A 288358-nucleotide genomic window follows, 5' to 3' on the forward strand; every position below is an offset into this window, starting at 1 on the left:
TTATGTCTCCTGGAATTGGTAAAGTGGCTCTGTGTAGTACGTGTCCTGTAGGGCTCAGTGGCTCAACCTCCCCAGTCACCTGAGCTGGACACTTTAGGTGTGCCCCTGTGTGTGCTGTGTGCAGTCTTATTGCAGTTGAGCCTTGATTGCTGTTGGAGTCACTGAGAGGAACTGACCTCAGGCCACTTGGCTGTGAGAACCAGCTGTGACTACAGTGGAAGAGCTGTTGTGCAGGAGATACTGCTATGGAGCAGGACATGCTTCAATGGGGCTTTGGTGCTTACTGAGTCTGCCTCTTGAGTATGTTGTTTGTGGATGTGTAGAGTTGTAATCTGGTATGGTCTGAAACCGTCCACGGGGTGCACTGCCTCTGGGGCCTCCCGGGAGGTGCAAAGTCAGCCACTTCCTGGGGCCACCCAGAGGGAGCTATAGAGCTATCTGCAGATGGCTGCTAGTTGTGTTGGGCTTAGAAGTGAACAGATGGGGCCAAGCTGTGAAGCAAGGCAGGCTGGTACTAGTGTCGGATCTTGGGCTTTTTATTGAGAGGAATGGGGTATGCTGATGCCAACTGCTGCTTATTTGAGAGATTTTAGGAATGTCTGAAGCCTGAGCCAGGACAGGCCATTCATATGGAAAAGCCACTGCAAACAGCTTGGGTGGGGCTGCAAATTGGTTGGGGCAGGGTCTCAGGGAATCACCAGGGCATAGCAAACAGTGTGAGTCACACTGATGGAAACTCAGATATGGCTGCCCAGTCAGCTCTGTGATGGGGGAGGTCTCAGCATAGGCACAATGATCCCTATGAGCACCCAGCTTGGAAGAAAGCTGCCCCCAAGTTCTTTCTCCAATATCAGACAATCCAGTTCCTACCCATATGTCCCTAAATCTCGCCTGAGCTGTTGCCCCAGCACTGGAGCCCAGAGGGATCAAGTCCAAGTAAGTCCACGTGCCAGCCCTTTAAGAGGGACTGCCTGGGTCTCCAGTAGCCTCTGTATCACTCAGCCACAGGCCCACTGGTTTTTACAACCTGAAGTTACAGGGCCTTCTCTTCCCAGCTCTGGAACCCTGGGCTGGGGGTCTTGTATGGGGCTGAAACCATTTACTTCTCATGGGAGGCCTCTGCAGTGGAGTTTTCCCTCCTGATTAAAAACACACCACACGTGAGTGTTGGACCAGCCCTTTCTGTGCCTCTGCCCCTCCCACCAGTCTTGACATACTTTCTTCTTTCCTTTTCTAGTTGTAGGAATTCCATTAATCCAGACTTCAGACTGTTTTGAATGATGGTTGTTCTATATTTTAGTTGTAATTTTGATGTGGTTGTGGGAGGCAGTGAGTATTGGCATTTACCTACACTGCCATCTTGGTTCTCCTCACAAGGAAAATTTACCCTCCCCCTTTCTTACAGAAAGTGCTTTATTGCTTTGCATCTTGCTCTTTTTAAAAAGTGGATTATTTATTTATTTATTTATTTATTTATTTATTTATTTATTTTTCACAGAAAGGGAAAGGGAGAGAGAGAAACATCAGTGTGACAGCAAAACATCAGTTGGCTGCCGTTTGCACCCGCCCCCACACTGGGGATCAAGCCCAAAACCAGGGCATGTGCCCTGACTGGGAATCAAAGCAGCAATCTTTTGGTGCACAGGATCACACCCAACCAACTGAGCCACACTGGCCAGGGCAAACCTTGCTCTTTTTTTTTGTATAACAAAGTATCTTGCAAACTCTATATCACTAAAAAGAAAACTATAAAATTTCAGTATCACTGCATAGTATTCTATCAACTAGTTTCCCTTTGGATTGACAATTGGTTTTCTTTTCTCCTTTTCCGCCCCCCTTTTCATTGTAAACAATGCTACATGAATAACCTTGACCACAGGTAACTTTGGACATGTGTATATTTATAAACTCCCAGAAGAGGGACTGGTGTCTTGGAGAGTGATTGCATTTTTAATTTTGACAGATAGTGCGACATTTCCTTCAATAGAAATTGTACCATTTTGTAACACCAGCAGGAATATATGAGAGTGCTTGCTGAAATTTCATTTCTTAACATCAAATACAGAAATGGAGCTTCAAGGGATAATGGGTTCTATGAGCTTACTCTGCAGTGTTCAAAGAAGTCCTATTTCTATAGAAGACAGTAAGATACAAGGAATAAAATTGATAAGGATGACATCCCCCTGATGGTTTTGAGGTTTTACTCAGGCTCACATTAGGAAAATCTTGTGAAGAACATATGAGGAAGTCCCTTTGTAATGCTTTTGCTAGGGCAAATTTTCATGTTGGAATTCAAGTTTTCTGTCTCCTGGATGTGTTATCAGCCATCATAATTGAGTCTCTCCAGTACTAATACAGTAACACTGACTTCATTTCTAGGGAAGAGTAACTTCTTGGCCCAGGGCAATGGTTTAGGCTTTGGAATTAAACCTCTCATGGATGTGACTATGCCTAAGTTATTTGGTAGACTCAAGGCTGTTTTCTAGACCATTAATATGGGGATACTAATCTCCATGCATTTTGGAATAATATTTGGGACAGTGTATAATATATAATAGCATTCAATACTAATTTTCCCCTCTTTGCTGTTCTGAAAACAGCAGAGAATCAGGAAGAAAAACCCCAAAGGTTTCTCTAAACAACCAAAATCTATGCCACAATTTCCATATATTGTATCTGTCATATTTTACTCATGGAATAGGCTCTAAAAATGGACTCAGTATTATTTTACATGTTTATAGTTTGGCTTCCCAGCCTATATCTGAGTGGAAGTAACAGGAGTCAAAGTTGTTAACTGACTGCACCATGAAAAGCAGGGATTAAAAAAAAATATTTGTAAACAACAAAAAATGTGTCTAGTAGGCCTGGGGTGGCTCCTTAGCAGGCCCATGGAGTCAGAGCTTCTTAGCATAAAACCACCTTAAAGTCAAATCATCAGGAAGGGGTTAACTGGTGTGCTGTTAAGAAAGCAGACCTTTGGGCAATGCATTTCTTTTTATTAATTGACCACACCCCTTATTACTAAAGAACAGAGGTATCTCTCTAATACATCAATGAGTTTTATGAAGTGTAAAATACAATTTGGGGGGGACACTTGGAAGGGTAAATTTCAGTTATCTGGAAAATTAATTTTATCAATTCATTCATTTAACCAATATTTATTGAGAGCCCATGAAGTGTTCAGTACTGTGCTAAGTGATGAACTTACTTGGAACACTTAATTGCTCCAAAATTCAGGTAAAAAAAAAAGTACCATTCATCGATCACACAGTCCAAATTTATGTTAACCTTTCAGTGAGTCTCATGATAGCTGTGTTATCATTGTAAGATATTTTAATTTTAGAACCTCCTGGGTTCTACAATGTATCACTTCCAAATAATGCAGAATAAAATTGTTGAAACAGCAAATGTAAAGTTGAAATCACTTGATAGTCTGTGATTCTTATAAATCTACTTGAAACTTCAATTGTGAAAGCACTTTTGACTCAATTTCATGTCAGCCTTATAGAGTGAGTGTAACTTACTTAACTAATTTCACTAGTAGTTTATGTTCTTTTAGGGCAGGGAGAAATATGAATCATAAATCTGCCATTACTGCTTGCTTTTGAATCTCATTTCGTAGCCTCACAGGCTTAAATGGAGGAAATATATTTTAAAACACAAATTAATTGTATCTATTTCCTATATGTACTTAAAATATTTTCATTTATTAGAGATACCAAATTTGAATGATACAATTTAAGCAACTATATGTTGGTTCTATGCTAATATAATAGCAACAACAATAGTGATAATAATAACAATAATGATAATGGCAGTTACCATTTATTTAGTGTTTATTCTCTATTACTATCTATCAAGTATCATGGTGAGAGATTTGAATGGATTACCACTTTTAATTTGCCCAACAACTTTTCAAAGAAAGCCCTATTATTATTTCCATTACCTAACGTAGGATATTGAAGTTTAAAGATGTCAACTCTCTTGCTCACATCATTCACATTATTTCAGTGGAATTGGGATCCAACCCTGGGCAATCCTACTGTATGTTTATGCCATCTTTCTCAGGTGTTATTAATTCAAATTCAGCAAAGAAAGAAACAGAACCCCATCTATATGCAGAAATAACCCTTTCCAGCTGGCTAGAAGTATTACTACCATAGAACAAGAGACTTAAATCATAGTATGAAATAAAAGTCTATAGCTATATGACTTGTTTCCAAAATATTTTGGAATTATTCCTCTGCCCCCCAAAACAAATGACTGGTGTAAAAATTCTCAATGGGTACTTTCTGTAAAGTCCTTTACAAGCTTTATTTAGTTTGGCATAAATACTCATGGAAAGTTATGTCCTGAAATGTGGAATCCTCACCTTTCCCTGCCACTCCCAAAACTTAACAAAGTGCTATAGAGTTAAATATCAGACATCAAAATAGCATTACTAAAAATTTCAAAGGCACTTTTCTTCCACAGAAACTCAATGCCACCTAATTTGTCTTCAGCATTCCAAAGTAAGTTATTGGCATTATTAGAAGGCTTTACTGAAGGAGGAAGTAGACAGAATCAGAAAAATGAGTACAAAAATTCAAAAAGGTCAATGAGAAAAATGCGTTTAATTTTTTTCTATTTTTAACTTCAAAATATTCCTTTCACCAGACCAGTAACAACTATAACCATGTAGCTTGCTTTATATGGCTTCAAATATACTTTCACTGGAAGATTATTATAATTCAAATCCATTCAGTGCTGCTTCACTTTTGTAATTTGTTAGTTAAGATTAAATAGTTTACCCTGCACCTATTTTAATGACATAGCACGTTGATAACATTTTCACTCATTTAAAGCTATGTTTGCTGACAGAGCCTTAGCACCAAAAATTCTAAAAGGCAATCTTCACACATTCAAATAGCCTGAAAAGTAATCAATACAGCTTAACCCCTTGCTAGTTCTGAATTTTCCAAATTAAGGTCACAGAATTTTAAAATCTCATACTTAAAAAAAAGTTGATAGAAATACATCAATGGGGGAAGATGATACACTCAAGGTCACAATGTGCCAATTAAATCTTTGCTCCAACATTCAAGATGCAATCAGGTTGATGTTTAACTGGATTTTGCCTGGAGTTTTCTTAAAGGAACTGTGAAAACTTTATTACAAAAGATGGTAAAGTTGTCAGTGACAGGAAAATCAGGGGTCAACAGAGGTAAAAGAGGAAGGAGGTATTTAAATAGAAGTGAGAATCAGTATGTTGTGAGTAGGAATCTAAACTGACTTATGTAATTTCTAAAGACCCTCAAACGAGAAAAGAATAAAAGGTACTTTTGAAAGAAAAAAACACACAAAACAGCCAAAGAGGTGAGACACAGCCATTTTGATGGGGAGGGGGGGTGTCTAACTATACAATGAGGTCATCCTATCTCCCGGAAGTGACACGTAATCACCTGCTTTGCACTAGCTCCGCCCCTTCCTCCAGAGGTCCCGCCCCTCCGCCAGCAGCCGGGAGGGTGTTAGGGGGCGTTTCTCCAGGAGGAAAGCTGTGAGCTGCGACGCTGAGGAAGGGGACCCCAAAACGTCTGGCACTGCCCCCTCCAGGGATCACTTTGGACCGCCTCACTCGTCCCAGCAGGGTTCAGAAACGCCGAGGGGTCAACCTGATGGGTTTCGGGGTCAACGGAAGAGGGGAAGGGGAGCCCTGGCGGGGAGAACCCCCCGGCCCCCCGCCCAGCAGCTGAGGCATAGGAGGGCGGCCATCTTGGCCGGGTGGGTAGGGCTGGGGAGCTACGGGCGCCGTGTGATTGGGGGGCTCGCCCGGAAGTGACGCCAACTACCCGGAAGCGGAGGGGGTTCCCTGGCCCACTCCCCCCTCGTTCGTTTGCTCCCCCGCTTCCTCCCCGCCCCCCTTCCTCTCCATTCGTTTTCCCCCCCCTCCCCGTTCCCTGCCTTCTTTCCCCCCCACCCGTCCCTCCCCCCCCAACCTCCGGAGCTGGGAAGAGAGTCAAGATGGCGGCGAAATCCGATGGCGGTGGCGTGGGGGTGGGCTTCGCCCAGCTGCACAACCTGGACGAGGCGGTGGGCAGCGGCGGCGAGGAGGACGGGGAGCCCGGGGGAGGCGGCTGCGGCGGCGGCGGAGACGGCAGCGAGCCCGGCGAGAGCAGCTCGCTGCACATCTGCCACTGCTGCAACACCTCCTCGTGCTACTGGGGCTGCCGCTCCGCCTGCCTGCGCTCCCTCCTGGGCAAGAAGCCGCGCCGCAACGCCGCCGCCGCCGACGGGGGGGACCAGCCGCTGCAACCGCCCGGGGCCGCTGGCGCCGACCGCCACCCCCCGACGCCCTCGGCCGCGCGGCCGCAGCCGCCGCAGGTGGAGCGGCCGTGGCTCGACTGCCTGTGGATCGTGCTGGCGCTGCTGGTCTTCTTCGGGGACGTGGGCACCGACCTGTGGCTGGCCCTCGACTACTACCGCAAGGGGGACTACGGCTACTTCGGGCTGACCCTCTTCTTCGTGCTGGTGCCGTCGCTGCTGGTGCAGAGCCTGAGCTTCCGCTGGTTCGTGCAGGACTACACGGGCGGCGGACTGGGCGCCGTGGAGGGGCTCAGCAGCCGGGGTCCCCCCATGATGGGGGCCGGCTACGGCCACGGCGCGGCCCGCGGCGGCCCGGGCGCTTCGGCCACGCCGGGGGCGCAGCGCCTCTGCCGCCTCTCCGTGTGGATCTGGCAGTCGGTCATCCACCTGCTGCAGATGGGGCAGGTGTGGAGGTAAGAGCACTGCGGGGATGGGGGTGGGGGCTTGGCCAGCGGTCCTGCGAAGGGCCCCGCGGGTGAGGCCGGGGCCCTACGGGGCGCGTTCCGCCCTCGAGGTGCCTCGCAGGTGGGCCCCTCTGACGGGCTGGGCCCGGGGTCTTGAAGGAGGTGTTTAACGCGCACTTCCCCTGGCGTCTCAAAAAGACCATCTTTTTGATCTGGAACCTTGGCCACGCCTTTTGGCCCAGGGAGGCCCAAGTCCCGCTGTTTGTCTGCATCCTTGGTTCGCACTTATCAGAGACCCTGCCTCATCCTTACCCTCCCCCATCTCTGTAGACCTCGGTATCCCCGTGGTTCCTTTCCCCTGTATCTTAAGATAACCAGCCGATAGAGCTTTTTATCTGCACCCCAGCTCTTCTCCTGGGGCGGGGTGGTGGTGGTGGTGGTGGTGGGGGGAACCTTCCTTCTTCCAGCCGGTTTGCACTCGGTTTTGTCCCCCGGTGAGACATCTTCCCCTCTTCCCCCGTCTTCTCTCCTTGCAGTGGCCTGTGTGGGGCCCTGTGCAAACCCCCTTGCCTCTTTATTTAGCACTCCCTTATTCCACGCCCCCTCCCCTCCCCCCTTCCTGCAATCCCATCCCCAGCAAATGATTCCAAACCGCTGCCCTCCTTGAAGGAAAAAATGACTTTTTTTTTTCTTCTGGATTAGACGTGCCCTTTTCTTAGTGACAGGTAAAACTGTGTAGTGTGCGATGAGTGTAAGCGTTTGTTTTTAATTCTCACCTCCAGAAAATCAGCCACCTAGACACCTATTCTGATGGAACCTTGGTTTTGGTAGCCAGGCCAGTGTGTAGGTGATTTACATCTACACAAGCCCTAAGCTTGGCCCTGCAGCACTTTCGAAACCCTTTTGTAAATTTCCCGTGTGCCAGGTGAATCCCTCAAACACCATTTGCAGATGTTCTTTCTGCCAGCAGCCTTAAATGGCTAAACTAAGGAAATGATCCTATTAAAACCTTGGTAAATCTGTGCTCGCAAACTTAAATCAGCTTGAGTGTATTTTGGGAACAGTGAGTTGTAGGTAAGAGCATTTTCAAGAGAAAAAAAATCGTATTGAAGATGAATTACACAGAGCTCTTGAGGTAGATTGCTTCTGTGAGAAGACATTTTGCCTTGATTGTTCTGACTCCTCCACCTAGGAGATTTTAGGTGCTTAGTATTTTAGTTAACTAAGATAAAGTTCATGTCTTTTGAGTTTTTGTGCAGATCTCTGTTCAGAATTTCAAATAAAGATGTTTCAGAAAGCATGGGATTGAGTTAATGAAATCTTGAAAGTGACTGTAAGAACTCTGTCCCACAAAATTTACATGCAAATTCTGAATAGGGGACATATGAGTGGTTTCCTGGTCCACCCAGGGTTGTTTATTGCTGTTCTTGAATTGAACCAAGCAACCTTTTTTTCTAGCTGTATTTTCTGTAGATAATTTGTTTCCTGCTGATAGCTTTATAAGAAGAGGGGGGGGGGGAATGAAATAGAAAAAAAAGTAGTTGACTTTCAGCTATTTTGAGCATAGCTTGTGAAGTAAAATTTTGAAAAATATTTTGAATTTGAAATCTAAACTTAAAACACCCATAAACCCAATACTGAATCTAAGGTACTGGGTTTGATATTGGGGATACCTATTTTGATTTCTTGCAGCTTGATAAGGTATAAAGGAATACAGGGGGAGAGGGACAAAAACTGGAGAAGAGAAAGATTTTGAAATAGTAGCAAACTTTTAACAGCATGTATTTAATAATTGAACAAGCTGAAGTCACTTATCTCTTTCCATGTCTTAGACTCCTAAGTGTGGGCATTCAAAAGCTTGGTGTCAGGTTAAAATTCCTGAGAGAATTGTTTCTAATGTAATCCATCCTAGCTATTTATTAGTAGTAAGCTTTCGAGATATAATGAAATTGGAGTTCAGTTTCACAAAATTTTTAGGTAGGGTAATTTTCCCTCAACCGACCTAAATCTTAATTGTATTTGGGCAGAGTAGAAGTCCAGATTTTGGAACAAACTGACAAGTACATTTTAAGTGTAAATTTAGCTTTTATGGTTGTTTAAAAGGGCCGTGCATTATTTTCCCAGACCTTCATTGATATTTCAAGGTCTACAGACATATATATGTTTGTGTGTTTTTTTTTAAATATGTTTTTATTGATTTCAGAGAGGAAGGGAGAGGGAGAGAGAAACATCAGTGTTGAGACTCATTGATCAGCTGCCTCCTGCACACCCCCCACTGGGTATCAATCCACAACCCGGGCATGTGCCCCAACCAGAATTGAACAATGACCTCCTGGTTCATAGGTCAACGCTCAACCACTGAGCCACACCTGCCGGGCTATTTGGTTTGTTTTAAAAGATGCATGTGATTTTATTGTCTGAATTGTTTTAGTCTTTTTTTTAAGATTAGAATATATGTCTAAATATTTCATTAAGTTTTAAAAGTATAATGTACTAAAAGAGATGCTAATTCAGTGAAGTTATTTATTCTAACATAGCAATACTTCAGAGGAAATACTTTCTGAGGAAGGATTTTATTTTTATTTTTTTCCAGTAAGCTGGTTGTGCTTGAAAAACTCCAGGAGCAGAGTCAGCTCTTTAATACCTGCTAGGCATGTGGCTTGCATAGAAATTCATATGGAAAGCTTAGGAGAAAGGGTTTTATTCTTTTCTTGTTTTAATCTCTTGGCAAATTACTTGTCAGTGTGTGTAAACATACATCATCTTAGTTTTTACTGCAGCTCTTTTGGGGTTACAGTTGTTCTCTTATTCATATTAATTACTTGAATTTTGCTATTTTATGTGGTCATGTTATATAAAGGTTAAGATTTAGGAATTATATCATTGATTTGGGCCACATAAGAAAAGATATTGGTGAAGTTGTACATAGTTAAAACTGATTCCACTAAACCATGAGTACCTATCTCTTCACATGCCTTTGTTTTTTAAATGTAAAATTATTTGACTTTGGCTTGGACAAAGCACAGTGCTTAAGAAAATTTAGTTTTCCTTTATAGTAAGGTGGTAAACTTCTATGCATGTTGACTTTCTTTTCAAGATGGAAGAATCTGGACATCTCTTTCACCAAAAACTTTGCAGATTGTAAGAAAGTATTTTTGGCTGGGCCAAAATTGGAGCATGGAAGGGTACTCTGTAGGATGACTTGGTCATGACCCTTCTTTGCATAGCACTACTGGGATTATTTAATGCATCTTTTACCCTCACTAATTACTTAACATGTACCTTCCTTTGTAGATGTATGTGTTCTATTTTTCAGTTGCTTTTCCTAGGGGTAACAGGTATATGAGTCACTCATACTGGGAATATGAGTCACACTGGGCCTCAATTCAGTACAATGTGTTGTTATTAGAAAGTGAGATCATTTTCTTGGAGGGTTAGACTTTAGGAACATTTTGATTTAGTTTGCATATTGCATTGTTGTATGTAAGTTTTTCCTTCAACATATTAGCCTTTCTTTGATTTTGTGCTACATTTAGAGGGTGCTTAAGTGTGTTGGCAGTTCTCTGCAGTCTAGAAGCAACAGTTCTTTGAAATTTCATCTAATGTCATAGCCAAATCATTAACCTCCCTTTTTATTTATATTTCTTATGAGTATGCTTTCACCCTTCTGTTTTACAAAGTAAAAGAGGAATTTGCTTAAGATCTTAATCGTATTTGTGATTTTTAAAGGGAATATCAGCTTCCCTTTCTCTTGGGGGATGAGAATGGGGTAGAGGGTTGCCTTCAAGGGAGAAAAAAGAAAAAGGAGTTTCAAATATTATAATGACATCACATATCTGTGAACAGTAAAGCTTTGTTTCAGTATTTTTTGTTTGTTTGTTTTTAAGACTTTGGTCATAGGGACATAGCTCTCTAGATAATCAGCAGTAAATGTTGCTGGGCTGGTGAAGACATAAATATACTTTTTAAATGTGTAGGGATTTTTGGTATGCTATGGGGCTTTGTTCTTATTAAATATTTTAGAATAGTTGTTTTTTAACTCTGGCTGAGAATAGAACCTACTACAGCTTTAAAAAAATACAAAAAGAAAGAAATGCTCTAGCATTGCTGGGCCTGCTGAAGAAGAATCCCAAGGTGTGACCTAAGCAGTGTTATTTTTAGAAGCTCCACAGGTGGTCAGATGTGCAGCCAGGTTTCAGAAACACTTTTAGAATTGGGTTTCAGGCTTGTTTCATTTGGAGATTGTTATTGGATTTGTTCTTAATAAATATGAACAATAAATATGATGGGGAACAATTGGGAATGGAATGATTTGGTAGTCTGAAGTTTGGTTCCTGGACAACACCATAACAAAATGACTTTGAAACACGAGTGTCTAAAAGCACTTGGGGCTGTCTCCAGTGTATGCACTTATGGTACTCAGTGTTTTTTCCTTTGAGCCCAAGTATGCATCTTACCTTTTTAAAGGATTCCTAAATTCAGAGCAGTTTTCAATCAGTGTAGCCCACTTCTCTGCCTTTTATGTGATTCAAATAGTGCTTTTATGATTATGTTGAATGTAAAAGATATATTTTAATTTTAAAGTGATTCTCTTAAGTAGGCTTGAGGTAAACATAACTGGGATTATAAGAGGCATTGGACTAAGCGATCTGTAATATTCCTCTATCTCTAAGATCTTGTGATTTAAGAAATTCATTCTTATGGGGATGGTGGACTAGTTATAGTCACATTAAAAGATTATATACATGTATTTGTGTGTGTGTGTATGTCTCTTTAAAGGGGCTTTATATGTCTGCCTGTTACTGGGTAGGAATTTCAGTATTGTAAAAATATAATTGTTTTTCAGTGTATCCATAAATTTAATGGAATTCTGGTTCAAAATTCAATGGAATTTTTTGAGGAGAAACTGATCTGAGAAAAGTAAATGTGTTTTGAGTAGTCAAAAAACCCTTGAAAAAAATGTTGAGATTTATCTTAGTAGAAAGTGGATGTGCTTTAAAGTATTAAGAATTTGAACAATGTGCTCTGGCAGAGGAATTAAGCATATAGGTAGCGAAGCAGAAAATGTGAAATAAATTGACAGGTTCGTGGGAATTTAGACAGTAAAGGTAGCACTTCCAATCAGTGAATGGGAACAAGATCATTTAACAAATGATATTGTGGCAATTGACTATCCAGTTAGGGGAAAAAGTAGATCTCTACATAAACAAAAATTCTAAAAAAAATGAAAGATGCAATAAAATATTAAACTGTGAAAACTCTAGAAGAAAGTATATGATAATTTTATGCTCTTGCAATGGGCAAGGCATTTTGATACCATCAAGAAAAAAAGGACAAATTTAACAACATAAAGTCTCATCTAGTTATCCTCACTTGAAAAATTATAGAAAAACATGAATTAAATTTAGACAGGGAGCTAGTACTTCCTAAAGGAGAGTGACTATGAAGAGAACAACTCTGAAGATTATTTTTGAGTGAACAGAAACAGTAAAAACTTGACATTTATGATGAATTTTTAAGGAAAGGTTATGAAAAAAATGCCATACTGTGAGTAAAATTGCAACTAGTGATAAAAGATAGTTATTTCCAGGATGACCTAGGAACAAAACCTCAAAATCTGTATTACAGAAGTCTAGCAGTCCAGAAATATAATAGGCACATATCAGAATTCACAAGCAGTTCGTTTCTTTCTTTTACATCATTTGCTTTGATTTTTCAAACTTTATCCATAAGGTCAATTAGTTAGGCTTATGTAATGGATAATTTCTGGACTGTTGAAAAGATTCTGTAGGATGCAAAAAGAAATAAACTGTAGTAAATTTTGCTATTTTCACCATGGATTGGTTTGCTTTTATGGTATGCTCTCTGCAAATAATTTGGGGCTAAAACTTTAGTTTACTCCCCAGGATATTTTGTTTATTTACTTTCTTTTATTCAGAAATTCTGGATTTCTTATTTAGCTCTGAATGAGTTAAGTTTAAAAAAAATCATGAAAATATAGCTTCATTTAAAAAGTTCAATGAATTGTCTGTTGCCTGAAGACATTCCACTATTCACCACTATCAGATATTTTAACAAATTAAAAAGCACAGGATATTTCATGGTATCACAGGAGTAGGGAACCTTTTTTCTGCTAAGGGCCACTAGGATATTTATAACATCATTCTCAGGCCATACAAAATTACCAGCTTAAAAATTAGCCTGCTATATTTGGTCAAACATTTAATTAACACACCCCTACTGCCTTGGCAGGGCCAGACCAAATGGTTTCGGCCTGTGGGCCAGAGGTTCCCACCCCTGAATAAAGGGAACATTGGAGTTGAGAAATCAGATTTATCATTCTACAAGTTACCAAAAACTCTGATAGTAGTTTCCTCGTATTGTATTTAGCAAATAAGGAGTTAAATTGATTGATCTTTAAGGTTCTTTCAATTTTGAAAAGTCTGTTATGGTATTGGTATTATTAATACTCTGAAGTTTTAAAGAAGGAATTTCAGACTCTAATTTGAACAATTAAAATATTAAAAAAATGTATAGGTTCTCCAGGAATTGTTTGAAGTCCTGTCATATGTTATTTTGATTTATTGTTAAATACTCATTATTTTTAGTCACTTTGCTACCTATGAAGGCATATATATCTCTCCTGTTAATGTTAAAATTTATAATAGATTAGACTTCTTGAGACACTTGTTATGCTGGTTTATTAGCTAATTTTGTGAATTTGAAATTTTAGGTAAAATGAAAGTATTTTACATTGCTCATTTTTTATAGTTTTCTGTTTAAAAAATTTCTTTTTTTAGAAGAGCAAGCAAGAATTTATTGACTGCATAAAAACACATTTACTAGTAGGACAGTGAAACAAAGAAGGGCATAGAAGACGCAACAGGAGAGCCCAGGCTGGGCTGCTTTGGCTCACTGGGAAGTCAGAGAAAAGGGGGCCTTGGAGACAGGTTCAGTGGGGTTACCCCAGGATGAGCTGCCACTACCCATTGCTCCCCTGGTTGCAAGTCTCTTGGGGTCCCTTGGAGTTTAGGAGATAGGTTCCTATGGGGGAAAGAGAGAGGAAAGGGCAGAGGGAATGGTCCAGGCGTGCTCCTTGAAGGAAAGTGAGTCTGTTGTAAATTTCTTACTGTTAGATTAAGCTAAAACAATGCATATATTCAAGTTATACATTTCGGAGGTTTATTTGAATTGTTTACCAAGATTTATTTCTTTATTGGAGAAGAACCTCAAAATCACTTACTGCAATTTGATATGTATTTTCTAACTTTGAAAAGTTAGTGTTAGTGAGTTTAAAAAAAAGGTAGTTTTAATGTCAATTGTGATCTGTTTTAGAAAGAGTTCTTAGTGAATTTTCTTGTTTTTTGTTCTTCTAAGATTAAGGTATAGGTACGTTTTTGGTTCAAGCTGAATTTTTGGGAAAGATGGGATTTGCTTGGTGGATTCAGTGACTATAGTTACAATGACATTAGTACATCTATACTGATAAAAGGGTAATATGCTAATTAGACCAGGAGACCTTCTGGACAAAGCCATGGTGGTGGGGCTGAGGCAGAGGCGGTTAGGGGCCATCAGGCTGGCGGGGGGGGGGGCAGTTGGGGGTGATCAGGGAGGTGGGGGGGCAGTTGGGGGCGAGCAGGCCAGTGGGGGCCGTAGCTTCTGGCTGAGCGGCACTCCCTCTATGGGAGTGCACTGACCACCAGGGGCCAGCTCCTGTGTTGAGCATCTGCCCCCTGGTGGTCATTGCGTGTCATAAGCAACAGGTCATTCTGCCATTCAGTCGATTTGCATATTAGCCTTTTATTATATAGGATACCTTAAAACAAACCACAGTGTCCTAAGATATTTTGCATATTGCTAACAAAAAGTTTCTTCTTGTATAGGTATAAATATCACTTTGATACTGAAATATCAAACAAGTAGTTTTTAAAATAACTTATTTTGAGTGTAACATTTTTGCCTTTTTTTTTTTAATTTGAGGAAGCTATTTCTGTTTTATCTTGGTCATCCATTTGTAGAACATGGTTTGTATACTCATCATTCATTTCTAGGAAGAAATTTGAGGAGTTCACAGAAAGGTAAACAACAGTTTTCTTCACAGTACTTTTGGAAGGGAGGTAGAGTAATTATTGATAACCCTGGCCGGATGCTCATAGGTACATGAAATGGAAACTTTCTTTTTCACCATTATGCCCCCTTTTTATTCCATCTTAAATATACTGGAAACATAAAGAAAGATGGCAAAGGTGAGGAAAACACCAAGTCCATGACTTGAGAAGCCTGCCAATAAAAGAGCGCTGGCTGGGAATTAGGAACCCAGGCTCTTCCAGACAGCAGACACACTCCACCTTCTCTCTTCAGCCATGTTTCTTAGAGTGGTCAGAGAACCCTCTGTTTGGGAATAGGCCCAGAGCTTGTTAAAATGTGGATTTATGGGTCTTCCACAGGATTAAGGAACTAGAGCCTTGGAGTGTGGGGCCAGGGAATGTGTGTTTTTGCTCAGCTTTTATTATTGAAACTTTTTAAAAAAATACGTATTTTATTGATTTTTTACAGAGAGGAAGGGAGAGGGATAGAGAGTTAGAAACATCGATGAGGGAGAAACATCAATCAGCTGCCTCCTGCACTCCCTACTGGGGATGTGCCCGCAACCAAGGTATATGCCCTTGATCGGAATCGAACCTGGGATCCTTCAGTCCGCAGGATGATGCTCTATTCACTGAGCTAAACTGGTTAGGGCTATTGAAACTTTTAAGCATACAGACTAGAAAGAGTAGTATTTTGAACACCTGGATTCAGTAAAGACGTGTTTAACATGTATCATGCAGTTGTATCTCTCCATACTTCACTTCAAATAGTAAATAGAGTAATTCTCCATAGCTACAATATCATTACCCTATCTAAGAAAATTAACAGTAATCCCATAATTATTCCATAATTCTATAAAATCATCTGGTAGCTGCTTCACATTCAAATTTGCCCAGTTGTCCCCAACAATGTCTTTTATAGTTTTTTCTACCTGCAAACAGAGATCTGATCTAAATTTATGTATTGCCTTTATGTTTCTTTAACTCTAGAACATTCCTCATACATTTTTTTCCTTTATGACATGGACCTTTGCAGAGTCTAGGTCAGTTTTTTTGTATCGCCTAATTGTTTCCTACATGTGTTGTCTATCTTCTGTATTATAGGTAAACTGTAAGTTGCATCTAGGGTCTTGATTATATTCAGGCTACATATTTTAGTCAAAAGTACTTCTTATACTTTATATATGCATTGTATCAGTAGGCACATGATACCTCATTCATCCTATTAGCAATGCTAAGTTTACCTCTTGATTAAGGCTCTGACTGCCAGATAAAGGTACATCTTCCTGATTGCAATCAGTAAGTAACTCATGGGGTAATATTTTGAAAAGGTGTCACTATGCTGTTTCCTAATAACCTTTTACCTAGTAGTTTTAGTGGCCATTGAGAATCCTTGCTTGAATCGGTTATGAAATTGTTGGTGGGAAATGAGATTATATTTTAAACAAGATTTTTAGTAATTCTTCCCTTCTCTAAAGTTTGAGAGCCATTTGCTCTAATGGAATCCGGACCTGAGAGAAAAAAAAAATCTGTCCTGAAGAAGTTACTATATGAATCTAGGCACTGTTGTATTTTCAATGGGTTGTCAGAGTTTAAGCTTCATGTTAGTTTTGGAGGAACAGAATCAAAGTTTATGCCTCGTGTTCCCTGTGTTAATAGCAATAAACTGAGTAAGGGCTAATAGAAGTATTAGGGAGAGTGGAAGAGACATGTAGAAATCACTAAGGAGGAAAGGAAACTATAATATGTTGAAAATTCTGTTTTCACAAATATTGTCTCATTTAAATTTGCTTGTTTTTCAGGCCTATTTTACAGGTGGTGGTATGAATTTAGAGAGGTTAAGTAATCTAAGTCACTTAACTGGTGGAGGAAGGCTTTGAAGTCAGATCTCACTAATGGCAAAATATGTGCAGTTTTTCTATATCAGGCTTCTCTTATAATGGTCACGAGGCTCTTCTCACTAATTACTTGGCTTTACTGTGGGATTTTGCTGTTCTGGCTTATTGAAAGTGGAGGAATGATATTTTTGAACCACTGGGACCTGTCGAGGAGCAAGTTCTTTGAGACCTCTGCAGAGACTAGGTTAGGCTTATGACTCTTTTAACTGATTATAACCACTAATGTGATTCAAATTATTTTCAGCACTTTACCCCAATCTCTTTCCTAGGGTAGAGCACCTTCCAGTCCTGTGATATTCCACATTAGAAGGAATTTTTAGGGTTGACAATACGCTCTTGGCCATTCTTCATTCCTGCAGGTCTCACCTAAATGCTGTACCCATATGTTGGTTGGTTCTCTGTTGACCTGTTGGAAACACCAAGAGCAGCAACACTTCTTTCCTTAAGGGTTTAAAGCATTTGTTTTCAAACCTTGGCTGTGCATTGGAGTTACTTGGGGAGTCAGATACTTGGGTTCCATCATAAGAGATTATGGTCCAGTATGTTTAGGATTGGCCTTAGATCCTATATGTTTTATTAATCCTCACCCGAGGATATTTTTCCATTGATTTTTAGAGAGAGTGGAAGGGAGGAGGATAGATGAGAGAGAGAAACATTGGTGTGAGGGAGACACTTAGATTGGTTGCCTCCCACACGTGCCACAACCCGGGCCTGGGGTTGAGCCTGCAACCGAGATACATGTCATTGACAAAAATTGAACCTGTGACCCTTCATTTCGTGTTCTGACACTCTATCCACAGAGCCAAACCGGCTAGGGCAGAACCTATATATTTTAAAAGACTGTGTTTTCAGTAAGTTTTCCAAGCAGTAGACAGACAGGGATGAGAACCATAGTTGTATAAGCTGATTTCTACCAGTATTTACAGTGTTCTCAATGAGAAGGAGTTTATATTAGACTTACTGGGAATATTTTTTAAACTTAAGCACCGGGCATGTCAGATTAAGAGGGATGGAATGTATAAAGGAAGCTCTGACGATGATTTTATTGGAACACCAGTATTTAGACAGTCTCTGATTGGACCTTACTCTTAGCTGGAATGGGTTGATGAAAGTGTATATTAATAAAATAGTAGCTATATTTGCTGTATACTATGGCATATGGGTTGTCATATACTATAGTTAAGATTTAGGATACTGTAAAGACATTTAACATTAAACCTGTACGGTATATAACTGAATATTCCTTTGACTCAGAAGTTTCTTTGGAAGTTTGAAGAACTTCAAGGTTATTATTAACACAAATGATCACTGTTGGTATTTCAGAAGTGCCAGGTTAGAGGTAGTTTACTGTGTTGGGAAAATTGATATTCAATGAGAGTTAATTTCATGTCTCAAATTTTCAGAAATGTTATATTTGTTGAAATCGGTGCCAAGGATAGGATTCGTAAAAAGAAACTGGTGAATGACAGGGGAGAATTGACCTAATAGGTATTAAATGAATATCAATAGAGATGGAAATGAAGGGAGCAGAGAAAAATGACTTACCTACATTTTGTTTGATAGATGCATTGTGTTGAATAGCTAGGGGAGTGGATCGGAAGGGGTCATATAGTGTTTTATTTTACTACTTCATGCTGGTAAGGACACCTAAAATCTACACACACCAAAATAATATCCTTTTGAGCTCCATCTAGGAATGTACTGTGGCAGTGGTGAGAAAACCCAAGGTCCTGGGGGAAGCTCATCAGAAATCCTAGGAGAGGCAATGGCTGGCAGAGATGGGACACAGGATATATAAAAGCAAGTACAGTGTAGAGTGGGTTGGAGTCTCTGTGATTATGGATCAAAATGAGCAAAACTCCAAAGCTGTCAGTTTGCTTGGTCATAAGGAATACAGCTTTGGAGATGTCAACTAAATAGTAGTTATAAATAGCCCTGTATATTTAGGATGCTTCCATTTTGCCTTCTGTAAAGCAGTTTTCATTAAAGCTGACTCTGAAGGAACAGATTATGCCTTGCAATAAAGAATTTATGTATTCAAAATTTAAGCAAAATGGTTTTGCTGAGACCTAGTGAGTAATGGTGGGCCTTCGGGTTGGAAGACAAGAGATTCCACAGAAAGGATCTATTACTCCATTTGCAGATTAAACAAAAATTGTCAAAACAAAACTGACGTTAAAAGCAATTACATCTGTTTGAAGCATTTTTGGACTCTATTTGAGGTTTCCATTATTTGATAGGTACCACATAAATTTTAGATAGTTTTCAAGGTGTAGTAATCTAGGATTAAAGGAGATGGTATTTGTCAGGTACATTACAGGATATTGAATGGGTCGCTATGAGATCAGAGTTTGTCATTTTGCCTATTTGCTTGCCATTTGCAGTTCACCATTTCAGTTTGTGGTTTGCTCATATCTACCGTAATGTGATAATATGCATTCATGAAAAATCTCTCATTCTGCAAAATCACACTAAAAATAATAGGGCTGTAGAAATATAGGATTAAGGTGAGACTACTTAAAGAAATGTAACCTTGTAACCAGAGCATTAACAAATACATGACAATCCAAATAAAAATGCTAGCACAGTAGATGGTGACGTATGCACTCAGTATCATACCTAGGTGACTCCAGGCTTTATTTTATCCTGGAACATGCTTCTTTTCTTTTGATATGTAGATTCTTGTAGGGATTAGCTTCTCCTGGAGGCCACTGTCACCAAAATTAAAGCTCTGATCCATGGTGTAGCTTCTTGTGTGCCCATAGCATCATCAGGTAATGAAAAAATGGATATTGAAGCCACTAAGTCAGCTGTCACTACTTGTACCAAAGGGAGGCACTTTGGTAGGATTCTCACTGTTTTTCTTAAAGTCTTCATTATTTCCCATTATTTGCGAAAAATCTTGCCTTTGATAGCTTCAAACATTAACATGCTGGGAAGATTCACTCTTGAACCAACAGTCTTTCCTCATCACACTGTTGTCATTCGCATTTTGCCAGTCATATGTTGAAGGCATCCATGTTACAGAAGCATGCACTGTGGCATGACTGATACAGTTTTGAATCTGTGTGAATGCAGCTCTTGAAAATGTCAAGGTTCTATTGTTTGGGGAAGTTCTAGTTTTGGAGATACTGCAGTGTTTCAAGGTTAAGTGAAATGTATTGCACTTCTCATGCTTTGTTGGCTCTAATATACAATAAAGAAGTGAAGAGGGGCTGTTTCAATCCACTTTTAAATTTCTGCTTTTGTAACATAGTCATTAGATGGAATGTGATAATGTCTCAATGCCATATCAGCACTTCGAACTACATATATGGAGCAGGAATGGTTTTAAACTTTAGTTCATTTGAAAGGGGGTTATAGTGAGGCTTTAAATTAAAATTCATCTGAGCATACAGTAAACAGAAAAAAAATGCAACAGTAGCCAGTTGTCAAGGACAAGACTGATGGGTAGAATAAACAGACAGCTTACAGCAATATAAACAATCTGTTTTCAAAGTGTTTTTTTCTTTTTTAAGAATGCTTGGGAGAACTTCCAAATTAAGTAGAAGTTACTTAAATATGAAAGGCAGTGAATATACAGCATGTTTGTTAGTGACTATTACAGTGTTTCCTCAACTATAATAACACAAATTTCTTTAGCTTAACACAATAGAAATGTGTTGTCTACTGTGGGTCCCCTGGCAGATGATGGCTTTGACATCCTTTAGGGACTCAACACTCAGCATTCAGCCAGTGAAAAGAAAGAAAATGTAGAGAAAGAATAATTGCTTCTTAAAATCCCTAACTTGAAGTGACACACATCACTTGTGGTGACATTCTATTGTAGAGAAGTAGCCCTGTGACTGTACTCAGATTAAAGGAGGCTGGGGAATGTAGTTCTGCTGAGGCAACAGTTTTGTATAATTCTGTGCTTAGCCCAGGTACCCTTCAGATTAAAAGAGGTATAGTGTCTCTGTGTGTGTGTATACGTGTGTACTATTGATTAAAGGGTAAAAGAGACAATTTCTTTTTAAAAACTTTGATTTATGTTTTAATTTAATATTTTACAATATGCGAGCCATGTCAGGCCTCTCTCTCATTGTGTCCTTTAAAAAAATACAAAAACTATTTTTAGCCTGAGGATCATACAGAAACAGCCCATCCTCTATTTCAATTGGTCAGGTAAAACAAATATTTAAATTAGATTTAAAAAGTATAACAAAGTTTAATCATTTTAAGTGTGATCCATATTAAACTAAAATATAATGAAATAATACTAGATTTTTAAATAAATTTTCTTCAGATGAAATTACACTAAGGTAAAATGGCTTTCATAGACGAAATAAAAAGCATTATGGCTCTTATGCTTGAGGCTTGTCAGTTTTCAAGTTTTAAAAAGTATTTCATCTGGTTTAGGACAGTTTGGGATATGTGACCCAGCTAAAGTAACTTTAACAAACCATGTCCTATACCTGGAGACCTTGTTCTGCACTATTGCCCAGGTTACTACTTTTACTAGTAGAAGTCACTCTTTGTTTTTCATGTGTTAATTTACAGGCCACCAAACATATAACCTAAAATTTGTGCAAAATTTATACCTAAATTTGGAAATTTATACTAACTGTATATGACTAAAGCTTAATGAATTCTGTTTGGTTTGTGTGTTAATAACCACATGAATTTAAATCACTTAAAATTTCCTTGAAAAGGTGTTAAAGCATCTAAATTTAATGTTAAACTGAAACCAAAATGTTTTCATCAAAACATGTCAGAATATTTTATACGTTCTTATAGAAATCCAACAATATTTAAAAAATAGAGACCTGCTACTCTAGTATTGAAGGTTTAACAGTTAATGTTTTTAAGATATTCTTTTAATTTCAAACATTATTTAGGTTACATTTTATGAAATTCTTAATTGGCTTTTTAAAATTAGGTTACTAAAACATTAATAAATATATGTTTATTTAGAGGCTATTATTTAATAATTAAAATTCCTCTACATAATCTTACCACTAGTTGAAACTGTACTGGTGGTTTAGATAAGGATCCTTGATTTTTTTCTTGCAAACTAAAATCTGTGACCTGTATGGCTAATAAGTAATTAATATTTTCTTAGACTATTGTACTTGAGAGATAAAACTGAAAATTATAGTTAGAATAAAAGTTATACACTGAGTGACTCTGTCTGAACCTGATCAAAATAAGTACTGTTACACCCATGGATCCCAGAACATAATGCTGCTGTAGATGTTACAATGCTTACAATGTGTTTAAAACCTCATTATTGGGTGGCGGGCCCACGGTGCAATGTACAGATCTTGTAACATGGAAACCTACACCTGAAACCTTTATGTTCATGTTGACCAATGTCACCCCAATCAATTGATGAATAAATATTTTTTTAAAAACCTCATTTAAAAATTTTTATTTATTGATTTGAGAGAGAGAGAGAGAGAGAAAGAGAGAGAAAGAGAGAAAGAAACATTGAATTGTTCCATTCCTGTATTCATTGGTTGCCTTTTTTATGTGCCCTCACTGGAGATCAAACCTGCAACCTTGGCATATCGGGACAGTGCTCCAACCAACTGAGCTATCCTGCCAGGACCATAAACCTTTTCAATTTTCAATTCATAAAGCTCACTTGGGTGGACTCTCCAAAAATCTTATTTAGTGGCATTATAGTAATATAAATTAACACAGACCCTAGGGTATTTTCTTAAGACCAAGTAAAAAATGAATTGCTTAACTTTAAATAATAGTTACTCTTGATTGACATGGATATAAACTCAAATAACAATTTTTAAATCCAAAAAATAATACCTCATACCTATTCGGATAGCTTCTATAAAAAGACTAGAAAATAACAAGTATTGGTGAGAATATGGAGAAATTGGGACCTTTGTGCACTGTTAATGGGAATAAATAGTGTAGCCATTATGGAAAACTGTATGGTGGTTCTTCAAAAAATTAAATATGAAATTACATGTGATCCAGCAATTCCATTTCTGGGTATATACTCAGAAGAATTGAAACCAGGTACTTGAAGAGATATTTATACACCTGTATTCATAGCAGGATTATTCATTATAGCCAAAAGGTGGAAGTAATCCCAGTGTCCATGAATGGATCATGGATAAACAAAATGTAGCACATACATATAATGGAATAGTATTCAGCCTTAAAAAGGAAGACAATTCTGACACATGCTACATCATGGATGCACCTTGAGGACATGCTAAGTGACATAAGCTGGTAACAAAAGGACAAATGCTGTGTGATTCCACTTTTATGAGGTACCTAGAGTAGAGTAGTCAGATTAATAGGGACAGAAACTAGAATGGTGGTTGCCTGGGGTGGGGGAAAGGAGGAATGGAAAGGTTGAGATGATGAAATGAGTTCTATGGATGGATGCTGGTGGTAGTTGCACAACAATGTGAGTGTACATCATGCCACTGAACTGTACCCTTAAAAATGGTTAAGGCAGTAAATTTCATGTTATGTGTATCTTACCACAACTAAATGAACAAACAAACCCATCAGATATTTTCATTTCTTTCTAGCCCTACTCTCAACTTAAATGAACAAACAAAATCTTCCTCTCATGCTCAACCAGGACTGTAAAGGGGAGTCTGAACATGGAACCTGAGTTGGGCTTCAATGATGGGTAGGAATTCAACACCAGAGTTTTGAGAGGGGAGAAATAAGGCTCTATGATGCAAATACAAGTATAAATACACACACTCACAACACTCACTCCCCTCCCTCCAGCCCCTAAGGAAGTATTTCATTGTAATGCTACCTTGAAAACAGCTGCAGCCAACTTGGGTGGCTTGCTTGTGACAGTTCCCCAAGGTCTTGTTTGCTCAGGTGGTGGTTTCAGTCTCTTGCCTTTGAAATGTCACATGAACTGAAAATAATGTAGAGGCTTATTTTAATCTGTTTTCTTTGTAGATAAAGTCCAGGTATCTAGTGGGAATTAGTACATTAATAATCAGTTATTTGCTTTTTATAAAGAAAGCATCCGTCAACTTGTAGTCCAACTATCTCAACCTTAGGTGGCTCTTTTCTAGCTAGATGCCTGCTCCTTGGGCAACTGGACTCCTGTAAGCTCAGACAGAACCATTCAGAAAATAAGATTTAAAGAACACAGGAAGAGCTCACTTGGTACTTGAGCAACTGTCTTTAAGAGCTTTGGCTCAGTTGTATTTACAGCCGAAGTTACAGTAAAACTAGAAGTTTTCTGTTTGATCCAAGCTCCTCCCCCCCCCCCCCCCTTTTTCTTTTTACTCTCTCGGATGTTTGCGCTTAATTTTTTTTCTTTTATGATTTTTCCATGGTTGGGATATGTTGTATCCTTTTTGTTTTCAACTTTAATGTGTCTATACAAAAGTTCTTTTTTGGTTGAGAATCAGGTTGTATTCTTTTATAACTGCCCGATGACTACCTGAAGTCAAAGAAGTAAGACTTTTAATGAGGTAATCTACTTTTAATACATTTATTTTCTTGGGCCACTTGTAGTTTGCAGAGTTTCAAAATATTATTAATTTTTGAGGTTGTGTAGGTTGACCCCAGATATGATAAACTTTCAAAAGATTATACTAGAGTAGACTAATTCATTGCTGTGTGTGTGAAATTATTGATTTGACTGGAATACATATTTATGGTCTGCTAGTAATTTTGTCCTTAATAGTGTTCTTTTGGATAACCTCTCCCTCCATAAGACAGTTTCCTATAATTTCTGCCTGTAGGTTGGAAAACCTGACTCCTACCCAGTCACTATGGCTCAGTACCCTGCTCTCTGTGCTGTAATGATCTGTTATCTCTGTTATAAAACCAAGTACATGGGATTGGTTCCATGTGGTTTGCAGTTAAGAAGCACCTCCAATTTCATTCCGGTTTCTATGTCAAAGAGGCCTTGGTTTGGGGTGGGGGAGGGGCTTACTTTGGTGTGCACATTAGCCCATTTTGATAAATTTAATACATTTATTCTATCACGGTTTGGGAGACCAGAAGTCTGAAACCACGTTGTCAGGAAGACCATGATCCCTCTAAGACTCTGGGTAGAATCCTTCCTGGCCCCTCCTTAGTTTCTACTTTCATTGTCAAATGGCATTCTTCCCTCTGTATTTGTATCCAAATTTTCCTTTTCTTATAAGACAACAGTCATATTGGATTAAGGCCAAGCCTACTCTCATATGACTCCATCTTAACTTATTATTACATTTGCAACTACCCTGTTTCCAATAAGGTCACATTCTGAGATACTGGGGGTTAAGACTTTCACATATCTTTTTGGAAGACACAGTAAACCTATAAAACTTGTGTTTTTTCTTTAGCATAGCAGGTTTTAAAATTTTCTTTTATAGTTGACTCATTGTCAGTCTGACAAAAAAATGAAGGCATTTTGGGCTTGGGTATAGATAAATCTTCAAATAGGGAAATTAGGTGTTTATGAAAGTAGCTGTATTGAAGGTTACCAACAGGTAAATAAATCTCTAGTTTTGCTGTAGGTTAAACAGAGTCTTTGTAGCTGGACTATAATGTATAACGTTACCTGTTCCACCTAACTTCATATTATAACAAGTGGAAATATGGTGGGCTTCCTTATCCATCACTTTAGCTCTGCAGATAATGAATTTTTCTCTTTTCATAGTGTCTTAGGCTTAGGCTTTGAAACTGTTTGCTGAGTTCTCAGAGCCTTGGTTTGTCCATTGGTAGAATGAGAATTCTACCTACATGGTAGGGTTGTTCAAGGTTTGGATGAGATGATGTTGGCATAGTGTCTGACACATGATGTGTTTTACTCTGTGGGAGTTGCCTTCTCCTCCTCTCCATCTTTTCTTAGCCTTGGCCATGCTCTGAGTGGCTGTCAGCGGAGCAGCTGGAGGCCGTCGCGCTGCCAGCAGTAACATCTTGCTGCCAGTGGTGCCAGACTGTGCCCAGGGTTGAACTGCCTAAAAATAGCAACCAGGAAGACAGCCAGAGGAGGTCTCTTGCTCTGATTTAGAGGCTTTTTGGGGGGTTTTCTTTGAGAACGTTATTCATGCTTTATTAAGATGCACTAATTGCCTGTGGGTCTCAGTCCCACCTGGTGAGGTGCTGTGGGTGCCTGGGAGTGGACCTCATCTGCTTTCTACCAGGTTTTAAATAGTCTTTGGAATTTGCACTCAACCCAAGGTGAAAGCTTAAGGTTTTCTCTGAGCATGCATCTCGTCTTGGGCATGCTTGTTGCTTTCTAAGTTTCCCAATACACATGGGTACTTTTGACTGCCCTAATTTCACAAAGCAACTCTCTTCTTGACATTTCCTCCTAGATCTCAAGTGGTCTAGTGTATGTCTCAACTGTGATCTTTTACCTCCAGTGTCTACAAATTGTTCCTCTACTTTAAAATGTTTACAAGCAATGCCAGTTACTTCTCCAGCATGGGAGGGTTTGAGTTAGGCAAAACAGACTGCACCTGTGTCGTCCTTCAGGTGGCTCCCAGACAGGTTAGGACAGAGTTACATAATAATTTGCAAATCAGGTTGACTGTTTTTTCTGGAACCAAGGAGCAAGTTCTCATTCTGGGAACATAGTCTGCTGCTGCACCAGAGATGGGGTAGGGCAAGGACAATTAAAAATGCCACAAAACTTGCCTACCATTTTAAGTTAATGCTCCCTTGATTCCGTGTAGAGTTGATTGCTACAAATCTTTGTTTTTCAGAGCTCTGATAAACTTGGGTCTGGTAGTTGGTGCTTATCTTTGATGTTATGGTATGGTGGGGGGAGCTTGGAGCTGCCTACTCCAACATTCTCACATTACCTTATCAGATTTGGTTCTCTTGTGGTAGTCCACTTTAACACCCTTGGAAGTCATTTCATTCTACCACTCTACAAATGCTGCAGACAGGAGATGCCTCAATTCTTGACAGGCCCTCTTTCTATATCTCCCTGGAAATCATAGTTTCTGTTAAGCTATTTCAGTATTGTTGACTGAGTAGTTGTGTTAATACTAGTATTTGTTCCTATTAAATATTAGACTAAATAAATACTAAATATAAGATTTAAAGACAGTTTGGTGCCTTGTGATCTTTATATTTTAAGGCCATATTTTTGGATTTTTCCTCCTGTACAAATGCACTTCTGAAATAACCCAAGGCAGTGCTAAATATGATTTGATTTATATACAGTTTCATAGTTATGCATTTACTGGAAAAACTAAAGTACAGCTAAAATGGTCTTGTATCTATTGGTGAATAGTATGCATTTATAACCGGTTCACAAATATCCAGTCAGCATCATTTGGTAGAACATTGGACAGCGATCACTGCTTGTGGCTTTTTAAGACTTTCTACCCTCTTATGTAGCATGAGATAGCATAACAGTGTATTCAGAAGACAAATTCTCGCATTATATATGAACTAGAAGTGACCATTTGGATAAGACTTTGAGATCCTTAAATTCAAGAATGTATATTTTTCTGGTGTTCTTTGCCTGCTTTTGTTCTTGATCAATCATTTTGACACTTCATTGGGAGTCACTGTTAATTTTTAGGAGTAAAACCTAGGAGTTAACATGTTGCATTTATTCTGAAGACTGAGTTGGGGAAAAAATAGAAAACAGTTGGTAATAAATTATGGTTTGTACTAAGTGAACCTGAGGCTGCTGTGACCCTAGACTGTATGCCATCTTACCACCTTTTCCTTATTGCCCCTTACCTTGTTTGTTTAGGCATCATTTTGAAACACAATTTGGTTATAATTCTTCATAAAAGCATAGGAGTTAGTTGATCTTTACTCCTCTGCTTAAAATAGTTATTGCCAAGGGAAAGGTTGGATAACTTACTATTGACATGTTGCTTCAGGGGATTTTGGATTGAAGGTGTATTTTAACTCCATTGGTATATCTAGTTCTTTGGTATACTCACACATGCACACAGTATCATTTCTCAACTCCTCATTGGGGAGGTGAGGTTACCTTTGTTTTGCAAATTAGTAAACAAAACTTCAATGGCATTGTTTCTTGAGTAAGTGATGGTGGTGTTCTAGTAGTCTAGTTTTCTTAAAAAAATTTTTTTTTTAAATTATTGATTTCTGAGAGGAAGGGAAGGAAAGAGAGAGATAGGAACATCAATGATGAGAGAGAATCATTGGTCAGCTGCCTCCTCATGCACACACTAGGGATCGAGCCTGCAACTGGGCATGTGCCCTGCGACTTCCTGGTTCATAGGTCGACACTCAACCACTGAGCCACACTGACTGGGCTTTTCTTTTTTTAATTTATCTTTATTATTGAAAGTATTACAGATGTCCCTGTCTCCCCCCCACCATTGACCCTCACCCCTCACCTCCACTCCCCCCTTCCCATCCTCCATAACTTTATCACGCGATTGTGTGAGTCCATGGGTTATGCATATACCTTTTGAGACAGCTTGCAGGGACCTGGAGAGTATTATGTTAATGGCAATAAACCAGTCAGAGAAGACAAGTATCACATGATCTCACCTATATGTGGAGTCTAATGAATTAACATAAACTGATGAACAAAATAGATCCAGAGACATGGAAGCATGAAACAGACTGATGAATCTCAGAGGGAAGCGGGCTAGGGGACAGACAGTTGGGAAGAGATTAATCAAAGAATTTATATGTATATATGCATAACCCAAGGCTAGTTTCTTTATATTATTTCATATCTCAGGAATGGATTTTGAGAAATAGTTTATTACATGGTTAGAGGAGAAGAACAGTGGGTATAGTTAGAAATTAGTGGATAGAAAAGGGGGATCCTACGAATGAAAGACCTTCACTGTTATGACGTGTGTGTGTGTGTGTGTGTGTGTGTGTGTGTGTGTGTGTGTGTAATTTTAGGTCATATTCCTAATGTTTTAATGTTTGGTTCTTTTGAAAGGAGCCTGTTAAAACAGCAACTTAAAACAAGAACTACCTGAATTTTCACTTCATTAGATTTCATTTTCTTTTTTCCTTTCGGACCTTTCATTTTCCCCAGAGGAATCTATAGGGGAGAAGACTTAGAATAACATAAATGTAGGGGCAGCACAACCAAGGGGAAAAGGCTAACGATAGCACTGAGTAAGTGCTGGGAAAAGAGCCTGAACACCAGTGGGGGAGAGAAGGGAAAAGTAGCAAATGCCTAGAGTAATTGACCTCATTCTAGCATGGCTGCTATGACACACAATTGCAGAGTTTGATATTGTAAAGGATCAGAGAACTGTTGGCTCTGCTTGAGGCACTTTCAAACCTCACTACTGTACCTGAATTGAAGCGGAAGCCTGCAGGACCATTGGCTTTCTGACTGTGAATAGGCCGACTCACTGGGGAAGCAAGCAGGAAGTAGTGCTGACCTGTTCTCAATCATTCTTCCCCATTGTAGACAGGGAGATTGTAAGGGTAAAACTAACATGAGAGTGACTCCTTCAAAAAATTATTTTTACCTTACCAGTCAGAATCATGTGTCTGTAACTTGCTGAGATAGCTGGGTTGTTGACTGGTTGTCTTTTTTATGGCTGTTTATCCTGTTGTTTTGCATGTATTTTTTCAATAAGGGCTGGGCCAGGTACAACAGAGATTTAGAATGAAGTACAATTTAAACTCTTCATTTAATTCTGTGACTGTAGATATCTTGGACAGGTCAGTGAACTATGACTCAGTTCCTCAACTGTCAAGTGAGGTAACAATAGTACATCTAACTCATCAGGGAGAATAAATGAGTTTATGAATCTAATCCAGGGGTAGGCAAACTTTTTGACTCGAGGGCCACAATGGGTTCTTAAACTGGACCGGAGGGCCGGAACAAAAGCATGGATGGAGTGTTTGTGTGAACTAATATAAATTCAAAGTAAAGGAGCGGAGGGGAGAGCAAGAGAACCCTCCGCTCTTTTGGCTCCGCGGGCCGGATAGAACAGCCGAATGGGCCGGATCCGGCCCGCGGGCCGTAGTTTGCCCACAGCTGGCTTAGACAGTGTCTAGCACAAAATAAGGGCTGTATTAAGTGTTGTTGTCAGAAACTGAAAAAGATGAGTAAGAGCCTATGCAAACAAAATGGATATGTATTTTATCCTACCCGAAGTAGTGATTCTACTAAATTCAGTATGTATTTTGTTACTCAATTATTTATTTTTTAATTTTTGCCCTTTGATTTTATTATGGGGCTTAATTTTATCATGGATGTCTATCTCCAGCAGATACAGAACATACATAATTATGTGAACAAGGAAAGACATGGTACATGAAGATTTTTTTAATACTATGTCAGAACCTGAAAAATGACAATGGCAACAAAAGAGACAAAATCTCTGATATACCAAGTCATATTTTTCCTGCAATTGTAATTATGTCTTAGAATTAAGTGCATATGGAAATAGAGTGTGCAATAAATGCTACATGTGTAATGCTTATACTTTATACAAAACAGTATTTTACAAACCATCTCATGCTTGAAAGACTGATAATTATTAGGACTGACCCTCAGAATATGGTTTAATATCTTCTAACAAATTTTTATTAAATTTGTTGACTTTTTGATAATTTTAAATGGCCTTATTTTATTAGAAAGTAATTTTAGCTTATGATTACTGTTTTTGCTATCTTCTATAATAATAAAAGCGTAATATGCTAATTAGACCAGACCCAAGCCGGGCTGCGAGGGAAGTCTGGGTCCCAGGTGCCTGCTAGCGGCCAGAGGGAAGCCCCGGTCCCTGGTGCCAGAGGGAAGCCAGTGCCGGCAGCCAGGGGAAGGGAAGGCCTACTCTTGCACAAATTTTGTGCATCGGGCCTCTAGTGGTATTATATTAGTAAAGTGTTCTATTTTCCCTGCTTTCATGTACATGGGAAACAAATTGGACATAATAAACCATTTCTCTTTAAGAAAAGCTGTTTTCTTTTTCCTAAAGTGATCTTTTTGGAGGCCTATGTCCAAAAAGATTGGCTATAATGAGAATAAGTGACGAATGCATAGAAGTGTCTTTGAGGTCTTAAACGCTTATACAATGTAGTTCTGCTAGGACTCAGCCATTGCATGTGACATTGCTGTTAATGGATAATGGTTTAAAGAGCTATTGAAAACATTGTGGCTCATTACCGAGCTCTTTTTCTGGCTCTCAAGTGTCAGCCAGACAGACCAACTTAATTAAAACTCTGGAGGTAAATGGCTCACTGGGTTAACCAATAGGCCTTTTGTAATAATGTCTTAAAATTTTTAGAAAATTAAAAGGCACAGATTTATATACCTGGTAAGCCAAAAGAAACCAAAAAAGTGAAGTTTCTCTTTTGTAATTTATGGAGAAGAAAGTGTGTTTTATAATTTTTTAAGTTCCAATTTAGCTGCCTTTCTGTGAAATTTGAAATGAAACTACTTAGTACCTTATTATAATAAAAAATTAGAATTTTTCCTGTATTTCCACAATTGATCAGAGCCACTCCTTAAGTTGTAACCTTGGTAAATCTTAAAATATCATTTGGAAAATTCAGGCCATAAACCTTCCGTGAGTTCGGGATGTCAGAGTATAGCTCTTGTGGGCTAAGAGAAGGAAAAGGAGACGCTTTTCTGGGTTTACTATATGGTAGGTGTATATATTCCTATTTAATATAGCCCATGTACATTATCTGCTTCTCCCTCCTTCCTCTTAACTTTTTTTGTACTCTTAACTCTTAGATTTATTTCTCTGTTAATTTTTTTAAAGCATTCTAGATGCTTTCATTGTTAGCTTCCTTTTATTACTAGATAGGTTCCTGTCTTGGAAAATAAAAAGATTTTTTTTTTTTTTTAATCTTGGGCATGTCACTCAGTTTTTCTGGCTCACTGTTTTTTATTTAATATATGATAGAGTTGGAGTGGGGTTGCATGGAGGGGGTCAATGAGGGGAAAAAAGGGGACATATGTAATATTTTCAACAATAAAGATTTAAAAAATATATATATGATGGAGTTGGATTACTTTTCAGATTGACATCCTGTGAAGTAGGATAAAATAAGATAGATTTTTCTGTAGATCTTTCTCTTGTTTTCTTTTTTATTTTACTCAACTCCATGTATTTGCCATGACCTGAATAACTAAGTGACAATTCCTTTAGGCAGGCTAAACCTTTATTCTTTACTTTCCTTTTTTCTAAGTTAAGCCAACTAGAATTTTGAGTGGCAGGTACTTGATAATATAGTTTAATAAATATTTTACCATTGTATAAATACATTAAATATGAAACTCCTACTGAGAAAGATTTGTAATAGCTTCTAAAGTAAATTAGTAAGATTTATTAAGGGGCTGAAAATGCTCCCAATATTGTAAAGAAGTGTAAAGGTCCTGGAATTTGTTTACATTATGTACATAAAATTGGATCCATCCTAACCATGGGACCAAATATTTTGATTGCAGTTTGTGAGATTTGCAAATTTCAGTTGGGCACAAAGGGTTACTGATGTCCTAAGTTTGTAAGGACATTATGAGTAAAGACACTAGATAGGAATTAGGCTGGGAGATGGGGTGGGATGGGAGAGTTATGGATAACTTTGGGATATGGATACTGAGTAAATTTATTGAGGAATGGAAAATGTCTCAAGGTAGGTAGTGGTGGTGGAGAGATAACTTTAAATCCTAGCCAGAAGAGTTTAGATTGTGGGTAGGTAGATATTGGAAATCTTTGTTTATTCTTAAAAATTAACACAAAGAAGGGACCTTGTCTCTTCTAGTCTTTAAATGTTGTTAATTTGATTCTTAGAGCTTCTGCAGCCATCTTATCACCCTGTGAGGATTGTAAATTGCATTCCATATCCTTGAATTTAATTTCTCCTAGGTACTCTGCTTAGATCAGGTCCTATTGGCAGTTTTGATATGATTGTATGTTTTAATGAGTCTTAACCTTTGCTATGTTCTAATGTGGTCATAATATTTTAGAATCTTAAAGTTAGAAGAGTCCTTGGAGAGTAGTCTGCTCTATCTTCCTAACCAGCACAGGAACCATACTCTTGGTTTTTGAAGTGATTGCTCTGTTTCTGCTGGAATGCATGAACTATTTTTAAAGACATCTCTTTCCATTGGTAGATTTCATTTCTTTGGCTAAAAGCTGCCTTTCTGAGCTTTTTTTCAGATCCATTTTCAGGATTCCAACCCATTAGAGGGACAGTTATGATGCCCTCTTCTAAGCTTTCTTTCTCAGTCTAAATATTTTACTTTCTCTTACTTTGTATTTCAAGGTTTCCCCCATTATTCTTCCCTATCTTTTGATTATTCTACATCTTAAGACCCAGAATTGAACATAACAATATCCTTTAAAAAACTCAGTTATGTTGTTTTTAGCAGCAAGCAACAGAAAACCCCTTCTTACCTGGCTTAAACAATAAGGAAATTACTGTTTTCCATTTAGAATTGGACATTTTCTTCATATTTGAGTATTGCAGAAATTAATTCATTTTGAATATTTAAATGAGTAGCATATCAATATAGTTAATAGTATTGTCCTCCCTCGATGATTCATAAAATAATGATGTGTTCTTCCATTGGTATGTTTTTATATTTGATGAAACATGACATTTTATTTTTTAAAAATATATATTTTTATTGATTTCAGAGAGAAGAAGGGAGAGGGAGAGAGAGATGGAAATATCAATGATGAGAGAAAATCATTGGTCGCCTGCCTCCTGCACACCCCACACCAAGGATTGAGCCTGAAACTCGGGTATGTGCCCTGACCAGGACCTCCTGATTCATAGATCAATGCTCAACCACTGAGCCACACTCCCGGACAACACATTATTTAAAATAGCAGGAGGTCTCATGGATAGAGTGGATCCATGATTAGCAATCTCTTTTTTTTGCTTTGATTATGTCAAGACCCAGCCTGGCAGATAGGCTTGCCCTCACAGGGTTACAAGATGGCTACAGCAGCTCTGAGCATTGAATCGTTAATCAACAATATCTAAAGGCCAGGAGAGAGAAAGTTATCCCCTTCTTTCTGTTCATTTTAAAGAATAAACAAAATTTTCCAAAGTGCCTCTCCTTGATTAGAATTGTCACATACCCATTCCTCAACCAGTCATTGACAAGAGATAAGGAGTCACCATTATTAGCTTAGTGGTTCTTCGTCAGTGGTTCTCAAACTTATTATACCAGAATGACCTGGAGAACTTCTTAAAACACAGGTTGCTGGGATCCACCCCCAGTTTTAGTATTTTTTGCAATGTGGACTGAGAATTTGCCTTCCTCACAAGTTTCTGGGTGATGCTGATGCTGCTGGTCTAAGGAATGGAGAGGTAGGCCTGGTCTCCCTTAAAGTGCATAGCCATATAAAATCAAGCAAGAAGTGAGGTAGGCAATTGTCTATTTCTGTTACAGCCTACATCAGTGATATTCCTAGTTGGTGTAACACACTAAAGTGTGGTCATTACTGTGGGTTTATACAATATATATTATTAGCAGTAAAATAAGTTTCAGGAATGATTTGCTTAAATCATGTAGAGTAGCTTAAGTAGATTCAAGATAAAATTTGTTACTCTCTGACATGCTTTCTTGAGAGGGAGAGAAAAGGGTGACTATTTGTGACATCATGAAGAGTGTGCCCCTTTGGTAGTAAATAGTGTATATTAATAATAGTTGATGTATATTAACTCATTTAAACATCAAGGTGAATTCATCACATAGGTACTGGTAATAAATACCCACATTTCACAAAGGAGGAAACTTAGACCCAAAGATGTTAAATAATTTTCTCAGTGTCATACAGCTAGTAAATGTTTTAGCCATATGTTCTACTGAATTCTGTCAGATGGGTCCTCTGTTGCAGAAAGGGTAAGGTGGAGAGGTTTACTGTATATTTTTGGCTTATGCTAGTACAGTGGGATTAGTGTTCTGATAATTACTACCTCCCTCTCTCCTTCCCTTCCTCCCTAGCTTCCTCCCTTCTTTTCTTCTCTGGCTCATTTCTACCTGTATTTGTATAATAGGTAAATTTGGACTTGTGTAGAACTTAAAACATTATGTTAGCAATGTCTGCTAGCTTTTTGCCTTCTATGAAACTTATAAACCTGTTTCCTTAGTCTTTTTGTGCATATTTGGGGGAGAGAAAATTGTGTAGATCAGATTGTGCAGAAACCTATGGTTAAATACTTATTTTTGTTGTTGTTGAATGTTATGATGTGGAGGCTAATTATCTTCGTAAGGGAGATTATGTTGGTCAGAGCCTTTATGGCCAATAATGAACCAAACACAAAAGTTTTTAGTTGCTTCAGAACTGTTGAGAAAGCTAAAAAAAACCTCTAGGCCAAGCTTCTAGGCATGACTCCCAAAAGCTGACTGAAAAACCAGGCTGCCTCAATTCTTAAATGCCCTGCTTAGCACTCTAAGCTGTAGCCATTGTGAACAACTGATCATGTTCTCTCATTTGTAGGTCTTTGTGTAAGCTGTTCCTTTTGCAATCATCTTTTCTTGGCTAATGCTTCTTATCCTTCAGGTCTCATTCTAAATTTTACCTAAAAGTTTTTACTGATCCTTCTATCTTAATCTCTTTCAGACCATTCAGATGCTCCTGCTTTCTGCTCCCATTGTATCCCCCTATCATGGTATTTAATCTTTTATTATTGCTCATTGGTCTGTCTTTTCCCCACTCCTCACTGTGTCCTAGCATAGCACAACATGATGCTTGAATATAGTAAGTTAAGTGATTTAGATTTTAAAAGCCACTGATTGCACATTTGAAGCTTCATTATCAAGAAATAGATGCCAATCACTAACTTTTAAGTTGCAATTTATAATTTTCATAATTGTAATTGACTTGACATATTTTTGCTTTGGTTTGAGTTTAATACCTTTTGTAGTCTGTCTAATGTAACTTAATGGAGAAGGGACAACTGATCTATTTGCTAATAATTTTATGAAGTTAGGAACTGGAAATCTCAGAAGTTTGTAATACAGATAGACTCTTAAGAAAAAACACTTGTCTTTGAATAATTTTAGGTTTACTGAAAAATTGTAAAGACAGAACAGAGATTCTCTCACCTCCTCACCTGGTTTCCCTTGTGATGGTTCATTTGTCCAAAGTGAGAAACCAATTTCAGTATTGCTACATTACTATTAACTAAACTCCAGGTTTTATTTGGACTTTACCACTTCTTCTATTTGTGTCTTCTTTCTGTTCTAGGGCACCGAATTGCATTTTGGTGTCACATCTCCTTAGTCTCCTTACCTTAGTGACAGTCTTGTTTTTCATGACCCTGACAGTTTTAGACATCTTGTAGAATGTCCCTCAGTTTGGGTTGATCATCTTTTCATGATTAGACTGAGGTTGTAGAATTTTGGAAAGTATACTTACAGGGGTACAGTGCACTTCTTGTCATTTATATCAAATGGCTTATGTCACTAATATCAAGGGGTGCATTATACTTATATGACATCATTGCTTAACCTTTATCACTTGATTAAACTGATGTTTGCCAGGTTTCTTCACTGTAAAGTTCTTTTTCCCACTCTCTTCTTTGAAACCAAGTCACTAAATAGCTCACCCTCAAGGACTAGGGTGGGAGGGGGACAGAAGGGGTGGAGACTTAAGTGGTATCTCCTTGTTATTTAGAATTCTGTAAGCAAGATTGGTTTCTTCTCTCCTCTAAAATAAAATATTTAGATTTATCACTGTGAAGTCACTTTGTGAATATATGACATATCTCATTTAAAAGAGAATTCAGCTAATTCTCACTTGGTGAATACTTGCTGGACATTTTCCCTCTTAGATCTATTAAACTATAGGCCACTAAGGGGACTCATTTTTATGGTGACCTCTTTTCTTTCTTTTTTAAAAATCAGGCTTCAGTATTATTCGTCAGTTCCTAATCTGATAGATACTATTTATAAAGGAATAGAACCTCTTATGAGGGAAATTATTCCTAAATAAAGCATTAAAATGTAGCACATGTTTGAACATAGATTTGACCCTATGCTTAACAAAAGGAGATTTTGGTCACAGTTATAATGCCCTTTGGGCATGGTATTAATTGATTTTGGAAATTAATTTAAAATGAAACTTCATTAGACAGCCATTACTCTTGAATTTTTATTTTTTCTGCTCTAAATCCTTAGTGAAAGCATATGCTCTATAGTAAAAAACTGTAAACTGAAGTTTTATTGTTGAAATATTGCCTGGTATTGTAATGATAAATAACTTGCATCTTAAAGAAGCATTCTTTTCTTTTGTGATGGATTTTTGAAAAGATATATCACTAAAATTGCATAATTTGTACTAATAATTGACTTTGAAACCTTTGAAGTCAGTATATTTTATGCTTTTGGATTCATTTACTCAGCAAATATGTGCTGAGCACTATGAATGTATAGCAGTGGATAAGAAAGACTTGGATCCTGTTCTCAAGCTAGTGCAGACAAATTGAACAAGAGTGGTTAAATGCTGCAAAAGATGGAGTGTATGTGTGAGCTTACCTTGTTTGTGGGAAGGCATCAAAAAGATCTATTTAGTAATGTGAAATCTACAACCTGAGGGATGAATAGAATCTGGGAGAAGAGGAGGGAAGGATGGATGAAGCAGGGGGAACAGTTATGAAGGAAGGAGTATGCCTGGGGAGTGTGGAGTTCTGTACAAGCAGACCCAGAGGACTGAAGTGTGCATATGCATGGGGAGAGCAGGACAGTGGTGAGTAGAGCCACATGATGAGGGTCTTTGTAAGGCTTTTGACTTTATCTGAAAGGCTCTCCAGAAAGCCATTGATGACAGAAGATCAGATTCGCATTTTGAGTACAATCACTGCGGTGTAGTGGAGTAGAGTGGGGAAATAGATTGATGGAAGGTTTGATCTAATGTGGGGAGGCCAGTTAGCCTTCTGTAGTAGTCTCTGCGAGGGATGACATTCGGTGCTTAGTGAGAATTTGGTGTTAAGCTCTATCTTCTGAGAGACCACTGAAATAGGTGAAAATTTCATATGTGTATGAAAACAAACAACATATGTCTCCTTTAAGAAGTGTAAAGGTTTGCCTGGCTGATGTGGCTCAGTGGTTGAGCACCTACCCTTGAACCAGGAGGTCACGGTTTGATTCCCCATAAGGGAACATGCCTGGGATGCAGGGTCGATTCCTAGTAGGGGGCATGCAGGAGGCAGCTGATCAGTGATTCTCATCATTAATGTTTCTCTCTCTTCTCCTTTTCTCTCTCTGAAATCAATAAACATATTTATAAAAACAGAATTGTAAAGGTTTGTAGTGTATGTATAGTTCTCGAATCTCATTTAAGGATCCTGAATTTCATTAAGAAACTATTGTGAAATCTTTATTAATTTTTTTGTTTTTTTGTGGGGACGGTCCCCTCGTTTATTTTATAAAATGAAACTAATATTCAAATTATAAGGTATTTGATCATACTGATTTAAAAATCAGGTTTTTCTTTTTAATTTTAAACATATCAGACTACCACTCTGGAATAATTGACGCTTAATTAACTAGTAAGCAGGGAATTCAGTCCATCCAAATGTTAAATAGTGCCATTTAAAATTTGGAAGCCTGAAGCAAGATAAGGCTGTGGTGGCCATAGCCAAGCCAAATGGACTCTTGTTGAGTAATAAAATAAGGTTGCAAAATGAGTACAGTTCTGAGGAGTATCTCAACTGGAGAAGCAGGTGCCAGTAGTGTGGGCCTCAGGATGAAACCATGGGGCTGGCCAGAAGATTTTTGTTTTCATCTCTAATAGTGCTCCAATAAATACGAAGTTGTGCTGGTAGAAAATCTTTTGTATCCCCTTATTTGTCTTTTCCTTCCTGAAAGGAGTAGGAACTTACATAGCAGATTTATCAAAATATGATGAGAAAATTTTAGAATTCAATTTTGAGTCCCTAAAGGAATAGATTGCCTTACTGAGAAGATTTAAAGAGGAGGATAGAAACAGTGGAGAAAAAAGAGAATGGATGGGAGGGTACTTTGCTTTCTATTAACCAATGGGTGGGTAGACTATATTTATCTAGAACAAAGAAAAAGAGATTACACATACTCTGGAACAGCGGTCGCCAACCGGTGGTCTGCGGACCACTGTTGGTCCGTGAGGTCCGAAAGGTTGGCGACCACTGCTCTAGAAAACATATCTTTGCAAGAAAACTATAAAAACACACGGATTAATGCCAGGCTGCAAGTTTTGAGGGCACAGTCCCCAAACTGCCCTCACTTCTGACACCAACTTCAAGTTCAGGGGGTTCCCAAAACCACCCTCAGGTTCATTAATTTGCTAGAAAGGCTTACAGAACTCATTGAGAGCTGTTATCCACACAGTTTTAGTTTATTACAGATCAAAATAAGCCAAAAGAAGAGAGTCATTGGGCAGAGCCTGAAGAGTTCAAGTGCAAAGCCTCTGTGTTTTCTAATGTGCAGTTAGGATGCGTTACCCTCCCAGTATTGATGTGTGACGGTACGCACAGAGTTGCCAACCAGGAAGCTCACCCAAGCTTTGGTGTCCAGATATATTTTGGGGGGCTTCATTATATGGACATGATTGATTGGTTGATTGCCCATGGAGTTGAACTCAAGTTTCCAGGTCTAATGATCTTTTATAACCCAAAGCCCTTGCCATAATTTGGTCTTTCTGGCATTGCCAGTTCTCACCCTGAGACTGTTGATATGGCCAACCTACTCTAAGATCCAGTATAACCAGCCCCTACCCTAAACAAGGACACTTTGGTCAAATATAACAGTTTGCCTCCCAGAAGCCAAGGCAAAAGCCATACCTCTTTTTGGGCAATGCCAAATTTATTGTATACACTTAGATGTTAAAATAATTGCTTTGAGTTTTATATTGAGATTGGTATTGATAGGGGCCAAAGAGGAAACAGATCATTTAGGATAAGATTATGTGCAATAGTCCCAAGGGAGTGTTGGCTTGACCCCAGTTGATAGTGGTAGGGGGTAAGGTAATAAGAAATTGCTCCAGTCTGAAAATATTTTGAAGGAAAGGGCCAATTTGGATGTATGTATGTACTATGAGAGAATGAGATGAGTCCAAGATACCTCTTGTGGCTTTTGGCTTGAACACCTGCAAGGATGGAGATGCCATTACTGAGATACTAGAAAACCAATTGTCCATCATAAGAATTAGGTGGCTCGCACTACTACCAGTCCTATGCTGATGGTATATTGCAACTTATTAAAAGAAAACCATTCCTTGTGTTTCAGATACTTGACAAAAACCAAAACCTGTTGTACTTTATAAACCCCACACCAAGGCTCCAAATGAACAAAAGACCAACTTATATAATGTTAATACTCTCATATTCATTCCTCTTTAATAATATTATCAACATGATCTAAACTGTATTTAGGTATTTTAACTTATCTCTGAATATCACCAGTAGTAGAGTTTCTAGACCTAAAGTTATTCATCTTATTGAAACTGGTCACATTTTCAGAAGTTCTAGTTCTGTATATTATCATGCTACATGCACAAGTTATGTCATATTTCTTTATTTCTAGCAGAAGAAATAGTTTCTTCATGCTCTCTGCTGATGTAACAAATCAGTTTATTTGAGTCAGTTGAGAGCATTTAATTTAAAGGAACTGTTAATATAGAACTCAGTTGTTCATTATTTTCATGTAGCTTTCCTCTACTTTGATGATGGTTATTTTTAGGTTGAATTTCTTCATTGAGTTTAACTGTGAATGTTGTCAGTTAGTTATAATTCACTGGACAGTGTAGAATAAGTGTACTCTAATTTTAATTTAAAAAATAAGTAAAAATATTCTTCCAGTTTTATTAGTATTACTCTGTGTTGATGTTATGATCGGAATAATACCAAACCATTTGGCTATCCATCATCTATATCAGTACATAATTTGTCACCTGACAAATTTATCAGCGAGAGTTTATGCTATTCTCAAGCCCTAGTAACCCAGTAATATATTTTCTACGTTATGGAAAGTAAAATGGTTGTTTAAGACTGTGACTAGATGAACTCAACTCTAATTACATTTAAATTTATTTATAACAGTTAAAAGGATTAACTAGAAAATATTCTTTTCATGAGCAAGTTGAGGATCAAATTGTCTTTTCTAAGGTTTCTACTCTGGGTTACTAACTTAATTCTGTTCATTTTGAAAGCATATAGACTGGTGAAATAAAACAGCACATTGATATAACTGAAGTTAAAGTGATACAATGAGACTCTTTGGTCAGATATATACTTTTATTAGGAAAAAAGTTCAATTAAAGTTCTTCAGGTGAAAGAAATCTCATCCTGGTAGTGACAGATGGGTGTGCATTGACTTTTTCTCTCCCTTTTTCCCTTACTCTTCCTCTCTCCTTTCTCCCTCTGTCCTTCCCACAATTTATTATATTTAAAAATATAATATTAGGCCCTAGGCGGTGTGGCTTAGTGGATAGAGCATCGACCTGCAGACTGAAGGGTCCTGGGTTTGATTCCGGTTAAGGGCACATACCCGGTTGCTGGCTCGACCCCTAGTAGGGGGCATGCAGGAGGCAGCCAATCAGTGATTCTCTCTCATCATTGATGTTTCTCTCTCTCCCTCTCCCTCTCTGAAATCAATAAATGTATATATATATTAAAAATATACATAATATTTGCCTAGCTTTAATTTATTCCAATGTCTTAACTGCCCTTACTGCTGGTAAATTATTCTTAGGATATTATTTGAATTCTGTATACTTTAGGAAAGCCTATGTATGCTCTTAATGTAAATTGAGGGCTAGTCCTTATTTGGAAGTTTTAGCTCAGTGAATTTTGACAAAGTGAATACTCACATATGACTAGCAGCTAGATCAAGGAACGCAAGTCACAGAAATATCCTTGATGACCCTTTAGTCACTAAATCTACTCTTCCTTCTTGTCCCCCACCCCCACCCACAAGGGTAATCACTGATATATTTTTTTTAATCCCCACCTGAGGTTATGTTGATTTTTTTTAATTGATTTTAGAGAGAGAGGAAGGGAGAGAAACATCAGTGTGAGAAACATTGGTTGCCGCCTGTAAGTACTCTGACTGGAGACCAAACCTGAAGCCTACCTAGATATGTGCTCACCTGGCCAGGGCATGATCTTGTTTGTGTTTCCACTATTGAAAATTGAGAAATTTTTATTTTGGATATAAGTTCTTTATCAAGATATATGCTTTGAAAAATATTTTCTCCTAGTGTGTGGCTTGTCTTTTCATTATAGAAATAGTATCTTCTAATGAGTGAAGTTTTTATTAATTTTGATGAAATTCATTTTACTTTATTTTTTCTTTTACGGATCATGCTTTTGGTGTTGTATTTTAAAGATCTTTGTCAAACCCAAGAACACAAAGATTTTTTTTTCTGTTTTCTTCTGGAGGTTTCATTTTTAACTTTTTTGTTGTTTTTAATCCTCACCCAAGGATATTTTTTCCATTGATATTTAGGGAGAGTGGAAGAGAGTGGGAAAGACAAGAGAAACATTGATGTCAGAGAAACACATTGATTGGTTGCCTCCTGCATAAGCCCTGAGCAGGCCTTGGTCCGGTAGGAACCTGCAACCGAGGTACGTGCCCTTGACCAGAATCGAACTCGGGACCCTTTGGTCTGCAGGCTGATGCTCTATCCACTGAGCCAAACTCGATAGGGCTGGAGGTTTCATTTTTAAGTTTTACATCTAGGTCTGATGATTCATTTTAAGATAATTTTTGTGTACGGTATGGATCAGTTTTTTTGGAGGGGAGGAGGGGCATATCAATCAACATCTAACTGCTAGTACCATTTATTGGAAAGATTATTCTTTCCTTGGCCAGTGTGGCTCAGTTAGTTGAGTGTCATCTCATGCACTGAAAGGTTGCGGGTTTGATTCCTGGGCAGGGCACATGCTGGGGTTGTGGGCTCAATCCCACTGTAGGGTGTGCAGGAGGCAACCAGTTGATGTTTGGCTTTCACATGATGTTTCTCTCACTCTCTTCCTCTCTTTCTAAAAATCAATAAAACAATATTTTTTAAAAATCTTAAAGAAAAGGTTATTCTTTCTTTATTGAATTACCTTTGTACCTTTGTCGAAATCAGTTGACCATAAATGTATGAGTCTATTTCTGAACTCTGTTCCGTTTCATTGATTTTTTAAAAATATTTTGATGCCAATAGCACACTCTCTTGATTACTGTAACTTTTAAAATTAGTCCTTTTAAAAAATATATCTTTAATGATTTCAGAGAGAAAGGGAGAGGGAGAGAGAGAGAAACATCAATGATGAGAATCATTGATCAACTGCCTCCTGCATGCCCCACACGGGGTTGGGGACCACAACCCAACATATGCCCTGATTGGGAATCGAACTATGACCTCTTGGTCCATAGGTCAGTGCTCAACTACTGAGCCATGCCGGCTGGGCAACAAGAACCTTGCTTGAAAAATGTAACTTTTTAAATATTAGATGCCTATCCAGTGTTCTGTTCCTCAAATAAAATGGTTCTGATTCTAACTCTTAGTTGTTTATACTAGTGGGAAAAGATGGTGGGAAAGCCTATCTGCCAACATTTCAACAGGAGACTTAACAGAGATCTGTCCTAAGTATTCATTGTGATTCATTGTGGGAAGTACTCACAGGATCTTTTGATCTTTGCATTTATAAATTTTTCTGGCATGGGTATTAAGGGACGCCAGGTTTTATTTAGCAGGTGTTTCCATATAGTCAATTTCTAAGGCAGAGACAGACATTCTCCTTAAGAATGTTGTTTACATTGAATACAGGGACAGGAAGTCCTCATCTTGCTGCTCTTCCATCTTCTAAGCCCCTTCTGTCTAACTGCCCTACCTGAAGCAAGCAGCAACCTCCTATCTTTGAAGATGGAAGAGCGCACGGTTCTACAAAAGGAGATGGCATTATCTGATTAGGTCTATGATGTAATGGATGGCATAGAGTTAATTATGTTTTGAGTGTGGCATGGTTATGAGAACTGACATTTCCTTGGGAATAACATTTCTTGGTTTTAAAAATCTGATAATTATTGGGGACAGGGAGGGTTTTGTGCAAAGGGTATTTAAGCTTCTTTCCTATTTGCAAAGGAGGGAGGGTTTTTGGTGCTCCGCTAGTGAGACTTTTCCCTGTAAAAGTTGGTGTTCTTATGCACACAGTTCTTCCAGTACTCAAGCCTTACTGAATCTTAGCCTATAGTGTTGTCAACATTTGTTTCTTTTCAAATCTCCCAGGAGACTTCTGAGGGAGGCGCCATTCCCTCCAGTTCCCGGTCTGCTCTGCCTTACATTTTTACAAGATATAGTTGGGATCCTCAGTTTTTATCTCCTCTCCATGAGGGTAGCCTTAAGGATATTCACATTTGGCCCAAAGATCTGAGTAATGTCCAAGGTTCAGAGTAATGATTTGTTGTTCCAATCCACCTCCAACTTGTCTCTCACAAAGAGGTGCTCTGTATGAAGCTGGCACCATATTTTTATAGATCTTTCAAAATGTGATTCTAGCTGGTTACAAACAGAACAATGGCAGCACTTTAGTTCTGATGCCTAAAAACACTAAAACTTAATAAATGTGCATTTAAATTCTAATTCCTGGTAGCCATTTGCACCCCCTCCCTTGTGTGCTTGTATTTAAAGCCAGTTATATTCATTTGCTTGCATTATAACCTTCAGTTTAGTATTTCCCTTTACTGTAACGTTAGATGTCAAATGAATTTCTTTTCCTCATTTTCCTCACAGAGGTTTTTTATCTTAAAAATGTGTAAATTTACTTCTGACCCTTCTTTTTAACTTAAATCTTTTTAGTCTGACTTGAGCAGATTTTTGTCCTTGGGGTATTTATTTTTGGCTTTTCCAATTGAAAGATGTTTTCTTTGCATTATCACTTTACAGGTGGATAAAGTGTAAGTGACAGAAACTAATAAAAAGTATACCAAGAGTATATATAGGAAGGGAAAAAAATGAAGAAAGTAAAAGTTAAAGATTATGCCATTAATAGTATGACAGAGGTTTGAATAAGATTTAGATTAGAGGAATTACTTCAGACTAGAATAGAGTTGTTTATACAGTCGCTCTGCCTAGTAGATTATTTGATTGTTTTAGATCAATGCTTTTCAAAGTGTGGCCCTGGCACAATAGCATTCTGTTAGAAATGCAAATTCTTGGGCCCCACCCCAGACCTACTGAACCTGAATCTCTGTGGGTGGGGCCCAGCAATGCTGAAGTTTAAGATCCACTGTATCAGAGTTTAGAATGTAGAGAAAACATGGCTCTTAGGGTCAACAGTGCTAGGGAGTAACGACTTCTCTTTTGTTGGTCATGATCCATGTTCGTAGATATAATTCCAATGGGGGAAAAATTCCAAAGATTTGATATTGTAATTGAATTGAGCATTTATGTGTTCTGGTTCCACTCAGTGAGCACCTTGCGTTTTCTATAGCTTTACAAATCTCAGCCTTTCTCTGTGTTTGTTACACAGACAGTACAACTATACACTGTTTCTATTTTGAATCCGGATTATGTCTCTTTAGATTTCTATGTGGAAATGTGTGTGTGGATTTAGGAACTGAATTTTACTTGAAAGATCTATGTTACAAGGAAAAGATTCATAATTAAAATAAAAGGCATGATGGAAAACATTGAATTTTTCTTTTAAATTTATGCTATGGAAAGGAAAAATCCTTAGAAACATTGTTAAATCTCATGATCTCAGTAAGAGCTAATATTTCAAAATTGTTTTGAATGGTTTAGCAGTATAAAATTGAAAAGGGTAAACAAGGATATATAGTAAAAAGTCTTTCATCCTTGTCCTTTAGTCACTGATTCTCTTCCTCTCTCTCAAGTAGTCAATGTTGTTTGCCTGTCCTTTTATAAATGTACTAGTATATACATGCTATTTGTATATATATTACTATCCTATCTAATAAAAGAGTAATATGCAAATTGACTGTACCTCTGCTACACCCACAAGCCACGCCCACAAGCCAATCAGGAGCAAATATGCAAATAAACCCAACCAAGATGGCTACGGTCACAGAGAGCAGGAGGGAGGCTTGGGTTTCCTCGGCAATGGAAGAAGCCAAGCTTTCCGCCTGCTCTTGCCCGCCTAGGCCTCCACTCAAGGCTACAAAGTTTCAATGATAGAAGATACATAAATCCAAACAGAAATGGCGGCAGCCACGGAGCTGGAAAGAGCAGGAGGCTAGGGTTGCCTGTGGCGATGGAGGAAGCCAAGCTTCTGCAGCCCTGGCCAGCCCAGGCCTCTGCTTAAGGCTACAAAGTTTCAATTATAGAAGATACATAAATCCCCCCCAAAAATGGCTGCCGCCTCGCCTCGGAGCAAGCAGAAGGCTTGGCTCCGCTCCAGGCTACAAAGTTTCAATTGTAGAAGATAAATAAACCCCAGATACCAGGGCCTCTGCTTGGGTCGCCAGGGGGCGTGGCCGGCCTGCAAACCACCACAGGCCCCTCACCCAGGCCGCCCCACGCCTCAAGGGAACCCCCACTCTGATCTGGGACACCCTTCAGGGCAAACCAGCTGGCCCCCACCCATGCACCAGGCCTCTATCCTATCTAATAAAAGAGTAATATGCAGATTGACCATCACTTCAACACACAAGATGGCTGCCCCCATGTGGGTAAAGATCCTGCCCCCATGTGGACACAAGATGTCCACCATAAGATGGCCAGCAAGGGAGGGCAGTTGGGAGGGACCAGGCCTGCAAGGGAGGGCAGTTGTGGGCGATCAGGCCAGCAGGGGAGGGTAGTTGGGAGGGACCAGGCCTTCAAGGGAGGGCAGTTGGGGGCGATCAAACCTGCAGGGGAGGGCAGTTAGTGGTGACCAAGCCGGCAGAGGAGGGAAGTTGGGGGTGACCAGGCCTGCAGGGAAATTCAGTTGGGAGGGACCCAGGCCTGCAGGGGAGAGCAGTTGGGGGGGACCAGGCCTGCAGGGGAGGGCAGTTGGGCGGGGGGGACCCAGGCCTGTAGGGGAGAACAGTTGGGGGGACCAGGCCTGTAGGGGAGGGCAGTTAGGGGTGACCAGGCCTGCAGGGGAGGGCAGTTAGGGGCAAACAGGCTGGCATGGGAGCAGTTAGGCATCAATCAGGCTGGCAGGGGAGTGGTTAGGGGGTGATCAGGCTGGCAGGCAGAAGCGGTTAGGGGCAATCAGGAAGGCAGGCAGGCGAGCAGTTGGGAGCCAGCAGTCCTGGATTGTGAGAGGGATCCCAGATTGGAGAGGGTGCAGGCTGGGCTGAGGGACCAGGCCTCTAGTATGTGTGTGTGTTGTGTGTGTGTGTGTATATATATATATATATATATATATATATATATACACACACACACACACACACACATATGTATTTACTTTTTGCCATAAATAATAACATACTATACCTTTTATGATGGACAAATACATTTTTTGAAATCTTTTGCTATCATTGCTATTAGTAATATTATATGTTTGCCATGCCTGCATACACATATGCACACACATCTTATCTTCACACATTAGTATATATGTAGAATGAATTTCCAGAAGTTTACCGATTGTGTCAAAAATTACATGAATGTGTAATTTTGATATATTGTCAAATTGCCTTTCATAATGGCTGTACTAATTTGAATTACCACCAGCAGTGTAAGAAGGTGCTTATTTCTCCATACCTTCACCAACAAAAAGTTTTGAATTTTTGCCAGTCTGGTTGGTGAAAAATAATTTCTCAGTATTTTTTTTTTAATCCTCACCTGAGGAATGATGATATTTTTCCATTAATTCTTTTTTTTTTAGAGAGAGTAGAAGGGAAGAGAGAGAGAGAGAGAAACATTGATGGAGGGAGACACATTGATTGGTTGCCTTCCCTGTACCACCCAACTGGGGCTGGGGATTAAACCTGCAACCCAGGTATGTGCCCTTGATTCAGGAATCGAATCCGCAACCCCTTCGGTCTGTGGGTTGATGCTCTAATCCTGAGCCAAAATGGCCAGGGTTGACAGTGAACAGTTTAACAGCACTACTCTCCCCCCAATAAATAAAATGAAGCCAGCCACTAAGTTTTACTTTACCTTAAATGCTAAATGCTAGTCCAGTTCTAGAACTGAAAAGGACTTGTCTTTCTAGAAGTACATATTTTGAATATCTAATGAGATTTTTTTTTTTTTTTTCCCTGTGGCCTTGAGTAATTAATTTTACTTTATTGTCAGGCTTTTTTTTTTTAGAAATGTGGTCAGGGATTTCCTACACAATCTGGAACTAAGAATTTAGATTTGACATTTGAGCTTTGTAACTTGAGTATTCCTTTTTCTTACCACTGTTATATATCAAATAAATGAGATTTTTAACAGTGAAGATTAAAGGCCCTGGCCGAGTTGGTTAGAGCGTCGTCCTGATATGCCAAGGTTGTGGGTTCCTTCTCTGGTCAGGGCATATATAGGAAGCAAAAATAAAATAAAAGTGAAGATTGAATTGGTTTCTCACATTTATTGTGAACAGACAGAAAAATGTAAAGATCATTCTTTGATATAGTTCTTGACTTGTCTGGGTAGAAAATATTCATTTTTATCTTGTTTCCTTGTCTTCCTTTTCACCTTTATTAAATAAATTAGACACAAATGCAAGATCCAAAAATAGTAGACTTAGGATGAATTAAAATTTAGGTATAATTAAGGTATTACAATTTATATAGCATTTGATACTAAATGTATGTAATCTTTAAAAATTTTTTAAATTGAATTTAAGAGAGAGAGAGGGAAGGAAAGAGAGAGAGAAAACACGCATTTGTTTGTTCCACTTATACATTCATTGGTTGATTCTTGTATATGCCTGACCAGGGATCGAATCTGAAACCTTGGCGTAGTGGCTTGACGTTCTAACCAACTAAGTTACCAGGCTAGGACCAATGTATGTAATCTTTTTAAAAATGGTATTTTATAATTGTCCATGCCCCATGAATATTCTCATTCAATTTTAGTCAGTTATTAACTCTTTTAAATGAGATGGTTTGAACATCTAATAGTCTACCTGTGGAAGTAGAAAGCAGATTTTTCCCTTTGATAACATTTAAAACCAAGGATGAACCACTCAAGAAAGATTTGATGATAAGATTTTTTTGAAAGTCCCATCAGTGGAACAGTATAAAAAAAATTACTTCAGTATCTGATTTTACCAATATGACTGCCGTGATAAACTTTAGTTTTTAACACCAGGAGTATTTTTTACAAAAAGAAGATAGTCCCATCTCCCCTAATAATCTGTCTTACTAAATTGGGAAATCACTTGGCAAATGAAAAGGAAGTATTCTTTGAAGACAGCAATTTATCTTATCCTCACTTTTGAATTGTTGTATCTGTTTTAGAGTACATGGTACAATAGGAAATATTTATTAAGGTGATTGTCTTTAAGAAAAGGTTAGTGTGTGGTGTGCTCTGTTGTCGAATGGGGAAATGTGCAGTACACAAAAGCTTGCTTTCAAAATGGGTGAGCATGAAGTTTCTGTGCATAAAATGATTTAATTGAAGTTAGGAGAGCCCTCAGTGATAATCTAATTTAGCCCATCCTCCTAATTTTATAGCCACAGAAACTTAGACTCGGAGCATTTAAATAGCCAATGCAGGACTCAGAGCTAGTTAGTGTGACAAAGCTGGCACTGGAGCTGGAGCTGCTCACTGGTGGGTGATCCTCACTGTACAATGCTTGTGGAGTGACATGAAGTCCCTTGAAAAATTTACCTATGTGCATTTCACTGATTACTGCATGACTACCTCATAAATCAAAGCAGTGCTGGAAAGACAAGAAATTTTAGGTAATAGCAATCTTTTTGAACCACGTCATGTGTTCACTGGAGATTGAATTCCTAAAAGATACCTGCATTGTGGCTTTGACTCCATTCCACAGTAATTTTGTCCTCTAGTCAACTTTGCTCTGTTCATTTTCAATTAGTTAAAAATACCATTTTTATATTCTTTTGAATTCAAAAAGGGTGTTTCACATTTCCAGGTACATAGCTGTCTTTGACTAACCTTTTGTTAATTTTCAATTAATTTTTAATTCCCTTGCAATTTGGCTAGTTGATTTGGGTGGTATTGATTTTTCTTTGGAATATGCTAAGATTTTTTTCATTGCCTTAATACAGTGGTCGGCAAACTGCGGCTCGCGAGCCACATGCGGCTCACGAGCCGCGGTTTGCCGCTCTGTTGACTAATGAGTTTGCCGACCACTGCCTTAATACATAATGTTTGTGAATATGCAAATGTATATTTGGAAAGAATGTGAATTCTCATTAGGTACATATATATATATATATATATATATATATATATATATATATATATAATGTAGCTTATGGATCTTTCAAATCCTTTATATCCTTGCTTATTTTTTACTTGCTTGATATATTGATTTCTGAGAAAGATTTTGCTATGGTCTGAATGTGTGTGCCCCCACCAAATTCATATGTTGAAACCTAACCCCTAAGGTGATAGATTAGGAGGTGTCTTTGAGAGATGATTAGAGGTCAGAGCAGGAAGCTCTGCTGTCACAAAGGGCATTAGTGCCTTTATAAAAGAGACCTGAGAAAGCTTCCTCACCCTCCTTCTGTCATGTGAGGATACAATGAGAAGCCTGCACCCAGCAGAGGACCCTTACCCAAACATGTTGGCACCCTGATCTTGGACTTTCAGCTTCCAAAAGTTGAAAAACACTTGATAGACTTGATATTCCAGTGATGTTGAAAGTTTGGACTAGATGTTCATAGCTTTAGGCTTAACCCTTTCAAAACAAATAATGAAGCACTCCACAGTTGAGATGGAAGAAGTTGGGATCCACCTAGCTTCTCGATTTGTGTCCTCAGCTCTGCCAGGAGCTCTACTTCTTTGAGGGGTAAATGTGGAGCATTGTTTCTCATCGTCTTCTGTAGCCCATTTTCCTTGCACTAAATATGTTGTCTGTGCTTTATAGTTTCCAGAGGGAAGGAGGTAGGACATAATTATGTTTTAGCTTAAAAGAGCTTTTCTGTTGTTTATATGCATTGATTTATGAAGGGAAAAAAGTGTCTTAGATGTCAGAAGTTTTGTTTTACTGTAGTCATTTAAATACTTTTAACCTTTTAGATTAGTTTTTTTTCTTTTAAAAAATGGACCAATTATTCCAGTCTTATGCATGGAGGATATTGTAGGGACACAATGAAATGATAATACTTTGGAAAATAATTATAGTGGCAGGCATTTATTATAATCGTTTTGTGCTATTTGAATTAATAAGTTGTGAGTACAATCTTTTTATATTGAGTTCAAAATAAGTAGTTCATTATTAAATTACTGTCGTACTACTCTTTGAATTTCAAGATGGTAGTGAGAAGCTAAGTAATTTAAAATACTAAATGAAATAGCAATGAATCTACTTTTATTTATTGTGGATGTTCCCAGAAACATCAGATTCCAATCATTCTCATTGTTTAATTGGGTTATCTTATTTTATATTAGAAATAAAGGCAAAAAAGATATGAATTCAGGTTTCAATTCCTAACCTACCTTCTATAGCAAAAGGTGGTATGGAAAGAGAAAAGGACTGTCCACATATTATTGTGAAGCTTCTTTTTGAACTTAGTTGTTGTTTTGTTTTTCTCATAAAGTGTATTTGGCTTAAGCTATCCGTGCAGGCTACCGTGCATGGCTAAAAATAAGTTAAAAATAATGAGTCTTGTATTCCACATTACCACAACATTTCCGAAGTTGTGAGATGAACTCAAAAGTAGACAAGTGTGTCTTCTGGAATGGTGACATAACTGATAACTGGTAGTTTCGTGAGGTTCTTTTTTTCTTCTCAGATTAGACTTCTGTTTCTTTCACTCTCCCAAGACCCATTCTGGTAGTAAGACCTTTTCTGATCCAACTCCAGATTCCTCCATTTCCTTGCCTAACAGGATTAAAAAACAAAACAAAACATGATTAACCCTGAGCAATTAGCCAATAGGTGAAAATGGATCTTTGACCTTTTATGTCCCTCTTTATGCTACATATTTCAGATATAATTTGTAGGGTTCTTGTTTTCAGGTAGCCATATTGATCTTTCTTGGGTAGTGATAGACTCCAGATCTCCTTTATTATACTCCTTCACTAAAAAGTATCAGTTCTGTATGTTTCCTGCCTGTCAAGCTCCTGTCTGTGGTGATTAATTTCATATTCATCTCTGGAATTGTGTTCACAGATGTTTATATGCCCTTCCCTGCCCCTCCCCCACCTTTATTTAAAAAACAAATTTGGGAATGCCTGAAGACAGATTTTGGCCCTGTCAGTTGTACCATGGGTACTAGTGGCCTCTGTGAGTGCCTACTGTATTTAGAAGTGAGGGTTCACTTTTGCCTTTCCCCTGCTTTTGCTGCTTGGAGTGTTAGTACTTGTCATGCCTCTGGTCCTAGACTCAATATGCAGGGCCAGCTTCATGGGCAGGCAACTTGTGTCGTTGCACAGGGCCTCACACTTGATTTAATGTTTTCCCATTACATCTTGATATTCTTAATTTTTTACAAGGGCCCTGCATTTTCATTATGTACTAGGCCCTGGAAATTATGTAGCCGTCCCATTAATAAGCTTTTATTCGTTGCCTTCTTTCTCTCCTCCATTTGCTTCTAGCTTTCCCTAGGGGCTTTTAGTGCTGCCTCATAGCTCACTATCTTCTGCTCACCCCACTTTACGCACCCCACTATCCCCTCGTATATGACTACCGCCTATCAGTGGAATCTACAGAAAACCACAAATAAGAGTTACTTAACTATCTAGCTGGTGCCCATGAACTTTACCTGTTAAGATACTCGCAGCTGTTTAGATTAGTCTTCCCTTGGGAGCCACAAATATCATTCCATTGTTTACATTTTCATTTGGGTCCTTTAAGTCTTGGACTATTAATATTTTTAGTATTTAGGTAGCTACATATCTAATATTGTGTGATATAGTCTGCTTAAACCAGTGTGATGGGAAAGAACCATTTATTTGAAACTATGGAAAAACTCATGATTGTTAAGGATCTTGAATACTTGCCAGTAGATCAGGACTCCCAGCTAGGCAATTGTGTTTGAAATATTATGTAACACAATGTATGTGAAATTACTTTGCAAACTCCAAATTTTTGCCAAGTGCCATTTGTCTTAAAAATAATTGTTTATCATTTTTGTGTACTGTTGGTAAGAAAGTAAACTAGTATAACCACAGTGAAAAACAGTGTGGTGTTTCATCAGAAAATGAAAAATAGAATTACTATATGATCCAGCAATTCCACTTCTGGGTATATACCCAAAAGAATTAAAAGCAAGCAAGGTCTTGAAGAAGTATTTGTATACCTATGCTCCTAGCAGTGTGTTATTTACAATAGCCAAAAGGTGGAAGCAACCTAAGTGTCTATTGATGGATAAGTGAATAAACAAAATGTGGTATATAGGTACAAATGAATATTGTTCAGCCTTAAAAAGGAACGGCACATTAAAAAACAACATAAATCTGGAAGACATTATGCTAAGGGAAAGAAACCAGACACAAAAGAGCAAATACTGTAGATTCTACTTATATGAGAGACCTAGAGTAGTCAAAATCATAGACACAGAAAGTAGAATGGTGGTTTTGAGGGGAATGGGAAAATGGGCAATTATTGTTTAATGGTAACAGTTTCAGTTTTGCAAGGTGAAAGGAATTCTAGAGATGAATGGTGGTTGTAGCACAACAATGTAATATACTTAATACTACTGAACTGTACACTTTTTAAAAATGGTTAAGGTGGTAAAAAAAAAAAAAGGTACTTAGTTGTATATTTTACCTCAGGGAAAAAATAAGGAAAATAATAATTCTCATCATGTTGGGGAGAGACAAGTGGGGGAAGATACAGGTGAAACAAAAATGGCAGAGTGTTGATAGTTGCTGAGTCAGGGTACATGAGGGTTCATTGGACTAGTCTGTTTTGTATACATTTGAAATTTTCCATAATAAAAAGTTTTTGAAAATGATTATTTGCTATTCAGTTTCGAAGGCTATATTTGTTCCCATTGTGAGCAGAGTGTCCACCCAGTTATGACATGTTTTAATTATTAGTCTGATCATCTTTTAGACAATAGTCTCTTTCTGTTAGCAGGACTGATACATCAAAGGCCTAGAACATCCAAATCCGCTAAGAAAATTAGACACGGGAAAGCAAAAACATACTGATGTGTATATACGTGAAACTTCAATGTACAAAATCTTGTCTTTAAGCCATTTAAAAATGGAGGATGAAGCAAATTAGAATTTAAAAAAAATCAGTATGTTTAAATTTTATAGAGTTCTTTCTTTTGGTTATAAAATACATATCATATGGGGATTTTGTACAACATTGATGGAAGTACACTTTTATTTGTATAGAAAATATCTAAGTTTAATTATATGGTGGGTTGATTCTGAGCATAACTCAGACCATCCTATAGACATAGAAGAACTGAAATATCTACAGCTCATGTTAGAGGATGTATATTCATTTTTATTTTATTTTTTGGACTTTTTTTTATTAAAGTATAACCTTGGGGAAGGAGTTAAGGAAAGGATAAGAGAGAGAGAGAGAGAGAATATATATGCCTTCAAATATTCATCAGCCATCAGCTTTTCAGTTGTGTCCCTTTAGAGTTGTGGTCTCCACTAATTGGCCAGTGCTAGGGCAAGGATCCTGATGTCAGCCATGGCATCGCTAGTCTGGTTTTGTTGCTTTTCTGAGCCTGGAGCTGAAACACAATGGGGCCTAGATGTTATCCCTAGGGGTTAATGCTTAAAGGCCCACTGGGGAGTCTGGTGAGGCCAATCTTTAGCCCCTAAGGGAATATGGGCAGAGCCCTTAAATGTTGAACCTAGCAAATTGTATATCTTGCCCTACTTAGCAGAATAAGGTGAAAATAACGTGGTGCCATACAACTAGGTACTGTGCTAAGCACAGAGATGGCCGGCCCCATGATCTGAATGTTGTGTCTGTGAACTAATCAACTTATACTAGGACATTTATTTTAAAAAATTTCTTGTTTGAGTTCATAAATATTTCATCACTAAGAGAAAAAATGAGGCTAATCCATAAATTAAGGCCATTTCAAATATGCTTCTAATAGAGAATCTTATTAAATACTAGAGGCCCGGTGCACGAAATTCGTGCACGGGGGTGTGTGTTCCTTATCTCAGCCTCCACCCTCTCCAATCTGGGACCCCTCGAGGGATGTCCGACTGCCCGTTTAGGCCCGATCCCCTACTGGGGATCCCAGTAGGGGATCGGGCCTAAACGGGCAGTCGGACATCCCTCTCACAATCCAGGACTGCTGGCTCCCAACTGCTCGCCTCCTGCCTGCCTTCCTGATTGCCCCTAACCACTTCTGCCTGCCAGCCTGATCACCCCCTAACCACTCCCCTGCCAGCCTGATGGATGCCTAAATTGCTCCTCTGCCAGCCTGTTTGTCCCTAACTGCCCTCCCCTGCTGGCCTGATCACCCACAACTGCCCTTCCTTGCAGGCCTCGTCCCTCCCCTGCTGGCCATCTTGTGGAAGACATCTTGTGTCCACATGGGGGCAGCCATCTTGTGTGTTGGATTGATGGTCAATTTGCATATTACTCTTATTAGATAGGATAGATGCCTGGTGCATGGGTGGGGGCCATCTGGTTTGCCCTGAAGGGTGTCCTGGGTCAGGGTGGGGGTTCCCTTGGGGCATGGGATGGCCTGGGCGAGGGTCCTGTGGTGGTTTGCAGGCTGGCCACACTCCCTGGTGACCCAAGTGGAGGCCCTGGTATCTGGGATTTATTTATCTTCTATAATTGAAACTTTGTAGCCTGGAGCGGAGCCAAGCCTCCTGCTCGCTCTGTGGCCACAGCCATTTTTGTTGGGATTTATTTATCTTCTATAATTGAAACTTTGTAGCAGAGGCCAAGGCAGGCCAGGGCTGCGGGAGCTTGGCTTCCTCCATCGCCGGGGGCAACCCAAGCCTCCTGCTCTCTCCAGCTCTGTGCCTGCTGCCATTTTTGTTGTGATTTATTTATCTTCTATAATTGAAACTTTGTAGCCTTGAGTGGAGGCCTGGGCCCGCCAGGGTGTGCGGGAAGCTTGGTTTCCTCCATTGCTGGGTAAACCCAAGCATTGATTGAAACTATCAGTGCTCTCTGTGGCCACAGCCATCTTGGTTTGATTAATTTGCATACTCGCTCCTGATTGGCTGGTGGGCGTGGCTTGTGGCTGTAGCGGAGTGGTGGTTAATTTGCATATTACTCTTTTATTAGATAGGATGGTTCAGTTGTAATTAACTTTTTTTAAAAAATATATTTTATTGATATTTTACAGAGAGGAAGGGAGAGGGATAGAGAGCTAGAAACATCGATGAGAGAGAAACATCGATCAGCTGCCTCCTGCACACCTCCCACTGGGGATGTGCCCGCAACCAAGGTACATGCCCTTGACCGGAATTGAACCTGGGACCCTTCAGTCCGCAGGCCGACGGACGCTCTATCCACTGAGCCAAACCGGTTTCGGCTGTAATTAACTTTTTAGCAGCCTATTTTCTGCCAGGACTGACTTATCAGATATGTAAATTTTGAACACCTATTATGTACAAAATATTAAGCAAAATACTGAGAGAAGTGGAAGGTTAAAAATCAGTGACAGCTAGTGCTTTCAAGCTCAGGATACAAGTCATTTCAGAAACTGAGTAATTGGTTAATGAGAATTGAGAAGATTCAGTGTAGTATTAGTAGTACACAGCTGGCTTTAAGACCTATAAACTTCTGAGTGAAAGCACTTTGTAACATTTGTCTAGATTAAAATTTAGTTGGACTTAACATGAAAAATTGTGGAAGGTAAGCTAACTGAGAAATGTATTTATTACTTTTGATTTAAGATGAACATAGAGCTTAAATTGAATCAGATGCCTATATATATTTTTGTGTAATATACCATATTCCCACAAAATTAAAGAATTTAATTGGTATACTTAGAACCAGAGGAGAAATGCAAAACATTAATCAATAGTATTGACTCTAGTGATAATGTATTCTATTTAATTTAATGGATGTATATGAATGGTATAAAAAATTCATAAATATTTGTCTTCATTACATTATAGTTAGGGGCCAGTTCTTTAAGTATAACTTGCAGCAGACTTTCTGAATTTTAAATTATGGCTTCAGTTGAAGTAAGTACTTTTACATTAAGTGATTTTTTTTGAAGGTGCTTGGCTGATTTAACCTTACACAATAGTCTGAGATTTATATTTGGGATTGAAACTATCAGTGCTCTCCAAATGAAGAAGAATTAATTATCAGGATTAATACAGGATTTTGAAAACATAAGCTTCACACTAAAGAGACCAAATGATGCCTGGAGGTCACATGCAACTTTAGGCTTCTCATTTAAAACAAATGGATTCATTCTGTCGTGACATATGCAGCCCTCTTCCTGTCATGGAGACATAGAAATAAAACTTATATTCTGTTTCTTTAGCACGAAAGACCAAACTTGAGACCAAAATATGGAAATAGAAACTAGGACTCACTCCACTTGTGAGGTTCAGAAATACATCTTTCATATTTGCCATTTGACTTCCAGAGCTTAGAAACATTAAATATTTGTTGAATGAGTGAATGCCTTACTTTGATTGTAGAAACAGATTAGTTTGTCCTGTGCTGCCACCACTGCTGTTGGAACTAGGAGTTCCAAACAGTCAAAAATATATTTCTCAGGGCCAGACCATTGTTCCGGTTCAATATTACACTTTCTGTTAGCGGTGAAAGGGCACCAGGTCACCAGGTAGTGTCAGACTGGACCTTGATTAGCAACCTCGGTACTTGAATTCTGGCTAAGAAAGAATTCAGAGCCAAGATTCAAACTATAAGAGAAAGTTTATTTAGGAAGTCACAGAGGTAGAAAAAGTGAGCTGCAGAAGAAATGAGCTCAAGAAACAAATTACAGAGGCAAAATAAGGGCCCTTGGAGTTTAGGAGAAAGAGAGAGGGCAAGGAAAATGAACCTTGGGGAAGGGGTTAGGGAAAGGATGAGAGAGGGAGAGAGAGAGAGAGAGAGAGAGAGAGAGAGAGAGAGAGAGAGAGAGAGAGAATATATATGCCTTCAAATATTCATCAGCCATCAGCTTTTCAGTTGGGTCCCTTTAGAGTTGTGGTCTCCACTAATTGGCCAGTGCTAGGGCAAGGATCCTGATGTCAGCCATGGCATCGCTAGTCTGGTTTTGTTGCTTTTCTGAGCCTGGAGCTGAAACACAATGGGGCCTAGATGTTATCCCTAGGGGTTAATGCTTAAAGGCCCACTGGGGAGTCTGGTGAGGCCAATCTTTAGCCCCTTGTTCCTCTTCCAAGTGGTCTACTACATGACTAGCCACATACCAGGGGAGGGTCCGAACTGCTTGACAGATATGAAAGGTCACGAATCTCAACCTCATGACCAGCAATATGCTAGGGGAGGAAAGGTTACCCTTGGGGAGAGGTCCTTGTTTTCCCATTTACTGGGCACCCAGGGCTTTCCACCCTGGCAACTAGTACCTGACCCATCATCTTTGCTCTGCTCATGTCTTTCTGACCGCCTACCACATTTTTTCTTTGCCTTAATTTATATGCTGAAAGAAGAGCTAAGTTGCTGTCTAAAGTCATTAGCTTCATTAATGATATTGTTATATTTAACTCTGTAAAAAAAAATGAACGTTCTACAGTCTCAGGAGATGAATAAAATATTACTCTAACTTTGTAGTATCACCTTGGAATTAAATTGTTATTATACTCAGCAGCTGATGGGATGGGGAGAGCACCCTTCCATTCTAAATAGGATTGTGATGCTCTGGATAGAAATGTGTACATTTTCATCTTTCTGTGATAAAAATTGGCTTTTAATGTTTTGTATTATAGTATCATGTTGGCAATTTCATTCCATGATTATTCATTCACTCACATGTATTTTTATTTTTAGCTCTAAGCGAAAGACATGAGGCCTAAGACTGACAATGAGGTTGTTTTGAGGCCATCTGATTTCTGACTAGAAGGTGTGTGCGATCGCCTCGTCCTGAAACCACTTCAAACAGAATGGTAATGGCAAAACCTAAGAGAAAGAGAGGCCTTCATGTTTTTCCATGCCTGTTCTCCTACCCAATTCCTTCCTTTTTAAAATTAAAAAAAAAAAAAATGTTTTAAAATTGTGAACAAAAGGTATTAAACAACATGCTGACAAGTCATAACTGAACTGATTCAAATGCATAACAAAATGATTAATTAAATCTTTTAGAGTTGTTAAAACACACTTTTTAAAAAGTGAGCTCTACTGAGCTATTTAACTAGCAACAAAATACTTATTACATGGAAACACCTGAGCCATTATAAACTTGCAGATTGAAATCATTTTCCTCCTTTAAAAACCAGTAGGGTTTGCTCTTAAACGGCACTCTAGATTTCATAAGTTTTTCCGGCTAGAAAGTAAGGATTCTTGCCACAATTTTCTCTTTTCATAAAGAATTTTGATGTTTTATGTATGTGTGTGTGTTTTTCTTTTTAAAATGTAAAGTGCCTATTAAGAATGTTAGTTGTATCAGTTAATTTTGCTTTAATTATCATATGTATTTTAGTTCAAAATATATTTTATAATTGAAGGTAATAGTACTTTTTTCATTATAGTAAAACTTTTTTACTGGGGGGGGGGGGTACTTGTCCTTATTAAGTTTATGCCAATGGACCATGTCCTGTTAAATATGTAGACATAGCAAGGCTTATAAGGCAATTACTAGGCTTTAGATCTTCTGGGAATAGCATTGTAATATGCAGGTTCTTTGCCCAAATTTAGATTTTATACTAACCCATTCTTTCAGAATAAATGGTTCTTTATGTTATTTCATTTCCTCTTCTACATGTAGCAGTGTTAATAGCAAAAATAGTACCACAAGTTTACTTATATTTAGCCTAAATTATGCATTCGTTTTAATTGATGAGATAGTAGGAAAATGAAATTGTCAACCCGTTCTAGAGGATAATACAGAGGGCAAATTCTATGGAACTGACAACATTTCTATATATTTTTAAAGTCATGCTTATTTTCTTCTAGGGGCTCAGTTGTCACTATAGTTCTATACATGACCTTATTTCTCTACAAACAGTATTTTCTTACAGTATTGCCAATGGCATTTTACAAACAGTATCTTTTCAGATGTTGAGTGATTTAAAATTTATATAATGTGTTTTATTTGTGTATGTGGCTTTCTGTGATGATAGACTATTCACATGCCATGTAAATCTAGCACTGTTTAGTTTGAGAACAGAATGATTTTATATCTATGATTTCAATTTATACTTAAATAAGCCAGCCCAGCCTTGTTCTAAAGAAAAGCAATGTACAATAGGTTGTTTCTTTGTTTTACCTTATTGCCTGATGTGTTTTATTCTTCTGGAAATGTGAACTCTGAACTCTTAATTTTCTGTGGAAAAATTAAATAGGTTGAGGTTGGCTTAAGTAGCATGGTTTTTTGTTTGTTTTGTTAATCCTCACCCAAGGATATTTTTCCATTGATTTTTAGAGTGGGAGAGAAAAACATCAATTTGAGAGAGACACATTCATTGGTTGCCTCAGCATGCGCTCCCCGATAAGGGCCAGGGATCGAGTCTGCAACTGAAGTACATGCCCTTGATGAGAATCGAACCTGGGACCCTTCAGTCTGAGGGCCGACACTCTATCCACTGAGCCAAACCAGTTAGGACTACATGGCATGGTTTTTTACGCCTGTAGTAGAAGAATTCTTTGTATAGTATACTTTTGCATATTAATGTTTTTATGATAAACGATTAATAATTTTTTATTTTTTAGAAATTCTCATTACTTATTTACCCAAACAGTTTTTTTTTTTCTCCAAAGTAATAGTTGACCCTTTTGGAGGTTGGAAGAACTTTGAGGATTATCTTTCTTATTTAATATGCTAAAAGTTAATGTGATAGAAGGACAAAGTCTTTAACCACTGTTAATTGGCTAAAAAAATATTTTTAGAGGTGTGAGTTACACAGGAATGAAATCAGTAATTTTATTTATGTACCTGAATGTCTTTCACCATAATGGTAGTTTTTAAAAGAAGATAAAGACAGAACTAATGCCACTTTAATTTAAAGCTTGAAATGGTAACGGTAAAAATATTTTGACCCAGTAAGTGTTAAATAGGTGAAGTGTATGAGCATAGTTTAATATTTATTTTCTTATAAGTAAACTGCCTTGTTTTTTAAGCAAGACTTTAATATTAGACTTATAACTATAAGATGAGAAAAAAACATAAATTTTAAAATGTCATTTTGAAAATTATAAAAGTAAATACTGACCTTTTCTAAGAAAGTCTTTTCCTTTTGACATTGTTTAATTTTTTTTCTTTTCTGTTTTTTAGGTTTGCAATTTTTTTTGGTGATGGCATGTTCAGAATCTTGGATCCCTAAGTTGAATATGTTGGAAATATTTTAGGAACTCTGGATATTGTTGTTTTTGTATATATAATGACTTAATAGGTGAATCAGTAGGTTTAATAAAAAGTATATAAAAGAATAGGATTATATTCTTTATTTCTAAGTTGACATGCATGTCTCAGATTCTCCACTCTCAGTGTTAGTGTCATACTCCAGGGGCAGTTCTCTTTTAAAAATTTGGGGGGGTTATTTTCCCAGGCAGTTGATATATTTCTCCCATGCTGATTTGGTCAGTTTCTTTTTCTTTATGTCTACCTTCAGTGTAGCTTACTTAGATCAGAGGTAATTATTGATCAGGAAGAAAAAAAAATCCTAAAGGTGGTAATTATACAATTTTGGCCTAGAAATGGTCTCAGAATGGTCTATGTTAGAATATGCAAATTCTACCCAAATTATATCCAGACATACTGGTGGCAAAATGCTGCCAATTTTTGAATTAGATATTATATGTAGCACAGAAGTGCTAATGAAGAGGGGAAAAAAGCTGTTCATTTTCACCTCCCTTCTCTCTCCCTATGGTTGGATGAATGAATTGGTGGAAAGTAAAATGGCCAAAGAGTAGATAGTGCGAATGAAAAGGATAAGAAGCAGCATTTTAATCTCGAAGGATTATTTCCTCTTAAAAATTGAAAGTTGGTTATATTTCAAACCCGAAACACTAATTCAAAAGAATATATGCACCCCTGTGTTCATTGCAGCATTATTTACAATCGTCAAGGTTTGGAAGCATCCCAAGTGCCCATTAGTAGATGAGTGGATAAAAAAGCAGTGGTATATTTATATAACAGAACACTACTCAGCTGTAAGAAAGAAGGAAATCTTACCTTTTACAACAACAACATGGATGGACCTGGAGAGTATTATCCTAAGGGAAATAAATCACTCATAGAAAGACAAATATCATATTTTTTCACTTATATGTGGAATCTAATGAACAAAATAAACAACATAGAAACATACAGATACAGAAAACAAACTGATAACAGAGGAGAGGGCAGTTGGGGGACTGGGTGAAAAAAAGTGAAAGGATTAAGTAAAAAAAACAACCCAAAGACAACAGTATGGTGATTACCAAAAGGAGGATGCGAGAAGAGGGTAAAGGGGATAAGTGGTGACGGAAGGAAACTTGATTTTGGGTGGTGAACATATAATATACAGATGAAGTGTTATAGAATTATACACTTTATTTGGTTAATTTTATTAACCAATACCACCCCAATAAATTCAAAGGAAAAAGAAAAGACTGCAGATGTCAGACTCAGTACTATCATGTCAACTCTTCCCTGAATTTTCCACTCTCCCAACCTACTACTCTACATGTTTTGGAATTGTCAGCCCCCACAATTGTGTGGCATAAACTTGTTCCTTAAAGTCAACCTCTATTTATCTTTCTATACATACATACATACATACATACATACATACACACATATACATACACTCACATATTCATTTATCTATATCTATATATATGTATATACACACATGTATTTATAGATACACACATATTGCTATCGGCTGAATATTTGTGTTCCTCCCCAAAAAATTCATAAATTGAAAACCTAATCCCAAATGTGATGGTATTTGGAGAGGGGGTCTTTGGAAATTAAGTCTTGAGAGTGGAACCCTTGTGAATGGAATTAGTGCCCTTATAAAAGCGACCCCAGAGCACTCTCTTGCCACCTTCTGTCATGTGAGGTTTTAGGGAGAAGACAGCTGTCAGTGAGGAAGTGGGCTCTCACTAGATACCACATCTGCTGGTGCCTTCATCTTGGACAACCTGGTCTCCAGAACTGTAAGAAACAAATGTATGTTGTTCGTAAGCCAAAAAAAGAAAAAAAACAAAAAGAAAGTTATCTATATTTCATACACCTCAACATACTATTTTAAAACTGTAGTTTATTATCATGTAGACCCAGAATGTGAAAACTTGGGCATTCTTGATCATAGGAATGAATGGATGGAGACCTGACCTGATAGGAGAGGCAGACAGTCCTTGGGTGACTGGAGTACTATTATCTGTGGTTGTCTTTTTCTCTGGGATATTCCTGCTAGAATTAAGAAATTTGAGGAACATTCTGGGCATATAAGTTATATGTATGGTCAAATGTGACTGGACTGCCTCCTTACTCTTTATTTTATTACAGTTTTCATTCACTTTTTTTTTTTGTATTAGTTTCAGATGTACAGCACAGCAGATAGACATCCATACAGGTTATAAAATGTTCCCTCCAAGAGTTCAGATGCCCACCTGGCACTTGCCTCCCTATTCTTTTGATCAGAACCAGGGAAAGATTGATTTTTAAGACCATAATCAAAGCAAGTGAAAAAGGATCAAAAGGAAAGGATGAGGAGAATTGAAGGAATTGTAGAAACTGAGTGGTAGCTCAGTGGAATGTTAATGTATTAGTTTATTATTGGTAGATTATCCAGTAATACAGAAATAGGTGTATAACAGAAGTGTTAAACATTTCTATTTGAGGGCTTTTAGAAACTAAATAGGCTATACCAGTGGTCGGCAAACTGCGGCTCGCGAGCCACATGCGGCTTGCGAGCTGTGGTTTGCCGCTCTGTTGACTAATGAGTTTGCCGACCACTGGGCTATACCATAATTCCCCCACCCCACCTTCTTTTTTCTTTTAAGGTGAATTGGCTGTTACTTAATAGATGACGTGATGAAAACATCAGAGTTTTAAAAATCTAAATGTGTATTGCCTATTTAGCTGCTTTCCCATTACAACTGGCTTTTAAAAAACTCTTCTTCTATGATACTTTTGTCAATAGAGGTGTTTCCTCTTAGCCAATTCTAGCCACAGTATTGACTGGGCCTTGGCATTTGATATGCCCAGAAGGAATTAGGGAGGAAAAAACTTGGTCCCTGCTGGAATGAATATTTTAAAGATCTTCTTAGATTCTGAACACTGAGTACAAATGAAATAGACCCAAGAGAGGGAAAAGAGCTTAAGAATAAAAAATGAGGGGGGGGGGGTTAGGTGTGGGAGGAACTCATATAATAAGTAGCCTAAGGGAAAGGAATAATTTCCTGGAATTACGTTGTAGAGAGTGGAATCCCTGGGACAATAGGTACTGTGATCTTTATTTGGGTAGTTCATATTAGCACTGTAGTATTTTAGGGGTAGTGGCAGGTGATCTTGGGAAAATACTAATGTATTTCCTAATAATGAGTTTGATTTTATTCTGCTATGTTATAAATGGGTACATGGCTCAAAGGTGAACTTAATTCAAAATAAATATCTTAGATATCAGAGAAAAATTATAGAAATGGGTCTTTTGTCCTTGTCATATGACTTTAGAAAATGTAGAATGCTGAGCATAGTAGAGAGTTGATGATGTGGATACAATATTTGATGGTTGCTTTCCAGAAACTTCTGAGTAAAATTTTAAATGTGCTTCATGTTGGCTCAGTTGTACTATAACAACATTTTTAGTGTGTGTCTCATGGGAAAATCTGTACCTTCCTGGGTCTCTGCATTTCTTAGTCTGGCACTTCACTGTGAGAATTCAGAAACCTAACTATCCAAGGATGACAGATCTTTGTAAGTTTGGGTACAATAAGAACGTAGAGACAGAAACAGAAAAAGTGAGCCTAGAAAAGTGGTTCTTTGTATTTTGGAAGTTTTAGACCCTCTTCTGAATATCTGAACCAAGCTATGGATCCTTTCCCCAACAAAACTAATTTCTTGGGTAAAGGTTGTCAGGTCAGAAAGATCATCTTCATTTTACTTCTGACCTTGCTCTGACTTGATTGTCACTCTCCGTTAGTGCTTCTCTGAGACTTTTGAAGGTCACTTCCTGCCTTACACATTGAACTTAAGCCATACGTTCAGAGCTTTATAATGCAGTAGAGCAGAAATTCTCTGCAAAGGGCTGCCGCAAAGTACAAGTGGTGAAAACAGAGCCCAAGGCATGAAGATGTAGAACAGCCTCCTAGATAGTAACTATCTCCAGCTGCGTTAGGGGTGCTTATTTCATGGTCAGTGAATGTTAATGTTTTATTTTTTTACATGAACGTATTTTTTCTAAAATGCCTACTTATTATAAAGGTGTTTTTTTTTTAAATCTAAATGTGACATTTTCTTCTATCTTATGATATCAAATTCATGGTGTAAAATGTGTACTTCAAATCAACGCAGTAACAGGAAGTTTGTAATTCTGTTATTTTGTGACTCTGAAATTTTTAGCACGTTTTCAGGAAAATTATTGAGATTCCCAGGTAATTCTTTATTCCTTTCATGTTTCTGGAATGTATGATTATTTGTGAACTTTATTAGTCCATTTATAAGTTTAGAGAAAACTGTCCTCAGTTTGTATTTTGATACAAAATGGGTGCATTTGATTTATATTATTAGAAATGTGTTTCAACCAAAAAAAGTCTATACGAGCGGCTCTAATCTCCAGTTTGGAATCTCATTTCACGTCCTTGTTATATCATTCACTGGGATGTTTCTGCAAAACTCAGCTTCACTGAGGTCATCCTTGAAAAACCAAGAAAACTGAAGACACTGACGTGGGGACGACTATAGAGCTGGATGAGCATCATCAGGTTGACAGCACAGCGCACTCTGGACACAGCCGAGGCTGCATGGCTTTTGTGCGTGGAGTGTAATTTGACTGTCTTTTATGAATTGGACGTATCTTTAACATAAGAAAAACACAACTTGAGTCTTTAAGCCATTTCTGTCAGTACAGTATACTCCTGATTGCTGACATGGGTGGAGCAGAGCCTGAAAATTAGTATCTTGTATTGTGGGTGTGAGGGTGTTTTTGTATTTCCTTTTGGAACATAGTGTTTTGGGCTTTTACAACGTGTGCCTCACAATTCCACGTCCCCTGGGAGAGGAGCCTGAGCATCTGTGTCCCGATGCTTGTTCTCTGTCCTTCCTTTTCTGTGCTGTCGATTTTAATGTGGGAGAACATCGGGTGCATAAGATTCCCAAAGTGATCAGAATCCTATTCTATCCTGCTTATCCTCCCACCATAATTTATTAAAAACATTTTTTATTGATTTTTAGAAAGAGGAAGGGAGAGGGAAAGAGAGAGATAAACATCAATGTGATGTGACAGCAGAACATTGATCGGCTGCTTCCTGCACGCCCCCAGCAAGGATGGAGCCTGCAACCTGAGCATGTGTCCTGACCAGGAATCAAACCAGCAACCTTCTGGTGCACAGGGTGATGCCCAGCCAACTGAGCCACACCGGCCAGGGCCTTTTTGCATAATTTTGCATTTTCTTTCAGTTCTTCTAAATGTTGCCTGATTTTAGTCCCTTTGTTAGGTCAAGATGGAATTATAACTGCACTGTTCAGGCTTCTCCCCCCCATAGTCCTGCTTTATTCTGCCTGTTAAGTTGTCTTACAGTAAAGAATCCACTTACATTCTTTCATTTCCATCTCCCTTTCTTTGGGGAAATAAAATAGAACTTGACTTAGAGATCTTGGCTGTCTAAGGTTTGCTTGTAAAAATTCATAGCATTGTATTTAAAATTCAGCCTTTTAACTGGTGTTGACAGTAGCCTCCATTGGACATCTCTGTGCTGGCACTCTGCTGGGCGCCCTTGTCCACTCCTCCTCTGCACTGCCCTGTTCTCTTGAAGCTAGGAGTAGGCCTCATAGTGCCTCAGGCCTGGGAAGACCTGGGACTGACTTCTGTGTAAGCCTGCTAGTTCCTGCAGCAGGAGTTCGTGAGGTAGTTGAGGTGATCCATGTGTTCCCCTCTGGATACTGGTAAAAATGGATCACGTGCAGAGGAAATGTTCATGTCAATAATATTTGGAAAGCAAGTTTTATCCAAAAAAGGGGGGGGGGCAAATTTTAGGTTAACATATGAACCCAACACATTGGCTATTCAGGTGTGTCCTACTAAAAAAAACCAAACTTAAAAACCATTACCAAATTACTGACATATTTAAAATGTGATACTGCTCTAAGAATTTATTATATGTGTTTTTCAGAAATACGTGCAAATACGTTTTGTGTAAAAGCATTTTCTGTATATAAAATTTTCTGGCTCTTGCTCTAATAAATATTAAACTTAAATGGTCTTATTATTTAAAACTTAATAGTTTGAAATTAGTCTTTGAGTAAAACATTTACTTTTCATGTAATGTACAAATATTCTTAGAACAAATATGCTTTAGATATTTTTTTTTCCACATATAAAAATATTGTAAACAGGGGTCATATCTTCAGTTAGAGTTTCGGAAAGTTTGGCTTTAAGTACCAAATGCTTGGGAGTGGGTTGGCTGGAAATGCATATTGAGCTTTTCTGTGTGTGGCAAACTTTGTCCAAATAAAATAGCTTTGTACTCTGAAGGAGATTTCAGTAAATTTTTGTTCAGAAAACTGTGCAAATTAAGGGAGTTAAATATGTGCTGCAAGTTAAGGAAATGAACAACATGACCTGTAAATGTGATTGTATAAGTGGTCTGTAACCCTTTTCTATCCAAGTCAACAGTGGTAGTCAGTAGGAATGGAGTGGGGGTGGGATATATAGTTTGAATGGAAAAGAAAGACCCCCATCTGGGATCAGCAGTGTTGTGGGTCAGTGTATGTAAGCTGTGCCCTGGGACCTGAACCCAAGGTCAAGGAAGCTTGGTACTAGAAGTTTCTCTCCACAGTTCCTGAATGACCACCAGAGAGGGGTGGGTGTGGATCTGAGGCAAAATAGGAAAAAGACAGTCTAGGGACTTCAAATTATTTTCCAGTTTAAAGATTGTTCTTTAAATTTCTATGTCCTTTACTGTATGTCCTTATGTGGTAAAATAAAAGGCTTGTCATCCCAAGTTCTCTAAAGACATCTTAAAAATATTTTATTGGCTTTAAGGCTGGGAGCTGCTGTTTCTTTGAACCATGTAATAGCATACTAGAGGCCCGGTTTATGAATTCGTGCACCAGTGGGGTCCCTTGGCCTGGCCTGTGGGATTGGGCCAAAACCGGCTCTCTGACATCCCCTGAGAGGTCCTGGATTGCGAGAGGGTGCAGGCCAGGTTGAGGGACCCCACCAGTGCATGATCAGAGCCGGAGAGGGATGCAGGAGGTTGGGTAGCTGGGGAGGGACCATGGGAGGGCTCCAGGGTGTGTCCGGCCTGTCTTGGTCCCCATCAACCAGACCCCAGCAGCAAACTAACCTACCAGTCGGAGTGTCTGCCCCCTGGTAGTCAGTGCATGTCATAGCAACTGGTTGACTGGTCAACTGTCTGCCCTCTGGTGGTCAGTACATATCATAGTGAGCAGTTGAGCGCCTTAGCATATCATTAGCATATTACGCTTTGGTTGAACGGATGACCGGACACTTAGCATATTAGGCTTTTATTATATAGGATTAAGGTCCCAATTGTTTCTCACACAACCCATACCTCACAGGACTGATTAGGGTGCCAGAGAGCAGTTTGGGAAAGTTTTGGTAATCATCTTCAGCATTTCTGTATGATGGGAGTTGGGGCAGCTGGTATTATCCTGTTTCAACCAACGGTGGTCTGGAAATCTCAACAGGTTCAGTAGTTTTGTGTGAAAATGAACTGAAACCAGATAATGAGCGATGCACTACAACACAAACCTTGAAGAAATCATTTAGACTACCTTGCAGATAATTTTTCTACCTGCAAAATAGTTGCCAACCTACAAAAACTTCTACACTATAAGATGACCAAAAATAGTGCAATGGTTATAACTGATTTTATTATTATTTCTGTTTATCTCTAATATCGAGTTTAAGATTACCTTACTATGCCATGGTCTTGTGTGACTAGACTGTTTTTTATTAATTTGCCTTAAAGAACAGGACAAAAGGATCCTGGAGAAGGAGAAACTAAGGATGAACCCATAATATATTAGGGTTCTTTGATGATCATCTTTATCTTCCCAGTGGAAGGGCATTTTTTTCAGGAAAATGTAAACTAAATAACCAGTTTTTATATCTTGTCCACTTATGTGCTAGACACTGTGCTAAGTAATATAGAAAACGTGGCAAGGAGTGAACTTCCAAGAAAGACACTGAGCATTCTTCCTTTGATGTCTTTAAGGTGAAGGTTCTTCCTTCCTAAGTCAGTGCTTGTAGGCAAGTTCAGAGGAAGTCAGTGATCTCTAGTCATGGTTTACAATTCTCCAAAGTACCTCCATTTATCTCCAGAGATAATGCAAAATTCTTACTGAATTGCTCATTAGGGAAAGCTTGCCATATCCTACATTAAGGATTTTCCTTAGAGACTTTCTTTGGAGACCCAACTTTGAATTATTAAACCCAGGGCTATGATTAGTAAGGCAGACACCTGCTTCCTATATTCACTGGGACTTGAAAGCAAGAATGGAATTACTAAATAAAATGACATTGGTTGGAGGGATAGTTTAGACTGCATTTGCTGTATTCTGTGCATCCTGTCCCTCGGGTAGAAAACTAGAGTCAAGGGCTTTTAAATTTCTCAGTACTGGAAGGCATTACTTTGTCATTAAAATTTTGGATGAGGTATTTTGAACACTCAGTTTTGTAGCAGAGAAAAAATGATAAATCAATGTGTATTGATTGAAGTAATTTCTCCTAAAATATGGCCAAAAATTGTGGTAGATTTGTAATTTTTTGTTTTGAAGAGAAAGCCCAAATTACATACTGTGGATCTTTGATGACACAGTTCAAAGCGGGGAATTTAGTTTGTTTTCCCTCTCCCAATATCTCATTCTTGCACCAAACCAAGTTACATTTTCAGTTAAATAGCACCTCCGAAGTTTTCCCTTAGGAATTAGGATTTTCTTAAGCTCTTGAGTTGCCTCTTCAGGCCCCATTTCTGAAAAAAATGCCATGAAATGAGTTATGCAACTTTAAAAGCCCCATTTGTAGAACCTTACAGAAAATATTAACATATTCACACCATTGTAGGGTAGTTTTCCCACTTTTCAAATGAAGAATTAGGAAGGCAGGCATGGTTCCTGGGCTGATCACTGGTATAGGGGCTGAGTGGCAGGATTGAATGTCTGAGCAGCTGAGTTTCCTGATGATTTCAGAACGTCTAAGGCAGGTGTCAGAGCGTCGCTTTTCATACCTACCAGCATAAGCAACTCCTGTTTGTTTGTTTTTAATAACATCCTCCCAGAAAGTCAATGCAGCAAATTATAGTTTTTCCCTTCCTCTAGGTTTTATTTTTTGATTTATCTGTTTGTTAAAAATGAGGATAAGAAGTTGGGTTCATTTCCTCTAAAAAATTGCCGTCAGCAGCTGACCTAGAATTCCATCTTGTACCTCAGTATTATATACAGGATGGGGCAAAAGTAGGTTTACAGTTGTGAGCATGCAAAACAGTTTATTCTTGTCGTATTATTTGTTAACTAGAGGCCCAGTGTATGAAAATTCATGCACTGGAGGGGGGACATCCCTCAGCCCAGCCTGCCCCCTCTCACAGTCCGGGTGCCCTCAGGGGCGGGAGGTGTCTCGGTGATCAGGGAAAGGCAACACCCCATCACACCTCTGCTGCTGCCACTGCCTTCAGCGCAAGCTTTGGCCAGCCCTGGTTACCTGAGCCTCGGGTGGCCCTGGGCAGCTGGGCAGCCACCATCCAAGGCTTGCCTGCACCTCAGGCCAGCCCTGGGTGGCTGGGGGCTAAGGGGACTGGGGGACTCCGGAGGCAGGTGCACGGAGTGGGGCTGAGGGGACTGGGTGCTGCCATCTTGTGGCTATGGGCGCCGCCATCTTTGAGTGAGTGGCAGTCAATTAGCATATTCCCTCCTTATTGGCTGTGGGCACCACCATCTTTGAGGGCGGGGCAGTCAATTAGCATATTCCATCCTTATTGGCTGTGGGCGCCGCCATCTTTGCAACAGCATGAGGGTCAATTAGCATATTCCCTCTTTATTAGATAGGATTATTGTATTTTCGATACAAACAACTCTAAACCTACTTTTGCCCCACCCTGTATAATACATTAAGTCCTAAATTCTGACCAAACAAAAGGATAGATTGGTCTGGGTGGAGCAAAAGATTCTAAAAGCCCTTTTACCTTTTCATGTGTAGTGTCCTCAGACCTTTCTGGCTCCCTTTGGTAGTGAATTTGATGATCACCTTTTGAAATTTAGAATAAGAATCAGAAAGAGTTGATAAAAGGGAAGTAGGACAGGGATGGGGTAAAAACCCATAAAGTGCAGCAAATACTGGATGATGAAGATGAAGTCTTATTGGCTTATCAGTCTGTGTTTATGATTGAATGAGTCAGGGCTGAGCACTGCACTTGAACTCTTGCCTCATCCATTTCTTTTTTCATCCTCATCTTCCTCTTGTTGATGGGAACTTGCATTTGCAAGAATGGAATGTTACTACATGATTACACTGGTACCTAGGTGGGCATCAAATTATGAGTGGGCATAATCATATCCTTAGACTCCGCTGAATGAATGAAAAGACTACATTTCTCGACAGTTGGAAATTGTCACCATTCTTATTTCCCATTGTCCCCACTTTTTTCAGTATGAGAGTCTACAGCAAAAGAATTTTCTCCAAAAGTTATTTGGCAAGAAAAGTTGAGAAGAATGATATAGTTGGACGTGGCATTTCAGTAAATTATTCATTCCTGCAACATATTGATGGGTGCTTACTGTGTTCCAGACACTGTTCTGGGCTCTTGGGAAACAGCACACAGTGCAGAGTTTACATTCTGGCAGAGGTAAACAGACTCAGAAGCCAACCGTCTTACTGTAGAATAAATGGATAAGAGCGGGGGAATGTGCTTAGGACACAGTATAGGGTAGAGGAGCAGGTCTCAGTTTTTGTGTTGTGTTTTTTAAAAATACATTTTGTATTGATTTCAGAGAGGAAGGGAGACATAGAGACATCTATGAGAAAGGATCATTGATCATCTGCCTCCTGCAGGCCATCCCCCTCCCACCCCACTGGGGATTGAGTCCGCAACCCAGGCATGTGCCCTGACTGGGAATCGAACTGTGACCTGGTTCAAAGGTCGATGCTCAACCAGTGAGCCACACTGGCCAGGCAAGATCTCAAGTTTCAAAGAGAGATTAGAGTAGATTTCATCTGGAAAGTGAAATTTGAGAAAGATGATGGTCATACATAAACTGGAGCTGACTGACAAGTTTATCTTAAGGAAGAGAGAAGACAGAAGGCTGGGAAATGGCCAACAATTGTTCACTGCTTTTCCATTCACTCTTTAACCTGTACTGGAAGTGCTGGCTCTGACTAAATGTAACTGTGCACAGTCCCTCTTTTTTTTTTCTATTGTCATTCCTCCTGCCTAGATTTGCTTTTTCTAGGGCCCAGCCCAGATGGCATTTCCATGATATTGTTTGTGGAGGTAGGCATGTCATAACAAACTGGACTGCATGGCTAACTGCAACCCACTTAAGTGTGCAGAGGTTCCATTAGAGATGACTGGGCTTTTCATTGGGGCCCTAAAGTGTGGGCCACATGTCTAAGGGCCTATAAGGATGACAGGCCAGGCTGAGGGGACCCCAGGAGCTAAAGCAGGCAAGGGTGAGCAAGGTCTAACTAACTTCAGGGTGATTAAGATGGGAAAGATCACGGAGGATCCTACATTTCATGCTAAGGTGTAGGGCTTTGAATCCATAGGCAGGAGGGAACCACTGCTGTTCTCTGGGCTTGTCCCCAGTGGCAGTGTCCACTGAGTACAGTAGAAATTTGTTGTTTTTTTGTGGGTTTTCAGTTTATGATTTCTGGCACATGAAGACTGGCAGAGAAGGTGGTTAGTGATAATTTCCTCTCTTCTGTCTCTCAATACCTGCTTTTCCAAAATGCAGGTAACTCTCATTCTCAAAGTATATGAGTTGTAAAAGTTTCAGAAGGCGTAGAAGAATCACACTTCTCTATCTCACTACTGTTGACATTCTGACCATCGTCAGTTCAGACTTCTTTGTTCTCAGCCACACGCAGTGTCCATTATCCCTGTGGACAGCATCCTTTGTAGCAGCCGCTCTGTGCAGACGTCAGCAACTCCCTGTGGCTGGAAGTTAGGTGGTTGGTTTACAGTTTTCATGCAGGTTCTTTGCAGTTTTTCACTCTTACAAACTCAACAAGTATTCTCCTGCATAGTATCTGCACATACCCGATTTTCTCCTTGATGTAAATTATGAACACTAAAAAAATCGGGATGCCTATAACTGATGCCAATACTAGAAAGTAGTATGGCAAGACCTTATGTCTGAGCCCTGTGTGTGTGTGTGTGTGTGTGTGTGTGTGTGTGTGTGGCTTATCTCTTCAGATCTGCTTAATAACATTTCACGGCGGGTTAAGGGAGGTGGCATTCCCCAATCGGGCAGGCGAGGGGACTCTGGGACTCCCTCGTCCTTGGTGCTGCAGCCACACGGAGCACCTGCATGTTTGCCACCAGCTTTCAGAGCACTGACTCCGAGGCCAACACCACAGAAGCTTTTGGAATATACGATGATTAGCATGTATCACAGCTGAACTAAAAATGGGACTTTCTGGTTTCCTCCCATGAAACTGCCTTGATTCCAAGTTTAATTAGGCAGATCAGACACAACATGTTTTGCTGAGAAGTTGAAAATCATATGGCACAATTCTGATCTATTTCTTGATGTAGGAAGCCTTTGCAAGGGTTATGCGTATTTAGTCTTTTCAGGGGAGCGTGCCTTCTGGAAGTGGTCTCATTGGATTACTTGGTGGCGGTCTTCTCTCTATGCCGTTCTCCCCAACCACTTTTCATTCATCAGGTGGTTCCTGATTAAACCGTTGTGCACTGAACACAGTGAGTAGAACTCAGCGTTAAAGATTCTGGTTCCTGCCCTGGCCGGTTTTGCTCGGTGGATAGAATGTTGGCCTGTGGACTGAAGGGTCCCAGGTTCGATTCTGGTGAAGGGCACATATCTTGGTTGCAGGCTTGATCCTGACCCTGGTCTCTGGGAGGCAACCAATCAATGTGTCTCTCTGTTTATCCTCCTCCCTTCTAATCTTTCTCTTAAAAACAACAACAAATAAACCAACAGAGAAAATATCCTCGAGTGAGGATTAAAAACCCCTTCCCCCAAAAAAGAAGAAGAAAAAAAAAAGATTCCTGTTCCTGTTGTGTGAAAGGCTTGACTTAAGTTGAAGTCAGAAATTCTATTCTCTCCTCTTAAAAAAATGAGTGCTATTAAAAATTGTAGCTATGGGCGGGGGGAGGGGGAGAGGGGGGCGGGCAATGGGGCGATAAGGACACATATGTAATATCTTAATAAGGAAGAAAAACTGTAGCTATAATCACCTCTCTGCTCATCAGCCAGCCGCTTAGTGCATCCCCTTCCTTTCTGTCTCAGGGTCTTCACACTGCTGATCCCTTTGCCTAGAATGCTCCTCCCCAGGTGCTCACATGGCTCCCTGCTTCATTTAGCTCTCTACTCAAATGTCCCCTCATTAGGGTTTCTCTGACCAGCCTATTTAATGAAGGTGGTCAGAGAAACCCTCTCATTTTCTTCCTTATTTCCTCATAGCAATGACCACAACCTGACATCAAAGGCTCGTCTCCTACAATATAAGCTCAGAGGGGGCGGTCTATGTTTTGTTCCTGGCTGTTTCTTCAAAACCTAAAATGATATCTGACATGTGTTAGAAACTCAATAATGATATATTTGAATGAGTGAATACCGTCCTGCTCCTACATAGGGAGTTGTGGAGAAACTTGGAGCTTTTAAAGAGTCTGGGAGGAAGTCAAGGACATATAAAAAGTGACAGCCACCTTAGAGAAACTGGCCTCAGGGCCCCATTTCATGTCCAGCAGTGCCATTCCTGCCTCCAGCTCCTCTACCCGAATGTTCATTCACTTAAGGCCATTAGGCCTAACATTCCCCCAATTGGAGGGTGACTTGTGCTAAGAGTAAGCACTGCCTTTAAAAAACATTTTAGTGGGCCAAAACCGGTTTGGCTCAGTGGATAGAGCGTCAGCCTGCGGACTGAAAGGTCCCAGGTTCGATTCCGGTCAAGGGCATGTAACTTGGTTGCAGGCACATCCCCAGTAGGAGGTGTGCAAGAGGCAGCTGATCGATGTTTCTCTCTCATCGATGTTTCTAACTCTCTATCCCTCTCCCTTCCTCTCTGTAAAAAATCAATAAAATATATTTAAAAAAAACATTTTAGTGGATTAGTACATTCAGTACATTTATTGAGCAACAGTTATGGTGCCAGGCATTGTGCTAGAGGCCAGGGCTGCAAAAGTCAACTGGATAGTCTCACTGAGCTTAGAGTTTTCAGAGTGTGCATTTGGTTGGACAGGATTGCCCTCCTGCCATCTCCACAGTAAGAGAAGAGCCCTGAAGGAGAGGGTGCTCTGCTCAGCGGGGAGGAGAGCTGTAACGTGGAGCTCAGGTGTTCATGGGGAGGTGGTGGGCTGTGGGTGTGGCATGTGGTCTTTGGGGCAAAGGAGGGCAGAAATGGGAGAATGACAACATGTCTATTCAGGACTTTGCTTAGACTCCCCCAGGGCTCAGGGAAGAGAGAGGAAGCTCTCAGGATTCTTGTTTTCTCCTGGACCATATCAAGAAACAAAATATTAGGATGACCACTTTCTGTGTTAGATTTCTATGGACTAAAGTCTGAAGCTAATAATTTAAAGTGTTTCTATGGGTGAATATCCAAAAAGTTCAAGGCATGAAAGTCTATTTAAAAAAAAAATTGAAACACAGCGAATTTGTATCCCTGTCCTCAAGATTCAAAAGAAGGAAAAAGAGGAAAAATCTTCATTCCTCCAACAATGCAGATAGAATAAAATTTAAGGGAACAAGATTTCTAAGTGATTTTTTTCACTTATGCAAGCAATAAATAAATAATCAATCCTTCAAATACTCTAAAAGAGGTATCTTGAACTTTTCTGTAAGGAATATTTCATTGGAAAGGGATGTAGGACCATCCATGACCATGTAATCCTAACTTGTAAGAAGCTTGGGGTTTGCATGGAGACAGCTTTCCTGCATAGCTCTGTTGAGACAGATTCCTGTCCTCTAGCAGTGAAATGAGATACGGTGCTGGAGTGTACTTTCTGACACCTAATGTTCTAAGGGTGAAAAGTACATAAGGTATTAATAGCATCAGGAAAAACCCAGGACTGGTAAAAATAGGACCTCGTATTCATCCTGTCCACTGGGTCCCCTGGCTCACATGCAGCTTTCAGAAATAACGCCGGTGCTCAGACCTTCTCAAAGTGCGTGTGTGTGTGTGTGTATGTGCGTGTGTGTGTGAATAATCTGGGGACTTAGTTCAATGGCAAATTCAGATTCAGTATTTCTGGAGACTTGGAAACCTGTTTTTCTAACAGGCTCCAGGAGACGCCAGTACCACTCACTAGTCCACATGTTACAGGCAATAGTAAGGCTCTAGCTTTCCAAGAACTTTCACATGCACTTAAAAATTACATTTTTAATGAGTTTTGCAGAGAGAGGAAGGGAGAGGAAGAGAGAAAAACATTGATGTGAGAGTGGAATGTCCATCGGCTGCCCCCTACTGGGGATCAAGCCTCAACCTGGGCATGTGCCCTGACTTGGAATCAAATCGACAACCTTTCGGTGCATGGGACTGACTATGCCCAGCCAACTGAGCTACACTGGCCAGGGCCACATGCTTTTTTTAATGGAAACTCTACAACTACCCTCTAAGTTGAGCAGTGCTGCTGGTGTTACCTTCTTTTACACATAATAAAAGTTTTCAAGAGGTAGATTGTGTAAGGTTATGCTAGAAGCCACGTTTTCTAACTCCTCCTGGAGTGGTTCTAACTTGGTTGTTGCATCATAAATGGAGAAGTGGGGAGCAGGTGGGGAGTTGAAACTAAAATGACGTTTTTGGAACCTCAATAGAGAAAATACACACATATACTGTTATTATGTCCCCTGAGGTCTTAGGAGTGAGAGCTAATGTACCAGGGGGTACAATGGTAAAGGTTATGTGAGAGGTCTTAGACTTGCCATTTGTAGGCAACAAGAAGACAGAGCTGATGGCGAGTGTCCTGCTGGTGACTAACTTAACTGTCTTTGGGAAAATCAGATTTAACTTGACGATAGGCTGCCTTCCATCTTCCAGAAGAACTTCAGAGCTTGGTGGCATTGATTTATGGAGCACTACTCCTGTCAGATGGTACCAAAACAATGTGCAAATGATATGCAAGTGGGCTAAATCTCACTCAAAATTTGCCAACCGGAAGCACGATGTCTTTATTCCAGCTAGATTTGAATTTGCTCTTTGGGTAACTTCCAGTGAGGTCTTGATTATGCTTATTTTTCATATGGTGTATGCTGAGAAATGGCTAAACACTGTCAAACAAAGAGAAAGAAACAAGCATAGAAATCCAGCACAGCATTTGTGAGCCTGGGTCCTGGGCCCCAGCAGGTGAGAGGAAGTCTGGGTTGGCCCTTGAGGCAAAGTGAGCCTCGTATGGCCCTTTATTTTTCCTCATGAAAAGGCTGCTTTGTTAGTGGTGTTGTCTATCTTCCTTTTGTAAATTGTCTCAGGCATTTGCTGCTAAGTAGTGCAATGATAGCACAAAGATTTGATTCATTTGGTATCTTATTCAGCTCAAAAGCATGAATGCCTTGGTTTCTCAGTGTTCTAATGGTGTCTTGTAAATGTAATACCTGCTCATGGCAAAAATGTTGTAAATTAAAGGAAACTCTAAAGAAAGAAATCACCATACTCCTATCACTCATTCAGTGGTAATTAATTATCACTTTGGTTAGCATCATTCATGAACATTTTAACAAGTTGAGATGATGATGCCTATTAAGTTGTTGTTGCTATTAAAGGTTTGTAACCTACTCTTTCACTTAAGAATCTTGGAATGAATGTTTTCCCAAATTTTGAAATATTATTGAAGAGTTTTGTGGGTTTTTTTTAGTTGGCATTCCAGCATATGGAATGTTAGAGTTTAGCCAGCCATCCCTAGTGATGACCATTTAATTTGTGTCCTGTGGTTTAATATGTTATGCTGCAAGGGAGAATCCTTGTATTAAACCTCTGTACATCTCTCTGATTGTCCCCTTAGGATAAATACTGAGAAATGGGATTACCAACTTAAAAAATGCAGTTAAACTATTTGTTGGATGAATGATGCCTTTTGATATATATTAGCAAAGCATGTTTTAGAATGGTTGTCCAACGTATGTCCTTAATTAGCAGTGCACTCTAGCTGTTTTGGATATTATTTTTAAACTCTGCCTCTTTGACTGTTTAAAATGATATCCCTTTGTTTTCATTTGCATATATTTGCTCTCCAGTGAGACTGAGTTTCTTACATCCATTTCTTTTCTTTCGTGAAATGCCTCTTAGGTCCTTGGCTCATCTTTCTCTTGAAGTTTGCTTTGTTCTGTTGTTGTTTAATGATCTCTGAAAGTGCTGTCTATATAAAGATATTCACCTCTGTCCGTATTTTTTGACATTCAGAAAATTTTACACTTTCACTGAGTCAAAGTTATCAATCTTACTGTTTTGTGTTTTCTTCTGCTTTTACATTTAAAAATATTTTCTCTGTCATGAAATAAAAGGTTCATTAAAAATGGTTTTAATTGTAGGCTTAATTGGAAGACACCGGACTTAGGTATTGGTAACAAGTATTTTGAGAAAAATACAACCACTGATTGAATGTGACCTGGTCTTAACCAGAGGTGTACATCGAAATCATCTGTTAGAGGCATTTGTTTTACTTTATTTTTATTGTTGACACTATTACAGATGTCCCCATTTAACCCTTTGCCCTTTGCTTACCTCCACCAAGCCCTGCCCCCCTTCCCTCTGGCCATCACCACTCTGTTGTCTGTCTGTGAGTTATACATATAAGTTCTTTGGCTAATTTCTTCACCACTGTTTGAGCTTTAAAAAATTACTAATGCCTGGGCCACAACCCAGAGCCATTGAAATGGAAACTTAAAAAACAAACAGGCAAACAAACAAAAAAACAGTTACACAAGTCCACAGACTTAAAAGGAGCATAGTCAAGTTGCACATGATTTTATTTTATTTTTTTGCTTGCTTTGAACATTAAATTTTATCGGCATACTGGGTGTGTTTTGGCTTACCTATCACTGTCTGATAGCAATGAAGGTCGGAGTGCTTTTGTGAAGAAGGGGGCTCAGAACAGTGTGCTGGGAGCTCCCTGCAAAATCACAGTGGCTCTCTGAAAGTGCCCATCTCAGTCGCTTCCAGTGGTGAGCACGTGATTGCTTCTGAGTTCCATGGCTGATTTCGCATGCTGGCCTCAGGAGTCACTGCTCTACTGCAAGTGGATTTTTTTAAATTAGAAGAGACAATATATTCACAAATGTATTATATTTGAAGAACATATACAGTAGAGTACATAGGACATATTAGAAGATACAGTGTATTTACAAATTATACATGTAATATATTTGTATACTTCTAAAACCAAGATCCATTATTCTTTGATATTCAGTAGTATCTCATTTGAAATGGGGTGTAAACCTTGCAAATTAGTATTTGCAACTTGGGGAAAAGAAAGTCAAACCAAAATGGTCAATTTTATATCTTTGTGCAAAATTAAATTATGCTCATTAGTTAACATTGAAAATACACTCCTATTTCTCTAGCCTGGAGTTATCTCATTAAAAAGTCTTATAAGGAAATTTGCCTACATAGCACCCTGCATGTTAAAGAGCAGCCAGGCTGTCCATAGGAGGTGGCAAGTCATGGACAGGCCTTAGCATTGGCAAGGAACTTAGCATCTCAGAGACTTGGAAATGGTGGTGGTGATACCTCACAGGGCTGTGAGGAGGAGCAGGTGTGGTAATTTAAGTCTAGTGTTTGGCAGCTGGCAGCTACTCTATCAATGTTGGTCTCACCATCCCCAGTGTGTTCATTGCACTGGGTAATTTGAAATGGGATGTTTTGGGGGTGAGAAGCAAGAGGCATAGGGTTCCAAGGAGCGGTCCTGGTCTGTGTTTTAGGTCCCATGATCAATTTGAGAGAGAAGTTATATATGCCTCCAACAAGGTAGATCATTTCAATACACTGGAGTAGAAAGTGCTGGATTTTGTGTAATGGATAATACATTTATTATTTATAAGAAATCCAAAAAGTGGCCTGAAGTGGTTACTACAATATTTTTATATCATTTTCCTGTAGGAAATGCTTAAACCAGATTTGAATACATCTTAGATAATTTCAAGAAGAAGAAAGGTCATGTTGCCAAAAATATCTATTATAACAAAGAGTCTAAGAGTACGTGAGAGGGGACTAGTGCTGGCAGGACAAAGCTCAGTCCACACTAGAGCACTGAAGGCAGGGGAGGCGCCGAACTCATGCCAGAGGAAGTTTTCTTGCATAACCATCTCTGTGCTGTGGTTGAGGTTATGAGACTTGAGATAAACAGTGGATGGGAAGGCTGAGGTGGCCACAGACTTGGCCACTGTAGCCATTCAGGGCTACAGGGTGGCATTCCAGCAGTTGTGCCAGTTCTCCCTGTGCTGAGAGCCCTGGGGCCAGCCACTGTGATCGCACTCCACATTGCCTTCTGTAAGATGACGGTCTGACAGGCTGAAGTCTGTGGTCTTCAGGCCTCTTTCAGCTCTGACATGCCATAATGAAAACTGATTTATTGATTATTCCGGGCCAGAAAAATTGAAAGAGGTTAAAAGGAATCCTGAGTTCTTTTCTGGCTGAGGTTCCTCCAGAAGCAGAGCAAAATGAGCTTTTGATCACCATCAAGGGGGAAGAGTTTATCTTTGGACCTCTTTCCAGTCTACTTGCTGATCTTTGCAGGGCAGAACCATGGACAGCTCTTGGCAAACTGCGCTAAGCAGTTTCTCCTCCTCTTTTACCACCCATTATATCCCGCTCCCCCTGCCCCCCAGCAGTATTTCTCATACACAGCTTGCCGAGGATACAGATCTTTCCAGTCAGGGGCCCCACCTAACCACCTTAAATTTAGAGATGGTCTCAAGGTCAAAGCATTCCATGTACAAAGTCCACAGTGGTGTTTACAGAATTATTACTCTTCATTTTGCTCAATGGATACTTAGCCAATATCTCTTGTGTTCAAAGTGCTGTGCTGGGTTCATGGGCAGTACTTTTTAAACTTTAGGTCTCCACCCAGTAGTGGTCTTTAGTCTCAATTTAATTGTCTACAACCAGAATTCTGAAAATAAAACAAATAGAATAAAATAAGTATCAGTGTCTCACACATAGTACAGCTGTGTATTATTTAATAAAACGTGTTTCAGTTTTACATTTGTAGGTGTGTGTTTCTGTGTGTTATGAATTGCAGTGGGGAATGTATTGCCCACTGCACTGTGGTTAGAAAAGTTTAAACCAATGTTCCCATCTCACAATTCCTTACCTGCAATTCTACATTCCAAACATGAAAAAAATTTTAAAGTTTGGCACAAATTCATTTGGCAGCAAAACATGACCTAAAGTGATTTAAGGGCAATTATATCCTTTCTTTATCTGACTTACTGTTAATATTTGGACACTTAACTGCAGAATGGAGTCATACCTTTGACCCAGTGGGCATGTTACATTCAATTACTTTCCTAAGAGACAAAAAATTCTAAACCATAGGATCTTCCACAAGAGCGTGTGGACCTGTATAAGGGACATAATAGTTTTCATTCATTCAGCAAATATTTACTGAATGCTTACTATGAGTTTGACATTGCACTGGATGTCAGATACGGAAGAAAGAAAAGTTAGTGCAAGATGAATTCTTGGAGAATTTAACAGTCCCATGGGTGGATAGATTTGGGGCCACCACAGCGGGACTTCAGCATTCTCCTTTCATGTTCTTTCTCAGTGTTAGTTCACCCAGGCCCTCAGCTGCAGGGATTTCTCTGCTGATGGGTTCTACGTTTCCTACACTACATTTCCGACACGACTTCACACCAGCATTTCAGTTCAGCCCATTTAAAAGCCGACTGCAAACTCCTTCCTCCTATATCACTATATCCTTAATGGTACCACTGTCTTCCTCACCTAGACACAGCCTTATCCTTGTCCTTGACCCTGTCATCCAGTCATTTATTGATCAATTTCTGTTGATTTTTCCTGCCAATAACCTTTGCCTCCTTTCCCTTCTCTCTAGTCCCAGCGCCACCTGTTGATACTGGGAATTATCACTTGTCAACTGGCAGATTAGATGGTGTAGAAGTATAGTTGGGAGAAGCAAGAGTCTTAGGATCACAAAGACCTGGGCTCAAGTTGCACATCTTCCCTCTTCTGGCTGAGGGACCTTAAACATGTCACACAGGATCAGTTTTGTTTTGATAAAATGGAACTGATGGCCTTAGCCTCTTTGGCTCAGTGCATAGAGTGTCAGCCTGCAGTCTGAAGGGTCCCGAGTTCGATTCTGGTCAAGGGCATATGCCCAGGTTGTGGACTTGATCCCCATTAGGAGGCATGCAGGAGGCAACCAATTATTGATTCTCTCTCATCATTGATGTTTCAATCTCTCTCCCTCTCCCTTCCTCTCTAAAATTAATAAAATATATTTTTAAAAATGGAACTGATGATATATATTTCATGAGTTATAGTCAGGAATAAAAATATACACTCCCAAAATAATATTAAAAGGTAAGCTACCGATTATGTGCAGGTATTTGTAGGGCATGTAACTAACAAATGGTGAATAAGAATTTATAAAAAACCTCCTTTAAACCAATAATGGGGGAAAAGACACAATTTTTTAAAATGGGCAAAAATATGAATAGGCAGTTTCTAAGGAGGAAATAAGAAAGACCAATAAATATATAGAAAGAGGTTCAACCTCAATAGCAATCCATGAAATGCAAATTAAAACAATGAAATACTATTTCATATCTATCATACAGCACAAATGTTGGCAAATATGTCAGGCAATAATAACTCATATTGCTGGTCCATATGTAAACTGGTCCACCCTCTTTAGAGAGCAGGTTAGCAATCCTATATAATAAAGAGGTAATTTGCAAATTAACCGTCACCCCCTCACAACATGGCTACCTACAACCAGGCTGGCAGTGGGGTTAGTAAGGGATGACCAAACGACTCGACAAGCAGGCTGCGTGGGGCGACCAGGCCGACAGGGGGTTTAGTGAGGGACAGCCAAACAACTGAACAAGCCAGCTGTGTGGGGCAACCAGGCCTGTGGGGGGGCTGTGAGGGGCGACCAGGCTGGCAGGAGGGGAAGTTGGGGGTGACCAGGCTGGCGGGGGGGGGGGCAGTTAGGGGCAACCAGGCTGGTAGAGGGGGGCAGTTGGGGGCAACCAGGCCGGCAGAGGGGGGCAGTTAGGGGTGACCAGGCTGGTGGGGGGCAGTTGGGGGTGATCAGGCTAGTGAGGGGGGCAGTTAGGGGCAACCAGGCCAACCAGAGGGGGGCAGTTGGGGATGACCAGGCTGGCGGGGGGGGGGGCAGTAAGAAGCTACCAGGACGGCGGGGGAGGCAGTTAGGGGCAACCAGGCTGGCAGGGGGTGCAGTTGGGGGTGACTAGGCTGGCAGGGGGGGAAGTTGGAGGCAATTAGGCTTGCAGGGCGGGCAATGAGGGGTGACTAGGCTGGCAGGGAGGGCAGTTGGGAGCGACCAGGCTGGCAGCGGGGGGCAGTAAGAGATGACCAGGTCGGCGGGGAGGGGGGCAGTTAGGGGCGATCAGGCTGGAACACAGAGGTGGTTATGGGTGATCAGGCTGACGGGGGGTGGGGGGCAGTTAGGGGCGACCAGATAGGCAAGCAGATGAGCGATTAGGAGCCAGCGGTCCAGGATTGTGAGAGGGATGTCCGACTGCCAGTTTAGGCCCTATCCCCGGGATCAGGCCTAAACTGGCAGTCCGACATCCCCCAAGGGGTCCCAGATTGGAGAGGGTGCAGGCTGGGCTGAGGGGACTCCTCCTTCACCCCCCATGCATGAATTTTGTGCACTGGGCCTCTAGTATCAAATAAAGTTGAAGATGTTTATACCTACACCTAGTAATTCCACAGTGCCAGGAATGTCCTTTGCAGCATTGTTTTTAGTGACAAGAACATTGAAAATAACAAAAACATTCATCAAAAGGAGACTGGCTATTCAATGAAATCCTATACAGCAGTTAAAGTGAATAAATTAGAACTACATTCACAACATCATAGATACATCTAAACAATGTTGAGTGAAAAAGGCAAACTGCAGAATACAGTATGAAACCATTTACATAAAATTTTAAAACATGCCTAACAGTTTTATTTACATATTACATGTTGGCATAAATGTATGGATAAATATCTATTTAGTTTATGAATAAATATATATTAAAGTTTGCATGAAAATTATTAACAACAAATAGAGTATAGTAATTACCTGAGGAAGGGGAATGGCATGGAGACTAATACCGAGAGGGTTTCAGTTATAAGCAATTTATTTCTCAGAAAATGAAGCTATTAATGCAAAATGTTAAATTTTGACAAAGCTGGGCAGGTATATAAGTTTTCCTTGTATTATTTTCTTTACTTGTGTCCCTGAAATATTTCATTGGAAAAAACATACAACCCCAACCTGGTCCTTAGTGAGTGCATAGTAAATATTCCTTCTGCTCCATTCAGAAGGGTTCTAAGATTTTTTTTTTTACCTGACTAGTCGAGTTCCATTCCCTCTGTCTGGCATTCCAGATCAAACAAGGTCCAAACTCCCTTGTTTGTTGAGGCTCTCATGGCCCTCCATTCCCTGGCTCCAGCCTCTCTTCATAGCCTTACGCTGTAGTGCTTCCCCGCAATGGACCTGATGTTCCAGCCCTGGTGTCCCAGGTCATGCTTGGTGCATTCCTGCCCCTTTGTCTTGGCTTGTCTGGTTTTCTTGGCTGTAATTTCCTTATCGCCTTTCTCTGGTTGTACAAACCCAGCCCCCTCCTACCCCATCTGTCCGTCCATACATCCATCTATCCCTTTACTGAGCATCTTCTATGTGCAAAGCATATACAGCCTGCCCTGATTTGCTCTGCTACAAATAATCACAACTTTCACTAAAATCTCTCAAATGACTTCATCCCTTTAATGTGGTATTCATCTTATGAAAATTAATTTTATCTTTCTAGACTAGGCACTGAAGGGCAGGTACTATCTTATTCAATTTTAATTGCACTTATGAATGCTCATTCAGTATTGGTGGAAGAAATAAATGAGTTTCAGATTGTGTGTCCAAATATTGAAATCAATGTTAAGATTATGGTTTAATCCTTAGCACTTGAGTCTAAATATTTAGTGTCTTGAGCTCATCGATTTTAATAAGAGTACCATGCACTCCCTTACATCTTCGTCCCCTGCCTTCACATTTACTGAGATTCCAGTTTCTAGAGCTCCAGGCATGATCTCATTTCTCTAGGGACTTCGCATTTATTTAGAGAAGGAAACAGTGCTGCAAAATACTAGTAACATGACAAGGCAGTGTGAGGGGTAGGTCAAATAAATGATGCTGGCATCATGATCTGAAACCGCCCTTAATGAACCGGCTTGTCTTATGTTTGGCTGTGTAAGACTGGTTTTGAGAGATTCATCCTTTTGCAAAGTAATCTGGGTCAGAATTATCATTTTATGTCAGCCTGGGTTTCTGTAAAATCCACCCCTTCTTTTTTGGCTCAAGTGGATACTTAACATCTCTATTGCATGTAAGCTGATACTCAGGTGTGATTTGGAGATGTCTTCTGATACCACAATTTTACGAGGTGTGAGCCTGAAATCTTTCTGACCTGACAATGAATGGAATTTTCTTTGCGCTTTTTCAAAACAGGTGTCTGTGAATTCTTAAAGCTACTTATATGTCCCTCACACCTCCTTCTTTCCAGTGCACTGCTGGAAAACATTTTTCAATCTCACTGGCAATTTTTTATGTTTCCAACAACCAGTCACAGGTTGTTTGTTGCCATGGTTACTCCTTATCCAGGTGAGCTATTTGAAAACTTTGGGTTGGAAGGCATCTTGATGTTAACTTCACTCTTTCCAGGACAAACTTCCCTTTTCTGCCTTTGGCCTCTGCTGGAATATTTCTGGCGATGGGGAACTCACCATTTCTCATTGCTGTTGACCTTTACATGTAGGATTAGAGACTCACAAGTGTCTCTAATGGGAGGGTTGAGCATAATGGGAGAGTTGGGTTCTCCCCAGCAGTGGGGCCCACACAGCATTCCAGGGAGACCCCGATCTTCCTCGGAAGGTTCAGGATCTGCTGGCAGATCCCAGTCTTTTGGGACATTGGGTCTATGGCAGCTTCTTTGAGTCATATCATTATTGGAGTTCTGGCATCAAGAATGCTGGTCGAAGTCCTTTAAGAAGATTGCAATTGTGTTTGGCCTCTGGAGCGGCAAAGAATAGAATGCAAGTCTGGCTGGCTGAGGGAGCGGGGAGGGGCCGGAAGAATGAGCATGAAAGTGTAGGGAGAATTTGGGCTCTTACATACAGATTGGACAGGAGACAAAATGGCCAGGGGGGAGCTGCAGAGGCGCTGACACAGTCCCTCCAGCTGGTCAGTGTTGCGAATGTGACCCTGGAACCTCCAAGCATCCTGCTGCCCAATCAGTGTGTCTAATTGGCTTAGATAGTGTCACGTGCCCCCCACCACCACTTCTGTTCCTAGCAGAGGAAGGTCAGGATTGGGTAAGACAGAGTCATATGCTCCCCCACCAATTTTGTTTCTAGGAGAGGAGAGTCGGGATTGGCTGAGACAGAGTCACATGCTCCCCCACCACTTCTGTTCCTAGCAGAGGAGGGTTCGATGAAGCTTTCTACTGCCAGGTGGGCAGCCGCCACCACCTGCTACCAAGACGGCTCACACTGGGGACTGGGAACCCAGCAGATGGAGACATGGCTGCTGGACTGCCCAAAACACCCAACAGGATGTCTTTGAGTAGCAAACTTTGAGGAAGTCCCAAAGTCATCATTGAATATGACACCGTCTGAAAACAAAGAAAAAATAAATTGCTTTATTCTTCCCCATTCTTTGCTTTGAGCTTTGGCATGTCTGCTTTTGGCTGAGGAGGGAAATGCGAGTTAGTAACGGAACCAGTGCCAACCTGGCCCTGCCTAATAGGGTCCAGCGACCGTCTGCCAAGAGGAGGCGGGGGCTGGTGTTGGGAGGTATTGCAGGGGATGATCGAGTTCAGCCTGAAACCGGGTATGTGCCCTGACCTGGAATTTAATGGTGACTGCCTGGTTCATAGGCCGACACTCAACCACTGAGACACAATGGCTGGGCTTGTGATATATATTTTTAAAATATATTTTTATTGATTTCAGAGAGGAAGGGAGAGGGAGAGAGAGAAACATCAGTGATGAGGGAGAATCATTGATTGGCTGCCTCCTGCATGCCCCACACTGGGGATCCAGCCCGCAACCTGGGCATGTGCTGTTGGCTGGAATCGAACCCGGGATCCTTCAGTCCACAGGCCGACACTATACCCACTGAGCCAAACCTCTCATATGCTAAGGCTGGGCTTGTGATATTTTTTAAAGGCCACTGTTGTAAACACAACTGGGGTTTAAAAGCTGAACGGCAGTAATGGATTCACAGCCAGCTTAAGTGGAAGAGTGGGAGCTGGTTGCTAGATAATTAATAGCTGCAGTTGACTGGATGGGAGGATCTCATAGACAGAAGTCATACCTAAAACACTGAAAGACTTACAAGAGGCACAGCCCCCTGAATATCAGTGGGTGCTCCCTTAGGGTGGGGCACTCAGGCTGGGCCAGGAGAATCCTTTAGTTGCTGAACTGTGATTAGTTCCAGGAGGTAGGGGGTGGCAAGGAGGAGCTCTGGGGCAACAGTTCACCAAAGCAGAGGAAAATTGGTTCCTACTTAATATCAATCCCATGTGTGTCATTCAAAAACGGACAGAGATGCAGTCTGTGTTTCCAGTGCTTTATTCTCAGGGAGCTCGGATTTGAAAATAAATTTGTCCTTATTCTGTATGGGTAGATGATAGTTGGATTGTTTCCTCTCATATGCCAGCCTCAGTCTTCTCACTTCAGTTAAGAGCAACACAGGCCTCAGGGTGAAAAAAGATGGGACCCAGTCTGCCTCCTCCACACCGTGGCTAGGTAACTGTGTAAACCACTAACCTCTTCTGTAAAGTGGCCTGATGGTACTTCCCTTTTAGGGATATTGTGAGCACTCAATAGGATGGCATAGGTAAAGCATCTAGCACTGTTCCCATGCCAACCAGGAATAAGTTATATCTTGGAGAAAGCATAGCCTTTCAAGAAAGACAAGACTGGCTTTGAATCCCAGCTCTACTATTGACTGTCTGTGTACTTTCAGGCAAGTTAACGTCTCTGAGTCTCGATTTCCTCATCATAAAAGTGTAATTCTTACCTGTTTCACAGAGTCAGGACAATTAATGGAAATGATGTATGAAATTGTCTAGCACAAAGCTAGGGTCATAGAAGAGGTCAATAAATGGTAGCAATTATTATTGTGTCTTTCCTTCCCTTGGCTATTTCTAGTAGATATGCTGTCATGGTGATGGTGGGTGTTGCAGTGACGGTATTTGCAGAGGCACTTGATATCATTGGTGATGGAGACTGGGAAATGGCTGAGCATACTGTTCTAGCTCCAAGCATGGAAGGCTATAGCTCTGATCCTTCTCACTGCCACGCCACTCCCACTCCATCCCCCAAATTCTGTCTAAACTTGGAAAGTAGCAGTCCTTGGAGAGATACTATGCAAGGCTTTCAGATTTATGGATGGATCCTATTTTCCTGACTAGGTTGACATGCAAGACCTCTTTTTATGAAGGCACCACTCTAATTTCAAAGCAAAAGAAAAATATATATGGATCTGATTTTTAAAAACTATTGCCTTATATAAAATGCATACTCAAGTGTTGAAGATGAAAAGTATGTAGATGTAAACATTACAGCCAATATCTGCATCTGGCAATATTTTAAAATAAAGTAATTAAGTGGCTTTTGTACCACTCCAATGCAAGGGAACAACTTTGCACTGGTGTCTTCGTGGTTATGTTCCATCTAAGTGTGATGCTTCTTGTGAAAGGATCCTGTGTGCCACTGCAGAGGGGAAAGGACAATAGACTGTGGGACCTCAGCATCCTTGTCAGGGCAATGCCGGATCTTAGTGGCTGACCTCTGAGAAGTTGTCTTCCCATATACCATGGGGCCATTTATTCTGGTCTAACACCATGGGTTATGTTTTAGAAATTTAGGGAGTTCAATTTACATTCTGGTCATGCAAGAAGAATTTCTGAAATGCTACACATTTACACTATGTATAATATGTTGGTCCTAGTGTAACTTGGAAATTGGTGTTGGTTTTATTCTGTCTTGTCAGTTAAATGCTAAGATTATATTGAGAAGATAGATTGCTAATTAGGGTGCTTTTGGCTACAGGAACAGAAAATGAACTTTAAAGTAGCCTATGTAATAAGGAAAATGTATCATGTCATTTAACAAGAAGTCATAGGTAATGTGATTCTAGGGTTGGTTAATTCAGTAGCTGAAATATGGCATCATAGACCCAGGTTCCTTCCATCTTTTTGCTCTGTCCTCTTCAGAAAAGCAGGCTGGCTCACTTTGTGATTGCAAAATAGACTTCATGTTTCCTAGTATAATTTTTAGATATGACAGTATCCAGAAGAGGAGGTCTCTTTTCATGTAACTCTCTTTCAGAAGGAAGAAACCTTTCTATAAGACATGGACTTCCGCCATGCCTCAGTGGCCAGAATCCAGCACATTGCTTTGTCTAAAGTTAATCCCTGATTGGAGAAATGGTGTTGCTGAGATAATGTAGGTGCATTAAAATTTACCTTGAACTTGAGATCAGTCATTTCCCCTGAGGGGAGGAAATTTATCAAGATCAGAGTTCTGTTAGCACAGAAGGAGGGGAGAAATGGAAGTGGGTGGTTTAATAAAGGCAGTCAAAATGTTTTTCTCTGAGACAATTGCTGAATGCTTCCTCAAAGGGTGGATTTAGCACCATTTAAACATTGAAGCCCCTCACTGTGGTGTTACAGGATTTGGTAGGAGAAAAAGAGGCATGCTATAGAGAAAGACTTATAGAATGTATAGGATTTCAGACTCTGAAACAGTGCGGTAAGGGTAAGACCGAGAATGAGTATGTGTTGGGGGTTGGGGTTGGAGTTAATGGGTTTCACTGGTTACACTTCCAGCCCTAGCCTGAAGGCACATATCTGTGGGAGGCAGTCTCCGCCTTGGAGCCATTCTCTGGAGATGTCTAAGGGCAGGACTGATCCCTGCAGGACAGGACTGGCCAAGTGACCTCCGAGGCCTCTGTTCTGTTTCAGTTATTTCTGGCGTTAAATCTTTTCAGAGGATGCAGGTGGCAGCCGCACCACTGCCTCTGTTAGCAGCAGCCCAAACTACTGCACTGACTCTTTTTTTATTTGAAGTCTCGCCTTTCACTGAGGAGGAAGCAGGATCTAGAAAAGAGATAGTATCAGAGTGGGACACCAGAGACCTGGCTGGTGCTTCTGCTCCGCTGGGGATTCACTTTGTAGCTGAGGTAAGTCACTTAACCTCACCGTGGTGCTTTCTAGTGTGTGCAACTCGACTTAATGCTTAAAATGTAAGAAAGAGAGCTTTTTACGCTTTCTTACATTTTAGACGTGTCGGGCTAGGCTTACCTTAATGCGGGCTGGGCAGGATACAGTGCCTTCATCCCACTGGGCTCCTTTGCAGTGAAATGTCTAGAGTCCTGATGGCCGCCTCCACATTTCATGCTCGCCTCTGCTGCAGGCTATAATTTGTGGGTAACAACAGTAACAACTAGCACAGCTTGAGTACCTACTGTGTGCCAGGTGTATTGGCAGCCTCGGATTTGGGCCCTGGCTTATTAGTGCTTAGGTTTCCAGAAGTTTCTGGGTCAGCCAAGTTCAACTTCTGTGTTTACCTGTAGTGTAATTTTCTGTCTCAAATAACATATTTATATTGAAGCAACCATTCATAAACCACCGAGTCAGCATATTAGCAAGAATCTGGGTCAGGGACATGCATTCTACTTTGTTAAAACACGTTTGGCTTCCTCTTCTAATTCTTCAACTGAGGGACAGCCAGTGGTGGTGTGAGCATGCGTGGACAGTGTTCTCTAGGGGACCCAGGCCCACCCACCAAAGAGGAGACTTAGTTCCTTAGTTCCTTCTGCTGGTGCTGCTCAGACTTTAGTGAGCGTTAAGAACCCCCTGGGGAATTTGTGAGATCTTGGGTACCACCTGTAAATATTCCAGAGTCCCCACCTTCAGACACTCCAGGTTCCCCACCTGCACACACTCTGACCCAATAGATTTGCGGCGAGGCTCGTGTGTTCTCACAGCTCTATAAGTGATGCTGAGGCAGAGCCTCTGTGGACCCAGGTTGGCAATCACGGGTCTTCCTGATGTGCAGAATGCAGCCCATTGAAGCAACCAAAAAGACCTTTGACAGAACAACTAAACCAGGACAAACTGAGTAGATACCTAAGTGCTCTGGAGAGGTGGGGACTGGTGTAAATGGCCAAGGCCACAGAACTCCCAGTAAGCCTTCCGCTGGGACAGGAAGTTTGAGCTGAGGGCTGAAGGAGGTGGAGGAAAGTTGGCAGTATGGAGGTTATGCACCTCCCAGCTGCACACTGGCAGCCTGAGGAATAGTCTTGAGTCTTTGAGTAGAGGTCTGTGGGTGGTCTGCCCAGTGGCTGACTAAGGCTGGACCAGAAAGGTGAGGTTCCTAGCAGCCTGACCTCTGGGGTGGTCTTTCCATCCCTGGTGACTATCCACCCTGGCATTTCCCATTGTTCCATCATCATCCATGTTCCACTCTTCCACCCTGGCCAGCACCATTAACCCCTTTGGATATTTTGGTGATTGTATCTATAAAATGAGAAAAACTGGCTCTTCTCATGAGATTGGTATGAAGAATGATGCAGTCATAACACACACATACACACACACACACACACCCCTCTTTCATGTTAACAAGCATGCGCTTAGCACTCTACTTGGGCTCTTGGGCTGTCCCCTGCGAGGGGCTATGGGCTCCTTGAGAGCAGGAATGTACACACAGCACCTGGAACACAGAACAGGTATGTCATGAACACCTGTTGAATCAGAAAGGGAGCTTTGCCCAGGCTATAGAGATGGTGCCCTGGGAGGTACTTCTCTGTAAAGGTCATAGGATGAGGTGTAGGTGCTGATGCTAATGGAGCTTTGTGCACACTGCCCCGGGATGACGGGAAGGACAGCAGTGCCGGGGGTCCGGAAAGCCTGCAAGGAGAGCCTGGAAGACAGAGAAGGCAGTGACCACAGGGACAGAGGAGGGCTGGGGTAAGGCCATTCCAACCAGAGGGAGAGCTGAGAGTGAGGAGCAGTTTAGAGGTGCAGCTGGGATGCTGGGGGCACCAGATTGCAAAGGCTTATTTTCGAGGCAAACGAGATTGGGATTTGCCTCATGGATAGATGAACGTTGCTTAGATTCCATTATTCAGCAGACACTCCATTTCATAGGTGTAAGCCAGTGTTTCCTTAGGAGCCGATGGGCTGCAAACTTGTGAGGAAGACGAAGGACATTAGAGGTCTCTTCCATCTAGTGTGTGAGTAACCCCCTTGTCCCGAAGCTGGTGGCAGTCCCTTCTCTGAGTCTGGGGAATAGCTAAACTGTTACTGGCAAGTGCCTCTTTGTAAAAAGGAAAAAATAGATCCCACACATGAACTCTGAAAATAGGTGAAGTCTGCTACCTTATTTCAAACACATTTGGACTGAATCCTAAATAGGCCAGTCTGGTGGGTGTAGCTCTAAAGTTACACCTTCATCTCATCGTTAAGATGCGCTAAATGTTTCATTAGCGTGAGGTGCTATGTAACATATGAAGAACTTTGTGAATGTATATTTTCTCTCCTCCCCTCAAGGTAAGATATGCTTTGTGGTAAATAGTGCAATGCTTAGAGACAGGAAAGTTTTTATTTTTAAATTCAGTATAAATCATATCTGAATTCCTGGAAGTACTAAGTGATCCAGGCTTGGATCTGTGTGTACGCAGAGAAGTCCAGCGGGGCTGAAATTGTACGTGGCAAATTGCTCTGAGCTCTTGAGAGCACTGGATACACAGATGGTGTCCTGGCCAGATTTCCTACTCCCTTGGTTTGGTAAATATCAATGGTTGAAGTCATAGTCTATTTAAGTCAGTAATTATTGTTTGTAGAGGACAAAACTGTAGGAAATGGGATCTGGAAGATACACTGGCAATTAAATACAAATCTATAATGAGTGTAACCCGTTACTTAGAGAATAGTTGTGGAAACTGAGACTTGGGAGGTATGCTGAAGATCATGGGCTGAGTTGGGGCAGAGACAGGACTTAGGAACCTCCAATAAAGACCCCCCTTTTTGGGGGGCCAGATTCCTTATTTTCTATTTCAATGTTATTTATTGTAAAAGTAATATGTTACTAAAGGAGTTTAAAAAAAAACCACCTCCCTACTTCAAAAGCTTTAAAATATATTTCTGCATTTCCTCGCAAAAATTTGAAACATGTAGTTGTTATCGTAGTGGGCATACAATTCAGTTCTCTGTTTCCCTTCTTAATTAATATTCAAATCACTTCCCCTTATGGTTATATGCTTTCCATAATCACTTTTATGATAGCTCACCAGAGCTCTCTTTGATGTACATTCCCTTATTGTTTGAACACTTAGGTTATTTTCAAATGTTTAACTTTGACCTATAATGCCGGCATGAACATATGCATTTGGTTTTTTCATGTTCCTTGCCCTCTCCCCCCATTGAAACACTCCCAGGCACTAAAGGGGAGATCCAGCTCATCGCTGGTGGAGTTTTATACTCTGAACCAGGTGGGAGTTGATAGGGAAAGCTTTGACCCAAGCTGGGGGACACAAATAAGTGAGAAAAACAAAATAAAGGACTAACAAGAATAAAAATGAATAAATAAAGCCCAAAGCTCAGCCTATCAAATCCCACTGTTGCCGGGAGCATTAAAGAGAGGTGATGACTTTCCCTGATGCTGAAAGTGGGGCCTTGGTAGGAAGAAGGAGGAGGGTGGAATTGGGCTTTTGCTGGCCACCAAGTCTCGGGGAGGGAGGTCCCAGGAATGGCCGTATTCTGCAGGGGCAGCCTCAGAGGTCAGCAACAGCAGAGCAGGGGAACCCTAAGAGAACATCGGTCCCACCCCCGGGCTTTGCCTGGCTCTACCTGCTCCACTCTCTTTTGTAGGAAGCTATAAACACACCAAAGGCCACCACCAGGGACCCACTCTTATCCTCTGTGGCTTCGTTAGCTCCTCTTTAGTTCTCGAACCCTGAGGGATCAGGGTGGCAACGTGGCCCAATCCCTCTTCAGGAAAACTTGCCGTGTCCACTTAACATGTGGGCTTTGTCGTATCGGTAGGGAGTCCCAGTCCAGGGGATCTCAGGAAGGGGGGCTCTGGAGCAGAGGGCTCTTTGACCTGCTCCCAGGCTGCAGGTTGACCAGCTGTCTTAACTACTAGTAAGCCCCTTTCAGCTTTGCCTGGCTTTCGCTCCTGCCGATATAACATGGTATGAAGGGATTGCACGTTATTCTGTGAGTCCCACCCCGACTTTGTAAGATTATCTGGATTCCCAGTTGTCAGCAAAGTCATACAGAGAGTGCAACGGGGATTTGAAGATGCCCCCTCCCTCACTCCCCCAAACAGGAGTGGGCCACCGTTACTATGTTCAGAGCTAAAATCATCTCCTCCAATCTCCCACTTCCAGCTCCCCACTTTTGGCCACACAGCGGCATATCCTGGCTGTGGAAGGAGCCAACTGTGTCAGCAAAGCCAAAACTGCCCTGGTCTTTCAGGTTCCCCTCCACCTGGGGTCCCAGGCCATTTGTGTCCTTCCAGGTCTCAGAAGAGAGGGCAGGTGGGCAGGGCATCCTTAGGTGGTTCACTGACCAAGGCCCTGCTTCTCTGGCTGGTGGCTGCCCATCCCGCTGCTAAGGAAGAGGGGCATGTGCTTATGCTTCCTTTGACCGAGGCAATGAGGCTGCAGCCAGTGGCACTAGGGGAAGCGGTGGAACCTCCATTGAAATATTGCAGAGTAAGCCCCCTGCTAATTAATACACATGAAAGCTTCTCCATCTCTCCATTAAGCAGGCAGGGCTTATTCTTGTTTACATCTTCTTTGATTGTAAGGTTCCCTTTCCACTTGATGGTCAGAACTCAGGGTGGGGGTCCGTGGGGAAAAGAGAGAATCCTTGTCTAAGCCTGCTGATGGGGAGATTCCTGGGAGGGAACATCCCCAGGAGAGGAAGAAAGGCAGATGCATTTATTTTATTTATTTTTTTTGATGTGCTGCAAGAATTTTTATTTATTCATTTATTTTTTGTTTTTTGTTTTTTAATTTTTTTAATTTAATAAATCTTTATTGTTCAGGTTATTACAATTGTTCCTCTTTTTCCCCCCCATAGCTCCTCTCCACCAGGTTCCTACCCCACCCTCTGCCCTTACCTCCCCCCCACTGTCCTCATCCATAGGTGTACGCTTTTTGTCCAGTCTCTTCCCGCACCCCCCACTCCCCTTTCCCCCCAAGAATTGTCAGTCCACTCCCTTTCTATGCCCCTGATTCTATTATATTCACCAGTTAATACTGTTCATCAGATTTTTTATTTCCTTGGTTTTTAGATTCACTTTCTGATAAATACGTATTTGTTGTTCATAATTTTTATCTTTATCTTTTTCTTCTTCTTCCTCTTCTTAAAGAATACCTTTCAGCATTTCATATAATTCTGCTTTGGTGGTGATGAACTCCTTTAGCTTTTTCTTATCTGTGAAGCTCTTTATCTGACCTTTAATTCTGAATGATAGCTTTGCTGGGTAGAGTAATCTTGGTTGTAGGTTCTTGCTGTTCTTCACTTTGAATATTTCTTGCCACTCCCGTCTGGCCTGCATAGTTTCTGTTGAGAAATCAGCTGACAATTGTATGGGTGCTCCCTTATAGGTAACTAACTGTTTTTCTCTTGCTGCTTTTAATATTCTCTCTTTGTCTTTTGCTCTTGGCATTTTAATTATGATGTGTCTTGGTGTGGTCCTCTTTGGATTCCTTTTGTTTGGGGTTCTGTGCACTTCCTGGACTTGTAAGTCTAGTTCTTTCACCAGGTGGGGGAAGTTTTCAGTCACTATTTCTTCAAATAGGTTTTCAGTATCTTGTTCTCTCTCTTCTTCTGGCACCCCCATAATTCTGATGTTGGTACGTTTGAAGTTGTCCCAGAGGCTTCTTACACTATCTTCAACTTTTTGGATTCTTTTTTCTTTTTGCTTTTCTGGTTGAGTGTTTTTTGCTTCTTTGTATTCCAAATCTTTGACTTGGTTCTTGCAATCCTCTAGTCTGCTTTTAGGTCTCTGTGTAATATTTTTTATTTCAGTCAGTGTATGTTTAATTTCTAGTTTATCCCTTTTCATATCCTTGAGGGTCTTGTTAAATTTTTCAGCCTTTTCTAGGAAATTCTTGAAAAACCTTATAACCGTGGTTTTGAACTCTATATCCAGTCGTTTACTTTCCTCCATTTCCTTCATTTGTGACCTGCCTCTTTGTCTCTGCATTTTGGCTGCTTCCCTGAGTTGATGGAGTGGCTTTGTGTGCTAGGTGTCCTATAGGGCCCAGTGGCTCAGCCTCCCCAGTTACCTGAGGTAGACACTCTTGGTGGGCCCCTTTGTGGGCTGTGTGTGCAGTCTTGTTGTAGTTAAGCCTAGATTGTTGTTGGTGTCACTGGGGGGAGTTGACCTCCAGGCCAACTGGCTGTGAGGATCAGCTGTGTCTCCTCTGGGAGAGCTTCTGTGCTCAGCTTGGATGGGGCGAAGTCTCAGGGTGGAGCAGCCTTGGTTTCCCATCAGTCCCACCCTATGAGGCCCCTGTGTCTCAGTGTCTCGCAGCAATGGCTGCGCGCACCTCTGAGAGAAGGCTGCCCTCGAGTTCCGCCCACTGCCAGACAGTCCAGTTTCTTCCTGAATGAGTCTGGGTACCCAAAGTCTCACCCGGAACTGGATTTCAGTGCAGTCATGAGGTTTTGTTTCCCTCCCGAACGAGAAAGCTAGCCGAGTGCTTGCTGCCTGCCCTCTCTGTGCGCCGCGAGTAAGCCAGCCGTGTATTTGGCCGCCCGCCCTTTCCGCGCGGGTCTCTGCACCTCTGTCCTCCACAGCTCCTCTGGGTCTCAGTGTCCTTTTATCTTTCCTTCTAGTTGTAGAATTTCCACTCAGCCAGCTTTCCGGTGGTTCTGGAAGATGTCCACTCTGTCTTCCAGTTGCAGTTTTGAAATTGTTGTGCGAGGCAGCAGTCTAGGTGTTTACCTATGCTGCCATCTTGGTTTCTCCGCATTTAATTTTTTGATTAAAACTAGTTAAATACTTGCAATTTTGATGGGTGATCAAATCATATTGGAAATACATTGGGCCAAATACACTTGTGAGGAACTGCTGTGCAGATAGTGGAAATCATTTAAATAAAACTCCCATCCATGTTAAGACCTTAATCAAGGGATAACCTGTTTGACATTGGATCACAGAGAACTGTGTAATTCTGCCCCTGCAGGAATAGATTTATTCAATTTGCCTGATTAATGCATGAGGAAGCCAAGGTCATGCTCAAGTTAAAGTCCATCTTCTGGATTTCACTGGCACTGTTCAGTTTTCTGTGGGAGCAAAAATTTTTAGAGTGTGATTTTAATTTCTTTCTCAGTAATCCTAACTTTTCTCAGAATTTGTTTTTCTATTCTTCGAAACTGTCCCATCTGGAGGTAGATTGTCTAAAAAGTAGGGATATCTCTCCCAGTCCCCTAAAAGTTTCCTATGTTACTGTTACCGAACCTTGATGGTTTCAACTTGACTCAGAGTTACACAGGAAGGGATTTGTCCCAAATAACTACAGACCGCTGGGTTTTCTTGAGGTATTTACCATTGATATGTCCTCGACCTTTTGTCTTTTTATTATACGTCCTATTCTCTGACCCCCAGTTTCCTCATGTGGAAGATGGGGGTAATAACAGGTCCATTCTCCTTCCCAAAGAGGTTGACAGCTCAAAGTGCCTGGAAGGGCTTGTGTGAACCACAGAGAACAGCCAGCCACAGGTGGACTTTGGAATCGTTGTATGCCCTCTGGGGGTCGGGACGGTGTTTTCTTTCCAACTCAGTTGTATGCTTTTTGTGGGCAAAGGATGTCTGTCTCGTCCCTCAGTTATTTCTTGGCCTGAGTCAGTGCTCAGCAGATTCCTTGGCCGACCAGCTGGGCAGTAGAGGGTTGTGCAGACAGCTCTGGAGACCAGCCAGGGAGGCCTGCCTGGTTTGTCACTAGGACGATGAGCTGAGGACAGACTTGAGCTAGTGGAAAGCACTGACTTCATATTTCCAAAGTTTTTATTATTACATTCTGATGGGAGAAATAGATACATAGTTAAACTGTGAAAATGAGCCTAATGATCAGGTCAGTGGAATTGCAGAAGATGTCTCTTTTGACATGTTCTGATTTCTTTTTTCCTTTTTCCTTACCCTCCTCCTAAAATCTGTCCTTTCTCATAAAGAGACAGATTTTTGATTTGGCATAAGCTGTAGCTTGGACAAATTGAGCGAGAAGAAATCTCTTTTTATTAGCTTGCTAGGAGGCTGTCTTATCATAGGGACTAAAATGACCGGAGAGGCCCCGGGCTCTTTTAATTAGGCAGAGAACAAAAAGTATATGTCAATTACAAAATGCAAGTGGGCATTTTTTCTTGCTTTTTGAGGTGTGTCTCTGCCAATATTTTAGGGTATTGCTCATTTGTGAAAGTTCCCAAATCTCAAGCAGGCACTCTCCTTTAGGGGCATTTGGGCAACTTTTGGATTTTTGTAAACCTTTATTGGTTATTTTATTAGAAAATGTTATGTAGTTTTTGTAACAAAGCTCAGAGTGTCTACAGTAATACCATATTATCTTTCTTCCTCGCCCCTCTCCCTGGCTCCCGTCCCCAACTCCCCTTACAAAGTTGATGGCCGGTAACTATTGGTGTGGCATAAACTTCCAGACTGTTTTAAACCTGTGCTTAGCCAAACTCATGTACAGATACATAGATTTTATTTTACAAAAGTGGGATAATTGGGAACACATTGTTCTGCAACTTGCTTTTCTCACCGTGGACATTTCTCAAGTCAGAAATACAGTCTACCTCATTATTTTTTAAAGCTGCATTTATTCTGTTGTTCGATAGCCATAGTGAAACAATTTGGTGATGCACCAAAATGTATTCATTTATTCCCCTCCTGATACACATTGAGGTCCTATCCCCCTCCTCCTTCCAACATCCGCACTTCCTTTCGCCGTTGCCGACCTGCAAGGAGGATGCCCACACACCGCTGCACACATCGGGCATGCCCTGCTCAGAGGCACTTCTCCCTGTGAGCGGGTGGCTGGAAATCGGCGCTGGGCCCTTATGTCCTGTTTTCCACCCCTGAAGGAGCAGAGTTCAGGGTGCAGAATGGTAGGCATTTTTAAGGTCCACTGTTGCCCCGTTTTTCTGTCTTTGCTTGCTCTCCCCTGTGGTCCTGGTGTGGCCCATGGTCCTCTTTTGCCTTGGCCATCAGCCTAAGTTGGTTAGAATACACTGCTCATGGGGACAGGCCCTTCGGGAAAGTATGTTTGCCATGGGGGCTGGATGAGAAGGCTGGGTGTCCACTCTGATCCCACAGCCTGGAGGCTGGCCACCTGCAGGGCTGGCTGGGTGGGCTCCCTCTTACCAGTCTTGGCATTCTAAGCACCTCCAAATAGGCTCTCCATGGCCCACTGCTAGGACCTTCCCGGACTGCCATTGAGACCAGCCTTTGCTGCCACCCTGGGCACAGGGAACCCCAGGCAAGAGAGGCTGAGTGGGTCCACACCAGTCAGTCATGAGCACTCATCAGTACTGCACCTAGTGTCCCCAGAGCTCAAGGAAAACAAGCAGCTGGTGTGACAGAAGACACCGAGGGGGGCCCTTTGTTAGGTCAGATGAGTGGTCAGAAAAGGCACCTGTCAGCTGAGCGAAGAGCAGGGGCCAGTAGGAGATGAGCTCAGCAAAGTGTGATCCAGGAATGGTGATGGTGGATGAAAGGGCCTTGGGTGGGGGATCCTTAGGCTGGGACGATGGGCAGCTCCAGCACTGGCAGCAGGGTGCTGGACAGTAAGTGAGGGGACCACAGCAGGAGGGGAGGTGCCAAGCGGCCAGACAATGAGGATCCACCAGGCCTGGATCAGCTGCACGCCCACATCTCACCAAATGGTCCCGGTGTGGAACTTCTAGGACAGAAAGAAATACTTTATTTGGGGGATCTTGAGGGTGGAGGCAGAAAACACAAGTCTGTCCACTCGGAGACAAGAACGCCGAGTGCCATGTGGTGCTGGTCAGAATGTGAGGAGCTCAAGTGTCAGTGGCACCTCCACTGTGGGGACAGGGCACTCTGTATGGGGCTGGGCCATGAGGGTGGGCACTGGGACTTGCAGAGAGTGCACTGCCAGGGAGTTCAGGGGTTTGGCAGAGGGGACAGGTGTGGCAAGCAGCAGAGGCACTTTTGGAGCAGAGATGCATGAAGGTGGAAGAGTCAGGCCTGGCCCAAAGCAGAAAGCCTCAGGGCCTGAGATGAGTGCTCTTGGTTTGTAGGAAAGGGGATCAGGCAAGATGCTTTGTTCTGAGCTGGTTTGTGGTGGGAGTAGTGGCCCTTGCCTGGCTCATGTGTGCTTGTGGCCCTGCTATCTAGTAGCTTACATTTCACTCCCTCAGGATTCAGAGGGGAGGTACTCTAGCCAGGACCCTGTCCTGAGCTGCAAACTGTCAGGGCTAGGAGGTCACCAGGCTGCCACCTGTGTCTAGCCCCAAGGCCTGGTCAGATCATGTCCTCCCAGAGTGGGGCTCACCAGGAACTGCCAAAGTGGAACCTCGTGGCCAAGGTCACATAGAGGACCTGGGGAGAGGGGATGCTCTATAAAGCCTCCAGCATGACCCTCTCTGTAGCCAGAGAACATATCCTCTCTGGCAAAGGGGTGAAAAGAAAAAGAACTGGAATCTGACCAGTGTTCTCTGTCCAACGCTCTATAGTCCCAGGGGTCACAAGAAGGGAGTTGTGATGACCAGGTCCTCTCAAGGCTGCCCCTCATATGGCCCCCGCCCCTGATAGAGGTACATGCACTTCCCCCCCTAAACCTTTGCTTCCGTGGGATTCAAAGTGACCCGAGTTGTCTGGTGATAGGACATAGACTTCCTCCACACATGGTTGGCAGCCTGGTGGGATGGTGGAGAAGACACTGGTAGGAAGGCAGATGGAATCCGGGTTTAGATTCTGGCACTAGGAGTCCACAGCTGTGTGGCCTTGGATAAGTAACTAGAGCCCTCTGGGCCTCATTCCCTCATCTGTAAAATGGTGACAACAATCCACAGTCTCAAAGTGCCCATTAAAGTTGACGATGCCAATAAAGTCTCAGGGCGAATAGTAAGAAATTCAATAAGTGTCAGTTCTCTTTTCCCTTTGGAATTCCTTCCCCTACTTTATCCTTCCAAATGAAATTTTAAAAATAGGTCTGTCTTCCCAGTAGACTCAGTGAGACTCAATAAACTCTAGAGTAAGGTACCAAGAGAGGTTGCAGAATATGTCTCCCCAGAGACCTTTAACAACACAGTTGTCTGGAGTGATGTGGGGTCAAGGTCAAGGTCAATGGTGAGGCCCCCTCCATCTGAGGGTAAGTGTGCTGCTCACACCTGCCCACCTGCAATCTCCTTCTCTAGCCCTGCACCACCCCTACCTCCCTTCAAAAAGGCCCAGCTTGGCGACCAGTGCAGTTGAACGCTGGAAGAGGGCTTCCACGTTCAACTTCTCTCCTCCAAGTCCCCTGGGGTCCTGATTCTGAGCAGCAGAAAAGGCTAAGCGTGCGAGGGTTTCCCCCTCCTTTAATTTTAGCAGCAACTGACTGCAGTGGTTGCCATGGGGACCAGAATCCATGCCCAGATTCCTTCTGGAGCTGGGAAGACAGTGGGGCTCCTCCGAGAGGTTGAAGGGTTTCTTCTTTGTGAAGGTGCCTTGATCTTGGACTTCCAGCCTCCAGAACTGAGGGAATAAATGTCTGCTGTTTATGAGCTACCTAGTCTATGGTATTTTGTTATAGCTGTCCAAATGGCCTAAGAGAGAGGGCGTTTATTCAACAGAGTGGTCAGCTTGGGCCTCGCAAGAAGGTGACACTGAGTTTGGTAATGGAGTCAGCCACGTTGATACCTGGAGGAAGAACACTTCAGACCTGTGCTTCCCAACGTGGTAGCCACTGGCCGGGTACAACTGTTGAGCCCTTGAAATGTTGCCGGTCCCCATTGAGATGTGCTGTCAGAGTAAAATACACACCAGATTTCAAAGACTTAGAATGAAAGAAAAGAATGTAAAATATCTCATGAATATTTTATATTGGTTACATGTAGAAGTGATAATATTTGGATATATTGGGTTAAGGTATAATATTAAAATTAATTTCACCTTCTTAAAAACTTTTTTTTAATGTGGCTACTGGAAAGTTAAATTTATACATGTGAAATGTAAATTTGAATTATGTATGTGAAAGGGCACTTACATCCATGGCTTGCATTTGTGGCCGGCATTATTTTTCTCATAGAGGATGCTTTTCTTTCTTTCTTTTCTTTTTTTTTTTTTTTTAGAAGTTATCTACTTTGAGAAGTTCAGATAATTTTATTTTACATTTTAAATATACTTTTATTGATTTCAGAGAGGGAGAGGGAGAAGTAGATAGAAACATTGATGAGAATCACTGATTGGCTGCCTCCTGCACACCCCCTACTGGGACTTAGCAGGCAACCCGGGCATGTGCCCTCACTGGTATCGAACTGTGACCTCCTGGTTCATAGGCTGATACTCAACCACTGAACCACCTTGGCCGGACAAAAGTTCAGATAATTTTAAAGTTGTTTTTCCGGCCTCCTGTCTTCTCAGAAATGAAGAGCTTAAATAATTAAAAAAAAATATTAAAAATTCTCCCATTCTTCTCTAACTGTATAAATATACTGGCTTTAATATAAAGTTACATGATAAAAGGGTCCATTTTTAAGGGCATTAAAGTTTTTTTGTGGAAAAACAAGAAAATGTCAGTATATCAGTGTTTAAAAAAAAAGTGAGATAGAAAATCAGGGCTCTTTCTAGAGAAGTCTCCCAATTGTTCAATTATAATTATTTCTTATAAGATATCCAACTGGAATACAGGATGGATCTGTCCTACAGCAATCTAAAATACAACCTCTTAATATACATATAGAAAATATATGTTTTAACCAATTTGGAAGGAAAGCAAAATCTTGATTGTAAAGTTATCATTTTTTATCCCAAAGTGGATTCGATAAGAGGGTGGAGGGTTGAGTCTCTCAGGCTGATGTTTACATCACTGATCCCTTTTGGGACCAGGCTGGAGGGCTGGCATTCCATTGGAAGGATGTGAGGCACCTCCTGCTACAGAAGGAATTAATAAATAAGGAACCATACTTGCCACCTGAAGAATTCTTTAACATTTGAATATCTAGTTAGTACAGACCAAGACTATGCCTTGATTTTCCATTTGTGGGAAAGTCACACTTTAAGTCAAAAATTTCTGTTCTGCAAACCCAAACCATCATAAATTGTCAGAGACTGTAGAATTTATATTATGGTATCTTCTCAAAAGGATGAGAAAAAAAGTTCTTCATAGGAGTTTTTTCTTTGTCTTAAATGTCAATGATCACAAACACTTCTGGTTTCTCTTCAGTATAGACCTGCATGGCTGAATATGTTATTGCCTTGACTTCAGTTCCCTGAGGATGCTTGGACAATGAGAATTCTTCTCCCCACCCAATTGACCGTAATTTGAAATTTACTTGATCAAGACTAAGTACTTTCACTTCCCGGGGTATGAAGAATTCATCAGCACTGAACTTATAAAGCCACTCATCCAAAAAGTGAAAAAGAAGAGACTGCAAATCATCTCCTTGTGTTTCTACTTCTATTGCTTGGAGGGGCTCCACTGTGTCAATATCTGTCATGTAACCAAACATGGCCATTGCACATTGCTCGAAAGCTTCCTCCAGAGTATCTCCCCATGCATGTAACTGGACATCTGCTGTATGGTCCAAATACTCGTACTTCCGACTGACTGGAGGATACTTGGCCTTGGTTGCCTTCTGCTTCTCATTCAAATTGTAGTCCCGAATATCTTCCTCTTCCTGCGCCATGACTGCAGCCTTGGACATTCCACTTCCGCCTTTCGAGGATGCTTTTCTAGGCAGGGTTTGCTAAGCTGGGAGCAGGCCTGGTCTGGGCGGGGATACAAAGAAGGCCAGGGTGGTGGATGCAGTGAGGGGGGAAGGAGCAGAGACTCATGGATTTTGAACAGAGGACTGACATGGGGCTAATGGTGTCCTGTCTTCATCTGCTGGTGCTGCTATAGTAAAGTAGCACAGACCAAACGGCTAAAACAACAAATTTGTTTTCTCACAGTTCTGGAGGCTGGAAGTTCAAGATTAAGGTGGGAATAGGTTTGGTTTCTCCCGAGGTCTTTCCTTGGCTTGCAGATGGCCATCTTCTCGCTGTGTCCTCATGTGACCTTTGCTCTGTGCACACAGACCTGGTGTCTCTTCCTCTTCTTGTAAGGACTCTAGTAATATTGGATTAGGGCCCCACCCTTTCCACCTGAATTAATTCCCTCTTTAAAGGCCCTGTCTCCAAGTACTCACATTAGGAGTTACGTCTTCAATAGAACACAATTCAGTCCATAACACACCCTTAACAGCTATGTGCTCCTTCTGCCCACCTAGTATGAGGGAAGATCACTTGTGGGCAGGACCCTTCCTGTCCCCAGCTCGGGGATGTGGTCAGCAGTGTGTGAGAATGAGCATCCGGCCCCTAACACCCTTCTTGCCACAGCTGTAGGCCCTGGGCAACCCCCAGAACCCTCCAGGAGGCTCTCCGAGGTGCTTCCTAAAAGGGAGACACCAGGGAGAGCCTTCTTGAGACCCCCTAGGTACAGGCCCTCAAAATCCAGGACCCCACCCAACCCCTCGCAGCCACCCTGAGGAGGGGCCGTTATTCCCCATGCTTTCCAGGTGGTGCTTGAAGAAATGAAGCGACATGCCCAGGGTCACACAGTGAGAAGAGGCCACGCTGAGGCCCGTCGGATCCCGAGTCTGTCCTCCAGCCACTGCCTGGGCTTCTGGGCAGCTGGACGCAGCTCTCCACTCTTTGAAGGAACAGTGAGTCAGACTATTACTTGTAAAGGACTGGACTTCCTCGTCCCAGGGGCTTGGGAGTCATGGTTGCAGTTGGTGAGTGGACACTCTTCTGCACATCCACTTAGGGCAGGAACACCTGTGCTGGCTGAGCCCCAGGTCCGGGCTGGACTAGCTGACCCTTCCTTCGTACCCGCCCCGGCTTTCATCGGGTGCCTGCTTTGTGCTTGGGGCCCTTTCCTGTCATGATTGTGTTCTAGCTTCAATTGATAGGTTAGAAAATTGAATCTCAGGGAGGTGAAGGAGGCAAGGCCACATGGCTAGTGTGACCCTCGCCCAGCTGCTGCTGTCACTCCAGCCCGTGTGCCCTTTCCAGCGTCCCATGGAGACATCACATGTAGCTGCTGCTGTAGAGGTCAGGCCAGTGACCTGATAGCCAGGACACCTGGGTTCAAGTTACTTTCTACAAAAAAATTAAAAAAAAAATGTTTAACTGTGGTAGAATACATATAACAAAATTTAAGCAGATTCACGTTGCGCAACCATCATCACCATCCCTCTCCAGAACGCTTTCATCTTGCAGAACAGAAACTCCACACCCGCTGAACAGCAACTCCCCGTGTTCTGTCCCCAGCCCCGGGCGACCACCATTCTCTTTTCTGTGTCTACGAATCCGAGGCCTCTAGGTGCTTCATGTAAGGGGAATCATACAGTATTAACGCTTTTGTGACTGGCTTACTTCACTTCAGTTCATCTGCATTGTAGCTCATGTCAGAATTTCCTTCCTTCTGAAGACTGAATAATATTCTCTTGTCTGTATACACCACATTGGTTTATCCATCCACTCACCATGGACACTTGGGTTGCTTCCACCTTTTGACTGTTGTGAATGGTGCTGCTATGAACATGGGTGTACAAGTATCTCTTGGAGATCAAGTCACCTCGTTTAATCGATGTGCTGGGAACAGGGATACCAGCCTGTCTGCCTCTCAGGTTGGTTTCAAGGATAAAGTTGCGAATGTGTGGAATGACTTGTGAAGTGTAAAGGACTACCTGATGGGGTGGGAGGTGGTCTTTATAGTCCTCCCCCATCATCAGCCTGACAGGGAAGGGTCAGCTTTCACCAAGAGGAAACAGGCTTGGAATATTTTCCTAATCCCAACCCTGGGAGGGACTTCATTTGGCAGAGAGGAAACTGACCCAGACCCTAATGAAGGGGTGGCTTGGAGGGCAGATTCAAGCCCAAGTTCATGGTCTATGTCCAGTCTCTGTTTACTTCCCCAATAGGATGAAGCTTGGGGACAGAACTTGGCTCAAATTTCTAAACCAGAGACCCACGGCTGGTGAACGGACCCACCATTTTTTCCCCCCGAACGCAAGTCTTATTAGGGTTCCCACGCTCCTTCCTCCAGATGTGAGGGGCCACTTTGTGGGAGTGCCTGCAGGGCTGCAGCAGCACTGAAATGGCCCCTTCTGCAGCCGCCCCCCCTCAACCCTTCCCTGCCTTGCCCAAGGCCTCAGCTTCCCAGGAAGGTGCCACGGGCCTCTCGTCCTGTGAACCATTTGGAACCTCTCTTGTCCCCAGGCTCTGCTCCGAGGCCAGGCTGGCCCACCGTCCTGTGGGAACACTACTGTGGTTTCCGCTGAACCTTTAGTGTGTTTTCCCAGTGCTCTGTCACCCTTCCTCCCTCCCCCTGGTCTCAGCGCTGTTTATTCTCAGCCTGCTCCCAGAAGACTGCTGCCTACAGATGCTCCAGTGGTGAGAACTTCATTCACTGGGGCCTGGTGCACAGCCACTACTTGGCAATTTTCCCTTGTTGGCCAGGGCCCTGAGGCAGCACCCTTCCCACCCCCAGTGTAGCACATACAACTTTGCCATCTTTGTTCATCGCTCATACTGGACGGTGAGCTTTGTGGGGCAGCGGTGCCCCAGTGCTCAGCATAGCTCTGGCACATAGCAAGGGCTCAGAGAATGTTTCCTGATGGAATGAAGGCTCCCCTCCTAGACTACATGCTCCAGAGTATAGACCTGCATTTCTTTCTCCACCCCCAACATCTGGCATAGTGCCTGGTACCTAGCCAGGCCCAGGAAATGATTGATTGAATAAATGAAAAAAAAAAATGAATGAATCATGAGGCCAGAAGCCTGTGTCCGCTCAGAGCAGGGCAGAGCAGTGCCGCTGAGTGGATCTTGCTGCCATGTCATCAGATGCTGTACCTGACAGTGGGCCCCGGGCCCCTGTGGGTGGGGCTGAGGTTGGGAGCCCCAAGGTGGGAGAAAGGGCAGGGGAGGCAGAGGGATGAGTCAAGCAGAGCTGCCAACCGTAGCTCCATGTGCCTGGCTCCTCTCTTGTTGCTGCCGGAGGCGATTCGGAGCAGATCTGTTGCAATGTCCATGAACCTCCGAGGTAGGACATTTGAGAAAACATCCGGCTCCCCATCTCCATTGTCCCAGAAATAGGCAAACCTGCTTCTTTTGAGTCTTATCTTCCTGCTCAAATGCCTCGGCAACTAAAAGTCTAAAATTCCCATGATGTCACCCAAATCTGCTTCAATGCTTTTTTCTCAATTCTCTTCTTCAAACCAGCCAAACAGACCACTGGGTGTTTTCAGTTTGTCTGGCTTATTTCCTAGAGGCATTCTGGAACCCACTGTCTGGACTTCTGGCCTAGTGAACGGGCCAGAGAGCCCGGGTCACCAGCTGGGGAACTGCTCACTGGTGGCCACCCAGATGGGAGAGTCTACCTCGGGGCCTTTCACCCTGAAATTCCTCGATCCACACTGGCCCCTCTCTGTCTGCCAAAGGCCTGCATAACAGCTTCTTGGCAAGGTTTCTACTTCTTAATCTATTTTCACAACCTGTGATTGAACTGTGTGCAATGCAGGTATCAGAAGTTAGTGGCATCTTTTAATTCTCTATTATTGATGAAAAGTTTTGGTCTGGAAAGAAAAACTGGGTTTGGGATTGATTTTCATCAGCTTAATTCATCTTCAGTATCGACTGGTGCATATGTTAGAACGAAAGACTAAATCTGGGCTGTTTCAGATGAACAGGAATGTTATTACCGAGCATCTAAGTTTGGGGAGCAGAAGGGCACACCTGACTCTCTGCATATTATGACAGTCGTTCATGTCCCTCCATGAGGTCTTAGCGGGCAGGTGCGTCTCTGATTCTCCTTCTGGCCTCCTTAGACCCAGTACAGTACCTGCCACATAGTTGACTCCCAGCCAGCATTTGTGAAGCACATTTGTTTAACAGCCCTCAGAGTTCATCACAGCCCTTAATTATTGCTCATCAGGAGGGAATCCTAATGCTCAGATGGCACAAGTGTGCATGAATGCCCTGGGGAGTAGGATTCTGGGAAAGGTATTGAATATCAATCCTACAAGCCAATAAATGATTATTCTTCTCAGGAAAATACAGTCGAGACCCTAATTTTGGATGTGCTTTAGCATATAGAGGCAACTTTAGCAGGCAGCTTCTGACATAATTTAAATATCCTAGCCACAGCCATCCTGCCTTGAGACTACCAACACCCACATCCTCCCATCCCCACACCAACACCCTCCTGTTGTTGCCTGATAGGTCTGGCTCACTTTTCCTCCACTCAGAGTCCCTGGGGTACAGCCAAAGGGGGTGGAGAATGGGGGCAGGGAACATAGAATTCTTTTCCTTCTCTCTCCACTCAACATGAGACCTGGGGACAGAAACTCTGGATTTGATTCTTGGCTCCCCCAGTGCAGGGCCCAGCTTGGGTAAGTCCCCAGAGCTCTCTCTGGACCTGCAGACCCCATTGTGAGATGTGGCTATTGAGACTCATCTTCCTGCCTTTCTGGTGGGCAATTTGGTTCCACATGGGGGACCAAGGGAGGCTCCCTGAGAGGTGCCAGCAAACTGAGTCCCATAGAAAGAACACAGCAGAGGGGGTGGGAGAGCAGAGCAGGAAGAGGAGCATCTGCCCACAAACCAGGAGTGGGACACATGTGGGCCAGTGCTGTACTCACCCTGCCTGGGGTTGGCCTGGTAAGGGGGTGGCGCTGGCTGGACATCCATAGAGCGAGAGGACACTGCAGGTGAGAGATGTGACAGGAGCCAGGTGGAGGAGAGCTGAGCTGGGTCTTGGGGACAAAGGACTGCAATGCCTGAAGGGTCTCCAAGGCCAGAGCCAAGGCTCTGTGTTGTAGTGGGAGGGGGTGAGGCTCCTTCCTGGACCCATGGGGGAGGAGAGAGCCAGAGGGGAGGAGACAGCTCTCATGGCCTTTCGTGGGGTGTGCCTTTTATGGTTTCCCCCAGTGCATTGGGAGAGGAGTGTTGTGTGGTTGGGATTTTGAAGACCTGAGTGCATGTCCTGGGTGAGCCTCTCTGAGCCTCAGCTTTCTCATCTGGCAGATGGCCACAATGATGATAATACTTCATTACAAAAATTGTAATAGTTGGATCTCTTTTAAAATAATTTTAATTGTGGTATATCACATGACACAAAATTTACCATCTCAACCATTTTTGAATGTGCAGTTCGGTGGTGTTACATGTATGTACATTGTTGTGCAGCAGAGCTCCAAGCTTTTTCATCCAGCAAGACTGAAACTCTGTCCCATTAAGAAACTCCCTGTGCCCCCTGCCCCCCAGTAACCACCGTTCAACTTTATGAAGTTGACTTCTCTAGAGACCTTCTATACATGGAATCATGCAGTATTTGTCCTTTGTGACTAGCGTATTTTACTGAGCATAATGCCTTCAAGGTTCATCTGCGTGGTAGCATGTGTCAGGATTTCTTTCTTGTTAACGGCTGAGTAATATTCCATCGTCCAGTTCTTTAGTGTGTGTGTGTGTGAGGATCAAAGGGCAGTATATGAGAAAGTGATGTATAAACTCTGGTCTGCACGTGCTCTGGAGGAAAAGCTCTTCACAGGACTGGCCTCATTAACTGGTGGAATGAATCACGGTGGAGATGAGTTGAGCTGGGCACAGGAAGTAGTGAGGAACAGAGGGGAGGAGGAGCGAACAAGCACACTGTGCATGGCATGGTCTCGCTTGGTGACTATGCGATAGCCTGGGTAGTGTCTTCTCTACTGGATAGATGTGGAAACCAGGGCTCAGAAAGGTTAAGCCATGTTCCCAAAGTTACAGAGCCAGTAAGAGTAAAACAGTGGCTAGCATGGAATGCTCCTGTCACTATACAATCCAATCATCTGTGGCTTATGTGCAAAAACAAGAATGGTCTATGTTTACACAGGAGAAAACTTGCAGTGTATTCCTAAAAATGCCCTAGAAATGGTGGGCTGCATAGCAACTGAGCAGAGCTGAAAATGCTCTGTGGAACAAGCAGATACTAAGGCCAATTTAAGAAGGGGGGGGGGTCAGCCCAGGCAACGTGGCTCAGTGGTTGAACATCCACCTATGAACCAGGAGGTCATGGTTTGATTCCCAGTCAGAGCATATGCCCAAGTTGTGGGCTTGATCCCCAGTGGGGTGCATGCAGGAGGCAGCCAATCAATGATTCTTTCTCATCATTTGATGTTTCTATCTCTCTCTCCCTCTCCCTTCCTCTCTGAAATCAATAAAAATATATTTAAAAAGGAAGAAGAAGAAGAGGGATCAGGGACAGAGGCTGTGCAAGATGCTGGGATATGCCATGAGGAGCAGGGAGTTATTGTACAGACAAGAACAGCTACTGACTGCCAAAGAACACACTGGTAGGATACCCCCTTGGGAGAATGCAAGTCACCCTTCAAAAGCCAAAGTCAGGGTGCAATGGGGAAATCTACACAGAGTCCTCCATTGCAGTACCTAAGAAAGTGGGAGCTAGACATGGAGGGTCAAGATGGCAGAGACCTCAGAGAGTATGAGGACCCTCTCTGCCTGCTTCTTTGCCATTTTATAACTGGATGAATTGAAGCTTAAAGAGTGATCCAAGAACCCAGTTCTCTTGGCCACCAAGGTTAGTGCTCTGCCTTGACCTGTTGCCGTGTTTATTGGGCACCTGCACTATGATTAGTTGCTAGGGAATATATACAAAAGCTTACTATATATTTTAGCACAGATGCTCTGTAATAATATGGTAGGAGTCTGATGAGTGCTCTGGGAGGTCAGTGGAGGCAGTCCAGGTTCAAGGTTGATATCAGGAAAGACTCCATGGCGAAGGTGGGACTTGAACTGTGCTTAAAGCACGGAACCTGAGGGAGGAGGTTGTTCCAAAGCCAGAAAGGAATAAAAAGGTTCCAGTTAGACACAGAGAACAAAGGAGGATGTGTGTCAGCCATGATGGTTTCTGAGACTAAAAAGGGCAGGGTTGCCCTAACTGGTTTGGCTCAGTGGATAGAGCATCGGCCTGCGGACTGAAGGGTCCCAGGTTCGATTCCGGTCAAGGGCATGTACCTGGGTTGCGGGCACATCCCCAGTAGGGGGCGTGCAGGAGGCAGCTGATCGATGTCTCTCTCATCGATGTTTCTAACTCTCTATCCCTCTCTCTTCCTCTCTGTAAAAAAGTTAATAAAATATATTTAAAAAAAAAAAAAGGGCAGGGTTGAGTGGGAGCTGGAGAGAAACATTCTCCAGCAAAGGTTCCCTGATAAACTATCCAGGGACAAAGCAAAGAGGAGAGCTGGTGGCATCTGACAAAGTCTTTGCACTAACAAAGTCTCAAGAATGGCATTTGTAGTTACAGGCATTTATTTAATGTGTATTAAGGAAAACTTTCTGCAACTAGCACACCAATGCTTTGATTCCCTGGGATGATATAAAATTTATTAAGTAAAAATGTTAGTAGAGTTAAAGAAAAATATGTAGACAAGACTACAGGTGGTATGGCTGGTATGGTGCATATCAAGGTCATGGTACCCAAGAGACTGGGGAACACTGAATCAGAGGATAATGGAAAGGTGCCCGCCAGCGTGGCTCAGTGATTGAGCATCCACCTATAAAGAGGAGGTCACGGTTCGATTCCTGGTCTGGACATATGCCCGGGTTGTGGGCTCAATTCCCAATGTGGGGCATGCAGGAGGCAGCCAATCAATGATTCTCATCATTGATGTTTCTATCTCTCTCTCCCTCTCCCTTCCTCTCTGAAATCAATAAAAATAGATATTTTAAACAACAACAACAGAAAAACAAAGAATAAAGGAAAGGCATGTTGGAGGTAGAGAGCTGGGTAATATGGTAAAGCCATTGGACAGTGGAGTACACCAAGGGATTTGAGGATTATGTGATAAAAACCCTTGGAAGGTTCTTTTTTTAAAGATTAAGGAAAATGACAAGACCAACAAGACAACTTCTTCTCTTAGTTCATAGTTAGGAGGCAATTATCTTTGCAACTGCAGTTAGGAAAAACTCATGTCTGTGAGCCTCCCATGTTTCCATCTTTGCCATGGGTGCTAGGAAGCTCAGAGCTCAGTTCTGTACGCAATTGTGTTCATTCACTTGAGTCTAGCTTTTAAAAGGAAGTTATAATGGTTCCTCCTTCCACTCACATATCCCCATTTAGCATGTCTCTTGTCTTTATTTTTACGATTTTTTAAAATTTATGCTATGTCATTTCCTTTTAGCAAATAAGCAGAAGGTAAAGAAGTATTTTAAAAGCATTTCCAAGACATTACTAGTATGCTTTCTAATGGTAACCATTGAGATCTTTGTCAGTCCTTCTGGGTCTCTTTTTGCATTGCCCTTGACTCTACTTGCATTGAAGGTCAGGGCTCAGTTTTATGCTTAATGGCAGCAACTACCCTTAGTCTAGGAGACACAGATCCATCGATCTCATCTCTTCCTTAATGTGATGCATCTCTTCACATGCTTTCATGTTATAAATTATTTTATTACTAGTGGCCCAGTGCATGAAATTTGTGCACATCAAAAGGGAATTAATTAGAGGAAATATTTTAATATTGCTATTTGCCCTTCCTCTATAATATAAGTGTCAGAGATGAAAGAAAATTAGTAAAATGTATATGAAAATCTCCCTCCTGTCAGAATCTGGGGTGCACTGCAGTCCCCAGAATCAAGTCCCTGCCCACCCATGCACACCTCGAAATTGTGCAGACCCAGACCTGGCCGGCCCCATCCCCATCAAGCCCTGCAGGGCAGGGGTGTGCAGCTGCAGGTCCCCTGGCCTGGCCTCAGGTCCCCCGGCCCCGACGCCAGGGCAGGGGGTGTGGCCTCAGGTCCCCCGGCCCTGGGCAGGGAGTGCAGCCTTAGGTCCCCTGGCCCTGGTGTGAGGGTGTGAGGGCGTGATGACCATTTGCATATTAGCTCTTTATTATATAGGATTTTTGTGCCTTCTATGTGCCTTCTATTTTTACCACAATTCTTTTGGGAAGTGAAGGGAGCATAAACACCTGGAGGAAAAAAGAATGAAAGGATGGAGTATGTGAGTATTTGAAATGTCTAAGGAGAGTTGATAGAAGTTGATGCATATTTCTTAAGATGGCAGAAAATGGAATGTTTAAAGAGGTGAAAGTTGGGAACAAATCATGACAATTCTTGCAATGTCCTTCTGGCTAAGCAATTTCTTTTCTTTTCTATAAGTTGTTATGCTTTCTTTCCTGAAAGATGGTGGGGCTTTCCCTTGCCTTAGCATGGTGAGAGGTAAGGACACATGAGGTCAGAAGACAGTGGGCTCCCACCACAGGAGGTAGGAGAGTGAGAATGATAATGGCCAACTAATTTTTTATTAGTTATCCACATGGCTCAACTTAACGAAGGCAAGAGATGAGCAAGAATCGGAAGGGAGGCTTTAACTTCTCTTCCCTATTTGAAAGATTAATGGGGAGGGGATGTGTCACAGAGAAGAAGTGGGGTTTGTGGTTGGAGTGCTGGGAAGGGAAGAAGAAGGAAACCATTTACTGGAAAAGAAATAAGAAACAGGGCCGAGTGAAGAATGAGACTGGAGGACTCAACGAGGCAGTATAGGGAAGTGAAGTGTGAAAGAGATATAACCAAAAACACAGTATAAATGGAGGCATCGATATGAAAGTCATTGATATGAAAGAAAACTTTAGAAGGTTGAGTGAAATAGTGGGTTGGAGAAAGCATCAGTAAGCTTTTTGTCAGACCTGATGGCAAGTTGAGAAGATTTTAAGGGAAATTTTGAGCTCAAGGAAAAAGTTTGAAGAGAAAGAGATGTATTTACTCCATCTCTTAATGAATAAAAATTGGGTCCATCGGTTACATTCAAGTGTCTGGCAGAATAGCCCCTAAGGGGGAGAGTTGATGAGAGGTGATTAGTGAGTATCTGTGGCCAGGTCCAAATTACAGCCGGCGACGGGTGGCAGTGGAAATGTTCCAGAAATTTACACTGAGCCAAGTGTGTCTGTGGCTGTCCCTGGCATGGCCTCCTCCCCACAAATTCACATTTGACTCCTACCTGGGTATAGTCCACCTGGCCTGTCTTGTCATGTACTATGCGAGTATTAGTCAGGCTAGTGTTGGAGGCTGTAGTAGATGATGCCAGAGTGTCAGTGGCTTCAGAGGACTTAAATGGATTTGTTATCCACATAAGAGTACAGGTTGATGGCCTTCCATGTGGTCATTCAAGAACCCAGCCTACTCCATCCTCCATCTCCAGGGGTGCTAGGATCCTTCACCTCTAGCCAGTGCATTGAGAAAGAGGGTGAACAGTTACTTGTGGGCCTGGAAGGGATGTTCACTTCTTCTCACTTCTCATTGGCTAGAGCTTGGTCACATGGCCATACTGATCACTAAGGAGGCTGGGAAAGGCAGTCCAGCTGTGTGCCCAGGAATAATGAGGAAATCATTTTGGTAAATACATATCTGTTGATGTCATATCACAGTATTTAAGAAAAATAAGTGAAACTCAAACTTTAAGACCAGGTCTCATGGGAGGGTAATTATGTTTATTGCTGTGGGAGTCTTTGCTCTTTTGAAGGATTCAGCAAAATTGTTCTATATAGAAACCCTTGGCCTGTGTGCATTTAAGAAGTCTCTCCATCCTCACTGTGTTTGGGTGCTGTGCTGTCCCAGGCACGAGAAGAGAGGTGATGTGGATGGAATGACTCCTGATCCCTGAAGCCAGAGATCATGAAGTCTGCACATCTATTTATACGTTCTTACTGGGGGCTGAGGGAGAGTGGGGTAGGTGAAGAAACAGACAAATTGAGGCCTCAGCCTCATTGTAGCACTGATTCCTCTGGTAAACATTTGGCTTGCAGATCACATGCTCACCCCCTGGTCTCCTGACAAGCCTAGCAGATCCTCCCCACCCTCTGGCCTCGGCTCTCCAGATTTCTTGGGGTACGTGAGTCAGTGTTGCTCTCTGACAAGCCCACATCCCATCCAGAGGCAGGCACCTCCTATGCCATGGACAGAGTGACTTTCCAGCTGTAGGCCCCCTCCAGGTGGGCCTGGGCAGGACACATTGGGAATGCAGGACCGCCCAGTGCAAGCACCTTCTGCACCCGCCCTGCTACACTACCAGATTGGATCTGACTTGCTGTCTGCTGTCAGCTCTGGTTGTTCTCAGCATCCTCGTTATCCCAGCCTGTCCATCCCACGAAATTCTGTGTTTTCAGATTGCTTTCCCCTGGATGCATTCGCCTGCTGCTGTCCTGGTTTCACCCGGTACAATTCCTGCCTGCTCTTCAGAGGGCGGAGCATGGCCCGGAGATGCTGGCCAGGGAGCTAAGAGCAGCAACATCTAATCCTGGCTGTGTCCTTGTTTGACCCCCACATACCAACTCAGACTCATTTTAATGGCCTCAGGTTAAGTCCTTGCTCTGGCACTGACAGCTGTCCTCCCTCCCGCCTTCCTGCTTCTTCTGCCCAGCCTCCCTCCTCCTGCTCAATCTATGGGCTGAGGAGATTGAATGGACTCTCCCTGCCCATGGCTGCCTGCTCCCTCCAAGAGGAGACTGGATTTTTAATCCTCCCTCCTTTGCTCCCACAGCACCCTGGACAGGGCCCTTTCAGTCCTAACCTTGGGCCCTCTGTTTCCATCTTCTAGATAGGATTGGGGTTTGGAGTTCTCCAGGCAGGGCTGTCTTTCAGGGTGTATTGAATGAGTGAATGAATGAATGGATTTGCACTGAGGAAGAGTGGAGGGGGGTGGGCTTCTCTTCACCCACCCAGACTCTGGGGTGGCCCTGATTGTCTTGCATTTCTATCCAATGGGATTGTGAGAAAGTGACTCACCTCAGTATGTGTTCACATTTTTACTGGTTCAGGATTTTTAAAACGGCACCCTCCAAATGGCTTGGCTTTAAGTTTTCACCATCCACAGTGTGAGCAAGGTGCCATAGCCCAACTGTTTCAGTCTGAGACCAGGCCACTTCCAACCCCCTTCCCTTGGGCCTTTGCAGCCAGAATGCGGGCTTCAGACCTGCTTCCAAGCCCAAGCTCAGTGCAAGCACCTTCTGCACCCGCCCTGCCGCACTTCCAACTTGTCCAAGATCTGGGACAAGCTGTTTCTCTTCCTTGAGTCCTTATTTCCATATCTGCAAAATGGGGATAATCACGTACACCATTCAGAGTTGTTATTAGGGTCGGTGTTGGGATTGAAAGAGGTGTTTCCCTTATGGCACATGTACTGTCATTGCAATTGCTTTTAATTGCTTCTCCTCCACTATAAGGCCTGTTCTCCGCTCCATCCCCAGGGCCCTGTTCATGGTGCAATAAGTATTTATTGAATGGATTGCCAGAAACACCAAACTTAGCACGTGGCATAGAGTAAACAGGCAATGAATAGTGGTAGTTACTGCCTTTTCTACACCCCCTCCTGGAATGTGAGTTCCTTTGTGGACAGAAAGTATGATCTCCTCCTTGTCATTACTTTGTAACCTCTTCAACTCTTTGTATCTGGGGAAAAAAACAAACAAACAAACCAATGACGATGTAGAAACAAGCCCCTGGGCACCAGAAAATACAGGACAAGTGCTTTCCACCACATCCCTTGGAGAGCATGTGGGGGTGATCCCCAGCTCATGCCCAGTTCTGGCATCATGAAGGCCCCACAGGCTTACAGAGAAAGCAGGTGGTCTCAACTCAGGCGCTGTCTAAGGCTGGTGTGTAGTAGAGACAGGGAGGAGGGGCAGAGGGGAAAGCAGGGGGCTGTCAGGTTCTGCAACCCCCAACTCCCTACATAGCTGTTCCTCCAAAGCCTTGCTCTCAGCCACCTCAACCCAAAGCTCCTCAGAGCCTGAGTGAGCATCTTCCACTTTTGGGTTGAAAGCCAGCCCTGCTGAGACCTGCACTTGGGCGAATTTGCCTGGGGTTATTCTCCCATATCTCCACCTGTTACTGAGCCCACTCTGGGGCTTGTGGCTGCAGGGTGGACCACCAGGAGTACACTTACATCAGAATGATTTACTTTTTAAATTTATTTCAGAAATAATACATGTTGGTTGCAAAGAATTTTATGAAGACAGAAAATTCCAAAGATGAAAATAAAGTTTACCTGTTTTTGTATAGCCCAGAAATAACCACTATACAATTTTTGGCTTATCCTTTTATTTTTTATTTATCCTTTATTTATTTACTGGAAACCTGGTGCACAAATTCATGCACAGATGGGGTCCCTCTGAGTGGCCTGCAGGGATCGGGCTGAAACCCGCAGTCCAACGCCACCTGCAGCTCCTACCTACTGCTCCCGCTCATCCTGGCTCCACTGTGCCTGCCACAGGCTTGCACCCAAATAGTCCCAATGGGGAGAGGCTTGCGCTGCTACAGTAGCGCTCGCCAGCCATGAGCCCTGCATCTGGCACGCTTCCAAGGGGAGTGGCCTGCGGGATAGGGCTGAAACTGGCTCTCTGACATCCCCCAAGGGATCCCGGATTGCGAGAGGGCACAGGCCAAGCTGAGGGACCCCACTGGTGCACGATCGAGCTGGGGAGGCACTGCTAGAGGGCTCCAGGGAGTGTCCGGCCCATCTTGCTCAGTCCCGATCGGCCGGACCCTGGCAGCAAGCTAACCTACTGGTTGGAGCATCTGCCCCCTGGTGGTCAGTGCACGTCATAGCAGCAGTTGAGTAGCCTTAGCATACTATTAGCATATTATGCTTTGATTGGTTGTTCGGTTGTTCTGCCGTTCGGTCTATTTGCATACTATCCTTTTATTATATAGGATTATTTTGATTTAAATATACATATATAATATAAAGACAAAATTGGGATCATAATATATATAACCTTTTATGGTATACCTTTTGACTTATGAACATTTTCAAGTATAATAACTATTTTTACAGCAGCATTTTTAATTGACTGAAAATTATCTATAGTACATAGATATAGTTGATTACCCTCTTATTGTGATACATCCAGATTGGTTCTAGTTTTTTGACTATTGTGATAAATATCTTTGTGTCTGTATGTTGTTTGGAATTTAGAATTATATTTATCAGGTTAATTCGTAGAAATAGAAATATGGATAGACTGGCAAAATTTAATTAAATGGGCAAATTCTGCCTTTTAAAAAGTTAGTTCATACAATTTATATATGGAACGACATAATTGTCAAGAACATAGTGCCTTCTCTTTGAGGATCCTTGGTTATATTTTCTCCTGAGAAACTAGTTTTTGTTTGATGGACACAGAGAATATTGTACGTAATCACATCTCGTCTTCATATTAGTCGGAGAAAGACAAGTATCATACGATTTCACTTCTATGTGGAATCTAATCCAGTTTATAGATTTTTAGAATATTTTGTGTGCTACCCTCACCCTAGGCTTGGCTTCTCTTGCTTTTCTGCCCAATTTTGTCTTCACTTATTTTTACATGTTTTGATATTGCTATACTATGTGTATCCTTTAAAAAATTTTATTGAATTTATTGGAGTGACATTGGTTAATAAAATTATATAGGTTTTAGGTGTACATGTCTATAAATACATCATCTGTATACTGTATTGTGTATTCTCCACCCAAAGTCAAATCTCCTCCCATCACCATTTATAACCCTTTTACCCTATTCTACCCCCCACCCCCACTTCCCTTTCTTTCTGGCAATCACTATATTATTGTCTGTATTTTTTAGTTTTATTTTCTGTTTTTGCTTAATCCCTTCACCATTTTCACACAGCACCCTCCCCCCAAGTCCCCTCCCCTCTGATAGCTGTCATCTGTTCTCTGTATCTATGAATCTGTTTCTACTTTGTTAGTTTATTTTGTTCATTATATTCCACATATAAGTGAAATCATATGACACTTGTCTTTCTCTGACTGGCTTATTTCACTTGCATAATATTCTCCAGATCCATTCATGCTGTCGCAAATGGTAAGATGTCCTTCTTTTTTTTTGACCGAGTAGTATTCTATTGGGTAAATGTACCACAGCTTTTTATCCACTCATCTACTGATGGGCATTTGGGCTGCTTCCAAATCTTGGCTATTGTAAATAATGCTGCAATGAACATAGAGGTGCATATATTCCTTCGAATTAGTATTTTGGGTTTCTTCAGATATAGTCCTAGAAGTGGAATCACTGGCTTAAATGGCAATTCCATTTTTAATTTTTTTGAGGTTATTCCATACTGTCTTCTGCAGTGGCTGCACCAGTCTACATTCCCACCAGCAGTGCACAAGGGTTCTCTTTTCTCCACATCCTCTCCAGCACTTGTTTGTTGATTTATTGATGATAGCCATTCTGAGAGGTGTGAGGTGGTATCTCCTTGTGGTTTTAATTAGCATTTCTCTGATGATTTGTGATGTTGATGATGTTATTTTTCAAAATGCTTTTTTTGAATGAATTTTAATCCTTTTCATCTGCACTCAGGGCTGTCTGAAAGGGGATTCCTGAGTTGGGTGAGAAACTGGACATTCTGTAAGATGCTTAAGACCCATCCTATCACCCACAGAGAGAATACCATAGCTTATGTTTATTAAGTGCCATCATTACCTCATTTAATCCTTAATGCGCCCTAATAACACAGATACTTTTGTTACCAGGGTCCCTGTTCGAGATGGGGTCACATGGCTTGTTAGAGGCGGTACCAGACTGGGACTTGGGCCTTCGCTGGTGGGTTGGAATGAAGGCAGGGTGGAGAAGGGGGAAGGGTGGCGGGACAGGCAACATGCTGGCTGACCCTCCACACCTAGTTCCCGGTCCTCCTCAGGTCCCAGGTCCCCTGCAGCCCCTTCTCCTAAGCGGGCAGCAGCGGCCATGCGCCTGGAAGAGGAGCGTGTTTCTCTCACAGGCAGAGCCCCGTTTGTAAACAAACACTGGGGAGCCTCCACCCACCCACGCAGCAGATGGCTCCTCAGCTGCGGTGCAGGATCCCTCCCTCTCCACTGATACGCAGAGCTGCAGGGCAGGTGGCAGCGCCCAGTGACTGAGCCCCAAGGAACACAGTCCCACCCCCTTCTACTCTCTGGAGGCTGGAGAGAGGAAGCGTGAGCCGGGGGTGGGGAGGCCTCTGGAGTGGGACTTTTTAAGTTTCTGATGGGCATCCATTTATTTAATTACATTAACAATTTATGATATTCAAAGATGGGGAAACTGAGGCACAGGGTATTAAACAGTCTGCCCTGGATATATAGCTGGTGTACAGCAGAGGCGGGAGTTGAACCCAGACCACTGTAAACCACTACTGGCAGGTGTTTCTTACTCAATATCTAGAAATGGTGAGACATGAGTGGCCGGATTTGGGGGGTTGGGCCATTCATGCTTTTGCTCTCCTTGGTGCTAGGGGTCACCTCCAGCTAGAGCCTTCATTGAGGGACCTCAGCAGAGGCACTTAGGCTCAACCAATGACAGCTTGCTCAGTGTTCCTGAACTTTGGTGGGTTTCTAAGATCATCTGTGGAGCCTGTTGACATGACGAAAGCCTGTCCTGCTGGCTCAGAGTCTCAGGGCAGGGCAGGTGGGGCATGTTTCCCAGCTCCCACAGGGGTCAGGTGTGGACCAGAGTAGAACTGCTGGCAAAGCTGACATCAGCCAAAGGCTAACTTTTTGAGGAATTGTCAGACTGTTTCCCAAAGCAGCTGCACCATTTTACACTTTTAAAAACTTATTTATGTTTTTATTAATTTTAGAGAGAGAGGAAACATTGATGTGAGAGAGAAATATTGATTGGTTGCCTCCTGTACCAACCCTGGGCAGTGATCGAACTCACAACCTTATTGGTGTACAGGACGACGATCTAACCGAGCGACCCGGCCAGGGCCATTTTACATTCTCGTGGGACCTCTTGGAACAGAGCTGCTTACACACCTGGACTGTCACATGCAAGAGAAACCGAATTATATTGTGTTTGAGTTATTGCCTTTGGAGGTGTCTTTGATACAGCAGCTCAACATCACCGTAATGTACCATCCCGTTGAATCTTTTTACCAGTCATGGGAGTAAAAGGAATAAAGCCAGTATGTCTGGTCTGGTATGAAACCTGCATAATATGGAATGGTCTTGCATTTAGGTGGGAGAATGCCACAATCCATGCATCCATTTGTTTGTTTATTCATCTATCAAAATTTAAACTCTGATGATTTGCCAAACATATTACCTAGAGCCCCCTGCCTTCAAAGATCTTGTAGTCTAGCTAGACAGCCAGGCACTTGGTTTAGTAGGACAGACCTTGGGCATGGAATTCAGGCAAAGCTGGATGGGGTCTGGATTCTGCCTCACTTGCTGAATGAAGGGTCTGGGCCAGTTAGTTCAGCTCTCTGAGCCTCAGTGTCCTCATCTCTAAAGGGGGATACTTCCCTTGCAGGGAACTTGTGCCGATTAAGAACTTGTGTGTGAAGTGACTGGCCCGTGGGAATTGCTAGCAGTGGTTGTTGTTGATAACCCCTCACAGTGTCCTATGCTGATGTCCAGTTAGGACAAATGAACAGAACACTGAGGGGGACTCAGTGGCTTCTCTGGAGTGGGGAGGAGGGACTGGATCTGAGGGCGGGGAGAGGCTTACTTGGTGAGGAGGTATGGGAAGGGCAGAAGGGGCAAACAGTGCAAAGGCAGAGAAGTCAGGAAGTTCATGGCCTGGTTGGAGAAGAGTTCCAAGCCTTAAGTGGGTAAAAATTGGAGTCTGTGTTCCCCGTCCCTATCTCTGTCCCCCTCTCCAGTCCAGCGCTAGCCTGGCCCTGGGCTGCTGTGGCTTCTGCCCAGGAGGGGTAGGCCTCCACAGCCTTTGAGCCCACTTCCTCCTCCTCATCCTCCTCCTCTTCCTCCGCCTCCCCCCCCCCCCCACTCCTCCTCCTTCTCCTCCTCCTCCACTGGAGATGTGCAGCTCTGCTCACTGAGATGCAGGCTTTAATCAGAGCTTAAGACCAGCCGAACCCCCAAGGATCTTGTTTGCCTGACCTGATTTTGTAAAAATCCAGCCTCCATCTGGGTTTGAGGGTTGTCCGTGCTGCCTTATGCATTAGGGACAAAGGAGTTGGGTTTTTCCATTTGCATGAAAATCAGGAAGAAGAAGATGATGATATTAATAATATAATAATTTTTTATTGAATATTGGTGGGGTGGGAAGAGCTCAGCATGAGTTAACAGGGGAGCTAGACTTTGGTCTTGATCCTGTGAGTCATTCTCAGCCACTTTCCTCTTCTGAGAAATGATGGACTTGTGTTGGCTGCTTTTCCTGACAGTCTGAGATTCCATAAGGGACCCTGGACTACACCAACCAGTTTACCATCTCTAGAAGCCCTGATCCTGTGCTTGAACCCACCCTTTCACCCACCCAGTGACCCAGGGTGAGTCCTCTACCTCTCTGAGCCTCTGTTTCTTCCCAGAGGTGGTCTCAGGAGGACAAGCAGGTGTGTGAACTAGCAGGGCTTTACCCCTGGAATGCATGTCTGGGGAACATTTTCTTGGTGGAGTGAGCCCCAGGCCTAGTGAACCAACTCCTTGAGCCAGAGAGCACGTGGTCCCTCGGCTGGGCTCTGTTAACCCGGTCCCTTATCTTTTGTGTTCTGATGCTTTGAGATCCTGGGCCTTACTGACCTGGAGGGACTGCCCCTCCTAGGGCTAGTCAATTCCTGCAGGTAGTAAACTGCTCCGCCAGTGTACTTTTCAGATACAAATCTGCATCCCCAACCACTGCTTTCATTGGGCTCTAACTCTTGGGGCCTCTATTTACCTGCACAAATCACCCAGGGCCACGTACCAGACAAGAAAGGACAGCCCCAGTGTCCCAGAGCCACTGAAGTAACACTGACACACTGATCCTAAAACTGTTTCCCCTGCCTTGCTGGTGTTTCCTACAGATAGAGACCCTCGTCAACAGTTCCCGTTCTTTTTCTGCCTCCTACTGATCCTGAATGCCCCCTACCCCCATGGCATAGCTTACCCCCTCCTTTTGGGATCTGTGAGTAACAAACTATCTTTTCAATGGCAGTCATCTTTGGTCTGTTGGAAAGTCAGATTTTTCTATCAGTACACTATATTTTAAAACATGGTCCTCCTACAATGATACATCTGCTGCTTCCAGACCCTCCAAGTAGCAGAGTTCCTTCTCTGCAGTCAGCCCTGTGGAGAGCCAGGTGTCCTCAGGACCTCCTGGCATCTGCTCTAGCCATCCCAGCCAGCCTGTACATATGCAGCCTCATCTAAGAGTGTCCTTGGTCTGGAGGCTAAGTTAGAATGTTCAGTGCCAGGACATCGAAAGTATTAGGTATATTGATTTAAAACAATTCTGCATATACTTTATCCATCCATCTATATCTGTGTCTACCTCAAAATCTGTTAGGCACTGCCTCCGTGGTTCAATCAGCGTAGACAATGCAATTTTAAAGCTGTGTTCTTTCTCTTCATTCATTTAACAAGTGTTTATTGCACATTCGTTGTTTGTAAGGTGCTGCATGTGCTCTGGGCTGGGATTCAGATCCCTGCTTTGTGTCTTCAGGAGCTCACCATTTAGTTGTAGAGGAGGATGTGCATATAATAAAAGATGTTTTAAAAGTGGTTTAAAAGCCCAAGGCCCAGCTGAAGGGATCAGGAAGAGCTTCATGGAGGAGGTGGCATTTGGCTCAGTGGATAGAGCGTCGGCCTGCGGACTGAAGGGTCCCAGGTTCGATTCCGGTCAAGGGCATGTAACTTGGTTGCGGGCACATCCCCAATAGGGGGTGTGCAGGAGGCAGCTGATCGATATTTCTCTCTTATCGATGTTTCTAACTCTCTATCCCTCTCCCTTCCTCTCTGTAAAAAACAATAAAATATATTAAAAAAAAATAAAAGGTGAGCTTTGAAAGTTGAGCAAGGGGAAGACCTAGGATTGGGGGGAGGAGCAGAGGGTCAGGAGGCAGCATGTGGGATGGGGGTGGGGCTTGGATGCAGAGAGTGATGTCTGAGAGCTTGGGCTTACAGTCAGTGAGGGCTGGGTCCTTCCTCCTCGTCCCCAGTGCAGGGACCAACAGAACTACATGCTGAACAGAACTACAGTGGGCTGCAGCTCCCCGCTGCACAGATGCTGTGCCCTTGGGGAGTCATTGAGCTTTCTCACACGTGTGTAATGAAAATAATCAAAACACCTAGCTCATGGTGCTGTCATAAGAATGATTGGCGTGAGGAAGAGAGAATATTGGACATACGTAACTTTTTTCATCGTTAATTCATTCACTCATTCACTCACTCATGAAACACGTGGTATTTGAGGCCCTACTGTGTGCCAGGCCCTGTGCATTTCAAGGCAACAAACAAAATACAAAATCCCTCCTTGTAGAGCTTATATTGCAGTGTTGGGGGAGATGGAGAAGATGAGAAATAAGTAAAGCATAGTGAGTTAGACAGTGACCAGGGGACAAAACAGAAATAGAGGGTACTGGGGATGCCATATAGAGGAACCAATGTTATTATTGTTTATCATCAGTTTGGGTGGGAAATCAGTTATATGAAATGGGGAGAGTTGCAGGAAAGTTTTTGTGGAGAGTCGGGTCTAGGGGCCCCAGCAAAGGCTTTGAAAAGTGGTGACCTGAGCTGTGCGTCGGGACGGGGAGGTGGCTGCTCCTGTTCTAGGATTGAGGACTCTGGCAGTGGGAGAGGACAGAGGAGGATGAGGCCTCCGATCTGGGTGGTGGGCACCAAATGAGACAGAAGCCACCTTGCCCGGGGGTTCCTTGGCATGGCCCAAGCCGGCCTGGGCTGGGAGAAGAGGCAGGGCTGCGTCAAGAGGCGTGGCTCAGGACACAGAAGCTACATCCTCTCTACTCATCAGGGCGTGGGGCCTGGGAAGGTGAGAGAGGCGGGGAGGCTGGAGGGTTGTGAAAAAGGGACTAATATCTCCCTTTCTTAGTGGGAACATAAAGAGTAGGAGTAATCTTTAAGTTTCCCCCAAATAAACAGCGATATGAACTGTTGCTTTGGCGTGGCTGTCTCTGTGGACCACTCGGGTTCTGGAAGTGTCCGATTAGGGGAACGCTGGGGTCCGATGGGGAGAGGCGCTTTTATGAGGTTCTCTTGGTGGAATTGCCTTGGTGGCATAGCCGTACATCTCTAAACCATGTGTCAAGAGCCTAGTTATTTGTAGAGAAACTTCTTCCTGCTCTTAAGCCATTTCCAGGTGAACACGGGGAATGTTTACCCAACAGTTCTCAGAAGAGCCTTGTGAGCCGCTGGCGTCGGGAGCAACTCAGAAGTTTAGCAACATGGAGAAGAGAGAAGATCTGGGGAACCGAGGAACTTGTGGGAAATGTACATGACAACCATGTAAATAAAGAACTTCCCAGTAAATGCATAAATAAGAAGCAGGCAGCAAGCTCCTTGGAATAGTAATCAGGCTTGGCTGGTTCTGCTTTCCCCAAGTTTGATGGGAGCGGCAGGATGCCTCCATCTATTTTCAACAGAGGAATCACCTCCATGTACGTTACTGCCTGAGCCACAGAGCAGGGCTCAGTCACGCAGAGAGCTGTGTGTCCGGGCAGAGACCCCCGTGTCAGAATTGCGTTACCATCCCCTTGTGTGGCACCCAGCAGTGGGGGCGCCCATAAGAAAATGCAGAAGTACAATGAGTAGTGTTCTGAGAGTGACAAGGGCTGTAGAGACAAAGCCAGGGAAGCAGATGGAGTGTTTCAAATAAGTCTGTTGTTGTTGTTATTGGACATGTGGTCTGGTTGGAACACAGTGTCCGGGGGCCTGTGAAGGAAGTAAGGTTTGACCAGTGGTGTGACAAGAACTGTCATCCATGGTCCTCAAGCCAGGACAGGGGCCCGAGAGAGGCTCTCTCGCTGCCCTCGCCTTTGCTTCTGTCTCTGTGCGGTGGGACCCATAGGCCCACGGTACTGACTGTCCCGGTGGGTGAGGTTGCTGTAAGGCCATGTGGATCACTTTAGAAAGTCCTAGATGAATCCAAGATGTCCCGCTCCTTCTGTTGCCCTTCAAGGCCAATTTGGGGGAAGTAGAAGCTGACTAGAGCCAAGATGAAGGTATTTGTCAGACAGAGATGCCCTGGGATATGGAATTTGGGGGTGATGGGCCAGACTCCCCAGAGGAGCCAAGCTTGAGGTGGAGGGGATGGAATAGGCACCTGCTTCCCTGCTGGAGCTGAGAAAGGCCTGCTGCTCTTACGGGGCTGGGAACCCTCCTCCCATAAATGTCCAGGCAAACCCCCTGGATGTGGCCATTAGCTCTGATAGCCCTTCCCACTGCCCTCTGGCAGTCCCTTTTTCTAGAGAGAACACAGGACCTGCCCCAGTCCCAGGCCCCTGCCAGCCCATAGGGCCTTTGCATGAATTAGAAAAAGGGCCCTTAAATATATACAATTTTTATTTAAAGAAAAGAAAAGGGACCTTTCCTTGGGTAACTCTTTTAAGTTACTACAACCTGAACCCCCTCTCTGAGGTGGACCAGCCCACAAATGTCTAGGGAACTCTAAGGCCTGGTGGGCAGCAGCCCTGGCAGCCCCCACCCTCTGATCCTGCACATAGCCCAGCAATATCACCCATGGTCCACCCGCCACTCCCTTCCCTTCTTCCCACACACTACCAAGGTGAGGCAACTCTTCCATATTGTTGTCTTTTTGTAAAAAAAAAAAAAATTTTATTGATTTCTGAGAGGGAGAAAGAGAAACATCAATGATGAGAGAGAATCATTGATTGGTTGCCTCCTGCATGCCCCACAGTGGGGATTGAACCCAGACAAGTGCCCTGACAGGGAATCGAACCGTGACCTCCTAGTTCTTAGGGCACACTCAACCGCTGAGCCATGCCAGCCATATTGTTCTCTTGGTGGAGGCGGGAACCGGGTTTCCTAAGGGGCAGGCAGGAAAGAGAAGGGACGGCAGATCCTGTCCAGAGCAGAGTTGGGACACGGGCTTGCACTGACGCGTCCACCATGTGCATTTGTGTAGGGGGCTGTCTCCCCTGTAGCTCCAGGACTCAGCCAGGAGACTGGGAACCTCTGTATTGACCACACTCTCTCAGATAAATTGGTACATGTCTGTAATGGAAATAGCATCCCTCCACAAGACATTGTGTCCTTGGGCCATGCACAATCGTAACACCTGTACATGGGTGCCATCTTTGTCCAGGGCACACAGCCTGTGAGTCAGGCTTCACACACAAGCCTCATGGCTTCTGGCGGTCATCGGTGCAGAGTTAGTGTTAAGATGGGATCACCATGACCTATCTTCCTCCTCTAATCTTGGTCATCATTCAGTGCCCAGATGTGGCTTTCCTTGGTCCAATGGGGAAAGGCCATGTTTAGTGGAAGGAGGGGGGTGGGGTCCCCCTCATAGTTCTTTCTTCCCCTTGAAGGAGGAAGGAAGGCAGCTCCAGTCCCTTAAGCTGCTGACTTCATTAAAAGAGCTGGATTTATAAGATATCATTGCTGAGTCCTACCCACCTTCAACCATGGCAGTTTGTGTTCTTGGAACTTGCACCCTTTGATTCCCCATCCACTATTTCCACCCTATTTTGTTTATCATATTATCGCAACAGAGAGAATTTAAAGAGGAAAAGTGTCCACCACAATTCTACCTTTGTGGCACAGTGGTCCAGCATTCTTTCCATCACTGTGTTCCCGTGAGAGTGCGCCCCTGTGCACAGACTTATATCCCTGGATTCCAGAGCATGGAAGGATCTCTAGAGAATGTCTACCCCCTCTCCTGGCTGTGGTGGGGTGGGGTTTGCCTCCTCTCCCCTGGAGAAGGGTGTGTTTGTTGGAGGAAACGAAAAGGGAAAAGTGAAGTTTTATGTACTGGGGGGTGTTTTTATTTTTATCTACAAGGCAGAGCAAGTGAATCTTGGTCCCCATGGGAATTCTCAGGAACAGACTGCTAGGAACAGATTTGATCAATGAGCTATTTCCAGACAGAACGAGCCATTGATGAATTCCTGCACTGCCCTGTCAGTCGGTTGGGGCTCATCAGTTTGTGGGAACAGACCAGAGCCAGGAAGGGGAGCAGGGTGACAGGACCAGGCTGTGGTCCTCCCCAGGAGACGCTGCCTTTGTTGCTCCCTTGCACTGTCTGGGAATGAGGGAGAGATCCCCAGAGCCAGCTTTCTTTCTCATTAGCCCAAGAGGATCAGGGATTGGTCTTTGCCTGTGATAGATGAGTTCACCATCGGTGACATGGGAGAGGGGAAGTGTGCAAGACTGGAGGACACAGAGTTACTGAATGCAGAGACTTTAGAAATAAAGTGAACCTTATCCCCCAACCTTTGCCCCCTGCCTTTATTCATAGCTGAAGAATGAGGCGTGGAGGAGGAAGTGATTTGTGCAAGATGACACACCGTGCCCATCTCAGCGTGACAGGTGAAGGGCAAGCTCAGCGTCTGCCCCCTCCAAGTTCTTCCTCACCTGTGACTTAACAGCCTTTCAGCCCTGTGACCAAGAACTCCCTGAGTTAGACCACAAGGAGTGTCCTAAATTGGCTCCAGGGGAGACTCCCTGTGGTCAGAGAATGATAATTCGATGTGTTTGCGTTGAGCCCTGGGGCTGGTGACTGAGAAGGTGCCTGGTGCTGAGGGCAGGTAACTTGCAGAAGGTCAGCTAGTGGTTCCCACACAGCAGGTGAGATTGCAGAGTCCAGGTCCCCCTGGAAGTCCTGATTCGGAAGGTGGGAGAGCTCTTCTCTGAGAGCTTAAGCAGGTTGTCCCAGCAGCTCTGGGCCAGGCTGGCAGGTCTCTGGGTACAGAAGGGGTGCTGAGTGAGATGATGTGCAGGGAAGGGCTTGCTGTCCGAGGATACACACACATGCATGCACAGGCATGCACATGTAAACACATGCATACACACACACATACACACACATGTGCATCGTTGCTGCTAAAGGTAATGATAACACAGTTGTTTCCAAGGGCTTTTAACTGAGCATTTTTAGTCCAGATGGCTTTGCTGTCTGAGTGGTTGGATTCCTGCTGACCTCACCCCCTCCCTTCGACTTCCAGGCTTTCTCCCATCTCCCTCCATCTTCTGTCCCTCTGTCCCTCTTTCTGCTCTTATCTGAGGCACTGGGTCCCACACCTGTTTATCTCTTGATTTGCCTGCTTTGGGGATAAAGCATGTATCACTGGATATGTGGACGTGGCTTTGTCTCATTCAGCCAGTGCAGGGAGGGGAGCAAGTGAGTGGAAAGAGGTGGTGGTGTGTGAAAGGGACTGGGAGTGGAGAGTGAGCCCACGGGTCCTTGGCTGGGACCCAGGGGCCTTCCTGCAGTGACTGTAGAATGGAAAAGGCAGGCAGCAGACATAAATCAAAACCTTGGATCTGCTACTGCAGAGCTGTGTGTCGCTGGGCAAGTCATATAACCTCTCTGAGTATTTGTAAAACGGGGATCATGGTCCTCCCTGAGTTGTTATGATTAAATAGGTCGAGTAGGATGGAGCTGGCCATAAATTACAAACCCGGGCTGGAGACAGGCACAGAGCATCCCACCCCAGGCTTCCCTGGCTGAGGGCACTGGGGCTTCGGTGATGGCTCATAGACACCCTTGTCTTTTTCTCATCATTCAGGGCTTGGAGAGACCAACTGACTCACTCTAGCCAGGACTTCGATGTGGCCACCACGATTGCTGAGATCAGCCATAAACTCAACATGAGCCAATGGTTGGTCGTGCGCCTGAAATGATACCATTTCTCTGTTGCTGATGCTGCACTCTTTCCCCTCTCTGTACCTGGCATGTTTTTCTGTGCTACTCAGGCCAGCGTAATTGAATCCGTCCTGAACAGATCTATGGAACAGACACTGCACGTCATGCCAGCCCCTGCAGCCCAGCCTCCGGAGCAGGGTGGCAAAGTAATCCTGGCATTCCTTTGCAAATATTTACATTCTGCAAGTAGAAATCAAGAGGGACAGAACATATTTCTCAAGGTCACATAGCAACTACTAGCAGACAGCTGATATCTTGATGTTAAAGCAAGGGGCCCTGAGAAGGCAACACATGCTGTATAGTCATGCCTCACTTAATGATGGGGATATGTTCTGAGAAATGCACCATTAGGGGATTTCATTGTTGTGAGAACATCAGCAGGTACTTATACAACCTAGACATATAGCCTACTGCACACTTGGGTTGTATAGGATGGCCTATTGCTCCTAGGGTACAAGCCTGTATAGCATGTTACTGTACTGAATACTGTAGGCAATTGTAACACATGGTAAGTATTCATATATTGAAACATCTAAACACAGCAAAGATACATTAAAAATGTGGTATAAAAGATAAAACATGGTACACTTGTATAGGGCACTTATTATGAGTGAGTGATGAGTGAAAGTGAAGGCCTAGGACATCACTGTACACCACTGTACATCACTGTAGACTTTATATGTACTATACACATAGGTTATGCTAAATGTGTAAAAATATTTCTCTTTATTCAGTAATAAATTAACTGTAGATCACTGTCACTTTTTTTTACTTTACTGTATAAACTTTTAATTTTTTAACTTTTCAATTCTTTGGTAATAACACAGCTTAAAACACAAACACATTGTGCAACCACACAAAAATATTTTCTTTCTTTATATCCTTATTCTAGAAGACTTTTTCTACTTTAATTTTTGTTTTCACTTTTTAAACGTTTTTATTACAAACAAAGGCACACATATGAGCCCAGGCCTCCTCAGGATCAGGATCATCAGTATCACTGTCTTCCACCTCCTCGTCTTATCCCACTGGCAGGTCTTCATGAGTGAAGACACATGGGGAGCTGTCATTGCCTATGAGAACAATTCTTCTGAAACACCTTCTGAAGGGCCTGCCTGAGGCTCTTTTAATCTATCTGTCTATCTATCTATCTATCTATCTATCTATCTATCTATCTATCTATGAGAGAGAGAAACATCGGTCGCCTCCTGCATGCGCTCAGACCGGGAATTGAACCCGGGACCTTTCGGTTACGGAAAGACACTACAACCAACTGAGTCACCCAGCCAGGGATGCCTGAGGTTCTTCTTGAGGAGGTGACCCTCTTTTCAGAAATAGGCCCATGGTGGTTTGCTTGGTTTGTTTGTTTGTTTGTTTGTTTGTTTTTTTATCACAGATTTGCTTGTAAGCAGATAATGCACCATGAACATTCCTCTGTTCATGAAAATCTTGCAGAGTTGAGGTCCATGTTTTCAAACTTTTTAAGGAGCTTGCAAAAGTTTCTGCTAAAGCTTTCGCTGTGAATTTTCTTGGGAGCCTTTCTTTTTCCTCTCCTGCAGTTGCCTTTTCTCTTGCCTCTTCAGCTATGTGTTCCTGTCCCAGTCTCAACAATTCCTTATTACTTAATTCCTCAGGAATCACCTCTAGGAGCTCCTCTGCGTCATCCTTATCCATGCCAGGTTGAAGTTGGTTGCTATTTCAACCACAGCTTTGTTGATTTTTGCAATCTTTGTGCTACAACTCTATGATGGCTATGACGTCACTAGGCAAGAGGAATTTTTGAGCTCCATTATAATTTTATGGGGCCACCATGGTATATGTGCTCTGTGGTTGACTGAGAAGTCTTTATGTAGAGCATGATTATAGTTCCTATTTGGCGATGGTAAACTGAGGCATAGAAGGGAATGTCCTTTCAGCCACTCTGCAAGGTACACAGGCAGGAGGACACTGCTTCTGTGCTTGCCTTGAGTTGGCTCTGTTGCTCCTCCGTAATTCTTGAAGGATTAAAAAAGGTAAATAGGAAAAGGTGGTAGAAAAGTCTGTCATCAGATTTGGATAACGTTTTCTTTTTTCTCATTCCTTACTAGAAGAAGGTACCCTTTTGGTTTTATCAGCCGGTGTCTCCCTTGGAGCTGCCCTCAGGAGCCCCTGGGGGAGGTGGGAACATCTGGCAAGCTTTGCAGTTCTGTCCCGAAGAGGTGGGTGTGATGCCAAGGCCACTCTGCTGCCTGTTGTTCAGTCTCCTCCTCTGGAGTGTCCCAGTAAAGAATCAGCATTGGCTGTTCCAGCTGGCCCTGCGAGGTTTGGGTCTTTGGGCCATTCTGTCTCCTGGGTGTGGGGCCACCCCTGGTCAGTGCCAGCTGCAGCCCCTGAAGAGAGGCCCAGGGAGCAGCAGCCAGCCCTGAGTCCAGGCTGGGTTCTTAGCATCTGCTTCTATTTTAGGCATTGCTCTCTCTGCAAATAGCATAACACCCAGCACCAGCCTGAGAGGAGCTCTGAGCCCTTCTGCCCAATGCTGTCCTGAGAAAAGGGGAAGAGATAGAGGTTTTAGATACTCACCAAATAAAGTGAGGCAGCGGGAGATGCCAAGAGAAGATGGCATGAAGCCACCTGGCCCATTCCAGCCATGAGGACCCCAGCTAAGACATTGACAAGAATAAGCTGCCCCACAGCAAGCCGGTGAACAGGGTACCCCTTCCCATGGAGGGTTTCTGAGCTCCCCAAAGCCCAGAGTTATTTACTCTCCCCAGGAAAGTTTCTTGCTGCCCAAGCTGGCCACTTTTGCAGGGTGACCTCCAAAATGCCGGCCGGGGCAGCAGTCACAAGGATCTGGTTCTGACTCATCCCCAGCAGACTCCCTCTTGATCTCATTGATAAAAACCTGCAGCCACTGCCGCCACTGTGCACCTGGGCAGCCAGCCAAGCCCAGCTTCATTCACTGAAAGGCAGCAGGGCTGGGGGGAGTCGGGTAGGGAAGTGCAGGGGGAGGAGGCCAGGAGGGAACAGAGGCCTGAGATTTGGTCCCGACTAAGTGGAGCCATGAGCACCGTCCAGCGGGTGGCCACTTGGAGATTGATGCTCCATGGGTCAGAGAGAAACCCAAATACTGAAGGCCATAGGCCTGCTAGAGGATCCAAGAGTAACCCAGCCACGGTACTCACCCTCTGTGACTCCCTTCCTGCAGAAGGCCTGTGGGGACCAATTGGATCAGTTCTTCTCAAACCTTGGGGCACATCAGAATTCCCTGGGGTGCTTTAAAAGATACAGATGTCCACATTCCACCTAGAAAATCCAACTTAAGAGTTGGCCCCAGAGCCCTAACTGGTTTGGCTCAGTGGATAGAGTGTTGGCTTGCGGACTGAAGGGTCCCAGGTTCGATTCCAGTCAAGGGCATGTACCTTGGTTGTGGGCACATCCCCAGTAGGGGGTGTACAGGAGGCAGCTGATCGATATTTCTAACTCTCTATCTCTCTCCCTTCCTCTCTGTAAAAAAATCAATTAAAAAAAAAAGCGTTGGCCCCAGAAATCTGTATTTTTAGCCCATTCGCCAGGTGTTTCTTGGGGCCCACCAGCCATGGCCTGACTACTGTAGCAGGCTCTGCTCCCCTCCAGGTGCCAAGACAGGACTCAAATTGAAGCCGAGCCCGAAAGCTACAAGGCTCAACAGCTGCTCATCGGGATAACACATTTGGGACCTACAGATTGCTTCTGTTTAAATCTCCACTCATCTCATGGTTATAGTAGGACAAATGCAGACCACACCCGGAATGGGCATGTTGGCCTCTGGTTACTGCCTGTCACTTACAGGCATGCCTCGGAGATACTGCCGTGCAGTTCCAGATCCCGGCAATAAAGCGAATATCGCAATAAAGTGAACCACGAGTGTTTTGGTTTCCCTGCGCCTGTAGAAGTTATGCTTACACTGTACTGCAGTCCATTAAGTGTGCAATAGCATTGTGTCTAAAAAACTATGGGCCTCTATGGCAGTTATTACACTTCAGGCTTCTTCCCACCTAAGTCTCCCCGGGCCTCACTGGCTCCAGCTGGGCTCTGGGTCCTCCTGAACTGGTCACTGTGGCCAGGGCAATGAGGGCTCCGAGTGGCCCGATGTGAGTGACCAGGTGTGAGTGACCTGCCTCCTGGAACAGAGACTGGAGATGAGTGGAGAGTTGAGGGGTTTGGGAGGCTTCCCCAGTGGAAAATGGGTGAACATAACCAAGTAGCCAGAGTAACAGAAGCCCACCTACCCTTCCCTCCCCACCCCCCGGCCAAACTAAACAAAATTAATTATTTCTCCAAAAATCCCTGAAGGACGGAAACCAGTAAATTTACTCAATGACTAGAATTACTTCTCTGAGTCCCTGAAGTATACTCCTCCCTTCTGCCCTCAATATATTAGTGTCCTCCTGCATCACAAATGTTTCCTGCTCTTGGCTTTAGTTATATTTAAAATACCCGCGTGACCTTGGTGAACCCCCTGACATCATGGGGATTCAAATCTTTTATCTATAAAATGAGAGGGTTGGCCTAAGGTACTAATATTCTCACATTTTTAAAACAGAGGCATATTTTTTTTCTCAAATTAATTTCAATACCAAGTCCCAAAGTAATGTTGTTCATATAAAAAAGGGTCCCGTAAGTTAAAACTTAGAATATTCACTCTTTATTAAACCGGTAAGTGAAAAAAATTAGTGCACAGTCACCTGGAAGGTTTGTTAAAATACAGATTCCTGGGCCACACCCCCAGAGATTCTGCCTCGACAGGTGTAGGGTGGAGCCCGAGAATTGGCACTCCTAAAAACTCCCAGGTGGTGCTGACCCTGCTGGTCCACCCTGAGTAGTGAGATTCAAGTTCAACAGCTTGCAAAGGACTTGGTCAGATCTCTGCGGAGAGATTCTTCCTTTAAACTCCCATGATTCGCTGAGGCTGGGCAGAGTGTGTATTGCTCTAGGTCCCCTCCTCTCGTCTGGACTAGGTGACCACCCAGGAGATGGGACTAGAAACTTCTGACAATACACAGATTTGAAATCAGGGATTATAGTTAATACACATCAGTCTTGGCATTCAATTATTTCCATTTTTGCCTGTGTGTTTAACATAGTATTAAGAAAATTCTGATCAGCTCAGATAGATAGTTGTAAATGGTAGGAGTTTTCTAACAGCTCTACTTATACTTGCTGAGCAATTTCCTCTGGAGTGAGACAGAGCCAGAAACTCGACAGAGGAGGATTGGATAATTTTTGTTTCATCGTAGAATCACTATACAACATTCTTCCCTCAGCATAAATATGAATGGGGTAATAACAAGTACAAAAGCTGCAAAAGGCACCAGCATTCTCTGGGCGCTGATGAGAGCGGGGTGGGTTGAGCATTTTCTGTGGTGGCACAGCTGGCTTTCAGACCGAGTCTGGAGGTGTCTGAAGCATCTGCGTGCCTGGCATTCCCTGAGCACAGCAGCCGGGAGGGTGCTAGGGCGCAGGCGCCTGCGTGGGGCGGGCTTGGCGTGCACATCTCTGGGCTCACAGACCTCTACATAGCCTCAGCCATCTCCTAGGGAGTTCAAAGGTGAGAGGCTCCAGGGTCGGGCCTGCACACATGTGACATAAGCTGGTGGCCCAAGTTCATGGCATTGGTCAATGGCCTCATAGAGTCACTACGTATCAATATTTGGTACATACCTTTAGAGAGTGAGGAATGGTTTTTATTGTGCTTCAAAAACATAGTTATGTCAATGAAACCTGGCTCTAATTTCTGTTGAATCCCCCCAACCTAAAGATCCCCCCAAATTTTGAGAGCAATGTTTCTCAGATTTTACCGTGCGTCAGGGTTGGGGTACCAAACTCTCAAAATTTAGTGCACAGTCACCTGCAAGGTTTGTTAAAATACAGATTCCTGGGCCACACCCCCAGAGATTCTGCCTCGACAGGTGTAGGGTGGAGCCCGAGAATTGGCATTCCTAACAAACTCCCAGGTGGTGCTGACCCTGCTGGTCCACCCTGAGTAGTGAGATTCAAGTTCAACAGCTTGCAAAGGACTTGGTCAGATCTCTGCGGAGAGATTCTTCCTTTAAACTCCCATGATTCGCTGAGGCTGGGCAGATTGTGTATTGCTCTAGGTCCTCTCCTCTCATCTGGACTAGGTGACCACCCAGGAGATGGGACTAGAAACTTTCTGAGAATCTTAGGCTCTGAAACACCCTTCTCTCTACTGGTAAGGAAGAGACTTTCACAGGTGACTTCTAATCAGACACCGAGGAACCCTGGACATAGGGTCAGACCTGCCTTTTTCCTTGCTGTGAGCTGTGGCACTTTGAGGAAACCACTGACCTCCCTGTTCTCAGTTTCTGCAATATTAGCCCATTACTCTCCTCGCCGCCTCCACCACAGGATGCCGGGTCTGACAGTGTTTTGTAAATGACCCACCACCATCTGCACACATGTAAGGAGCTGTTACTATCAATACCTGTGAAACCCTTATTCGTGCTATTTCTGGGCACAACCGGGCATTTCAGGCCTTTGCATTCTTCATCAAGATCCCCAGAATATAGCCAGGGTTCTGGAAGTTTAGCTGTAGACCAGCACCTGCGCTCAGGCCTCTGGGGTTCCTCTCCAGGCTGCCCTTTGTATGGATGGGCTGAGCCCAGCTCACACCTTTCCCCTAGGAGGTTGACCAGCCTTTTTGGGAGCAGAGATTTGGCCGCGAGCCTCCATCTCTGCTGGGGCCGAATACTTTGCTCAGAGCCTGAGGCACAGAGCTCTGCGGTGCTTTGATCTCTGGGCTCCTGTGTGGCTGATGAAGGGCCCGAGCTGTCACAACACGGAAAAGAGGATGTGATGATGCTGCTGATGCTGGTGGTGACGCCGATGGTGCGAGCTGGAAATGGGGTGCTACGTCATCGTTGTCATCATCATCATCATCATCTGAGCAGCCACCAGATAGCTTGTACTTATGCTGGGCTGGGCGCTGGCCTGGGTTGGCCATACTTTGGCTCTCAACCTCAGGGAAGCTCCCTAAGGTAAGTGTCATCATCTCCATTTTACAGATGAGGAGACTGAGGCTCAGAGAAAATCCGTTACTGGCCCAAGGTCACACTGCTACTATGTGTGTATGGATCTGAAACTCAGAGTTTTGGGGGCACCAGCTGGTGCTACCACCTCCTTCTCCCACCTGGCCTCTCAGGGTTTGGCCAGCACATGAGCAACATGCCCCAGGAGAAGCCTGCCTTACTGATTATTGCAAGGGAACGGACAAGGCTGGGCTGTACGTACAGGGATGAGCATGCTGGGTCAGGAGAGAGCACAGAGCAGCCCTGGTCACTAAATGTCACATATACAACCATTCAACTTGTTACCTCTGTCCCCATCAAAGGCAGGAGGAAAGTGGGAGGTAGGACAGGCCTAGGCAGTTTGTAACTGTCCCATCTGGGGCTTCCCTGGATGCTGGTACCTTTAGGGGCCTGAGCTCAGAGCCAAGGTCATCTCCCATTCTCTCCAGTTTTAAGCTGTTGTCGGCTGCCCTTCCTAGAGAGCCACCCATGGCTCCCTGTTGCCTATAAGATAGAAGCATAGCTGCTCAGCTCAGTGTCAGGCCCGTATTCTCTGGCTCCCAGGTCTTGAACCTCTTGGGGCCCCATCCCACCTGGAGCTCTAGACAAAAGGAGCTTCCTCCTGTTTTCCATAAATGTCCTCAATGTCTCACCTTTGTGATTTTGCTCGTGCTGTTCTCTCTGCCTGCAGTATGCATCACTTTATTTTGTTTAGCAACTTCTGCTGGTCCTGCAAAGCTCAGTTAAAGTTCCTTTCCTCTAAGCTGTTTTCCTTCACCTTTGAGATCCTCCATGCCGCCTGCCTTCCCCACCCATTCAGCCTCTTCCATCTAAACTCCCGCAGCCCCTCCTCTGTTCCCCTTGCCTGGCAGTCACCCCTGCCCCATACTCTTCTGTTTTCCCCTACCCAAGTTGTGTGCTCCCTGAAGGCAGGCATTTGGTCTGATTTAGTTTTGGTCTTGAACAATGCTCTGCAGACAACTGGCACCCAACACATCAGTGCTGAATAAATGACAGGGTGTAGCACACTGCTTTTGGAATTAGAGAGTCTGGGTCTAATCCTGGCTCTGTCATCCTGGCTGGCTGCTTGTTCCTCTCCAGGCCTCAGTTTCCACTTTTGTAAAATGAGGAAGTTGGACTCCATGGGTGGTTTTCCACCTTTAGTGTACCTGAGACTTACTCAGGAAGCTCGTTTAAAATGTATATTCCCAAGCCCCCTACCGAGAGTCACAATCTGAAGTTCTAGGGTGAGCTTTGGTATCTGCACAATTCACACACACCCAGAGAGCTTTCTGGTGCCGGTGGTTTTCAGACTACTCTTTGAGCAACTCTGGTCCAGGTAGATTTTGAGGCAGGTCCTGTCTGAGTCTGAGAGGCTGATAGAACTGTGAGGGGAAGAAGGGGCTGTGGAGTGGTGGCCACAGTGGGTAAGGCAAGAGACAAAGTCATCGTCCCTACCATCATCATCATCACCATCATAATTATCTTCATCACCATCACCATGATCACCTTCATCATCACTATCCACATCACTTCCATTATCATGTCACTATCATCATGATGATCATTATCACCATATCTTCATCATCATTACCAGCACCATCATGATCTTCATCACCATTGACACCATCATCGCTATCACCACCATCACCATCACCATCAAAGCCATCACCATCACCATCAAAGCCATCACCATCAAAGCCATCACCACTCCTCGGTGCTCACTAGGGGCCAGGGCTTGTGGGTATTACTTCCTTCAATCTTCCCAAGAGCCTTGTGACTTGGACCCCAGGAGTAGAGTACAAGAGGCAGGGCTCAGAGGGATGCCTGTCTGTACCCTGGAGCAGACCCTGGGGAGTCCAGTGTGCGATGGCCCAAGGTCCCAGGCCATTCTGCTGTTGGAGTGGGCCCGTGCCTTCTCTGTGAGCCTGGAGAGAGCAAATAGGGTACTTGCCCCTTCAAATCCATTGCTTTACCCACTGCATCACTATTACAGGCCTCCTTCGTACCAGATGCCAGGTTTGAATTTGATCCAGACCAACTTATTTTTTTCCATTTTCATAAAACAAAAATTTTATTTTTCCTTTCCCCAACCCCTTCCTCCCCAAAATAAACTCCTGGGAAAATAGCATGTGGAGCTAAGCCTCGGGCCAATTTGTGTCTTTGTGCGCAGCACGCACACTCCATCTTTCACACCACAAACAGCTTTGCTCTGAAAAAATATGTTTTCCCTCTACAAAACTGCCATTTTAGGGCAACATAGAAAGAGACTATTTTACTCTTTCTTCCCCAGGAAAACCCCACCAAGATGTTGTTTTCCTTTGCTTTTTCTGGAGGGGAGATATTTTTTGACAGCTTTCGTCGCTAATCTGGCTCTTAGCCTTACGTCTGGTGCCAACTTGTAAAGGAAGCAAAGGAAAAACTAGATGAGCAAAGGCAAAATTCTCATAGAGGGGCACCAGAACCCCAGAATTCAGGACTTTTCAGGGACCTCGTGGTAAGCCCAGTCTCCTGACGCCCTGAGAATACCTTCTGAGGACCCAGGATGGGGACACAGCTATGGCGGAACATGGGTGCCTGCTGGGGGTCCTGATTTACACCCATTCAGCAAACATCCCACCAAACTTTCTTCAAAAAAATATTTGTATTGATTTTTAGAGAGAGAGGGAGTGAGAGAAACATTGATATGAGAGCAGAACAGAGATATCGATGGGCTGGCTGCCTCCGGACACCCCCTACCAGGGTTTGAGCCTGCAACCTGGTCATGTGCCCTGACAGAGAGTCAAACCAGCAACCTTTTGGAGCACAGGACAATGCCCAACTAACTGAGCCACACCAGCCAGGGCCAGACTTTCTTTTTTAGGCTGGAGATGGGTGGGGTGTTGGGATTACAAAAACAAATCAGTCATGGACTCTACCTCCATACTCTCGTCTCAGACAGAGTGGAGATTTGTCTATGAATTTCCTATAACACTGAGTAGAAGGTGAGATGTACTAGAAAGCATGACTCAAGTCTTAGTTTATTTGAAGTTTGTGTTAGCCAGGGGAGTTAGGGAGGTGTGGAGTAAAAGGTGGCACTGGAGCTGAGTCCAGACTTTCCTGAGAGGTTCTCTCCAGTACATCGAGATCGGCCCCCATGAGAATGGCCCCCACTTGCCCTCCTTCTTTCTGGCCCAGCTCAGAGCCAGTGCCTGCTTCTGTGTGGGGCAGCCCTTTGGGTGCTGAAAGACGGCTACTGAGAATTCCCAAGTCTCTGCTTTTCTGGGCTTATTTCCTGGACCCTCATGCCTCGCGGTTCTGTTCTCATGACCCATCTCCACGGGTGGGAGCGGAGTGGAGTGGTCCTTTCCACTCTGGAGCCAACTTCCCGAGCCAGGAGCCTCTGTGGGCTATGCTTTTTTTGTGCAGCACGAGGGTTCTTGCTTTGGGCAGTCCAGAAGCTCTGGTCCCATGGGGTTGATGTTATCAGGGCAATTGTCCTGGCATGGCTGGACTTGGGACCATCCGGAAGGCCTATCGACAACCAGATGGAACGGGAAGAGTGATGAGGACATTCTGGGCCAGGGAACACTCAGAGGTGGAAATGAGCCCAGTTTGGGCAGGCACGAGAGAGGGAGATGGCTGGGCTGGGGCAGAGATCTATGCAGAGTGAGCTGGGAGGGGATAGGGGAGGACCCAGATTTACTGCAGACTGTGAATACTAGAATAAAGAGTGGACTTAATCTAATGAGCACTTGGGAGCCACAGCAGGTTGTGGAGTGATGTGTCTGTTTTGGGTATAATTTTTGTTGCCGATTTGTGTAAAGGGGAGACACCAGGCACAGGGGTGATTTCCAGGTGAATAAGGTAGGTCCTGGCTCTTCAGGAGCTTACAACTGTGTAAGATGGAGAGATGTACAGGGGGCATCCCAGCCCAGAGGTCACTTCCCAAGGGTTCAAATCCTACCACTTCCACCCACCGGCACTGCAGCCTTGGGGGCCACTAAACATGTCAGAGCCTCAGTTTCCACATGTAAATGGGGATAATGATAGTACCCACCCATAGGGTTGCTATAAGGATCAATGGGATGATACACTGGAAGAGCTTTGCCCAGTGCCCAGCTTGTATCAAGTGCTTGCCATTAGCATAACTATTATTAAGGAGCAAAGGTACATACACTGAGTTGCTAACTGCTACCTGCAGGAGAGCCAGTGAGCTTGGATAGCTGGGGTCTGGGCTCAGTAGGCAAAGAGCACTCAGGTGGAGTTCCTAAAAACATGAATAACGTGGTGTCGGCACATCGCAAGCACTATGGGCTTTCACCCATTGCTGGTGGAATGCAAAACGGCGCAACCACTTTGAAGGACAGTTTGGCATTTTCTTACAAAACTAAAGCATACTCTCACCATATGATCCAGCAACTGTGCTCCTTGGTATTTACCCAAATAAATCAAAAACGTATGTTCACACAAAATCCTGCACATGGATGTTTATAGCAGCTTTATTCATAATTGCTAAAACTTGGAAGCAGCCGTGATGCCCCTCAGTAGGTGAATGGATGCATAAACTGTGTTACATCCAGACAATGGAATATTATTCAGCAATAAAAAGAAATGAGCTAGCAAGCCACGAAAAGACATGGAGGAGCTAAAATGCATATTACTAGGTGAAAGAAGCCAATCTGAAAAGGCTACATATAAGGTGGGGCAAAAGTAGGTTTACAGTTTGCATGGACAATAAGACAATAATTAATAAATACCAATACAAGAATAAACTGTGTTGCGAGTACTTACGACTGTAAACCTACTTTTGCTGCACCCTGTATTGTTTGATTCTAACTAAATGACATTCTGGAAAGGTAAAACTATGGAGACAATAGAAAGGTCAGAGGTTAGGGGGAGCGAGGGATGAAAAGGTGGGGCACAGAGGATGTTTAGGGCAGTGAAGCTATTCTGTATGATACTGTAATGGTGGGTGCATGTCATTGTACTTTTGTCCAAACCCATAGGACACACAACACCTAGGGAACCCCAATGTAAACTGTGGCCTCTGGGTGATAATGATGGGTCAGTGTAGGGTCACCCATTGTAACAAATGTAGCACTCTGGTGGGGGTGTTGGTAGTGGGGGAGGCTATGTGTGTGGTTGGGGGATAGGGGAGATGTAGAGTATATGGGAACTCCCTGCACCTTCCACTTAGTTTTGTAGGGAACCTAAAACTACTCCACAAAATAAAGTCTGTTATTTTTAAAAAGTAACGTGGCTACACAGAAGCCTAGTCCTCTTTTCAGATAGTGAATTGATTGAGCAATAATTTGTGTATTGACTGTTCAGCAGCTGCAGCATCGAGCACAGGACATGCAGGGAGGAGGATGTGCCTCTGCCCCCAGGAGCTGCTCCCATCTTGCATGTGACAGACACTCAAGGGCTGCCACAGGGGGAGCAGCAAGCCATTCGAGGTGGGGGCTGGTGCCGGCACCAGGGAGGGGGCTCCCAGCCCAGCCTCAGGAGCTGTAACTGGGGCCATGGATGGAGGGGTGATTTTGTGGATGCGAGATATAATGGTGACTGTCCCCACTTGAAAGCCGAGCACATATTCTCCTTCTGTTCTTATTACACAACGTCAGGGAGGTGTGAGCTCCATGTTACAGGTGAGGACACAGGTGAGACCTTGAACCACGAACACAAATGGGTTGCTAAAGCCTAATGTGCTGTGACCTGGGTCAGTTCACACTTCTCTGAGCCTTAGTTAGCTTATCTTTAAAATGGGGCTCATGCCTATTTTGTAGAATTGTGCTGAGAATTAAATGATAAAGTGGATATGAATGCTCTAGATTCATGCTGGCCAATAGAAATATAACGTGGGCCACAAGTGCCAGCCACTTTGGGAATTTCACATTTTTTAATAGCCACATTCAAAAACACACAAAGGCCCTGACTAGTAGCTCAGTTGGTTAGAGTGTCATCCTGATACTTCAAGGTTGCCCCAGGAGCTGCTCCCAGGTTGGACCCTGGGTCAAGGCATATACAACCAATGAATGCATAAATAATTGGAACAACAACTCCATATTTCTCTCTCTTAAATCAATCAATAAAAAATTTAAAAACCCAAAAATGTGAAAAGAAGTAGGTAAAATTAATTTTAATAACATACAGGGTTGGGCAAAAGTAGGTTTACAGTTGTTTATATGGAAAAGACATGCAAGTTATGATTATTACAATAGCTTTTTTTTAAACTCAAAATAATGTTACAATTGCTTGACCAGAGTGGCTCAGTTGTTTAAGCGTTGTCCCATGAACCCAAAGATCACCAGTTCAATTCATGGTTAAGGCACATGCCTGGGTTGCAGGCTCTATCCCCAGTGTGGGGCATGCAGGAGGCAACTGATCAGTGATTCTCTTTCACCATTTATGTTTCTCTCCCTCTCTCTCTCCCTCTTTCTTCCTCTCTGAAATCAATAAAAATATATATTAGAAGAAAAAGAGCATGGCACAGTAAACCTACTTTTTGCTCACCCCTGAATATATAATGTTTTATTTAGCCCAATATATATAAAAATATTACCATTTAAACATATAATCAATATAACATGTATTCATGAGACATTTACATTTTTGTACTAAGACTTGGATATCTGGCGTGGTTAACACAGCACACCTCATTTCAGATCAGCCACGTTCCCGGTGCTCACTCGCCACGTGTGGCCACACGCTGCCATAGTGGAGAGCACAGCTGGTTTATAAATATAGGCAGTTTCTACTTCTCCCTCTACAAGTGGGAATAACAATATCACACCCCAGAGCTTCACTAATTACTCGTCCGGTCACACTCTATCTAGCGTGTATTAGTATTATTAGATCAAGAGCTTTATTTCACGCGCCACGATTGTATATTCATAAATTCTAACCCATGAATTTGAGAGTTTGCAATCACGGGCTCATGCAAACATGGGAATTAGTCTTTTGTTCCCCAAGCAATCTGTGTTCACCTCTTTCAGAGCACTTACCAAGCCTGGCATGTGTTCGGATTAGTTGCATGAATCTCTGTCTCCCCCAGTGCTGTCCTGACTCTAAATTCTTGGAGGGAAAAGATGTGTTTCCAGCATCCTTCTATCCTCCACCAACCCCTCCTTGCACCCCAAGGGTCTAGCTCTGAGCTGGCCCTAGCAGGTATTCAATAGGCATTTTATGAATAGGCTCCATCAAGCAAAGTATCGGTTCCTCTTAGAAGAGAAGCATATTATAAAGAAAAGGCTCTAAAGTCAGATTATGTAAAAACGTGTTGAAAGGCAGCAGGGACATCAAATGTAACCACTGAATTGAAGTTTTTATTCCAGTGGACATGAATCTGGTTGAAGAGAGCACAGGGTTCCGGCACATGGGTGTGTGTTTGGGAGATGAGGCCCTAACAAAAGTGTCTGGAAATTTGTCACAGGCATTTGAACTTCTGATGAAATAAATTCTGTCTCATCCCCGCGTGACACATTCAGATCAGCTCAAGGGCCTCCTGGGGGGTGTGGTGGGGGGTGGGAGCACCTTATTCTCCCTGTTTATGTCAGAGCCCTCGTCCTGGGGAGATCTGACCCCTGACCCCTCCTGCAGGCTTTGGATCCACAAGGACTCAGAGATAACCACGCTGGAGAGTAGGCTTTCAGCAGCTTAGTGGTGACCATGTGACCAGGCCATTCACGGTTGCTACCTCAACCCAGGACATGCCTGCAGCCCTGGGAAAGAGGACAGTCCATTTCTGGATGTTCTCAGGGCTCACAATTCCCACCCCTTTGCAGCCATCTACTCATCTGTACTGTCTCTTTAAGAGGCATCGATTCTAGACTGCTGCACCATGAGGCCAGGAGAGAAGGCACCTTTCAGCAGGTAATGGAAATGGGGGGCACCTGAAGGAGTCTGTTGATTTGGCCTCGTGGGCAGAGATGTGATAGTGCTGGCGTGGGAGTGGATGAAGCCGTTGAGCAATCAAGGCATGAGGCAGAGGCCGAGGCCAGCCACATCCGTGCTAGGGAGCAATATTTGCATTCATTAATAGCAATGATGAAGACTCATGCTACCACTCATCAAACACTTATTATCTGCCAGACACTTTACTAAGCGTTTCACCTGGATCGCTTTCTTTAATTCTTGGTGCACCCCTCCAACATGGGTTCGGTCACGTCCCTATTTCACTGATAAGGATACAGACTCAGAGGTTCGGTAACTTGTCCCAGGTCACTCAGGTGGGCAGAGGCTGCTGGGGCAGGGGCACAATAGGAGTTAACAAACACACACACACACACACACACACACACACACACACACACACACCTACCTCTTAATGCGCATGTTGTCTGCAACAAGGCAACAATAATTTATTATCATTTCATTTAAAACCATGGGAGAGGGAATTCCTCTATTGCTTCAGTGAAGAAGCAAAGGGTGGGAATTGGAAGTGAGTTGTAGTTATCTGGGATGGCTAGTTTAGATGTGTAGAACGTCTTTGGGAGAGGACTGTCTGCCTATTTTGTAATGTGCTTGTTGTGATGCAGGTGAAGATACGGTTACAAGGGCTTTCCTAGGTTCATTTGCAATCAGGATTCTCCCCACCCTATTTTTCTTGTGAAGTTTTAAGTTCTCCTTCTACAAGTGTCCCCACCCACCCACCTGGGGAAAAACAGTGTGCCTCGGAAATGCAGAGAGATGTAAGTTGACCCAAGTTCCTTCGGAGGGACAGCGAGCTCCAGGTACTGCAGAGGCAGGGGACTAATTCTCACCTGGAGGAAGGAAGGCGTCTGTGCAGAGGGCACCTTTGGGAAAACACTAACTGAAAGAAAAGAGGCTTTAATAGATACTGAAGGCATAGGCCGTCTCTGGGTGTGGGATTCCTCAACCCTAAATAGAGGGGCAGATGCGGCTAATAGATCTTTATGTTCCTCCTCCCACCCCCACTCCCAAGGGACCATCTTAGGTTCTAGAATTGAAAGCATCTCTTTAGAAAGTAGCCCACACTCCTCCACCCCAGCCTAGGCATCCATCCCCTGCCCCCTGCAGTGTTTTTTTTAAACTGTGGCCTGTGGACACCAGTAACAAATGCCTTCCAGGAGCCTGTGAGGAGCGCCAGCCACCAAGGAGGCAGAGTGGAGTGGGTCGGGGTCTGCAACAGCGACCTGGGTGGTGGCGAGGGTGGAAGTGTGGGGGCTGCACAGTGGAAAGAAATGGGGACACCGTGCTGGGAGGGTGAGCAGTCCTTCCTTCCGCCCCAGCACTTTCTCACCTCCAGCCCTGACTCACTGATTGAGACAAGTTCCTGTCTCTGGTTTTTGTTCAGCACATCAGAGGCTGAGCCTAAGCCTTTGGTCTGGAGTTTGAACAAATTGGAGCTGAAATCGCCTCAGCGGGGTAACTGGGAGCGCTTACTGTCAGTGCCAATGCCGCTGTGCATGGAAAGGGGAGGGAGGAGTACACTTTTTCCCGGTGGACCTGGAATGCAGGAGCCCAAATCCAAGGAGCCCCAGGTTGGAGATGCCTAGCTGTAGCCCTAGGACACTGAGGATGTTTAAAAGGTGCCGGATGAATTAAATATCGATTAATTAAATATTCATAACAAATATAGAAATGGAAATGATCTCTTTATTTTTGTCAGTTGCATAGTATAGTTACAAAAGTCCAAGCTTTAGGGGAAAAAACAACTTGGGATCTTGGTTCTACCACTTACCATTTGCAGAGCCTGGGGCAAAATAATCCCTCCGAGCCTCAGTTTTGGCATCTATAAAATGCGAGCATTCAAGCTTACTGGTAGATGTAGTTGTAAGGGCTGAAGAACATGGCACATGGGTCTCCTCAGCTCCCACCGCCCACTTGATCCCTTGATTGAAAGGCCTGCAGGCCTTTCCCAGGAGTGCTCATGGGAACGCTGTTCTACAGCACCTTTTCCTAGACTGCTTGTGCTTTTGGCCTCTCTGTTACCTGTCATGATTACATGAGTGAGAAGGGTTGGACTCATTAAGACAGGAGCTTGTCTGTCTAGGGCGTACTGCCTGTGGACTGCAAGGTTTCCAGGGCCGTTTTGGTTACATTCCTTGAAAAGTTCCCCAGTGAGCTGCAGACTCCATGAGGTCAGTAGCTTTATTTCCCTTTCTTTGTTTTCTGCAGTGTCCAATCCAGTGTTCAGCTGGAGGCAGGGGCTAAGTCAATGTTGCTGGGAACACAGAAGCAGCCAGTGATAATGGTGGTGAGGGAGACAGGCAGGAAGAAGGAGATCTATATGGAATAAAGCCAAGTTCAAGGAGACAGACGCACCCTAAGAGCTCCTTGAGGGCAGAGTGTGTCTTATCACATAGGTATCTCTCTAAGGCAGTGGTTCTCAACCTTTCTAATGCCGCGACCCTTTAATACAGTTCCTCATGTTGTGGTGACCCCAACCATAAAATTATTTTCGTTGCTACTTCATAATTGTAATTTTGCTACTGTTATGAATCATAATGTAAATATCTGTGTTTTCCGATGGTCTTAGACGACGCTGCTAGCAGTTCTCAACCTGTGGGTCGAGACCCACAGGTTGAGAACCACTGCTGTAGAGCCTAAGACCATCGGAAAACACAGATATTTACATTACGATCCATAACAGTAGCAAAATTACAGTTATGAAGTAGCAACAAAAATAATTTTATGGTTGGGGGTCACCACAACATGAGGAACTGTATTAAAGGGTCGCGGCATTAGAAAGGTTGAGAACCACTGCTCTAAGGGCTAGTTCAGTCTTAGCCTAGTGGAATGAGCAGTAAGCAAGGAAGGAAGATTTGAGGCTCTGATAAGTTGTTCCTTTTAATATATATATATATATATATATATACATATATATATATATATATATATACATATATATATATATATATATATATATACACACACACACACTGAGTGGCCAGATTATTATGATCTCTGAATGTATAATAATCTGGCCACTCAGTGTGTGTGTGTGTGTGTGTGTGTGTGTGTATGAGGCCTGGTGCATGAATTCGTGCATGGGTAGGATCTAGCCAGCCTGGCCAGGGGGAGGGGACATGGGCGGTTGGCTGGCCTGCCTGCTGGTCGAACTCCTGGTCGAGGGGACAATTTGTATATTAGCTTTTTATTATATAGGATATACACTGAGTGACCAGATTATTATGCGTTCAGAGATCATAATAATCTGGCCATTCAGTGTATATTGATTTCAGAGAGGAAGGGAGAGGGATAGAGATAGAAAACATCAATTATGGGAGAGAATCATTGATTGGCTGCCTTCTGCATGCCCTCTATTGGGAATCGAGCATGCAACCCTGGCATGTGCCCTGACCGGGAATAGAGTTGCGACCTCCTGGTTCATAGATCAATGCTCAACCACTGAGCCATGCCAGCCGGGCTGGTTGTTCTTTGGAGTAAAAAGTACAGCAGGACCAAGAATTTATAGCAGTTATGAACTCTGATGTTCTTAACAACAGAGTCTCCATGGATTTTGGAGCTTTTGTGACCTTGTGACCCTATGTGACCTTGGGCTTCTCATCACAGCTTCCTCTCACTTTGTAAGTTGGGGCTTTTTTCTGCTTGAGAGGGGCAGAAGGCTAGAAGCTACTATGAATTGTGCTGAGCTCTGAAGACGTAAATAACTATCGATTAATATTTGTGTTATGAGTGGAAACCATTACTTAAACAAGGCAGTGCCTGTGCCCACGGGTTTGTATACTAAGAGCATCCTTAATCTGATAGAATCTAATGGAAGCCTGCAGCATTAGAAACTTTCGGCTGCATGCCTTGTTCTTCCCCTCCTTATCACAATGAAAGTCCAACCTTGTCACCCACCTGATTGTAGGAAGAGGAAAGACAGAGTTCTTTATTCACCTCTCCTTCCCCTATGAGATTCTGTAGTGTCTTCTCTCGGAGACTAAAAAGTCTTAGCACACAGAGTCTATAGGATGAATTTATAAGAAAAGCCCCAAGTCTCTCCCCAAAGAAGCTGCTGTATGGAGGTGGGTTAAGGCCTAGGGAGACTGTGGCTCAGTGTGTCTTTAAGCCGGAAGCATTGATCCAGTAGGCTCCCCAAGGTCCTTTGTAACAGGCTAGCCTGAATCCTCATTTCCCACCAGCAGATAGCATCATGGTCATACGTAGCTCACCCTTACATAGTACCTACTGTGTGCCAGCCACCGTTCTAAGCACGTCACATATATTGACTCTTCAGATCCTTACAGAAGTCCTATGAGATACTCTTATTATCTCCATTTTACAGATGAGAATACTGACACACAGATCAACTGATTTGCTTAAGGTCATACAGCAAGTTTTGGGGAAGCATACTTTTGTAAAGGTCTTGAGTGTATTCTAAAATCCTCAAATTAGGAGAAAGCACAAAGTTGGCCTGAGAAACTAGTCCATAAATGCCAATCAAGGGCTCCTTGGCCGGGATTGCAAGTCAGGAGTTCTTTAGGGGATGGGATGTTCCTGTCCTGGAAGTTCCCACAGGTTTTCTCCCTATCCAGACCACACCCCGGGACATGTGATACTCCTTCCCAGGCAGAGAGCACACTGGCATTTGTTTTCTCATTGAATCTCATAGATGCCCTGTAAAGTGCTGGTAGAACTCTCCACTTTACAGGGAGGTCACAGAGAGCTTAGTTTAGCACTGGGCTTGGCCCAGAGTAGAGACTCAATTCTAATTTGCCAAATTAATTCTTTAATTTTTTCAATTACAGTTTACCTTCAACATTATTCTGTATTCGTTTCAGATGTGCAGCATAATGATTAGACAATCATGTACTTTACAGAGCGTCCCTTGATATTTCAAATACCCCCTTGGCCCCATACTTAGTTATTATGATGTTATTGGCTATATTCTTGAATGATTGGATATTTGGATGACTGGATGGATGGGTTTTTGTATGGATGGATGAATGACAGGAGAATGGGCTCTGATCTTGGTGTGAGGGGCGCACACCTGAAGTCTTCTTCCTGCATTAAATCACATTAAGTGGGGCCAATCCCTGACTCTATGAGCCCAAACCCAACTCTCAAGACCTTTAGTTGAAGTCCCCCCATCCCATTCCCACCTTGCCAAGTCCCATGTCCAGGAGTCAGGGCAGATACATGCCCTTCTGAGAGGCCAGGGGACTGGGACCAGGGTGAGTGGGAGTGTGGCTCATCCTCTCCTGTCATCTGCTCCAACTGGGCCTGGCTTTTGCATGCCAGGCCCTGCCGGGGGGAAGGGAACCGCCTTCCCTCCTTGACATTGATCTCTCAGTGGTTGATCCTCCACTATTTATAACCCACTGCCTTGCTGCTGTGCTTTGGCCCAGCTGGGAAGTGAGCGCCATGACCTCTGATCGGATTTCTTTTTTCTCGGTTCAAGTTTAGAAGGAAGTGAAGCCTCCTCAGAGGTCACAGCTTCTGAGTCCCACGGGTGCCCAGTCAATGCTTGTACTCTTAGCTGAAGGTTGGAACCAATTAACCGCATTAGCCTTGCCTGCAAGGGCTGTATGTGCAGGCTCGGCTGGGGCCTGTGAGGTTATGGCCCCCAGCCTGGGCCAGCTGTGTCCTGTGGGTCAGAGCCAGCCACCATGCTGCTCACTCCATCACTAGGTGAGGTCCTTGCCAGGGCTGGGGCCTGGGCCTGGGTGGAGGTGGAGCACCATCCAAGCATGCTAGCAGCCTGTTTCTGAGTTTCTTGTCTCCTTTGCTCGATGCCAGGGAGCCCTGTCTGCATCCCCAGAGAAGGCCCAGCAGCCTAGCTTCCTTCGGGCAGCTGTCGCTCTGAAGAGTTGGGATGGAGGAAGTACCACTTCGATGGGTGGACCAGAGGGGAAAGATCCAGCCACTTTGCTCTTATAGCCCCATTTCTTTACTAAGGGATCGGGCTTCTATGGGTTAGTGCAGGATGACTGCCCACCCAGGTTGTCCTCATTTATCTTTGGTGAAGGTCTTCAAAACCAACTTAGAGAGGAGAGGCAGGGTAAGTCAGTGCTGTGCAATTCACATTAATTTTGGTCCCATGCTCTCTGAGGGGAAAAAGGACAGCAAAATAAAAACATGTTTGCCTTTCACGGACCACATGCCTTGGGGATGGCTGATACACTTAAGTCTAAATAATTCAGGGCAGACACTGTCTTCTTCTTTTTTTTTTTTTTAATATATTTTATTGATATTTTACAGAGAGGAAGGGAGAGGGATAGAGAGCTAGAAACATCGATGAGAGAGAAACACCGATCAGCTGCCTCCTGCACACCTCCCACTGGGGATGTGCCCGCAACCCAGGTACATGCCCTTGACCGGAATCGAACCCGGGACCCTTCAGTCCGCAGGCCGACGCTCTATCCACTGAGCCAAACCGGTTTCGGCAGACACTGTCTTCTAACAGGAGTTCAAAAACTATGATTGGGAAGAAGGAAGGAGGGATTAAATTTTAACTGGGGGAAAGAGAGGGGCAAAGGGGCCTGAGGAGTGGGCTGAGCCTTGAGGGTGAGAACAACATGAGGAAGTGGATATGGAGTGAGGAAGGCCCAGGCAGAGGGTCAGCTTGGGATGAGCATAGTGGCTGGAGAACCTTTGGGAAGCAGGAAGTGGTCTGCTGAGGCTGTGGCATGATGGGGGTGTGGAACTCTGTTGGGGGCAGCAAGGATAGTTACTAGGTAGATCATGAGCTATTTAAAAGGGAGGCCCAGGCCAGGGTAAGGAGTTTGAGTTTTCTTTCTTGGCACAGGGAAGCTATTGAAGGTTTGGGGCAGGAGAATAATGAACCATGTTTCAGAAAGAGTATGTTGGTGCTCTGTGTGTGTAACTTTGATGAGAATGATAACATTTGACAACAAGCATCTCTTCCAAATGTATTCTCAAATATACTAGTATGTGCATTGCCTGGAAGAGTGGGAATTCTATAGACACGAAACTCTGATGGTAGTTCTCAGCCCCTGCCTTCATGCTCCTTGTCCCCCTCCCTCTGAAGACCTGAATGTTATGGAGAGAAATACCAGCCTAGAGTCCCCATGGTGGAGGAATCTGTCATCAGGTCTCCCCCTCCCTACCATTGCCCCCATCCTGAGTTCACGCGGGGAAGGAAGGCCCCAAGATGCGGCCTGTCAAATACTGCACCTCTGCAGGTAAGCGGCTGTGCACAGGCTTTCATTGCAGGAGCAATTTAGACATCCAGGTCTCATCAGAGAAGGTAGGTCTGACTCCTTGGGATCACTATGGTAACCAGTTACACATCTCTGCTGGTGGCAGGAAGAGAGCCAGGAGCTGAGTCACCCTGAGGGGGAGGCTGAACCTGGGTGAGTAGGAGGATTTAGGTCAGAGAGATGGAAGGCCTGCTTTGACATTGGAGCTTCTCCCATAGGACGGCTGATTGACTCTCAGAGGGTCACGTGTCCATAGTTTGAAGACCTGGCCAAGAGGCCTGGGGGTTCACCCTATGTCACCTAAAGTACCTGGGTACGGGCTAGGCAGAGGACATAGGAACAGAAGAAACAGCCTGGCTATCAGGGGCCCTCTCAACTTGGCCTCCGCCAACCCTTTCCTCCTCTCTGAGCACCATCTATACCCAGCACCCACCACTGCCTCAGGGTGCTGTGATCCAGTCCCACCCAAACTGTTTCCCATCCCAGAGAGATTGGGCTTTCCTGGTGCCTCTACCTGAAATGCCTTTCCTTCTCCTGGAATCCCCAACCCATTCTTCAAGACCCAGGTCAAATGCTTTCCCTCCCAGGTGCTTCATAATTCTCCATCCTTAACCTCTTCCAGGGCACCTATCACTCGGAGGTACTGTGTGGGAGTCTGATGCCCACCAGAATGTCAGCCCCTAGCGAGCAAGCACATGCCCTGTGGGTCTCCGGGGAGGATCCAGCAGTGTGCCGCTACTTCAGGTTCAGCGGATGCTTATTGAGAGAATGGATGAATTAATCCGGTGGTGCCGCAGGCAAGCCCGGCAGAATTGGAGCTTTGCTAAACCATCTGCAAGCAGCACTTGGGCTTCCAGGCTAAGCTGCTGTTGTGGTTAATTACAGAGGGGCTCAGAGCACTTTACAGTTTTCACAGCTTCTGCAGCTGGGACCCTGCAGCTTCATTTCTATGATGCTGGTTGTGAAAGCATGAGTACTGTCCTGGCCCTGGGTTCTGGGTTGTCCCCTCAGTGTATATAGGTATATGTATATCTGTATGTATGTATGTATGTATCTAAAGATCATCTATCTACCTATCTCTCATCTCTCTCATCTCTGTCTATATTGTCTAATGTATCAATCATCTATAGCCATCATCCATCTATATCTATCCATCCATTTATCCAATCTCTCTAGATTGATCTATCTATCTATCTATCTATCATCTGAAAGGTGACTTGCTTAGGATTTGGGCGCTGGAGGATCTGAGAAGAGGTGGAAGCGAGGAAGGAACTGGGTAAATAGAGGATAAGGAGGCTAGATTGGCTGTGGGTCTTGCAGGCTCCGCTCGCAGGAAGAGATGAGGGGGTGGGTAGGCAGAGATACGCTGGTTCCAAGCCTGAGTGTGGAGGAGAGGGACAGAGAGCAGGCAGGGACACAGAGGAGCTCCTACGTCAGCTGCAGAGGCTAAGGCGCGGGGTGGGGGCTCCAGGGGGGATGATGTAATTCTAGGCCAGGACAAGTGAGGTGGGGAGGGCTTCCGTGCCGCAGCCAGCGGGCGGTGGCGCTCCTGCGGGTGTAGTGGGACTTACCGGCGACAGCCCACGCGCTTTGGGGTTGGAAGGGCTCAGGCGAAAGCAACCAGGCTCTGGGCGAAGCCGGAAAGGTCTTTGACTCCCGGTGTGGAGGGATCTGGAGCGAGAGTGGTGCCTGCGCACCTCGAGCACACTCATCCTAAGTCGCCAGCCGGGGGCGCACGACGTCACTCGAAGCTGCTGCACTGACTTGCTGGGTGGAGCTCAGACTTTTCACCCGGGCAGGGGGCGAAGGGCAGAGAGCGAAGGGGTCAGAGTGCGGGTGGAGGAAGATCCCACCGGGAATCAGGATCTTCATCATCGGGATCTTCATCGAGTCTCGCGTCCATCCCTACCACCCACCCTGCCTTGGCGCTTGTCCCAGGGGAGGTGCCCAGGTCATGGGGCCCAGGGGTCGCCCTGAGGAGGGCTCACTAGACATAGGAGGTGATGGTGGGTGGACTTCATCTGGGCCAGTGGGCTGCAGGGGTAGGGTGGGGTGGGGTGCGGGAGCAGGAAGCGCTAGGTGTTAGCCAAAGGTCTGAGGAGACTTTGTCCAAGTACCTCTGCTCTCCCTACCCGTCCCACAGCAGCCGGGTCAGGGAGAGCCGAAACTTAGAGAAAGAGCCTACGTCAGAATGGTTGCAAAAGCGCCCAGCCCACCCTCTCAGTACAGGTCAATTTTCCCTCTTTCAACTTCCATTTTCCTTTTCTCACCCCCACTCACGCCCCTGGTCTCCCTCCCGCAGCCCCTCCCCAGCTTTCTCTACCCCACCCCCCTTCCTTCCATTTGTGAGCTCAGCTGGTCTCTGCAGGGCTGGCTGTGGGTCTCAAGTTCAGCCAGCCCTGTGGCCTGCCCGAGGCTGGAGAAACCCAGAGCCACTTGGCCTGGAGCCCATTCCCAGCTTCAAAGACGCTCAAAGGAAGACAACCCTCTTTGCCAGACCTGCTGAGTTTCTCTGCCAACTCCCCCTCCCCTCCCAGCCTCTCCAGGTACCCCTCTCCAAGGTGAGGGGGTTTCTAGCAGCTAAGAGCAGCAAAGAAGCCCCAGTCCATTTAGAAACATCCTTGCTGCTATAAGTATTCCCCTCCCCCCAGGCCGTTCCTAAATAAAAAATCTGGACAAAGGAAGAATAACCCCTTTTCACAGATAGTTGGGCATCCTGGATGTGCTCAGAGGGTGAAAATAAAGGTGCAGCAAGCAGGGGTTTAAGAACAGTCAGTGCCAGGAGAAACAGTGGAGCAGTTGAAACTGGTACGGAGAGAATTTGGATTACAATAAATAAATAAATAAATAAATAAATAAATAAATAAATATCTCTGGGCATTGCCCCAGAGTGAATACACCCAGCTATACAGCTGTAACTAGCACCTTGCAACTGCACCACATCTTCCTTCCAGCCCTAACCCCAGGATAATAGGGGCCTGGCTTCTCATCATGGATTATTTTGCCTGTTTTAGAAGTTTGTAGGAGTGGAATCATACAGTATGTGTGATTATCTTGGGGAGGCCTTCCATGTTTTGTCTGTGGTTGTACATGTTTCGGAATTTGGATATGCTTTCTAACAGGACAGATAGTTTTCCCATCCAAGAGAGCAGAGAGGCAGCAGTATGGGTCTTTCTTGTCTTAGATTCACCCTACTGGGGGCTTTTTCGCCCTGTCCCCTGGAGCTTTTTCCTGGTGACTGCAGGAACCTACGTTCCTGTTGCCCACTAGTCAAAGGCTTTACCCCAGATCTGGCTGAGTGGCCCACGATGCTGAGACGAAAATTTCTCCGAGCATAGTTGCCTTTTCTTTCCCGAGCAAAGGCTCGGAGCTGAGACTAACTCTGAGAAGTGATGCTGAAAACGATGTTCTGGGGAACCGTGCTCTTCTTGGCCTCCTGGAGGGAACCAAAGAGGGAGGGAGAAGCAGGGAGGGCCAGGGCTCCAACCTTAATTGAAAGGTTTGCAGGGGCCAGTTGTGTAATTAGTATCTTTGGGAGCTCGCAGGGGGATTTTCCTGCCTTTAAGGAAAGAACATTTGCTGGCCTACACAGGTTAACAGCTGCCCTTTAAATATTTTCCTTTTGTGGTTAGCTCCGTGCCTGCTTTTGAAAATGTGGTCATTTTTAAAAACAAGAATCAATTTCTCCCAGAAGGGATGTGAAGGGTTGCTATACTCTTTGGGAGCCTTTTTCCCCCCTCATGCATAATAAAGATTGAGATTATGTAGGTAGGACAAATGCTTAGGGGCTCTGAAAATATGGATTATGCAGATGAGCTATTTCAAGACCTTTAAAAATGCTGACCCTGTCCCTGAGTATTTACTAGCTGTTAGAAAATGTGGATTGTCTAAATGAGCATTTGGGGACCTTTAACACTCAGATTATGATGGATAAGGAGATCTTCACACATCCCTTCTGGCCCACTAGGCCTGTCTGCTGCGTGAGTAAAGCAGGGTTTGGACAAAGCTGAGTTTTCACACAGTGGCCTGGGAATGATTTGGGCCTGTCATGAAGGCCTGGATGTTGGAGGATCAGAGCAGATGCTGGAGGAGGTTGGTGGCCTCACAGGGATCTCCCTCCCATGCTCCCCCAGGACTGGCTTGGATACAGGGGGACAGGAAGACAGGGCCATAGGCAGCATGCCTCAGAGGTCCTTCTATAGCCCCCTGACTTCATATAGCAAATCCCTTCTACTTAAGGGGCCCCTCTTAAGTGGCTTTTTAAAATATGTTTTTATTGATTTCAGAGGAAGGGGGATGGGGATAGAGAGAAACATCAGTGATGAGAGAGAATTGTTGATCAGCTGCCTCCTGCACTCCCCCTACTGGAGATCGAGTCTGAAACCTGGGCATGTGCCCTCCTGGTTCATGGGACAATGCTCAACCACTGAGGCACACTGGCTGGGCTTAAGTGGGTTTTGATTTTTGTTTAATTCATTCTGCAAAGCAAGGGTAGAGCATTGCTATAAATGTGTGGGCCCAGTTTCCATACTAATTCCGAGGACACACTCCCCTCTCCACTAGTTCTGGATGAATGGATGGCGTGGTTCCCTTCAGCAACATAGATCCGGGCCAGATCCAGGCACTGAGGTTTCACAAAAGGGCTGGTTATTAAGTATCTCTCTTAATATATATTCCTGGTGACAAATTGCTGGTACGAAAGTCAGTTATCCTTTGCCGTTTGGGGCCTGTGTCGGCCAGGTTGAGTGAGACAGCCCTTTCAGGTAGCTGGAAAGCCACAGACTAGCATTTCAAATAAACACACACAGCCGTGTTTCCTGGGCATTACCTCTTTGGCCTTCTGAGTCCATCTTCCTAGACTGCACTTTGTGAAGTGCGGTGGTAAATCCTTCTCCGCCACCCCTGCAGACCTCCTTTCCTTTCCTCCTATAAACCACATGGTGGCTCAGGTCAACCTTCTCAACTCCTATTCCCACATCTACCTACGTCTAATAGGAAGCCTTGGGTAGGTTCTGTAAATTCTCTGAGCCTTGGTGTCTTTCTCTGTAAGGCAGAGGTATTGATGGTACCTGCCCCTAGGGTTGCTATGAAGATTAAATGCCTGGTGTTTAGTAAGCAGGTAATACACGCCTCCTTGGGAACCTAGGTTCCCCTTTCAACTTGGCCTCCAACCTGCTGTGTGACCTTGGGAAATTCACTTCCCCTCTCTGACCTCATTTTTATCTTCAAACTGAGAGTAAGGGTGGTCTACAGATGTAGAAGGGCTCTTATGACTTAAAAGCCCAGACACTGCCACTCAGCAGGGCACTCACCCCCTCTTTCCTGGGGGGTCAGCGTTGTCAGCAAGGCCTTGGATGAAAGAGTTCTTGGGAGTGCTGAGGACTTGAGAATGGAATTGCATGTATTACCACAATCCATTAGAGGTGACCTGGCTTGAGATAGAACGTATTCATTTCTGGTAGATAGTGGGGAAGGCTACTGAAACCAAGATAATCCAGAGAAAAGGGGGACACTAGATTGGAGAGAAGGAGAGGACCATGGAGGGAGCACATAGCTGGGGCGTGGGAACATGGAGGGAAGGGAGTACCTTTTCCATTGTTTCCATTTCTACTGCTCTTCTCCCTCCCCCTCGGTGCTGGAAACTCTTAGGTAGACTAAGAATATTGTTTAGGTTACCGTCAATGACAATGATGATAATAATACCAGCAGTAACAACTACACTAATAATGATAGCATGCACAGTTGTTGAGCTCCTACTGTGTATAAATGGTGTGAACACTTTACTGTCATGTAATCCTTCTTATGAGGTAGGGGCCATTATTCATCCCATGTCACAGATGAGAAAATGGAGACAAAAGGAGGTAGAGTAACTTGGCAGGTGAGATGTACCTGCACAGCTGTTCTCTAGCAGCTGAGATCCCAAAGAGGCTTGGGCCTTACCTTCCCATATGTCCCCACATCAGCAGTCAGGGTTGGGTATGGAGTGTGGTGGGTTCCTGTGGCCCAGAATGCCAGGCCAAGGATAGCTTCTGCAGGGCTGGCCATAGGCACAGTAGAAATAGGTGGGCTTCTCCCTATGCTCTGATAGGGTTCAATGCCCTGCCTGCCATGTGCCAAATTCTCCTCACTAGGGTCCTTAATAGGTAAAGGCTCCTGTCATTGGCACACTGATGGACCCCACGCTTGCAGCATGGTGTCCAGCACAAACATGCCTGAGCTATTTCATTGCACCCAGAGGTTTATCATGCTACTGCCCCACTACCATGTATGGCCCTTCAGGGGCCCCTTAGCCCAGCACTTTCTTGGTTCTAGCCACACCTTACCCTTTGCCATGGCTGCTTTCTCTACTTGGAATGTTCTTTTCCCATTGCTCTTACTGCCAGCCCCCCCTCACTCCCTCCTTCAGATACCTCAGGGAGGCCTTTTCATCTGTTGAAAATCACAACCCCCTGACCCCAGGTGTTCCCTGTCCTCTCTCTGCTTTATTCTTCTGGGCAATACTCATCACCATCTGTATCACTTATTTGTTTATTGTCTCCTTCTGCATCCTATCTAATAAAAGGGTAATATGCAAATTAACTGTTACACCATCACAAAGATGGCGGTGCCCATAGCCACAAGATGGTGGCGCCTAGTCCTCTCAGCCCTGCTGGAATCCCCCAGTCCTAGGGGGGCAGCCGCTGAGAGCAGGCAGCATGAGTGGCCTGGCATAATGCTTGCTTCATTGCTGTGGCGATGAGGCAAGCATTCCACCCTGGCCACAGAGGGCCTCTGGGAAGTGGGCACGGAGCGCCTGGGTGGGGGGGGGAACACTTGCTTCTTTGCCCCGGCAATGAGGCAAGTGTTCCGCGCCTGGCCGCGGATGGGCCTTTGGGCCATGGAGAGCCTCTGGGCAGCAGGCGCAGAGTGGCCAGGCCCTGCAGAGAGCTACTGGTGCACAGATTTGTGCACAGGGCTACTAGTCCTATATAATAAAAGCCTAATATGCAAATCGACCAAACGGCAGAATGACTGGTGGAATGACCAGTAGCTATGATGTGCACTGACCACCAGGGGGCAGATGCTCAACACAGGAGCTGCCCCCAGCCCACAGGCCCCAGGCCAGTCAAGACAGATGCCAGAAGGGGGCCCCAGTTGCCCTGCCAGTTGCCCCACAGATTGGCCCTGATCGCCAGCCAGGCCTAGGGACCCTACCCGTGCACGAATTTCGTGCACCGGGCCTCTAGTTAGATTATAAATTTCATGCAGCCAGGGGTCTTTGTCCCTTTTGTTCTCTGGTGTATCCTTATCAGCTAGGACAGGCCTGGTACTAAGTAGAAGCTCCATAAGTATTTGCTGAATGAACGAACGAATGGATGACAACATTCAGGACTCTCCTCAGTGCCCATCTGTTCTGTGGCTGCAAGGCAGGAGGCCACCTCCCCTGTCTGGGGAGCCTTGTTGGTCTCCCTTGAGAGTCCACATGTCCTTTCTCTTGGTTCCTCTGGCATCCCCCACTTGCTGGTGTAATGGCACTGTTGCCATTGTATTATTGTCATGGCTTGTTTCCAGGCCAGTCTCTCTGCATAGGTGGAAGCTCCCTGAAGGGAATGTAATGTGTGGGAGGAAGCATGAGTTTGGAGCCAGAGTGCAAATCCCAGCTCTATTGGTAACTGCTGTGGGACTTGGGACAAGTCACTTACCTGTTCTGAGCCTCAGTTTTCTCATCTGTCAAATAGGGTGGCAGGGTTGCTGAGAAATATAGAGGCAATGTATGCAGTGTGCATAGCAAAATGCCTAGCATCTACTAGACATGGCATGGCATAGCAGAGGGTTACGAGTGAAAAACGGCCACATCACTTGTTTCAGCCTCACTTGTATTCCTTCTGTGATAGGAAGCTTCTGAGTGTCCCATTTAACTTAGCATCAATGTCATGAAAGAAAAAAAAAGAGGGGTGGAGACCTCTATTTTAGACTAAAGGATAATAAAGAGGCCTGACAGTGGGATGGAAATCATAAGCCTTGATATTGCCCCCCACCCCCGCCCCAAAAAAGAAGAAGAAGAAGAAGCTATGTAGGACATTATTTGAAAACAAGGAAATTTTAAAAATATGGACTAGTTAAGATGTTATTATTGAGTCATAAGTACCGTTCTTGGCTGGGACTTTAAAGAAGGGTGTTTAATGAGTGCTGATTGTGGGCTAGGCATTGTGTTAAGAAAGCATCGTGCTTGTGCTGCCTCACCCCATGAGACCAATATTATCCCATTTTATAAATGTGGGACTGAGCCTTAGAGGAGGGAAATAATTTTCCCGAAGTCACACCACTATGAAGTACCTGGGACTAGTTACTACTATTACTATATTATAATAAACATTTTATTTTCGAGCAGTTTTAGGTTTACAGACTTATTGCAGAGGTGTTACGGAGCTTTCCCACATACTCCACACCCAGTTTCTCCTATGATTAGCACCTCACATTAGTATGGAATCTTTGTCACAGTAATGAACAAATACCAATACATTATTATTAGCTAAACTCCATACTTTATTCAAATTACCTTAGTTTTCTCTAACGTCCCTTTTCTGTTTCAGGAACCCATCCAGGGTACCACATTGCTTTTAGTCACCATGTCTCCTTACATCCCTCCAGGCTGTGACATTTCTCAGACTTTCCTTGTTTTTGATGACCTTGACCGTTTTGAGGAGTGCTGGTCAGGTGTTTGTAGAATGATTTGGACCAATTTTGAGCCCAAATTGTCTTATTTCATAGCTGATGTTATTTCTACTAGCACCTATTTCTTTTCAGAGAGAGAGAGAGAGAGAGAGAGAGATTTATTGATTGATTGTGGAGTGATTTGCCAAAGTCCAAGAAGCTACAGGATAGGACCAACCCACATCTATTGACTTTCTGGTAGAGGTATAATTTGGGCCTGGCTCCTTGTCTATGCGAACAAACCCGCTTACACAGTTTTAGACAACAGTTTAAGAAGAATGGCTCCTGCTGTTCTACAGTATCACCCAAGCCCACCAGCCTTGCTCCTTTGGGCATGTAAATGGGTATCCCTCAGCCTGGGAGAGGCCCACCAGGCCACGGTGGGCATGGCTGCTCTTTCTCACTGGGCCAGGGGGCCCTGAACAAATTGCTTTGCATCATTTGAGCAGCTTAGCCTGTGGCTCCCCCAGGGCTCCCAGCAGCATTTCAGCCCAGACAGATGTGTTCCAGCTGCTTCAGGATTCTTTAGAAAGCCTGTGGAATCCCCTGTTGGAGCCAAGGACAGGAGATGGTGGGATGCAGCAAGCTGAGGAAGAGGGAATGAGAGACATCCTTGGGAAAGTTAGCAGTTTTTTTCCATGGGCTGCCCGCACCTGAGTGCCTGGCCTGCCTTTGACCTTTGGGGTACATGGCAGAGCTAAGTGGGAGGCAAGGCTAGTGGGCTCGGATGATCCTGTTGAGCAGTGATTTTCAACCAGCGTGCTGAGGCACACTGGTGTGCCACAACAATTTTTAAAACATGCAATACTTGACTATTTAGTCAGGGGCACTGATCTCTTTTCCCTTAGATTGTCAAATAAAAATAAATGACAACAGCCAACTCAGAATAGCCGTCCAGTGTGAATAAATCAAAATTATACCTATTTTTCTTGTCAGATTGGCAAAATATATCATTTTTGGTGTGCCCCAGAATTTTAGTAATTAGTTTATATGTGGCATGAGATGATAAAGGTTGAAAATCGCTGCTGTAGAGGGACCAGACTAAGGCGATTAGGCTGGACTTTGCAGGCAGCTGGAGCCATTGAGGGTGTTTGAGGAGGAGAGTGCATCAGGAGAGTGAAATGAAAGAACGGTTGGTTAAAGCAGGCAGCTTGTCCATAGGTGTTTCACAAGTGAGGTGCAGACCTGGAGCTGGCAGGACCTGGTGGGCACTGGGCTTCGCTGCCCTGTTCCCTGGGTGAACACACCATCCCTGAGGGCAACAGTCAGAGAAAGGCAGGCCCATACTTCCTCCTTTCTCCCCTGGGCAGCATCCACTCAGCCTGGGTTGCTGTGCTCCGGGCCCTGTGAGCCCCAGCCCTGCTATCTATTGCTGTGACCTCAAACTCCTGTCCTGCTGGTTGCCACCCCTCTCCCCCCACCCCGAGTTTACCTCTTCTACCCCTAGGGAAGGGATGTAGCCCAGAGAAACGAAGCCAGGGTCTCCACAGTATCCACAGCACTGCCCTAGTCCACCCTTGCACCCACAACAAGTAGATGAGACCTGAATAGAATTCTTTTCCTTTTGTTTTGTTTCCTGCTTCTTTCACCAAGTGGGCTTTGTTGGGGGACAGGAATAGCTGACTGTCTTTCTCTGTGGGTTTGGTGTGATATGTTCTGCACCTGTCCCATCAACATTGACGGTGATCATGATGTTGATAGTTGGGTGGAAACTGTGTTAACAGCTTTATTTCTTTAAAGCTGTGCATGTAAAAGGCTGCAGGGGAGGTCTGACCTGATGGAAGGGAAATATTGACTTTCAGGCATCAAATGATCATTGGGACACAGACTTTGCTGCCAGACCAAGGAAAGCCTTTACATTATCTCCTGGTCTTGAGACAGACATATTACTTAAGATGCACTTGACAGCAAGGAACAGAATACCCAACTATCAGAGGCTTAATAATAAAGGCATTTAATTGTCTTCCATGACAAGATGCTGGAGACTGGCATTTCCGAGAATGGTTTAGAAGTTCAAAAATGTTAGGATGTTGGATTCCCATCTCTGCAACAATCCTGGCCTGTCCCTCATAGTCTTAAACCAGCTGCCACAGCTCCAAGCCACAGAGTAGCATCTCAGTCTGGAGGCAAGAGGAAAGGTGTAAAATGAGCCTTTTCCTTAGCAACTCTTTGCTTATTGAAGAACAAAATCTTAACCCAGATACACCTAGCAGGGTTCTTTGGCCAGAACTTGGTCCCATGCCTACTTCTACACCAATCACCAGAAGAGGGTATCAGGATTAACCACTTGGCTTAGATCAATTGTTTTTCATCCCCTGGATTAGGTGAGGCGCCTGCTTTCTCCATGTTGCCACTGGACCACAGATGGGCTTCTGTAAACTAAGAAAGAAGGACATGGCTGCTTGATAGGCAACCTACTGAGGTAGTCACAGAAAGTCCATATCCTGCTACATAGAGAGGTCTATAAGGTCTTCAAGGAATGAAATGTGCAAGTTCTGTCTGTTGTGGATCTCCAGGCTTTCTCTGGCCTCTGAGCCTTTGCAAATGCTGTTCCTTATGCTTGGAACGCCACACTCTACTCCCCTGGGCCTGGCCGGCACAAGTCTGCAGGCACCAGCTCTTGGATAAGTCCCCTTTGGCCTGGATCATGTATCCCGCTGCTGTGTCCCCCAGCACTCTGTCTTGCTCCATTCCATTTGGCAGCTTATTTTTCTGTCTCCCATGAGTAGAATGTACATTCTTAGAAGAACAGGAAAGTATCTTGGTCATATTGGTATCTCCAGGGACTTGTATGTCATAGGCATTCAACATCTGGGTAAGGAATGAACAATGAAAATTGTAACCATGGGGGCACCATACTGTTCCTTCTTCCCCAGCTGTCCAAACATATGCCTTCTTCTCTAAGCCAGAGTTGCTTGCATGAATGAATGAATTGGCATCCTGCTGCAGAGGCCACCCAAACCCCTCTTTTGCTTCCATACTTTCCCTCCCCAGCCCATTTCTCACTCTGCTCCCTAACAAATCAATCATTTGATCAGTCTCTGTCTTCCCTATTTTTTTCTCTTTAATTGAAAACATTTTTATGTAAGTTCATTGTAGAAACTTTGAAAAACATAGATAATGCAAAGGAAGAAAATAAAATATAATCTCACAGTTCAGAAAAAATACTGTTAACATTTTGATTCAGATCTTGTAATATTTTTGCTAGAATATACATATATATTTAAATACAGGATCATAATATAACATTATATTTTTTCTTATCCAACACATAGCATATTTCCATGTTAATACATACCCATATCATTTTTTAATTGTGGTAAAACACACATAATACAAAATTTACCATCTTAACCATTTTTAAGGACATATTTCAGTGGCATTAAGTACGTTTACATTGTTGTGCTACCATCACCACTATCCATCTCCAGAAATGTAAAACTCTTGGGAAGTACTCATTAAACCCTAACTCTCTATCACACCGCACCCCTCAGCCTCTGGCAACCATCATTCTACTTTCTGTCTCTGAATTTGATTACTGTAGATAAGTGAAATCATAGAGTGTTTGTCCTTTTGTGACTGGCTTATTTCATTTAATATAATGTCCTCAAGGTCCATTCATGTTGTAGCATGTGTCAGAATTTCCTTCTTTTTTAAAGCTGAATAATATTCCATAGAACATTTAGACCGTCTCTTATTATCCATTCACCCATCCATGGACACTCAGGTTGCCTCTACCTTTTGGTTATTGTGAATGGTGCTGCTGTGAACATGGGTACACAAATATCTCTTCAAATCCCTCCTTTCACTTCTTTTGGGGATAGACCCAGAAGATGAATTGCTGAGTCATGCATTTCATCATTTTTAATGACTACTAAGTGTCCTGTTGTATGGATGCGCAACACGTTCATTTAACCAGTTCCCTATTGCTGGCCTGAGAGGCAGTTGCCACTTTTTATAAACATCAGAATAACAAAATTTCTTGTCAATATACCTTTGCTCCACAGTGAGATTTTTAAAACATAGATTGGGGCATTTCACTGCCCTGGCTCAAGACTCCCAGGACTCCTCCTAACTCACAAGTCCAGGGAGTGAGGCCCTCAGCTCGGGTCTCAGCTGTCACTGCCCCCTCTCCCTCACTGATCACCCCTCTGGCAATGCTCCAGGACCTGCTGTACCCCAGCTGTGCGGCATTCCTCTCCACTCCCTGTTTTAGCATGTGTTCTTTCCTCTCCTTGAAACACATGGCCACCCCTCTTTTCACTGGAACTTGAAAGCCTTCCCAAAGGTTCGCCTTGACTATAGCCTCCTCTGGGGAATTCTTGCTCACCGTGCCAGGCAGAATTAACCACACCCTTCCTTATACTCCCCAAACTCCTTACCTATGTCTGTTAGAGCATTTATGACAGGTTAGCACAGTTATTTGTTGATGGAGCCAGCCCAGAATAACAAAAAGAGGGAATGTTTTGCAGTCTAACCGACCTACTCCAGAATCCCAGTATGACTTTGGGTAGGCTGCGTGGCTTCTCTAAGCCCCACTTTGCTCATTTGTAAAATGGGGATCATAATTCCCACTAAAAGGATTGTTTGAGGATTAAAGAAAATGAATGTAATCCCCGGTGCTGACATAGATTAGGTATTAGTAAGTATCACTATGGTAACTCTGATGACAAAGCTATTGCCAATGATGGTGAAAATGAGGTGATGGAGATGATGATGATGGTGGTGCTGGTAGTGGTGGTGGTGGTCTTGATAGGGGTATGATGATAGAGTTGATGGTGATGGTGGTGGTGGTGGTGATGGTAGATGGTGGTAGAGGTCGTGATGGGAGGGGTATGATGACAGGGTTGATGGTGATGATGGTGGTGGTGATGGTGATGGTAGTGATGTTGGTGATGAGAGGGGTATGATGATAGGGTTGATGGTGAAGATGATGGTGGTGATAATGATGATGGTGATGATGATGCTGTCAGTGATGAAAATGATGTACTTGTCCCTCTATTAGAATGTGACTACTACTAGGCAGGCGCTGTGCAGCTTCATCTCTGCTTCCTCGGTGTCTGCATAGAGCTAATATGTAATAAAAAATATATTAATTACTTCCAGGCTGACTTACTTTGGGGGGGGGGGTGGTGGTCCTTCCTGGAGTAACCTGTTAAGCCCCAGATGAGCCTCCCTTCTGGGTTCTTCCGTGGCTGAGAACTTTGTGAGCTGAGGCAGCACAGCAGGTAGAACCCTCAACTTGTAGTTATAATGTTGGGGTCTGCCCTCAGCCCTGCCTTTAACTAAGCCTGTCACCTCCCTTCTTTGGGCTTTGGAGCCCCCCTGTGGGTCTCCTGTTCAAATCCCTGATTGAACTCTGTTTTCTATCCAAAGATGCCTTGCTCTGTAACTCTACGGAGATTCCTTCCACGAATGGGCTTCCATCCCAGCTGGAATGGGCACCAGCACCTGTGGATGGAGACTGTGCTCCATTTCTCCTTTGCCTCCCTTCCCTGGCACTCCAAGTGCCCGGTGCTGTGCTCAGCACAGAGCTCACATCTTGGTGGTGATGGTGGTGGGACTGGGTGGAAGAGGACAGGCCTCGAGGTCCCAGAGCTCATGTCACCACCATGGCCTGGGCAGTCCATGGTCAGTAGGTGAGAGTAATTAGTTGTCACCTGTGTATCACTAGGGCACATTACCGAGGGCCTCCTGTGTTGAGTGGGAGGGAGAACGGCCTCTAGGACTAGACATTTACAACACCTTATTCCTTCTCACTTGCTATATGTAGGTCAATTGGTATTCTCTACACCTTCTTCCCCTGGCGATGAAGAGAACTACAAACACTGCTGAGCGCTTGGGCTTTTCGAGGATTATGAAGCAGTTGCATGTGTCTACTGCACGATTCTTCCCCTGAAAAAACTCACAGTCTGGGAGGGAAGATCATACATGGACACAAGTAATTACAATACAAGGAACATGGGCCATCAAGTGCTTTTGGAATTCAGAGGGGATAATCCCTGTGGAGGGTTGGGTTGGACTGGCCCTCCCAGGAAAGGGGAGGGTGAGGTGTTCCTGGCAGGGGGATGACTTGGACGAAGTGCACAGAGGCAGGAGTGGTTTGAAGTGATTTGTGCTTTCCCAGCAGGAACCTCCAATGTCTACAGTAACGTCATGGATTTATATCCTGGGGGCATCTACTAGAGAAGAAAGGCAGAGGCGTTCTAAGAATCCCATAGGTCTGATTAGAAAACTGTGGTCTGTTGAAAGGAAGTGCTGTAGGAGTGAGTAGGAACTGTGGAAGTCTGAAGTGCCTCGGGACCTGAGGGCCCTAAGGTCATCCCAGCCATAGGTGGGACCAGATCTGGAGCCCACCAGTACTGCTTGCCCCTGACTGGCTGTGAGCGGGTGAGGTTCTGAGGCATGCAGAGCCAGGAAGTTCCTTTCCTACGCCATCCCAGCTTCTCTTAAATACACGGCTCTCTCTTTGCTCTCCTTTCTTAGCTTTGGCAAACTTCCAAGATGCGAGAGTGACAGCAGCCCCTCATCCCTGAGGAAGCCTGATGCAGGGATGATGCAGAGTGTCAGAGCCCACCTGGCTGGCCCAGAGTTGGCATCTCAGCCAGTTGGGAGCTGGCTCTGGAAGATTGAGGAAAATCTTTCTTTACACGTCAGACAAGTTGCTGCTCAGTTGGAATAAACTTGTGTCTTTGTCAATGAGATAATAGTTGGACTGGCTGAGAATCAAGGTTCTCTACTTCCTGGCTGTCTACTTTCAGCTTCTATCTTGAGGGATTCTTGGGATAGTGTGTGAAAAAGAGGCCACTTCCTAGCTGGGTGACTCTTTTTAATTCTCTGAGCTTCAGCTTCCCCATCAAAAATGGAGTTCTGCCTTCACAGTGTTGTTTTCGAATTAAGAGGAGAAAATATATGTATGGCTTCTAATACTTAGTGTCTGCTCAATAAATATTAGTTCTGTTTACTATTTGTGCTAAATCATTCTAGAAAGACAGTGGTTATTTTGTTCTTTCCTCCTCCTAATTCCAGATTTTAGATACAGGATTTGTTTAAAGTTGGAGGAGGGATACTCCTTCCTAAGTAGAGAAGCAGAGGCTTGCAGTGATGCAATAACAGAGAGAATCTCTAGGAAAGAATAATGATGCTCCAAAGCATGTAATATGTACATATCGAAGTGTGGTTATGCGCTCAGCGAGGAAGTAAACAATCTATCATGATGCACTGCTCCTTGTTTCTCCTTTGCACAGCCTTTCAGCCTTGTGAACACTTTGGCTGCAGTGACTTTCTGTTCACTAGAGGGCGACAGGGCAGTGAGGTTGCATGTGGGCTCTGTTCTGGGGTCTTCTCATATAGCTTCAAACAAGCTTCTAAGTTCACCATCCAAAATCCGTGGAAAGCAGACAGGACTAAGGAGTAAGGAGGGCTTGGTTCCTATCCAAAATATACCTTTAATTGGCTCTGGGAAAAAGCACTTCACCTGCAGGGGTCTTTTTCTTCATCTGTAACATAAAGTGTGTTGGGTTAGGGATTCCTCAAGGCTCCTCTGTCCTTGGTTGTCCTCAAAGATGGAAATCTCTGTTCACTAAACCCATAGTCTGGGCAATCATATGGAGACAGTGAAATCAGACACCTTCCTCTCCTCTTTCTCTTAATCTTTTAAATTGTTAGTTTATAAGCAACATGAGAGTTCTCCTAGTTGCCCTTAGATCTTGGGGTTCTTAGAGACACCTTCTTGATCCTGCCCCAGGACTTGCAACAAAGCCTATAGCTGAGCGTCTCATGCTGAGGGTCATTGGTGGGGTCTCTGCACACATGAATGCTCACCCCACCTGCAGGAGAGCCAGTTCCTTTCAAGCTTCCTCTCATCTCATTTATACAAACCAAACCAGAGGCAGAACAAGACTCATCACCTCCACTTTTTTCAAATATGGAAGACAGCTTTTTTTCAGAACTTGTAATTTATTTTGGTGTCTAGAAAGATAATTTCTCTCCCCCCCCCCCCCACCGCCCATCCCCAATAATGTCAGCCCAAGTCTTCTCTTTTAAAATTAGAAATCTGGTGACCATTGATTTATTTCTTTAAATATTTTATTCTGGAAATTATATAGCATAAATAAAAAGAAAACTCTCAACAATAAGTCCTCTACCTGGAAACAATCTATCAACATTTCACCTAATTTTATTTTAGTTTTTCATTCACATTAATGAAATCATACTATAGACACAAGTTGCATGCTGATTTTTGTCTCTTAACATCATATTATGAGCATGTTTCATGTCAATAAAATAGAATTTAAATGCCTACACAAAGCTTCATAGAAGAATCATTATTTGGCCCTTTCCTGAAGGTTGGACATTGAACTTGCCTCCAGGTTCTCGATGCCATACATAATGCCATGAGTGAGCCCATTCACAAACATGGCAGCTCCTTTACACTGAAATTTCGCTAACTCACTGTTACCAAAGCATGTTTGATGAGTAAGAGTAAGACAGCTGGGCATAGGAAAAGGAAGAAAAGGAGCAAATATTTAAGTTTCTGTTACCTTCCAAGTGTGGGGTGGAAAGTACTTTCTACGTTACATTTGTCTTTAGAACAATCATAGGCGCTTTTACAGATGGAAACTGACTGTGAGAGATTTAGGAATTTGACTGTCAAGTCACACAGCTAGTTAGCAGCTGTGCCAGGATTTGACCTTGAGTTTGTCTTATGACAGAGTTGGCTTGTCCTTAACCACCATGCTGCTTAGAGGCAGAAGGAGCAGGGTCTGGGCTGGGCTGCAGGGATCTGGTGGGCCCACAACCAACAAAGGGTGCTCAGATCATGGGGGTTGGGGTGCTTGACTGCAGAGAGACCAGGGGAACTGGAGCCCACTTGGGGGCAGTGGAGGAAATGAGCACCCAGCTTGGAGAGCCAGGGCTCAGGCTGAGCTCTGCTGGAAACACAGTCCGGGGCCCTGCTTTATCAGCTCCTGCTCTTGTCCACCACTTTCCTCTACCACTCCTAATAAATCAGAGTCACAATTTTTGGCTTTGTACTCATAAATTTGAAGTGCAGTTCTTACTAGGCCTGTCAGTAAGATGGAGAAGGGAGGGTGGAGGTAGAAGTGAATTCTAGGAATCGGGACTATTTTTAGACACATCCTCGTTATTCTAGATCTTGCAGGTCACTGGTACCAGAGAAGAATTTTGCAGACTTGACAGCTGGTGTTAAAACAATTAGGCTCAAAATGACAACCCAGGGATGTGTGTGTGTGTGTGTGTGTGTGTGTGTGTGTGTGTGTCCATTCTTCCTCTTTCTTCTCCTTGGGGAAACTTTCCTGGGCATCTTGGGCAGGGCCAGCTGGGTCAGTGGGAGGATGTGTGATCTTGGGAGTGAGTTTCGGACTGTGTCCTGGGAGAGCTGATGACACCCCTCTGCTGTGCATGTAGATATCACCCCAGACCTGTCACCTACCCCCTGCCCCCTGGCCTGAGTCTTCTCTTCTGTAAACTCCAGGATGGGATTAGGCCTTCTCTAAACTCCCCTTCACCTCTGGCTTCACCTCTGGCACACATCCTGTGATTGGAACTGCAAATGCTTGTTGGCATGCTATTTTATGGTCATTACAGCTCCCTTCCCAGAAACCCCCCACTGGCCTTGATCATGTCTACCTCACATTCTATTTAAGGCTAGGCTGTTGGTTAACATGGAATTCTCTGGGAGGGCTAAGAGGCAGCTTTGTCTAGTTTCTTGTCCTTCATGTCCTCAATCACTCTTCATTATCTGGACACAACCTGCCTTTTATGTTAATGTCATGCTAGGCAGAAAGAATTCTCTCTTATTCAGGGGAGTGTCACCCTTTTTGTTCTCTTTAGAACTTCACCTGATTGGATGAGGCCCACCCACATTAGGGAGGGCAATCTGCTTTGCTCAGTCTGATTCAAATGCTAATTTAATTCAGGAACACTCTCATAGATACTCAACATCCTCACAGACACCCGGAATAATGTTTGACCAACTGTCTGGGCACCCCATGGCCCAGTTAACACATTCAATTAACCATCTTAACATACAATAATTTTTACCCCACCCATACACACATTGTTTTTCATGGCCCCCCTACATATGTTCATGTCTGTAGGCAATTGCTATTCTTTCCACCTGGAATGGCCTCCTTCCCATGATCCTCAGCTAAGGAAGAAATTCTACCCATAGTGCCTTCCATACTTTTTCACCACCTAGAAGGAGAGGGCAGGGCTTGTAATACTCTGAGGTGGCTAAGATCATAGATATGGAACCCCACTCTTTGGATTTACATCCTGGCTTTTCTACTTACTAGCTCTCTGGCCTTGGATTCATTTGTATTTCATTTGCTTGGTCTGCATAATGGACGTAATAATAGTACTGATTTCACGGGGCTGTTATGGGGATTGAGTGAGCTGGAACATGTAAAGCTCTTAGAACAGCATCTGCACACAGAAAGAATGAGATACTTACAAGGCATTACTGATGTTGCTATAGTCCCTGATCTGAGCATGGTGCCTGACATATACCAGATGCTCCCTAAGTCTCTGTTGAGTGGAGTCATTTATAATAAAATGTATATAGAGGATAGGAAAGTCAGTGCAGCTGGGGTGGTTTTAGTGAAGAACTATGGAGACATTGGGTGTCCTCCCTGGAGAGAAAGTACAAATGATTAGGAAGGTTGTGGGGTGCCTGTGCGTGCATGCGTGAGTGTGTCTCTGTGTGTGTGTGTATGTGTGTGTAAGTGTGCACATGTGCCTGAACCTGTTTGGTTGGTGGAGAAAGACGTTGCTTATTACTTTCTTTTTCCCGTCAGTCCAGTGCCTTTCTTAGGGACTGAAGTTGTCTTTGCACAACAGGCAGGGATGTTTCCGTTTATACCATCTTTGTCTACAGGAGACAAAAAGCTAAGAGAATGGGGATGGGTGGGTATAGTGTTTTATTTTTCTTCAAAGAGGAAAATTGCAAAGGAAACCTGTAATTGGGAAAATTTTATTTCTTGCTCTCAGCAATATAGAGATGTGCTCTGTTCCTTTACACTTAACTTGGGCTGAATGTGAAAAATGTAAGAGAAAAGCAGAGACTATAGAAAAGCAATTCAAAGCCTTTCCTCAAATTAGCTGGGAGCAGTCAGAAAATATTGTCAGAAGACAGAAATCACTGACAAAGGAGGAAAGTGCTTTCTAGAGCTTTGGACACCCAGCTAATACAAAGCTTAGCATCCCCACTGTTCTGCACACCACTGGAAAAGCCTCTTAATAGAAATATAGATAATCACGGTGCGTTGCAAAGGTCTATTTTAGTCAATATCTATGAGAAATAGTATTGATCTGAGAAGTTGATAGTGGATAATGTTATTAAAGGAAGTACATAACTTTCTAGGTATTGCTTCCTTTAAAAGTTCTCTCTCCATTTATATTTATGTGGATCTGAAGCATAGTCTCCCAGAGCTTTAGTCTGGAAAGGCATCTTAGAGAGGGTCTGTTTCAACCTCCATTTATCATCTAGATAAGGAAACTGAGGTCCAAGAGAGTGACTTGCCCAAGGACACATGGCCAGTGTAGATCACAAGGATTACCACTCTTTTGTTGATTCCCAGAGAAGATATGTTACAAAGAGATTCCAACAGTTGGAGCCAAACCAATGAAGGGAAGTGTGAGACCTGTAGGTAATTGATGAATGGTGAATGTGTGAGTGGGTACAGCTGTGCAACCTCTCAAAATCCCATAAAACAATGGAATACCATACTAATTCCTGACCCTGTCAGGATGGCCAAGCCCAGTGGTTGGCAAACTGCGGCTCGCAAGCCACATGCGGCTCTTTGACCCCTTGAGTGTGGCTCTTCCACAAAATACCACGGCCTGGGTGAGTCTATTTTGAAGAAGTGGCATTAGAAGAAGTTTAAGTTTAAAAAATTTGGCTCTCAAAAGAAATTTCAATCATTGTACTGTTGATATTTGGCTCTGTTGACAAATGAGTTTGCCAACCACTGGCCTAGCCATATTATTCTCAGTACTGCTGGTAAGGGCAAGCACAAACCTACGTGGAGAATTGACTAGAGAACAAACAGACTTTTGTGGAGTTTCTTGGCTGTGATGGTTCATGTTATATGTCAACTTGACTGGGCTAAGAGGTGCCCAGATGGCTGGTAGAAATAATATCTGGGTGTGTTTGTGAGATTTTTCTGGATGAGACATCAGCAGTTGAATTGCTGAACTGAGTAAAGAAGATGGTCTTTGGCCTGGCTGGTGTGGCTCAGTGGTTGAGCTTCACCTATGAACCAGGAGGTCATGGTTGAATTCCCGGTCAGGGCACACGCCCGGGTTGTGGGCCCAATCTCAAGTGTGGGGTATGCAGGAGGCAGACGATCAATGATTCTCTCTCATCATTGATGTTTCTATCTCTCTATTCCTCTCCCTTCCTCTCTGAAATCAGTAAAAAATTATTTTTTTAAAAAAAGAAAAGAAAATAAGATGGTCTTTGGTCGGATGTGGATGAGCCTCATGCAATTTCATTGAGGGCTTGCTTAGAACAGAAAGGCAGAGGAAGGGGGAATTGCTCTCTCTGCTTGATGCCCTCAGACATCAGTCCCCCTGGTTCTCGGGCCTTTGGACTTGGACTGAAAGAATTACACCACTGGCTTTCCTGGTTCTCCAGCTTACAGGCAACAGACTGTGGGACTTCTCAGCCTCCACAGCTGTGTGGGCCAATTCCTATGAGCAATGTTCTCTTCTACATATATCTGCATGTATCCTGTCTGTTCTCTGGAGAAGCCTGAATGATACATAGACATAGTTTCACCCAATCCTCACAACTACTCTATGCAGTAGGCAGAGCAAAGCACCCGCACCCCCTTCTCAGTCACAGTGCACAGTCCCCAGCCCCAACACATCTCATTCAGCATATTCTTGGCACTGACCATCATCCAGGCTGGACTAAAAATCATTCTCAAGAGTATGGGAATGGGATCTGTGGTAGATGATAAGGAAAGAGAGAAAAGTTGGAGCAAAAGCAGTTGAAAGCTACTGGCCCTACCTGGTTAGAGAACTCTGGTTATGGAACTGGGTTCCCACTGGGTACTGACATTCCCATGAAGTTCCCAAGACCCACAGTCCCTCAGGCAGAAGCCCAGCTGGGTTCCCAGGGAACTCTAAAGCAGGGAGCTCTTCCCCAGCATCCAGTCTAAGCACATAGGTGACTCTGCCTAGATTCCTTTTCCAGCAGGTTGCCAGCACTTTCCTGGGGGTCTCAGCAAGTGAATGACCTTCTAAAGAGCCCAGAGACCAGGTCTGGGTGTGCAGTATTTCAGTAGTGATGTGAGGGGGAGGTAGTCCTTTCCTTAGGGTGTGAGAACTTCAGGGCCCTCAACTGTGGGATCCACCATGAGGAGGAACCATCTTGAGAAAGCCTGAGGAGATTGATCATGGGGAACATAGGAGGCCCCAAAGCCCTGTCTTTGAGGGTGACCTGGAGAATGGCTATAATGTCCTTTCTGGGGCCATCCAGCTCCCTACTCCCTGGATGAAGGACAAATCCTCCACCAGGCCCATCTTCCTCATATTTGTAGCATCTCCACTGAAGGAGGCTCCTCTTTCTCCCTTAATTTCACTCTCTGGCATGTCACAGCCTCCAAGTAGGCAGCTCTCCTGATTTCTAGTTCAGCCTTGCAAATTAATAACTCACATTTAATAGCTCACAAATTGACATTTTCTTATCTCCCATTTCTTATCAGCATATACTGGTAGTAAAGACAAAAATCCTTCCTTGTCTATACATCTTGCATGGTCTCTGCTTGTTGAGGTGGGTGGCTTCTTGCAGTGGTGGTCTAGCCTTCCTCCCCCTTGATGTAGGATTTTCTCAAAAAATGCTGTCCAGATGCAAGGAGGCCTTGCCATGAGATTGTTTAATGTAATTCAGGGGTAGAACTTGTCTGTGAAAAGGCTTGGCAGAGATGTGACTGATGATAAAGGAAGTTTGTTTTCTGTTCATCCCCACCCGTCTTCTCTTCCCTATCCTGGTGCGTTTTCTGTTCTTTTCCTGGGCTAAGCTGCGGGGTGGCGGTGGGGGCTCATGAGCTTTAGAATTAGATTTTTATTTGCATTCTGGCTCTACCATTTATTAGTTTTTAAGTTCAGACAAGTTACCAAAATATTCAGAGTTAGTTTCCTATCTGTAAAATGGGTGATTTTTCTCTCCTGTAGTTGTTCAGCTGATTATATGGAGTAATATGTGTATAAGTGGAGAATAGGCACTTAGTAAATGTTAGTCTCCTTAAGTCCCAGAGGCATCTGAGTGTGGGGATAATGTGGAAGTGACATTTAGGTCACTTTTAATTCTGATAGTTGAATCTAGTTTCAAGATTTGATTCTTAGCCCTGGACGGTGTGGCTCAGTTGGTTGGAGCATCATCCTGTATACCGAAGGGTTGCAGGTTTGATCCCCAGTCAAGGCACATGCGAAGGCAACCAATCAATGTTTCTCTCTCACATCGGTATTCTGATCTCTCTCTCTCTCTCTCTCTCTCTCTAAAAAAAAAAAAAAAAAAAAGATTTGATTCTCAGAGCAGCTGTGACCTTATGACCAGACTGAAGAAAATAATCTCACAGAGCCCCCACCTCTACCCCCCGGCCACTGCCCTTCTTTTGGCAGAGAACCTCCTGCTGGTCTCCCACTAACCTTCAACTTTGGGATGGCCAGATCCCTACTAGTCCCAGCCCAGGTTCCTACCTGGGAAGCAAGCATAAAGCTCCAGAGGGCTAAGCTGAGTGCCTCCCTCAGGAGCAAAGCTGGGAGCCAGGCCTGGGGATAATGCAGTAACTCCAGACAACAGGGTATGAAGGTGTTTGACAAGCCTAGGCTTGATTCAGATTGCTGCTGATTTCCCCAGGGACTTATTCCTTAGGAGCCCCCTGGCATGGTCACATTGATGGGTGGCCACATTGCATTGTGGGTACTTTGTGGATCGACTTTAGCTCCCAGCTATGGGTTGGGGTCAGGGCCCAGGGGGCTGGGAGGGCTTTCAAGGGCTCAGCCAAGGAAGCTACAGTTTCTACTATGTTCTGGCTACAGCAGGTAAGTGAAATACCAAGCAGGATCTAGGCCTTAGGATAGGGGCAGACTGAAGCTAGGTGGGCAAAGGGGTTTGCTGAGCTCAGAATTTATTCCAGATCCAACTCTGATTGGCATGGGGTGGACTGAGGCTGCAGGTGTGGGGCTTATAGGTGGGGTGGGGAGCCCCATGAAGAACCCCTTTGGAAGAACCTGGCTTTTGGCTGATTAAAAGTCCAGTGGATGCATTTCAAAGGACAACAGAGGAGGAACCAGGATGTATGAATGGGTCAGGAGTCAGGTGTGGGGGGGTAGGGTGCTCCATGACAAAGGGACTCCTGGCATGGGGTGAAATTAGGCTGAGGCTAGGAGAGGAGCAGAGGAAAGACATAAGAGACAGCCTCTGAGCCTCCTTCCTAGTAGGTACCACCCTCTTTCCACCCTGTCTCAGGAGCTTAGTTTGAGGGATACCTGCAACTTGAACCTCTGAGCATTGCAGTGTGTCCACCTGAAGACATAGGCTGGGCCGGATCATCATTCAGCCCTCCACCTGCCTGAGAATCACACAGATGAAGGGGACGCCCATTCAGAATGAGAGAGGTGGGAGCAGAGGTCCACAAAGCTGGGTCTGCGCCTCCTCCCCCACCTCACCAGCTCTTTCCCACCCCTTTCCTTCATGCCTGCCTTTTATGACGTCACCTCTCGCCACTGCCCTCACACCCCATCCCCTCCTGCTATCTGCTCCTCTGCTTCCGGACTGCAGGGCTGCTGCTGCAAGTGGTAGGTGCTGATTAAGATGGATGGATTTGTAAGAGGCATTCAATGTGACTAGAATAAAAAGCACCACAGCCTTGCCTGGATGTGGGCATGCAGCCAGAAAGTAGCATCACTCAGGAGATTACTTTACTATTGCAGCTTGTCCTTAAAATAGCATGTGCCCCTCCATGTTCCATTGTGGTTGCTATTTATGTAAATGTAGATACACACACTTATATACATTTTTAAGAAGATATTTTTGTCTATTTTCCACCTACCTCTTCCCTTCCTTCTTGTTATTTGTTAGTGGAGATCAGACACCAGTTTTTAAAGGAAGTGTTAAGGATCCAAGGTCACTGGGGAAAGGTGACATTCTCCGACATTCTGGGGTGGTTTGCTGCTTCAGGTCAGCTTAAATGTTAGCACCATTCGGGAACTTAGTGGAGCTGGGCTTGAGATCACAGAGGTCCATTTGGGGGTGCCTTTCTAGGGGCCATGGATGTGCGCCAAGGACCACCCCTTCCTCTCATCTCCTGTGAACCAGTCACAGCATCACCTGTCCTTTTGGAGACTCTCTCCAGATGCAGAATTGACTTGCTTGATACACAGTCACTGCTTGGTTAGTAGGGTGGAGGAGGTCAGGGAATCAGTTCAAGGTCATGGAGAAGTGGAGGATCCACTCCCAGGGCCTTTCTCCTGATGTCCAATCTGGGCCTCACTTTCTGATAGGAACAAGAGGGATTACATTTCCCTTTAACACATCCTATCGGTTTTAAAGGTTCAGAAGCTGCTACTTGTTTAAGGTTGAACCTGAAGTTGCTATCTACAGAAATCAAGCCCTGGCTTGGTGGCCTCAGTGGCTTGGAGCCAACATCCCATACACCAAAAGGTTTCCGGTTTGATTCCTGGTCAGGGTACATACCTAGGTTTCGGGTTCAAGCCCCGGTTGGGAGTGTACTAGAGGCAACCAATCAATGTTCTTCTCTCACATCCATGTTTCTCTCTCTCTAAAATCAATAAAAAACATATCCTCCAGTGAGGATTAAAAAACACACACCGAGACCTTGTTTATAAATAGTGCCAGTGAGAAGCACACCTGCCTCTCGAGGTGAGGAGAGGGCATTAGGGATGAGTTAGACACAAGAGCTTCAGCATCAAGTCAGGGGGGTGGCTCTGGATAGATGAATTCTTCATTCTATTAGTAGCCACTAAAATCTGTTGGTCTGTGGCGTGTGTGTGTGTGTGTGTGTGTGTTTGTGTGTGTTTATGGTTAAATGGTGCTATAGAATTTACCACCCATCTATTAATTTTTTCTGTAAACGCTTTAAAAAACAATTGACAGCTGAACAGCAACAGGCTGGAAGATGATGATATCATCACTCTGCTATTTATAGATCTTCATTCCCTGAAGAATGCAGATCCTGATATTTAGATTGTGAAGGCCTGTGGGTAGGACTCCTGCCCAGTTTTGTGCTTCCTGCTGTACCCATCACATGGCTGTCTCATGACATCGTTAACCACCTGTTTATAAACAGAAAGCTGAAATATGGAGCCAGGATGTAAGTGGAAAATGGAATTATCTAGTTCTGTTTTCCCACTTTCATTTTTTTTTTTCACTAGGCTTTACCCATTTCATATATTTGGAAGCAAAAGCAGAGAAGAACAGTGTTTGAATCTATTCCAATTTGGATGTATGGTCTTAAAAAAAAAAGAAAAATGCTGTCTTATACAAGATGAGGAAAGAAAGTTAAGAGTGAATGGAGGATAACCCTGGCCAGTGTGGCTCAGTTGGCTGGGCGTCGTCCCATGCACTGAAAGGTTGCTGGTTTGATTACCGGTCAGGGCACATACCTGGGTTTGGGGCTCGATCCCCAGGAGGGTGTGGGCAAGAGGCAGTCCATCAGTGTTTCTCTCTCTCCTCTCCCTCTCCATTCCTTTCTCTCTAAAAATCAAGAAAATGTTTTTTTTAAAGAGTGAATAGAAGATAGATATAGAAGATAATTTAATGAAAACAGTAATCCTGCAACTTTACCTTTAATTAAATTTAGACTAGAAATCGTGATTCTGGTCTGATCTGGGTCCAGAGGTGACCCTGGGTCTTCCTTTGTGTAGAAAGTCTCCTATAATCTTCTTTTATGCTTATTTGAGCTGTTGTTTTGTTGCAAATCAAGACCTGTGGCAATTCTGAGGACCCAGAAAAGATAGACTCATCTTGTTCAGATCTTAACATCCAAATTGATCTTGAAATATAACATATTTCTTTCAATCCTCTCAATAATAATGATCCCCAGCTAGTCAGTTAGCCAGAGGATCAAGGAAGAACTAACTAGAATTTAAAGGGGAAAAGGAAGGCAATTAGCTTTGAATACTGAGAACCAGTTTGGGGCCAGAGCAGGCTTTTCAGCACCATGGCCAGCAGCAGCCCCACTCTGTACTGTAGTCCTTGTATCCAAACTGTCCTTTGTGCTGGACAGTTCTTTGCTAACATTGCATTGGAAATCACTCTGCAAGTATAACCACTCCCCATTCAGACACATGGCAGTTACAAAAATTTTGTTTGTGTGTTTTAACATAGTGAGCCTGTCACTTTTACAACCTCTTATATAAAGTGGGGCCAATCATTATCTCAATCAGCGTTTGACAAGGAATGCCACTACTATCCAGGAGAGAAGGCTAACTTCCTGTGGATCACACGTGTAGAAAGTCTCCTATAATCTTCTTTTATGCTTATTTGAGCTGTTGTTTTGTTGCAAATCAAGACCTGTGGCAATTCTGAGGACCCAGAAAAGATAGACACACGGGTGCCACACGGGTGCCACAATGAGCATAACCTGATTCCCAGTGTGTGATCTACTCGGCAGACTGTCTGATCATCTGCACAGAGATGGATTAAGGCTGAATCGTGACATTTTATCTGACTCTGTCACATGTAGCAAACAGTTGTCAGTCAAAAGATCCCAGGAACGAGGGGCTAGTTTGGCTAGATTATTTATTACATAACCCCTAACAGACTACTTAGTTTGTGACCCAGATGGGATATTTACATGTACATTTTGTCCCTTGCATCACCACAATATTATTAATAATACTTTTTGAGCACATACCGTGTGCTAGGCACTCTGCTAAGTGCTTTACATGCATTATCTCATTAATTTTTATAACTTCAGTTCCGTGAGGTAGATACTGATATTGGCCTAATTTTATGGCTAAGAACTGAACTTTAGAGTGGCTAAAAATGTACTAAATGCTACATACCCATCAGGTGGTGGAGCCAGGATTTGAACCTGTTTTTCCAGCTACCCTGCTATCTTGAGAGCCATCATTGCGGCCTCTTCTCTCCTTTCTCTGATTTCTTTCAATTACTGAAATGGATCTGCTATTAAGAATTATATCTAATGCTGATATTGGTGATCACATGTGTCACATGATTTGTTATTTGGGCCTAGCCAAGTTTCAGCTACCTCTCACGTCCAATTGTAAGTCATTGTGCTATGACCACCACCACCCCCCCCCCGCCCTCTGGCATTCTTGCTTTCTCAAGACAGTTCAACCAAAGCAATTATAAGGAAAGTATTAACCCATGTACAATTTTTGTCAGCCTTGGTGGTATCTCACTATTCATTTTCCTTCGTCCAAGCAAAAATGTCTTTCACTCCTATTCAACCACTGGGTTCTCCAGGTGAGGACACTCACTTGGATATTGCCCCTCATAGCATCATTCAACTCCTTATATAAAATAACCTCCACCTGGCTCAGGCCCTTTACAAGGCTGCAGATGTCATCCCTCGGTCTGTTTCTTGGTACCTGACACAGATAGTGGTGATGAATCTGCAGAAGGGCATAACATGGATGGAGTCGAGGTTCTATTGTGTGTGGGGGGGGGGGGGAGGAGAAGAGGTTATTCTGTGAAGCAGAACTGGGACAGTAACTCTCTTTGACCTCTTTGCTTCCTTTAGCATCCTAATTGGTGCCAATGTCTGTGGTTGGGATACATTTAATACATCTTGGCTCTGAGCTGCTGATAGGCCTGAGAAGAGGCCTGGGGCTTTCCTTGTATGTCATATATGGCAGAATCTATAGTCTTGCTCCTCAACAGCTCTCATTTCTGTATACAGCTTGCATGAATAGCAGAAAAGGGGTGGGAGAAAATGGCATTGAGCTTCAACTCCCCCCTCTTTCAGATTGTGGGTTACATTTGCATGACACTGGTGGTTATCAAGTCTCCTGGAAATGATGGTGGTGTCCAAATGGTGTCTCTATGTCTGCATAATGTCTACAAAGTCTTCTGGGACTTTCCAAACAATGGAAAGCAGAAGACTCCAAAGAAGACCAGGATTCACTAAATGAATGTCTAAATCACTAAAGGTCTCAGGGAGAATGCCTGAGTTCATTCATCTATTTTCTGACTCAACAAAAATTTACTGAGCATCTCTTTTGTGCCAGGGGTTGTGCTAGGATCTGGGGAGACAGTAGCAAACAAACATTAAAAGTCCATGCCCACCCTAACTGGTTTGGGTCAGTGGATAGAGCATCGGCCTGTGGACAGAAAGGTCCTGGGTTTGATTCCAGTCAAGGGCACATGCCCAAGTTGCGGGCCTGATCCCCAGTAGGGGGCATGCAGGAGTCAGCCGATCAATGATTTTCTCTCATCATTGATAGTTCTATCTCTTTCTCCCTTTCCCTTCCTCTCTGAAATCAATAAAAACATATTTTTTTAAAAAAATCCATGTCCTTATAGAACTTACACTCTAGAGGGGAAGTCTAATGACCTGGGCCACCATAATTTATTGAACAATTCAGCCCCCTCCCCCACTGACTTGAAATGCCACCTTTGTCATTTATTATATGCCAATATGCTTTTCAGTCCATTTCTGGGCCCTCATAATCCATTCAGTTACATTTGCATGACAATCCATCTGTATCTTACGTGTCAGGGCTATACTGTTTTAACTACTATGTAAAGTTTGTAAAAATTTAGCATCTATCAGTAGTGTCTTCTTATTACACCTATTTTATTCAGAAGTTTCCTAAGGATTCTTGTTTATTTTTCCCTGTGAATGTGAGAATCAGTTTATCTAGTTAAACAAATATCTCTTCATATTTTTTATTGGAGGTCACATTAAATTTACAGATTAACTTAGGGGCGATTTAATATCTTTACAATATTGGGACTTCCTATCCAAGAACATGGGATGCCTTTCCATTTATTTAAGTTTTAGTAGAGTTTTACTGTTTTCTTCATATACATTTCCTCATAGGTATATTCCTGTATATTTTATAATTTGTGATATTTTTATATTATTGTTATTTTCTTTCATTTACTGGTTGCTTTCATTTGGAAAGCTGATAATCTCTGCTTGTTAATTCTGTACTTAACAATCTAGTTGGATTACTTTACACTGGGGATTGAGCCCGAAATCCGAGCATGTGCCTGACTGGGAATTAAACCATGACCTCCTGGTTCATAGGTCGACAATCAACCACTGAGCCATGCCGACCGGACTACTTACTGGTTGATTCTCTGGAGTTTTCACCTGAAAATAATGATAATTTTACCTTCTCTTTTCTGATTTTTATATTTCGTTCTTTTTCTGTTTCTAGTATCTTCAGGCCAATGCTAAGAATTTGTATTGCTAATAGACATTCTTGGGATACCGCTAGTGTTTCTCAAATAAACATAATACAGCTTTTGAGTTGAGGTAGGTGTGTGTGTGTGTGTGTGTGTGTGTGTGTGTGTGTGTGTAAAAATTTTATTATATTTTAAGATAAAAAATAAGAGTTTTACTTTGATTCAAGTGGATGTTGATGCCTTTCAGTATCTATGGAGATGATCATATGATTTTCTTATTTGATCCATTAATATGTAAAATTATGGTAATAATACATTTCTGTATTTGTGGAATACAAGACTCATTTGTCTAAGATGTGTCTTTCTTTTACTGTGCTGCTGGATTCTGTTTGCTAATATTTTAGAGTTTGCAATAATATTTCTAAGTAAGATTGGTCTGTAGCTTTATTTATGCTTTGTCTTTCTGATGTCAATATTATGCTAATTTTATAAAGGAATTTGTAAGCTTTCCCTTTTTTCTATGTTCTAGAATAGTTAAAATTGCATTGCAATAATCTGCTTAAGGATTAGATAGGATATTTTTATAAAATCATTTGGGCCCAGTATTTTTCCCCCACAGGTTCCTCTCTGTGACAACTTTTGTTCTATGATAATTTTTCTCTTTACTTTTTATATCTTTGCAGAGGGTTGTTTTTGGTAATTTTTACTTTTCTATAAATAATGCATTTTATTCAGGTTTGCAGGTTTAGCTGTGTAGAACAGAGCAAATAAATCTTGTATGATTCCTTTCATGTCTTTTGTATCTCTGTTTCTCCATCACCATTTCTCATTTTGTGCAATTGTGCTTTCTTCCCTTTTTTCTTGATTATGATAACTAACAATTTATTTTTCCCCAAAGAAGAAGCTCTTAGATTTACATATCAATTATACATTTAAATATTTTATTAAATTTTTGTCAATATTAATTTTGCCCTTTAAATTTCCTTACTTTTATTTTATTACATTATTTCTCTTTCTAAATCTACTTCTTTCATTTGATTTTTATAAACTTTTAAGTTAATTGGTATGTACTCCCATTTTACAGCTAAGAAAATAGGCTTAGAGAAGTTAAATGACTTGCCTAAGACCACATAATTAGAAAGGAGCAGAAATGGGGCCAACCTACCCCAGGTGCTCTTTTCCCAGCCTGTCCTTGGGCCTGGAGCTGACAAGGGTCTGTACCCTCCAAATACCTTCCAGTTATTCTGCCAAATTCTGTCCTCCTCCAGCCACTTCATCCCTTGCAGCTGCTGCAAGAAGGTCACAGCATGTGGAGGCTTTGAGAAACGCCAGGGCCCTAATTCCAGCCACAGATCAGTTTCCCCTTCTTTCCTAGACTTGCATGCAAGTCACTTCCTGTGAGCCTGAACAACTGACTCCAGAAACATCTCTCCTGGACGGTGGCCTTTTCGCCAACAATAACTTGACAATGAACACAAAATTTTTGTATTTTTCTCTTTGTCACAACTGAGCCACTAACATTCCTTCTCAGCCTTGAGGATGAGTTAAACTAAGTGTAGGACCCATTCAAAGAGTTATGGAGAGGCACACATGTGGGAGAGAGGGTTGCCAGTAAAGAGCATGGCATGTGCTCTGTTTAACAGAACAGGGATCTAAGCACGGAGAGTTAATGTGCCGGACACTTTTGAAGGCATTAAACCATGACATCTTAGATAGAGAAGCCAGGACACATATTGCCCTAGACCTTCTTACTTGTGAAAGTAAACATTTCTTGTTTTCTGGGAAATGACTTTCAACTGGGAGAAATCAAAGGGCAAGTCCAATTTTCACTGTATCTTTTATTTCTCTTTACTTTGCTGCCATATATTAATGTTGCCTCCTGCCTTTGCCTTTGAAACAGAGCTGATTGGAAAGGCGCTGTGAAGAGTTGTGTTGACTTGTGCAGACTACGCTGGGATGGACTGATTGCATCTCCACCTTTAAAATCCTTCCCCCTGTGGCAGCCTTGACAGGGCAGCATCCGAGGCCTCTAGGCTGATTAGGGTTTTTAGTGCAGGAAAGTTTGTTTGGATGGATGAGCCTTATTTTATATAGGCTCAGCAATGAGCCTTTTGAATTCTGAATAGCCTTAATCCAAGCCATGGGCTTTTTCTTTCTAAACAATTAGCCTTTGGAATAAAAGCACAGTTCATGAATTTGCCCCTTTTCCCATCAGCCATCATTTGGATTTGAGATGGGACACCTATATATAATAATAGTTACTATTATTAACCTCAAAATGGTGGTATTTCCACTGAATGAAGAAGGAATAATCAAAAAAAGACTTAAGCTAGCGTGTGAAGGATTAAACTTCATTGTAAGGAAGAAATTGCAGGGCACCAGGGTAGTCAACCACTAGAACAAGTTATACCCGGAAGTTGGGCAGTGTCACTGTCTGACATCTTTAGAAGGAATGTCTTATTACATGGAAAGTGCAGTCGGTACTAAATTCAGAGGTTCTTTCTAGATCCCTGCCCTTATAATACTATTAATTTTTAGATTCAGGGTTGGAAATGCTAGACTATCTTTTGCTCTTAAATGATTTCTGTTCAATCCCTCCAGGGGTCCTGCTAGATCTGGCTACTGCCCCAGAACCTGTCATCCTTTTCCAAAGCCTTGTTCTCCTCACCTTCTATCGGATCTGTTCCCAAGCCTTTTTGCTCCATCTTGGAAATGGCTCTCTGCTTCACCCTTCTTTGCTGTGCCCTGGTTCAGGCTACGATTGGCCCCAGCTCAAATACTGCCATGGACCCCCAAACCACATAGATGATGGGTAGAATGAATCCTGCCATAGACGGATTTGCTAGGCAACATAACAATGGCCTACGGGAGAGTTGTCCAGTTGCCTCTGCAGCCTGGGAGGGTGCTGGTGAGCAGCAGCCCTATAGCAGCACCAGCATACTGAGCTTGGGGCACAGATTTGGGTGGAAAAGCCCCGGCTACCTGGGGCCAGGCCTGGGGATGTGGGCTTATCCTGTAAAGATGGGGGTTGAGGCTGAGGGTAGCCACCTTTGTTCAAGCAAAGAACCAATGAGAGAAGAGAGGATGGCCAAGGATAGAGCTGGGCTAGGAAGGGAGAGAGGAACCACATTTCCTTCGTTGTTAAGGTCAGAGACTAACACTATATCTAGAATAGCTACTGAGTCAGGGGTCTGGGTGCCTATCTTTTTTAGAAGTAATGCATAAGGGTTCTTGATAAAAACCTCAGGTGATAAAATACACCTACTCCCTATTAAATTAGTCTTTAAAAAATTGTCCACCCTCCCCTACACACACCATATCACATGCATTATTTAATTTGTTTGAGATGAAGTGCATTTCTCCGTATGTATAAATCCATGGAAATTTATTAAGTCTTGACAAGAGTTATTGAATGTTATATTAAGTTTTTCAAATCAGCAGATGTTGGATGACTGAAAAATTATTAATTAATGTGTAACATTAAATACCAATAAATTGCATGGGGCATTTATGAACTATCTTTGAAGGTCATTAAATATGCATATCAGGTAATAAATCTATTCTTCCCTATAAATCTGTTCTGAATCTGGTGAGTTAAGTTTTAGGTGATAGTGGTGGGAGGGCTAGACTGTCGCTGGGTGTCACGGGGACCCCAGGTGGTACCCAGGAACCAGAGGCCAGTACCCTTCTGTTTCCTTCATTCCCTCTAATGAATGGGAAGGAGGCTCAAGAAAGTGGACTTTTTAGGTTTTAGATGTCAAGTAGAAAGAGCAAAATCCAGAAGTTGGAGTGATGTGGATGACAGTTTCTGCTCCAAAAAGCCACCGAAATAATAGCTGCCATTAGTTGAGGGCCTACTGTGCACTCTGATTGCAGTTTTGAAAAAGTAGCCCATCTCATCCTTACCCAAACTCAGGAGGTCAATACTAACCCTAGCCACAGAGATTAAGTACCTTTCCTCAATTACTTATTCATTTCAAAGCCCCATCACTTACCATGACCCCTCACTGCCTCCATCCCAGGACCAGCCTCAATTATAGATTCCTTAACAACAAAGAGATATTCCCACTCATACCCTCTCTGAGAGTGGTGACAACAGTGATAATAAATTTGGGTCGTACAGGCCAGCTGTCCTGGTTGTTAAAGGCTGTTGGTTCTTATTTACTGACTAGAGGCCCAACACACAAAATTCATGCAAGAGTAGGCCTTCCTTCCCCCAGCTGCCAGCACCAGCTTCCCTCTGGCACCCGAGACCCGGGCTTTCCTCACAGCCCCGCTTCATCCGGAAGGTTGTTCGGAAGGATGTCCGGTCTAATTAGCATATTACGCTTTTATCATTATAGATGCTTGTACAGTATTGGTTATAACATATTTTAAATCCAGTCCAGGGTTGTTACTTAGTCTTGTCCCAAATTCCTCCAGTGATGGGGACTCACCGCCTCCCAAGGCCCATTAACCAACTGTTTGGGTTATTAGAAATTTCCTTGTTTCTTTTTTAATTTTAAATTTATTGGGTTGACACTGGTTGGTGAAAAAGGTGCAAAAAAAAAAAATTCTCTTGCTTCTTAACCTGTACAGTGGACTGGATTTTTGGTCATTCTTCACATGTATTCTCCGGATGGCCACCAGGAGGCAGTGTTGCATGGGGCGGAACTAATGGGAGCCTGAGGCACAGGTCATCATGCTCCACCACTGAAAACCTGCCAGGTCTCCGCAGGTCACTCTTCCTGGGCTCCACCTTAGTAAAACAAGGGTGCTAGCTGGACAGCCTCTGTGGCGGCAGCCATCCTTGGGAGGCTGCGAGGCTGTTCCTAATGGGAGCTTCAATGAGATGAGGTCTCGTGGGGGAAACTAGGGATCTCCGATATGAACTCAGAAAACCTTATTAGCTTTGTGATCTTGGGTATGCCACTTGACCTTTTTGGAGTCTGTTTCCTTTTGGGGGGCATCCATAGACCTTGGTAGTCAGTCAATGTTTTGTGGCCCAGGCCTTAGTTAGTTGGTAGAGCAAATGCGCCAAGTAAGCGAGGAGTCTCAGGATCTGCGAGTTTCTGATGGCACGCGTGTTTGGTCACGACCACTATGTCCACACACTCGTTCCTGGTTCAGTGAGCCCTCAAGTAAACTGCTCAGACAGCGATGCGTTCTGCTTTCAGGGAAGATATGTCGGTCTTGGAGGCATTAATTGTCACAGTAATTAACTGAAAAATTGTCCTAGGTAGCCTAATGAGACACACACACACACACACACACACACACACACACAGAGAGAGAGAGAGAGAGAGAGAGAGAGAGAGAGAGAGAGAGAGAGAGAGAGAGAGAGAGAGAGAGCTGGCTTAGGACTAAGGAAGCCACTAAGCTGCTTCAATGGCTTTTGTGATGTTCGTTCCACAAACATTTATTTATTGGGGTCTCTTCTGTGCCTGGCACAAGAATAAAGAAAGGAATGAGATGCAGTCTGTGCTATTGGCCTGTGGAGTTGGAGCTCCTGAAGGCAGGGTGTCTTCATGCACTCCCTGTTAGCACCTAACAGACCCCAACAAACATTTATTGGATGAATGAATACAGGATCACTAAAGTCGCTGGCAGTTCGATGGAGACAGCAGCATACACAGATGGCCCTAACAGGGCCAGGAGGGATGCAGAGGTTGTCCCATGCTTGGTCCTCTGACTTGTGGGTTCTTATCCTACAAAGGAGGACCGGACCAGGTGCTGTTTGAGGTCCCCTAGCTCTCTGCGACTCATATCTCCCTTCCCCTCTCTGAAATCAATAAAAACATTTAAGAAAAGGGCTTCCCATTCACAGAGGCCCTGTCATCATATAGGATGGTAGCAGGAGAGGAGGAGGACCATGCCGGGCCCTTTGCTTCTATTCACTCATCCGACAATTATACTTTCCCTTCATGACCTCATAAATCCTCCCCCAGGGAAGGGGCAGGTGTGGGCACGTTCATATTTCCTATGAGGGAGACTCAGAGGATGAAGGTCCATGTGGCAGAGCAGGGATTTGAACCAAAGCCTCTCAGAGCAGAGCATGGTGGATGCACAGAGACCATCTCACTGCCCTCTGCTCCTAATTGGAGTCTTGGCCTCCTGACTCCCCAGCCTGTGCTCCCACAGGAGGCTTTGCTTCCCCTGTTATGGAAAATGTGCTGGAGCTGGGTCTTCCCTTACCTCCAGCCCACAGAGGATCCCGCAGATCTGCAAGAGCACGCACTGTGCTGGGGCGTGGGCCGGAGTGCAGAGGTAATTTCCCTTCTTTCAGCTGCTTCCCGGAGCCTGGTGGGCGCGGGTGAGGGAACACTCCCGCAGAGGGAAAATGCCACGGTTCTGGCCCACTCAGGGGACAAAGGTTGGAAACACGTCGCTTAGCTGTTGTTTGCTTTTCATTGTGACTTTATTTGAACCTGAGAGCTGGGGGATAATACCAGAGTGACTTTTATTCCTGGACAGCAGTCCGCCTCGAGGCTGCTGTGTGTTCTTTGCTGGAAGAAGCAGTTCTGTTGCCTCCTTGTGAGTGGGAGAAGGGGGAGCAGCCTTCACACTCCTTCCCTCAGGACTCTCCATCCCAGGGAAGCCGAGGGGACTGTTGGCCAGCAGGTGGCAGCTGGTCCCCTGTAGCTATTGGCTCAACTGCTGGAGCCTTGCCCAGGTTGATCAGTTCTGGACCACTGGACTGAAGAAGAAACTGGGGTTCAGAGAGGCTAAGCAACTCCCCGAGGTCACATGCCAGCAAGTGGCATAGCTGGGATTTGAACCCAGGCATCCTTTTTTTTTTAATTAAAAAATTTTAAATTGCGGTAAAATATACATCACATAAAATTTACCATTGCAAACACATGTAAGTGATCAGTTCTGTGACATTCACATTGTTGTTCAGTCATTGCCACCATCCATCTTAGAACTTTTTCATGCCCCTCAATGAAATGCTGTACGCATTAAACAATAACTCCTCATCTGTCTTAGTCAGTTCAGGCTGCTATAACAAAACACTACAGACTCAATGGCTTAAACAGCAGCATTTATTTCTCACAGTTCTGGAAGCTGGAAGTCCAAGATCAAGGTGCTGGTCGATTTACTTCCTGGTGAGGACCATGTCCCTTGCTTGTAGCTGGCTGCCTTCTCACTGAGTCCTGGCAGGACCTTTCCTCAGTGTGTGTGAGGGTGGGGAGAGGTTGAGCTAGCTCCCTCTTCTTGTAAGGGCACTAATCTCATTGTGGGAGCCCCACCCTCCTAAACTCATTTCAGATTAATTACCTCTCAAAGATCCCACCTCTTATTACCATTTCACTGGGGTTAGGGCTTCAACATATGAATTTCGGGGGGCAGGGTGGGGAGACACAGACATTCAGCCCATAACTATCCTCCTCCTTCTCCTTGAATCCCAGCCTACTGGCATTGAGTTCTGTGCTCTTTCTTCTTCCACTTGCCACAGATGGAATCTTTTCCTATGAAACCAGCTCCTGTAGAAGAAATAAAATCTCAGTGGAGTAACATTCCTCAGCAAGAGGGACAGGGGAAGAATGAGGATAAAATGACATCGTTTTAAGGTGCCCTAAGTGGTAATCCAGCTAGTCACCTGTCACTCTCTCTCCCACCAAAGCTGGGGGTAGGGATGAAATGAAAAATAATTTTTCCTGCAAAAGGAGACAGCCCAGAATGTGGCTGAGCCGCCCAGTGACTGGGGCCTGGCAGGGCCTGTGGTCCAAGTTTAGGATTGGGGAGGCAGACCCTCGTCTCATCTGGGAACATCTGCTGCTGGCCCTGAGAGGGTGGGGTGCCCTATCTCTCTGCTGCCCATGCACTGTTTTCTTTTCTTATTGTTTTTCATGGACCTTCCATTTAATGGACTTTTTTTAAAACCCCCCCAACGGCCATATACTGTTTATTTTTATTATTTTTATCTTTATTGTTGAGATTATTACAGATATCCCGCTTTCTTTTCCCCCATAGATCCCCTTCACCCAGTACCTGCCCCGCCTCAGGCCCTCGCCACCCTATTGTCTGTGTCCATAGGTATTGCATACAATGCATATAAGATCTTTGTCTAATCTCTTCCCACCCCCCCCCCACACACATACCCTTTCCTCTGAGAATCATCAGTCTGTCCCTGATTCTATGCTATTCACCAGTTTATTCTGTTCATCAGATTTTTTATTCATTTGATTTTTAGATTCAATTGTTGATAGATATGTATTTGTTGCCACTTTGTTGTTCATGTTTTTTATCTTTATCTTTTTCTTCTTCTTCCTCTTCTTAAAGAATACCCTTCAGCATTTCATATAATACTGGTTTGGTGGTGATGAACTCCTTTAGCTTTTTCTTGTCTGTGAAGCTCTTTACCTGACCTTCAATTCTAAATGATAGCTTTGCTGGGTAGAGTAATCTTGGTTGTAGGTTCTTGCTATTGATCACTTTAAATATTTCTTGCCACTCCCTTCTGGCCTGCATTGTTTCTGTTGAGAAATCAGCTGACAGGCATAAGGGCACTCCCTTGTAGGTAACTAACTGCTTTTCTCTTGCTGCCTTTAAGATTCTCTCTTTGTCTTTTGCCCTTGGCATTTTAATTATGATGTGTCTTGGTGTGGACCTCTTTGGGTTACTCTTGTTTGGGGTTCTCTGTACTTCCTGGACTTGTAAGGCTATTTCTTTCACCAGGTATGGGAAGTTTTCTGTCATTATTTCTTCAAATGGGTTTTCAATATCTTGCTCTCACTCTTTCTCTGGCACCCCCATAATTCAGATGTTGGTATGCCTGAAGTTGTCCCAGAGGCTCCTTACACTATCTTCATATTTTTTTTAATTCTTTTTTCTTTTTGCTCTTCTGGTTGGGTGTTTTTTGCTTCCTCATATTTCAAATCATTGACTTGATTCTTGGGATCCTCTAGTCTACTGTTGACTCCCTGTGTGTTATTTTGTATTTCAGTCAGTGTTTGCTTAATTTCTGACTGGTCTTTCCCCCCCCCCCCCCCTTTTTTTTTTTTTTGGCATTCTCACTAAGATCCTTGAAAGTCTCACTAAGTCCCTTGGAGTTTCTAGAAGATTCTTGAGTAACCTTATAACTGTAGTTTTGAACTCTATATCCAGTAGTTTGCTTTCTTCCATTTTTTTTTTTCATTTTTGACATGTATCTTTGTCTCCACATTTTGGCTGCTTTCCTGTGTTTGTTTCTATGTATTGGATAGAACTGCTAAGTCTCCTTGAGTTGATAGAGTGGCCTTGTGTAGTAGGTGTCCTATAGGGCCCAGTGGCTCAGCCTCCCCAATCACCTAAGGTGGACACTCTAGGTCCACCCCTTTGTGGGCTGTGTGCACAGTCTTGTTGTAGTTGAGCCTTGATTGCTGTTGGTGTCACTGGGAATAATTGACTCCAGGCCAATTGGCTGTGGGGACCAGCTGCGACTACAGTGGGAGAGCTGCTGTGCAGGAGACACCCTTATGGGACAGGACTTGCTTCAGTGGGGCTTTGGTGTTCACTGAGTCAGCCACTTGAATGTGTCACTTAAGGATGTGAAGAGTTGCCATCTGGCATGGTCTCACACTGACCACTGGGTACACTGGCTCTTGGGTCTCCAAGGAGGTGCAAAGTCAGCCACTGTCTAGGGCAGTGGTCGGCAAACTGCAGCTCGTGAGCCACATGCGGCTCATGAGCCACGGTTTGCCACTCTGTTGACTAAAGAGTTTGCCGACCACTGGATAGGGGCTTAATCACAAGGAACAACAACAGCCTGTAATTATTGGAATCAAGAGTCTAGGTCAGTGGTCGGCAAACTCATTAGTCAATAGAGCGGCAAACCGCGGCTCGTGAGCTGCATGTGGCTCGTGAGCTGCAGTTTGCTGACCACTGGCCTAGGGCCACCCAGCAGGAGCTACAGAGAGATCTGCAGATTCCTCCTCTTTGTATTGGGTTTGGAAATGCCCAGATGAGGCCCAGCTGTGAAGCAAGGCAGGCTGGTGCTAATGACTGGTTTTGGGCCTTTTATTGATAGGTTTGGGTTCCCTGATCCAGCTGCAGCTTGTTTGACAGATTTTAGCCTGAGAAAGGACAGACCACTCATATGAAAAAGCTGATGCACACAGCTTGAATGGGGTTGTAAATTGCGTGGGGCAGGGTTTCAGGGAATCACCAGGGTGGAGCAAACAGAAATGGCTGCCAGTCAGCACTGCACCAGGGAGGTCCCAGCATGGGAACAATGACCACTGCGAGCACCTCTGTCTGGAAGAAAGATGCCCTCAAGTTCCTGCCCAGATGCCAGACAGTCCAGTTCCTCCTTGTATGTGTCTAGGTCCCCCAGAGCCTTGTCCAGCACTGGAGCTCAGAGGAAGCGGGAACTTGTAAGTTCAGTTTGTGTGCTGGCCTTTTAAGAGGAGCAGCTGGGTCTCCAGCAGCCTCTGTGTCACTGAGTCCCAATCCACAGTGGTTTTTACAGCCCGTAGTTCTTACTGACATAGGGATTTCTTTTCCCAGCTCTGGGACCCTGGGTTGGCATCTGGTGTGGGGCTGGGACCCCTTGCTCCTCCGGGCGGCCACCACAGAGGCAATCTCCCTCCCTATTAAAAGCGGCACCTGTGGGTGCCAGCCCAGCCCATTCCGCCCCTCCGCACCTCCTACCAGTCTCAGTGTGCTTTCTTCTTTACTTCTCTAATTGTAGGACTTCCATTCAGCCAGCTTTCTGGCAGTTCTGGATGATGGTTGTTCTGTATTTTAATTGTAATTTTGATGTAATTGTGGGAGGCAGTGAGTACAGGCATTTGCCTACACCACCATCCCCATGCACTGTTTTCAAAGGACATTCCAGAAAGGATCCAGCAGCGTTGGTCCCATTGTGTGACTGTGGGCAAGGCTCTCTCCTCTCTCTCCACCCATCTTTCTGTAAGTTAAAAAGTCCCCCAGTCAGGCCTTGCTCTTCTCGCGTTCTTAAGGAGAGGTGTTTCACTCTAATTCCTGGCTTAGTTCTTAGTGGTAGAAGCATATAGTACAGAACTCTCTTAAGACTAGTAGATCAGACTCTGTTAGCATCTGTGGACCCCAGCTAGCTGCCAGTAGGAACCTCTTCTTGAGGTTCCTACTCCTCCCTCCCATCCCACCATCTAACGGAAGCAACTGGGACATAACGAGAAGTATCACTGGGCAGTTGGAAAGATATGCCTTTCAATCTGGCTTTATCGTTCACTTGCTATGTGACCTTAAACAAATACCTAGCCTCTCTGAAATTCCATTTCCTACTTGTGAAAAAAAAAAAGAGAATAATTTCTGGAAAAAACAGCATACCGTTTGGAAAGCATTAGTCATGGTACCAACCAAAAGTGTACACTCAAGAAATATCAGTAGACTTATGCCTTCCCTGGGCCTCAGTCTTCTCATCTATGAAATGGGAATAAAATAGGTTTCAGAAGACGGTTGGGAATATTGAATGAAAGAATGTGAGAAAGTCTGGTACACTGAGGCTCAGCTAATACCCCTCCTTCCTTCCTTCTCAGATTGGAGCACTGCACCTAGAGAACCTCAAACCTAGGGGACCCTAAACTTAGGGGAACCCTTTGCTCCCCAGGCAGTGGGCATGTCCTGGGAGAAGTGGCTAATGTAGCATCTTCTCTCCTCCATAGTTGCTTTGTTATGCTGCATAATGTTCAACTAAGATACTGGGGCATCTATGACAGTTACTGATGGGTTACTTTAAATTCTCAGTTTATAACATGGGCAGGGGAGATGGCGCCGCTGCAGGCAGGCCAGAGCCCGCTCTGCAGAGGGGGCCACTGACGGAAGCTGAGTCAGGGACATAGCTTGCCTCCCCCTCCTCCTCTCTGACTTCCTGCTCCAACTCCCCACTGACTAACCCACCCAGAAGAGGACAAGTGTGGTCCACACAGGTCAGCGCCCTGGAACACAGGCCGGGAAAGGATCTGAGGGCAGATGGAAGATCCTCACACTGCAAGCACTGAGAGAGACCTGTAATTTTTGTTTTATTCATTTATTTATTTACATATTGATGCAAATGATAGGCTCTCTGTTCTTCATTTTAAACTGGTGAGTCATATCTAGCCTGTGAATGCACTTTTCCCTTCAGTGGACAGGAGGGAGGAGGAGAGCCAGGGACCCCAGCGACAAGGTGGGAAATATACTGCCCCCTCCTGAGCACTAGGATACCAAGGAGACAGACCCTAGATACAAGAAGAAGCAACAGAAGGACCTTCCCTCGCCATAGGCGGACCTCTGAGAAGCAGCAGATCCTGTGAGTGGGGCTCAGGGAGACAGGAAGTGTGGTTGTTCTCCATCTCTGCTCCCCTTGGCCCCTGGGGCTGTGCTCTGTGTGGGGAGACCCCACCCCCCTGGCGTGCCCTCAGGGTCAGGTCTCTGATCTTCAGTGCACTTGTCCAGCCAAGGCCTTAGCCAACAGGAGCACAAGAACCTCCTGGAGAAGGAACGAGGGCTGAAATCCCTATTTTCCCATTTGTGCCGAGCCAGCCCTGCCCTCCCTCCTTGCTGCTACTTTGGACCTGCCTCTCCCACCTCTTCTGCACCTTCCGCTTCCTGCAGTCAAAGCCCCATCCTCAGCCTCAGGGTTGTCTTCCTGACCTTGGCATCTCTGATTTGGTCTCGGGAGCTTCCTCCTACATGGCCTCCAAGGCAGCCTCAGCCTTTCTAGCTCCAGACTCCTGGAGAGAGAGAGAGAGAGAGAGAGAGAGAGAGAGAGAGAGAGAGAGAGAGAGAAAACTTTGATGTGAGAGAGACACATCAATTGGTTGCCTCCTGCACTTGCCCCCACTACCTGCAACCAAGATACGTGCCTTTAACCAGGAATTGAACCTGTGACCCTTTGGTCTGCAGGCCTACACTCTAACTACTGAGCCAAATCAGCCAGAACGCTAGAGGCCGTTTCTGAGCAATAGGACTTTGTCAGGTCCCCGTGTGTGTGATTCGGGCACACTGTAGTTTGGGACCCACTGCTCTAACCTCCCAAAGATCTTTCTAAAACCCTCAGACCAACAGCCTTAGACCAAAGGGGACCCATGTGGTTTTGGAAGGGCTTAGGGGTGGCACCTGGTGTCCTCTTGGAGTCTGGGAGTTTTCCCGTGGAGACGAATCAAGCCTCTGCAGTGAAGCACCTCGAGTGTAGTCTCACTGACCTCACAACCATGTGAGGGATGCATGGCTACCTGGTTTATGAAGTAAACCTATTCTACAGATGACTAAACTGAGGCTCAGAGAAGACGAATGCTTTGTTCAGAGCTCATACTATCAGGAAGTGTGGGCAGCAGGGTCTCGGGATCAATGGAACTTGAACTTGACTGTGCATACCAATCACTTGGGGATCTCACTGAAGGCCAGAGTCTGGTGCAGCCAGGGTAGGGCCTGAGAGTCTGCATTTCTGACCAGCTCTGGGGGAAGCTGATGCCCTGGGTCCCAAGACCACACTTGTGCAGCGGGCTCCAGCCAGTGGTGCTCAGGCTGGGCTGTGCATTGCAATCAACCTGGAGACCTTTACATATGACGGTGGGCTCCCCACCCCCAGAGCCTGGCGTGCAGCCTGGGCCCTCGAGGTGTTCTCCGGTGATTCTGATGCACAGCGAAGGTTTAAGAACGGCTGTCCCAGCCCGGCGCATCTCAAACGTCACCGTGCATCAGAATCACCTGGAGGGCCTGCTGACACCCAGAACCCTGGGCCCCAGAATAGGACACAGATTCTATTCCAGAGTTCTGGGAGCAGGGCCCGAGAACTGGCATTCATAACAAGTGTGCAGGTGGTACTGACCCCCTGGTATAGCACCCGGCTTTGAGTGGCAAGGCTGTATACACTGCAGTCTCAAAGGGTGGTCCCCGGACCAGCAGGATCAGCATCCTCTGGGAACTTGTTAGAAATACAAATTCTTGGGCCCCAGCCCAGCACACTGAATCCAAAACTCCGAAGGTGGGGCCCAGAAGTCTGTGTTTCAGCACCACCCAGCATGCCCCCTACTCTGACGCACTCTGAAGGTTGAGAGCCACATTACTGATCTTTTGGCATTGCTGCAACTAAAAAGGGTCTTAGCTCAGTCTCCTTGTCCTGGCCTGAAGGTGAGCTTGGTGCCCTTGAGGAATCCTAGGATCGGGGAGAGTGAAGATCATTCTTTGGTTCCCAGGGAACCGGGCAGCCCACACCTGCTGGGCGTGAGACAGTCCCATGTGGGAGTCGGAAATGCCTTACTAGGCCCAGACCAGATGCGACACAAGCTTGTCTCTGTCGCGTGAACTGTCGGAAGCAAGAACATCTGTTAAATCATTCTCACTTTCGTGTTTTGTGTGGAGTAAGAGTTAAATTGCCACATCCTGTCAGACAGCCATCTGTTGCCCGGGCAACACCCTGCAGCTGCTGGAGAGAGAGAGATGGTGCTTCCAGGCACCAGGCCCTCACTCCCCTGAGTCTCCAGGGAGCTGTTTGCTGTCTTGGTTTTCCTTCTGGAAAGAGAGTAATCTGGAAAGGCTCCCACGAGGCCCCTGAATGCCTGTGATTATCGTGTAAAATAACTGGAAAGCCGGAAATGTCGCCATATCCTTGCTTTCCTCCTCCCTGCATTGTGCTAGGTGCCAGTGGTCCATGGCTGGCCAGGCAGGCAGCTGCCTCCAGGTAACTCCTCACGTAGGAATGTTTGTGGGCCCTCAGAGCCCGAGGAGGATGGCAATGTTTGGGGGGATCAAACACTGTAGAGAGCTAGCCTTTCACTGTAGCTCTGTTTCCTCTACAGAACAAGGGAGTCTGCTAACCCTGAGTCATGCCCACTGGGTGGTGTCTGCATCAGAACTCAGCGTAGCCACTGTGGGTTTCTCGGAATTAGGAAGGAAGGACTTAGGGTGGACATGTGTCCACAGGACCCAGGGACCTGCCATCTATCAGGCCAGAGCTTGCTAGTGTGTGGGTCTAGGCAGCCGTGGGCAAACTATGGCCTGCAGGCCGGATCCGGCCCGTTCGGCTGTTCTATCCGGCCCGCGGAGCCGAAAGAGCGGAGGGTTCTCTTGCTCTCCCTTCCGCTCCTTTACTTTGAATTTATATTAGTTCACACAAACATTCCATCCATGCTTTTGTTCCGGCCCTCCGGTCCAGTTTAAGAACCCATTGTGGCCCTCGGGTCAAAAAGTTTGCCCACCCCTGGCTAGGGCCTTGGCAATGTGGTATTCTAAGACAACTGAGAGCCCCACGAGCAGGTTTGCTGGGTGTCCAAACCAGTCGGTGGCCCTTGGCCAGCACCCTCAAGGAAGAGGTAAGAGAAGGAGATCTGGAGCAGGAAGAGAACTGGAAAAATATATGCAAGGTGTATGCACTGCAGGTTTCACAGGGTCCTGGAGTGCTGGTCAGGGAAACTGAGTCAGGGTGTAGTCCCATGGGCCTGGGCCATGGGCAGGGAACAGGGCTTTCGAGAATGTTGCAGACATTGGCCCGGGCTCATCCCGTTGGCGTCAGGGAGCAGGTCTGGGAGCATGATGGGTCCCAAGCTGTAGCTGCTAGAGAAATGGAGGGCATGATGGGCCCGGCCCTGGCTCCAGGATGGGCAGGCAGCCTCTCGTGGGGAAGGCCACAGTGACAGGCAGGTGTGGATTGCTAGGAGACTTCTAAGGGCAATTACTAGGGTTTCCTCTTAGTTTTAAGACCAAGAGGATGTTGCCCAAAGGCCTTGTGAAGGTCGAGGTATTACCCCCATGGAAATGACCAAGGTCTGTGTCCCCACAGGCTCCAGGTGAACTGGGTTCCATCTGGGGAGTGGGGAGTGTCACGATTGTTTTCATCCATGAATGTGGAGAATCTGGGGTCCTGAGGCTGGGCACCTTTCTCTCTCCGTGGTTTTGGGCCTCCAGGTCTGAGCTCCAGACCTGAGTAAGGCGCAGTGTCTGCAGGACAGGCCCTGAGCGATTCTCTTTGCTTCGATGCGGAACGGAGGCAGGCCTTCTGGGAACTGCAGGAGGGCGTTGAGAGTGCAGGGTTTGTAGAAGCCACCGTTCATTTGTCCCACAGACACCTCCCCGTGCAAAGTGTCCCTGGGACACACGGAGGTTGTCGGCAACTCCGGCCCTGAGGAGGTAGGTTGGGGAGTCAATGCAACCCAGGGCCTCCAGGAGAAGGTTCGAAGAGGTCATGGAACCCATGTGGTCCCCTGGGCCGATGCAGGCACTTTCCAGTCTGTGGATTCTGGATGGCTGGTGATACCACCCCACCTTGGGGAGCCTCTGGGCCCACTGGGCTCTTGCATCACCCCCAGTTCTGCAGCCGCTGAAATGTGGGGTGGGCTGTAGCAGGAGACGGCAGATTGCTGGTATTTATTGAATCTTCTCTCTGTGCTGCTCGATGGTTCACACATTCCTCACCACCACCCTGTGACGGTGGCTTCAGAGAGGTTCTGTCGCTTACCCGAGGGCACATGGCTGTGAGCTGGGATTTGAATCCAGGACTGACCCCAAAGTTCTTGCTCGGCTCACTTCATGCGTTCACTCAGTGCTTCTTAAGGGCCTGCTTTGCACCAGGCACTGTGTTAGAGGCTGGGGATTCACACTGAGCAGAAATCCCTGCCCTCGTGACATGATCATTCTAGTGCAGCAATAAATAGAGATCTAATTGAACAGGGTAGGATGGTAGAGATGGTAAAAATGGCTTGGAGAAAAATAAAGCAGAAAGGGGAGGAGGAGCGTTCCAGGGGAGGGTTCCTCTTTCCCCCGGAGTAGTCAGGAAAGGCCTCGTCAACAGAGCCATGCACTTCTCTGGGGAAAGAGCATTGCTGGTAGAGGGACTGCTATGCAAAGGCCCTGGGGCAGAAGCAAGCTTGATTCAGCTGACAACCCTGTGTGGCTGGGGCCTAGCGAGCGAGGGGGCCAGGTGGGGAAGACCTGGGAGGAAGCAGGAGGCCTTTGTCAAGACTGTGGCTGGTCTGGGACTCTGAGTGAGCTGGTAGCCACTGGAGGGGCTGAACAGAGAAGCAGCAACGGCAGTATTGGGTATTCAGTCTGCTGACATTGGGGCCCAGGGTAGCTGCAGGGGGACCAGTGAGGATGCTCAGGCTCAAAGGAGAGTCACCACTTGGACATTCGGACAGGGGCCAGAACTGAGATCCTGTCTAGCTTCACAAACAGATGAGTCAGAATGTCAGCCTGCAAAAGGGGCAGAGGAGATAAGAGATGTTGAACCAAATCCCCCTTCCAAGTAAGTTCCAAAGACGCAAAATGTAAAAAAAAAAAACAAAACAAAAATACACTTGCACCCTCTAGAGAAAATTCTCCCTGGTCACACCTCCAATCAAGTCCTCTACCTGTCAGAGCACCTGGGGACGTGACCTTGACTGGGAATTGAACCTGTGACCCTTTGGCCCCCCACTCTAACCAGTGAGCCACACCGGCCATAGCTGTCATTCAGTTCTCAGGACAGCTTTCCCTTCCTCAGAGAGACCTACCTGACTGGTCAGTCTAATCTGGCCATGCCCCTGGCCACACCCTGTAGCATTGCCCTAGTTTTTTCCTGGTGGCACTTAGTGTTTGCCTGCGTGTTACTTTTTTGCCCACCACCAGAATGCCAGCTGCATCCCAAGCTCCTAGAATGATTCCTGACACGTGATAGCCCTTAGATCTCTTTGCTGAAGGAGTGAATGGATAAGGAGATGAGGACGAGAGAGAAGGAATGAAAATGCAAGCCTTGGGACCTTGAGGAGGCTGACTTTGGTGTCAGACCTGAGCTTCCAGGTCTTTGTGACCTTGGACAGATCCTGTTATATCTCGGAGCCTCTGTTTCCTTATCCGTAAATTGAGAACAACCCTCCCTTGCTGGACTATGTCGGGGATCAAATAAGATAACTGTGTGTAATTGGCAGACTGCCTGACCCACAGTGAAATTTGATGAGTTTTCATTTTCTTCCTCTCAGTAGAGACATGGGATCATTTCCTGATCTAAGGAACGGCCTCAGCTCACACTCCAATCAGGTTCTCTCCTGCCTTAGGGGGCCACAGGCATCTCCCCCTTCCCTCCCCCCACCCCGTGCCCCGGGTCCCTGGCTGTCTCTGACCCTGCCTCGTCTTCATGGGTGAATGGGCTTGAGGGTTCCCTTGACAACCTGGAGGAGACTGTGTCTGAACCCACCTGCTATACCTGAGCCCACCTGTCTAGGAGAAGACCTCTATGCATTCCCGATCAGGAGACATTCTGGACCAGGGGTGGATTGAAGAAGGGTTAGGGCTAGGGTGAGGCAGGCAAGGTGCCAGGGCACCAGTGTTAAGGAGGTCTTCACTTTCAGGGTGCTGCAAACACAGAGTTGCATCTGAGAGTGAGTGCCTCCTTAAATTCCCCACCCTATGCTCCTCAGGGCCTCACTCTCGTCCTTTCCTAGTGGCAAAAGCTCATGTGTTTGGAAGGGACACAGAATCACCTCCCACCCACCCTCAGATTCCCCGGAGCATCCTGCCTAGGAACACAGAGGAAAGGGCCACAGGGATGCCCAGCTCCATGTATGGTGGATCCCTTCGTCTTTTCCTCCTGCCTTTTCTGATTCTGGGTGTTATGAACGAAATGTTTGTGCGTCCCCAAAACTCATGTGATACATATGATCTAAGGGCTCAGTTCTTAATGTGATTTGGAGATGGAGCCTGTGGGGGTTGATTAGGTTTAAATGAGGGCAGGAGCATGGGGCCCCATGCTGGATCATGTCCTCACCAGACGAGGAAGAGACCAGAGCTCTCTCCTCCACGTGAGACACAGTGAGAAGGGCCCTCCCCAGGAACCGAGTCTGCTGACTCCTAGATCTTGGACTTCCCAGCCTCCAGAACTCTGAGAATTAACCGTCTGTTGTTTATGCTGCCCAGTCTATGATACTGTTACAGCAGCCGAGCTAAGACCGGGCACAGCCCGTCTCCCTGCGATGTCTACCCATTGCTCCTATCTCCCCGCACCTTCTGGGGCCACAGTGGGAAGTGCGGCCCTTCCTACGTGGCCACAGAGGGGCCCAGTTCCTCTCTCATTTCTGTGGTTTCCACACTCTCTGTAGAACGGGGAAAGGAGAGGTACCAGAGCAACCCTCCGGCCATCCCGGAGAGCAGGGAACGCCGCGTGAACTGTCATTATCTCTGCGTGAGCCCGTGACTGGGAGCCACAGAGCAGGCAGGAGTGTGGGGTGACCCAGCAGAGGTGGTTGGAACTTCTGGCAGTGGGAGCCCTGCAGAGGGGTGTCCTCCAGTCTCCAGGCAGGTGGGGCCGCGCTCCCAGGCTGAATGCTTCCCTGTTTGAGTGCAGACAGCGCTTTTGCACTAAAGGAGGGACCCGCTCCCCAAAGCAGCAATGCTCCCAGGCTGCGCTGCCCAGCACTCAGGTCTGGGTAACGGCTGAGACTTTTCCTCTGCACCTTCCCCGTGTCCTCTCTCCAGAGGCTCTTAGACTCCGTGTCACGTCCTCAGTTGAGCTCATCATTCTCTGTGGGATAGAGAAGAGGGAGTCGCACTCTTCAAAGGTGAGAAGCCACAGGCACACACAGGCGCTCCCTCTCAGCCAGTGACCAGGGCCTGCTTCTCCGTCTGGAACAGGAGAAGGCTGGCACAGGCGACAGCCACAGACCTCTCTCCCCGCAGCTTCTATGACTTCAACCCCTGGCAGAAGCAAGCACGCGCCTTTCCAGGTGACGAAAGCCTCCTAAACTGCCTGCCCTGCCAGAGGGCATCCAGATCTCAGGACGACCCTGCCCAGAAGAGCTCTACCTGGACCCTCCTGGGAGAACAGTATCACCCACCGGCAGCTCGTTGTCACTTCTGATTTAACCAAATGAAGCGCAGTGAACACCAAGATCAACGTCTTAATCACATAATTACATTAGTGCCGGCTCCAAAGAGTCAGCAGGCTCCCCGCGTCCCAGGGTTCAGGCCTCTGTTTCCCAGCTCCTCACAGATGGCACATATAGAACATGCCTTTTCCACATGACTTGCCTTGGTTATCATCCAGGCAGAGAACTGAGCGTCATGAAAGGGCTGCACGGAGTCCATTTGGAGACTATTTTGAGATTCAGGGGGTAGATAATCAGCAATAAGAGCTGTTAGATCTGCTAGCCTGACACAAATGAGGGAAACAGAGGCCCAGAGAGGGTGAGCGACTTACCTAAGGTCACACAGCACACAGCTAGACCAACACACTTTCCAGTCACTGTGGGTTTCCTAAGGTTTCAGTTTAAATAGATTTGGACAATGTCAGTGTTTCATTACAAATCTAACCATAATTTGCTAGATTTTTTAATCGTTAAAAAATCAGTTTATAAAAGAATAATAATACTGGGAATCATTCTAAGATTAGGTATACTGGTTGGCTCTTACTTTGATTTAGTTCAAGTTCCTGGACCAAAAATAACTAATTCTGATCTGCATGGGTTTCCCCCGTCCCCGCGTTGGCTGGTTCTGAGGAGGGCAGGAGAGGCTGCCTGCCCTGGCACGGGGTGGAGAACACCAGTGGCATGCCAGGGAGGGATGGGAACACTCTGTACGGAGTGAGATCGGGCACCAGAGCGGGGAACCAGCCACTCTTGGCAGGTGAAGTCTCCATCTGTCCTGCAGTGCCCTCGCATTTTTTCTTCCTGCTGGTGGCTGTGCATCAGTATCCCAGGGTCTTGCTTGTCTGTCTCCTGGGAGGGGCCAGACATTAACACTTAATCCCCCAGGCACTGGATCCTGTCACTGCCAAGGAGAGTGAGTGGGGTCAGTGCATGGGGTCGGGGGCATGCCCAGCTTCTCGAAGCTCCTTCCAGGCAGATGCCAGCTCTGTAGCCCTGGGGAGTGGAAGGACTTGTAAGAGATGGATGAGTCCTTTCTTCCATGGGGATGCAGATAAGAGAGGGGCCACGCCTGTATCTGAGAAGCTGAAGGCAGTTTATTCCCAAATTCTAGTTCAGTCTCTCTCCCCACTAGCCCCTGGGGTGGGAGGTGCAGAGGGGGCAGCGCCCCTTTTGCTGTGATTATTGGCTGTGACGCCCCTGAAGTCATTGGCTCAATTCTCCCCTTTCTTTGGCACCTGCTGCGTTTCTCTGATTCCCTGGGACTCGTAGGGGCTCGCACCCCCAGGCCTCTCAGCAGCGGTGGGAAGAACTGTCTTCCCAGCAGTGACCACCCATCATCATGCCTTTAGTGCTCACCCTGTTGACAATCAGCCGGGCTCTCAGGTCCGGGTGTGGCCCTTCAGCCTCTCCCTCTTCGGGGTGAGCTCTCTGCCCCCTTGGGAACCACTCTGCAGAGTGTGGGGCAGGCTTTGGTGGAGCTGGCATGCCAGGGCAGAGAAGATGGCCCCAAGGCAGGGCTAGAAACAGGGCAAGCCGCTAACGTCATCCCCACCATCTTCCCGGCCCTGTCTTGGGCTGGGCAGAGAGTAAAGAGAAAGGAAGCCAAGTAACGGGCCACTGGGAGGAGGGAGGTGCTCCAGCCTCAGGCCACAGAGGAGGATGCACGGGGTTTCCTCTTCAGGACCAGCCCTAGGCAAATCGTAGCCAAGTGGCCCCAGCTCTCTCTCCTGCACCTTCCCACCAGCGGCACCTGGCCCAGAAGCAGACCCCTGAGGGAAGACAGCAGATGGCAGCAAAGACGCAGGCCGGCGGGGGCCAGGGGACCTGGGGACAGATTATTGCCAGCCCTGTCTCTCTTGGTCTCCGTTTTCTTTGTCTGTAAAGGAAAGGGTTGGATTCCTGCCCAGTCCAACTCCCACTTTCTGCAGTTCTTGCAAAGTGAGACAGGATGTGTTACCCCGTTTGGCTTCAATCAAAGGAATGGCTGTCTAACAGCAGGAAGGGGATCAGAACTTGAGCCCTGGGTTCAGAGCCGCTGGCCACATCTGCTCCCACCCCTCCTTCTGTCAAACGCCACAAAGCCTGGCACTCATGCAGTGACCATTTGTTGGATTAATCAACGGAGACCTCTTTCTCCATGAGTGTCCTAGTGTCACCCAACAGAAATGCATTCTCTCCCACTAATGGAGGCTGGAAGTCCAACGGCTAGGTGCTGGCAGGGTTGGTTTCTGCTGAGGCCTCTCTTCCTGGCTTGTGAACAACCACCTCTCACTGTGCACAGAGGGAGAAGTCTGTGGTGTTCTCTTCCTCTTCTTACAAGAATACCCATCCCATCGGGTTAGGGCCCTACCCTCTCATTTAACCTTAAATCACCTCCTTAAGTGCCGTGTCTCCAAATATAGTCACAGTGGAGGTCAGGGCTTCAGCATATGAATTTGGGGAGGGCACAATTTAGTCCATAACAGCCACCTCCTTACTGCATCCTCATATGATTGTCTCTTAGTCTGTGTGCGTCTGTGTCCTCATCTCCTCTTCTTATAAGAACACCCATCAGATTGGAGTAGGGCCCACCCACATGACCTCATTTTAACTCTTTAAAGATTCTATCACCAAATAATACAGTCACAGACCGAGGGGTTCGGACTTCAACGTAGGAATTTGGAGGGGACACAATTCAGCCCATGACAGACCCCTGGGCAGACATTTCTGGAGTGACTTCCCTGTAAACAGGATGAGAGTATTCCAGGGTGACTGTGACGGACAAAGCCAGGGGAGAGCGAGCAGGCCTCCATGGCTGTGGCGGGTGGTTTTGGAGACACTGAGGACCAGCCTCGGCTGCTGTGCGTGACCTCGAATGCCTTGGCGGTTGAAATTCCACAAGTCAAACTCTCACAGCCTCAGTGTCCTCTATAAAGGGGAACAATGATACCCACCTTATCTACACCAGAGATTCAAAGGAAACAGTAAGTGGGGAAATGCAATGAGTCAGGTACACTGGTTGCTGTGTCTGGGAAACAGAGCCACGTGGCTCAGGGTCAACTCCCAGCTCTGCTGCCTGCCACGTGTGTGACCTTAGGCAAGTTGCTTAACTTCCTTGTGCCTCAGTTTCTTCATCTGTGAAATGGGACTATGATAGAACCTACCTCACAGGTCATGTTAAGTGACTTGATACACATGACTCACATAGAGTGTATCAGGCATAGATCTATGGAGAGAGAGGGGGGCACTCTTGAAAAACAATAACAAAGCTATCCCTGATCAGATAGCTCAGTTGGTTAGAGCATCCTCTGGATACATCAAGGTTGTGGGTTGATCCCCAGTCAGGGCACATACAAAAGGCAACCAATGAATGCATAAATAAATAGAACAACGAGTTGATGTTTCTCTCTCTTTCTCCCTTTCCCTTCTCTCTCTAAAAATAAAATAAATAAATAAAAAGAGTAACAAAGCGGGAGCTGTCACACGTCAGGTCTCTCAGGTCCGGGACAGCACAATAATAGTGCCTGACTGGTGGGGCTGCCGTGAGGGTTAAATAAGATGGCACGTGAGAAACGTCCAGCAGACTGCCTGCCTCGTAGAAAATGCTCAACATTACTCATGGGCGACCTTGGGAGGGGGGTAGTCTGGCCAGCTAGTGGAGGGTCTGGTGCTGGCCAACTGTATCGTATGCTCTTGCCCTCTCAAGTTCTGCAGAATGTGCTGAGTTAGGAATTAATGAATTATTAAGCCCTCTCTGTCGAGGGAGGAGACTAGGCTTGCTATTCCTGTTACGTGCTCTTAGAGAAGACTGCTGTGTGGATGTACCACTTCTTCACCTGCGCCTGTAGGAAGCTGAAAGAGAATCCACAAGAGATCCTTATTCCCATTTTATGGGTGAAGTGACTGAGGCTGGGAGGGGATGGGACTCTGGCCATCTCAGGGCTCTTGGTGCAGGGTGGTGCTCTCTGCTCTAACAGGCTCCTAGAAGAGCTCTTGCTGCCTCCTGGCCTCAGCAGCTCCTGGGAGACGAGGTGTCTGTGAGTCTGGGCTTGGGCTGGCTCCCGGTGGCCCTAGGGGAGATTGGGAGCTGAGAGCAAAGAGCGCCCTGGGCCCACTGGCCAGGCTATGACCACCTTTAGGAAGAAGTAACTCCCAGCCTCCCTGCTCAGAAGCTGTTGCTCCCTCTCAACTTTGACCTCCTCTAGCCCCAGCCACCCCCTCTTCCATCCATCCTACCATCCCTGCATCCATTTATCCCGTATTCATTTATTTCCAGGCTAGAGAGGATGGAAAGGTGAGGCCGACCCAGCTCCTGGCCTCAGAAAGCTCACAGTCTCAGCACCATGGGTTATTTCTCATTAGAAAGAGCCGGGAAAGGGCCATGTCAGAGGGGCTGTGGGTTCAGCCTCGTGCGCTCTGAGCCAAGGCAGGCTTGCGTGGGAAAGGGCCTTTGTCACAAGCCTCAGGTACAGGGTGTGGCTAAATGCCCATGGCCTGTAGAATAGTACTCTTGACTATCTGAGATAATGCTCAGACTTCACCTCCCTCTGGAGCCTTCCTTGCCCTCCCCACCGGGTAAGGAGCTTTGTGCTCTAAGAGCCCCTTATACTTTGGGGGACAGCATAGTCCACAGCTCTGCTCCTTGACTGTCTTCTGGATGACTTATTTAATGCCCATTTGCCTCAGTTTCCTTATCTGCAAAGTGGGGGAAACAGTAGATGTACGCGATGATTCAGGAACATCGCTCCATTTAGAGCATGAAGGGTGTGTCACAGTCGAGGTGCACCTGCCTGTCTCCCTGCCAGACGTGAGCTCCTTTGCCGGGGGAGCCCAGCACCTGGCTCCAGGCCTGGTCCTGGGAGGCCTTGCTGCCCCCTTTCAGGTGACTGTTCTGTGGGGGGATGTGCCCTCCTGGCTATGGGAGCAAGAGTCAGAGTTCTGGGGAGGAGGCTGGGCCCAGGGCTGGCTCTGGGCCTCCAGCCTGGCACTTGGTGCTGCTGTATGGCCCCTGCTGTCTGCTCTGATTGCGGGTGTGGCTCAGTGGGTGAGCATCAACCCATGAACCAGGAGGTCATGGTTCTATTCCAGGCTCAATCCCCAGTGTGGAGTGTGTAGGAGGCAGCCCATCTATGATTCTCTCTCCTCATTGATGTTTCTCTCTCTCTCTCTCTCTCTCTCTCTCTTCCTCTCTCTGAAATTAATAAAAACATACTTTTTTTAAAAAAAGGATCACCCTGTCCAAGGTGATGAGGAAAAGTCAATGCTGGTGAATTCGAAGTCAGAGGAATAGTGCACAGGATCAGAGAGGTGAAACCCACTGTAAAGTCACTGTAGTATTCTTACCGCCCCCCGCCCCCCAATCTGGTGTGGGCCTGCGATGCAGTGATGCTGCCTGACCCAGGGGATTGGCCGGGACCTGGCAGGTGATCTGAGCCCAAGGCCACTTCACACCCCCACCCCCAGCCCAGGTCCCCAAGGTGAACCCTTCTCCCCACAGGGCATGGGGCAGTTACAGAGTCTGCATGGCTGCCCCCTTAATCTGGAGATTCGGGAGGAAGTGAGAAACTCCTTCAGTTCCTTACGAATGGATTGGGGTCTGGGGTCAGACAAGAGGGGCAAGGAGTCCCAGACCTTAAGGGTCAACCGTGGAGGTGGCCCTGGGGCCCAGGTTCCCTGACTCCCAGCGCAGTGTTCCCCCTGCACGCCCCTGTGTCCCCCGCAGCGAATGGGGAGGCTGTCGGGGGGAGAGCAGCATAGTGTGGGGCTCACACAGCGGGACCCGGGCCTGGGAGCAGGGGGAGCCCGACCTGTCCTTTGCCGGCCTCTCCGTGTCTCACTTTGGGGGCCTCCCTGGGAGGCTGGGGGGCCCGGGGCCTTGGTGAGGCGCCGAGGCCTTGCACCACCTGGCAGTGCGCTCCACGCAGTGGCCGCGTCACTGGCCTCCTGGCCGGGACAATGCAAACTCGACTAAATGCCACTTTCTGTTTCTATTTCTGGCCTGTTTCCCTGGGCGGCCTCAGGAAACAGCGCACATGACATGTCTGGCTTCCCAGGTTGGGGACGGGGCCTGCATACGGAAGAGGGCTTGGAGGAGCAGGGCCTCACCCCTGCAGGTGGGGGGCGCGGGGGTGCTCTGGGAGAGACAGCCCAAGCCCCGCAAGATGACCGCTGATCTGGAAAGGTCTCTGGGTAGCAGACCGGACCCACAAGGTCAATGTGGTGCCAGGGCCTGAGAGCTGGGTCTTCTCTGCTCATCCCACCACGGAGAACGCAGAGCGGGGAGGGTATTCCCAAGGCCACACAGCCAGGGCCTGGGGGCCGCAGAACAGCCTCGAGGTCAGGACAAGCCCATCACATGGATTCCTCGGACCTTTCCGCACGCACCAGCGGCAATGTTCCCTGCTGGCAGTTGTGGAAGGTGGTTTCCGGACCCTAAATGCCAAACATGAAATACTGAACACACAGGGCATTGATCCAGTGACTTCATCTTCTGTCGGGACCAATGGAGTCACGGGACAGAGGCAGGGTGATTCAGAGGGAGGTGGCGGGGCGTAAGGCTGGGTGTCCCGTGCCTAGTGCAGTGCCTGACCCGCAGCGGGAGTTCAGTCGTGGCGCTGAATGAGTGCAGTCGGGAAGGGCTAGCTTGCTGCAGTGAGCACTCGTGAAAGTCGAAAAGGGACACACTTAGGGGATCTGAAAGGACAAGTTAGCCCATAGGGAGAACAAACACTGGGGTACCTCTCCCCCAGGAGGCAGTGTGGGTAAGCCAAAAACCCTCCCTGAACATCTCGGATTAATTCATTCCCCACAGATCCACTCTGGAGGGGACACTGGAGGTTTAGCCACACCCTGTACCTGAGGCTTGTGACAAAGGCCCAGGTGTGGCCTCCTGCCAAGTGCCCCGGAGGACACACCTGGGCCTTTGTCACTTTCTCCCACAGTTCCTTGTGGCCACTGCCCTGCGTGGGCTCATGTTTGCATGTGTATCAAGATTCAAAGCTCCTGGCAAAGTGCAGGTGGCTTTCCTTTGGGTCAGTGGGTCCCCTCTCAGAGTTGTGAGTTATTTGAACAGCTACTAACGTTTAGGCGGATCCATCTTCCCCAGCCTTGGCCTTGCATCACCTGGAATGTGCTCTAAGCCGTGGCCATGTCACCTAAATCCTGGGACATCTGTTTATCAGGAAGCTGGCAGAACCACCCTGTCAGGGCCTGTTGTCAGAATTCAGCTCTAATTTGGGGGACAGCAAAGTGGCCCTTCCCATTGTGGGCGTGGCCCCAGATCCAAGCAGAGAAGTACAAGGCTCCCAGGGATGGGCTGCTTGCCTGGTTGGAAAGAGCTCTGCTGGCTAGAAGAGGAATTGCATGCAGTCAGTCACTCCGGACTGGGGACTCAGGCGGGCCCCAGAGTGAGGCTTGAGGAACAGGGAGGGAGAGAGGGGGAGAGGGGGAGAGGGAGAGAGAGAGAGGGAGAAGGAAGAAAGGGAGAGAGGGAGAGAGAGAGGAGGAAAGGAGGGTGGGAGGGAGGGAAGGGTCCCATGAGCTACCTTGGACTCCAGTCCTGGTGTCCCCAGTGGAGAGTGGGTGATGACCCTGAGCTGGAAGGACAAGAAGGCTTTCCCCACACTTCCCCCGGGAGCTTGGAATGAACTTTCTCGAGCTCAAGGATTTTATTAACAAGCTGCCCAATTGGTTCCTTCATTCATGAGACAAACACTGAATGCCCACCTGGCAGGGTGCCAGGCACCAGGTATGCAAAGATAAACCAGAAACTGGGTCTCTGTCCTTCTGGGAGCTTATAACGGGAAGAAAAAGTATTTCTCCCACGTGTGGGTTTGCCAAGGTGCACGGATCTTTTTAATCAAGTTCCTTCCGGAGTCTCAGATCAGGGGCAGCAGCGGGGCCACTCTGCTGGTGGGGACACAAGGTGGGGGCAGGTGGCATGGCTTCTACCCTCCTTATGCTCTTCTGAGCCCTGGACGGCTGAGGATGCCCTGGCCACCCTGCCACCTCCACCCTACATCCAGGAATACCCCACGGTGACACCCACTGCCGCCACCTCTCTTCCCCGAAGCTGTGTGCTGCTCCCCCCACTCCCCCGCTCCCCCTGGGCCCTTGCAGGGAAGTGCCATTTCATGCCTGCTCCCTCAGATGTGTGCCCAACGCCACCACTGCTCAGCTGATGTCAGGGACGCTAGAGAGAAGAGCTAAAAATAGCTCCGATTTGAAGTGCTGCTCTCAGGGGCTGAGCTGGCAGCTGACCCTCCACCTTCCCTCCTCTCTTCAGGCATCTCAGCTGGAGTGGGGGGAGGGGGGAGGGGGAGCAGAGGGGCTCCCAGTGCCATCCAGGCAATGGAAGGTTCTAGAGTCATTCACACGCCCAGAAAGAGCCCGGGGTGGTGTTGGTGCACAGTTCCTGCTGTGCCAGACTTGGGGGCCCCTCGAGCCACCCAGGCCTTGCATTCTGGGTGGTTTTAAGGGAGTCCGCAGGTGGGACGTGTGGGGGACACACAGGTGGGCACAGCCGCGTGAGCATTTGGGTGCCTCTGGTGAACTGCCGGGATGGGGAGGACCACTGGCAGGTCCAGCCAGTTACGTGTGATCTGTGTCTGACAGCCCCCCCATCGATTTGCTCCTCTCTTCTTAGCTGCCCAGAGAGGGACAGAAAACCTGTCCTGTTACAGTGTGATCCTGCCATGCCGGGAACAGCCTGCAAGCCTCTGCCAGGTTACAGGTGGGGGCCCATTTTCCAGGTGAGGAAGTTGGGGCTAACCTAGATTTAGCAACCTGGGTGGCTCCCCACTGGCTCTGCATCCGGGTAGTCAGTCTCTGCTCTCCCCACCGCCCTCTCTCACACCTGCTCCCTGCCCCCCTGGCTACACCTGATAGTTCTCCATTTCCAGACCTTCTGGCATGTGCCCTCTGGCTGTCTTTTTTTTTTTTTTAGTTATTGATTTGAGAGAGAAGAAGGGAAAGAGAGAGGGAGAGGCATCGATTTGTTGTTACACGTATTCATGCATTCATTGGTTGATTGTTGTACGTGAATCAAACCTGCAACCTTGGCGTATCAGGACAATGCTCTAACCAACGGAGCCACCCGGCCAGGGCTGCTCTGGATGTCTTTGCTTATGTAGTCCCCACTGCTTGCCGTCAAGTCAGGGCCAGGGCACCTGAGCTGGAAGAGCTGGAAGGATTTTGCTCTGTCCTGCTTCTTGCTCCTGCTCTGAGACCCCAGGGAACAGCCACGGGGTTCCTACCTGGCACAGAGTCCATGGCATAAAGGTGGGAGCACAGCCTTTTTGTCCCAGCAGCCTCGACGCTCAGGGCCAGCACCCTCCCTGGGTGTCCCCTGGTGACCCAGCTCAGCAATCCTCAGCCGGTGACAAGGCCCAGAGTGGCAAGATTCACATAGCAGCCCATGCAGCCCAGGGCCCTCCACCCCTCCCACCCCTCCTTTGGGTCACTTTTTCCCACAGTCATTGCGTGGCCACGTGGCCTGGACCCTTCCACCCCTGAGGTGTGGTCAGAAATGGAAAGGGAACTCCTCCACCCCAGAGGAGGGCTCAGAGGAGAATGCAGATCTTACAACAGCACGCAACACCTGTACTGCTACCAGCCCAGTGATTCCCAACAAACCAGGTGCAGGTGGAGAGAAGAACAGGGAGGGGCGGGGCGGGGGGCTGGGGCTTCCCAGGTTCGGATATCAGTGAGCTTTTTCATGCTTTGGTGGCAACTAGCCCAGCTCCGCCCTTGGTATTGGGGGCACTGCGTCATCCCTTCCCATCTGCCCCGTGATTCCCAGGCCCCTGCTCTCTCTGAGGTGGCTCACAGCCCGCAAGAGCCCAGCCCCTGTTGTGGGTTCAGCTCTTCCTCTGTGCCCTGTGTCTGCTGTGAGGACAGTGAATGGCCAGGAGCAGGCAGCCCTGGGGGCCAGGAGGGGAGGCACAGGCAGGGCACCACCCTCAGTAATCCAGGGTTGGCTGTGACCCAGGGTGTGATCATGTGCCTCTAGGTCTGTGCAGGTGGAGCTTAGACGTGTGTAGCGGGTACATGCATATGGTGGTTTGTACGTGTAGGTCTCTGTGGAGGACACAGTGTGTTGCCATTTAGGTGTATGAACTTCATGTGTAGTTAGCATGTACACACCAGGGATATATGGTTTGCATGTGTGTCTTGAGTGGCGTCGGTGTGTTCCTGTAGGTGGTATGTTGTGTAATTGTGTGTATGCATATGTGTGAGAACGAGCGCGGATGCCCCAGGCCCACCCAGGATAAAGGTAGAGATGCCTCGAGGTGGCCCCGGAGGCACGGTTAGTTATATTTATTTTTTATTTAAAAAATATTTTTATTGATTTCAGAGAGGAAAAGAGAGGGAGAGATAGAAACATCAATAAGAGAACCATTGATCGGCTGTCTCCTGCAGGCCCCCAACTGGGGATCGAGCCTACAACCCAGGCATGTGCCTTGACCGGGAATCGAACCGTGACTTCCTGGTTCATAGGTCGATGCTCAACCACCGAGCCATGCCGGCTGGGCACAGCAAATTGTATTTAAATCAACAAAAATATAAAGCTTTTTTTTTTTTAAGCAGCAAAGAGGCCTTAAGGGAATAGCTGTTGTTGGTTTCAGAGGAAAAATATGTCTTGCCTTTGAGGTCAGCTCTCCTGGTCTTTCCCTAAAGAGCTGGGGGGTCAGGGATCAGCCCAGCTGTGTGGCCCACAGGCCTGCCCGCCCTGGCGGAGGCGCCGGGCTCTGTGCTGGAGCACTGCTGACCAGCCCCTAGCCCCATGGGGAGCAGGGGCTGTGCTGTGTGGTTTGTTCCAGCCCGGCCAGGGCAGCGTCTGCAATGCCCACGAGGAGGGGACGTTGGGGGCCCTGAGCAGAACCTGCCTCCCTGGGCCTGCCCTGCACAGTGGGATGCAGGTGAAACCAGGGTCTGCGTGGCCTCCACCCGGCGCATGCCCAACAGATTTCTAGTGGCCTCCTGGGGTCGTGTCCCCTCCCTGACTGGCATGTGGGCTCTGGAGGGGCAGCCTTACCACAGTGCCCCTCGCTGGCACTGCCCGGGAGGCCTGCACACAGCGGAGAAAGGCAGCCTGAATGTTGAATAACTTAGAGCTGGAGTCCAGTGTGAGTGCTCGCCAGGGCCATGCCTGCTGGCCTGCTGCTCCTCTCTCAGGCTCCTCCCTCCCTCCCTTCCTCCTAGGGGAACTTTGAAGAACTGAGGCCAGACTGGGGTCTCAGGGCCCTCTGAGGCGACCACCCCTCCCTGGGCGGGGGTGGGGGTGGGGTAGAAGAGCTCACAGCATTGGGGTCCTGCTCATGTGGCTACCGTAGTAGATGGTGATATCCCCAGCCCTCACCCTGCCAGTCCCCCCTCAGGAGTTGGTTTGGCCCTGGGATAGGGCCATGGGGCCAGCTGGGCCTTAAATCCTGCAGCTGCTACCCATTCATCCAGGCTCAGGGCAGCCCCACTCCCTGGGGTGTCATCAGGAGAGTCTTCTCGGAGGCTGGGTCCTCGGGGTCAGGCCCAAGGGGACTCTGGCCAGAGGAGAGGGAGCAGGAAGGGGTGGTGAGGTGAGAAGGCTTGTCACTTCTTTGCTCAGCCTCCTCCTGCCTGCCTTCTTGCTGAGTTGGCCATTTTGAGAGTTCTGTGTACATTCTGGGCACAAGGTCTTCGTCAAAGATGAGATTTGCAAATATTTTCTCCCAGTCCATAGCTTGTTTTTTTTTGTTTGTTTGTTTGTTTTGTTTTTTTCATTCTCTTAACAATGTTACTTGCAGAGTAAAAATTTTTAATGTTGATGGAAGCCAATTCATCCATTTTTTCTTGTATGGAGCATGCTTTTGCTGTCCTATTTCAGAAGTCTTAGCCTAATGCAGGGTCATAAACATTTCCTCCTATGTTTCCTCTTACAAGTTTTATAGCTTTCCATTTTAATTTATGATACGTTTTAAGTTAGTTGTTGCTTATGAATGACTAATTGTTCTACATCATGTGTTGAAAACACATATTTTCCCCATTGAATTATCTTTGCACTTTGTCAAAAGTCAGTTGGCCATATATGTGTGGGCCTGTTTCTAGACTCTGTTCTGCTCCACTGATCTGTGCTTCTCTGTCTTTGCTAACACCACACCTTCTTAATTACTGTAGCTCTATAGTATGTTCCGAAATCAGATAGTGTGAGTTCTTTAAATTTATTCTTTTTTTTTTCCAAAACTTCTCTATAATAGAAGTGTCCGGCCGGCTCCACCCCCATTGGGCAACACCAAGACCTGGCCAGCCCCTCCCCCATCAAGCCCCGTTTTGGCTATTCTAGTTCCGTTGTCTTCCATATAAATTTTAGAATCTGCTTGTCCATATCTACAAAAAATAATTCTGCAGGAGTCTTTATTGAAATTGTGTTAAATCCATAGATCAACGTTGGGAAAATTGTAATTATATTGTCACTATATGGATTCTTTCCATCTATGAATATGGCATATCTATCATTTAGATTTTCTTTGATTTCTCTTATTAGTATTTTGTAGCTTTAAAGTATAAGTCCTGCACGTTTTATTAGCTTTATTTCTGGGCATTTTATTTTTTGAGCTAATTTAAATGTTATATCTTTAAATTTTCAATTGTTCACTAGTAGTCTATAGAAATACATTTAATTTTTACATGCAGACCTGGTATCATGAAACTTTGCTGAACTTACTAATGGGTTCTATAAGCTTTTTTTTTTTTTTTTGTATAATTCTTGGGATTTTCTATTTGGACAATTGTGTCATTTACAAAGGGACATTTACTTCTTTCTTTGCAATATGTACATACTTTCTTTTTCTTGGATTATTGCACTGGCTGGGACCTCTAGTATGATGTTGAATAGGAGTGATGAGAGTAGACATCATTGCCTTGTTCCTTCTGAAGAGGAAATATTTCAGTCTTTTCTTATTAACCAGTGGCCCAGTGCACGAAATTCAGGCACATTGAAAGGGAATTAGTTAGAAGAAATATTTTAATATTGCTATTTGCCCCTTCTCTATAATAGAAGTGTCCACCCCCATTGGGCAACACCAAGACCTGGCCAGCCCCTCCCCCATCAAGTCCTGTTGGGCAGGGGATGCAGCCTCAGGAGGGCACGGCCTCAGGGGGGCACGGCCTCAGGTCCCCCAGTGCCAGGGTGGGGGGTGTCGCCTCAGTGGGGCTTCAGGTCCCCCGGCCCCAGCACCACGCAGCCTCAGGTCCCTGCTGATGGGTCGTTACAGCATCATGGTGTGATGACCATTTGCATATTAGCCTTTTATTATTAAGATTATGATATTAACTGTGGGTTTTTGTAGATGCTATTCCTATATGTCAGGTTAAGAAAGTTCTATTCCTAGTTTGCTGAGAGGTTTTAAAAATCATGAATGAATTCTGTCAAATGCATACTTTCTTTATCAATTAATGTGATGTGTGATTTTTCTTATTAACATCATTGATTACATTGAATATCAAACCCACCTTCCATTCCCAAGATAAACCCTAATTGGCTATGCTGTGTCATTCCTTTTGTATATCGTTGGATTGGATTTGTTAACCTTTTGTTGAAGATTTTTATACCTATATTTATGAGGGATATTGTCTGCCGTTTTATTTTCTTATATGGCATTTGTCTGGCTTTGATATCAGAGTAATGCTGGCCTCATAAAATGAATGGGGAAGTATTCTTTCTCTTGTATTTTTCTGGGGAAAAAAGTGTATAGAATTAGGCTATTTCTACTTTACATGTTAGGTAGATGTTACTACTTTTCCTAAAGGATTCTCTAAGCGTCGGCCCCACAGTCTGGAATGAGCCCTGTTTGGGGCTTTGAGGGTGGGTAGTTCTCTGCAATCAGAGGTTTCAAAATGCCATTTCTGAGAACTTTGTAAGAAGCAGCAGGGGACTGTAGGCCCACAGAGGCGAACCTATTCAGCCTCCGGCCCTTGCAGAAATCACTCATTTCCCATCCCAGCCAGTGTCAGGCACAGCTGTGGCTAATTCCCAGCGTGACAACTTAGTTTAGCCAAGACCTTCTCTGATTTGCCTGAACTATGATAGGCTGTGTGACTTTGGGGGAATCACTCAGTCTCTCTGAGCCTCAGTGGGAAAAAGGAGATGATAAATGTGTCTCCCTCTCTAAGTGGTGGTACAAAAGCGAAAGTCTGCTCCAAGAACTAGAGATTTCTGGAGGCAGGTATAGGAACTTTAAACAGCTCCATGGTTCATGAAGCAAGGGGAGGAGATGGAAGTGGGAGGAGAGTAAGCAGAGGGCTGAAAAACCGACAGGTGGAAAGCACTGGCCGGGTTGGGGGGGGGGGCGGGGAAGAAATAGCTGTCACCTGTGGCTTCTGGTCTCCCACACACTCTCACAGATATGCCATTTGAGGCCCCTTGTCCCTCCTCGGGGCCATGATTACATACATTTATCTGCTCAGCAGGTCCTGGGGCCTAGTCCGGGCCAGGCCATTGATAGATGAGGTGGGGGGCGGGGGGTGCGGGGCTCAGAGAGGTTGGGAGAAGTTCCCCAAGGTAACACAGCCGGTGACCGAACTGGAAGAGAACCCAGGTATTCCGGGTGAGTTGTGCTTTTCCACTGTACCGAATCCGGAGGAAAAGAGACCAGCGGTCCGCCTCTGAGGCATGTGGAGGGAGTTAAGAGCCGGAGCCCCAAAGCCAGACTGCTGGGCTGTAAGCCCGCTTAGCCACCGACTTCGCTGGGTCAGTGCTGGTGCAGTCCTCCACCTCAGTGCTTCAGGTGCCCTCTGAAAAGTGAGGGTAATGGTGCGGCCACCTCCTCGGGTTATTGCCAGGATTAAACGAGTTAACAACTACGGAAGGCTCAGAGCATGCCTGGCACATGGGAGGGCCTGGCAAACACCAGGTATTATCACCTGTAAACAATGCCAGGCTGTACTTTCCACCCTGCAGAGCCAGTCACTTACAGAAGGCGGAGTTTATAAATGCTGGCAAAGCTCAGAGGTCCTCCAGCCGGCCCCTAAGCGGGGGAGCAGGTAGAGGGAAGGGGAGGGGGGGGAGGGTCGCAGTACAGGCCCAGCCCCTGGAGGGACTTGCCCAAGGTCGTTCAGACCAGAGACCAGTCTTCCTGAGTCCTCGCTCACAGGTGACCCGCTGCCTGCCTGCTTTGAGACCCACGCATTTCATGATGCGAGGCCCTAGGAGAGAGACAGTGTGTGTGACAGGCAGTGACAAATCCAGGAGGAGGAGAGTTGGGCGTCTTTCCTTCCCGACTACCTTCCTGGGGGAGGTGAGCTTGCTGGAACCTCCCAAATTGAGAGTTAGGAGGAGCAGCAGTCCACCTTGTGTCTCCTGCCAATGCCACGCCTTCCCTAGGGACTCAGCACATCTGGGCCCGCCACCCCATGCACCCCACGCTGCCGCAAAGGAGGGTGCTGAGCCTTGCTGGGGATGAGATCACCGCCTGGAGCAGTCTTCCTGCGTGGCTTAGGCTCTGGCGCCACCATGTGGCCACAGGCCTGCACTGTCTTTGCACAGGGGCTGGTGCCCCAGAGGTCACTGAATTTTACACATACCTCTCTGTCTACCAGGGAGGCAAAGACTTGAGAGAAGACGAATTTTCAGGAGCCAGAAGGGGCAGAATAAGTAGAAGGCACTTGATCAGGAAATCCTAGACTGGACTCCAGGGTGGGAGGCTGCGTAAGCATGATTTCCAAATTAGGTTTCAGGCTGGTGCGGTCTGGGCTCCCAGCATGCCTTTGCCCATCAGCACTGGGGAGAGAAGCTCTGGTTTTGCCCACTCGCACCCTTATTTATTCCCATACATTCCCCTAGACGCTCGCACAGAGGAAATTTGAGATTCTTTCTCTGGTAGGCATTATCATTGAGTCAGCATGTTCTGGGCCCATTGCCGTCCATTGCCCTGGCCAAGATGGGCAGAGGGGCTGGTGACTTGGGGAAAATGGGGGCTGGAGTGACAGGTCAGGTGCTGCTTTTGCCCTGGGAGGGCCGACCTAGGTGAATCTGAATGTTGGTGTTACTTGACCTGGGACCTGCATAATAGGCTTGACTGCCACACCATCATTTCTCCACCTTGGTCCACTTTCTGAGGCTAGGAGAGGAAGAGTCTGTGGTCTGAGAGTACCCCTGAGAGAGTGTAGATTTGTGGTCTGGTCCCTGTGGGAGTCCGTGGCCCATGGCCTTGTGTGTTGCAGGTGCCCATGTAGGTAGAGCTGAGTGTTGGATCATGGAAACCACATCTGACCTGGAGACCACGGGCACCAAGCCTCCGCGGGGCACCTGGCTGCTCTGAGTGCTGGTGCAGAACTGCTGGACTCGCAGCTCTGCCTCAGCGCCTCAGCCAGCACCCCCTTGTCCCCCCCCTGCCCGCTCTGCCTTCCCAAGCCACCCTCAGGTCTGCTGAACCTGACCCTTCCCTCCACCCTTGATTCAGTCTGACCTCCCCAGCTCCTTGTGACCTGTCTCCGTATCCTTCGCCCTCCGTTGCCATTGCCTCTTCCAGTTGGCCCTCTCCTTCAGGCCCCCACATGTAGGCACTGCTTTCCTCTCCTTTCCCACCTTCTCGTTCCTCCCCACATCTCTCTCTCTCTCTCTGCCTCTTTCTATGCCCCTTTCCGTCTCTCTTTTTGCCTCTGCCTCTCTCTGTCTCTCTGCCTCTCTGTCTCTGTCTCCCTCTCTCTCTTGTCTCCCTGTCTCTCTCTCTCTCAGTGACCCTGGGCAGGTACAGTAACCTCCCTGCCCTTTTCTGAGCCTCTTCCCTGCTCCCTTGATTTTGGGAACTTAGCGACTGAGGTCGAGAGAGAGGCCACGGCTCAGGGGAAGCACCACTGCTAGTAAGTGACAGAACTTGGAGCAGAACCAGAATCCGGTACTTCGTTTCACTCCCCAGCCTCAGTTTTCCTATGTGTTAAATGAGGATAACCAGCCTGTCCCACAAGCCTGGCAGGGACTCGGGATCCTATGGGCCCAGAAACACCTGCCCTTCTCCCAGTCCCTCCCCGGGGTCCCCACTGCAGTCGTCCTCCCCGGTGCCTGCACCTCCTGCCTCGCTGCCTTTGGTTTCCTGCAGAACTGTTTCTCCACGCGCTCCTGGGAGCGTGTCTGTAGGAAAGCAGGTGTCTGCCCCAGCTCCCCTGGGTGCGCCTTCAGAGATGCTGCGCCCGAAGGCTCCTAGGCATCCAGAGAGACAGACGGCCCATCGGGTGTTGGGTGGGCGTGCATTGCCTGCATGCTGGTTTTAGGCCACAGGCGACAGTTCAGAGGGTTGCTTTGTGTTCTGAAGCACATCCTAGGGGACCCTGGGGCACTGGATCATCGTGGGGTCCAGTCCATGATTAGCTCTGGAGGGAGGCCCACCGTTTGGAAGTGGAGAGGAGCGTCACCTCGCAGTTTTAAATTATTTTACGAACATATGGCCGTGCGTCTTTGCCTCTAAATCATGGGCTTCAGTAACATGACGCAAGGTTCTTGGGCAGCACCATCTCCCACTGCTCCCAGGGAAATACACAGCCCCTCTCGGCCACCGGCATTAGGATCCCTCTCGTAAGTTTGCTGCACATGTGAGCACGGGCTGCCTCCGCCGTGTTGTGACGGAGTCGTCCCACCAGGACTCCTCAGTCTTCCTTCTGTAGCTGTAGGCACTGGGGACAGGGTGTGGACAGACAGGCTCATGCGCTCCTTGGAAAGGTGGGATAGAGAATGAGAGGTGAGGCTGGAGGGGCAGGCAGGGTCCCATGGGCCAAGGGAGGGGGTGGGGTTTGATTCTAAGCATTACAGGGGCTGACATGATTGCATTTACAATTCGCAAGGAGCACCTTGGCTGCTGTGTGAAGAGCCATGTTTCTGGGGCCAGAGTTGGTGTTGGGACAGCAGGGAGGACTTCACTTCGATTCAGGCAGGAGGGGGAGTGGTGGGGACCAGACCGGTGGAAATGACGGGACAGAGAGAAGGGACAGCCCACGGCCCCAGGTGGGCACCTGGCAATGCTCAGGCAGTGAGGGCGATGACAGGCATCAACCGAGCAGGCCCAGTGATTACATTCCCTGCGATGGTCAGGGACGCATGTGTGGCTCCATCCGATTGGCTGTGGGCCCTCGTTTGTGGTTCGTGATCTTGATCCCGATTGGGCCACAAAACCATGCTTTCCGAACTTGCCTTTTCCTGGCCCGGCTCAGAGACCGCTGGCCAACGTAGTACCTTGGATCCTCCCCCTGACTGTGGCCTGGAGACAGCTCCCAAAGGTTCGGGTAAAAGCGAGGCAGGGAGTTTTCTTACAGGACTCACGATGTGCGCCCACCATTCTTATTTCCTTAACCACCCCCAAGTTTGACTCTTTCCCCCTGTTAAAGAAGAGTAGCAAGACACAGAGTTGGAGTGATTAGTCCAAAGTCCCATTAGCAAACAACCGAGTTGGGGTTTGAACCTGCATCCTTTGCCCCGTGTCCTCTCCGATGGAGGGGTCAGTGCGTTTGTCTGCCTGCATCCTGGCCACACCTGGACACAGCCTCAGGGTCTCCCTAGTGTGGAGGGCACACGAGCTTTGCTGTCCAATGTCCTGGGGCCGGCTCCCAGTTGCTCCACCCGCCGACTGCGGGTCCCTGGCGGGTCCCTAGCTGTGCTGTGTGGGGATTACACCTGCCTATGGCCTGTGCCCCGCTTGGTACCGAGTAGGAGCTCCACAAATGCCACCCAAAGCCTTAGCACCGTGTCCATGTCCGTGTCGGTGGGCTCAGAAGACCCCTAGAGCCGGGCCAAGTGTCCGGAAAACCTCAGAGCGAAGGAGAGACACCAGCATCGATGGCTCTGGTTTTGGGGGACAGCATGGCCCTTCCAGAGCCCCGCCCCCACCCACGCTCTCTGTTCTGTTCATCTCTCTCGGCAGGTATATCCGCACCATGTACCTGGGGATCCAGAGCCAACGGCAGAAGGAACACCAGCGACGCTTCTACTGGGCTATGATGTATGAATATGCAGACGTCAACATGTTGCGCCTCCTGGAGACCTTCCTGGAGAGCGCCCCCCAACTGGTGCTACAGCTCTGCATAATGATCCAGAAGAACAGCGCTGAGACGCTGCCCTGTGAGTGCCCCGCCCCCAGAGCCGGAACGGTGGGCTGGGACAGGCCCCCATCCCATCTGGGGACCCCCTGGTGGCCGTTTCCTATACACTCAGTGCCCCGCAGACTCTGTGGGTGTCGTCCATTCTGATCCCTGAGTCCCTGGGATGCCCAGGCCCCCATGGGATGCTGACCCGGCCCACATTGAGTGCATGAGTGGCACAGACCTTTCCGGAACACCTTTGGGCAAGCCTGCCCACTGCCCCCTGCCCACTGCCCACTGCCCACGCCACTTGGTCCTAATGAGTAGAGCAGAGCCAGGGCCTCTAATGTCCCTGGAGCAGCAGAGCGAGGGCCCTGGTCTCCTTGTGCCGTTCCTTGGGTGCTGGCCTGAGCTGAGTGTTCCCACGTGTGCAGGATGGGGAGCTGCCCGGAACAGCACGTGACGAAAAGACTGAATCACCGCAGGCAGCGGTTTCAGACATTGTGAAGCTGTGGCTCTTGCTTCAAATCAAAGCTCGCGTAGAAGCCGCATGTATAAAACAGGCTCAGGTCACTGTGTTCTAGTTAGATGGGGCCAGAGCCCAGCACACTCCTCCCCGGCCTTCTCCCCGGTCCTGGCCCCTGTGGCCCCAGGTGGTCTCCCAGGAGCCCCGGAAGCCCCCAGCGCCCAGCCTGGTCGGCACTGGTCTCTACGGCAGCAGGAAGTCCGAGGCCTGGTGAGGTTAGGCTTCCCCAGACAAGGCGGAGTCTCACCCCAGGTCTCGATGGTCAGACCAGCCTTGCTCTCCCTGCTTGAGGGAGCCCTCGTGGGCCCTGGTGACAGCATGAGGTGCCTGGGGCAGGCGTCCTTCCTGCTCAGGAAGCCTGCACACCCACCGCCCTCAGCTCCCCAGGCCAGGGCGACATGCTCCAGGGGGCACATTTGCTGGGGGCTGGGTGGGCCCCTTTCTTTCCCATCCGGGTCCTCCTTTTTCCAACATGTTTAGGTCTGAGACTCCCTCCCCTCTGGCCTCCCGCCCCCCACCAATCCAAACTGCCCTTTGCTGTTTCAGTTTCAAATCTCCCTCCCCTACCCCACGGCCCAGGCAGCCAAGATGTCCTTCCCATGTTTGATCACATCCCAGCACCACAAATAGACAGAGCAGGGGGCAGGGTGACACAGGGGTGAGCTCCCAACAGGGCATGGGTCCCAGACCGGGGTCCTGGTCACCACGTGGACCCTGCGGTGACTTTGGAGATGGCCCTTCACCTTTCCGAGGCCTCCTTTCCGCTTCGGAATAAGGGGAGGTGACGGTCATCCCGGACGTTTAGGGGATGCGGTGATGTGATGCCCGTGGGTCACTTTGAAACTGTCAGACTCCACAGGAACCTCAGGGGTGTGCTGGTCACTTCCAGGCCTGGCGGGAGCGGCTGGGCAGGTCCTAGGAAGGTCCCCCTCCCCACCTGCGGGCCATCCCTCTGAGCGTGTCCTTTCTATGATAGTTTCTCAGACTATAAGCATGGACTGAAGTCCCTGGAGAGGAAGCTCAAGGGGCAGCAGATGTTGCTTCCTCTTGACCTGGGAGCCCAGTGGAGCCAAGGTCAGGGGAGGCCAAGGGGCTGCTTGGGAGTGTGCCCTCAGCAGGGGCCAGGGTGAGGGGCTGGAGTGGCAGGGTCGCGGGCTCTGGGGAAGCTCCCTGGCCCTTCCCCCCATGCGCCCCTGCAGCTCAGAGGTCGGGTGAGCATTAGCCCACGTTCGTGTGGTGTATGGAATAGGAATTTCTTGAAATAGGCTTTTGTGGTTCAATACATTTGGGAACTGCTGGCTAAACAAAGGTCAGTGGCAGACTCTGCTGTTGGTTGTAAATCCCCAAACAGGGATGCAGTCTATGGTGCAAGCAAGGCTGGTGGGAAGGAAGGAACCTGCACAGATGGCGAGGGGCTTGGCGTTTTGCTCTTCCATAGCGTCTAGCCGCCTGTCATTACCGTACCATTTCGTTGTGATAACAGGTGCCTTCCCTCTCTTTCCCCATAAGAGGCTGCATGGCATGTACATGCTTTAAAGAAAATCAGTTCAAGCGTTAGAAATTGGAGGAGGGGAGAGAATGTTGTGAACTTGGGAGGGACCCAATGCCGACCGGAAGGAATCTACCAGCCCAGACACCTGGGAGCTCGGTGCACGACGCACTGGACGGGCAGCCAGCTTCCGCCCCGCTGCCCGATCGCTGCTGGGCTCTGGGGAGGGACGGCCTTCCTGCTCCTTAGTTTGGTCTTTTCTGAAATGAGGGTGATGTTAGCACCTACACAGAGGGCTGTTGTGAGCATTCAATGACATGACAAATGTCAGTGCCTCGTGTGACATCTGGCTGTTTTGCTGTTGGTGGCGGCAGAGCTTATACTGTAGATGCTATGTGAACTGGACTGCAGCTTTCCCAGTGGGACTCATGTGGACTGGCCTTGCTTTGGCTGGCCTTTGGGGACACCTGTCCACCTTGTGCTGCTCTTGCTAGTAGTTGGTTAGAAAGATCACTATCACCTGAGCAGTGGGTTTTCTGTTGATCTTGTCCAATGCCAGCCTCTCCGACGTTTGCCATCTCTCCACCTTCTAGTCTTCACTCATTGCTGGGTTAACCGTGCAGTAGTCAAGCCTACAATGTGGATTTGTGTCCAGTTTTCCCATAAATCAGACTCAAGTGAAAAATATAATAATAATGATAATGATAATGGCCCATACAAATATTATGCTAGAGTCATTTGGGCATTTCAGCGGGGTCTTCCTGAAATCTGATGTCTTGGACAAAAGATAAAATATATACTGATGCACCATTTACACTGGTATGATTCTCATATCTGCTGGCAGCTCTGTTCTGGGCTAGAACCGGGCTTGGAAGGCAGTCCGGAACTGTGGGCAGTCAGGCAGAGGCACAGGCGAAGTCCACCTTGGCCATTTACCCACTTAGGACACGGGGCTGGTTAACTTCCCAACTGGGTGCCTTCATGTGTGAAGGGGGCATAATAACTACGTTGTGAAGCATTGTAAAGGCCTCATGAGCTGCACATTTGCTCTCCAGTACCTTGCCTGGCATATTATGGGTACTTATACAGTTTGTCATTCAACAAAGACGCATTACTAGTAAATCAGGTGCCCTAAACGTGCCGTGGGCAACACAGAGCATGGCAGACGTGGTCTATGCCCTCACGCATCTCCCAGCTCAGGGGAGACAGAACGAAAACTATTCGACAGAGGACATGTGGCAACTGCTTTGGAGCAAGCAAATATGATGCTGAGACCGAAGGACACAGGGTGGGGCTCAGGGAAAGCCTCTCCAGACAGCTGGCATCTGGGCTGTGTGTCAATAAGAAGGAGTCAACTCTAGGAAGAGAAGAAGAAACAGCCTTCCAGGCAAAGGGAACAGCACACACAAAGGTCCTGAGGTAGAAAAAGCCTGGCTTGTCCTAAAAAGTGTAAGGACCTAGTGTGGCTGGAGGTGGGCAGTGGGGAGGGGCTTGGGAGGAGAGAGGCAGGGAAGGACAGAGAGGCAGGCAGGAGCCTGCCAGGCTGGGCGGGCTGGGCCCTGCAAAGAGCTTGGGTTTAAACCAAGCGCAGTGGGAAGTCTTACAAAGGAAAGTTATACAATCAGATTTGCTTTTAAAGAAGATTCCCTTTCCTGCTGTGCAGGGGGCAGAGCTGGAGCTGAGCTGGGAGGACCAGCTTAGTGGCTGCTGCTGTGGGGGGAGGTCCAGGCATGAGATGATGGGGTTGAGCGTTTCTAGGAAATGATGCTGAATGTGCAGATTTGATTGGTGCTCTGAAGAGTGAGTCAACAAGACTTAACAGGGCTGGTGTAGGCAGTGAGAGAAGTGTGCATGCTGTGGGGGTTTCGAACTGTGTTGAGATGGAGGAGGGGGAACCAGCAGGAGCACGAATCAAGGGTTAATAGCTCTGTCACCTTTCCTTACTTTTGGGTTTTCTGATGCTTAAACATGGGGGTGGGTGGGGGGGCACTTGCTGCACCTACATAGCACCCGATTCTGCCTTTTTTTGGTTAAGCCCACACTGAGGAGTTGCCTTACTTATGGGCTCCGATGACCACCTTCCCTGGCCATCACAGTACCACCATTTGTCAGGCACCTGCCAGGGGCCTGATGCTGTGTTGGGAATGGGTTTGCAAAGACACATCTCCTTCAGGAGTTTATGGTCTGGTGCAGCACATTTTAAATTTTTTGATGTCTGTATGTACAGAGGAGTGAGTAACCATTCCTGGGGGTGTGATGGAGGAGGTAACATGTGGTCTGGGTTCTGACAGATGAATGGGAGCTTTCCTGAAAGAGAAGGCTGAGGGGCTCTCCTGGCAGTGGGACCACAAGTGCCAAGGGACAGAGGCCTGGGAGAGCATGGAGTGGGCAGGGAATGAGTGGCTCTAGGTGCCTAGAGCACAGGGTTTATGCCCCTGAGTGTGGAGACAGTGGTGATGATGACGATGATGATGATGATGATACTAGTAATGTTAGTTAAGACTGTGTACTATAGACTAGTTTAAGAAGTTTACATGGATTAACCCAGTAAAGTCCCATAGCAACCCTATGAGTAGATGCTCTAATTATTCCCATTTTATAGATGATGAAACCGAGGTCCAGAGAGGTTAAGAGACAGCCACAGGCTTATAATTGACAGGGCTGGATCTTGACCTAGGCAGCCAGCTCCAATGCCTGTGTCCTTAGCAAGGATGGCTGTGGCTGAGTCTCAAAGAGACAGACTTGTGTGGATTCTGCAGGAATGGGTCACTGATGTGGGGAGGAAGCAGAAGTTGTCATGCGTTACGGATCTGTCATCTCCGGTGTACACATGTGTGTGCATGTGCATGTGTGTGCATGTGTATGTGTACCCCCGAGACAATTATACTGGTTAGTACAGCAGACGGTGCTTCTGGAATCTGCCCAGGGCTTGGCTTTTTGCAAATGTTCTGTCTCGGGAGCATCTGTGGGAGCCACTCTGCTCAGCGCGCATGAGGAAGCCTTGCTGTCTTACTATCAGGCACAGCTCCATCTGACCAGGGGGTGAGGGAATGGGCCTGAGACCCAGCTTCCCAGAACACCTCTTGGTGAGAAAGACACATAGGAGCTCACAGGCCTTCGACTGGCCTTTCCTTGGGAACAGTCTCTATCCTTGACCTTGGAGACTAAGAGAGCTTGGCCGGACACAGTGGATGGCCTACACAGTGAGTGAGGGATTCGGGATTAAAACCCAGTGGCCCACATTTCCAGGGTGGATCCCATCCCTCAGTCTCAGGTCTCTCTGGAAACTCTCCAAGAAAGCCCCAGTCATCCCCAGATATTCTCTCAGCCGTGCGTGCCCCTCACCCTCATCAGCTGGGGGACAAGACTGGAAGTCCCTGGGTGGGATCCAAAGCTCAAGACCCCCACAGGTGCTGGGGCTGGGCTTGAAAGTAGAGTCACCTCTGGTCCCAGTGGGGAGCCAGCTGGCCCGGTGCAGACCAGCCCTGCTCAGGGACACACATGGGGCACGTGCTTCTCCCAAGAGCAAGGGGTTCTCAGAGAGGACGAGAGCAGACTTGACTTGTTCTCATAGTGGCGCTCCACAGTGCGGCCCCTTACAGGTGCCTCCAGACCCTGCGAGTGGGCTAGAGCTACTGCTGAGAGAGGACGCCTAGAAAGTCACCCTTAGTTTGGTATCCGAAAGCTTTACCCTCCGACTTCAGTTTGCAAAGGGATTTGGACCTACAGAATCTTTAGAACTGAAGAGGTTGAGGGAGGCCATCTAGCCCACCCTCCTCATTTAACATTTGGGAAGCTGAAGCACAGAGAAGCAAGTGAGCTGTTCAAAGTCACACAGCAACGAAAGTTCCAAAAAGGCTCCTCTTTCTGCCTCACTGTGCCTGCAGCTGAGGCGGTAGCACAGCATCTACAGGAAGTGGTTCAAATGCCAAGCCCTGCCCAGGTTACCTCCACAGTCCCTTCCCTCCACCCTACACACCTGACCATCAGTAACCACGGATGTCTAGATCCAATGTCACGAAGAACGAGCATCTTTACTAAGACAAGAAAGTATGAGAACGTGTTGAGCCCTGCCTTTGAAGACTGGCCTTCTTTAAAACAAGCGCTGGGCACTAAGATTCAATTAGGGCTCTGGCGTTCTGTCTCTTCGGCGTTAACCACCCTGGTCATTTTCCTTCTTAACTTCAGTTGCAAGCTCCTTTCACATCAAAAGCCTTTCCGGTGACTCAGACCGCAGCTGCTTTTTCTGGCAAAGCCCTGACTGAGTGCCTTTACTTCCAGAAGGTCTGTGTCTTTCTCTTCAGCTGCCAGCCCCCAAGCACCTCACCCCGCACCCCCGCCCCCTATCCCACCCCTGAGGATGAAAGGCCTCCGTAATCCCATAGGAAGCCTCCACCCCACTTTAGTCCCCTGCTCGGGGTTCCCTGTGTGCAGACTCAGCCACAGCCATCCTGGCCAAGGACACAGGCATTGGTTCTAGCCCTCGGTTGCAGGGAAGGCCCAGGGGCTGCGTCTTTGCTGTTGGCTCAGTTACACCGCCCTTCCCTCCTTCTCCCCCAAAGGAAGACTTCCTCGTCTCTCCTCCCGGGAGCTTTTTTTCTTCTTAAGTGAAAAATGCTTTCTGTGTCTTTCCCCTGTGGACATTAGCTGTCACCCTATAAGTCTGGGACAATTGATCATTTAGGATTTGGTCTACAAGGAGGTGGAGCTGCCACCCAGAAAGCGATGGTGATCTGGTAGTGTGGCCTGAAGGTGCCGGATCTGTGCTCTACACGAGAGCCATGGATTCCCCACTGTTTCCTCCTGACCAGAAAGTAAGCTGTGTTATTAAAAGGACCAACCCACTGCTTCCAACGACCTCAGGCGATGCATCAACTTGTCTAGATGTATCGGGTGTTTCTGTGCCTGTCCCCATCCCTTCCCAGTGTCGGCCACGGCTTGATGGGACCCTAGGGGAGCAGAGCCCTTCTCCCGACCTCGCCCCTGCTGAGCTGGGGTTGCCCACCTTGGAGACCTATGTGGGGTTTCAGACCAAATCAGTACAAAGATCTCCCAGCCTTTGATCTCAACTTCCAAACTGCTCAGCACACTCCTGTGTCTTGGCTGGGAACAGATAAATGAAGGACAGGATGGGCAATCCCCCGTTCACCCCCTTCTCCTGGCTGTCTTGCATCTTTACCCAAAACTGAAATGATGAGATACGCACAAAGACACGCCTGCCTCCTCCGGCCAGCTCACAGACTAGGCCTAGCCTCTGCTGTCTTCCCCTCCCCCCCCCCCCCCCCCCAGGAATGGCCTCTCTTCAGCTCTGTGTTCCTCTTCCTTCGAGGAGACAGCCCTTCTGCCCTCCAGTGAGACGTCTGCTTGGGTGTGCACCTGGGGCCCTGCCGCTCACAGCCCTGCTTCCGCTACCAGTGGCTTCTCGTTGAACACGACATTCAAACCTTACATGTTTAAGCAGAATTTTGCAAGGATTTTAAACAGAGACCTAAATAAAGCCCTTCATGATGTCAATCAAGCCTGAATCTGCTTGTAATTTTGGGGCCTTTCATCGGAGGTTGCCCCTAACAACTGGTAAGAGAAAAAGAGAAGGAGGATTCTTTTTCTTTTAAACTGTGGTAAGAACACTTAACATGAGATCTGCCCTCTTAACAAGTGTTTAAGTGCAAAAGAAACCATAGTATGTACTTATACAAGGGAGAGTCCTTAGAGCTGCAGAAAAAACGATGCAAAGGACGAACTAAATCGATTTCATGACAGTTAATGCAGAAGAAACAGCAATTGTTCACCTGGAAATATTTGTGTGTAAAATGCTGGAACAAAGAGGGACGTTGAGGCAGGCTTCCTGCGCCTGCATGGGCTGACCACACAACCTCTGGCGGGGAGGCACTGAGATCTGCAAGGCCAGAGCCTGCACAGTAACCGTAATGGGGCCATTTCTTTGTTTATTCAGTAACTATTTATTAAGCACCTATCATGTGCCCAGCACAATTCTAGAAGCCAGGGGTGGATATTGCAATAAACAGAACAGATAGAAAACCCTGCCCTCATGGAGCTTGCATTTCTGGCTGGGAGAGACAGACCGTGAACAAAACAAATATTTTATTTTATATACAGGTTTCCCTGCTATCCCAAAGTCCAATGTTTCTATAAAATGTTCATAAGTAGAAATGGCGTAAAGTGGAGAAGCCATTACCACTCATTTCTATGGGAAAGTTTCGAGCATTCCCAGGTAACAGAGCACCACACTGTAGACCCTCAGGCAACACCTTCCATCGCACGCATTGCTGGTGCGCACTCAAAGAGGCCGCTTTGCCACCAGCAGAACCAATAACTGTGGCAGCTTTCAAGATCCTTTCTCTCTGCGTGCAAATAGTATGAATGGCGGGCAAGTTCAACACACACACACACACACACACACACACACACACACACACACACACTGTATCTATCTCGTTCGCCACCACTGAAACCCTTAATTCCATCCAGTTCTGCACTGAGTATAACACCCTTTCAAGCTCTGTTAGGCTTTTCTGATCCCTTAGGTCCCATCCTGCTAATGGATGCACAACATAAATTGAGCGACAGCACAGATGCTCACAGACACCGTTCAGAGCTATGGGCTGGGTGCTGAGAGGCAGAGAGGCTGAGAGTGTACCCAGGAAGAAGCTTGGCGGGGCCGCTCTCCCTGCCTGGGTGCACACTGCCTCACCACGGCTGGGCAAAACCAACACTGAACGCCGTTTTTGCTTTTCACCCTTTTTTGGTGTAAAAATGAAAGTCCTCTTCCTATTTCTTTCAGTTAGCTGAAACAGGTACTAATGTAGGTCTTCCATAAAAGCAAAGGGGTGCAATGCCAGCTTTGGGAAATTGGGGGACACCTGTTGTAGAAAATGACCAGCACTCAGGGCACAATGAAGCTGGGAAGAGGGGTGGGAGGGTGCAGAGCTGTGCCCAGCTTTCAACAGGAAGGCCAGGGACGGTTTCCCAGAGGTGATCTCTGAGCAAAGATGTGAAAATGGGAGGGAGCCAGCCCCACAAATTTCTGGAGGAGAGTGTGCCAGGAAGAGGGAACGGCCAAAGGCAAGGCCTGAGCTAGGAGTTTCTCAGTGTTTGAGGAGCAGCAGGGAGGCTGAGCTGAGTGTCCCTGGGCACTTCTATAGCTCAGCCCTGCCAGCAAAGCCACTCCCCTCCTCCTCCTCCTCCTCCTCCTCCTCCACCTTCTCCTCCTCCTCCTCCTCCTCCTCCTCCCCTTCCTTTTCCTCCACTTCCTTCTTCTTCTTCTTTTTAAAATATTTAAACAGCTTTATTGAGAAACAATTTTCATACTGTACAATTCACTCATGTAAAGTATACAATTCAGTGGCTTTTAGGATATTCACACAGTTGTACCATCACCGCAGACAATCTGAGAACACCTTCATTGCCCCACGAAGACACCTCATCCTGCAGAACTGCTCTCCTGTGAGCTCCGCCCCTACTTTCCCACACAGGGAGCTGGTGGCTGTAGGAGCACTGGGTCCCAGCCTGCTGTGCTAGAGGGTGGGGAGGGATGCTGGGCAAACCTCTTGAATCCCATCTTCTCTGGGCCTGTATAGGTGAGTGAGGGCAGGAGGGACTCCCGAAGCCCCTTTCAGGCAAACAATGACCCTAAGAGAAAAGTGGGGAAATCTCAGTGAAATCTGGGCAGCAGCGATCTTTAATTATTAGGTTGGACGTTCATGTCAGAGACAACCGCGAACTCTAAGCTTATGGGAACTTCGAGCTCCAGGAAAACTGCAATAAAATGGTCTTCGAAAGATCTCTATTCCTTAAGATTTCCAAGGAAAGGAAGGCCGCATGGCTCACAAATGATGTCTTCTCAAGTCACCCATCTCTGGGTCTGAGGAGAGAGTGGGAGAGAAGCGAACCCGAAAAGGACGTCTGGGGGTGAGGCCCTCCCTGTAGGCTGTTCCGCTTCTGGGTGACTATGGGTGGGCCACCCTTTCTGAACCTCAACTTTTCACCCATGAAATTTATGCCCAAGGACCCAATTAGTTCTGGGCCCAATCACTTCCGGACCCAATTGGAGGTGCTCGGTTGGAGTTCTGGGGGTGTGGCACACCCCTGAAGCCAGAGGTAAAGACTGGGTCTGACGCTGACCCGAGGAGAGCTGAATCCTGTATTATTTCCAGGCTGCCTTGCACATCCAGACCCCACGTGTCCCCCGACCCCGCTGCCAGACCCTGGAGTTCAGCTGTAAAATCTGCCCAGTGTGGGGCCCATCACCACTTCTACCACTGCCGGGGCCCCAACAGGTCCTTCACCGCTCACCTTTCACCAGGAATAACCAGGCACGGAGAGTCCTTCCCTGATGGGCCCCTGGGTTACTCTGCTGAGACTGTCGCCTGGAAGAGAAGGTGCTGCCGCCTGTGCTGCGGTGTGGACACCTCCAGCTGTGGCCCGCTGGCCTCACAGCCCGCTCTGCACTTCGTTGCTGCATCCACTGCGCTCAGACAAGGCCCTTTTGGAGCCTCCGGTCCTCTCAGCTGTAAGCACAGCTGGTTACTCCTGCCTCAGAAGGGTTTTGTGAAGGGTAAGGGAAATGCATTTGTCCTTGGCACAAAGAGGCACGCGGTTGTGGTGGCTTGCATTTCACTCTCAACTGTCGAAGGCACACGTTGCCCAGCATCCTCAGTAAGGATCTGGTTTGGTGAAGTCATTTTACCTGGTGGGCTTTTCTCATCCAGGGCCACCCAGCCCTTAGAATTCAGGCTAAGGGGGCAAGGACCACTTCCAAGTCAGCCCCCACCCAGGTCCGTGCCAACCTCACCTGCTCAGCAGTCCTGCCTCCTTCCCCCAGGCTGCTCACCTGAGCTGCCACGTTGCTGAACAGTGGTGCCGCCCTGTCCAGAGCACAGCTGGCACCGCTGGGCCGTGAGTAGAGGCAGCGAGGCCACACCACCCACCTTGAGGATGATGGTTCTGGTTAACCCAGGGCGGTCACCCTCAGGGACTCAGTGGCTCCAGGTAAAGCAACCCAAAACCAGTGCGGCTGGGAGAATTTCAAGGGTTTTGACAGCCATATCATCTCTCACACCATGGGGGACAGGACAAGCCTGACTCCAGCCCTTTAAAAAGATGTTCTCAGCTTCTAAATGACTACAACTTTCTGAGTTGCCTCCCACACAAAGCCTGCAGCCCGCCCCTCCCCCATCACATTTCTGACAGGTCAGGGGACAGGAAGAGGGGGCTGCAGTGGCCTTTGCTCTTTGCCTTGAAAGGCCTGATCTCAGCCACTCCATTTGCAGAATCTTAGACTCCCAGCAGGTGCCTCCTCTTCCTACTTACATACTTACTAGCAGCTCACAGGGGCCTGCAGGTGGGGTGGAGCTGGGAGCTCTCCTGGCCTCGGCCTGCTCCCCTCAGGAAAGTGCCCGATTTCATGAGGGAGTCGTTTAGGCTAGGCTTTTGTTGAAACAAAATATTCTGTCTAAGTCTGATGGTCAATGATAGAGCATTACACAAATCAAATGCGTCTGCATTGAGCACCTGCTGTGCGTCAGGCTCTGAACCAGCCTCTGAGGGCACAGCAATGGACAGGGCAGGCGGGCCTCTGCCCTCTGGGGCCAACATTTTAGTAAACAATAAGTAATACCAATTCAAATATAATTGAGTTATATATATTATATATAGAGAGAGAGTGTGAGTATATATATACATATTATATGTATGTATATACATACAGGGTGTCCCCCCAAAAATGTACACACATTTTAACAGCTGATAGCTCCATTCGAAAATGAAATGTATTTTAATAAACACTGCTTTTTTAATTACTCAAAGTGCGTGTATACATTTTTTGGGATACCCTATATATGTAAGTACATATATAATATAGTATCATATAGTGGCCCAGAGGAGGGACAGAGAATACCAGTATAACATTAGCCACATCTCTGGAACTAGAGAATACTATGTATAAATATTATAGTCATGCGCCATATAATGATGTTTTGGTCAATAGACAGTCCACGTATAAGACGGTGGTCCAATAACATTATAATGGACCTGAAAATGGCTACCACCTCGTGACATCCTAGCTGTCATAATATTGCAGCATAACTCCTGTGTTTGTGGCGATCCTGGTGTAAGCAAACCCATTGCGCTTCCAGTCATATAAAAGTAGCACATACGGTTGTGTTCAGGACATATATTGATAATGATAATAAATGGCTATGTTACTAGCTTATGTGTTTACTGCACAATACTTTTTATTATTATTTCAGAGTGTTCTCTTTCTACTTATAAAAAAGGTTTGCTGTAAAACCATATGGCATGTTACACCGGCAGCAGCCTCATACGTCCTGTGTCTGCCGCATCTCTTGATTGCATCATTTTCTCTTGTGCTTGATTTCTCATTTCTTGTTGTTTTGTACAGTAACATGCTGCACAGGCTTGTAGCCTAGGAGCAACAGGCTCTACCATAAGCCTAGGTGTGTAGTGGGCTAGACCATGTAGGTTTGTATAAGTGCACTCTGTGATGTTCACACAATGACAAGATCCTCTTTCTCAGAATGCACCCCTATTGTTAAGCAGCGCATGATATATATATATATATATCCAATATGTGTATGTACACTATACATATTCTTTCTCTATATATATATTTGTCTATTTTATATGTAGTATAGTATGTGTATGTTTCAAAGATGTGCCTTTATGCTTTACACTCATAGTTCATCAAATCCTCCAAATCCACATTTATCCATGGTTCACAAACAATAAGCTAAGGCAGGTCTGTTCGTACCAGAGCCCATGTCCTTTCTAGGAAATCTCACAGCCTATGTTAAAATGCAGTCAATCTGGGAACATCAGGGCACTGAACTCAGTCAGCCATTTGCTATAACATGAGAATGGGTTTATTGGAACGTTCCAGGGATGGAAAACAGCCTTGTTGGTGTGTTCGAGGCCAGCCAGGACCAAGCATCCACGAGGCTTATGCCATGCCAGCTGAGTGGCTGACATTTGTTCTAGGATCTCTGAAGTGTGCCTTTACCCAGCCCGCTGTGAAGATGGCATTTTGATAGTTCTGACAGCATCTTAGAGAGAAGAGAGAAGTGACGCAGGGGCTGAATTTAGCTTTCTTCCTGCTGGGTCCTTTAAGTACTGGTGTTTGACCTTGAAGCTGCATACCTTCCTATTGTCCACCACATGGGGAAGCACCAGGGTCCATCAAGAAGCAGAGGGATGGAGGAAGAAATGTGAGCACGAGTCTTTATTGTGGTTTCTGCGGGAAGGAATGGGCAGGGCAGTGGAACAGGTGTAGGATGGGCTAGTCCAAATAGTTTGAGAGTCTCTGGGGCCCAAGGGCACTGGACTGTCTGCTACCTGGTCCTGGGTGACTAGAGCAGGAGGCTGGTGGCCTGGGAGGGTCAGAACCCAATAAAGGAGGTTGTTGGGGTGCAGGCTCCGGATGGATTTGTTTGCAGGGGAAAGGCACCAGTGGCTGGCTATTTCTAGCAATTTGTAAACCTTGGGAGGAGTAGTCAGTCCCTCCAGAGTCATGTGGGGATCACATCCTATGCAAATACAAAATTGTGATGAAAATGGGTATGCCAGTACTTAGAAAAGACGATGCTCAAAAAAAAATTTAGAACAGCGATTTTCCAACTTTTTCATCTCATGGAACCCAAACTAATTACTAACATTTTGCAGGACACCAAAAAATACCTTTTTTGCCAATCTGACAAAACAAATAGGTGTAATTTTGATTCATTCACATTGGATGGCTATTGTTGTGTTGGCTGTTGTTATTTTTTTTTTTTTCATTTGACAATCTAAGAGAAAGGAGGTCAGTGCCCCTGATTAAATAGTCAGGCACTGCGTGTTTAAAAATTCTTGTGGTGCACCCAGATGCCACAGCACACGGGTTGAAAATCCCTGCCTTAGAACTTACTTACTGTGAGCATATTTTCAGTGAAAGTTTTACAGAGATTGTTTTCTCTGTTGCTGTTACTTAGACTTATAGACTATGATTCTAACAGACAGCATTGGTTTGCCCAGAAGTACAGTGTTGGCATGAAGGAGAACCTTATGGGGCTCTTCTAATTTGCAATGATGCCCACCAAGCTTCTCAGAAAGGAGAGTTGGTCTGTGCTGGTAAATGTTTAACAACTGGCTCTTAGCACAATTGGGGGAATCCTGCTTTTGTAGCACTTGCCAATTTGTTTGGTATAAATACGGCCACCACGCTTATTTTAAGGCTCCAACATGACATCAAACAGCCCACAAAATTCCTGCAAATTTAACAAACGGACCTCAAAAGCCAGGAAGAGCCAGCCTCCACACACTGATCCTATCTGGGGAGTGAGGTAATCCCAGGTTGCAGTATCGGCATTCTTGCTTACTACCTATATAACCTTGGCCAAGTTACTTGAGTCTTTGATCCTGGCTCATAGATGGTATCCATGAGGCTTGTTTCTTTTCCTCTGGTTGCCTGCTTAGTAAAGTACTTTTATGCCATCGCCCCTTGCTGTGTGCCTGGGTGGAGGTGAGGACAGGAGACAGACGGTGTTGTTTAAAGAGCCATGCACACAGCTGTGTTATCTTTTTTTTTCTGGGAGCATTTCCAAGAAGAGACTGGGCTTTTAAAAAAAAAAATGTAGCAAGATAGGGGGAAGTTGACAGGTGGGAAGGGAAGAACTGCCCAAATTAAAGGAACTCAGTGTGGGGAAATACACAATTGGAATTTGAAAAGCAGATGGTAGAGTTTCCCCCAAACGTTAGCTTCAAAGGTAGGGAGGAAAGAGGCGAGGGTTGAAACAGGGACATGGTGACCTTGACCTGCAGGTAGACAAATAGCCATGTTTCTTGGTTTGGGGAATCTCTAGGGGACCAACCCAGTGGGGTCCAACACCCTACAAATTAGGTGAACATGCAATGTCAGAACATAGCTGTGGCCACATCCAAGTTCAGTTTCCTCATCTGTGAAATGGGGATAATAGCCCAGCAGGAGAAGGATGCCATACTGGGGGATAGCTAATGGTCAAGTGTGAAGAAGGACAGAGCAGGGTCCAAATGCCAAATGTCACACAGAGTCAGGAGTGCACTGAACCAATCCTCTTAATGCTGCACTTGTGAATTAGTTGACCACCTCAATGAGAACTCTCCAAGGGGTTGGAGGGTCAGGACTGAAGGGGAGGTAGGAGAGTGAAGGGAGCAAGGAGATCACCTTTGAGAAGTTTGGAGGAGAAGAAACAAAGAGAGGTGGAGTTGCATTGGGAGAGGATGCAAGGTCCGGGGAGCTACTCTTTGTAAGATGGGAGGAACTTGACTATGTGATGGGAAGGAGCCAGGGAGAGGGAGCTGTGGGTCCCTGCACAGCTGGCTCTTCCCACCCCTGCCCTTCCTGTGCTTAGCGTCTATCCATTCCCTCTTCCTTAAGTGTTTTCCCAACATGTGATTTAGCGGCGGGACTGAGCACTTTGTGGCAGAGGGTAGAAGAAGGCAGCTGATGACAGATCTAGATGGGCACATCCCATTCTACAAAACAGAGTCCTGCCATGGACCCCGTCCACTTTCACTCAGAAGCAGTCTCGTAGTCATCTGTGGATACTGCCATGGCTTCTCAGAGCACTCCTCACATCACATGCTGTGGTATCCCTCTGAGATGCGCTAGCATTCTGGTTTCTTTTCCCAGTCCCCTTTCTGGTGGTGTTTCAGGGCTCCCATATACTGGCCCTTCATGACCCATTCTGAGCCATGGCCCTCCCTGCCTTCTACTTCCCAAACCTCAGCTCCCTTTGTCATCCTGAAGGCTGGGCCCTCCTGCTGTCCCTGATCCCTCCCACTGCATCATAGCCTCCGGGTCTTCCACATTATCTGTCCCTACCCTCCGATTTTAGAGTCCCATCCTTTCTCAGTTAACCTATCTCTGTGCTTCTCACATGATGGGACAGCCATACTCATACTTCTTTGTTTCCCAATTGGCAACAGTTCAACTGACAGTGACCCTTGGTTATTGCATTGTCACCATCAAATTGGGCCTTCCATGATGGCTACCCCTCTTCGGTAAGGGATATGCAACTGCAGGGTGTGGCCCCTTCTGCTCTGTTCTGTTGGCTATAGGTGTGGCCATTCCATTCCTGGAAACCTTAGATCCTAGGTTCCGTGATCAGAGCCGGAAGGTCCCTCTCCCAAGCCTTTCTCAGGGGAGTGGCCCCCCCACAGGAGGCTCCAGTGTAGTGACTCCTAGCTGGCTAGGCTGGACTCGGCCAGCTCAGTGGGCCAGCTGCAAGCCCCACCTCCTGGCCTGCACCAGGAAAAGTGAGCCAGCCGTGAAGGTCACTGGCCAGAACTTGTCACAGCCAAACGTGAAGTGTTTAACAATTTCCAGCCTGATCTTCAGAATGCAGAAAGTGATCAAGCTGTAGCTGGAAACAAATCATAAATGCTCCCAGGCCCATCCAAGAATTTCACTGGGGCCACGGGGCCACCGGGCTGCTTCCACAGCGGGTTCCCATGAACTTGGGTCTTGGCCAGGATAACACATTGACTTCTGGGTTGACCTCAGGCAAGACAGAAAGCTTTCAAGTGAGCCACTGCAGAGAGGGAAAACCCCACACTTCCTCCCTCTGTAGTGGAATACACTTCAGACCTTGGAAGATTAATCACTTAACAGAGGGAAAGTGATCTCAGTTAATTCTGTTGGCATCACCTCTTTCTTGTGGCTTGAATGTTACTCCCCTGAAGAAAGCAGAATATAATTCAAATTTGGTTTTTAGTTTCATAATCAAGGGCTTCTATCAGATAGCCATGGGTACTGTACTTTTTGTCCACTCTTGGCAAAGATTCAAACCCTCTGCACCCAGTGTGCCCATACTTTCTTTCCTCTCCCCTCACCCAGCCCCTTCCAAGGCAATGTCTGCAGGGCCTTTTAGTACAGTGGTGACTTTCAAGGCCACTGGAGTCAGACTCTGAATTTGAATCCTGATTCAACTCCTTGACAGATGTATAATTTTTGAAAATCATCTTGTTTCTTCATCTAAAAAAAAAAAAGGATTAGAGCACTGTATTAGTTTGCCAGGGCTGCTGTAACAAAATACCACAGGCTGGGTGGCTAAACACCAGATATTTTCTCACTGTTCTAAAGGCTGGAAGTCCAAGATCAAGGTGTTGGCAGGGTTGGTTTCTCCTGAGGCTTCTCTCCTTGGCTCGTAGATGGCCGTCTTCCCATTCAGCTTTGGTAGAATTTCCCTCTGATTACTAAGGGTCTGTAGTACCCCTGAGACATATCATTATTCACATCAAGAAATGAGTTCACAAAGAGAGGGGTGACGTCACAGAGGCATTTAAAAGGGGCTCTCTGAGGATGCTCCAGTGTTGGTAATAAGCCTAGTATAGACTGTCAAGATGATTGCACATCCCTGCCCTCCAGAAACCTACAGCCCAAGTCATGTGACTCCTAAGGGGACCTATTTCCCTCTCTGCCCCAACCCAACAGACAACATGAACAGAGGAGGCTGAAAGGCTAGCGTAACCACTGTGACATGGTCTCAGAGCACGCATGCCCTCACCAGATGCTGTGGAAATGCCCTGTGTGTACAAAGGGCAAAGTAGGACATATAAGTACCCTGTTCAGAACTTTCCAGAAAACTGAGAGGAAAATTATTAGGCGTTTCCAAGATTGGCTTCTATGGAGAACTTAACCATCCAGGATTTTTCTATGGTTATAGTAACATACTGGTTTTTGTTTTCACCCTATCCTGTTCTGCAAGCTGCAAACCAGAGTATCTCCTTGAAATGCTTGAAGGGGAGGGCTGTGTGAGATGGGTCAGTGCAGGGAGGGTGTAAAATGACAAAGGACTTTGATTCTTCATTAAGGTTTGGAGATGAATGGAGACATGGTCAGGGACCTGGGAAAGATGAACAGAAGCCTGGTGCTCTGGGGCAGTTTACTTTAGTCTCTTGATGAATGGGCTCCTAGATCTGACCTTTGAGTTTATGAGAGAAAATGACTAGGGGACATTGATTTCAGCTTGGAAGAATGTTGTGGGGAATTGTGCTCTGGTGCGAGGGTGGGGAATGTGGTAAGGAGATGTTGTCTGTGGAACACTATTTAGGACCTCAGTTGAGTTTGGCTGCATTTAGTTTTGAAATGTTGGGAGAAAGGAAAAGCAGAAGAGATGCTAGATGGCTGAGTGAAGATAACACATGTGGGAGTCAGGGAGTGATGGGGTATCTTGCTTGAGAGGAGATTGTATGATTATATCTGACCAACAATTGCTTGCTCCTGGGTGGGTCTGGAGAAACTCTATTAGCTATTTATTGTGTGTAGTTTGAGTTAGTTACTCATATCAAGTAAGCAGTATTATAAATAAAATTGCTCTTGGTGATTCCAGTATCACTTGAGATCAGACACATTCACTTGCCTGTTGAGGAGAAATGCAGGGAATGACATGCAGAGCCTTGGAAACCAAGCTGGTGGGGGAAAGGCATCCTCATACCATGAGTTATCCCGCTGCTGGGTCAGGATGGGGCCTCTTAAGACCTCAGAGAACGTGCAGCAGTGGTTTGTTGGAGAAAGCAACAAGGATCATGGGGAGGCCAAGAGAGAGAAGAATGAGTGAGAAAGGCAGCCAGCAAAAACAGACAGACTACCCCAGAGTCCTTGATCAGGGTGTCCGTAGGGAGCGGATGAGGGATGGAGAAGCTAAGTGGAGGAAGGGTCAGTGAAGGGCTCCTTGAGGCCTGAGTGAGCTGATGAAAAGGCAAAAGAGTGACTCCAGTGCCCTCCCACAGGAGAAGGGTGTGGATCTAGGGCAGCCTTGGGCAAACTACGGCCCGCGGGCCGGATCCGGCTGTTCTATCCGGTTCTCTTGCTCTCCCCTCCGCTCCTTTACTTTGAATTTATATTAGTTCACACAAACACTCCATCCATGCTTTTGTTCCGGCCCTCCGGTCCAGTTTAAGAACCCATTGTGGCCCTCGAGTCAAAAAGTTTGCCCACCCCTGATCTAGGGGCAGAGAGTAAGCTGTCAGCCTTCACAACAGGCACTCACCTCTGTGAGTTTCTCTGAGAGCATAGGCTCCTGGTGACAAGGACACCATCCCCTGCCACACATCTGTGTGCAACAAGGATCCCCATGAACTCAGAATTCCTTAAAATAGAACACATGTGGTCCCATCACAGCAGATGCAATGAGGCACCACAGTGGCCCCAGTTCTCAACCCCCTTGGCAAAGCATGTCAGCCTCAGCTTCCCTCTTGAGCAGTGAATCTCCCAGAGTTCTGGGCTGGGTTGTGGAAACTGAAACTAGATTTTTAAAAGCTGTCAGCTTAGGGAGCAGCTGTGACCTCCAAGTTCGGTTCCTGATTTTGTGTTTCTTTCTCCCTCCTCCTTTAGATCTCGGTGTGTGTGGGCGTCTCCTCAGCTGGCAGCCCTGCTGTGCCCTGCAGTTGACATCCAAGGTTTTGACTGTGTGGGTTTGTGTCTTTCCGGCAGGTGTCTCCTCTGTGACTTCCCTGATGTCCCTGGCTTGGGTGCTAGCCTCCTATCACAAGCTGCTGCGGGACTCCAGGGACGACAAGAAGAGTATGAGCTACAGAGGGGCCCTCATCCACCTCTTCTGGCGCCTCTTCACCATCTCATCCAGAGTTATTTCTTTTGCCCTCTTTGCTTCCATCTTCCAGCTCTACTTCGGGATCTTCGTGGTGGTTCACTGGTGCGCCATGGCCTTCTGGATCATCCATGGCGGAACAGACTTCTGCATGTCCAAGTGGGAGGAGATCCTCTTCAACATGGTGGTAGGGATTGTGTACATTTTCTGCTGGTTTAACGTCAAGGAAGGGCGGACTCGATATCGAATGTTTGCATATTACACGATAGTCTTGACCGAGAATGCTGCCTTGACGTTCCTTTGGTATTTTTACAGAAACCCGGAGACCACTGACTCCTATGCGGTGCCAGCACTGTGTTGTGTCTTTATTAGCTTTGTGGCTGGGATCTCATTGATGCTCTTATATTATGGTGTGCTGCATCCCATGGGGCCACGAGCTAAGATCTTTGCCAGCTCCTGTTGTGCCGAGCTGCTCTGGGGCATCCCTTTGCCCCCCGATGTTGAGCCCATGGCGCCTCAGACCCCTGGGTACCGGGGGACCCAGGTCACGCCTACCAGAGCCGTAACGGAACAACAGGAGGATCTCACGGCTGACACTTGCTTGCCCGTTTTCCAAGTGAGACCCATGGGGCCCTCCACCCCGACGGGGCGTCCTTACCACCCAGAAGGGCCCCTCATTAAGATTGACATGCCAAGGAAGAGATACCCAGCTTGGGATGCTCATTTTGTAGACAGGAGGTTGAGAAGGACTATTAACATTCTGCAGTATGTCACCCCCACCGCAGTAGGCATTCGGTATCGAGATGGACCGCTCCTTTATGAGTTGCTACAGTATGAGTCTTCACTCTAAGAGCGTCTTGACCCAAGTTGAGAAGGGGACCTTAAGTTGGTTTACGGTTAACACTGCTCGCAAGAAATATAACCCTCCCTTCTCCCAATTCACAAAATCACAACCACCACCACCATCACCACCTCCACCACCACTGCTACAAAAAAAGAAAATAATACGTCACAACCCCTTCAGATAAGCTTTCTTTCCAGTCGCTGTATGTATACAAAGATATTCTCTATGTTTTGTAAGTAAAAACAAAAAGAAGACCTTTCTTTTGTTTTTTACACATAAGAAACAGTATTGAAAATCCCACACTATTGTTCATAGGGTGGAGAAGGAGGAGCTGTCTCCACTCCAAAAGAAAAAAAATGTTTTATACCTTACACCAAGTGTAGATCATTTATGGGATTGGTGCTGATTGAAAGAACAAAACAAAACAAAACAGAACAAAACAAACACAAACAAACAAACAAACCTTCAACTGCCTTATGCCCTTAGGTGCTGAGTTTCATTAAGTACTGTCACGTTTTTCTCATGCAAAAACTCTCTGGTGGTTTTGGCACCAAGAGAGGGGAAATTAAACAATCAAATGAAACAAATCTAGAAATGAAATGAAAACCAACCAACAAATAAAACACAAAGCAATCATTCTTCCTATCTGACTATTTGTATTGAAAAAAACAAATTCACCAAAAGCAAAGGCATAGAAACCCCAATCTCTGTTCCGTTTCACTCCTTGCTCTCCGGTCCCTGTCCCCAACTTAACAGCACCTTCTAGGAGCCAAATGGCCATTTGGAACTCAAATGGCTGGGAAAGCTCCTTGAAGGCTGACCTTGTGCCATTTAGCATTCACCTAGTTCGGATCACATTTGTTTCCTGGTGAAAAGCAAAACAGAATAAAACAAACAAACAAAAAAACCACCCCAGTAATTCAATGAGAACAGGAAATTCTAAAGCAAATTAAAGATTTCCATCTATTTAATCAAAGAAAATCAGTAATAATAAAACTCAGCATAGTAGCAAAAAGAACAACATCAATTTAAAGGCACAATACTTAATCAGTGACTGGCAAAAACGATTTTGGTCTGTCCTTTTAAGGCCGTGAAAGGTATTCATTTATCACACGTGATATTGTGTAAGGCCTCTTCTGTTTCCATTTGGTGGGAAGCCTTAAATCGATCTGGAAAGAATTCTTCATTTTTCATTTGTGCTTTTTAAAAATATTAACACAGAGGAAAATTAGATTTTATATATATATATATATATATATATATATATATATATATAATCATGTCAAATTGAATAACTGACCCATTTCAAAGACTGTTTGGTGCTTCTGTCTTTCACCATTGTGGTTGGCTGAAACTCATTCAGCTCACTTGGTGCATCTGGGGTGAGTGGGAAATTGTGTGTGTGTGTGTGTGTGTGTGTGCGTGTGTGTGTGTGTGTGTGTGTGTGTGCCCATAGCACACGTATATTTGTGTGTATGTGTCTGCTGCAAGGTCTTGCCAGAAATGTGGGAAACTGCTCTAAGGCAGACTCTGGGTATGCTAAGGTGGAGTATAAGAGGGCTGGGGAGGGGGGAGCAGGAAGGAGGGGGTGGTGCTGGAATATGAGCCCCTGTCTGGATGGCGAGACTCACACCAGCAGCATATTCTGGGTCTTAGAGGCCATGTCATTTGGGTGAAGATTTGATTATTTTTCTCATTGTACCAAATTGAATTTTGAGAGGTGTTGCAATATGTTCAACCATTTCTTAAATGTTATTTTTCAAAGTATTGCTCCTGTAAGGAATATTCTGTTCTAGGACATCGTTTCAATCCCATTGTATCTCTACTTGGGCACCAAAAAAAAAAAAAAAAAAAAAAAAAAAGGAAAAGAAAAAATCACAAAAACAAAAAATCTCTACAAAAAAGATATATATATAAATATATATATATATATATATACACACACACACTATTTTTTAGCAAATACTCTTAGTCTTTGTTGTGTGTAGCTGCGATTTTTTTTTTAATTTCTAGATATAACTGTTTAGGGTGCAAGACCTCACATTGAACTATTCTTAAGAGAAGTTCAAACTCTGAGGAATTGTTTGTTTTTATGTTGGTGGGTTTTTTAAAAAGAAATTATTATTCAAAGAGGTTTCTCCTTATCTTCTTCACTGTTTATCTAAAGATTTTTTAAAAATAAGTTTTAAATTTTAGTTAGTGTAAATCTGGATGTTCCTTTCTTTGTCCAGATCCCTTTGATTTCCTTTATTGGTACTAAACTTTGCAGTGCTGTCCTGTCCCCCTCCCTGACTCGGTTGCCCCTGGGGTGCTCCCCCTGTGGGAAGGAGGGGCGGGAGGAGAGGTGCAGAGAGCCTGTGGGCCCAGGGCCCACCCACTAGGAAGCACGCTGCACAGAGCACACCAGGCCTTGGTGTAGACCAGCCACGTGGGTCTGTCTGCACCCACCCAAGGCACAGGCCCTGGGCCACCCAGCGGTTAATTGGGAGTTCCAATCTGACTGGAGGTGCTTTTCCTTTGGATTCTGCTTCCCTGCTGAGGGCTTAGCTCGCCACTTACTCTGCTGAGGCTGGAGGACAGGAGGCCATGTGAGAGGAGCCCCCCGGGCTCGCTGGGCCCCAGCTCTTGTCTGCCTCATTTCTGGGGCTCCTGTGCCTGGAGCCTTGGGGACGTCCGTCGCTAGAGCAATCCTTGGCGCTGTCCCCCGTGCATCCCTTTGGGACCTGTGCCACTTTGGCTTGTTTGTCTTTTCTTGGATTTATTTCCTTTCTCTTTCTCTTTCATTTCAATACATTGCAGCTCTATTTTTCTACTACACATCCAGCGTGTGTGTGTGTGTGTGTGTGTGTGTGTGTGTGTGTGTGTGTGTGTGTTTATGTTTACATTCAAATGAGAAAATGGCTCACATTCATTGACCTGGAGCACCAAAAGTTGGGGTGATAACTTCCAACTCAGGGAGGACCCTCTGGGGCTGTAGCCACTGGGAACAAATGAGAAGATGACAGGACCTTTCCCAAATCCTTTCTTTCAACCTTTGTTGGACCGGCCTCTACAAGACTCAGGCAGGAAGGCACACTTGTCCCGTGAAATGTCATTCCCCACCCCCTTCGTCATGCCAGCTCCTTTCCTAATGCTGCAAATGAAAATATGCCTCTAAGAGCAGCATCTGGGTTGCAAAGAACAAGAAGGAGGAAAAGTCAGGAAAGAAGTAGAAAACGCAGGAGGGAGGGAGGGAAACATACAGAGAATGGCCAGGTAGAGTTTGTATCTGTCTTCTCAGTATCGTCAGCCCCTACCAATCCCCATGTCTTTAGCCACCAGGAAACCCTCTCCATTGGTCCCAGGCATCACCTCCCCCATGAGTGTGCTTCCACTAGTCGGGGGCTGGCCCCTGGGTGGCAGTGTGGGAATCCACGCTCTCAGTGCTCTGAGTTCACCCTGGGAAGTGGGTCTTCTTACCCGGAAGACTTTGGTCCTGAGAAACCCAGCTCCTCCAGGCCACTCTGCAGCAGGTGGCTCTTTGTCCCCAGGGAAAAGCAGTGGCCTCCCCGACACTGGGAATCTGCCTTTAGTCTGCTACCTGCCTGAGCCCTGATAAACCCCTTATGGGTGATGACGTGCTGCTCATATAGCCCTAGCTACTACCTAGGGAGACGACTATGATATTCTTTTTTTAAAAAAAAACAACAAACTTTAGACCTACTTTTTGCCCAGGAACCTCTGCTGAAAATAAATGAGCTCTCAATATTTGGTTCTGGTAGCAGATAAGCACACTGTACTGGGAGCTACAGAATAAACTAGGAAGCTATGCCCCTTACTGCCACCCCGCCCCTGGGCCCAGCAAAGATGCCCCCAACCACACAGAAGATTTGAGTCCTTTCAGTCTCAGAAATACAGTAGCATCTCTAACACCTGGCTGGTTTTGTAGCATCATTTCTGCAAGCTCTGTTTCTCCCTTGCTCAGTAAATCAGTATCTTCTCTGGGCCTCATGTCTTTTAATACCATGGTGAGGGAAGCTAAGAGGGTTCAAATTCATCACATGAGCCCCCACTGAGCTTACTCATTCCAAGAGTTTCTTGTTTCTGAAATATACTCCTCTACTGTCTCCAGAAGGTTCACCTTCCTCTCCACAGAAGCACCAGGCTGCTGTGGGAACAGGCCCCATTTCTCTTGATGGCACACACTGCCGAAACGTCCCTTTTCAGTCGCGGAAGACAACATTTCCTTGTGGCCCCAGGGGCTCCTCCACACCTGCCAGCGCCCCCACGCTCAATGTCTCGGAGCACAAAGTCACCCAATACGCTATGGCCCCATGGCCTAACCTGTCCCCTCAGTAGCCATGGCCCCTTTGAGTCTCAGGGTGGTTTCAAAGAGTGTAAATACCTGTCTGGATTGTGATCATGAAGGTGAGTCTATTGGCCATATGGCATCTCATGTCACAGGCATCAGAACCTGCCCCAACAGGGGCCTTATTGTTGGGGAGAAAAATGTGTGGTTTTTTTTAAAAGCACCAAATGACATCATTTTCTCCCTTCTCCCTCTACTTTTACTCTCTCCCACATGGTCATAGGGGCAGGAGAAGAGGTTTCTGATGCTGATCTTGTTGGAGAACCTCTAACCAGGCATGACTTCACTTCTATGTATCCATGGAAACCCCCTGCGGCATTTAATTGCCTGATAGAGGAAGCACACTCCCCCTTTATCTCCTCTGCTCCCTGCTCCTGGGGTGGGGGCCCTATAATCAGCCCCAAGCCCTAGTGCTCCAGCCGTAGCAAACTTTTCTCTTTCCATTACCCAGAAAAGATGTAAGAGGAGGACAGCAGGGGCAGGCTCAGAGCCTTTGGGCTGGAGGAAGGGTATCAGGTCCTAAAAGAGAACAGGGCGGGGCCGTTCATGCCCTCCTGCTCCTGGCTCTCTCTAATGGGGTAGACACACACCATGGCATTTTCTTTGTGGCTCCTTACTAAAAGTGAGCCCTCTCAGGCCTCTTAGGTGTGATGGTAGCAGCCCTGGGCTGTAGGTAGCTGTCACGAGGGGAGCATGCCTTATATACACTCGTTTGATTTTCTTATCAAGAAGCTAAAATTCGTTATTTATTTGCCAAACTGAAAAATATATATATATTAAAATAACACTACCAGATTTGGTTGGGGGATGGGATTTAAATATGGAGACGGTGAAGAGTTCACTGCCATTAATTTCACCTGGATTCAAGTGAGATTCCCAGTGTAGCCTAGAAAGCTGCCAGAAGGATCTGGATGAGTAGGAGGGAGACCAGGAAGAGATCCTGCCGGAGAGGCCTGATCAGCCTTCCTTTTGTTCTCAAACATTTCCTGATGACCACAGTCTCTCAGGCAGCCCTCTGCGAGAAGCACACTCTGCTACCCTGTAGGCAGTGAATTTAAACCAGCATCAGCTCCTCTTCTTAAGGTCCAGGTGTGAATGAAAGGAACAAAATGGGAAATCTTTCAGGGTTAACCATCTGAGTCATTATCTCCTCGTCTAAAGTGGACCCCTCAGAGCAGCAGCGCTCGCTCCCATGCACAGCGCAACGTGGAAATGGCAGTAGCCTATCACAGGCTACAAGAGCCCTCAGCTTGTAAGAGGACTGTCCCCAGAGCATCCTAAATCAATGTGTGCCTGTCCCAGTTTCAAAACTTGTGAAATGGCAACTCCGCCCTCTCAGAGATTTTTTTCTGAAGCCCCTCACTGGGGAAAAAGATGATGCATAATCTAAATTCCTGCATGGGCAACATAAGCCTCATTCTCACCCATCCTTAGCTATCTGAAAGGTTTTCTTTCTTGCTTAAAACACTGCATCTGTGCTATTGGCCAAATATCAAAAGACAAGGGCACTGCCTTGATCTGCCTGCAGCTTTATTCCCCTGCCTGCCCGGTTCTGTCTGTCTTACTTGACTCTCCCGGGCACCATCTGCTTCTTCCCTCCTCCTGGGAAGGAGCTGTGCCTTCTTGCTCCCTGTACCTTTCCTTGCACTGGTTGGCAGGAAGTGGCTGATATGTGCTGGAGCCAAAGGTTGGGAATGCTATTAATGGCAGCTCCTGAGGGCAGCAGACGGACAACCATAGGTGTTCCCCCTACACACGGCCAACACCTTGTGTCAAGGGCTAAGAATAGACCAAATCGGAAATGAGCAGGCAGGACCTCAGGGGCACCTGCCCTGGCCTGCCCCATCTCATGCAGGACAATATGCAAGCCCCCATAGGAGATGCCTGCCCTTGCCAATCCCTAATTCGAATCACGAGACCCCACACCAGAAACTGAAGTCAATCAGCTCATCCATGCTCATCCCGGAAGGACTACTCCTAAAATGTATCCTCAAACCAAGGAGGACAAAGAAATCATTTGCCTTGGGTAGAGTGCCAATGGCTAACCCGGAAAACATCCCTCTAGAAGCAGCCTTCCGCCATGTGTCATGGGGGATACAGACAACTGGTTGCCTAGGAGATGAACTCCGTTGGTCTGTTTTTGCATCCTCAACGTAGCTCTGAGGTACTCAGGCTAGAGTGGGGTTAGAAGATTTGTTTTAGCTGTAGACTTCCTAGAGGCTCTTCTTCAGACCTAGAAAGATCAGGAAATAGCACAGGCTGATTCAGAGTCCCCCACTGTGATCATGGATTCTTCACCTCTCGGTGCCTTGGTTTCTCCATCTGTAAAGTGGAGAGAAAGAAGGCCAACCTCTTCTTTCTCTCTTGCTCAGGGATGCTGTGAGGATTCTGTCATTATTGCCAGTAGTGAAGGCATCATATAAGGAAGGGTGGTGATCTCGTTACTTGGGAAGTAGAACCATAGAAGAATAGGGTGTTCTCCAGGTGCCACACCTGGAAGCCCAGAGCGTGAGCAGTGGAGCTGGACAGGGAGAACGCTCACACACCCATGGTTCTTAAATATTTCACATCACTGTGAACCCAGTCAGTGGTACTCGCTCAGGCAACCGAAGGTCACCTAGCTCAAGCCGGCCACTTGTAACTCTGAAACCAAATGTCCCGATGTTGATTTTTCCTAAAGTATCAGAGAATATATGGAAGGACCCATTTGAAAACTGGTATTTGCTGAGCTTTTGGCAGACAAGAGAATGGGTGAACAGGGAGTATTTGGAGATTGTTTTTAAGGTAGTTGAAAGCTCTTCAGGAAATATCTCTTATTTTGTTCTTCCTTACAATGTTTTTCAACCTTGAGGCTCACCTCATCGAATGGACTCTCCTTCTCTTTGCCTCTCTGCAGAGTACAGAAACAAAACTGTTTGTTTTTTTTAAAAAAATAAAACAAAAAAATCTCGTCAGCCAAACTGTGGGTCCCAATGGTGGGTCTCAATCATTCCCTGGTGTGCTTTGAGTGGAGCCTGCAGGCAAAGGTTCAGAGACAAACAGGGGCTGGGAACATCACTAAGGGGTTTTCTTTAAATTGGGGTATTTTTTTCCTCATCATTTGAATTGGAAACGTTTAGTTGAGTTTCTTTTTCCTTTTTTCTTTTTTTTTAATTTTTCCTATGGTTTGACTGTTTTCAATTCAACTACTAAGATACCCTTTTAGGAAGAAAACAGACCCATCCTAAGAAGCTTTGTGTTCTTCTTAGGCCCTACACCAGAGTGAGGGCAGGTGGGAGCAGTGAAGGGTGCTAGTGCTCCGGAAGGGCCAGCTGCAGCACTGGTTTTCCATTGGCTTTGAGAACCTTCTTGGAAGGGAAAATTCTAAAAGCTTCAGATCTGGCTCTGAGCTCTGACCCTTTCCTTGGGGTTCAGTTGTATTCCAATGTAAAAATCCTCACTCACACACACACACACACACACACAAGTCCCATCCTGAGACTCACCCAGGTAGGTCCCAGTTGTTGCTACAAATCCTTCTGCTCCTTGACCATGGGGCCCTGACAAGAGCTCCTTTCCCACCTGCTCTGACTCTGTTTGCCAAGATTAATATTACTGTTTTGACAGCACAAGGGACCAGATATAGTTTGGAACTCAATAATGACTTCTGTTTGATCTTGTATCTCTGATTATTCTGTGGATAGGCCAGATCCTGCTTGGCTTATTTATTTTCACTAGGTATTTCTGATGGTAACCAGAAGGAAGAAATAAATGAGACCTCAGACTTGGCTCTCCATTCTCACCGGCACCTCTTTTTTGACTGGGATGGATGGTGAATGAACTGTATGGCATTTATGACCAAGAAGATGGACATGTGGAGCCACCAAGGACAAAAGGACTCAGTAGATGGGTAGGAAGAATGATAAAGAAGAGGAGGGCTTCCAGAAGTATGTGGGGGCAAACATATGTGCAACCACCTAATCGTTACTTCCTACACACTCTGGGGCAGAAATAGCAAAGCATGTTCTTTGCAAACAGAGGAAGTGGATTTTACTGAGTGACCGATTTAAGCATTATTGTTTTACTAAAGGGCAAGAGGAAGCATCTAAAGCAAGGAAAGGCACGCTCTCATGAAGTGGTCATGTTCTTGGAAGTAATGAATTCAGGCCTCTATCTTTCTGCAGATCGACGTCAAGTCACACTCTCGGGACCAGTTTATTTTTCTGTAAAGAAGGAAAGAGTATTGTTTACTTACCTCACAGGGGTGTTGTGAGGATGAGGTGGTGACTGTCTGGAAAAGTACTTTGAGGGTAAAAGTATATGGTTATCAAGTTTGCTTCCTATTTAAAATCCTTTTAAGCATTAGCTGAGCACCTGCTGTGTGCAAAGCACCATGCTAGGTGCTGTGGAGGAGGGGATGGTGATCTAATTCCTCTTCTCTTTTTTTAAATTAATGGATATTTTTAAATGACTACAAGAGGACAGAATAACAGCTATGTTAATGTGGGTCAAGAAATATGTTCTCTGCCCCAGAAAGATATTCTCTGTCTTCCTTCCCATATATTGGGCAAAAAGGAAGGACTTTAACATCAGAGGGTGTTATTCTGAGAAGCAAATACATATTGGTTGCTCTTCTTCCTTTGAGAGAAAATGAAGGCAAATAGCAGTGAGCATGTCCTGTGACCAGCAGATATGGTTCTATGATTTCCATCATTCCTCCTGGGCTCCGCTTCAGTTTTGCCATAGCCTTCATCTTCTCTCTCCAGACCGAGAGAATGGTTTGCATATGCTGTGCTAGAAGAGCTGGGTACTTTTTGGTTGGTTTATGTCCTTGGAGAGTCTGGTTCACTGTTGTTTGCTGGAAAGTCTTGGCTTCCAAAGACCGGGGTCTTTACTAGAAAAAAAAAATCAGAACGTGGCTATTTTATTTATTTATATATATTTTTTGGTGGTGGTGGAGTTTTCAATTTCTTAGCTGCCTAACTTTAAAACAAAGCCTTTTTTAAATTTCTCATTTGTTTTTCTATGTGCAAAGTTCTTGCCTTCCCAAACACACTCAAGGAATCAAGTCTGGATTCTAAAACAGAGCGCATCTCAAATTCTTTCTCAAGTGCTGGGCCCAAGGTTCACTAGTTTCTACAAAGAGCCAAACCACCTGCTGAGCTAAGCAGATGGGAATTCCAGCCCCAAATCGAAGCTTCTTGGAGGTGCCCCCAGAGCCTTGTAGCTTTTCGGATGCTCGTTCAGTATTAGGAGAGCCCTCTCCCTGAATCCTTCGAAATCTACGTGCCACAGAAGGAGCATCCACAGAACTCAGTGGGGGCTTCCTCTGCGTTTTAGAACCAGAGTGAAACCACTTGTTATTTTGCAAATATGATGCCAGCCTTCAGGGAAAGAAGAGAATTACTTTCTTTTCCTTTCAGAGGGAAGAAGGGACAAAGAGAAAGAGAAGGTGATTTGGTGTGAATATGGCTCTGTTGTTGCTGAGAAAAGATTTGGGACTCAGTGGTCCATTGTGGTCCCCTCCACCTTAAACACAGGACTTGGAGGACCCATGTGAATTTCTTTAGGCCCAAGGTAGTAAGTACGGAGGATTGATATCCTTTCCCTTGAACCCAGGACCGAGGACGGGATGTCTTCAGCTTTGGTGCTGCCTGGTCCACACCATTCTGTGCTTCTCAGCCACTCCACTGCCCTTCTCTAGCCTGCGCTCATGACCGCTGCAACCTTGGCATTGATTCCAAAAGACCTGCTTCTATAGGCCAGTCATAGGCACACTGCTTCCAGGCGGGGCTGTTTGTGAAACTCAGCCCCTTGCGCCTGTTCACTTGCCTGGACGCCGCTGTTGCTGCATGCTTCCGCCAACACATCATCAGCACCCAGAAGCTGTCACGCCACACGCCTCTGAGCAGTGGCCTCAGCCTCTCCACCGGTCCAGCCGCCCAGTGTCAAGGACAGGCGCCCTGCCCTCTCTTCCTTTAGTAAATACATATGCCTTTAAAAGGTGTGGCCCTGGCTCCTGAGGGAGACCTATGGGGATGGGGGGCAGGAGAGAGGGGCAGATCTGTTAACTTCAGCAGTTGGGGACGCTCACTGATAACTTATGAGGCCAACATGGGCCTCCAAGTGAAAATACCAAGTTTTCACAGCCCCCGGGCTATCCAGCGCATTATGTCACCAACACACAGAAAGTCCCTGCACTGCGTGATATTCCATCACACAGGGGCGCCCCTGCAGCCCTGCCCTGGAGGCTAACCTATGGCACCTTCTCATTATGAGGGCTTCATTCGAATTCATTTGAAATTATAGTGATTATGAATGAGAGAGAGAGAACAGTGAAAACCACATAAGCTATGCGGTGATCTGATATTTTGAAATTATCAGGAATTGTGTAGAGCTGGGGAGGCCAATAATAGTACATGACCATATAATTGCATTTTAAGCTTATTCATCACATCTGGATACATAAATGTGCCAATGTTGGGCATTTATATGTATATATACAGTGTGTATAAATATGTATATATATATATACACACTCACATGTGTATATATGTACACACACATATGTGTATATATGCATGTATCTTTTTCTTAAAGGGCTTAAAAAGTTGATGGAACAGAGAATTATGATGTTTAGGGCTCTTGCCGGACTTGAAATAGCCCTAGCCTAGCTGGTCATGTCTTTCTCCCAGGCCTGGCCATGAAGACTCCTCGAGCTGGCATATGTCTTCACCCCTCCACCTGGGACAGGAAGCCAGTGGAGGGTTGTGCTGGGATTGTGTGAGTCTCCAGTTGCTCCCAGTTTCCCCAGCAGGCTCGCAGAGCAGCCCAGAGGCTCTGGGCAGCGGCTCTCCACTTTCTGGAATTCTAATCACACGTTGTCACTGGAGCAGGGAGCAGAGGATGTGTACAAAGGGAAAGTGGGAAGCTACTGTGAGGTCAGCTCTGTGGCAGATGTCCAGGAACTGTGGCCGGTGAAACCCGAGCCTGAGGGATCCTGCCCTGCGTTATCCTATCTGCCGGTGCTGGGAGCCTGGCCCTGAGAAAGGGAGTGGGACCCCCTTCTGGGGACTCTAACAGATGGGAGACACTTCAGAGCAATCGCTTTGTAGGACCGACCAGTTTTAGTGTCATGCCACGGACCTCCCCATGGCAGTGACGGCCATGACAAGTCCGACAGACTGGGAAGAAACAGGTGTCCACTTGGGTTCCCTCCCGCCTGGTGACAGCATTCAGATGGTCCAAAGAGCCAGGGAATTTGGTTAGGGGTTACCTGGAGGGACAAGGTACTAATGGAACTCAGTGCTTTGAGCCACAAGCCTTCTTTCCTGGCCTGCATCCCATTGTGAGGCTCCTCCTTTTGGCAGGCAAGGGAAGCCACCTGCGGCAATGGGAGCCATGTCCTAAAATGTTTGGGATCTAGACGTGGGCTGGTAAGATAGCCGCTGTGTTAGGTGGGAGAAAACAGAGCCCCTAGAAACCTTTCCAAGCCCCGCTCCATAGGAACAGCCTTTGGGGTCCCCTTCCCTAACCTGTCCCACGTGCATGTCTGTGTCTGCAGCCCCTGGTGGCATGGCAGATGGCCAGCTGCTGCAGACAGTCATGCTAGGAGCCTGTGGGACACCTACCTTCTCCCCTCTGTTGATGTCCTTTATCCCCAGTGCCAATCCCCAGTGTATACCAGTTCCATTATCTTTTTCCTGGCAGGGACTCTTTTGTGACAAGACATGTTTTTAAGAAACCCATTTTTCTATGGCTATTACAGAAAACATCTCCTTGGGATACAGGAGAGGAACTCGGGGATAGGACATGGGAAGATGAGAGTACAACCTGGAAGGGCTATGGTGCACCCCTGCCTTCCCATGTGGCTTTTTTCTTTCACTTTAAAAAAATCACAGATTTGTTACAGAAGAAAATATACAGGTAGGAAAGGAAGGAAAGAAAGGAGGAACAGAGGGAGGGAGGGAGGGAGAAAGGGAGAGCGAGAGGAGAGGACAAAGAGAGGAGGGAAGAAAGGAATGAGGAGGACCCTCTGTTGTCTCACTGACACCTGTTGGCGTCTGTAAGTTGTTAAACTGTGGCTTGCTGTTCAAAGCAGCAGGTTGTTCTCCAGCAGCTGGGCAGAGCTTCTCAGCATTTCCTCACATGTGTGCCCGAGGATGGGCCACAGAACCCACTCTGACCTCACTGACTTCCCCTGCAGGGATGTTTGGGGCTTTCCCATGTGCTCACTGTCACTGGCTCTCCCAACCCATCTGTCTGGTGAGGGGAGCAGCCTGCAAGGTCAGAAAGCTGGAATCCAAGCTCTCTACTCAATATGATGGTTATTTTTTAAGATATTTTCTTACCTTTGTTTATTTTTTCTGGAATACTTTCCCTACCAGTCATTCTTCCCATTTTAACCCAATAAAACTGATGACACTGCTAAGTGACTCTTTATAGAGCAAAAACTATTTGAAACTCTCAGGTAATTCATTCTTGAGTGCATAAAATTTGTAATTTCCCCTAAAGGGCTAACAAAATAGTCTCGTTGCTTCTATCTACTCTGAGCATTAGCTGTGTCTGAGAAACTGGTTTCTTGTATGTGGATTCGAGGGTTTAAAAGAAGCAGTCCTAAACGCCATTAGTTTTGAGATTCCAGCTATTTCCCCGCCCCCCTCCCTCCCCCCCACTGAACAAATGACCAGGCATGCATCCATCAAAGGAAAGTTCTAGAACTTGGCAGTTCCAAACTGATGGTGTGTGCCCTTGTCCCTCTCTGTCCATTCAATGAGGTAGGAGTTTGCTGTAGGGGCTGCAGTCACCCACAGGAGACTCACCCTGGTGTCCAGCTGGTAATCTTTTCTTACCTTTTCCCTTGTGTATCTGATCTTCAGCATCAGCCCTTCTGTTCTGAGCAGCAGCTCTGTGAGTAGAACATAGTTTCCAAAGTTTGTTGGTATAAAAGATAATTCACAGTGAACTATAGGCTGAGCCCTCCTGAACATGTAGGCTTATGGCCACCTGCTATCGACCAAATTCTCAACCTAAGGGACTATCAGTGAGTCTAGTTCTAACCCCATCTCTCCGGAGCAGCTCTATGGGCAATGGCTTAGCCAAAGATGGTGGGAGGAAGGCCAGAAGGGACCCTTGCCCTTTATCACACCTGACCTGCACAGGTACTGCTTATGTGAAACCTGTGCTACAGGTAAGGGGAGCCCTTATGCATTTGGCTAAGGACATAAACTACATAATTAAGAAACCCCTTTGAATGGAAAAAAGAAGCTCTTATTCTTAAAATATCATTTCACTTCACTGAACATTTATTATATGCAAAACATAGCCCCTGCCATGCGTGATGCAGTAAGGGAGGGAAAATATAGAATGAAAATTTGGAAGGTAGAAAGGCTGAGAATGATGACCCCACTTGTCATAACAGGATAGTGTAAAGACTCCTGGTAGGAAATCAGTAAATCTGAGCTCTGGACCAACACTGTGTGACCTTGGACCAGTTATTTAGCGCTCTCTAGTCATCTTTGTTTCCAAAATGTTCCTTTTGATCTAACATTCTCTGGCCACCATGGCTTGGCTAAGAACTTCAAGAACTCTAGTGGAAGGCAGCATGTGATAGAGGCGTCCAGCAGAGGGAGCTCTTGACTCTGAAAACAAGGGAAACCCTTTGGAGGACGCAGCCTGTGAGCAGAGCCTGGCGATATTTCCCTTCTCCAGTGCTAAGAACCAGTGCCACGGATTGGATTGCACCTTCCACTTGGTCTCATTGAGGGAGCAGTAATAATGACAGATTTGGATTTCTCTTCTCTTTGCCATCTCCCTTGGCGAGCAGCGGCAAAAGGAGCTGGGGAGGAAGGCTAGGGGAGTCAGCTCTCCCTGTCCAGCCACTCAGAACTGCACTTGCCCATCTAGACTCCACCCACTGTGGTTGCTGGGACTGTGGTCAGGACACCGTGACCTTAGGTCAGCAGAGATGCAGAGGTTTTAGGCCATCAATACATTTCCTGCCCAGAAGGAAGCTGTAGGAAGTCCTGGGAGGAACAAACGGGCAGAGGCCATTCTCCTAAATCCGTGGGCAGACAGATTCCCAAATACCCAAGTCTGTCAGGACAGGAGGCAGATGGGTAGAAAATAGCATAAGAGGAGACTTGGGGCAGGGGCAGATGGTGTACCTATGGGGCTCTTCTCTGTCCCCCCGAAGGTGCTGGAGGAGGCCTCTGCAAGTGAAGACTCTTCCGATGGAAATTTTCTGTTTGCCCCTGCTGTCCACGTCCCCACAGTAGGTTTGGATACACAATTCAGGTTGTTGGAAAGAGGTAGGAACAATTCATTTTTCCTCACACTGAAATGGGAGTATCATTTTTGGTATTGATAAGCGTCAGAATTTGAAAAACAATTAAAGCTAAAAAAACAAAACACAACAACCCACAAACAAACAAACAAAAAATACCAGTTCGAGGAATCAGAAGGAAAAGAAAGAATTTCATTTATATAGTATGCCACAGAGGCTACTTGTTCCGACTCCTCCTGTGACCAGGCCCTGTGCTTAGTCAGAGCATTGACCAGAGTCTGGGAAGAGGGGTCCCTGCAGAGAGTTACTTTGATCCTGGTCTCAGGCCTCCCAATCCTGTCCCCATGGGTTTAGACAGTAAGTACTGGGAGCCTTACAGATCACACCAGCATGGCCAGTTGACTTTTCTTCTAACCAGACCAGGAGTGAGGGAAGGGAAATGTCTGGTGGGGAGAACTCCGCACCCCTCACCCATACAGGCTCCCCATTCCCATGAGGAGTGTGGTGCCCTGCCAGGAACGAGAAACATAGGAAGGACTATTTCAAGGCCGGCAAGTAACTAGTGAAAATTTGAATGCCATCTAGCATCGGCTGTGCGGTCCTGGCTGCCCCCGTCCTCCCCTGGTTGTCAGTGGCACACGTCATTCTTGGTGCTCCGAATGGCCAACGACTTCCAGTTTCCTTGGCCAGACTCTAAGGATGGTGTAATAGTGATTCCCAGCCAACACTCATGGTTCTCAGCTATGTGGACAGATGTGGACATCTGTCTGTCCTCATTACTCTAGACCCGGTGCTATTTGTGGCTAACGGTGCCTACAGATGTCATTCCTGCATTTCCTCTCTCTCTTTTTTCCAACTGCAATGCCCCCATGGAATCACATGAGAAGGACAGACTTCCACGTAGAATTTGCCTTAGCACAGGATTTTTGTTCATAGTCTCCCTTTCTTACAAGGACTTGGTTTCCAAAGGCCGGGTCCCCCTTTTTCTTTTTTAAGAATGGAAATGTGTTCCCTTTCCAGTAGCCAAAAAGAAACTGCAGTAAGAAGAACCACGTCCACCTCTTTCTTCCCTCTCTCCCTGTGGAGTAGAAATGGACAGGTGTACACGGGACGGGATCCTTTTGAATCAGTGGCCCTGGCTAGAGACGGAAGGCTTTCTGTTCCCCCACCACGGCGAGGGCAGGGCGGCAGCAGCAGGCAATTTAACTTCTTGAAACCTTGTGGTGCCTTTTCCTGTGGTGCTTCTCTCTCGTGTGACCCCAGTCAAGGCGGCCACTTGCAGCAAACAGCAAGGCCAGCACTTTCCCGTGGGGTCATGTGCCAGTGCAGTCGAGGACTTTCGTGTACACGTGTATAAACAGATATAGAGGCAGAGACCTCTCTAGAGTTGTATAATTATGGGAGGGAGGTTCTGATGCAGCTTTGGTGGGCGTTGGTCATTCCCTTGCAAACACAGGCACTACTCGACTGGAACCAACCGCTCTGTGCAGTTTCAACTCCCAGGCAGGGCGCCGGCACCCAAGGTGGTTACCCCCGTGACACGTTGTCTCCTTTCTTGTGAAAGTTGCTGTCTCCATGGAATAGTGGACAGGGGAGCATAGAGCAGCTTCTTTTGAACTTCCTTTGGTGCTGATATTTTTAAAAATTTGTTTGTTTTGCTTCCTCATCAGTGGCCAATAAACTGCTTTTGCAAAATCTCAATTCACCCGTCCAAGGTGATGAGAGGGATAGTTTGGGACTAAGAAGCTAGAGGTTGGGCATCCCTACCTCTGTGTCTTAGCCCAGACTGTGTCCTCTGAGACCTGCTGACCGGCATCCATCTCCTGACTCAGTTTCCCCATCTAGAATGGATATCCTACGATTCCTTACCTCATGGGGGAGGGTTAACTCAAAAGGATTCATTGGCAGCGCTGAAACACGAAATGATCATTAACTTGGGGACAGCAACTTGACACGTGTTTGTTTGTATGTTGCTGAGATTTTAATCCTGGGGTTTGGCTGTGTTCCCCTCCCGCTCCTCCATCTCCACCGTGCTGTGTGTCCTCCTTTGGCAATACCTTTGAAAAGTGTGGAACAGACTGAGATTGCCCTGAGGTGCTGGGCAGTGCTAATTTCTCCCAAGGGAACAACATCACTAATACTGTCTAAGGTGCTAGAATCAAACCTCATTTTATAAACTTTGGTTCTTAGAGAAAAACAAAAACATGCAGAATTCTTTCTGTGAAGCCTTACTATAGATTGTTATAGCCAATTGTTTATCCAAAAAGAGAGAGAATAGAAAATAAAGATCAGATGCAGTGATTCTGTATAAATGTAACTAAAAGAGCTTTGCTATTTCCTATATCAATGTAAACTATCATATATATGTATGTGTATATACATATACTAGTATACATATATATATGCTTGAGGCAGATGGGAAGAATGAAAAAAGTGAAGTATGTTCATCTTTCTTTTAATTTTCAGTTGGTTCACAACTTTTAGGATGTGAGCACAAGAGGTTTACAGTGGGATGGAATAAAGGATGCCCAGTATGGTATAGGAAATTATTCATATTTCTGTTCTGTTCTATGTTATTCAAAGGAGTTGGCTGAATGAGAGGAAAGGGAAATGAATTAAAATGTAGACGTGCTTTATAAATGTTCTGAGCGTTCATGTTACATTTGCGTTGTTTCCCCCTCAGTCTAAGGTTTCTCAACAGCACTGTCAGCGTGTCTGCTGCCTAAGGTGTTAACAAATACTGTTTACCTTAAGAAAGTTTTTTTTAAAAAAAGAGACAGTTGTTTTTCCCCCATCTCTCCAAAATTGTGAACCCCCCTTCCCCTACCAAAATGGGAGGCATTTCCACAGAAGTTCAGAAAGAAAACGGAACCATTTCTGGTGCTTTCCTCGACCCCCCATTCTCACCTGCCCCCTTTCATGGCTAAAGAAGGGAAAATCATCCAAGACACAAGTTTTGACAAGAAATGGGGTGAAGCTATAGCAAAAGTGTATCGGTGAATGCAAACATTGACAGAACAAGTGGTGAGGGGTCATTGTAAAGTATGGCTGTGCCATTCAGGTGTAGCACTAGCATGTGTGTGTGTGTGTGTGTGTGTGTGTGTGTACTGTATATATGCTTCCCTGTCTGAAATGCTCGGTGGACAGAGAAAAAAGATGGTAAACAGAAATGAACAGAGAAAAATATATATCAAATGCTATTTTATCAGATGACGCACTTGTTCACCTTGATAGAAGCCACTGTTTCACAACTATGCAATCTTCCAGTCTCTCTTCCCTTCCTCCTTCACCTCAGATCTCCACCCCGCTCACAGATTTTCCTTTGTACAAGAACCACCACACCCAGCCCCTGGTTCAAGGTGAGCATGCTACAGTGATTCTTTTCCTAAATCGAAGAGCTCCCGAGAAAAGCTTCTCCTTTTCTTTCGGTTTCAATGAATTTGATTCGATGTAACCCTGTTTGGTTCCCTAAGTGAACTGATGTGTATTTCTCCATTTCGGTTACATGTTTACAACTTGTTTTCATCTTTTTGACTCAAAATATTTATTTTCTTTATAAAGTGTACTTCTATACGATATGTTTTGGGGATGTGTTGACTTAAGGCAAGATCAAAAAAATTTGGCTTAAGTGGAACAATGAGCACGTGACCTCTGGGGTTGGGGGTTGGGCAAGAATATGGACCCTGGTCCTGGGTAAAGACCCTGGCGGGACCTCGCGTACTCTGGGAAGGATTTGACCCAGGTGTTTATTTTCTTATTCGTGGTCATCTATATGGAGTAACCTATCCCCAGAGGGTGAACTAATATTTTCTACCTTAGTTTTATAGCTTTATGCCAAGTGCATCCTTCCCACCTATTCTCCCTGCTCTGCCCAGTGCCAAATCCTTGTTCTTTACCTTTGCCCAGCTTCAGGCTAATATGCCTCTTCCCCTGCCAGCCTCCGATGGCAACTTGCCTGAGTGGGATTACTGCATCTCCTTTTATTTTGAAAGTTAGATATAAAGAGAATCTTCAAGAGCCTGCATCAAAGTGCTCAGGAAGTCGGTTCTCACGTTGCACCCCATTTGAAGAGTGTATTTGAAATACACTGTTGGCTCGAAAGCAAAACGATGGGTTCTGGGGCATTTATAAACTACCCTGGAGCCACTGTGGCCGACGCCTTCACAAGGTTTCAGAAAGTAGTTGCTGGGAAGAAGAGAGATCACGGGGTTAGACAAAGCACAAATTAGGCAGGGGTCACCCTGCGCGCAGAAGGCAGCTTCTCAACTTCTCTGGTTGTCTGCACAAGGCTGAGTTTTGCACACGGCGTACAAATCTTGCACAAGGTCTCAAGCCCTTCGAGCCAGTTTTTAAAAGATAAATTCAGACACTGCCGAACTGCTCCAGCACAATACGTTTCCAGTCCATGGCTGGTGGGAGCTTGGATGGAATTCCTTTGGGATGGAAAGGGAAGTAGCCCTTTGACAAGAATGTGTTTTCTCTGTGGGCCTCATTCCTGCCTCCCCCATCCTGCACAGACTCTTAGCTACTCAGGGGATCTTCATGAAGTGCTGTTCACTTGCTTTTAGTCCTGTTCTATAGGTCTCGCCTGCTCAGACCCATCCCAGGAATTTATCACTCATTCTTTCTTTCTCCTCCTGTGAAGGGGGTCCTCTTGCCCTCGGAGGTAGTGTTTTGGAGACTTTAGGCCTTCATGGGCTCTGGCCCTGCCTACACAAACCCAGGAGTCTTTTCCAGAAGCCAACTTGTCTTTACAGTTCAGAAAATACCAAGGGAATCAGTTCCAAGACATCATGAGACTTCGCAACTCTTGGGCCTCCCTAAAAAGTGGCTGGGTACTAGAGGTGTCCTCTCAGAGGCTGCCAGGGTCTGGCCCATTACCCCACTCTTCTCTGGCCTGCCCATTGGGCTCAGGTCCTCAGACAGCTTTGGGGATCCAAGGACTCTGGGTATCTGTGAGGTTCAGAGTTTGGGGCAAAATGAAGAGAGGCCAAAGAGTGGAAGTGGTCTAGATCCTTCGCCCTTCTCCCAGGGCTGAGCCAGTGCATCCAATACTAATTCTGGGGCTATGGCAACCTGCTCCTCTGGGGGCTGTGGCATTATTGAGTCCCACCACAAATCTAGACCCAGGGAAGGTGCCAGGCCTGAGGCCTGACAGTTCAGCAGCAGCACAAACAGAACCTTTGCTGAGGAAAATCTTTCCCATCAGAATGGACAGGTCCTATTGTGGAGGCTTTGTTAGGTGACTTCTTGCCATCCATTGGCATCTGAGACCCCTTTGGGCCTGTAGGTGTACAGCTATGAATAACTGGGCCAGAGAAGTCAGGTGCAACCCAGAGTTCCCCCAGGTTGGCTGCTTCTGAAGGAGTCCCACCAGAGCTGCTGTGTTTCCTTCTATGGGTGGAAGAGTTCCTTTAGAGGAGAGAAGTATTTAGGATTAGTGGAGTTTCAGGAATGTCGGATGTCAGAGTAAGTCCAGCGTGACCTGGACAGGTGACATCAGCCACGATGAAGCAGTCGTCCCTTTTGGAAGGGCAGGAGAACTCAGATTCAGCTGATATTGATTGAGTGCCAGTGATGTGAAGCTCTGTCCCAGTTGCCTTCATACAAATGGTCTCATCTAAATTCTTTCAGTAATCTTGCAATAAGAAATCTCACCCCATTTTACCAATGAGGAATCTGAGGCCCAGGAAACCTCTGTGATTGCACAGGGTCCTATGGTTGGTTGGGTACAACGGGGGGCCAGACCTGGATATTTGGGCCCACTCTCCAAGGTCGAGGCTCTCCCCAAGCCTCCCCCAATGGCTCTCAATGACCAGGTGACTCAGGGACTGCTTGGACCACGGAATCCCTGGCACATTTATTTCCTTGCAGAAGGCCATGGAGGCTAAGACAAAAGTGGCAGGTTGTAGGGGACTAAATGCTTATGAAATAAGGTGTCCCCATGGAAGAGGACACCTGCTGTCACCTGACCATGACCTGTTGGGTATGAGTTCCTAGAGAGCTCCATGGAACCTTGCTCTGAGCATTTGAGGTTTCTGTTTGGTTGTCCCAAGAACTCTGTGTCTCCTTTCTGTGGGTTAGTTGTGTGTGATCTTGAAAGGTAAGGGGACTTTAGATAGGTGGGTTATTTCTCTAAGGATCCATTAAAAGAGTTGAAAGTTGGAGTTAGGACAAATTCAGAAACGGATGCTTCCCAGAAGATAACAGCTATGGTAGAGAGGAGTAATTCTGGGCAGGGCAGGAAACCCCTCATGCTGGACCGGAGGGAAGGCAGCCTGGGAACTTACATCCTGCTTCCGTCCCCACCTTTCCTGAGCCAGTCACTTGCCTTCGGTGAGCCTCAGTTTCCCCATCTCTAAAACAGAGGGGTGAGCCTGGTGACCTCTGTGACTGACCCATACCAGAGAGGTAATAAAATACCCAGACGCATTGATGAAAGTTTTGACAACTGAACTGATAAATTTGGATTTCGGATGATAAACTGTTGGGAGCCACTGAAAAATTCCTAAGCCAGGGAATGACATGACCAACATCAAACTATTATGCTTAAGAAAGTGATATTCACTGTTATGTGAACTGGTTAAAGGGAAATAAAAACAACACCCAACATAAATGAGAGGAGAAGAGAACAGACAGTGAAAATGGGGAAAAGGCAGGTTAAAGAGGGCGGAGAGGGGCACGATGAACCCAACAGTTTCTCTACAGTCAGCCTCATGCTTTACACGTTTGCAACAATTATATTAGCTTAATGCCTACTGGGCAGCCTCTGATTGAGCACGTGCACGTGCCCACACTCACACTATCCTGTGCCTGCCACAGTCACAGCAGTTATCCTTGGAGAAAATCCCCTAGTCCTTGAGCACAAGGAATACTGGGATCTCAGGGTTTGAAGGAGACGTGGACACCACCTAAGATCTGCTCACCCTCATAGTCACAGACAAAAAGAGAGCAAGCTTGTTCTCCAAGGCCTCCCAGGGGAAAGCACCCACTCTTCAACGCGCTGCAGAGTCCTCTCTCACAATTACTGGAATGCCGCCTGCTGCAATCTAGACTGATTCCCTTTGCTTTGGGTCTCCGAGGGGACAGAGATCTAGTCTCTGCATTAGTGAGCTTTGGGACACTCGGAAGTGCCCTCAGCCTTGCCTTGTGCAGGAACTCCTGTAGAGCTAGAGTGATGGTAGAAAGCTCACCATGGCCTTGCCTCCTGAAATTAAGTGCTCAAGACCCATCGCAACCCTGACCCTGATCTTCTGGCCCAGCCAGGCTGTGGGCAGCTGCCCAGCTTTGCTGTGATCTCAGTTTTCACACATACTCAGATGAATTGGTTTTAGTTCCTTTCCCACTGGGCCCTGCTTCTGTGTATTTCCTCTCACTTTAATGGTTTATGTTCAAAATTCAAATGGGAGTTTTTACTCACAATACCTCTGGGAAGGCCGGAGGAGGCCTCTGAATATTGCTTTGAGGTGGGGGTGGAGTAGGATATAGGGTCTTCAAAGCTCTTATTACACTGTAGACATCTTCCCCAAACCATGTTCTTGTTGCATTTTTCTATAAATGCAATTCACCCTGGATAGTGGCCTCCACGTGTCAGGCGTTTTGCTAGGCACTGGGAACACAAGGAGGAAAGGTGGCCTCTTAGGGCATTCACAGCCCCTCAGGGGAGACAGTACACAAACAGGCCCACTTCAAGCTTCCCCAATGTTCACTTTGCTCGTGCACCAGTCTCCTCGCCCAGGCAGTTGCCTGTCAGTTCCCTCCCCATTCTGCCATCATCCCAGACTCACCAGGCATTCCACCAGGACCCCTCTGTCTACCCTCTTGCCTGAGGATGACCTGGCCTGCAGCTGATCCCAGCTCTTTCTCAGTGGAGCCAGTCCTACCAAACTCAGGATCACGTCCAGAGTTAAACAATCCAAGGGAGTTTGGTTCAGGTCCACTTTTAGCTCCATCAACATCTCTGAGTCTTGTTTCCTCCACAATTTTCTCTAGGGTCTCCTCTTCGAGTCACTGGTGACAAACCCAAGTTACTCCTTGGTTTTCTAGTTGGAGCCCCTTAGGTGTCTATGGTCCATCTGCACCTGCCGAGGCTGCGCCTTCCTTAGTTGGTCATTTCTTGGCTCTGTTCTCCCAGCCGCTGCCTCCACCAGTCAAATTGCTCTCCTGGTCCCTTCTCATCTCATTCTTCTTTCATCCATGACATCAGCCAGGGCAACGTTGGTCTCTGTGGCAGCTACCACTGCCTGACACTGCATTTTACAGTGAAAATACATTTATAGTTAAAATTGAGGCTGAAGATGTCCTTCTTGGTGGCCTTTTCAGCTCTCCATTGGAAGGCTGTCAGTGGAAATGACGTGGGAAAGGGACGATGTTCCAAACCGGTTGGTATTCCTTGCCTCACCCACTGGGAGAGCAGATGGTCCTAGAAAGGTAAAGCTGTGCCATGGACTTCACAGCTCAGTTGATTTCCAGCCATTTCCAGGCATGTTTCAAGGGCCCTCAAAGGCTAGTGGTCCCTGTTGTAGTGGCTGCAGAGGTGGAGATTACTTTAGGGAAAATAAAGAAACCCTGCTCCTTTATTAACATCTGGCCACGGAGCTCATAAGATTGCCCCAACCCCTCCAGCAGGAATACATAGAAGAACCCTATGGGACAGGTTACTCCTAATTACATAGGTGAAGATTACATTTCTCCCACCCAGTCCCCCCTGGGTACAAAAGCAAAAACGAAAACTTTATTTCACCAGGGTTTGCAATTGAACACATCTGAATCCCTGATTTTTCAAAGAAAAAAGTATATTTTTTTTTCATTTTGAAGCAGATATTTTTTTTTAACGGGGCTTATTTTTGGATTTGAGATCATTGGGCTTCTTGCCCCATGAATCAATGCTTGCTGCTGTGTTGAAAATGCATACATTGGTGACCACAGTATTAAGCCAAATTTAAACTCTTTAGTCTCCTCCATCTGTAAGTGTTATGTATCTACCTCATTATGATTTTTTTGGTTTCCTGTGCTTTCGTGTTGTGTACAATGTCAGAGGTGAAATGTAGATAAAAAAATATATATATAAAAATATATATTTTTGCTTTGCAATAAAGTTCAAAGCTATAACACAGAATATTCATGAAATGTCATAGCCTTTTATTGTGCTCTATCTTCTTGGTTGTGAATTGCCCTGGGAGCCCTTTTGCCTGTTCACTGAAGTCAATATGATTGTGTTTGTCATTTGAGGAATTATCCTAATTATTTTAACTGTACTTTTTTTCAACACATTGACTAAGACACTAGGATTCTTGAACAACTCTTGGTTCCAAAGGTGCTTTATTTCTGTAGACTCAAGTGATCAAATGGAAGTGTCTCTGCAGACTTGAATCTTCCAGAAAAAAAGAATGATTGATCTCAATGCCTTTGGGCTTTGGGTTTAGAACAAAAGGTTGTGCGTAGGGGGAAAAAGGAAACATCGGCTTGGCTTTGACTTTTTGAAGCTTTCAATATTGATTTATGTCCGGCTTTCGTTCTTTTTTTCAATTTCAACTTCTTGGCATGGAATATGGTACTCACTGACTCCCTAGCATTCTTGTCTGATTTGGGCTACTTTTGACTTTTTGACTTTGCCGTTTTCTCTAGGTTGATTTTATGTGTTATGCTATTTGGCGGTGAACTGCCCTGTGCCCAGCTCCCACATCTTCTCTAAACCTTCTGGAACTCTCTTCCATACCATGTGTTAAGAGAGATGGTGACTTGGAAATATTTGTAGTCTACAAGACAGCAATGCCATAAAGATTCAAGGTTTTCGGATGAATCCTGACCAATGACAGGACCGGGTGAAGGGAATCTTGAATAGAAGTTACAAGGTGGATTGTCGGCGATTGATTCCTTTTTTCTGTGTGTTTGAATTGAATTACTTTACTTTAACTAAGCAAACCCTGGTCGTGACTCTTACTATTTTGTTTGATTCAACAACCCTTATTTTGCTGTGTCTTTTGCCAAAACTTGTTAAGACATTTCTCAAACTCATTAAATGTGTTTTAAATGGGATTTTAAGAGGTCTGTATATTAGAGGAAAAGATCTTTAAAATACTTCAGAGAAACTCTGTATGTATGTTATTACTCCCCAGTTCCAGAGAGCTAGGGAAAAGTAGTAATCAATGGGGGGAGACTCATTTCTTCAACTGGCAAGTTTTCCCTTAAAATACCTACCATAACTACAAAAAGAAAAGAAAAGGAAAGAAAGAAAAGGAAAATGCTTAAGATTCAATTTCATAATATGTCTGTTTTTACTCCTTTATTTTCTTCTGATGATCATAAAGAATTTCTATTGTGTATTAATAACAGACATTTTAACTTGTATTGGGGAGGTTTGCTTTGCTCTTTAACAATGCTGACCCAGCATTTCAAACAGTGCTGGGTAGGTTACACTTAGCCTGTTCTCAGCCATTTCTCTCTTTTTATGGTATAATGGTCTGTCTATGAATTGAAATGAAGATAAAATGTGTACTGAAGGTGGAACACACTGGTGTTGATTTGAAGGGGGAAATCTAATGATATATATATATATATATATATATATATATATATATATATGTAGGTGAGTGGGAATATATGATAAATTCTCACACACACACACACACACACACACACACACACACACTAACAATATGCTTCCAACATTGGTTTTTGATTCTGAGGAATTTGCCACCTCACTGAGCTTCCCCAGATCCCAAGATTTCTTTGGGATAATTACATGCTTGAAAAATGTTTTGCTTTTTTTTTTTTTTTAGGCACTAGAAAGCACAATTCTTATTAGTCCCTGTTCTTTGGGTGACATAAATATTGTAGATTCAGAAGAGCCAGTTTTTAGGTGGGTTTTTGTGGAATTCTTGCTTGCATCATCACCTTCCAGCCTGCCCAATGCCAAGGGAAAATTAGCTACAGAGCCACCTACAGTCTCATGTCTTTGCTCCCTCTTTCCATTCATCTCGGGCCCCAACTTTCCCACAGGGGAGGCTTTCTGTACTGGAGACCCTTCTGCAGCTGAAATATTGGGCTGACTGCTCTCTCCATGCAGGCTCTGGGCCATTTCCACACTAGTATTACCCTTCCTGGATGCCCACACCCATTGTACCCCCAAATCACCAGGGCACAGATAACTAGGAGATTTTCAGGGTGAACAGAAGGACATTCTTGCTGCATCTGGGGTAGAAGCATTTTAGGTGTACGTGTTGGTAGCCCCAAGTACTAGGCTTAATCTGTTTCTTATACTGGAAGGATCGAATGGACCAATCTCTATAGGTAAACCTAGAAGGCAGACCAGCCAGTTTTGTCCATGTAGTGGCCTACTGCTGGCTCATGAGCAAAGATCCCTTGGTTGAGAGGGAATTCCTGACATGTCAGAGTGAGGATAGGAACAGGAGAAAGGGTGTTGAGCCTCCTCTCATTGTGAAAAGGTATTTTTTTTCTATCTTCTTCCTTTTCTGTCCAGAGACCATGTCTACTCAGAACGAATTGGTCTTTGGCCTTGACTGTTGTTGGGTTTTTGTGGGAAGTTTTTGCACCACTGTGAGGAAGCTGTGGTATTTCTTGTTACTAATCTGGAGATTTCTCTGTCTCCTTTGAAGGGTGAAGGCACTGTCCTGGCATGTGATCATTCTAGATAGATGTTCTCAGTCCCATTCATTGTTAATTGCTCTTGAACTTCTGGGGGGGTATCTCTATTTGGAATCTGTTTCTGACTCCCTAGCTGCTTTCTGGGTGCCCTGCTCAAGACAAGAACAATTTATATGCCTGGGGAAACTCTGAGATCAGAAGCAGGAGATATATTTCAATAGGATGTGGCAAATGTTACAAGAATTTCTCTTATCCTGAATTCGAGCCGTGGTACAGCCATTGGACCTGTCAGGCCCAGTCTGCCATGCACTGACCCCCCCTTGGAAGAACAAGGTGGCAGATAATGAGTTATTTTTATTATTTCTACTTCAAATTTAGTCAGTCACTTGGCTACCAAATATTTATTGAACACCCACTGTATCAAGTGCAGGGCTAGAACTGTAGAGGCTCTAAAGATGATACAAACCTGAATGAATTAAATATGAGAGGTGAGAAATGTACATAAATAACTATAATACAGGGAAAATGGAGCCCTAAGAGAGGTGCAAGATGCTAAGCACACCCAAAACTGGAAGCAATACTTTTAAGTGGAAGTATAAAGGAAGACTTTAAAATGACTGGCATTCCAGTTGGGTTTTGAAGGATACATAGGATGTGTGAAGATGGGTGAATTGGGTTGGCCATACCTACAGTCATGTCACATCATTCATTCACTTAAGATGTTGATTGCTTTCTGGTGAGAAAGCAAGGCAATTTCCAGCATCACATACTTAAGCCATACGGTTTCTTTCACTGTTTGTTAACATTCACCCAACCTTATTGAAAGAATAAGTCTTTCAAGCTACAATCAGTTTCTCTGTTTGCTAATGTGATCCAGAGAATGCTCCCCCTTGTGGATAACCACTCCATCTTCACAGGCTTTGCAGACTGTTGGAGCGGGGCTGGTGTTCATGGGCATGCCTTGGCTCAAAGTTCAGTTCCCTGAAGTTTGGGTGTGCCTCACTCCCATTCCCCTGGTTCTCCCCACATCTTGGAAGTCAGGAGGAAGGAGGTCCTAAAATAGTGGTGATTTGTATATCTCCATCAGCGAGCGTAAATCAGAGGATGGGAAGGTGTCAGTTGACCATTCCAGGTTTAATTTCAGAGACCACTGAGTTCTCAGGGGCAAAGGGGAGGAAGACTTGAATAAAGAATGGAATTTCTTAAAGCCCAAAGCTGCCTAAGAGACACAAAGGAGCCTAGTCTCTGTTTCTTAATAAGGTTTTAGTTCAACCCTGGTCAGGCTGACCTTCATGACTATTTAAGACCACTGCAGCCTCCTAGAGCAAGTCAAGCCCTGCAGACCTCAGTCAGCTCTGGGCGCTCTTCGTAGCAACCTAGCAGCTGGTCACTATGAGCACAGCATATTCTAATGGGCACTCTTTTGGGGATCTGGGGAGAGTCCTGATTTCTCCTATAATTAGTGCAATGGTCCCAGGCCTTTCCAGAGACTGTGAAAAGAGTATATAGAAAAGGAGGCCAAAATTTTTTTCTGACCCTTTCCCCAGTGCCCTCCCAATTCCCTCAGCCCTACACACACATTGTCCCATGCGTTCTTCAACTTAATTTGATGCAAGACACAAAGAAGCAGGGCAAGCAGGAGAACCCACCCACAGATGGGTCCATTCCTAGAATTCATATTTCCCATTTAAAGTGTGGCCTGGCCTTTGCTATAGACTCACATTCTCAGCATGTCTAAGTGGAAATGCAGCGAGTGGCAGTTCTGAGCATTAGAACCTACTAATACCACAAACAGGCTTGGCCTCTTAATTGGAATCCCCCAGATACCTCCATCTGCTTCATTATAGGCATTCTCTCTTTAACCTCCATAAAATGTGTCTGTTGTTGCCAATTCATGGCATGGAACCTTTTCAGACTGGGAGGTATGGTGAGTGCCTGCATCCCTGATGCCAACAAACTAACCATATCAACACAGCATCCATTCAGAAAAGGTGGGCTTCTATTTTGCACAAGTCATTTTTAACTCCAAGCTTCCAGTTATTAAATGTTGAGCATTTCCTTTACCTCACACCAGCTGTGGTTCTCTGAGCCTGACTGCCTCTGCACCCCAGGCTGAGGGGGATGCCCAGGCACTCACAGACTCCCGTGTACCTCATACGCCACCTTTTCTGCTTAAGGATGTGTTGCACAAAGCATCATTCATCTCAGACTTAGGTCATAATTACTCAGCACTTACTTCAGGCCAGACAGTTTGCTCAGTGCTTTTCTGTACAATTGCTTATTTAGATTATCTAACTTATTTTTTTATAGTAACCCTATTTTCTATGGGGATTTAATGTAGATCTTTATTTCAAAGAGGATGAAAATGAGACTTAGGAGGTTGAATGATTTGCACAACTTCCCTTAATTACTGAAAGACAAAACCATGGTGTGGGCTCAGGTGTCTTGATTGAAAGTCCCCTGCCTTTACCATCGCACTTGACCATGCATCCTCCCTTCGTTTAAATTGGTGGGAGCATCTTACCTTCCTTTTCTTCCTGCTGCCTAATTGAGAGTTCACTTCTAAATTTCATATAATTATGTAGGCCTGCAGTAGCCCCAAATGGCTTGACCTGTGTAAACTACTCACATTGAGATGGCCTAAGAGCAGGAGCCCTGAGGTGTCAGCTTGAGTCCAACAAATGGAAAAGAAGCCTTTACCTGATTTCCACATATCCTATGAGAACTTAATTTTTAAGTCAATTGTTGTTTCTCTGATTTGTCCCAGGAGGCTCTTTGGGTAGGATCCATCCATGTGGTAGAGAAGGAACCGGGGCATTGATTGACACCATTGTTTTGGGGAGCTCAAGGTGTTAAAAAGAAACCAAACAGCAAAGTTCTGCATCTAACAAGAGTTACTGACTCCACATGACTGACCTGAATTACTGGGAGAACTCTGGCTCTAACTTTGCCCCAGGAAACTTGTAAAGACCTTGCTTTGCCTGATGCCAGCTGTCAAAGCCGAGGCAATCTCTCCCAGTGTTAAAGGAGATCTTCTCCCTTGAGAACCAAAGGCTCAGTCAGACTCTTGAACTCATGCCCAGTCTATTCATTCTGTTAATTAATTTAATCTTCTTACTTATTCATCATTCACCCAGAGAATCTTCTAGTGCTTGACTAGACCCTGTCCTCAAGCAATTCACAGTCTAGTAAAAGAGCTAAAACCTGTACATCAAGAGCTGAAACTGATGAGTTCAGATATAGGTCTTTGAGCTCAAAGGAAGAGGAGATTACATGGGGCATCGTGAGCTCTCCTGTGATTCTGAAGGACTGCTGAGCATTCTTCATGGATAGCATACCCTCACTTTAGGACCTTAACACAATGTGTCCCATAAAGAGTGTCCTCTCTTTTCCCTAAAAGTAACCCCCAGTGTGCACCAATATCTTAGCCATTTTTAGCAGATACTTCTTGCAAGATCACAGGAGCCCTTCTCAAAAGCAATGCTCTCTTAGAAAACAAGCCTTAACCAGAAAGAAAGGAAGAGAGAAAGGAGAGTAATGAGCAGATTCCTCTTCCTTCAGATAGATTGCTCTAGAAAGAAAGCATGGTGACCTCCATCTGGAGACTTAAAGTGATACGGGAATTTAGGAATGGACTCTGTCTTAGTCAGTTCAGGAGTCTATAACAAAATACCACAGACCAGATGATTTAAACAATTATTTCTCACAGTTTTGAAGGCTGGGAAGTCCAAGATCAAGGTGCCACCAGATTTGGTGTCTAGTGAGAGGTCTCTTCCTGGCTTGTAGATGGATGCCTTCTTGCTGTATTCTCAAATGTGAAAAGAGAGAGCTCTGGTCTTTTCTTCTTATAAGGAACTAATCCCATTATGAGGACTATACCCTGATGACCTTATCTAAGCCCAATTATCTCTCAAGGACACCCACCTCCAAATACCATCACATTGGGGATTTGGGCTTCAACATATGAATTTGGGGGACACAAACATAGCAGACCCCTTTACTGCCTTGCCTCCTGGAGACATGAAATACCCGAAGCCCACCATCCCTACAACCTTCTTAGATATTGTTTTTAACCATCATTTCTTTATGTCTCCAGAACACATGCCTCCATCCTGAGTTTATGGACTTACAGAGTTATAGGTTAAGCAATAAGCTATGAACATATACATCGGTTACAGAGGATAAAAGATAAGGACATTCTCTTAGAAATAGTCAAGAGAGAAATGGGGCACAATAGTATGACATGGAGTAAACACAGCCTTGTATCAGTCAAAAAACCTCCAAAAATTCCCTATAAAATGAGAATTCCTGCACCAATCTGTGAAGAACACTCCTACAAGGCCCCTGTAGGCCAACAATGAAATTTTAATTCCCCCTAAGAATAATTCTCATGGTGAATGTTGAGATATGTCTTGAGGTGAGTTATCAAAAGAGTTTCTGAAGTCAAGACATATCACATCTATTGTATTCATCACTTTTCCAAAACACTACATACTAATCTCCAAGTAAGTTTTATGGCTACAGATTATGTCAATAAGTGGCAGTTTTAAATCCTCACTGTTTCACAGTGATGAGAATTAGTGGGGTTTTAATCTTTAAGAAATATTATTGATTCCTTAATCTCCTAGTTCAGTTCAGCAAACTGGACCACTAAAAGCTCACCAGTGGTTTATCCAGTACTTTTCTCTAGGCATGGCTGAGTGATAGCATGGAAGCTGTGCTGTTGCATCACAGGACCATGGAGAACTGGCCTCCACACCTGCTCCCCTCCAAGCCAGGTCACGACCCCCTGAAATACAGGTGCGGCAGCAGGAGCACTGGATCCATCATAAAACCATATACCAGCTCAAGCACAGTTAACTCTTCTGCAACCTGAAGATGACACTCCCCAAAGTCCCTTCCCATCCTAAAATTCTGCCATCAGTACATCCAGTCACCCAACATAACCACTATGGAGCTCTGAGTTGTCTCCATACTGTGAACTTTGAACCCATAAGAGAAAAAAACTTATCTTCTCTCCTTTGAACCCATCCTAATGTTTATGAGCATAAGAACCCAGGGAGATCTTCCTTAAATCAAAGATAAACATCTCCTAAGTTAATTCAACTATAGTTTGTTCTTGCTTTAAAAGAAAATGTGAAGCCAATTTCTCACCATCCTAATAAGTATACTCAAAATATGGATCTTGAAGGTAATTTTTTTTTGCTTCCTCTAACCTCTTTTTTGTTGTTGCTGTCTAGCAGTTTAAGTGTATTGTGATAAAGACCAGAGTATCTGCTCGTCATGAGATGATAATCAGCCATAGTATATGTACAGAGAGTTTTAACCAAGAAAGAAAAAAAAAAATGTAGGGAAAGCCCATATTTCCTCCAATGGCCGGATTGTAAGCAAATAATTTAGCTCCAACTGGGCTCACAGCACCTCACTCTATTTCAAAGGTAGGAAAGCTTTCCAACATGGCAAAGGAATTTGTTTCTTCCCTTTCTCAGGGTGTAGGTGTGAGTAAAGGGTTTGTTCACCTACGCAGGTCCCTTGTGTGAGGCAGGTGGATCCAACCACCTGGCCACATCCCAGAGGAATGGGAGAGGGTGCTACCCACACTTAAGCAGCCCTGGCAGATTTCAGGCCCTAGATAACAACCCCTGGCTGTCTAAATAGTCCCCTTTCAATGTCAGCAAACGTGGAAAGAGTTTGCCCTACACGGTTAGGAGGAACTCAGAGGGACTAAATAAGGGGGCAGTCAAATGGCTCAAAAAAGTGGTTTTTGTGGGTTTGGGCACCAGGAGGAGGCTAGAGAGGGTCTGTGTGAGGAATAGGGCCTCAGTGTGGCCTCCACAGCATTCTGGCTTGATATCACGGTTGCCAACCCCCATGCTCCATTCCCTCCCCCAAACACAGAGAGAACTCTTGAGGCTCTCGAGTGCATCTCCTAACCCATCCAGGACTGGTTGGCTTTACGAATCTCGAAAGAGGATGACTCCTTGTTCACTCCTGCTTTCTCCTCATGTCCCACAGCATGACTGGGAAGACTGTCACCTGGTTACTTCATTTAGCCACATTGCTCTCTTTCAGCCTCTTGCCCACTCCCAAAGCAATGGCTCTGAAGGAATGATGGCGCTTTTTCTCAGATGTAATCTGGGGTTCCTGACTCTATTCTCTCCATCCTTTCCAGAACCTGAGGCTCTGAGAGGCACAATGGCCTTGACAAGGGCCATCCTTTTGCCAGATGTAGACTCCCCAGTCCCTGCCCACCCTGGGCTCCCAGTTCTGGTTTAATAGTTCCATTTTCCCCTCCTGGGGGTGATCTAGATGGCACAATGAGGCGTGAGCTTCATCACAGGTTTCCTGGGATGGGGAGCCAAAGCACAAAGCAGCATTGCCCAAAGGGGCTCACGCTGAAACACTGCTCTTTATTTTTAAGAACAATGGAAAAGCTCAGTGAGATGGGAAGACTACCTTCAGATACTCCATCCTTCAGTCCCAGATTTCCAGTCCTTTTCTTGTTGGAATTTTAATACCATCTATTTATTATTAATTTTTTAATGGAGGAAGGACCTCATGCTAATGAGTTGTCCAAATGGCACCATTCTGTTGTTGCTGTTTGAAGGTTTAAAGACCGAAGTGAACTGTGTTTGTGTTTGCATATCCATTTCTTGTGCTGGGTTGATTTCAGATTGGTGCATTCTCACTTATCAGGGACCTCTGACTCGAGCAGAACAAAATCAGCTACTTACTCTAGTTACTGTAAGCAGACGCATAACTTCTACTGTAATTTGAAAAACCTTGCACTGTAATGGTTAACAAAAAAAAGCAAACCTTATTGAAACTGATTTTGTATTTTTGATTACATCTGAATTTTCACATTTTTGTATCTAGCTGTGACCACGGTAGTGCTTCCATAGCTTGTGTTCAAGGTCTTGTTTCTTTCCAGGTTGAATTCTTAGGATTGTGTTGATGCCAAATGTTTAAGGGGCAGGACTGGGGCCGGGCTAGCAGAGCCTGTCACGGGGTTGTGTCCTTCCTCCACCAGACCACTGGCTGGCAACGGGAAAACTTGCCTAGACTGGAGCAAGCCGACGTCACATTTCATTGCATGAATTCCCACAGACAGCTCATGTCTCCAACTAATTTGAGGCCAACAGTTTTGGCCAAACCTTTGCCAAGGACTGTCAAAACTGAGCTGCCCCCACCCGTGCACTACCCAGCTTTCTGGGTAAGGGAGGACATTTCTGAAAACAAAACTTGTGAAATTAATTTGTGATTATGATTTTTTTCTTCTTGCTGGAAACGTGCTGGGACCCAGACAGCATGATGTTATCGCTCTTTCTGCTTTTCCAAACCAATACACCTGTTGTGCTCTTTTGTTTCTTAGTGAAGAAAATTCTAGACACAGACCTAACTATGAACTCTTTTCCTCCTGTATTTCTGGTTAGCAATCCTCCCTATGTATTCTTAACTTGTTGAAGTGTTTTCCTTCTTAGCATTGCTTCTCATATATATATTTTTTTTACTGAACAACAACAACAACAACAAACCCACAAAGGAACAAATAATACCTTTCTCTTTTTCTCTCTCTGATGTGTAATGTTGTGTTGTCCGGATTCTGTATAAAAATATGTATATGATGTATCTGATATTTGGCAGCCACTGGCTGTTACTTTAACCAATATAATTAACAAAAATGCATAATGTTGGTGTTTGATTTTTTTTACAAAAAACAAAACAAAAACAACCTAGTTAAGATGTTTGTGTATTTTTGCATGGTTAAAATGTACTTAGTGCATTGAGAAACGTCGTGGAGGTACTCAGTGAAAAGGCCGGTTTACTCTTTGATTCTAATGGTGATTGGTTGTTGACCAGACTATTCCCTATGATGTCCGTCTTTATGTTAGCATAACTCTATTGATGACTTGTTTTATTACTCAAGATTCAACATAGTGTATCTATCTATCTCTATTGTATTGACTGTTCCTTAAAACCAGGTTGTGGAAGTTCACTTCGTCTGGCACAGATGTCTCCATTGCCAATTTCCATTGAGTTGTGTTCCATTTAATTTGCTGTACAGTCCAGATCTGAAGCCCCCCTCCTTCTCCTCTCCACCTGCCCTGTAGACAAGGCTATCATCTCTCCTTCCAGAGGTCTATTCCTTTGAGCAGTACTGTGGTTTTCCCTTCCCACGGAACTTATCCCCCAAAAAACCTAGTTATATAAAGGAGGAGAAAGGACAGGAAGTTAAGCAGAAATCTAAGAGTTATTTATATTTTATACATAATAGTACATATAATATAGTATAGATAGATAGACAGGCAGACAGACTTTAAATGTGAATTAAGCAGAAAGGCAATGGAAGGTATTGAAGGACTGAGAGAGAGAGAGAGAGAGAGAGAGAGAGATCCTGAGTTTTTCTCCCAGGTGTGTCACTAGGTCAATATGAGAGCTGCAGAAAAATTATTTGTCCTTCCTTGTGCCCTAGTTTCACCATATGTAAGATGAGGAAGTGAAAACATTTTTGCAGGGGGAGGGCAACTATGCTTTCTTGAGTCTTCAGTGCACTTAGAGCAAGAGTGGGTCTTTAACTACCTAAGAGGTTCATTGCTGTGCATTTGCAAACCATGCTGGCAGCATCCTCATTCCTCCTCAAAACATCTGGGCCTTCTCAGGAGAAAGACATACTGAAAAGGCACCAGCTGTTCTGGTGCGAGAGTCCCCTGGCATCCAAAGTTGTCTCTTTGGCTAGGTAGCTTCTGCACAGCAGGGAAGGAGGTGGGGTTGGTAGGCAATATTTCTGGTGAATGGAATTGAGCTTCTGTCCCCTGGAGTCAGAATCCATGGGCTTAGACACATGGAATTCTCTATTTTATATTTTCCCAATGAAAACTCTGATAGATGCCCCCTACCTTGCTTCGAAGCAACATGCACAGTTCATATCAGAAGCACCTGTATTCTCAGTATTCGTGGTTTTGCAGACACTGGTCTTTTGGCAGAAAAGTGCACCTGTCTCCAAATAGGTCTTTGCTCCCTCCTCAAATCTGGAGACAGAGGCAGTCCTTCAAGGTCTTCAGGCTCCTTGGTTCTGCAGTGAGAGGTCAATCATGACAGCCAACCAGGTGGAACAAGTACTGCCTTTCTCACTCTTAAGAGGGAAGACCTCAGAGCTCAAATGCTTCACAAGCATCTTGTCATGGGCCCTTCATCCTGCTGGGAAGTATGTGACCATAGCACTGATCTCACTACTGACCATTGCTAGTGGACGTCTTTCAAAATATATTGAAATTTTCATTAGGTTTGATGGCACTTGCTACTTTTCCTCAGAGTCAAGGTTGACTGCAAAGGGGCAGGATTTCAGAGACATGGCAGGTACTGCTCCACTCCTGCCTGGCTCTTCTAAGGCCAGAATTTACCAGATGAAGCAGCATGAACGTGACCTTGTTTGACATGAGCCTCTTCCCCACCCCTTCCCACAGTGACATTAGTCAGGAGTCCCAAGGGACCCATTAGAAAATGTACTCACTATCTCCAGAAGCAAGATGTATTCTTTTTGGATGCAAGGCTAGTAGACACTACGATCCTAGAATTCAGCCCCTACCTTGTGTCTAGTCCAGACTGATACTCACTTCTCTAGAACCACAGATTCTGAATGTCAGAGAGGATCTTAAGGCTCTTGTGGACCAATCTCCTTCCTTTACAGCTGAGGAACCCCAAGCCCAGAGAGAGATGAAGCACTTTTCCTGAAGAAACACGGCTAGAAATTAGCAGAGCCAGAAACCGATCCTGCATCACAGTGCTGTTTTATCCCTCTTCCAACTTAGGCCCACTAGTGTAGAGTCCCTCTTCTAATTTGTGAAATTCAGACATTGTGAACCTCATGTTTTATAGAAGTCTGTGGAAAAGAGAAGAGTTTATTTTTTCAATGTGGACACACGTATTATACTGCCCCCCACTCCAACCCAGCTCTTTGTAAGCCACGTTATGAGGGTTCGGATTTTGAATAAAAAATGAGCTGATGTCTTATTTACCTATATTTTTGAGGAACACGGAGGAACAATTGGAATAAGAAGCAGCAAAATTGACACCTGTAGCCTGCTCTTACTAAGTCTCTTGCTAGAATAGGTTTTTCTAAATAATTGGAGTGGACTGTCCATCCACCCAGTCATCCCATCTCTCCTTCTGCCTTTCCAACTCTCTTGGGTGTCTTCCATTCCCAAGGCACCTGATCTCTCCAGAAGAACATTCCACAGCTCCTTTTAATGGTTTGTTTCAGAAAGTCCACAACTTTTTAATCAAAGCACATCTTCATAATTTTACCATAAATTCCTTCTTCTCCTTTTTTATTAAAAAAAAAAAATGAATGCATCTCTCTCTCTGCTAACTTTCATCTCAGCTGAGTTACCAGAGCCCAAGGTGTGTTTTCCTCATACTAAATGGTGGACCTGGAAACTTCCTTGGGTATCATTCTTCTAAATTCAGTGCAAACTTCCTGACCTCACCTTCCCCTCACAGGAACTTAGAAGCACCTGGCTTATCTGGTCTGTTTTTCTTTGGAAAAACTCCTTGCTAGTGAGGCACCTTGATTCCCTATTAGTGTCATCACTGAGAAGGACCCAGTGATTCCTGCCTCCCATTCCCTCAGCCTCCAGTTCTTAAATGTCTTTTTCTTATTAAATAGAGAAAAGTCTTTGATTCCAATGATATTACAGTGCTGTTTCTCTAAAAAGAACAAGTAACCCGAGTTAAAGATTTTTAAAGGGCTTTATTCCCTGAAATGGCTGCGATTCCAGCCCTTATCACCCCTATGCTTGTCATAAATGTGACGCTCTCCTCCCTGTACTAGGCCCTCAATCAGGCTCCAGAGAAAAGGAAACACAGCCAGGGGCCCAGGAAGGAAACTAAATGCCCTTCCTGCTGGTGGTTACCCTGAAGAAGCGGTTACAGTGACTGCTTTGTTCCATTGAAGTTAAACCTTAGGGGTTGGGGTTGAAGGGTCTCCCTTTGAAATGTTGGTACTGAAGAGAGCACTGGGGGGCGGGGGGTAGAGGGGTGGGAAGCACCCCCTGGTGGCTTTATGGGTACTGTTATTGTTATATTTTTTTAAGGTTCATTGGCAGAGTTTTAAAAAATCCTGCTTGCCAACGGGAAGAGCAGAGCTGAGGAACTTGACATTGATTTAAGAATGTAAAAATCCAACCAAAATATCCTAATCCCTGCAGAGAGCATTCTGTGTTCTAGTACTGGCTGTGCATTAACTCCCTGTGTGACTTTGGGCACTTAGCCATGGGGGTCTGTCTGTAAAATGAGGGATGAAGCTACATAATGTCCAAGGAACCTTGTTTCATACTGTGGATGATTTCAAAACAGATATTTGAACACATATTAAAGTAGACTTGTACAATGAAGTCCCGCAGACCTACTAATCGACTTCAGCTCATGGCCTGTCTTGTTTCATCTATATGCCCACAGCTTGATGATCATATTTGCTTCATTATGGACCTAGTATTGTCATCCTTGGATTCCTGGATGGAATGTTGCTCACTTTTCTTAGGACCAAAGCAAGACAGGTTCTACCAGAGAAAGGTCAGGCAGGGCACTGGTCCCCAGACAGCTGGCCATTACAACTGGCATTTCTACTTCGTCACATATTGTCCCCATGACTGCCCCCTTTTGAGGTGGTCTTGAGTAACCAGAGCACAGCCATTGCATCCTTAGCCCCAGGCATCTCATGGAGAGTTCTTGCATTAGACTGCTATCTAGACCACAGGATGGAAGGGATGTCTGTCTTATTTATTGAGCTCACATGTGGGTCATTTGCTGGAGTAAGTAGTTGTACCTTTTAGCAACGGCCTCAGAACCAGTTCTTTGATTCTAGGGCCTCGGCAGGCATATCACCCAGAATCCTGCCAGAAGTATACCCAGAATGGCAGGCCACTCTCAAGGTTTATCCTTCTCATAGCATTCTGAGGCTGTCTCCTTCACTCCAGTACAAGGAGAAAGGAAACGTGTCTTCCATCTATTCTGTTCAGTCTTTGGTATTTCCTGTGAGTGGAGTTAAGTCAAAGGAGCTTCTTTCATTCCTTTAAGGGCCCACCCAGGGGCTCACAAACCTTGCTAGGACCTCACATTCCTATGGGCTTTGCCGCTGTCATTCTATCTGATGTGGGGTGGAACATTCTTAAGCCCTGGCTAGTCCTGTCTCCAACCAAGTATAAGTCTCACTGGGACGTGTGAGCATCAGGCCTGGCTTTCCAGGACGCGTACTGTTCAAGGTTTTTGTGATGGGTCAGATAGTCTATGCCCCAACTCTGCACAAACCTAGGTGCTTCCACTTTGGACTTGACAGCTGGGTGCTCAAAGCCTGCCCTCCTGAGAGGACCTCGGGAAAGAGAGTCTGGAGAGTAGAAACTTTGGTCAAGTTGCCCCAAGTCAGGGAAGAGCCTTCTTTTCCATGGAGCCTTCCAAAGGGCACACCCTCTGCTAATCTCATATTGTAAATTCCAGGGCCTCTTGTGCTTGAGGGGAAAGGTAGCTGAGGAGAAAGGGACTCCTTCTCATCTTTTGTTTACCTTCAATCTGGCTGAATTTAGCTGCCCTTAACTTCTAGTTTGCTCAAGTCCTTATTGCCTTAACAACCACCTAATAAGCAGTCAGAACAGCCCCTTTGGTGGTAATCATTGTGAAGCGCTATCCCTGTCCCGTCTCCCCCCTGCTGCTGTGCCTGAGGAGAGTCCCAGCCCCTCTTGCTGAACCAGAAACGTTCCCAGGCTGAGGGCAAACCCAGAACTGCTTGGATGGAGAGATCCCCACCCCACACTGTCACTCCTGACGACCGACTGTTTCCATCCTTCAGACTTACTTTGCTTCAGATCTGGACTCCTCATGCTCCCCCCTACCCTCCACCTCTTGTTCCAGAGACTCTCCGCACCCCCTCACTCTTGGTGCCATTCCTGAGGACCATCTAGACTTTTTGTTCTCCTGAGCATTCTCCCCACCTTCAGCTGCAGCGTATTCTTCAGCCTCTCCACCAAGCTCTTTAAAACGAAAGGCAGTTGCTGTCTTCCCATGGACAATAATGAATGTATCTACTGTAAGCGCAGACCATGTAGAGAAGTGGCTGGGTTAATCACAAAGAGGGTTTTTGTAAAGCCTGTTTATTTTTTTAAGTCAGTTTTGAGCATTTCTATTTTACCACCCTTCACGTGGTTTTGGGGAACCCAAATCGTATCAAGGTCTCATGCCAAAACAAGCCAAAAGTTATTTTCTTTACCTTTTTCCTCCATGCACCATGATTTAAATGATGGTTTCAGTGTCATTTTAAATGTTTTCTTGTGACATGTACTGACGATAAAAGTCATCTTGACAAAAAAAAAAAAAGATTTATACATGAATCAGAAAGTATTTATTTCAATTTTGTACCTTTCCATTTTAATACATTATAATGTATTGACTCAGCTGAGATGATATAAACAGTTCATTTTAATAACATGTGTGTGTGTGTGTGCCTTTTCTTTTAACATGGTGGGGGAGGGGCAGATAATCCTGGAGTGGGCAATTCTGGGTGCTTCTTGGCATCAATGTGAGCAGAGTATGGCCTCTGACTGGACCAAAGGCTTTTCAGAGGCAGCTGGTGAGCCTAGGAGAGGAAGAGATGGTACAGGGGGATCGAGGAGGTAAGTGGGTGGGCCGTTGGGGGGAAGAGGGGCTGGATGCCCTGGCACCATAGCTAGGAACTTCCATAGAGAGGAGGCCTTGTACTCACAGAGCCTGAATGCAGACTGGCAATCAAAGGTTTGGGTAGGGGAAAACCCAAAGCAAATAAGGTGAGAAGAAGCTAGAGAGAAAACTCAATGTCTCCTTCCTCCCCCAGCTGGCTGAAGACCTACCAGGCTGCCGCATGGTATATGCAGAGAGGAAGAGGGAGAAAGCCAGATGGGCAAGCCCACCCCAGACAGAGGACCCTGGTGCAGCCCGTTCCTGCTGCCACCGGATAGAACGCCACACTCAAGGGTATGACATATGACTTTCACCACACACAGTGACCTTGACCACTAGAAAATGTGGTCCAATTGGTATCTTGAAACCTGGCCCCCATCAGTGCAGTAGACCTTTAATAGTTTGATGGAGGAATAAGCTGGAGGGCAGGGCACAGCATATAACTTTTTAACCCCCAACAAGCTGCTAAAACGTGTAAAATGGTGCTTTCTACAGCTCTGTGAGTCATATGGCTGAACTTTCTATGGATAGAATTAACTTTTTAAAAATGGTTCAGTATGAACAAAAGCCCTGAACAGATATTTTCCCAAAGAGGATAGAGTAGTCCTCACTGTTCCATGGTCCCCAGGGGATGCCTAAAACCGAGAATAGTACCAACCCCTATATATACTATATATTTTTCCTACACATACATACCTATGATGAAGTTTAATTGATAATTTAGGCAATTTCATGGATAGAAGATTCGTTCTTACCATAGATCCTAGCAACCTTAGCATTCGATTGTTTCTCCTCCCTTATGAAGTCAAGAACTTTCAAGTTTTCACTCTTTAAGCACTGCATGGCTTCTTTGGCACATCCATATTGCCAGCATCACTACTCATGCCCTTTGGGGTCATTATTAAGGGTTAGTTGAACACCAGCATTGCAATACTGTGACAGTCAATCTGATAACCCTGTTGGCTACTAAATGACTAATGGACAGGCAACATATACAGCGTGGAGACACTGGACAAAGCAATGATTCGCGTCCCAAGTGTAACAGAGCAGGACAACACAAGATTTCCTCATGCTACTCAGAACGGCATGCAATTTAAAACTTATACATTTTTTTCTGTAATTTTCCATTTAATATTTTCAGACCATGGTTGGACCCTCCCAAGCGGATGGCAAAGTCAGCTTCCACCCCGTCCTCCTTTCAGCACCCCAACTCCCACCCCGGGTTTTTTTAAAGATATATATTTATTGATTTCAGAGAGGAAGGGAGAGGAGAGAGAAACATCGATGTTTCAGATAGAAACATCAATGATGAGAGGGAATCATTGATCGGCTGCCCCCACTGGGGATCAAGCCCGCAACCAGATGTGCCCTGACTTGGAATCAAACCGTGACCTCAACCACTGAGCCATGCCGGCCGGGACTTCCCTGTTTTTGTTTGTTCCCTTTGCAGGAACCTCCCTGTCCACATCCCCCTCTACCCTCCCCGCTACCACCTGCCACCCTGAAAACATCTCAAGATATAAGCAACTAAAGTTTCACCACCTTACTCAAAAGCTAGAGAAGGCTAATAACCTAAGACAATACAGAAAACAGTTGTAAGGCAGAGAAGAAACCGGATTTTTTCATTTGACATCATTCTCTGAATTGGGTCTCTAGACGTGATTTTCCATTGTGGAGCTGGACAGATTCTGTGAAAGCTGAAGCTTGAAGTCACATGGTTTGGATGGGCAGTATAAGCAGGAGAAATCTGAGGCTGGACCTGCTGCAGGGAAGCCAGAAGGCATTTCTGGACTGGAATCAATACAGAGCCTCCCTTCACACTGCTCTTGGCTAGGTTTTGTCTTCCTATTTGAGCTTCTATAACATAAAAAGCGAGGACAAGAAGAACTATACTGGGAAGCCTAGAAGACGAGAGTCCTGAGTTGGTATTAATTGGGCGTGTCAACTTGAAAAAAAAAGTATCCCTGACACGTTCTCCTGACTCAGAGACATGAGCAACAGAAACCACCAGGTCAAGCAAGTTTAAAGCAGACTGCAGGGGAAACAACCTAGCAAAGGCGGATGCTCTCCCCCCAGGGAATGCGTAGATAAATCTCAGCGAGATATCCTATCAAGCATCCATTTCCGGTGTATTGCATCACAGAGTGGGCAGGTGCTTCTCATCCTGTGTTCCTCCTGCGGCTGACAAAGGCTTGCCTGACGAACGCAGGATAAATACTCCAGGAGGTCATGAGTCTTCCATTCTCTGTGTAACAGCACCCAGATGGGCTCATCTGGGGAGTTAATGATAGACACAGGTCTCCTGAGAACTGACAAAAGCAGACTCCAAGGGTCATGTCCATTCTTTGTAGGCAAATTAGAGAAATATCCCCAAAGGTTGGTGGGGAAGATGGGACGAAGGCCCCCGGAAAACAGCCATGGCAGAATGAGCTTTAGATACATGAGGAAGCGAAGCTCTCCCTTCCTTTCTGTCTGCATCCAGGGCCCCCTCCCGCAACCACCACACCATACACGGTTCTACTGAAATTCAAAATGTTCTTTGAAATGTTCACAGTTGTTTTTGGTGGTGGTTTGTTTTTTAATTTCCTACTCTATGTCATTTCAGGTTTATCTGTCTTCACTAGTGAAAAATTGATTTGAAGGTAAAATCTGGTTTGTTGGCTTAAAACTTTTATGTTTCTAACTTTCGAGTTACTGTATAGGATTATTTTACTTTTTAAAGACTTTTGTAGGTATACACAGCTGGTACACAAATTGTAGAAACTTGGAAACATTCAGAAAGTATTAGGAACATCTGCTTCCGGCCACAATGGGATAATGGATTGGATTTACCCATCCATTTTAAACAACTATAAAACTGGACAAAATATACAAAATAGTGGTTTTCAGACACTTAGAAGTAGGCAGTGAAGACCTGTGTCCCCTGAGAGATGGGGCGTAGATGAGATGAATTCTTATTGCCCTTCTTTCTTTCTGAAGAGGGTTTCCAGGTGGCAGCCCCAGAGGAGGAGTCTGAACAGAACCCAGAGGTCTCCATGAGCTGAGGAGACAAAAATCGAGGTAGCTGGGATCAGGGGACAAGAACCACAGCAGAGGGTCCCCTCCAGTCTCCCAGGGATTGCTGAGCAAGGGACACATGTACAGAGACCACCGGAAAGAACCACTGAGAGAAAGGAAAATCCCCAAGCTTGCATATGCGGCCAAGAATAACTGTGTCTCCTGAGCAGAAAGAACTCTGAACACACAGAGCATGGGACAGAATCCTCAGAGGAGTGCTGCCACAGGAGTGGGAGTGCCACCTAAACTAAAAGACTGTTGGGGGCACACAGTCTCAAAAAGATCAAATTGTTCCCAAGGGACTTAATTGGATTCCACCACAAAGTACTTAAGGAATAAAAAAGCCTCCAGCACCCAACAATGTAACACAGAATGCCTGCATAGCCTCCACAGTTACCAGGTGTGTAAAGAAGCAGGAACAAGTGAACCATTACCAGGAGAAAAAAAATTTTAAAGCATTAGGAAGATCAAAAAAAAAATATGACCATAAGCTAACCAATGAGAAATGACCTTAGTTAGTGACTCGGGCATTCCCTTCTAGACTTTTAGTCAATGTATTGTTTTTAAAAATTACATTAACTATGGGTCATCAAACGTAGGTACAGCTTGCTATTCTGATTTTCTGCCTTTGCAAACTTAAGCACCATCTCATGTGTATTGTTCCACTCTTTTGGTTTTAAGAACCAATGCTCATTTGAGTTACCTCAAATAATAGGAATGTATTATAAGGAGACCACCAGGTCATAAGGAAATAAGATGAAAGGAGAAAGAAAAGCAAATGACTGGACCTTGCTGAAGGGAGGGATTGAGACGGCTCTCAGGGTCCAAAGCAAGTTCACTCGGACCCAGAGCAGCTCCAGGACCCCAGCAGGAGCTCCTCCGCAGGATGCCCCACCTTAACGAGACTCACCACGCACTGGCTCAGTATCCCATCTCTTTGCACATCGTCTTCATTGCTGACTAGTATCCCACTGCAAGAAAACACGGGTTTGCTTATCTATTTACCAGATGATAAGTTTTGGCTTATTGTGAATAAAGCTTCTAGAAATTGTACAAATGTTTTTGTAAAAAAACGTTTTATTTTTTCTTGGGTAAATACCTAGGAGTGTGATTGCTGGATCATACTAGTACATAGGTTTACGTTTACTTTTATTTTAAGTAAAAAATTGAAATAAAAATGTAAAAAGCCTTCTGGACATCGGTTATTTTTACTTCTCTTTCTCCAGGGAGAGATCATTATAACAATGTTCTGTAGGGATGCCTTCTCTCACTGCAACTTCTCTCCCTCCTGCCTTTTCCTTACTTTCAAGGTGAGACAATCACAAACTGAACTTGGAGAATATACTTTACAAACCACTCTCTACTAACTGGTCGCTGCTCTCTGCCTCCTAGCTCAAACTGCCACGAGGGAGAATCTGATCAGTGCAGCTGATCACCATCATCCCACGCTTGCCCAGCTTTCATGCTAGCACACATCAGTGTTTATGGGTTTCCTGTGAATTGACTGCATACCTCATCCACTCAGCTGTGGCCTGGCAAGGAGGTTCATGTAGTAGAAGGAGAGACTTTTTTTTTTAAAGAATAGTTATTGATTTTTTTAGAGGAACATCGATCTGAGACTGTAACATCGATCGGCTGCCTCCTGCATGCCGCCCACTGGGGATCCAGACTGAAACCTGGGCATGTGCTCTGACCAGGAATAGAACCCGCAACCTTTCAGTGCACCAGATGATGCCCAACCAACTGGGCAACACCGGCCAGGGTGATAGGGGACTTCTACAGGGTGTTAAAAAAATGTATACATACTTTGAATAATTATAAAGGCAGTGCTTGTTAAAGTACATTTCATTTTCAAAATGTAATAGAATCAGCTGTTAAAGTGTGTATACATTTTGGGGAGACACCCCATATTCATGAACCAGCTCAGGGCTGCCACTCTTAGCAGAGACTGTGAGCTGACCAGTCCCACACAAAGGATGGTCGATGTGGCTGGCATCCTGACATATAACTACAAAGTGACTCGCTAAATAATTCTCCTATTGTTGGATATTTAGGTTGTATTCAATTTTTCATCTCACGTCTTAGGCTGCAAAGACACTTTGGAACATGAATATTTATATAAAATTGATATCATTTTCTTAGACCCCCTCCAAGTCATACTACTGGTTATGAACATGTGACATTAGTGATGTTCAGACTTCAGCATGCATCAGCATTGCTTGCGGGGCTTAGTGAAACACACTGATTCAGTAGGTCTAGCATGGGGCCTGAGTGTTTGCATTCCCTAACAAATTTCTAGGTGAGGCTGACATTGGAAGAGGGATTTCTCTCTCCTTCAGGATGTTTCCATACCGATTTGTGCCTCTTTAGGACATTTAACACACCTGCGTTGTGTTAGAATTAAGATAGAATGTGGTCATTTCCTCCCTAGAACAGGAGCTGTGTGAAGTCAGTTGTTTTACTAACTAATAATTCCCCTATTGTTGGGAATCTTTTTACTAAAGTGCTAAGCGGGGAAAGTGTATTTCAAAAGAATGTTATGTAATCTGTTACCTAATTTCCTTGCAAATTGAATAAAAGGATGGTGAGGCCGGTGCCCAAGCAGAGTCCTTCCTCTTGGGTTGGGCCCCGCCTGGCTCCCCAGTTTCCAAATTATAATTTCTTGTCTCATCTCTTTCATTTGCACATGGCCCCTCTTCCAGATCCCGAACCCTGAACCCTGAACCATGCGGGACGTAGGTCTTCACAGGTGAATGTAGTTTAGACCAATGGTTTCCAAGGTTTGTTCCAACTCCAGCATCCCTTGTGTCTATGAAACATCTATGAGGATCATCTATGGGGAGGGGGGAACAAACAACTGTTGTTATGTTTGGGATTTTAAAAAATTACAGAATCTTATTTATATTTTAAAATTATCAGCTATGAGTGGATATTGCACTTTATTGGGTGTTGTTGATAATTCTTACCCAAGGACATTTTTTTCCATTGATTTTTAGAGAGTGGAAGGGAGCAGGAGAGATAGAGAAACATTGATGTGAGAGAGACTCATCGATTCATTGATTGGTTGCCTCCTGCATGTGCCCCGACTGAAGCTGGGGATCAAAGCTGCAACCCAGGTACATGCCCTTGACTGGCAATCGAACCTGCGACACTTTGGTGCATGGGCTGATCACATACCAACACTGGCCAGGGCTTTGGCACTGTTTAAGTTAAGGTAGCCCATCTTTCCTCACAATCTCCTTCCACCTTCACCAACCTAAAAAAAATTTGGATCAAGATGAAGTATAAAATCAGACATGAAAAAACTGCAGCTATTCCTTAGCAAAAGTTGAATGTCTGCAAATAATAAAAATGAAGGAACTTGGGACAGCAGTACTACAACAAAGGAGAAACTGGGAAGTTGCTTCAGCTACCATTGTCTCAACTAAACAATTGGTGCATAGCTCTGACCTTTGCCAGGGCTTAAGGGTCCCCAGCATTCCGGGCTCCTTGTCCACACCTCTCTGCTAGTGAAGACGATAGGCAGTTTCCCACATTCACCCAAATGCAGAGTCCCTTCTACAACATTCCTGTGTGGCCTCTAACTGAACATTTCCAGGGAAGAATGCTCACCAAATCACAAGACACAACCATTCGTTGCCATTCACTGTCACACTCAGTGTCTTAGTTTAGTTCTTACCATCCATCACCTGAACCATGGCAACAGTGTTGTAAACTTCTGCCTCAATCTTTCTGACCATTCTAGAGACAAAATTATCTT

General features: G+C 45.2%; 2 protein-coding genes across 2 annotated transcripts; one reads left to right on the plus strand and one right to left on the minus strand.

The window, feature by feature from the left end:
• Positions 1-6000: 6000 nt before the first annotated feature.
• On the plus strand, positions 6001-242585 carry XKR6 (XK related 6; the record flags this gene model as incomplete). Its single annotated transcript, XM_080676184.1, has 3 exons — positions 6001-6755; positions 221003-221199; positions 240660-242585. The coding sequence occupies 3 exons, from the start codon at positions 6001-6003 to the stop codon at positions 241622-241624; spliced, it is 1917 nt and encodes a 638-aa protein (XP_080532310.1). The 3' UTR covers positions 241625-242585.
• Positions 102369-107295, minus strand: LOC308251283 (protein archease). Its single transcript, XM_080674435.1, has one exon. The coding sequence runs from the start codon at positions 104213-104215 to the stop codon at positions 103694-103696; it is 522 nt and encodes a 173-aa protein (XP_080530561.1). The 5' UTR covers positions 104216-107295; the 3' UTR covers positions 102369-103693.
• Positions 242586-288358: the final 45773 nt, after the last annotated feature.

The sequence above is a fragment of the Plecotus auritus genome (assembly GCF_963455305.1).
Source record: "Plecotus auritus genome assembly, chromosome: 6".
In the NCBI taxonomy this organism is placed as follows: domain Eukaryota; kingdom Metazoa; phylum Chordata; class Mammalia; order Chiroptera; family Vespertilionidae; genus Plecotus; species Plecotus auritus.

Excerpts from the sequence above, each read along its gene's own strand:
- LOC308251283 (XM_080674435.1), bottom strand. The coding sequence starts at position 104,215 with ATGTCCAAGGCTGCAGTCATGGCGCAGGAAGAGGAAGATATTCGGGAC.